This window comes from Zophobas morio, unplaced genomic scaffold (genome assembly GCF_036711695.1).
Source record: "Zophobas morio isolate AGI-343-1 ecotype UQ-CSIRO unplaced genomic scaffold, CSIRO_AGI_Zmor_V1 ptg000058l, whole genome shotgun sequence".
NCBI lineage: Eukaryota > Metazoa > Arthropoda > Insecta > Coleoptera > Tenebrionidae > Zophobas > Zophobas morio.
Window position 1 is genome coordinate 6,389,482 of NW_026972163.1, and position 205,522 is coordinate 6,595,003.

The 205,522-nt window shown below is 34.0% G+C and overlaps 2 protein-coding genes and 1 long non-coding RNA gene across 9 annotated transcripts; 1 reads left to right on the top strand and 2 right to left on the bottom strand.

The window, feature by feature from the left end:
• Window positions 1-54,427: 54,427 nt before the first annotated feature.
• Window positions 54,428-194,580, bottom strand: LOC135143095 (frizzled-2). Of its 7 annotated transcripts, none has more exons than XM_064074946.1 (4): window positions 194,437-194,580; window positions 142,123-142,205; window positions 75,295-75,443; window positions 54,428-57,808 (listed from the first exon to the last, which is right to left on the bottom strand). In XM_064074946.1, exon 4 carries the CDS (start codon window positions 57,641-57,643, stop codon window positions 55,823-55,825), a length of 1,821 nt encoding a protein of 606 aa, XP_063931016.1. In that variant the 5' UTR covers window positions 57,644-57,808; window positions 75,295-75,443; window positions 142,123-142,205; window positions 194,437-194,580; the 3' UTR covers window positions 54,428-55,822. The 7 variants fall into 7 exon arrangements, with proteins under 7 accessions (XP_063931016.1, XP_063931015.1, XP_063931019.1 ...); XM_064074945.1 differs by lacking the exon at window positions 194,437-194,580 and adding an exon at window positions 157,539-157,899; XM_064074949.1 differs by lacking the exons at window positions 75,295-75,443; window positions 194,437-194,580 and adding an exon at window positions 157,539-157,899.
• LOC135143388 (uncharacterized) lies at window positions 116,760-117,643 on the bottom strand. Its single transcript, XM_064075240.1, has 2 exons — window positions 117,352-117,643; window positions 116,760-117,300 (listed from the first exon to the last, which is right to left on the bottom strand). The coding sequence occupies exons 1-2, from the start codon at window positions 117,573-117,575 to the stop codon at window positions 116,787-116,789; spliced, it is 738 nt and encodes a 245-aa protein (XP_063931310.1). The 5' UTR covers window positions 117,576-117,643; the 3' UTR covers window positions 116,760-116,786.
• On the top strand, window positions 145,058-149,109 carry LOC135143097 (uncharacterized). The gene is made up of 2 exons (XR_010282675.1): window positions 145,058-145,187; window positions 148,949-149,109. It is a non-coding gene; the product is annotated as an uncharacterized LOC135143097 (long non-coding RNA).
• Window positions 194,581-205,522: the final 10,942 nt, after the last annotated feature.

The following is a 205,522-nucleotide window of genomic DNA, read 5'->3' on the forward strand; positions in this document are numbered from 1 at the left end:
AGATTAAAATTGGACATCAGATAATTTACATGATAGAACATTCATCAATAAAATATTTACATGATCAAAACTAGCAAAGATTTATAAAAACAAAGATCTGTGAAATAAACTTGTTTCAAATATTAAAAGGCTACCTGAAAATAGATTTGTCCACCTTATTTGACATTAACTGAGAAGATCGCCTGCGTGGTCACCGTTTGAAATTGAAACACGAGAAGTACAAATCCAGATCCCGAGAACATTTTTTAAATAACTGAGTGTTTAATGCTTGGAATGCGTTACCGGCTAATATTATTGATTCTGAAAGTGTCAATATCTTTAAATCAAAGCTTCTTCTGGTTTAAGCATACGCCAGCCTTATCAGTTTTTTTTTTTTAATACTCAAGCATCTGAAGAACCTTTCGTGAGCCCAATAGGCGCTAGCCTCCGCTCAAAGAATAATAATAATAATAATAATAACAAAATAAATATTACGTGAGGTTAAACTGCAGAGCATGGAAATTTACGTTCAATTCAAATTATACAACAAAGAAAAATTACTGAGGCTAAAATTGTGGGATAAAGAAAAATTGAATGAAGTGAAAATTGCAAAGCTAACAAATTTACAAGAGATTAATAATAATTCGTGTCCATTCAAGTTATTGATTAAAATTTAAAAGGTGAAATTATACATTTCCCCAAACAAACACATAAACAAAAAACATGGCAGAAAATCTGCGGGTACAAAATGGCGTCGGACGAATGCGTCGTTCCAAAAAATAGGCGTCGAAATATGCGATGCAAAAATGCGATGAATCCTGTGGAGTTGTGCAAACAATGGTCTAAATCAAAGCAATAAAATGCACGTGCCCCCATGACCCACAATGTTGTTAATTAGATTCTACAGTTAAAACATGTGCTCAGTTAAAAAAAATGGACGCTTTCAAAATGGCTGCTGCCTGAACAAAAAACGGTGAAACTGACGCCTCGTTTGCCGCCATCCAAAATACACACTCACAAATATAGCTAATTAAAGCATGACCCGAACTAAGAAACTGTGATAACCCAAACTTCCCGCCTTTAAATTGACCTTGAAAAAGTTTGAAAGGCCCGCGAAAAAAATTCAAAATTTGGCCTTGGCTGTGATCGACTAACAAATGGAAACCTACGTTGTGTTTTTTTTTTTTTTTGAAAAATGGCGGGAAGACGTTCTTTCATACAAGTGAGCATAGACTGTATGTGAATTGAGAGCGCAAGAAATGATAGACAAAATTGTTTTGGAGGGGGAGCACGGCACCCCCTCGGAAGAGGAAAGAAGCTGCGAAGATTTACTCCTCAGCGCAAAAACCCCCTTGTTATTATTCACGGACATATTACATTTCCAACACCTTAAGATATATGAAAAAAGGACACTCGCGAATTGACAGACATACACATATGAAGAACGAACAAACGCAACATCCTATACATCTGTTTGGAATCAATGCAAATATTTGAATATCACAAAGAAAGCAAAAACCGACTTAAGCAACTGGATGCAAATACACAAGTTATTACGGGCGTGTGGCGGCAGATTTTAAAGTTACGGCAGTTAACAGGAACACAACAAAAGTACCCCTAGGGCGTGCTAGCACAAGTGGAGTTTGGGGCTACTGGTCTATAGCTGTTCTTCCCCCACGACGGTGATTCTATCTATCACAAAGCCTACCCGCACACATATCTCCATTACGAACGTGCCCTGCGAAACTAGGCCGCTACGATCGAAGATCCGTAGTTGGGTCTCGACAGAAGCCGACAGCGTTACAACACCGGCGATCACCCCCTGACTCTATACAAACCCGCGGACTTGTGCAGGTGATGCGATCAATCTCGCCAGCTCGACTAGGAACCGAACTTCGCTTCTGCCACGTTTTCTGTGATATTTAACCTCAATTCCATTTTTAAATATTCAATCTCTTATAATTCTGATATTAACAACAGCTAAACAAGTGTTAAAGTTTCAACGAGCAATAAACAACATTTAAATTCGCCATATAATCTTGTGAAATTTTGAACAACAAATAATTCTTATGTGAGATTAAAATTGGGACATCAAACAATTTATATGATGGAAACATTCATCAACAAAGTATTTAGAAAACAAAACTTAGCAAGGATTTATGAAATAAAAGATCTGGTGTGAAATAAACTTGTGCAAATAAAAATATTATGTGAGGTTAAAACTGGAGAGCATGAAATTTACGTTCAATTAAAATTATACGAGTACAATAAAATTGTGAGATTAAAGAAACTTTTGTATGAGGTGAAAATTTGCAGAGTTAACCAAATTTACATGAGATTAATAATTGCCACACTTTATCAACGATTCAAACAAAGAGTTTACATTATGTCAAATTATATCATGATCTAAGTGATTGGTTACTTCAAAAAAACAGTTTACTTTGAGAGTTTAAAATACCGCGAACTGGTTACCCCAACAAAACATATAATAAACAAACACAAAAATATCCAATTATCGCTCCGAGGGAAAAACCGTCTCGGTGATGTGAATTTTAAAATCGTTGCGAGGAAAAAGCGTCTCGGTGATATAAATTTTAAAATCGTTGCGAGAAAAAAGCGTCTCGGTGATGTAAATTTTAAAATCCTTGCAAGGAATTGCCTCGATGAATTAATCATGATAACGATGATAACCACCTAAGGGAAGAAATTATCATAACCCCCGCCAGTTCGCAATATAATGAACTTGTTTAACTGCCGTAAATGAACTATTAGCAATCTTGTGTGAAGAATTTAGAAGTGTTATAATGGAACACTTACGTATATGCATCCAAAAACTTATTCGTAATGAAACAACAAGGTGTTTTTCCTGACTAAGTGAATTTCATGAAATCTTCTAGCAAGTGGTTTATTTAAATGATCCTGATTGTTAAATTGTGTTTGTGCTAGCTGACGATTAAGAAAAACTAACTTGATTGGTGAATTTACAAACAATAGAACAAATTTACAGCACGTGTTTCGTGTTGACCGGAAGTCCGCGATTTTCGATTAAAAGACCGCAAGAATCAACCGCGCAGGTTGGGGACACCTGAGTGACATTGGCTACGATTGATTGTCGTTAAACAAAGACTTCCTCCCATTTTATTAACCAAAGCCAACTAATTTAAACTAGCTCTTACCAGGTGTTTACACTAGCACAACCACATTCAGACTGACGCTACGCTATGCCGCCCTTTGTCTAACCCTCTAACTAAAAAACCCCTAGCGCTAAATCGTCCAACTACCAAGCAAGCATTTCCGTGCACCAGGTTGCCTATGTTTAACGATTTCCTTTTTTGTGATTGATTTTTTTTTTCTTTTTCAAATTCAAATTATTCAAATGTGATTTCGCGCCGCTGTTAATTAAATTCAGTGCGAAAACTTTTATTTAAATTCGGTCACCACAAAACACTAGCTGTAAAGCCCTACTACGACGGATTTTAAACGAAAAGATAAAAACAAGAATAACGGAAAAAGCGCAAACGGCCGTCCGCCATTAGCGTCGATGAGTCACGAGGTCGCACGAACGTTCCATGTGTTTCCCAAAGCGTGTGCCCCCATACGTCAGAAACGCCGTCGGTTGACTTGAAACACGCCACGAAACAGCACCCAGTCAAAAATCATGTGGTCAAAACATACCTCTCCAAAGCTTCGAAGATTTCGTCACGGCTTACCGCCAAAAGGAACACAAAACCCTCCTATCGTGAAAACGATGGGAAGATTGGAACACTTGCTGGCTCAAGGGGGCTGCTTGGCTTTCCAATGGGACAGAGTCGGCACTGGAAAATCAAAGAAACAACAACAAAGGCACTGAATGGCTCAAAGTTAAAATACAACCTGTGGTAAGTAAACAAGAAGTGGTGCGCTTTCGAGAATGGCCACTGTCACCCAAACCGCCGTATTTTGCGCCCTCTCACTAAAACATGCAGAACTAACCCAAGCACTAACGTGCATATATGGTTGCCTATGTTTAACGATATTTTTGACTGAATTTTTTCTTTCAAATTCAAATTATTCAAATGTGATTTCGCGCCGCTGTTAATTAATTTCCGCGCGAAGATTTGATTCAAATTCGATCACCACAATATGTACATTTACCTGAATGTTAAAGAAAATCTTTTCTGGCTTATATTAAGTGGCCTTATAATAAGGACTGAGCCACGATCTTCTATAGCGTCACATTCTAAATGTGAAATCGGCAAGTTCAGACAATTTGTGCCAGAATAAATCAACCTCCTATATTTTTTATCTTCAGGCAAAATTACATTTTTCGTGTAAATATAAGCGCCATTCTGAATCAATATGTTGTAAATCTATATTATTAGGAATTATAGGCAGATTTTGAAAGAGCTCAAATAAAGAATTTGGTAAAGAATTGTTTTAGAAAAGGGATTAAAAGCACTGAGCTATGCTAATATTGAGTCCTCAAAATGCAATATACTTCTTATTTTATCGCACAAAGTGACTAGAAACGTCTCATACATCTAACAAAAAATTGTTCCAATTATTATTCATTACTAAAATGTATATATGTATATTCGTGACACATATAATTTGAGGAATCAAATGCATATTCTTGACATAAATATAATTTGAGGAGTTATTTGGGGACAGTTCATTGAGCTTAGTCACTTTTGGCAAAATAAACTTTAGAAACAAATAATAAAGATGAACTAAATGATCTTTTAAAGCTTTACCAGTCATTTTTTGTTCAAAATTTTCGTCAGCTAAGACATGACGTTTTGTCTTAAAAACATCCGCGCCAACATTAAACATCCTTTCCACTGCGGCGCTAGATGGAATTGTTGTGGGGCAACAGTGGAACATGTTACACATTTTACCAAAAATTGAAGAGCCTATTCTTTTGCGCCTAATTAGCCAAATACACTGACGTCATCCGAGGTCATCAACATGGCAGCGTTTGACAACTAGCCGGTTTTCTCATAAGAGTCAATGCTAATATTTTCGGAATTCATTTAAATTTGAGAGTGTGTCAACTGTGTTTTTATAGTTTGGTAAGTTTGTTACAGTTTTTAGACTGTGTAGATATCTGTAAAACGCACCATAACGTTTGAATATCCTTAAAAAATAATGTTTTCCAATGTGATGTACAGGTTAGCTTCGCTGCATTTTATATTATTTGTTTTGCAAATTAATTCTGTGTTAATGTACATCAATGTTTTTTAAATACACTAGCATCTTAATATTATACTATTTTGTATTTTAGGAGAAAATGCCTACATTTTGTACTGTTGTGGGTTGCGCGAATCGAAGCACCAGAAATGCGGACAAATTTTATTTTCCTTTCCCAGCAATTAGCAACAATAAAGGTAAATATATACAGGATGGGGAAAAAAGGCGGAAGCTTTGGTTAAAAGCCTTGAAACGAGTGGATTTAACGAAGCCAAAGTAAAGTATTCCTATATTTGTTCGGATCATTTTATTTTAGGTACAGTAACTACTTATTAGATTTACAGTTTCTAATAAATTACTACATTGGTGCTCTTTTAGGTAAACCTGCAGATTTGTTGGTTGTGGACCATCCTGATTATATTCCATCACAAAATTTAGGATATCAAAATAAATTCACTCATAATACTTGTAATGTTGAAAGACACAGTCGTTTAAAAAAGAGAAAACTGAATAAATGGCTCTAGACTTTTGAATGCACGAATTTCATTGTGGGTTATTTTAATTATTCCAAAAATAAAAAAGTTTAGAATGGTATTCATTGTTATGGTAGGGACATCGTCTAAACACAAATTAAAATCACTTGCACTCATTATATAAGGATCTACACCGTTTAAATTGTTTAACTTTTGTACATATCTGCTTTTCTCTTTGACGGAAAGACATCGTGCATAATCACTTAAATTATCCATACTTTAAAAACAAATCACACACCTTCACTTAAACCCGTCGCATTAACCTCAAACGAAAATATTAATTTCCGATTTACCGCTTAAAACACACGGATGTATTTTGGGCGACGAGGAATTCAGACCAAAACAGCGTTCTGTATTTTTATTTTTATTATGTATTTTTAAACTCAAATCGCCAAAAAAAAGCACCCTGATACACAGAAAAGATATGAAAGAAGCTATTCACGTGTTTATTTTCTAGATAAATACCCACACTTTTAAATAAAATGCGAAAATGTTAACATTGTCGCTTATGGAGTTTCACGCCGCTTGTCAAACGCTGAGTTCCCGCCACAGCGTGACGTCACGTGTTATTGGCTAATTTTATTCCACTCTAGCTACAAATAAAAGTTCGGCATCGAACTTTTATTTGTAGCTAGAGTGGAATAAAATTAGCTGCAACAACTTTTCAACAAAAATTTGCATTGGTGGGAGATTTCAAAATATGTAATTGGCTACGTGTACCTAAATGTATCGTAAATATTAATCCACCAATAATTACCTGCGGACGCAAATCTTTTAATTTTTAATAAAAAGGATGTTCCTAAATACTTAGAAGGGGACTACAAGATAATGTAAACTTAAAAGTCTGTCTTTAATTGCCTCTTACTTGGCGTTGTGACTTACAGATTAAATTTAGAAAACCTTAGAGAGTGTACAATCTCATAAAATTTTATTGTCGCAAGAAATTTGACTTTCCGTGGGTGCATGCCATAAAATTGTGAAAAAAAGATCCACCTTTTCCCGTACAAACTTGCTTATCACGAACTTTTGCCGACTAATTTTAATAGACGGAATTTGCTTACTCCAGATAGTTTCATCTTAATGATGCAAAGTGTTTTCACACCGAAGACTAAACAAATCGTTGGAAAGCTGTAGACGACTCCAGTTTAGAACTTGTTTGATCTCATCAGTACAGCACATTTCATCCAGTTGTCTAGCATTAATTGTGTTTTGCTTATGTGCTTAAGCGTAGCAACCAATTGATAGTGAGATAGATGTAAGTGTGGCGACCTATGTGTTTACCCCCACTGTGCCGAAAAATTGTACTTTCGTGCTATTTTAGGGAACCAACCAGTGGACGGAAACAGCTACTTCTCGAATGCTAGACAACTCGATGGAATGTGCTGTACTGACAAGATCAAACAAGATCGAAACTGCAGTCTGCACCTTTCCAACGGGTTGTCTAGCCTTCGGTGTGATAAACACTTTGCAATTTAGAGGAACGAGGCCGCTATCCGTGAAAGTGGCGACGCCACTGCAGACAGGTGTAATTGATCAATGATGATAACTTGCTGGATTTAACATTCTTTTCTGATGAAGTTTGTGTCAGTTTGAATCACCATTATAAGATTTTGTTTTGTACGTTATTTTAACTGTCAAACCATGAGATGTTGGAGTGCTGAAAATCCACTGTCTTTCGTGAAACACCACTCCATCCCGTTAAAACTGATGCATGGTGCACACTGTCTCGCAGACGTATCATTGGACCCAAATTTTTTGAGGAAACTGTAACAGCACAAAGATATCGAAACAATATCCTAATTGCCATAACCATAGAAGAACCGAAATACTGAATTACCGAAGAGTGTGCTCGCGTTACTCCTGCTACACTACAAAATGTGTTTGATAACATGAAAAGACGTGTCAGCTTATGGATACAGGAGAACGGATACCATTTCTTACAGTTTTAACTTTATTTTCGCCTTTTAAGTAAACTTATTCACAAATCTGCATAAGTTTTTTTTTTTTTTCATTAGTTATTCTAGTTTTCACCAAGAGCTATTCTTCGTTTTTAAATTGATTTATAAGTATGCAACCAACATTACACATGTGTTTGTTTAATTACATAAGACATGCATTCAAAATCGCAAAGCATTCTTCGATCTAAATAATTAATGAACACCCGGTATTACACTGCACCAGTCTAAATTGATATACGTGTCCTTTCAAAAATGTTGATGACGTCATCACAAAATTTTGTAAAAACTCATTTGCAACAAACTCGTAGCACGCTTCTTTACATTTAGTTTAACATGGCATACATATGTTTATTTTATCGCACAGGGGTTCTCATAAAAAATAAAATTCGCAACATCAAAGTTTATTGTTTTTCGAAAATGGTAGATATGTTTCATTGTATTTCAGGCGCGAGAGAAGTTCTGTCGAAACAATTTTCGACCAGTTTTTTTATTAGGTTATTGCGTTTATATTAAATTTTTTACAATGACTAAATCAGTGTTTGTTTACATTTATAACGATTAGAGAAGATTGTTACAAAACTACTACATAATCGTCTCTTAACGTGCGAACAATCGATACAGTGAAAACACATGGAATCCGGAATAGTCTTAAAAGATAACGTATTTTTATAAATATACATGTCAACATCAAGAAACATATGTAAGTAAATATCTGTGATTGCTTGATAAAGTAAATATACCGTTTTGAATGTTTACTTCTATATCCTAAATAAATATTAAGGTGAGATAAGAACTCGGTGATATTTAAAAATAATATGAATGAAAGTTTTGTATTAGTTATCTGATTAGCAGCACACTGCACAAGCGTTAAGTTTATGAACAGCTCCACTTTCTTATTATTACGAGGTAAGCGCCAAATATTCTCGGCCTAACAAAGAAAGAGACCTGATGGAAAAAAATTAAATATTTATATTTCAACATAATCTCTGTTAACTTCAATACATTCAAAACTACGTTCAACTAACAGCTCTATGCGTTTAAAAAAATTATTTGAATCTTTATCACTAAAATGATGTAGTACTGCCGTTTGCACCTCTTTATCCGTCCAAAACGTTTTCCCTGCAAGTCGTTTTTTATCTTAGAGAACAGTTAATAATCGTTTGAAGCTAAGTCAGTACTGTAGGGTGGATGATCAAGTTACTCGAAGTCACAGGCCCCTATAGCAGCTTGAGAAAGACATGCGGTATGAACGAGCGCATTTTCATGAAGCAATCGAACGCCCCTTGTTAATTTTCTCGGCCTTTTTTCCCAAATACGGTCTCCTAATTTATGCAGTAAGTAAGCATAATATGTAGCGTTGACAGTGGTATTTCATCCTTTAAAATTAATCAACAACATGCCTTTACAGTCCCAAAAAATTGTGGCCATGATTTTTTTGGAAGATTGGTTCGTCTTCAAGGGTTTCTTACCCCATGCGAAATAACTGTGATCATTTTTTTTAGTAAAATGTGAAGGACAAGCTTCAGCAAACACAAAAACCATCCTGTCCTTAATACCCTTTAGAGCAATTCCATCTTTTGATAAGAATTTTATTGCCGTTCGATTTTCAATTTTAAACAGGCATGATGAGTCCATAATTTTTCAAATATTACTCCTCAAATGTATCAAAACTAATGGGCAGTGGGGCTTGAAATTTTACACACATACTGCGGGGACCCTCTAGTCTTTTATGAGTTGTACAAATTTCCCGACGAGCAATCGCAAATATATCAGGCCGAGAATATTTGGCGCTTACCTCGTATTTCTTTTTGTTAATTCTGAGATATGGCAGAGACTTTATTTTTCAGAACCTTTTGAATAGAAATTATTCTTAAAATTGTGGTAGGTAGATTATGTAATATAGGGACGTGTCTTATTGATTTGATTATAAACTTTAGGCTAGTTTTAACCCTTCTACCGGTATATATGAGAGCTCGAAAGTTTCCTTTTACAACTTTTTTTTTACGAAATCTTGTGATTGCTATTTTTTATTTAAAATTTCCTCAATTATTTTATTTGGAAGAAAATTTTATTCCGAAGATAATAAAAACACTTACTTAAATTTAAGGTATTTTATTTATTCAGTGATTTGTTAACGGTTGGAGATTTACTTCAAACTGACAAATTTGTCAATACAGTATATACACCAACAAACATTTTCAGACAGCTGATGTACGATATTTTATTAGAAATATTTAATAAAATGTGGAATACTTAACAATTTCTCACGAGTTTAACCCTTTAAGGCGCAAAACTTTTTTGTATTTTTTATTAAAATTATATTTTACCTCAAGTTACCAATCAAATGAAGAAAAAATAGAAAGCTAGTTCGATAGAACTTCCCTCGCCCCCGACGTACGTACAGTACAATAAATTTGGTTTTGCGAATTTAATTTTTTCTTATGAAAACCTTTATAAGTTAAAATAAAGATATCTATCATGTTAAAGTAAATGTAAAGAATCGTGTTTCAAATGATTTTTCCTTTACAAAATTTTGTGATGACGTCACTGACCTTTTTGTAAGGATGTGTTTATCAATTTGGATAAGTGCAGTATAATACTAATAACAACAGTATCGTATTCCAGCTTACTCCACTTTCTCAGAAAATGGGGTAAGCTGTCCCTGGTTTAATCAATAAAATAAATTTATTACGAGCAGTTCTAAAAAAATATGAATGCAATGACGTCATCAATTTTTTGGGAAGGATAAACAAATATATTTTGGGAATAGCTTCGGAGGCTTCCACGGTCGGAATCAATATATGAAATATACTGCTGATAAATATATAAATATACTAGCTGACCCGGCCACGCGTTGCTGTGGCTAAAGTTTTTGTTATATTACATTATAGTAAACAATCTAAGAGGAACAATAAGAGAACATCAGTCACGGAGTCCACTATGCTTTTTCACACAGATGGTATTTGTAAAAAAATATGGTGATCTCCTTATTTGACTTTCTACTACTATAACCCTTTAGTACAATGAAATTATTTACGAACAAAGACGAAAATGTTGATGTTGGTATACAAATTCACTGGATTGAGATTTGAAGGGGAAGTACGTTGAACACAATATTTCGTTCACTACAAAATAAATTTAATTAATTTTATAGCGTCAACAACACGTGGTAATTATGCTGTTAAAATGTAGCTTATATGACACGTTCGTAGATTTACCATAGCAGCGCCATCTATTGATTACTTACTCAACCCAGTCGAAAGGTATCGACATCTGTTAGAATCATTTGGAGTTAACAGATAATTGTGACTGTCAAATAATAACAGACACGTTCACTACAAAATAAATTTAATTAATTTTATAGCGTCAACAACACGTGGTAATTATGCTGTTAAAATGTAGCTTATATGACATGTTCGTAGATTTACCATAGCAGCGCCATCTATTGATTACTTACTCAACCCAGTCGAAAGGTATCGACATCTGTTAGAATCATTTGGAGTTAACAGATAATTGTGACTGTCAAATAATAACAGACAAATAATTAGCAATAAATTAAAATTGCGACTATAATTTGAGATTTAAACTATCCTATCTCTCAAGTTGGATCGAACTGCACATGGTGTGCGAATTTTATTATAATCGGTTAAGTGGTTTAGGAGTCCATTGAGAACAAACATTGTGACACGAGATTTATATATATTAAGATTTTGGTTAAAAATGTGCGATAACTTTAAAACGTCTGCAATATTTTAAAGCATTCGGTTTTGCAGATTCAAAATTAAGTTGCAAATTGTTGTACAATTTTGAATTTAAAAAAAAATCTGGACATCTTAAATAAAAATTCAACACGAATTCATAAACTATACGTGTGGGGGTATTTTATTTTATATAATTTAAAACCTATTTACTGTGTACAATTTTGAGGTGACGTATCACACTATTGATGAGGATGATTCGACAAATGTTGGTTAGTGTTTTACCATCTACATGATATTCATAATACACAGACAGATGGACGAACAGGCAGACAGACAAATGGAAACGGGAGACATATATTTTCGTAGTCTAGGGGTCATGAACCATCAAGAAAATATTAAGGTACCCAATCGCCCGATGGACTCGATTTCATTGATTTAGTTCAGCAAATTCGCAATTTAGTTTTTCACAACAGTCAGTGATATTTAGGGGTACCTATTCATCATTGTAGTGACTAGGGTATGAAAATTACAACTCCACCATGCTCCCGCACACTTCTACAATTATGTGATCCTAAAACATAGTTTCTAACTAAATTACCTCAATTTCACGTGATAAAAGCAATGTTCTTTTACGTAAAAAATTTCAGCTGGATTTTCCTCATGCCAAAAGGTCACAATTTCATGGATTTTGTGACCAGTGGACTGAATATTGAGATGAAACAGATTAATTGTTACGGGTAAATTAGGAGTATTACTTTTTAACTTAAACTCGTATGACTTGAAATGACTCTGACTCGTCTGAGCAGAAAAATTAAAATGGTATGCCTTCAGCAAATATTTCACTCTTTCTTAATTTTTGGAATAAACCTAAATCACAGCTAATTCTAAAGGACGCACTTTTGACTTCTTTACGTTGGGGAAGCTTGACACTAAGATCACGGCCTGTAAAAAAGGACTGCAAGTAGTTCTCGATGGCTTCAGTTGGGGTATCTTTTTTTTAATTTTTTTTTTAAGTATACGCAAATAATTATCGTCTTAAGCCAACCAATTTTCTTCATTACATCCCGCAAAAGAGTGCGTCAGATCTCGACGTTATACGGTTCATATGAGGATGGGCTAGTCCACCCTGATCCACCCTCTTGATTGTAAGCAAAGACATACGTTCGGTTTTCTGTGTACGTGACTGAGAATAAAGAACTCGAAACGCACGTTGCTGCATATCCACGTTTTAAGGCTGCCGTCTGGAGGCAAAATATCTGCCTGGTCAAAGTGACGATAAAACCACCCGTGAGATGCTGCCCCCTGTTAGTGAGTTGCTAAAATAGGAATAAATGCAGCACCGATCCATAGAATTCTACTTTTTACTGTACGGAAATAAAGCGAGATTTATAAACTCATCCGCAACAGCAACAGTTGCTGCAGCAGTTGTGGTAACTGTATCCGCAACAGTAGGAGAGTGCCTTTTAATTTATAAACATTCTTTTGCCAACATTCAAATGTCAAACATTGCTTATCACTTCAATCATGTTCGTACACTTTTGTTGTTGTTTGTGTGGCGTCCATTTAGTTTTTTATTCAACTCATACATCATAATACAGCATTAACAAACCTTTAAATTCATTTTCTATAAAGTCAACGCAAATATAGAATAGAAAATTGATATTTTTATTAACACCAATAATATTTTGATATTTCAAAGTCGAAATATTTATCGCCGCTGCCACTGCTTTCACGATCTTTGTAAAGCCAAACCAAAACAATGTTCCAGCTGTACCCTTTCGTGATGAAACCTGCTCTACCGACCGAATAGCGTGAATATGATTGGTTCACCGTTGCGGAATCCGCAACAGCACCCGCTCAAGTTGAAAGTTGGCCATCTTCGGCGGTGCAGTTGCGGATGACGTACGGCAAATGTTGCTGTTACCGAAGTTTGTAGATGTCAGCACAGATTTTCTATGTTTCATCTTCTAGCGACTGCGGCAACCGCAACCGCTGCTGTTACGGAATAGTTTATAAATCCAGCTTAAGTTTTGCTACACAAGCCCGAAGTGCCTGTCTGGCCATAATAAATGCAAACAAAAGCCGGTTGAGTACGAAAATTTTGTTTTTGTACTACGAAGCGAAGACTATGAAAATGGTTTATTCTGTTGAACAAGACACTTTCATCATTATGTCTTGGTATCGCAATGGGACTTCGTCAACGAAGAGTCCGTATCTGTAACCGCTTGTAAGCAAGAACATCTGGCCAAATACCGTGATTTAATAATTCAAGAAACATCGTTAAATGCCCACACTAGAGATGTAATCAACAGATTTGTTCGAAATGGCAGTATCAACAAAGAGAAATCTCGTGGAAGACGTCATCTGAGGCAACTGTTGATGATTTGACACGACTTGAGCAGAATTGAACAATTGAACAACGGGTCCAAAGTATTGAAAAGGATGTTACAGAACATTTTTGAAATTAAAAAGAGAGTGAACATGTGCTTTGAACAGAATGATGAACATTTTCAACATTTACTGTGATGTTTAACCGCGTTTCTTTTTATATATCATAATGAATTAGTTTTATTCTTTAAAAACATGTAAATCGTTTAGGCAACCAGTTATACACATGTGTGTGGTTCATGTGTAATCTTTGTCATGCGTCCTTGGGCATTTAGTACGGATCTCCGTACAATTAAATCGGAGAGGCGGCACGTTTACATGACCTACTGCGACCCTATAGTCATTTATAGAAACCCTGTATATTAATTATATGTAAATATTAAAGTAGCTGCTACTGCCGGGGGATCATCTGTAGATATGTGATTTATTCCTATCAGGAGTGGGTGTGTTGTTTGTCTGAATTACAGGAACATCATGTTTAAAAGCAAAAATTGGTCGCGGTAAGGTACTATTTACGAAGGGGAGGGATTTTCCACATTTGTAGGCGAAACTTGAAATAAGAGGATTAACAATATTTCCGGTATAAGTAAATATTTTTATTTTCCTACTACCCGCACTGGTCGGACATGCCCATTCATTACAAATACCTACAATATTTTTGGTGGAAAATTTTTCTTAAAATTTTGCAAATAAATAATATTTACGAGTTTGGTTTTGTTATTTAATTTATCGTTTGTAACAAAAGCAATAGTAATAAAAAGAAAAATATATTTACCAAGTAAGTAACAATATATTATTAAAATTATTAGCTGCAATCGTTTGAACATGTTTTGTTTTTTTTTAATATCGCGGCAGTGATGAATGTTAGTAAAATAATAACGTGTCCGTGAAGCTATTAGTCACATAGCAAAATTTTTGACTTTTTTCAGCCTCATTTGCAAGTTATATACAAGTAATTCTAAGCATTCAACGGTGGTTTTTTATGTAACTACTAAAATATTCATGTTAATTATTTTGGCGACTAACTGCATGATAGAAGCCAGTTTATTTAAAAATTTGACTTTGCTTAAACTGTTTGTTAACAGACAATTAGCGACACCACGTTCCGTAGAACGTACAGCACGCAAAACGTAGAAAAAAGTGTTATATTTATGGAAACATAGAAAACACAGTGTTCCTACTGGCGATTGTGTACGTTAACGGATAATTAGTTTACGTTGTACGGAACGTAATTTCGCTAATTGTCTAGTATATCGTTTTGTAAGGATTTAAATAATTAATTATAAATTTTTAATAGAAGCAGCTGCTATATTAACTGTGACTTGCACTCAGGGGCGGCTTGTCCTATGAGGCAGGTGAGGCAGTGCCTCACCAATGAATTTTACGCCTTATTAGGATTTTTATTATTTTTTACCGACACATTTCGGCCAATAATTTGTGTCTTTTCTCTAAAATTTTAAAAACAAATATGGAAAATTATACTCTTATTTTTATCTCGGTAGGTACTCGTTGCTCCCTTAATTAAACAGCGCGCTTCAACACTCGACACAACATGTATTTTGTGACGCGAATGAGGCAGACTCGAAGCTTGCCTCTACAGCAGATCCAGAAATGATGTCGTTAATAGGCAAGCAACCTGCAATACACTCATAAGCGGTATGAGTCTATGAGTTGAAAAAAGACAAAATTGAGGCTAGCCTCATTTCCGTGCTTGCAAAAGAGATGGACAACAATATTTGCGCGCGGAGAACGTGCGATTACAATGCAGTCTGCATTGGCAGAAGTATTCAAAATTAGGCCGTTGATTGTTTTGCCACAAATCTCTCTGTGTATAAATTGATTCAAAAGTTCGGTAACAGAATTTTGTCTTAAAAGTGCCTACGTTTGCGTGTGTCGCGTTGGTGTTTTGTGCTTGCATAATTTGATTTCGGCAATCGTTATTTAGGATTACGAGTAAATCGGAATTTTTGTCTACTAACGTTAAATGACAATGGCAGTTCTGTTTTTTCTACTCTCACGTATGATGATAAATTGTATGTAGTTAAGGAATTAAAACGGCCAGTGCCAGATTTGAGTAAATCGTTAATTGATCTATAAAAAAAAATTAAAATAAATCCAGAGTATTTATATTTTATATTTTTTTCGTTTTGTTTTTTGTTATAAATCAAATTAGATTTATTTTATGTTGTATTTGATTTTTTCTATATGTTTTCTTTAATGTTTATTTTAATTTTGTTTTTTGTTAGAAGTGATATTAGTTTTTTCTGACCACGTTTCCCTTTCCTTTTGTCCTATCATTCCCATCTTTTCCTTGCAAGAGTTCCTTACACCTTCACGTTGGTTCTTGGTGGACAGTTAAATGAGTTTACAAATTTGTTTATTTGACTAAGTAGAAAATATTTAAGTAATCTTGCATTATTTATATTTTTGAGCGTTTTGTGTTTGCCTCATCAACTTTTCAAGTCATGAGCCGTCCCTGCTTGCACTTTTAATTACGTATATCATACTTGCTTGCGCATCGTAAACCTCATTTTTTTTTTATATATGGTATGCATATTTTTTGTTCGCTACATATTTGTCATACTGTTTCGGGAACATTTAATTGTAAATTTTAGGCTTGAACAATGTCTTGAACGTAATTTTAAATTCTGAAAAAAATTGTGACTCAAATGGAGTCGAAAGCATGTACATGTAATTTCAGTCCGCAGTCCCAGTCCTACTTCCGTTGACAAACAAAAGTTGTTAAATTTATTGGAGGTGGTTGTTCACATCTGGCTGGTATAAATTGGTCGAAATTTATTATTTTAGAACTTCCCTCGCTTCTTTGAAAAATTATAAAATCAAGGGATTGTGCAAATTGCACAGGTACGGACAGTGTAAAATATATTTAAAACACATAACCAACGGCCTCCCAGAAGTAATAAATAACCTTTCTTCCGATGTATAAACAAGCACTTGAAATTGCTTGTTTATACAACAGAAGAATGTCACGTAGAAATTTATTTTTTTTTTAATGAGTTTGTCGCCTCAAAACACGGGACTAAAAACCAGTCTTCAAACGGCATCAATCAAACCGAAATGGTATTGTAAAATCGGAAAAGCTGATATCAATATTTTATTCCGATAAACCGCTGGGTAAAAACAGCGCCCTCTGGTGGACAAGGTCCACATTAAATTAAGTCTGCAACCAACCCAGAATTTAAGTAAACCTGTATTCTGCTACCGCATTATACCTCGTTTAATGGCGATTCCTCGTTTCAACAGATTCTGTATTTTTGAGAGCTATTTACCTCAGTCATGGATTTCTTAGGACTATAATAAATGGTATCACAAGAAAGCTGACTCTTTTCTCCAGGGGACCTCCCATCTCAGAGTGCAAATCATTTCAGCAGTTCACCGAAAAATGCATCAATGTGCCGGTTAAAGTCTGCTGTAAAAGTTGGTCAACTTTATAATTTTTTTTTTGTAAAAACTGCGCACTTGATATGAATATAAATATGGAGGTCCCCTGGATTGAAGTTTGTAAATTCGAAATATAATTTTTTTAAAGCGATATATTTTGCATTTTTAAAATGCAACTCCGGAAACCACGACGATGTTCTCAATGTATTTAGTATAGGGCGAAACCGAACCAGACGCTGGCCTTGCGGGGCACAATGCCCTGCCGTCAGTCGATATCTCAAACGCTGCAGAATCAGATTTCTGATATTCGATTCAAGGATTCAATAAATTAATTTCGATTTTTCTACTCATTTTGTATTGTAAAAGTATAGAGGTAGTTATTTTTATTACTTTATTAGAATATGGGTACAGTGGTAAGGAAAATAATGATTAGGTACGCGAAAATTCTTGAATACTATTGTTGTAGAAAACAGCAACACCATGATAATTAACAAAAACTTTTTCATATCAAATGAAAATTCGTAATAACCATATTCTTGTATTATGACACAGTGTTAACTCTAAAATGAATTATAAATTTAAAAATCCAAATAACGAATGATGAGAATAACCAATGCATTTATTATTGAAGTACGTATGTGACATATGTGTATTTTTCTATTAATACATATGCATTTTTATTTCGTAAAGTGAATGCTTCGTTAATTGTAGCAGAGTCAAGAACAGTTAAATATACTCTTAGTTTATTAATTAATTCAGACAGTCCACACAGTTTTGTTATGTGCTTCACTCTATCATTGTTGCTCACTGATGGGCGAATCCACCCTGAGAATCAAACGCACTCGGCATATCAGAAACTGCATTGTGCATTTAATTATAAAATGTAGCTTATTCAAATTACGAAACGGTTAGGCGGGTACCAAAATAGGTAATTTTTAGCTATTTTTTTAATGGCAAATTTGACTGTAAGATGTGCAAATACCTATTATCAGAGAGGTGATAAAGAAGGTAGACATTGAGATTTGTTTCTTTTTTCAGTAGCATGGAACTTGATGTTTATGAACTATTTGTTTATAAATGAAGACCATGTCGCGAATCGCAAATTTCTCTTAAGCAAATAGTTTCAAAGAATTAGCAAATTTGTTAACAAAATTTGATGATAAATTTAAAATGTTTTTGGAGGAGTCTTTAATTAATATTTAGTGGTCTTCTTAAAACGAATCAGAACGATTATTTTGAGAATTTATTTTTTATTATATATTGTATTATATATGTATATATATATATTTTTTCATACATGTTATATATAACCTATCTATATCTATAATGCTTTGCCCACTCATAAAAAATCACCACGAGCCGCCACTGCTTATGACCGGCCTTCAATTTCTATTCGAAAATCATTTGTATTTGTAACTGTAAAATTTTTAGAAATCTTTCCACCGTAGCGTAGCCGTAGGCACATCAAATACTGTCACTAAAACAAAAAGAATCATTTCTTGCTAAATAAAATTTATTTTGCTGCCCATTAACTTGTCTTTTCAATTTTAAAAACTAGAAAACATCTAATATACAGTTGTAGGACTTAGTCTACTGCTGCAATCTGACTTCTAATATTACCAGATAATATTGCGATTAGAAGTAGCATAATAATTAAACGTTATTCAAAAACATAATATTAAAATCACTGCAACATTTGATTTGCCTATCTCAAATATATTTATGGTTGTCCTTTAATAAATCTATACAACTAATCTAGAACAAATATTTAAAAATTGTTACTATACTAGTTTCATGTCTATTTTTTAACGAAATTTATTGCATTAAAACATGTTTTCTCTACAAATTTTGTAACTTATATGGTGAACATACACAAATGGCACGTTTTAATTTTGAAGAATCGAAGATGACAAAATCAATAACAGAAAGACAATGACGTGTTCTCGGTTTGGACCGTGTCGAATTTGAAAAGTGTTGACGTTTCGCCCATTTTCCTAAGATTTTGTTCTCTTCTCTCCATTTGCTCAACTTGTCCTTCATCTTTTCAAATTTGACGTGGTCCTCACCCGGAGAAAGCCTTTCTGTTGTTTTTATTTTGAAGATCTAAAACATGTTATAATAGGTTTTATCCTATTTTTGTTAATGTATTAATAACAAGTAATATAAAGCAAAGAATATCTTCTCACACACTGTTTACGGTTTACAAATAATTGATATCATAACGAAAAGTTCTTGAGTGCAAATATTGCCATTACTGATCTAAATTTAGCACAACGATAACCTTTATAATCGTGTGTAGTATCATTACAATGTTTTCAACTTAGGAAGCCTTTATATTTATTTCTGCATGTTGTAAATAAATTACGCACTAAATTAAAATCCAACGATAAGAAAACAGAAAACATTCTTTTTATAAAAAATATGCCAACTTATTAAGTTCTTATGTTATAGAAATAATAAATACCAACTCAGTTTTTTTTTTAAATAAAAATGGACAATGGCGTCTACAAAATGTAGAATAAATTCTAATAAAAAACAAGAACAAGATTAAGAAAAACAAATCAATTTTATCATTTCATTCGAATTAATTATGTACCATAAATCTAGCCTAAATATTAACTTCAATACATTAATTTGTTAAACATCGGTGCCGTAGATGAAACAATTGTTTACAACGCAATGCGTTGATTAAAAGCGACTACCGTCATTAATTGCAAAAGATTGCACCCGAGCTCTGGTTAAACCGCTTAAAGTGATCAACTTGATTTTTAAATACTTTATATTTCCACTGACATGAACAGGATTTTGGGTGGTGGCGGTTTTCAAAAATGGTGGTAGGGATCTGTTTCGAACGTGATAACAAAATGTATGTACCTACGTTGAATTATGAAAACCTTACACACTTCAACTACAGATCTATTCACCCACATATATATAACGAACATTAATAAATGATGGATGGATACATGTTATAATATAGAAATACACCACGGTAAGTTTTTACCACTACATCTTTTCCAGATGTATTTCAGATTCAGAATATATCAACTGTAATTCAGATTAGTGAATTGTACATTATAAGGCGTCAATTATGATTCAGAACACTCAGTTTTACTTGAGAAAGCATCAATTGTATTTCAGATGTCGTCAACTGTAATTCCAGAAAAGGCAATTTTATTTAATCTGAGAAAATATCAATTGCTGCAGCTCATGAAAAGAAAATACATACTTAGCATTTGTTTAATACAACGTCCCAACAATTAAAAATTACAAACATAATATAAACACGATAATTACATAAACTCATTAACGGCCAACGTGCATATCCTCCAATGCTAATGCTGCAGCATGGCGAACGGCGGTGTGTTGTACAGCTCGAGCACAATTACCACCAACTACCGTTTCTTTTGCAGCGTCAATTATTTCTTCTAAATACAGAAGTCTTTGTTCCACTACGCGTGGGGGAGCCACCACAGGAACGTTAAGATGGGTTTTAGCATACATTTTGATTTTATACCAAATGTTTTCAACTGGGTCTAACATTGGTGACTAAGGTCCCAATCTCAAAAGAGATGTTCTTGTATAGTTTATTACTTCTTCAGATGGTATGTAGCATTGTTACAGATCAGAACTACTAGGTCCGTGATTTCGTTGCCTCTAATTTGCCATTCTTCTAGCAGTCTTGCAACCCATTCATTAGAATTCCCGCAGCTGAAATTGCTCCTATCAGGTGGACCTTGGGACCTCTAGCTTCCGGAAGGTGTTGAACCGCTCTGTTTCCTACACGAGTCCGATCACGTGTTCCACGACAGACTATTGAAATTTGTTTCGTCCATCCAGACAATTTGTGTACCCGTTTAAATTCTGGATGTATTCGGCTCGCTTTCTCTTATTTTCCTGGGTGTTCATATACACCGATTGACGATGAACTCCCTTAACAGTGAAAATTCTACCTTCTAGGTAATTCCCTATAGTTGACATAATAGACACCACTTTTCTACAATGCTGCAAAACTTTGTCTTTCAACTGTTTCAATGTAATGCTGGAATCTTCTTCAACCCACTCTATTATATCATCAATTTGTTGCTCAGTGAGCACTCTTGGCTTTATACCTCCTAATAACATTACATATTACTATAACATTACAGGACGACCTGAATGAACTCAATGAAATGCTGTATTATAATTGATTCCTAATGTCGAAGTCAAAGCGATCCAGTTATTACCTCTTTTCGCACATGTGACAATTCACTCACGGTCTTGAGACACATTATTATAGTGTTCTCATTTTAGAAACTGTTGTCCTGCGAGACAAAATGTCTGCATGGTTTTCTGAAGTTCTATATGCCACAAAATGTTTTAAGTTGCTTGGTTCAGTTTGTAGCCATGCCAAAATTATTTTAGAATCAGTCTAATAAAAAACGTTGTTGGTGGAAATGTTTAGGTTTTGTCTTCCCTTATGCAGCATTGGTTGGACAAGGAGTACCGCTCCACATAATTCTAAGCGGGGAACTGTTATTATTTTATACATAGGCGAAACTCTATTTTTTAGAGTTAGTATAGTAGAGATTCACAAACTCCGTCGCTAGCTGTGAACACAGATACAAGCACCATGCGCAATTACACTTTAATAAACAAACCCTTGTAAAATGATTTTTGCTGTGATGGTAACTGGGCTTACTGATCCAAGCAGGTCGAACAATGTAGAAAGTAAACTCAAAGTGATAAGTTTTTCTCTTATTGCAAATGATGTCGAATATTCAATAACATTTCATTTACTGTCGCAATAAACACCTAAAGTTTTAATCGATAATTGCATGTCTAATAAGTTAACTTGGTTAATTTGAGTATCATTTTGCACCACACATCATTTAAACGACTTACAATTCGATGTGAATTTTCCTAAGTCAAAACCGCCTTGCTAATATTCCTATTAATAAAGTGCGAATTCTTAGTCCCTCCTTAGGAAAATTTGCACCAACCTTTTAAAACATCACCAACATAAAAATTATGCATTATAATATTGTAAATATCTGGCTAATTACGTTTGGCCGCCCTCAAAGCAAGTTCTTGCAAACATCTGACCGCCAGATAAGGGGACGGTCGAAGTCCATAAGTTATTGTATTGATTGATTCCTGTGAACTTTCATACAATAAAAATAACTGATAATTTCTATTGTCACGATAAATTAGAATTTGCCTGTACATTTTGGCTATATCTCCTAAAAATACATAGCGACATCAACGAAAACGCATAAAAATGCAAAAGAATTCCTTTTGTAACGTGGGAACAATTAAGAGATTATCATTAAGAATCTTGTTGTAGATACTTTTTGTACACCTATCCTCCAATAATTGTTGAACTAATGGGTTTTTCCACAGCATGATGTGGAAAATAAAAATATAAAGAGGATGGAATTTTTACTACCTCGGACGGAGACAACACCAGTCTTAAATACTCCCTTATAATCTGATTATACTTATTCAAAGTTCAATTGTTCATTTAGAGAAAATTTCCATTCTAGAAGCAATAAACCTTTTACAACTAAATCCCGGGATGGTTCTCATAGTGGAGGAGCTATTAGAAATGGAAGTTTAACCATAAAATGTCCTTGTAAATCTAATCTTACTTAAAAATGTTGTTCATAAATGTTGTTTTGCGTTGGATATGCCGCGATTTTAGATGAATTATTGACGTACTCATTATTGATGTACTCTAATTGTTTCCGTGATTCTGCTGACTCTGTCTTCCTTTTTGTTTCCTTCGTCTATTTGAGTTATTGAGTCTGTTGTATTTCCTTCCTTCTATTTCAATTTCTGTTGTTTCCGGTGAATTCGTTACCGTCAGAACTTCTGTTTTTCTCCTATTTACTTTCAGATCGTACTGTTTGGCTTTCAAATCCCATTTTTCTATTCTTTGTTTTTCTTCTTTACTACTTCCAAAAAGGAATTATATTGCGTAATAGGCTCTGTGTGATTTTTATAAGCTTATCGTTTACTCCTCTCGCGTGTATGATTATCTATAGCTCTTCTCTGTTGACACTATCGAATGCTTTTTCTATGTCTATTGTGCATTCATTTAATTTTTTGTTTACAGCCAGGATTTTTTCATCAATTTGTTTCGCTAAAAATATCCAATCCTGTGTCGATCTTCCCTCTCTAAATCCTACTTACGTATCATCCATTTTACTTTTTATTTTATATCTCAGTTTCTTCTCTATGACTCTCTCATACGAGTACTTATACCATGTATGCTACACTCACTAATAACGCACCTCTATAGTTGTTGTAATTCGAAGCTTCTCCTTTTTAAATATCGGGACAATAATTGCCATTTTCCAATCTTTGTGTATCTTATGTTTGTTCCAAGCTATTTTTATTGTCTCATACAGCAGTTCAACCCCCTCATCTTCCATGTACTTTATCATTTTTGGTCGTACTTTGTCGATTTCCGGTACCTTCCCTATGTTAATCTTAGTTATAGCTTCTATTACGTCGTTTAATGAAATCTTTTCTTCGTGTTCGGTCTCCTGTTGTGTTGTTAAACTTTCTCTGCCGTTTATCTTGAGTTTCGTCAGTGGCTCCAAGTAGTTCTATTTAGTGTTCGCTCCATCTTTGCATTATATCTGCCTCTTCTACTACTATTTTTCGGTCCTTGTTTTTATATTTTCAGTGCACTTCTTTTCTTTTTTTTTGGTCTTTTTAAGGTCCGGTATAGTTGTTTGGAATGCTCTGTGACGTTCTCCCACATTTTGTCTCGTAATTCCTCACATTCATTGGCTTTTGCCTCTTTTACTAACCTTTTAACCGTTTCTCGTTTCTTCTTTTTATACATTAGCGTCTTTTTTACAGTCCAAATATTTTTTCCATAAGATCTTCTTTTTCTTGACTTCCACCTTTATATGATTGTTCGATCATTTCGTTTGTTTTTTTCCTGCTTGAGTTTGTGGCGGCACAATAACACGTCGGTAAGCAGAGAAAGATAAGTGGCCTCGTGGTCTAGCGGTTAGGATGCTTGCCCGGAGAGCGAGAGGCGTGGGGTTCGAATCCCACCAAGGCACAACATTTTTCTCTGTTTACCTACAAGTTCTTATTCGCCCCACATGTTTCCACTGCTGTGACCAGTAGCGTAACAATCAAACAGCGGGCCTGTGTTCTACAACACTGTGTATTATTATTAGGCCCCTAATGAATAGCGAAATAATAGTTATGTATGATACAAGTAACAAAAATAAGCCAGTATAAGTGAATGAGTATGTATGACACGAGCACGATAGTGTGAGTGTTATACTGACTCACGAGCCTATATTGGCATTTTTTTCACGTGTATATTAAATTTTCTCTTATACCTGCTTATATTCTTTAACTAGCTGACCCGGTGAACTTCGTTTCACCTACAATTTAATTTTGAATCTGCAAAACCGAATGCTTTGAAAACTTGCAGATGTTTTAAACATATGATAAGCATAATACATTTTTATTCAAAACTAGCTGACCCGGTGAACTTCGTTTCACCTACAATTTAATTTTGAATCTGCAAAACCGAATGCTTTGAAAACTTGCAGATGTTTTAAACATGTGATAAGCATAATACATTTTTATTCAAAATATATTTACTTATCCTCTCCAAAAAATTGATGACGTCAGCCCAAAATTTGCCAAATGAATCCTATCTAAAATGCCCAAAATAGGATGAGTCTATACTTGTGATTTATTATTCCATTCATATTTTTTAGATTTGCTTATATAGGGTGACTCAAAAAAAATAATGAAAGGGTGAATTAATTTTATTGATTTAATCAGGAACTGCAAAACCGAATGCTCTGAAATCTTGGAGATGCTTTAATGTTATCATAAGCATAGTATTTTTTTTATTAAAATGTATTTGTTCATTCCCCCTAAAAAATTGATGACGTCACCTGAAAATTTTGCTGAATAAATCCTATCTGAAATGTGCAAAATATGATGAGTTTTTACTTGTGTTTTATCACTGCATTAATATTTTTTTAGTTTTGCTTAAACGGGGTGTCCCAAAACAATTAATCACTGGGTCAATTTATTTTATTGACTGAAAACCCTAAATAAACTTTATTATTATCAAGAATTGTAAAACTGAATATTTTGAAATATTGCAGACGTTTTGAAGTTACTGTAAGCATGTTAGTTTTTTAATCAAAATATATCTGTTTATCAAGCCCAAAAACTTGATGACATCATCTCAAAATTTTGCCGAATAAATCCTATCTAAAATGTGCAAAATATCATCAGTATATACTCGTAATTTATCATTGCATTCATATTTTTAGTTCCCGAGCGTAAGCAAAGGAAGTATTGTAATCGAGTCCGTCGGCCGACTCTCTGCTTTTACCTTTTCTCGATCTTTCATGATCCCTAGAAGACGAAGAAATAGGTGTCCCATTTCCGTCTGTCTGTCCGTCTGTCCGTCTGTCTGCCATCCCGGATTTTTATAAGACAGATAATCTCCGAAAGTACTGGACCGATTGTTGTGAAATTTTGTACTTATATTAGGAATATCATGTAGATGGTAAAACGCTAACCAAAATTTGTCTAATCATCCCCACCACTAATGCGATGACGTCACTTCAAAATTGTACATAGTAAATCGGTTTTAAATTGTATAAAATAACATAGTCCTACACATGTGGTTTACTACTCCGAATTGAGTTTTTACCCGAAACGTCCAGATTTTTTGAAAAAAATCAAAATTATAAAACAACATTTTGAAATTTAATTTTGAATCTGCTAACCTGAATGTTTTGAAATGTTGCAGATGTTTTAAGGCTATAAAGCGCATCATAAATTTTTAGTCAAAATATATTTGGTTATCCCCTCCAAAAACTTGATGACGTCAGTTCAAAAGTTTACCGAATAAATCCTATCTAAAATGTGCAAAATATGATGAGTATGTACTTGTGATATATCACTCCATTAATATTTTTTGGATTTGCTTATACAGGCTGACGCCAAAAAATTAATGAATGCGTAAATTTATTTTATTGATTTACTCAGGAACTACAAAACCGAATGCTTTGAAATCTTGATGATTTTTTAAAGTTGTCATAAGCATGGTAAGTTTTAGATCAAAATGTATTTGCTCGTCCCCCCTAAAAAATGTATGATGTCACCACAAAATTTCGCTGAATAAATCCTATCTAAAATGTACAAAATATGATGAGTCTCTTCTTGTGATTTATCATTCCATTCATATTTTTTGGATTTGCATATACAGGGTGACCCAAAAAAATTAATGAATCCGTAAATATATTTTATTGATTTAATCAGGAACTACAGAACCGAATGTTTTGAAATCTTGCAAATGTTTTAAGGCTATAAAGAGCATAATAAATTTTTAGTCAAAATATATTTGCTTATCCCCTCCAAAAAATTGATGACGTCAGCTCAAAAGTTTGTCGAATAAATCCTATCTAAACTGTACAAAATATGATGAGTCTGTACTTGTAATTTATCATTCCATTCACATTTTTTGAATTTGCATATACCGAGTGACTCAAAAAAATAATGAACGCGTAAATTTATTTTATTGGTTTACTCAGGAACTACAAAACCGAATGCTTTGAAATCCACTGCAAAAAAAAACATAATAGACATGCAGTCGTCAAGTTTCCGACAGCGAGGGAAGTACTGTCTAAACTCTTTAGAGCAATTTTTTAGATTTGCTTTTACAGTGACTTAAAAAAATGTATGGATCAGACAATTTATTTTATTGAATAACTCAAGAGTTGCAGAAATGAATACTTTGAGATCTTGCAGACGTTTTAACGTTATTGTAAGCATGGTAAATTGTTTTTCATTAAAAATTGATGGGACGGCTCACTCGATTTTCGCAGATAATTTTGGAGATACAATACAGTTGTTATTTTTAGTATTAGTTACACTGCACCAATCCAAGGTGATATACGTGTTGATTGTAAATGTTGATTTGGTCATCACAAAATTGTGTGAAGAAAAGACTCAACTCGAAAATGCTGAATATGTTTCATTATACTTTTGGTGGGAAGGAAGTTCTGTCGAAACAACGTTCGATCAATTTTTTGACAATGGTTGATATAAATAAAACTCAGTGGATGCTCATACTCGAAATACGAAGTATCTACTCGAATATCAAATCAAAATATTTCTAGTTTTTCTAGATGATGCTAATACTTCAGTAGATAACAGTTGATGCTCAAGTAGCATCTCGATACAACAACAACGGAAAACAGTGCTAGTCTTCAACCATCAAAACAAAAATCGAGTCACCAAAATATAAGTTAGTATTGGGTAGACACCTTGAGATGGGAATCTCTATGGCCAGTGTTGGAAAGAACGCACTGCACAATAAATAAAAGTTAATTACCTGAAAAGTTTTCGATATTCCCGCTCCTAATGTGTTTTTCAAACTGAATGCACCTTTTGACGACGCTCCACGTTCATGAAAGTCGCCATGCTTAGTCAAAATTCACTCTTACAACGATCCTACTCGTTTTCTAAGCTGCTTTACAGACAGCTCAGTCATTTGCCACGCCGATGCTCATTTTTAGATTAAATGCTCACAAAACGCGTAGATGTTCAATTTGTGTCCGGGGAGATACATACAGTGTTTGCAAGTAGGTACTTCGTACTTCAAATGTGAGTATCTACTCAGTTTTATTCATACCACCCAATGTCTCGCTTCAATGTTTGACTATTATCTTGATTATGAGCACGACGCTGATCAACTTCCGTATCCGAATTACCCATGAAATAAATCATTGCGATTTGTACCTGAGGTAGTTCGTCGTACATTTCATTGACTTCGTGGACCTATGTCAGCTTGTCGTCTTCTCGGCGTTGTAATGAACTTCATAAAACGACACAGAATTATTTTCGCAGTCAATCAAATCTGTAAATTTTGTCTTGAGAATTTTAAAATACTGAAAACTTCAAATCAAATCCTCGAATACCGGTAAAGTTTGAGGTTTTGTCGAAACCAACAAAGTGAACATAGGTAAATAGAATGGCAGATCAAAATTAATAAGAAACTTTCGCAATGCGTAACTGAATTCACTTTAACGAACACTTTTCTTGAAGTAAACGACGTTTTTTGTTACGAAAAAACAAACAACGACTTGAAATGCAATAATACTTTTCACAATCGCACGGAAGAAATAGTTTTGTGTGACACGTCAGTCAGGCGACAGGTCCCTCCGTCATGGCCAACTATTCAATTTGATTCGAAATGGCGATTCCCGTGCAAAATTTTTAAAATTTTTTTTAGCTTTTAGCTGCTTTTCTCTTGAAATTTGTCCAGAATTTTCTTTGCTATAAACCTCACGGAGCCCGAGACCTTTCCAACGAATGCAAAACCGTGGAAATCGGTTCGTGCGTTCTGGAGTTATAGCGTCAGGAAGGAAAACCCGACTTATTTTTATATACAGGGTGCCGCATCCAAGTCTGGATATAGGGAATTAACATGTGAATTGGTTTTTATTTTATAATATCTCCCCAGATCACTTTAAAGCTATTATTGAGTGATGCCTTTGTGGAGGTCGAAGAGGGCTATCGGCCAGTATTTTTTTCAAATCGTTGCATCGCGCTCATTCACTGTAAAATGGTTTTAAAAATCGTATTTTGAAATTCGCGCCCGATCCGATTTGTCACGAAATGTTCCGTCGCACCGTCGAAGTTCGGCGATCGCGTCTTTGGAATATCCATGCAAAATTCAAATGTCAAAGTGAAATTAGAAATTATTCTCAGAAATCAACGAACAACTCAAACTGAATTATTTTATCCAGTGTGATGATTATTGTAGGTCAGTTTAAACGGAATAAATGCACAAACTGTACAAAATATTTTGTTAGGTTATGCTATGTTCTACTGCGATTAGATGAAAAAGCGAGGGCCTGCTTGTTCTTCAACGGTTAATTTAATTAGTAGGTAATTTGGGAAAATTTCACACTTTTTTTTCGAATCACTAAAGATTGGAAGTCAATTGGGTTTACATTCGTTAAGCAGGGCTGGAATTTTTGCCACCTGGAAGCATGTTCGTTACAAGAAATTTTTGAGAGAGAAATGTAGAACATTGACTCATCAACATTTTAAAGTATTTTTCTCTATTACGAATGTGTTTTGGGATTCAGAAACTTTTGTGTTACTGTTTTATTTGTTTATTGTGTTAACAACAACAAAAATAAAAATAATATTTCACAAAACAAAGTTACATTTATTTTCAAAGGTGATAAAAAGTAAATAAAATCAGGTGGGCATAACGTTTTCTAGGGATCTTAAAGAGATGGGATAGAAGAGTTTCAAAAAGCATCATGACAAAAAATTGAAGCCTGAGGACTACTTCTCACGTAGGGAGTTTTACGAAGGAATGCTTAAGAGAATCCAGGCTGATGGAGAGTTTTTGAGGAACATTTGTTTTACTGACGAATGTTCATTTGGTCTTAACGGAAGTTATAATCGTTAGAACGATCAAATTTGAGCATAACACAACCCTCACGTGGTCCATGACTATCGTTATTAATGGCGTGCAACTGTCAGTGTCTGACTGGGGCTTCTAGGACATCATGTCATTGCACCTCTTTTAATCGAATCTAGATTAAATGCTCAGAAGTAGGACAATATGCTAGCTCAGCAAATACTTCCTGGGACTCGAAGGGTGAGGCATCTGCAGCAGGTCTTTTACATCCAGGACCAAATCTCCAGCCATATAGCTCGCATAAATGTTGTTTATTTGAACCTGTATTTTCCCGCAATGTTGGAATGGAAAGTTTGCACCGCCCCATTGGTCTGTGCATTCGCGGGATCTAAATCCCTGGGAATTTTTTCTTTTGAGATTTCTTCACGACCATCTGTATTCAAACAATACCAGCTATACGAACAGAGACGCGCTGAAACAAGCAGTCCAACAAATATTGTCTTCAGATTGTAACGCAAATGCTGATCAACACGCGTAGAAGTTTTGAAGATCGGCTTACTTACTGTACAGCTGCTGAGAGCAGTCTTTTTGAACAATTCTTGAAAATAGTGCAATACTTCTCCAGATTCGTACAATATTTCATTACTTCATTCATCAACAATTGTTAAGTTTTGTTATTTGTAGTTATCTAAATGGTTCATTAAAAGGTTCTCTTCAAAAGCGCCAGCTGTTTTGATGGTAAATCTCATCTTCCCACAATAAGAAAAGCGGGCCCTCGCTTTTTCATCTAATCGCAGTAGAACATGGCATTTTAATGAGATTTTAGTAATAAAGACTCGACCAGCACCAGCAACATAACCTAATAAAATATTCTAAGCAGCTTGTGCATTTATTCCGTTTAAATTGACCTACAATAATCGACATATTGGATAAAATAATTCAATTTGAGTCGTTCAGTGATTACTGAGTGAGGCAGCGCGAGTACATTCCTAGCTTGAGGGCTCCCAGGACATGTTACAATCCTGCCGATGGGGTTTTGAGGAAGACCAGCTGCTCGAAGTCTTCATCTCGCGCTTTTTGGATACGGTCTGAGTGTAGTTCGTGATGGCTCGTTTGACGGGGTCGCGCACTATCTAATACTATTAAACGAGCAAAGTTTGTATATATATATATATATGTAATGGGTTTCTCGAAAACGGCTCTAACGATTTAGATGAAACTTACAGGTTAGGGGTTTTTTGGGTCAAAAAATCGATTGATCATAGTTTTAACTTCTGAAAATTACAGCTTCATGCATTTTCAGCAATTTTCAGGCAGTGAATTATATTTGTTGCTAGGCAACATCAGATGACACTACACGAACACGAGATTGTTTTATAAGAGAAGTTTGGGTGACAGTCTGACAGTACGTTTGACGTACCTTTTTATCTTCAATTGTACGTACCGAAACATACTCCACTGTATAGAGGACGTTAAAATTCACCTTCTGAGGTGAGAAAATTTACCGAAAACTAAAGAGTGAGCGGATAAAAGGCACACGAAAGTGCGTTGAATTGAGATTATTTTGTCAAGCATTCATTTCAGAGGTTTCACGGTCGGAGTCAATGTGTGATCGTTTTCCGGGATGGGACCGTGTTATTTGAGTTTTTGGGCTCAACGTTTCGCACACTTTCGTAAGTGGCATCTTCGGGAGCAGGGTTGAGATTGAGAAATTAGGAATAACGCAAAAGAGCACGGTAACTCAGTATGATAACCACACCAGAGGCGAAACTCTTCTGGCAGTAAGAATGTAGTTGTGACCTTTTTCTAGAGTCGAGAGAGAGAACTAGGAAAAAAAAAGAACGACAGAGAGAAAACTTGGGTAACAAATGAGATTGTAATAAATGTCAAACAATAATTCCAGTTTTCTGTTCTTTAATCTCTACATGTCACTTATCACTGTTTAAAACAAAGACTGCTTATGGAATTTCTTTTTTAATGTGTATTTTTAATTAGCGCGTCTACTTCAAAATGCATACTATACGCATATTTATCTGTCCTAATCTGATCTAATACTACCAAACGAGCCGAGTGAAGCTCGGTCAACCAGATATTGACGAATGAATGGATCAATTTGTACATTTATTCCGCTTAATTTGTCCTACAATAATTATTGATTATAATCATCACACTGGATAAAATAATTCAGTTTGAGTTATTGTTCATTGATTTCTGAGAATAATTTCTAATTTCACTTTGACATTTGAATTTTGCATGGATATTCCAAAGACGCGATCGCCGAACTTCGACGGTGCGACCGAACATTTCGTGACAAATCGGATCGGGCGCGAATTTCAAAATACGATTTTTAAAACCATTTTACAGTGAATGAGCGCGATGCAACGATTTGAAAAAAATACTGGCCGATAGCCCTCTTCGACCTCTACAAAGGCATCACTCAATAATAGCTTTAAAGTGATCTGGGGAGATATTATAAAATAAAAACCAATTCACATGTTAATTCCCTATATCCAGACTTGGATGCGGCACCCTGTATTAGATTTCCTTCATAAAATGTAAATATAATCGGAATCAAAATATGTAGTTGGCGGCAGTTACTATGACAGCACTGTAAATAAACAATTGTGGAATTAAAAAAAACTGTCATCAAGTTTTATCAAAGAAAAAATAATGGAAATTCCGGAAGAAATCCGTAAAAAGGCATTAAGTGTGGTGCAGAATTTGCTTCCTGATATTTCCAAAGAGCTATACGATCGTGAATATCAACCGTTTAAGCAATGGATGAGGGACAGGTCAACAGACGTTGTTTGTGAGGAAGTGTTATTGGCGTATTTTGCAGACCAGGTTAAGGTTTTTAATTTTCCTTTATACTTTTGTTAATAGCAAAATTGTTCTGACAGGCAGAAAGTCATCTACCCTATGGTCCCAATACTCTAGGTTAAAAGGAAGCTTGAAAGCTTATGATAATGTAAACATAAGCAGTTATTGTCGGCTGACAGCGTTCTTAAAAAAGAAGCATGTTGGTTATAAAGCCAAGAAGCCAAAAGTGCTTAGGAGAGAGGAGATGTTGAAATTCTTAAAAGAAGCTCCTGACGAAAAATTTCTCATGATGAAGGTACATACAGGCTTTTATGTTTTAAAACTTGGAATACTAATTGATTTGATGTAGGTTGTTGTTGCATTTGGAGTGGCGGGAGCCTGCAGGAGTGAGGAGATGCACCAAATGCAAATAACGAATATCTGTGAAGAAGGAAATGTCCTAGTTGTTACACTTCTGCATACAAAAACTCACCAGAAGCGTGTATTTACGATTTTGTCCGAAGGCTGTGGAAATGGTGTAGAGTTACATAGAAAATATGCGGCTCTCCGACCATCGAAAGTCACACATCCCTATGTATATTTAGGAATGCGTAATGGAAAATGTACAGTACAGCGAGTAGGCATCAATAGTTTCTATCGCATACCTAGAGTGATTGCCAAATATCTGAAACTTGAAAACCCCGAACAATACACGGGTCATTCTCTAAGATGATCTTCAGCAACTATTTTGGCGGACCAGGGAGCTGACATGACTACGGTCAAAAGGTTTGGTGGATGGTCCTCTGATAAAGTTGCAACAGGCTACGTGGAAGATTCTTTAGAGCAGAAGATAAAAACTGCCCGAAAAATACTAATAGATTCTTCTGTCAGTGTGTCTTCATGTGATGTTGTGGAAAATGGTGTGGAAACGGCGACGAATGAGAACCACTCCGTTGAACTTCAAGGACCATCGACTGGTTCTGCATCAGTTTTTAAATTTCATAAATGCGTTGCACATTTTCATAATAAATAGTGGTTTATTAGTAAATTTGTAAAGCAATGAAATACTAACGCATAGCGTCGAGGTCAACAACAGGCGTGAGACGGGAATGAAACACGTCCACCGAGTGTATGTATACTATTTTATTCACAATCATTATAAATAAAAATAAATGGAAATAAAAATTCACTTCACTCATTTTATAATTATAATAGCATGTCAAACTTGACATTATAATTTGTTTTTTATTAGATTATTTGGGGCAAATACGCTAAATCAAATGTCTTCAGACTTGTCATGAGCACCTGTAGCTTTATTTAGGTTGTTTTCCAACCATACGCTGGAGTAGAAGTGGGTGTTTATCTAAGGAACAATTTATTTGAAAATCAAACGATACTACCAGAATATTTCCATCCCTCAAATCGTTAACTGAATCACAAAAAGTTATGCTTATATTGTTTTTTTGGTATTTTGTGTTATTTCAACAGTGTTGAAATTTAAATATAGTGAAAAGTAAAGTGATCTGATGAATTAAATCCAAAACAAAATTCCAACACCAGAGGTGCAAAAAATCTTTGTAAATTTGAGCTTGTTTATTCCAGCCGGTATGAAGTGCCAGAATGGGCATTTCTTATTCTGTGGGTACCTACACAAAATTTTATCCATTGATTATCGTAAGTATTGAAATATATAAAGTAAATCAGTCGCTAGCTCTTAGACTAAAAGTGGTGAACTATGTATGTTTCGTTTCTGACGCATCGTTTCTGAAGCACAGAAGAGAGTAGCCGCTGCGTGTGGAGAATTATAAACAGCTGATTTATGTTTTAGTGGCGAGTATGGCGCGAAAATTGACGAAAATGAGCCTTTTGCTGCCGAATGTGGGTGTGCGCAGCATCCTCAAATTTCTTATTAATGTAGTTCTTTGTTGCAATAGTCCAGTCGCAAAAATCTTCTCACTTTGCGAAATCTTGTCACTTCAACATCTTAACCAAGCATCAAGATGAACTTACTTTGTTGCTTGGTAGGTGGTGTCTCGGAAGTTAGTAAGTTTTATGCCTACTTCGAAAAAGAAATGCTGTCCACTGAAGGCAAAACACGTTAAAAAGAGCGACTTTTGTACCATTTCACGTTTTGAAGTCTCACAATGTTTGTTTGTCACAATTATTAAATGTAATTATTAACAGATGACAGCAGTCATGTACCTCTTGGACAGGCCATAATCTTTACACTAGTCGGCGATGGAAAAATGTAATGAAAGGCGAAAACTAATCTTAATCTGTAAATATGTTGTGTCGCAAAAATTAAACATTTTGTAGACCTGAAAATAATTTCAATCTATGTTGCTTAACAATAACAAGTTTGACCATGACTCTTTTTGTATCTCTCTAATAGTTAATTAGTGATATGTCGAATAGCGCGCGCTTATTGACTCGCCCTGCATAGAAAAAATTATTGTAAATTTGGTGGTGATCTACCAATGGCAGTATTACGTTTATTAAAGAATGAATTTTTAATACACAACCGTTAGTGCTTGTGTAAACGCCCATACTTCCAGCTGTTGGGGATTACTAGGTTATTGATAGAGGGTGAACCACTGAAAGGGTAAATGGAAATGTAATGAGGTGTGATGAGAGGAAAAGATCACTCTAGTGGAAATATAATCGGTGAGCGTGCACACATTTGAATTTTGTCACTATAAATGATCTTTACTCCGTGAATGCTTCCGATTTTGTGAAATCTAAAAAGTTAGTCAGGGTGCATTTGTTACAAAAATTTAATGAACAATTTCTTGGAATTAGATAAATCTTTCTTAAGGGAACAAATACACTGATCTGGATTTTCTAGCTGTAAGTATACTCAGAGAAATGAGGCCTACTGAAAGAAAGTAGCACAAAATTATGTATAATGTATAAAAACATAAAGTTTAAAAAAAATACAATACAAACGATACATACATGAAACACGTAATAAATAAATAAAAAAATTAGTCGAAGGTTACTTCGACAGAACTTCTCCCACGTTTAAGGTACAGTCCGGCAAATATGGCTGCTTCTTTAAAAAATAATAAAATGTCATTCTGCTATTTTCGTTTTGTGATAAGCTCTACAATGTAAAAACCAGTTGCGTAAATAACACTCCCGCAACTCTTGCGCTGTAAATTCCAAGAGAGCGCGGTCCGTACAAGTGTGGATAAAATGATATATAGAGGAGAGGCGGTGATTGTGGAATACCCTTTTTGTTCTTGCTTGCAGAAAAAAAATGTTTCAACAAAAAATCATGTAACTATGTCAAATGATAGGCTAATTATTATTCTATAAACCTCTCAGAAGATTTTTTTCAATTATGGATTTTTGTTCGATATATAACAAATTTTGTACTTTTATGTAATTTTCGGGGGTCGAGAAAATGGGTGGCTATTGTGGAATACCGCCAAAAATCTCACATTATCATACAAAGGTACATGGAAATGATGAAATATTTGGATTGTTTTATTAAAAAATAATAGATTAATTAAAATTAATAAATAATTCTCAATTTTATTTACTTTGGCCAACTGGTAAGCAATTGAACGCACATCTTTCCTCGTTAGGCCAAAAAATTTCGACTCCATAGTCAACAGATATTGAACAAGTTCTTCTTCTAGTTCAGGAGGTAGGACAGCTTTCCTGCCTAATTTTTCTTTCTTAATTTCCTTGTTTTTTTTAACATATCTATATAAAGTCGTTCTAGGCACATTGAAATGTTTGGCTGCCCGCAAATAGCCCATTTTTTTACTTTTTACAGCTACGGCAGCTTTTTCCATATCGCTTTCGGACCATAGTTGTTCTTTTTTGACTGACATAGTCCTTAAAATACAGGTAATATTAGAATTAACTTAAAACCGGTTAATGTGGAATAGTCCACATTACCGTACTAGTTAGTATTCCACATTAACGCAACGAGTCTACGAACGATTTTTATTAAAAAATAATAGTAATACCACATAAATAAATGTTAAATGAGATGACATTTAACTGTTGCTTAGAGACGTATTCTGTATGACAATATCTATGACTTTTATAACACTTATATGAAAAATATAAAGTAAAATTGAAACTTACCAAAACTTTTCTACTGCGCAGAATATACAAATAAATTAATTCTTAGGTTATGTTCACAGTTAAAGCAGGTAACCGCAGCTGTGCATTATTATGCACCAAAGGGTATTTGAGTTATGCCAGCAGAACACAGATAGCGCTGTCAATTTTTTCAAAATAGTGATATTCCACATTATCGCCCTATTCCACAATCACTGCCTTTCCTCTACCTATTTAAAGGCGATAACCAACGAGAAAACTGCGCATATCCTGAGATTCTCAGTACATCTTTAACATCTTGACAATTGTTTCTGTTTATACTTTGAAAGAATTCGACTATTATCACGTTCAGTTTACAAGCATGAGTGGTTAAAAGAAAATGAAATTTGATTCATTGTGTCTCCTCTTCGTAGAGGAGAGGACTGATTAATGAATTAACCACACTCAGTTGTTTCCCATACATTTGGACATTTATTCGGCAAAATTTTAAGTTGACGTACAAATTTTTATTAACAATTTACCATGCTTCTAATAATCTTAAAATATTTGCAAGATTTCACAATGTTCGGTTTATGCAATTTCAAAATAAAATTATTGTAAAACGTAGTTATACAATTTAGATTTTTTTCAATCAATGTCCAAGCTTTAAAATAATTATTTGGTCTCAAAAATCAATTGTAACGATGTAATACAGCGTGACCAACAACCATATTTGTTTCGTTTAAGATGTACCTCATAAAATTTTATGATAATATCGACCTCCTGACGATGGGGTGGAGACGGCGTAAATTCTACTGTTGGCTGATGCAATTAGTGTCTCTTGAATCTACCTGGTTTTAATCCAGGATCAGCCTGTTGTGGCATGGGGTCTATATAATTTTATGAGGTATAACCTAAACGAAACCAGAGTACTGTTTCAGTTAGTATTGTTACGAAATACACTTACGCCGCCCCGGTACGACGTATCTCGACGTACGCCCGGCGTTAATAGGTGAATCATCATTGCTGACGGTGTCGACGCGGCATTCCACAACGGCAAGTCTGGAGCGGCTTACCGAAAGTCTCGATTGCGGACCCAGAAAACTCTCGATGCGGCGTTCTGGATCCATCGAGAGTCACACATAGGTTTAAATAGAAGCCACCGTTAGAAACAGCAGGCATTCAGTCGAACCACGAGTCCAGCGAGTGTTAAGAAGAGTCAGCCAAATTGCGCTGGAAATAGGTTTGTACATAATCGCTATAATAGTTAGTCGTGTATATTCGAGCTAATAAGTATAAATGAATTTTGTTTGAAATTGGTAGACCTGTCATTCCTTATTTCCTGTTGTCAAAACGGACATGTTTGACAGTGACATTTAATTTATGTCAATTTTTTTATTAAAATGTCATAACCAAACTTTCTTGAGCGCTTAAAAGTGGCATAGCGCCCAGCATTTGAATCAGGTGTGGCAATAGCAACGCAAGAAAATTCTTTCAGAATTGGTTAAATCCACTGCCAACTTAAAAAGTACTAGCTGATCACGTTGTAATCATCATTTTGATTGAAAATTATTTTTACACGCAGACCCTGGATGTATTTGAATAGGGTGATAAATTGGAACCACTGCGCATCCAGCTAATGCTTCTCTTTACGCTAAACAAATTGTATCTATAGGCTAAAATTTTGAATTGCGACGACGTTGTAATTTGGCAGGATCATTTTTATTACACATGCATCATTATGCTTGATTAAACACACAGATGTGTGCGTAATCGGGCCTTTAAAGCACTAATGTTTTAAAGTCGTCTAGGCAACTATAAATATTATCAATAAGAGAGTAGGTGCTAATCTTTATTTAAATTAATAAAAAAATTACTGTTATTATTGTTTGAAACTTGAAACTTTAAGCTGATTACTATTTGTTAATTGAGAACTAGTAGTGACATTTGCGTTTTCACTGTTTGATTGAAAGTAGGTGTTGATGAAGTTGATTCAGCAACAGATGTGTTAAGAACACCAGTAATGCGTTTGGAAACAACTATTTTGTTTGAAGTGGATTCTTCAATATAGCCATTAGCCACGCTCGAAGATTTCCAGCCTACTTGACGTTTAAGCGCATCCACGCTCATTCCACTAAGTATTTGCCATGATCGTAGCCGAACTTCGTCTAAAAGCATGACCGGTGTATTTCTTAGCGTCTGGGAGATTCAGAAAACGGGCTACATGAAAAGGACATTTTCCAAAAGTATTAATTCCAAACCCTCTATCTGTAGTTAGATTTTCTGGGCGGAGTGACAGATATTTGTTGAATGACTTGACATATAATTTGTCAGAATCATTAATAACCGCAAATCTTCGGCCTTTTTCCGTTTTAGATGGACGAATAGTGATTAATAAAACAGAATCCTCTCTCTTAATGCCAGATATGCGCGAATCACAGAGTATATATCTTCTACATGATCCAAATATACCACAAATAGCTACAACCTGAAAAGCAATAGCATTGATTAACAAATTTAAATGTGTTTTAAGTTGGTACTTACTTTCAAAAACAAAAACGTATCATCTGGGCCTTCGGTAAAAAATGTACGTAACTTTTCTTCTGGAAATATTAACGATTTTTTAGGCTCATAGCCTTTGTTAATTCCTTTCATAAAAGCATGGAGTTTATGAAAATCAGCTAAATAAATTCGTTTTTTAATTCTCAACATTGTCTGTAATTTTGAGTGAATACACCAAAGTGATGACGATTTATATTGACTTGACTGTAAAGAATTAGAAAATTAGTGGTTAAAATTTAATTAACTATCGTTTTACCATTTCATCCATTAAGTAAGCATCACTGTTTCGAAAACAATATCGGAATTTTCTCTTGCCATCCATTTCACTAATCTGTCGTATTCTTTATAGTACGCAACTTTGGATTTCTCAGGAATTAATCTTAATTCTGGTTGCTCTGCCAATTTTTTAATATCTTCGTTCATTTTGTACCAATTCAGGAAGATTTTTGCTCGATTTTTTTGCTCAAACATAACAACGTAAACAAACAATTGCTATAACCCATGCTATAACTAACTCTAGTGAAACGATTGGATTTCAGAATGACATACAACCTTTGATCATTACAAATTTTATTATTTTCATTCTAATTTTCACATTATAGTGCAGGTATAATAAAAAATAGCGTATAATACTTGTGTATAAGCGCCTTTAAAATACTAACGACGTTAAAAGCACTCCGCTAACGCGTCGTGCTCTTAAACCCGTCGTACGTGTTTTAAAGGCTTGCTTATACACTCGTATTGTAATATACTATTAATAATAACGGTGAATTTCACAATACTATTCATAAAACCATCACAGCTAAAAGTCTAAAGGTGTACCTATACAAAAAAAATAGCCTGGATATAAGAAAGACGAGGTCTAATCAATCTGCCAGGAAAAATAATTACGTTTTGATAATGATTTCACAATTTCCATAAATATTTACATCTAAGAGAAAAAAATGTGCCGAAGACTATTTCTACAGAACTTCCTTAAAGTACAGTCGAACCAATGCAGCTGCGAAAAATTATAAAACTTATCTTTAAGAATTTTATTTTTTATGATGATCATTGATGGACCCTATGAGTAAAATTAATATATTATGTGCGTATTGTAAAGTACAGATAAAGAAACATCATATAATGTATATATGCTTCTAATGAGTCTTTCGGTTGAAATTTTTGTTTTGATGACGACATAAACATTTTAGCAAGGACCCGCCTATCAATTCGAATAGGTGCAGTGTAATACTATTAATAACAATACTTTATCCTCAAATTTTCGGGAAAATGGAATAGGCAATGAAATTGTTGGCTTATTCTTTAATTTTTTTGAGTCACCTTCCACAAGTAATTCTAAAAATATCCATGCATTGATAAACCACAGGTACGGACTCTTACTATTGTGCATATTTTAGATTTATTCGATAAAATTTTGAGATGACGTCATAATTTTTTTGAAGGGAAGGGATAAACGGCTAAATTTTTATTTACTACGTTTACGATGACCGTAAAGATTTCTGAGCATTCGGTTTTGCTGCTTCAAAGTTAAATAATTATAGACACACAGGTTTATAAATCATACATGCAGGAGTATGTTATTTTATAAAATTTAAATAACGTTTATTCGCCAGAACTGTTAAATTGACATCATCAATTTGGTGAGGCCTAAACAGATTAATTTTGAATAACGATTTACAATGATTCCGATCAACTTAAAACGTTTACAAAATTTTAGAGCACTCAGGTTTGTCACTTCAAAGCTTAATTATAAAACATTGTTATACAAATAAGATTATATTCTTGTTAATATTATTGTTATTATTATTATTGGCCATCCCTACAGATAAACCAATTATTAGAGTGGTATATTAGGGCTAAATTCGATCACTATCACACTACTAACATCTGTGATATTGTTGGTGGGGATGATCAGGCAAATTTTGGTTAGCGTTTTACCAAACCACATGATATTGATAATAAACATACAACATATGACAAGATTCGGTCCAATAGTTTCAGAGATTATCTGTCTAATAAAATTCGACACACACAACAGACAAATGGAAACGGGGGACTACATTTTTCGTACTCTAGAGGTCATGAAACGTAGAGAAAACATGAAAGTAGCAACTCGTCCGATGGACTCGATTACGATACTTCCTTAGTTTACGCGCGGGAATAAAAATTGGTCGAAGGTTATTTCGACAGAAATTCCCTCGCCTCTGAAGTGCAATAAAACCATTCCAGTTGTTTCGAAAAATTATAAAATCTGATTATATGAATTTAATTTTTTTATGAAGATTCTTTAAGTTAAAATCAAGATATATATGCAATGTTAAAGTAAATGTAAAAAAGAGTTTAGATAGTACTTCCCTCGCTGTCGGAAACGTGACGACTGCATGCCTATTATGTTTTTTTTTCGCAGTAGATTTTAAGGCATTCGGTTTTGTAGTTCCTAAGTAAATCAATAGAATAAATTTACGCATTCATTTTTTTTTTTGAGTCACCCGGTATATGCAAATTCAAAGAATATGAATGCGAGAGACTCTTCATATTTTGTACATTCTAGATAGGATTTATTCGGCAAACTTTTGAGCTGACGTTATCAGTTTTTAGGAGAAGATAACCAAATATATTTTGACTAAACATTTATTATGCTATTTATAACCTTAAAACATCCGCAAGATTTCAAAACATTCGGTTCTGTAGTTCCTGATTACATCAATAAAATACATTTACGCATTCATTATTTTTTTTGGGACCCTGTATTTGCAAATCGAAAAAATTTGAACGGAATGATAAATCACAAGAAGAGACTCATCATATTTTGTACATTTTAGATACCATCTACATGATATTCTTAATATAAGTACAAAATTTCACAACAATCGGTCCAGTACTTTCGGAGATTATCTGTCTTATAAAAATCCGGGATGGCAGACAGACGGACAGACGGACAGACAGACGGAAATGGGAGACCTATTTCTTCGTCTTCTAGGGGTCATGAAAGATCGAGAAAACGTAAAAGTAGAGAGTCGGCCGACGGACTCGATTACAATACTTCCTTTGCTTACGCTCGGGAAGTAAAAAAGTGTTCCTGACAAAAGGAAAGACTTTCATAGGGCATATGATAAATTTCTGTGGATGTACGGTTGAGAAAAATATAATAAATTGTTTTGTTTTGTGTGTTTCCTCAGTAAAGAGTTAAAACCATCGCCCAGGATTAGTACTGGTGTGATCTACGACGCCTAAAGGAGAGAGCAACAAAACATGAAAGTAATGCGAATCTTTGCTTCATTTAGTGGATTAGAATGTTCTTGGTAATACGGATATTCGGAAACAACTAACCTATTTAACAATATTCGGGCACATAACGCAAAAGTCGACAAAAACCGGAGGACCCGGGTGGGTTAGGTAGCATCGCGCTTGCCTGCCACACCTTGGGTCGTGGGTTCGATTCCCGCCCTGCTCTGGGTGTTGTGTATGTCCCCCGTTACCCTGTAATTGGGCCTCCGGCCTGTTGGGTAACGTTAATTAATAAATAAAATAAAATAAATAAAAAATAAAAAATAAAAATCGCGATGTAAGTATTATTAATATATGGCGATTTTTGTAATAATAAAGTCTAAACTTTATTTTACATTCTAGTGATAGAGTGGAAGACTGTGTAAACTAAAAACTTTAGGATTGTTGGACGTAAAGGCTTTGAAAACACCTTTTTTTCGCGGCGATTTTACAATTCCAAAAAAAATATTAAAACTTGGATCGAAGCTGACAAACGCATCAAAAGGTCACCTACCTTGTTTTGTTCAGCCTCCTGGGTTGAGGGTTTGTAGACCGCATGCACAAAGGAACCACGTGTCTAAGTTTCGCGACAACAATTCGCGATGACGTCACACAAGATGGCAACTGCGTTCACTTAACGCCCACCTTAGCGATGTTACCTCTCTGAGGGTTTCTCGATAACTCTGTTCGATAACAGCGCCAACCCCAAGTACCGGCCCTTTTGTTCTAGAGTCCCTCTCTACAGGGACTCTATTTTGCTCGGTACTATGGCGCCTCTAGTGGAAAGTGACCAAAATACACTTGTCAGCAATCCGCGGGATAACAAACAAAATCAAAACAAAATATTAAACAAACTTCGAACCGGAACAAGGATTATTGTGTATGCATTGTGACTTGTATCTTTATAAATTCTTAAATTCTGTGAAAAGACCAGACGTTTCAACATCATATAAATGTAAAATTTTTGCAGAAGGCAAAGAGGTATGTGGACAAATATTTGTTTACTATTACTGAATGTATTTTTGTAGTTATTTCCGTCACACAATTTAATCTATTAATTGGTAACAACAGTCTGCTTTATATCTTCACATTTAACTCATCAATCAAACTGTGTCCCCCCATTTCAGAAGGTCACGAGCTGCCACTGCTTTAAAAATCAAGCTTTTGTAACACTTTGCAATTTAAATTTGAAACCGTAAAACCGAATGACCTGATAATCTTGCAAGAGTTGTAATTTCATTGTAAGCATTGTAAATCGTTAATCAAAATTTATCCGTTTATTCCCTCCCAGAAAACTGATGACATCTCGCCAAAATTTTGCCGAATAAATTCTTTTTAAAATATGAAAAATATGAATTTATATCTGTGGTTTATCTATACATTCATATTTTTACTTTTTAGGATATCTTGTATGTATAAGTAACCTGGATAGGTTAATTAAAAAAATTAATCAAGAAGGTAGTTTATTTTATTGTTCAAATCAAGAACGGTTCGCTCCATTTTGCCCAAAATATAATTATACAGTAATGTTATTATTAGTATTACACTACATCTAATATGTGTCCTTGCTAAAATGTTGATGACGTCATCAGAAAATTTGGTATGGAAAAAATTACTTGAAACATGCGTATAGCATGCTTCTTTAGCCGTACTTTAACACTTTACACATATTGTCATTTTAACTTATGGGAATTATCAAAAACAATTTTTTTTCAATTTGACTTTGGAACTGCAAAAAAACTGCAAATGTTTTAAGATTATCGTAAGCTTGGTAAGTAAATCTTAAACAAAATTTTTTCGTTTATCTTCCATCCAAAATAATGGTTTCATTGCACAATTTGGCCAAATAAAAGTTCTTTAAATGTTATAGAATAACATACTTCTGTGTTTATTCCTATTATTATTATTAGGAGAAAACTAAACTTGTTACTCTTTAAACCACTCGTTTGTTGTTGAACATCAATTATTAAACTGTTGTGTCTTTGCCTGTCGAAAGAATTAATACTTCTATTAATTCTTTCGACAGGCAAAGACACAACAGTAGGAGTACATGATTTGACATTGTACCAACATTTATTACTTCCCGAGCGTAAGCAAAGGAAGTATTGTAATCGAGTCCGTCGGCCGACTCTCTACTTTTACGTTTTCTCGATCTTTCATGACCCCTAGAAGACGAAGAAATAGGTCTCCCATTTCCGTCTGTCTGTCCGTCTGTCCGTCTGTCCGTCTGTCCGTCTGTCCGTCTGTCCGTCTGTCTGTCAGTCTGCCGTCCCGGATTTTTATTAGACAGATAATCTCCGAAAGTACTCGACCGATTGTTGTGAAATTTTGTACTTATATTAAGAATATCATGTAGATGGTAAAACGCTAACCAAAATTTTTCTAATCATCCCCACCACTAATGCGATGACGTCACTTCAAAATTGTACATAGTAAATGGGTTTTCAATTGTATAAAATAACATAGTCCTACACATGTAGTTTACAACTCTGAATCGACTTTTCACCCAAAACGTCCAGATTTTTGGAAAAAAAATCAAAATTATAAAACAACATTTTGAAATTTAATTTTTAATCTGCTAACCAGAATGCTTTGAAATATTGCAGATGTTTTAAGGCTATAAAGAGCATCATAAATCTTTAGTCAAAAAATATTTGCTTATCCCCTCCAAAAACTTGATGACGTCAGCTCAAAAGTTTGTGGAATAAATCATATCTAAAATGTACAAAATATGATGAGTCTGTACTTGTGATCTATCACTCCATTCATATTTTTTGGATTTGCATATACAGAGTGACTCAAAAAAATTAATGAATGTGTAAATATATTTTACTGATTTACTCAGAAACTACAAAACCGAATGCTTTGAAATCTTGCAGATGTTTTAAGGTTATAAAGAGCATAATAAATGTTTAGTCAAAATATATTTGCTTATCCCCTCCAAAAACTTGATGACGTCAGCTCGAAAGTTTGCCGAATAAATCATATCTAAAATGTACAAAATATGATGAGTCTGTACTTGTCATTTATCACTCCATTCATATTTTTTGGATTTGCATATACAGAGTGACTCAAAAAAATTAATGAATGCGTAAATATATTTTATTGATTTAATCAAGAACTACAAAACGGAATGCTCTGACATCTTGCAGATGTTTTAAGGTTATAAAGAGCATAATAAATGTTTAGTCAAAATATATTTGCTTATCCCCTCCAAAAACTTGATGACGTCAGCTCGAAAATTTGCCGAATAAATCATATCTAAAATGTACAAAATATGATCAGTCTGTACTTGTGATCTATCACTCCATTCATATTTTTTGGATTTGCATATATAGGGTGATTCAAGAAAATAAATGAAAGCGTAAATTAATTTTACTGATTTACTCAGGAACTACAAAACCGAATGCTTCGAAATCTTGAAGATATTTTAAAATTATCATAAGCATGGTAAATTTTTGATCAAAATGTATTTGGTCGTCCCCCCTAAAAAATTTATGACGTCACCACAAAATTTTGCTGAATAAATCCTATCTAAAATGTACAAAATATGGTGAGTCTCTTCTTGTGATTTATCATTCCATTCAAATTTTTTCGATTTGCATATACAGGGTGACTCAAAAAAATTAATGAATGCGTAAATTTATTTTATTGATTTAATCAGGAACTACAAAACCGAATGCTTTGAAATCTTGCAGATGTATTAAGGTTATAAAGAGCATAATAAATTTTTAGTCAAAATATATTTTGTTATCTTCTACAAAAAACTGATGACGTCAGCTCAAAAGTTTGCCGAATAAATCGTATCTAAAATGTACAAAATATGATGAGTCTGTACTTGTGATTTATCATTCCATTCATATTTTTGGATTTGCATATGCAGGGTGACTCAAAAAAATTAATGAAGGCGTGAATTTATTTTATCGATTTAATCAGGAATTACAAAACCGAATGCTTTGAAATCTTGGGAATATTTTAAAGTTATTATAAGCATGGTAAACTTTTGTTCAAAATGTATTTGTTCATCCCTCCTAAAAAAATTGATGACGTCACCCTTAAATTTTGCTGAATAAATCCTATCTAAAATGCAAAAAATATGATGAGTTTGTACTTGTGATTTATCATTCCATTCATATTTTTTAGATTTTCTTAAGAGGTGGTTCAAAAAAATTAATGAAGTCAATTTATTTTATTGATTAAATTAAAGGCGACACTTATTATTAGTATTACACCCCAACCAACCCAATTTGGTAGACACAAAATTTGTTAAAGGAAAAACTCGGTTGAAACATAAGGGTAGCACGCTTATTTACATCGACCTTAACATTACAGACCTGCATTTGTTTTATGCGCTCACTTGGTTCCGCGAATGTGAAATAGACATGTTTATAATCAACCAATTGTGAATTTCACCGTCAAGAGTTAAAATAAAACCCAATGTTTTATATAATAAGCGGAAGTCGAAGCAATAAAACCGATGGTCGTTTTGTTTACAGTTTCTCTATTTGACTCTCACGTCTGCTGTTACGCTTGTCATCTTAAATTAAGAATGTTTATACATAAACGATTTTCAGTTGCCTTTCATACTAGTCTAGACAGCGGATTTTTATCGGGCTACGTCACGATTATAGGTGGGGACGCGCTGGATCGCCGGGACTCAGTAGCGGCTGAATTTAATCGGTACTAATTCCATAAATATAATTAACGATTTATTAATCAAACGGCTAAGTAAATGAGAACGGGAATTAACAGCAGAGTGCAACGAAACAGCGTTATTCTAATCTCAAATAAACGAAGTGCAGTCCGCAACCGCAATGAATTCGCATCCCTTAACGAGCCGTATCGAGTTTGGCCTTGCCTAGCCCGACAGAAATCCGCTCTCTAGATATTACACACCGCCGCCGTATACGTGAGTAAATTGTTTCGTTATTTTATTGATTATAAGAAATCAATATTCAAAACGACCCAATTCATTTTCCCGAAAATTTGGGAATACAATAATTTTATTCTTAGTATTACACTACATCTATCCCAACTGATATACGTGTCCTCGCAAAAATGTTGATGACGTCATCACAATTTTTTTTTAAATTCCCACTACAAAAATGTAATGAGAAAAAAAAAACACAATAGGCATGCAGTCGTCAAGTTTCCGACAGCGAGGGAAGTACTGTCTAAACTCTTTAGACCAATTTTTTTTGTAGGTAATACAACCACCACAAAACATTACAATACAGCAAGTGTTCAAATTTTCTAATTATCGTAAACTTACATTCCACGCAATACGATAAGTTTCACAAGAAAAATAATTATGTATGGTGTTCATAAAATTATAGTTTAAAGACGGATTCAGGTTAGCTGGAAGTTCAGTGCAGAGTTTTTAATGCGTTAGTCACGTAAAATACAGTATGAACACATTACGGAGTGAGCATATTGCAATTACAATTGGAATGGAAGGAAAGTAATCGGAAACTCATTTCCATCAACAACCATATCTGTATACGTGGTCGTAAAACTTTATGACAAGCTTTAAATACTGCTAATCAAAGGAGATTTATGGAAGATGTTAATTTAAACTTTTAATATTTCTCGGGGACCCTGATTGGATTGCCTATTTAAGACTGACACCATTAAGTTGATATTCTGGTGAGTAACAATGGAATTCTATTTATCTATGTATTTACTTATTATGAAACTATTTTTTCCACCTGGTATGAAAAGAAATGATGATGTCGTTGCTCGTATACCGTTGCACAATTGAATAGCGTTTCCGAAAAGAGTTGCGTTCAACTGGATACATGGAAATATGAGTCATAAAGGAAATTAAAGGGCCAATATTCTGTTAAATCAGAACTCTGCGAGGCGCCTTGCAAGTGCGAAACGAGTTCTACAAGTTCCTAAAACCACTGGAAAGAAAACACTCAGTGTGCATGAGATTATGCCATCTTCAAAAATAGCGGAAGGTAACGTGCATTCATATAAAAGTAGCGAAGAGCTACTTAATACATATACTGCGTTAATACTCTGTAGAAAAGATCTCGGAATTGTAGTGGGGCTGTTCACTGTACACGGTAGGGGGGCGTGCAGTATATCTGCACCAGCGGTCTAGCTTCCATTCACTATGAGCATAGAGTACGACGAGGCACCCAAGCACATTTTGTGTTCCTGCCGGGTACTTGCAAGCATGAGGAAAGTATACATGATAAATCACAAGTACAGACCCATCATATTTTGTATATTTTAGATCGGATTTATTCGGCAAACTTTTGAGCTGACGTCATCAAATTTTTGGAGGGGATAAGCAAATATACAAGGTGATTGCGAAATACATGCAAACAAAAAAATGGGGAATAGCTCACAATATGATTATGTCACTGGGTAAAATTCACGGTCCTAAGTAGTAGCAGTGTCTAGAAAAAATTATTTGAAATTAAATGTAAATTGTTGTACGCGCCGCTGGACTGTTTTGTGACCTACATAATTACTACAATGAATGGAACAGAGCGAGTCGGATTAAGAACCAAAAAAGTGACTTTATCAGGCACTTTTTTAATCGCAACGTGAAAAACACGAAAAGGGCCAGTTGGCATCGAGCGGTCGGTGAAATCGGTTTATGGTGGAGTTTTCCCATGCAGATTGTGTCGATATGGTAATTGGTGCATCAGTGGTACAGCATCTCCGAGATCATGGTACCTTCAACCTCAAACTCACGATCGTGGCCGTGATAGGACAGAAAGAAGAAGTTGGATTTTCACAGCTTGTAGTGCATCCTACATTAAAAGAATACGGCCACATCCATACCATGTTGACAAAGTACAGGGTTTGGAGCCCGCTGATTGTCCACGTTGTGTAACTCACTTTTTGTCCGATCAAACTCCACATGCTCGTCAACAAGTACGATTGCAAGAGACGGTTTTCGATAAATGTGTATCGGTTGGATGAAACAGTTAGTTTGTGAAAATCAACAGTGTCCAGAAATTATCGAAGAGCTTCAACAACAAGTGACAGTGGTCTTTTTTTTACCTATCAACAAACCTCTTGCGACGCTCTGACGCCTGTATGGCTAGTCAAGGACAACATTTTCAACATTTCTTATAAAAAGGTAGTAACATTTTAAGTTGTTCTTATTTTTGTTCCAATACACAATGCAAAATCGTTGTGGCAAGGACCAAACATCCGTCAGAATCAAAAGTTGATCATCATGAAGCATTACCAAAAAATTTTCGCACTGACCTTTAACGATGAATGAATAAATGAATGAACGAATGATAAGCAGCAAAAAGTCGGTTTTACTTTTAATTGAAACTGAAAGTGTTTTTATTCGAACGTTTTTCCAACTCTGTTTACAAGGTGGCTCAGTGCCTTCGTATCGAGGGTGGTTCATGGGGGTTTTGCCCCATTCGATTTTTAATTTGTTTTTTCTATATTTCGACTCTACTAGGGTGGGGAATGCCGTGGTTAAAATATTTGCACTTATTTCGCAGTCACCCTGTATGTTGATTAAGAATGTATCATGCTTATCATAACTTTAAAACAGCTGAAAGATTTCAAAGCATTCGGTTTTCCAGATTCACAATTAAATTGCAAAATGTTTTTTCAGAATTTTGATTTTTTTCCCAAAAATCTGGTGGTTTTGGGTAAAAACTCAACACAGCTTCATAAACTACATGTGGAGGACTATGTTATTTTATACAATTTAAATCCCATTTACTACGTACAATTTTGAAGTGACGTCATCACATTATTAGTGGGGATAATTAAACAAATTTTGGTTAGCGTTTTACCATCTACATTCCTAATATAAATACAAAATTTGACAACAATCGGTCTAGTACTTTCGGAGATTATCTGTCTAATAAAAATCCAGGACGGCAGACAGACAGACAGACGGACACGACAGACCTATTTTTTCGTCCTCTAGGGGTCATGAAAGGTCGAGAAAACGTAAAAGTGGAGAGTTGGCCGACGGGCTCGATTATAATGTTTCCTTTGCTTACGTTCGGGAAGTAAAAAGTTTAATTTTAAAATCATTTCTACATGTTTTCCTATTTAACTCAACGGCATCGAAGCTTGTTCTTGCCTACCGGTACGTGTTGGCCATGTGCCCTTGTGTAACCGCAGACACTACAAAACGCTAACCAAAATTTGTTTGATCAGCCCTACCAACTATGGTATGACGTCATCTCCAATTTTTACAATAGTAAATGTACTTTCTACTTGTATGTACGTCCACTTGTACTTTATGAATTCGTGTTGAGTTTTTAGCCTAAGCATCCATTAAAAAAAAAATCGGCTTCGCTTCGTGCGCTAAACTGTTTTCGTTGAATAAAATTCGTTTTTATTCACTTATACCATAAATAGCTATTTAGTTACTACAGTTATTACTTTTTAGTGTTACTGGTGTCGGTGGCAGAAAAAACGTAATACAATACTCGCTGCATAACTCCTTTCTTGGCGTTGCCTCGGCCCGTCAAATCCACCTCGACAAAAAAGTTTACTTACGCAGCTTGTAATGTAAATAACTACTATTAACAAATAACAAGTGTACGTTCTAGGATATAAAATGACCGTTCGGTCCACAAAATGGATACAGAGTGAGTGATGTTGTGTGCTTGAAGTATGAAGTGAATAATGATTGAATGGCGAATGAATGAAGAAACAGATTACCCACCCGAGGCACTAACAAACAAATTGATTTAATTTAATATTAATTGATTAATTTGATGATTTTAGTTTTAGAAGGCATATTTTTGTTAATACTACAAGCAAGATATTGATTCCCAAACAAAATTATTTTTATCAGTTTCCCGGCTTCCGCCAACAATCCGCCACTGATGTCGACAGTAAAACTTCGCATGGATTCGTAAACCACAAGTATGTTATTTTATAAAATTTAAGTAACATTTACCATTGTAAATTTTGGAGTTGACGTCACCACTTGTTGTTTTAGATGATCAGACAAATTCTAGTGAGCACTTTACTATCTACACGTTATTCCTAACATCCACTTAAAATTTGACAAGAATCGATCTAGAGTTTCGAAGATTACGTCTGTTTAATAAAAAACACTGGCGACAGATAGACACAGGGAAACGTGTGAGCTATTTTTTCGTACTCTAGGGATCATTAAAAAGCGATAATACATGAGAAATTCGATTCTCCACACAACTGATCAGTTGGTAAGACATCTGACTATGAAGTAGTTGATGCTAAACTATGGTTGAAGTCTGTTGTAATCAAACAGTTTCTTCATCTTTTATTAAATCCCTTAAAATATTGCTTAACTTGTATGTCAAAAATACGATAGGTACTTTCCCAGAATTGTGCAAGTCCTCGAATGTTGTGTGTAAAGGAATTCCAATGAAATAGAGAACTATCGACCGGTGTCGATAATTAATAACTTCTCTAAAATATTTAAATATCTTAAATCGAACCTTGTCTCATTTAATGTGAAACATAATATTTCGAACATAGTTTTTTGAGGGTAGGAATAAACCTGTGTACGTTCACAAAATTTATCTCAAAACAACTAGATTTAGGTTTACAAACTGATATCATTGTTAATAATTTCTCCGGGACTTTCGATAGGCTTAAATATTATGTTCTTTATTCCAAACTCGGACAGTAAGGTTGTTCTTCAAAATTTTTGAGATTGATTGGCTCCTACTTAAAGCTTTGTGTCTGTTTTCATGGATCTGATGAGTTTGTTGCGTTTTTTGGTGTTTCGTAGGGTCTGTGTTGGGACCACTTCCTTTCAACGTTTTCATTAATGATACGTTTACAGATTTAATATATCCCGTGTTTAATATATGCGGACAATCAAACCTACTCTTGACTATACGAGAACTGTTTAAACTTAAGAAAATTTTTAACAAAGTAGTATGGGGAAGTCTGTGAATTGTGCGCCTCTAAGCCAATTTGCTTGTAATTTGTGAATTATTAAAGATTAAGTTATCAAATTAAGTATGAGCATAGCCACATATGTTCTTTATAAAAAACCTAATATACAATAAATTATTATTAAACAATCCATAGATATTATTTAAAATGTAAAAGATTTCATTGCGCATGATTACACCGGTCAACATGAATTTTGAGTCTGGGTTCTGTATAGCAGATTCTTATTCTTTCAATACTGCTAAATAAGGAAAAAATTGTTTCATTAGAAAAAGTTTGCTTTTGTAGCTTTCAGAATGAAATTAAGATTTCTAGAAAATTTTCCTATTTTTACACATTTATTGCATGTAAAATCGGTAGTTATGCCCGTTTCGTCAACGTTAAATATTTTCGCAGATCAAAATTTGTGTTTTTGATAAATGGTTGTTAAATTTTCAAAAAATGTTTTCAATACGTTTTCATTAAAGCTACATATACAGTCTATACTAGCTGGCTCTGGTTTACGAAAAGATAATTCAGAATTTCGTCTTAAAAAACTGTAGTACCAATCTTTACCAGCCATTTTTCGGTCTTCATTAAAACTATGTTTAATGTCGTTGCCTTCAGCAAATGAGAATGCTAATTTATGTAATTGAACACGGCTTAATCTATAAAATAATCTACTCAATTTTAAAACATGTTTCTTCAACTCCTCTACTTTATTTTGAGGAAAAACAGGGCACCTTCCTAAACGAGGGTCTTTTATATCAAGCCCTTTATTTAAAGCTTTTAATGCTTTGCTTATAGATGATTCTGGTATTCCACATTTTCGACCAACCCCTCTAATACTGTTTCCATTTCGTACAAATCGTATAGTATTTTTCATTAAATTAGCACACCACCCTACCTTGTTTGATTTACAAATATATTTGGACATCTAAAATTGTTAAACACTAAAATTAAATTCTGAAAAAGGGTGTCGGCTGCGCACAATGTGTCAATAAATTTCTTTTCATATTAAAAATTTATAACAATTAACCAATAATTAATTCAATACTATGAATAATAAAAATGGGTAGTATAAAAGACTAGCTTTCGAATGAGATAAAAATTGTTAAAATAAGTCGTAAAATACAGTACTTGCAGCTGATTTTCAACTCTTCCACAATTACTTCAAAAACCCGGGAATCGCTAATGGTACTATATTGAATGTGGATATTTCAGAAAGTGATTAAAAACTGTTTTGGCAGTTACAAGTAATTCTAATAGACAGAACTATGTACTTATTTGATTTGCGATTAGTGAGGTGCGCACTATTAGCAGACGCGCACGATTCACAGACTTCCCCTAATTTGGGGTGAAAAAAATTAATTACCGTTAAATAAAAGAAAAATGTAAGGTTAAGACTTTCAGTAATAAAAAGCTAAATATTGAAGGTACGACTACAAAATAAACAATATTCTTCTGTTAAGACCCGAACTGTCGAGGACCCGGGAGTGATCTTCGACAGTGTATTGAGTTTCATTCCCCATGCATTTAAGGTTACAAAAAAACAAGTGTTAACATTGGGTTGTATTACCCGGAATTCCAGAGATTTAGTTAAAAAACATCCACTTTATTACAGTTTAAAACGTGTGTACACACCATTATTGAATACGCTAGTGAAGTGTGATTTCCACGAAGCTGTAGTTTATTCTTCGATGGAGTTGGTGATTTAGGTACATAGTTATTTTTCAATTACCTTTGAAGTAGATTCAAAGTTGATTCCTAAATTCAAATTGTATTTGAACTGGCAGAGTTGATATTTAACACATGGATGCCAACATATTACTTAAGTTTTTCCGTAAATATTTATTTTAAATTATTCAATTTTATAATAAGCCAACACGGAAAATGTTTTATTACTGCAATGAAAACGAGCATACCGACATTCGGTGCCGAATCAAAACGTTCGTTACGCTATGCTCACTTTTCAACACAAGTTGCATAAAGTACTAATATGAATAATTAATTTTGACACGTTTGACACATATATTTTATAATTGCAGTTTGTACTTTGCGGCTGTAGATCTTGCAAGAAAAATTACGCCTCGCCACTAAAATTGAGCAAAATATTGTATCAATATACTGGACCGTTCGTGAAACATACTCCAATCGGGAAGGTAGGGTGGGATTCCGTATTTGGTAGATTACTGGTGCCTTTAGAAACTAAAATAAAGACCAACATAAATTTAAACAATAAAATATAATTAAAATCGTATACAATTTGAAGCATACAGACAGTTTACATAACTAAGAGTAGGTACTATACACAATTACAAAATAATTGCTGTACATAGTTGTGAAAATATATACACATTTTGTATGTCAAATTTGTGAATCTTTGTAAATTAAGACACAAATTTTGTGACAATTTAGTTGTATAAATAAAAAAAAAGAACAAATTTTGTGCATATTTATATATATATATATAAATATAAAACTTGATATGTTCTACCCTACTATGTATAATTTATTATAAAGCTATATGTTATGCATTTGGATACTAATCATCACTGGATGCATCCATCGTTCATCCATTTTTTGTTGCAAGTGGCTCAATTTTTACATTTAGCAGCAAATTTCACTTACTGTATTTAATGAACTGCACAGATATATATGTATTTACATGATTAAATAGACAAAGATAAGTACAAAAGATTAATGGGGTCAATGAATATTTCAATATAAAAACTACGGCTATTCGAAAACTACAAGAATATAATAATATTTTACAAACTGTCAACAAAAAATGTTTCTACATTTTCGCTCTTCGGTACTCGGATGAAAATTGGTTGATGGTCCCTACACATTATTATTACATGGCACAAATCATGGTGATACTGAACAGTATAAATACGCAGTAGTATAGAATACATATGCCGAAAGCTGACGGTACATATTCGTAGTTATGTACAATATCGCCGTTATCGTTACGATGAGTGTTTCAACTGAGTACCAACTGAAGACATTTATTCAACTAATGTACTCACAGAACATACCTGATCACATTCACTACCAACGTAAATTCCCGATTAATTTAATTACGTATATAAAATCTCACTTTCTAGTTTTTGACATTCACATGCTAGTACCATAATCATCTTTACGACTTTATAAGATGAATTAACTTGAAGGCAGTGTCGAACATGTTACAAATCACCAGTATAAAAATTGATCAATATCGACGTATTTTTGAAATTCTTTAAATTTTTTACTTAAATTTCGAATAAATTAAGATCAGATCAAATTAGCCTAATTTGCCACCACAGTCTTTACATTTTACTGGTCTAATAAATAAGAAAGTCTATATACCAGTTATGTGTTTATTTATATATAAAAGTGAAAGTTACTTAGATTTAGTCCACATAAACCCAAAGACAAGCCTGCTTTCCGATGAGGACAAAGTAATCATGTATCTCCGAAGTTCAATATTATACAACTTTTAAAAATAAATAGTTAAAAAAACAACGTAAAAAAATTCGTCTGTACAATCGAATAGTGTCCACCTCGTACAAACTGATGGCACGCAATAGACTAGAGAGCTGTGACCGAGTGGCGAGGGACCAAGGCGGTCACTCAAATGGGCCCATAGTTGCTCAATGACGGTCCTGAACCTTGTGCGGTGTGTGAAACAACTACAGGCGTGGCCCCTTCGCCCGCTTGTCATACATGACTTAAGGGCGGCTGTTTCAAAACATGGTGATGAAGATGGTGCTGACTTGCCGATGCAACACTACCAGCAGGACCTAATAAAGAAGCACTACCGGTACCAGCAACTACATATTGCGGAGGAGTTTTTCCTGGTCGATTTTTTATCAAAACTGCATTTGCTCCACTAGGATCCGGACGCCCAAACAGTCGCCTCCAAAGTCGACGCCAGGAATCTAAGGTTTTTCCCGACCATATCCAAACACCCGAAGTGATGCCAACAGCTAGTGCCATAAAATACTTGAGCATTAAGACAGAGTAAATGGGGCGGACTTTTGCACTAACTAACCGGGATTCAGAACATGTGCAAGCTGCAGACTTCATCCAGTCATCATGGAATGCATTTTCATACAAATGACAACCTATTACTATGGACGCTGGAACTGTGTACAAAACACTGAATATTCCGATTCGTATCATTAATTTCTCTAACTTGTCCGCTTTGGAACCTGCACCGGCACCACCTTGTTTCTTTATAACATTTCTGATTCTAAAAAGCGACACGAAACCAGCGATAAGAAAAGTGGTGCCAACCACTAAATAAATACAATGTGGTGCGAGAACAAATGTGCGCAAATTTTCCATGTTCATATTTCCAACATAGCAAATACCTGACACAGGATCTCCATCGACGGCACCTGAAATCAAAACTGCGACAGTTTGAAGAGTTGGAATTAACCAAGCAGCTAGATGAAAATATTGTGCGTAACTTGCGATTGCTTCGTTACCCCATTTTAAACCTGCAGCTAAGAACCACGTAAACGATAAAATGACCCACCATATTGAAGAAGCCATTCCAAAAAAATATACTAAAAGAAACACTAATGAACAAATGCTTGCTCCTGTAGAAGAATATCGAATAATAGATCCTTCACAGGCGACTTCTTCATGACCGATACCAACTCGAATAAGATAACCTACTGATACCAAAAAGTAACAAGCAGATAAGAACACGATAGGTCTTTCAGGGTATTTGAATCGTTCTGTTTCGATAAAGAAGGTAGTTAGTGTCATTAACGTTGACGCTGCGCATAGGCTCGACCAAAGTGTTATCCAAACCGTGGCGAATTCCTTTTCGTCTTGGTTGAAATAAGTTTCCTTGCAGGGATAGGCACAATTTGCGAGACCTCCTACGCTTCGGTTGTACTGTGGTGAGTCCCTCCCCAGAGAGACTAGAGGGCGTTGACACTGGCACTTGCAGTCTTTCACGCCTCCCTTTCTTCCGTCTCCTGGGGGGTTTGTGCAGTTTTTTGAACCTCTACATTTGGGAAGTTTTACGCGAGTAGGAGGTTTTGCAGTTGAGCTACTACTTGTATTGTTCTCATCCATGCAAAGTTTATCTGGTGAGGCACCAAAAATTGGAAATTGATCACAATCCATACGTTCAGGCCATTTGAAACCATATTTTGTCATTATAGGTTCGCAACCTGCACGAGCTCTCTTACATAAACCTTGGCACGGGGGTAAGGGCATTTTATATCCTTCTAGGCAAATTGGTGCGTACATTGAGCAAAGAAAGAACCTAAGATCAACTGAACATTTAATTTCGACAAGAGGCCAAAACTGATGAACTTCTAAACCAGCTTCCTCTTGTGTTTCATGATTCAGCTCGTTAGGCATTCGTGTCAAATTATATCCGATACTCATGCACATTGGGATCGTTATTTCTTCGCAACGTTCTTCTTGGTTACCATTATCATAACTTGACAACAATGACGAACTAGCCGTCACTAATTTAAGGAGTGCCACGAGTATCGCAAATCTCGTGGTCTCCATTTTAAATCTGGTGGTTTATTATTGATTTTACACCATAAATTATGTGGGTATTTTTCGTTAAAATTTCTTTTTAATTAAATTTCTTTTTAGTATGAAGTCTCAGTTGGTTGGATGTTGTTTCTGTTGACTGACGATGAATATAGTACGCGATGAGGCCATGATACCCTGTAACAATAAATATGCGTCATTAACACAATTACAAAAGGAACTAATGCGGTGTTTATGTAATTGAAACAGTCAATCTTCATTAGTAATTTGTATGTCGTGTTACAAAAACTAAAGGGGTTAAAAATATATATTTATATGCAATATATGTACATCTGAATTATGTATATAAGTTTTAGGTTATATTTCAGGATTGCAGTCTATTATAAAAGTAATTAAACCCTTCTTTTTTGTTCAAGCTTTCGAGACTTCCTTCGTCTCATCCTCAGGAACGAAAATTTTGGTTAACATAAACTATGCATTGACACGTTTACACTTATGAGTTTATGACACATTAAAACCGAAAATACTTATTAACATTTGGATGATTTTTCTTAGCAAGATATAATGAATTCTTCTTTGTAATTCTCCACATAAATCATTTTTTTACCCCTTCCCCCTTAAAAAAAAGTAATAGGGTTACTCGTTCTTAATTCACCAATAAAAAATTTGTGACGACGTCATCAACGTGGATAATACTAGTAACAGCTCAAAAGAAAAGTAGTCACAGCGTATTACCAGTGCAAGAAAAAACAAGGCCACGTATGTCAACTTGGATTGGTGCAGTGTAATTCTAAAAATAACAGTATTGTATTCCCAAAATTTTCTGAGAAAATGGTGAGCCGTTCCTGATTTAATCAATAAAATAAATTGACTCATTCATTGATTTTTTGCCCCATCTGTTTTTGCAAAACTAAAAAACATGAATACAATTATAAATCACAAGTAAAAACTCATCATATTTTGCACATTTTTGGATACAATTTATTCGGCAAAATTTTGCGATGCCGTCATAAATTTTTTCGGAGGAATAAACAGATATGTTTTGATTAACAATTTACCAGGCTTACAATAAATTTAACGCGTCTGCAAGAGTTCAAACGGTGTGGACTGTTAATGTACAGGCAAAGACGCATGCTCTGCGTAAATTTCTAGTGAGCTTTTCCATAACAAAATTTGTCGACTTGTCATGCAAGATTGTAGAGAATTCGGTTCTGCAGTCTCAAAATTAAACTGTTGAATGTTGTTATACAATTTTGATTTTTTTTTTTTAAATCTTAGAGGTCTAGAATAAATAATGAACGGCTTCATAACCCACACGTGTCGGATGATGTTACTGTATAAAATTTCAATAAAGTTCTGTATGCAAGATTTTGAAGTGACGGTATCATAATGCTGGTTGGGATGATCAGACAAATTTTGAATAGTTTTACCGTCTACACGATATTCCTAAGATACATATAAAACTTCAAAACAATGTGTGCAGTTACTTACTTATTAATTGACTTTTACTTACGTACGGTAAGTAAAAAAACCTCTGCATTCAATAATTTAAACCCATTTTATGCCTGTATTTGAAATATTCAGGTTGGAAGCAATTTTATGATTAAAGTCAATACATTCCTGAGGTGGCTAAAGTGACAGATTTAATTGTATTCGAATGATGTCTTACACACGTACACGTTGAATAAATATTTATTTAAATTAGGAACTGTACGAAAGAACAACTTTAGACCTTGACTTGAAGAGCGCTCGTTTGTTGAACGAGGATAAAGATATGCGTTCTAATGTCACAAAACGAGAAAGCAATCAGGTGAAATTTAAAAGCTGAAAGTTTTGTTATTCTATAGGCAGGACCGTATTTACCTATAAGCAGAATAGGCGGTCGGTCCCCAACACAGCAAAATTCAGACATGCATGTTATAATAGAACTTAGCATACTTGATATATGCGAGTTAGCTCCCACGGGCGGTTTTTGACCCTCCGCCGAAAATGAGTACCTACCTATAGGTAGGTAAATTGGCCGTGATGGTGCGGGGCACCGTCTCTTTATCAAACAACAAACTCCATGTTAAGTTTCATTCCGTCTTTATTCCAGTTAAAACTCCGCGGCCTTATGGCTTAAGAATGGATAGACACTGAAATTCTGTATAAGCCAATATTTTTGCGCTCCAAATATAACGCATACAGTACATCTTTTTTAACAGTAGCCATAGGGATTCCCATGTTAAATTTTATACCCGATGTTAACTTATGTTTGAGTAAAAATTTAGAGTTGAAATTTTTACTGGATGTAATGTGGGTTATCTTTCGTCGAATTTATAAAGGACATGTTTTAAATTAAAGGATATTTCTTTAAAAAAATTAAAATATTTGGCTATTTTGTCGGTAATATTGCAGGCAGCCATGTAAAAACAGACATTTACCTGACGTTTCTAACTTTCGATTACTGGTTTTTAGTGACCGAAATTCGTCAACATGCCCCAGCACACAGCACAACACAATTAAAGAAAAAGTACAAATGGTCACTGATTGATACATTAAAGCCTTATCGACAACTGAGAAACTGCACAAAATTTTGCTGCACCATTACCACATCGCTCCATACCCGGCAAGAGCACATTTTGAAAATTTTACGGCAGTTATAAACACAGGTTTTTTCTATCGTGGACATTAAAAACGTAATTTTAGTGAAGTTATCTTTTATTTTCTTCATTTATGTTTGAATTCCATCATTCTGTTTCTTTTCTAAAAACTGCAATAAAGGTAATAACGATTAAATTAAAATTATGCTGTCAAAAATGCCAAGTTACAATGATAACTCAAAACCTATGATGTACAAAAATTTTGTAATCAAAATAATTTTTATTTTTTAAAGCACAAAATAACAAATTACTGCAAGAAGGTGTAATGGAAATTTAAGTAGAACCTTAAGGCTATTTTCTCCCCAAAAATCATCTCCGGGTTTTCACCCTAATAAAAGTTAAAATGGGGTTTAAAATTTAACATGAGAATCCCTATGGCCACTTTTAAAAAAGATGCACTGTATATAAGACGTCGGCGTCTTGACGGAAACCTATATTTTACTAAATAATTATTGTAACGTAATTTTTATAATGGAGCTTGATAGACCGTTAAGTTTTGATTACAACTGCGTTAAACGCATACATATTTGTTTCATTTTATGGTGAAAAAAATTGGTTGAAAGTTGTTTCGACAGAATTTCCTTCAGCCCGAAAGTATTACAATGAAACATATTCAGCATTTTCGAGTTCAGTTTTTCTTTTGCACAATTTTGTGACAACGTCATCAACATTTTTCCAAGGACACGTATATCAACTTTGCTTGGTGCAGTGTAATACTAAATTGACAGTATTGTATTCCCAAAATTTTTTGGAAAAATGGAGTGAGCCGTTCCTGATTTAATCAATAAAATAAATTGACTCATTCGTTAGTTTTTTAAGCCACCTGTTTAAGCAAATCTGAAAAATATGAATGGAATGATAAATCACAAGTAAAAACTCGATCATACTTTGCACATTTTGGGTAGACTTTATTTGGTAAAATTTTGAGATGACGTCATCTTTTTTTTTAGGGAATAAACAGATATATTTTGCCAATTTACCATGCTTAAAGTAACTTTAAAACGTCTGCAAGATTTCAAAGTATTCAGTTTTGCAATTCTTATTATTTATTCAATAAAATAAATTGACGGATTCATCAAGTTTTTGGGTCATTTGTCTTTGTCATAATTTTTTTTGAGACCTGTATAAGCAAATCTACAAAATGTTAATGCAGTGATAAATCACAAGTATAACTGATGACATTTTGCACATTTAAGATTTTTTCAGCAATATTTTGAGGTGACGTCATCAATTTTTTAGGGGGGGATTAGCAAATACATTTTGATAAAAAATTGATCATGGTTATCATAACTTAAAAATATCTCCAAGATTTCAAAGCATTCGGTTTTGCAGTTCCTGATTAAATTAATAAAATAAATTCACGCATTCATTAATTTTTTTGAGTCAACCTGTCTAAGCAAATCCAAAAAGTATTAAAACCACAAGTATAGACTAATTATATTTTAGATATTTTGGATAGGATTTATTCGGCAAAATTTTGAGCTGACGTCATCAACTTTTGGAGGGGATAAGCAAATATATTTTGAATGCAAATATCTGCAACATTTCAAAGCATTCGGTTTTTGCAGATTCAGAATTAAATTGCAAAATGTTTTATAATATGATCTAGAAGTTTCGGGTAAAAACTGGACACGGTATCATAAACTACATGTGTAGGACTATGTTATTTTGTACGATATAAAACCCATTTACTATGTACAATTTTGAAGTGACGTGGTGATTAGACAAATTTTGGTTAGTATTTCTCCATCTACATGATATTCCTAATATAAATAAAAAAATTGACTAATAATCGGCCCAGTACTTATTTAATCTGTCTAATAAAAATCCGGGACGACAGACAGACGGATGACTTCAGCTCAAAACTTTGCCGAATGAATCGTATCTAAAATGTCCAAGATTTGATGAGTCTATACTTATGATTTATCATTCCATTCATAGTTTTTGGATTTACTTATACAGGGTGACTCAAAAAATTAATGAATGCGTGAATTTATTTTATTGGGTTAAATAGGAACTGTAGAACCGAATGCTTCGAAATCTTGGAAATGTTGTAGTTATCATAAGTATTCAATCAAAATGTATTTGCTTATCCCCCCCCCCCCAAAGATTAATGACGTCACCTCAAAATTTTATCCAACAAATTCTATCTTAATTGTGCAAAATATATATCTATACTAGTGATTGATTTATCACTGCATTAATGTTTTTTAGATTTGCATTTATATGGGGTGCCTCAAGGAAATTAATGACTGAGTCAATTTATTTTATTGATTAAATCAGGAACGGCTCCTCCATTTTTGCAGAAAATTTTGGAAATTCTAGTATTACACTGCACCAATCCCAGCTAATATACGTGTCTTTGCAAAAATGTTGATTACGTCATCACAAAAAGTGTAAAGTAAAAACTCGGCTCGAAAGTGCTGGATATGTTTCATTTTACTTTAGGTGCGAGGGAAATTCTGTTGAAACAACTTTCGAACAGTTTTTTACATTTTTTTTAGACATATACAGGCTAATTTTTTTAACCTGAAAAAAATGTCCCTATTCAAAATTTAATCATTCCATGGGGGAAATACTTTAGTGCAAAGAACTAGTACCCCTACCCTCTCCTTGTACTATGAGGGACATGGAATTCTGGGCAGTCTGTTCTTGGCATTTAAAAAAATGTCAATGTAAATGCACCTTTAGCATCAATATGATTGATACTTTGTCAGTGTCAAAATGACAAATACGTCAAACATTAAAAGCGTGGTTATCAGTAGCTAAGGCTTGGTTTAGAAATTTTGACAATTGTATGACACCTCTGCCCAGTTTTCCGTGTCCCGATGGTAGGTGGGGCGGGGGACAACTTTGAAATCTCAAACAGGAACCTTTTTATTAGATTCGGAGTCTACGCCTAAAAGTACATGGAGTTTGTCTAAAACATTTTTTTATATTCATGACAAATGACGCTGTATTAAACGAAATGCATTTTTTTTTTCGATTTCTCCTACTGAGAACCTCTAGATACAATTCTGCAGTAAAAAAAAAACACGTTTTGTAGATAATCAAAAATGAGTTGCCACATTATTATTGAAGGCAACTTGAATGGTGAAATGTACACAGATATTTTGAAAAATGAACTGCCAACATTACTTGAAAACTTGAGGTTAGAAGTGCGACAGAACATGTGGTTTCAACATGATAGTTGTCTATTCGATGGTAGCACGTGAAGTACTTGAGGACGATTTCAATGGTCACTGGATTCGTAGAGCTGGTCCGGTAAATTGGCCTGTTAGAATACCAGATCTTGGTTTGCCAGATTTCTTTTTGTGTGGCTATCTCAAAGACAAAGTTTACAAACAAGAACCAACAATACGTGAGAATATGATTGAGCGAATGAGAAATGTTTTTTTTTGGTATATTTATTAATGAAAAATAACAACTTGTTTTATTAATAATAATGCACCACGACTAGTGACTACTGGTTGCCATGGGTATTGTCCTAAAAAATAAATGGTGGATTTCAGTCACCATCGTTACTAAAAAATCAGAAAGTAAGCCGAAGGTATTCACGCATTAGGTACGTACAGTATTGACAATTTTACTTTTATAAAATTACATTTTCTTCGTAATGTACATCATAAAGAACTTTTTTATAATTTTTTGGGACTCCTGAAACCCCCGAACATAACGTACTGAACAGTTAATCCGCCATTTTTCAGACACCCGGAATATCGGGTGTCAAGGATCCAGAAGATGTAAAATTTAAAGCATTCGTTGAACATAAAAGAAAGAAAGAAAGCAATTGTCTTCGAGTCTTATCTTTATACAGGTTTCCGTGTCTATCTTTGTCTTTGAGTGATTTGGTAAGGTTCAGGAGCTTTAATATATGTTAATAAAAGTGTAAAAATAATTTTGTAGACAACTCTCAAGAAGTTAACGACAGTTATCCACAATTTTTTTCCACAAATATATTAGCCATCTTTTCCTTCCTTCACCAATATTACTATAACAACAAAAATATAGTGGATATTTAAACGTGAAAAAAATTTTGAAACGTCAAATAAACTTGTGGAAGATATGGCTTCAATTGGCAGTTGACCTGTCCACAATATAACTATGAATTTTTGACATGTAAACGTGGATTTAAATAATCTATTTTAGTAACTGTTCTGTCCATATTATGTCACTTATTTTCACATATCAAATCAAGCTGACGTTGGCATTTTTAAGAATGCGAAAAAAAAGATATATACATATTACGTACAAGTTCACTCATTGCTAAATCCTAGCTCTTTTTTTTTCATTGTGCGTTGACTTTAGACCTAGGTATATAATGCAGTTTTTAAATCCGGGAGGAAGATAAAATGACCATCACTACCGAGAATGCTAAAAATATATCAATTTGTTTTACGGAAAATCTGAAGTTGAAATAAGAAGTTCAGGAAATAATGTGACTCGATGCTCGGTACAGTTTTGTGAAATGTTGAAAACTGCAACTCTCTGTTTTTTCAGCTAATTCTTCCGTAACACGAAGATAAACGAATAGTTGAATTTATAACATAACGGTAACACTCTATAGTACTGTCCATGAAAGAATTAACTTAATTATGAAATTCAAATTACCCCAATAAACTGATTTATTAATACGGCCCTGCCTACAGACTGATATTCGATTCAGGGAATTGTAGCTGGTTCAGACATTTTTCCCCACGTAGACTATTTATACAACACCTTAGTTCTATTAAGATATGAATTAGATAGTAGGATCTAACCAGTATGATAATAATTTTCGAGTCAGTAAACTTTTGTTGTTTTTTATTGTTACTTAGGACTAACCCATAGACACGAAGTCATGATTGCTTGTAAGATACTTCACAACCAAATGTTAGGTTGCAAAAACGTTCTCATCAATTATTTTTTCATTGGTTATTTACATTTAATTGACATCTTGCCTTATTGATAACTATTTGTGTATGACCATTGCATTGAAATTATTTACTTTGCATGTTTTCACGGTAGTGTTATTTACTGGTTGCTAGCTAGGCCTACTGCGACGGTAAGTGAATTACTTCCCGTTTACGCGAACGGTAAGTAAGTAATCATGAATTAAATGTTCTACTTTGTTGGTGGTACACAAAGTAGTGTAAGCATCACGAATGTTAAATGGTTTATTACTAGTCTCTCTTCGCTGTGTCTCCAAACATTTGTGTTCGACCAGTAAACTACCCTTACCGTTCTCAATACTTAATTATACTTAAAGCTTGGATTACATGCATCAAAAAATGATCAAAATATGCTACATTTAGAGACTAATAACTAGAGCTGGGCGGTCGAAATTTATTTTATCCCCACTAACGGCCCGCAGTGCCGATCGCTACAGCCTTGCCTTGCTCGCTTCGCGCTTTCCAGTTGTGGATTATTTTTGATAATTCACACAAACAGTTTTATTGTCAACGAGACGGACACCTGAACATTATTAGAATCATTATTACTCTTATTTCGTGAATATGGATTTTAAAATCATCAACTGACATACCGTTAACATTATTTTTCGCGCAATTTTCTTCGCGATACGTAACGTCGCCTGCAAGCCACTGGCCTGCCGGAGTAGGGGTCAATTCGCAGCGTTTAAATTTCGACCGTCTGGCTCTACTAATAACTTTCATCAAATCCCTATCAAATAAAAAATCAACAAAACTTAAGAATAATTAACATTGTTCTTTACATTTTTATACATCTACATCAGAAATGAACATTATCAAGAGATAATAATAAATAATGTTGTTTTAAGAAAAACGTTATTAAATGTATCTATTATATCAGTTGAGAATGAAATGTTTTTCTAGGTTATGTATTTGTAAAGATTTTCGTTTGTCACTTAAAAAATTTTTGAACATTGAAAATGATCTTTCAACGTCGACGAATGTTACGACGCAAATTTAAGGTTGTATACCTACATATTACATTTTCATCAGTGACATTTTTCAATTTTTTTTTTTAATAATTTTACCTACATTTACGTTAGATATTTTTTGAGTATAAGTAATAACTGAATTTAGTGAATCTATTAGTTACCGTCAAATACCGTAAATCAGCTGACTACTGGAATTTAAGGCGGTAAGATTTTTAGAACAAACTTTACAAAATACGACTGTCTGAGAATTTTCATTAAAAGTAAGTTCGGGATAATTTTTTATTCAATTGAACAGACTATTAGATACTGTAACCATATTTCTGCTCAGGTAGATACTTCACTCACAATTTACGAATTATAAATGAGATATCTCATACTTTTAGAATTGACTTATATTTGGGTGCAGGTATTCTTTCCGGTTTTATCCACTAATAAATGATGAGTAAACTACTTTCAAGATACCTACTCGTCTAGAGAGAGCTCTGGTTTTACTAAATATTTTTCAAAATCGTGTCCTATTCCATAAACACATGAGTTGAACCATCGGAAAAACAGGTACAGAAATAGCAAGTATCTGTTCCAAAGATACCGCATATTTTAAAAAAAATCAAGCAAATATCCAGAAAAATGCAACATTGAAGAAATATGCATTGAAATGGCAAAATATTCAATTTTAATTATGGTTTTTACGCATCAATCATGTAATCTACACCAATAATACTTTATCTGGTAAGTATACCTCATTTTATAAAATATGCATTTTGAATAAAATCCGAGCCTTATCTACTCAGGTAGGGCAAAATAGTGCACAATAATATTTAAATAATTACACAACAACAACAAAAATGGTCCAATGTTCTTTCGACAGAGCTTCATTCGCCCCTGAAATATAATAGAAGATATATATTTTTTTTATTATAAAATTTGATTTTGTGAATTTCATTTTACTGATGAGAACCCCTAGAAGTTAAAATAAAGATATATTATGGAACGTTAAAGTAAATATAAAGAAGCGTGCTACGGATATGATTCAAATGAGTTTATATTTTACAAAATTTTGTGATGACGTGATCGACATTTTTGCAAGGACATGGATATCAATTTGGATACGTGCAGAGTAATGCTAATAGTAGTATTTCCAAAGTTTGGGAAAATAAATTCACTCATTCACAAATTTTTTGAGTCACCAGTAATAAGTAACTTTAAATAAACAAAATTGGTCGAAAGTTATTTCGACAGAACTTCCATCGCACTTAAAGTACAATGAAACATATCCAGCATTTTCGAGTTGAGTTTTTTCTTTACACAATTTTGTGATGACGTCATCAACATTTTTAAAAAAATAATAAATAACAACTATTGTATTCCCAAAATTTTCTGGGAAAATGGAGTGAGCCGTTCCTGATTTAATCAATAAAATAAATTGACTCATTCATTCATTTTTTTGAGCCACCTGTTTCAGCAAATCTAAAAAATATGAATGCAACTATAAATCACACAAGTAAAAACTCATCATATTTTGGACATTTTGGGTAGGATTTATTCAGAAAAATGTTTTCCATTTTTCGGGGAGAATAAACAGATATATTTTGATTAACAATTTGCCATGCTTACAATAACTTTAAAGCGTCTATAAGATCTCCAAATATTCAGTTTTGCAGTTCTTGATTTATTCAATAAAATAAATTGACTCATTATTAATTTTTTTGAGCCACCTGTGTAACCAAGTCTAAAAAATATGACTGAAATGATAAATTACAAGTATAGACTGATCATATTTTGCAGATTTTAGATAGGATATCCAGCAAAATTGGGAGATGACGTTGATAAACCTCGTGCTTAAAACAAGTTCAAAACGTCTGCAAAATTTCAAAATATGTATTCAGGTTTGCAATTCTTGATTTAATCAATAAAATAAATTAACTCAGTCATTAATTTTTTTTGAGATACCCAGTATAAGCAAATTTAAAAAATATTAATTTAACTGATTCAATTAATAAAATAAATCACGCATTCATTAATTTTTTGTCACCTTAAGCAAATTAAAAAAATATGAATGGAATGATAAATCACAAGTAACGACTCGTCATATTTTGGGACATTTTAGATGGGATTTAAGGCTGACGTGATCAATTTTTTGCAGGGGATAAGCAAATATATTTTGATTAAAATTTATTATATTTATCATAACTTTAAAACACCTACAAGATTTTCAAAGCATTCGGTTTTGCAGATTCAAAATTAAATTGCAAAATGTTGGTTTATAATTTTGATTTTTTTTTCCAAAGATCTGGACGTTTCGGGTAAAAACTCAACACGGATTCGTATAGTACACGTGTAGGAGTATGTTACTTCATATAATTTAAAACCTATTTTCCCATTTACTATGTACAATTTTGTGGTGACGCCATCATATGTTGCTGATGATTAGACAAGTTTGGTTGATGTTTTAATATTTTACAGTATGACCACGGTAAGCTAAAGATCTTTCATAAAAATTCTGACTCTCATCATTACAATACCCGAAATTGCAGTAAATTTATCATTCTCTACGGTTGATTGGATAAGACCCAAAGAAATTACGTAAATTTTAATTGTATTAAACTGTTAAATGCTTTCTCTGAACAAATCGTATCACTTAAGGCTCCTCCTTACAGTCATTAAAATCTGCCGAAATACGGCAAAACGCCACTTCCAATATCATCCTTACTATAGCACTTGAAGACTTGTGCGACATATCTACTTGTTCGTGATACAAAAATCTTCATGGAAATAGTTTTTATATTGCATTAAAGGCTTTCGTTTTTTTAATAAAAAATAAAAACAGAAAAACTTATTTTTCTCTTTGAGCCAAAACTATAACGTATTTTGGCTTAAAAAAATCTGACAGTGTAGATAATATTATTGCTCACGTGGGACTAATAATTATTTTTTCGTTAAACTATCCATTTTTTAGTTATTGTTGATTAAAGCAAGACCTAAAAAGGGCATTTTTTGTAAATGTAGGCAACCAAACATTTTCTTTCGTCAAGAACGAGCCAAGAGTGTGTATTATTTACGATAGGGCTTCGTAAATTTCATGGCTCTAGAGTACGAAAAAAAGGGGTCTCCCGCTTCCATCTGTCCATCGTCTGTATCGAATTTATTAGGCAGAGAATTTCTGAAACTACCGAACCGTTTGTTGTTAAATTATGTTTGTATATTATGAATAGCATCCTAGCATAAGCTAAGAAAGTATTACAATAGGGTTCAGCGAATGGCTACTTTCGTGTTTTCTCTATGTTTCATAATCCCGAGACTAAGAAAAAGTGGGCATAAGTCAGTTCTGTGCCCGGTAAGGAAATTTAACAGATGGTCCTAATACCACCGGACAGAAGATTTGCATATAATTTGAAGATTTAATACCATAAACAGTTGTTGCCTGCCGTAATCAGAACTGCCAACTGGCGGCTCATTGTCCGAATTGCAGATGATTTTGTAAGAAGCGGATCCTTTTAAATGCCGGATAATTTCGAACACGTTAATAAAGCATGTAACACAAAAATCTTTTCTCAATTTTAATTCGTTTCACCGAAATTCACCGTAAATTAACTTATGTGATATTGGCAACTGGTTATTAGCATATTGGCAAATAGTTTTATTGTTCTTAATTTTCTACCAACAGGTTCATCTTGTAAAAAAAAGTTTGTTGAAAAATTATTTTATTTTTTTACAAATTTGTGAGAAACACTTTTCACAAAAGTAGATCTGCTGATCTTTTTTCCCTGAACTACTACGTTATTACGAAATTCATTAAAATGTAATGTAGGAGACTTCTTATCGGCTAGGGTCAACTAACCGTGGTCCGCAAGTTGACACCCTGAAAAAATAGTTCTGCCGTTTCCCCTGTATGGCGTCTGTCTGTCCGTCTCTCTGTGTCGAATTTTACTCTATTCTAATTGTGACTAACTCTCATTTAATTCTAAAATTTATATTATTCTTTACTCTTTTAATCTAAATCTTTTTTTTTTTTTAATTATACAATAATACGAATATACGATATTCCTAACACGCGTACAAAATTTGACAACAATTGGTTTATTAGTTTCGGAGGGTATATAGTTCTAGTAAAAATTAACACAGACGATGGACCCTATTACAGCACTTCCTTTGCGTACGCTCGGGAAATAAAAAGACTTATATTTATCCGTCCGTAAGTTAAGTAACGGTAAAATTATAATTATTACTATTATTAATTAATTATTAATTATGGTGACGCTTGTAAACGTAACTTACAATGCTCTTACATCACAGTAACGGGTGCTCGACTGAAAAATCACTCAGAGTAGGCCTTGGAATACCATTTGATACAAACGGCATGTCTGTTCTTATAGCAGGTTATGTTTTTGCCACATGGATGTTATAAGAAAAGACATGCCGTTTGTGTGAATTGAAATTCCAACGCCTACTCTTGAGTGATTTTTCAACTGAACACCAGTTATGTATACACATAACACAGGTGGTCCTCATAAATTTTAAAATAATTGTAACTAATACCGAATAATGTTGATAATACTTACAATTCAAACAAATTACATTTTCTGCAACAAAAAAGTATATGCTACGTTTCATTTGCCTCACGAAAGCAAGAAAACGAGACTGACTATACGTATGTGGAAATATTTACTGCAAAAGGAAACGAGCCAACGCTTTACGACTATGTTTGTATAATGTGTTTGTGGGTGTTTTAGAAACAGATGTTTAAAAGTTTTAGTTGTAAATTCTCCTTGTGTGTTTTGGAACTCGTAACGGGAGTAATGGGACATTTGGTTTTTGTGGTTTGATTATTTATTCTGGAAGCAGTCGACAGGGTTGTTATGGCAATACTCTAAACAGAGAACAAAATCTCCTAGTCTATACATTTTTTCGGTAAGCTGTAAATATTATGTTCGTACCTACGGCATTAGCAAAAAGTTGCACCAAGGCGCATTTAACTCAAACTGTTAATGTGTTGTATTTAGGAAGTAATTCTAATGAGTAATGACAAATTAATTATTTTTTACCAAGAATGTCCACTAGATGTATGCATTGCAAAAATGGTTAACAATCTTAACTACAGATTTTATAATTACGTTTTAAAAGCTAAAATTAACAGTAAAACCAAGTCAAATAGTAACATTTTATGTTCTTTGTAACAAAATGATTGCTGGATTAGCTTCTTTTAAGCTTTAAGTTAATTCCTCCAAAATAATAATTATTACTATTATTAATTCTAAATTCTAGTTGTTGCGAAGGTATTTAGTAATAACTAGTTTGAAGTAGAGAGAACGCGTTTTAACTGAAAACGGGTTTTAACTGTAACATATATATAGTTAAAAGTTAATCTGAAAAACAAAGATGTTTTGAAAAATATTCACCTGCAATGCCAAATTATTACTGATCAAAATGGTGGATCCCTATGATCAAACGTTGGGGGTCTCATCCATTGTTTTATATCCATTTTTGTTGCCGATTCACTCTACTTTAATTAATAATAAGAATAATAAATAAATAAAAAAACTACATAATTATAAAATTATTAGTAAGTATGTGTTTAACAGAAAAATGTGTGTAGTGTACCGATGACATAGTTCTTTATGCTGGTCACAATGGACGAAACTGTCGATTACTATACTTCTTTAGTTTACACCCAGGAAGTAAAAATCATATTAATTCATGCTGCTATATACATGTGTAAACTTTCATCCAACTTAAACATATTTTTTCCTCGCGTAATCCATATTACATGTTTAACTCATGGTATATTTAAATGGAGTGACTGAGGAAATTAGAAATTTATTTCCAATAGTAAATGATTTAGTCAATAATGTAAAAAACATTTTTGTTAAATTTTGTTGAATTACCTTTGAGAGTACAATTTTGTGCACAATTTACCAATACCACCACAACCTGTTGTAACTAGGTGGACAACATGGTTAAATGCAGTTGTATTTTATACCAAAAACTACAATGCAATTAAGAAATTTGTTAATGAGCTGTCAGATGATGCTACTTCTATTAAAGAATCTAAAATAATTTTTGCTAAAACTGAACTACCATCTGAATTGGCATTTATTTCAGCTATTTTCTCTCTAGTTGCTGATATAATTTTAAAACTTCAATGTAACAATTTAGCACTGGTAGATACTTTTCAGTTAGTAACAAATTGTTTTCAAAACCTATCCAATGTTCAAAGTAAAATAGGTGAAATTTAATTCTATTTTAGAAAAAAATGTAGGTTTTACCACCTTGTCGCATGTGAGTAAAATTTTGGAAGGCGAATTTGTAAATGTGGACTGGACATAGATGTTGAAAAATCGTTTTCAATGTTAAGACAAGTGTGAAGAGCGCGAATCATTTCTATTGGAAAATTTTAAAAAACATTTCATAATCAATAGGTTTAATAAAAATTATAACTAAAATACAAGTACATACTGTGTAAACAGCATTTTCTTACATACTTTATTTAGTTATACTTAATTTGAATTCTTATATTGCAAATAAACGTTACAAGACCTGAACTTTAACAACATAGGTAATTAAAAATGTCATTTTGTTTTATTAGACATATTCCAATTAACTATTTGCATATGCATATTTTGCATATTTAGCTAGATATTTTTATTTACGTGCACATTTTGACCAAAAATGTGTTCATGTTATGCGCATATTTCTTCGATATTTTGATGCATACAATCGGCGGGTTACCCATAAAATTGTAGACTAAATAAATTATCAAACTCCTTTTTTATGTATTCTGACAGAGTTCGAAAAAAGCTACAATTGGTCCCTAAAATGTCTTATGTTGAGAAACTTTTGGAAAGCAATACAGACGAATATACCTACCTACATAAGTTTTAACATAATGTTGTTTATAAACAAATGAAATTAGATATTACATTCGCTTTATTATAATGTGCTGTGGTTTTTTTTTAACAACAAATATAAAAACCTTACAAAAATAAAACTCGTCGACACCAACAACGTAAAAACCAACATCATAAAAAAAACCAACAAGCAAATTATAATGATGATTTATCACATACTTATTACAGGCTTCACAAACCCATAATTACTAGTAAGTTCTTTCAAACTATTAATTTTTAAAAAGGATACCGTCATTATTGAGACATAAGATATGTACATACATGAAATCTGCTGATACATTGAAAGAGAGTACCTATGTTTGAAAAAATATTTGTGGTCACTCGAAGTGTAACTGTCACATTTTCCACACCCACATCGACAAATCTAAATGCAACTCGTTTCTATTTTCAGAGAAGAACGGTCACCCACACGATCACAAACAGTCATTTGTGCGAGTTCTTTCTTTGTTCGTAACACAACACTAAAAAACTTGTTTTCCTAAAATGCTCTATCAACAAACGTAGTCAAATAATAAGGTACTAGAATATGACAGTAAGTGTATGTTAAAGTTTTAAATATTTATTTCTTTCAGCATAAAAATTTAACGAATGTAATGAGAAATATATATACTTATGAAACACAAAAGCACCCATTCGTTATATGCCACAACAGATCTTGCAGAATTACCCACTTAATCTTTGACAGACACTTTGTTGGGCGTGTTGGACAAATAAAGAACTGAATTTAATTTAAGCAAGACGAAGATGTAGCCTGTGGTTAAACAGAACCGGATTCGTTAAATTCTGAATGCAGTTGGTTTGTTATACGATTTCGATAAAAGAAAAATAGAAGGCAAATCCAGCCCCAATATTAGCTTTTGGCGCAAATAAGATGTAGAAATTATTTATTTGTCAAGAAGTGTTTTTCACCGATAATAACATACATACACGAAATGTCTTTAAAGATGTATTGTTGAAGTTATTTGTTATTTTTTCCTTACAGCGCACTAATTTTAACGTCTCTTTCAAAAAATAAAAATTCTTAAATGGACTATTTTTTATAATACCATTTATAGAAAAAAATTCGTGAACTTGGCTGTTAACTGCAAAATACTTACATTAAACGCAGTAAGTAAGTACATGTAGTAATATGCGTTATAATAATAAGTTAATTACAATTTCGTTTGTTTTGTTGTTACGCAAATTGGACACGTTTTTGTTAAAAGTATTGGACGCATATATCCAGATTAATGTAGGAGAAATTGTACTTATACGCCGTTTCGAAAACTACGCAACGGGAAACGTGTCCGTATTTTTTTACATAAAAATGTAAAAAATGTAAAATTAGATAAAACGTAGGTACTTTTTTACCAACCAAATCATCATTCTGAAGTTATTTTTAATCTACTTCATAAGGTGGCGTAGCTACATGTTAAAAGTTTTTAGGAATCTAGTAGAGGTCTTGCAACACTCGTTTTGCACATACTTTAATTTCTTGTCCATTGAAACGAAATTAAACTTCAATTCTCAATTGTGGTACGAAATGTAAGTTTCTTTAGAATTTAAAACGCAGTTTTATTACGATCCTTCCACCATTTATTGCTGTTTATTTTAATTATTACCTTACAGTCGTGGATTTACTTGGCAGAAAAACACTGCAATCTCCCTCATTATTTTTATAAAACTGAAAACAATATGGTTACTAAAAAATTTCTGAAAATATGCATGTATTATAGGCATGGACACAAATTACCGAAATTGTTTGGGAGATTGATGTGATTGTTACTTTCGAATGGGATTTCAATTAGTAATTTTCATATATTTACATCCAAAGTTTTCGATATAATTAATTTACTCTTTAGAATATCTGGCCACAAAACTATTGTTTTTCCTGAATTACACTCATCCACTATCCACAAATATATATTAAAAAGCCGAAGAAACTGCATGAGTCTGGTACGCAGTTTGTAATTGAAAATAAAATAGTAAAAATAAAAACAATAATAGTATTAACAAATATAGAAAAATAAAAAAACTCAATGTTAAATTGAAATCGTTACATTATTGACAGATTTTAGTTGTTTCAATACTGATAGTTCACTTTGCATAAACCCAGGAAATAATTAGCAGTTTAAGCTTGAATTGAAATAATAGTAATGACTATTTAACGGAGATAATAATTATTTATCATTAAAAGCACTGTTCTGCAAAGCATTAAATATTCAGAGTACGAACCTGGAAGTTGAAACTGTATGGGGCTCTACTCTACGTCGCATGTGGTTGAGAAGTGAGGATATCCAAGCTGGTTTTACCGGCCCTTGTCTCAGGGACACTTTACTTTCTTGATGGTAGGCAGATAGTGGCAAGAGTGGGTTGTAGCACGACTGCAAAGAAGGTACTATCGTTCTTATTTGACAATTTTAAACTCTATGAATTAGCACTTATTTTATAAAAACACTTTTGTGCAATACATAACAGATGACTGGTCATTTACATCATAAGTTCATAACGTAATTAATCAAAGCAGAAAATTATAAAACAGAAAATTACGAAATAATAGATGGATACATGGGGCGGAGGCGGGGAATAACATATTTTTACATAGATATGACAGATACCCAAATTCACCTCAACATGTCAGCATTAATATACGCTGACCGGCAAAAAAAAGGCCAACCGAAAATATTTACACTGTTTCTCTTACTTTCTTATATTAAATTTAATTCTGTATTAATTTGTATCTTATTTTTTTAGCTAATTTGTTCATCCTGTGTCAACAGGGAGTGCTTTATTAATAAAATAACAATCGTTAGTTAAAGTAATAATTTATTTTTAAAGGTTTACAGATATATTTCAGGGTCGCCGTGTGATTTTATTGAACGAAATATAAAATTGGTGGGTGTTATTTTAACTGAGTTCTTATGTAGGTGTATATGTATATACTATACAGGTCGCTAGAATGTATGGAAACGCTTAGATATCTTGAGACCCAACTGGACAAATCACCTGAAATTAGGTACAGAGGTACAAGAAGTGTGTTTGTGAAAAAATATATCTATATATTTTGCTTCATTTATTTTCGAGATGCAAGACCAACTTGATTTATTTTAAATGGCACTACCATATAATTCATGCATTTTTGAATAAGAGCTTTTTCTCTGAATTCATTGATGTACCACAATGATACTTTGTTTTTGATAAAAACGGCAAAATAAATTAATTTAAATAAGAATAAATAAAAAAGAAAGATGACATAGTTATGTTTGAAAATAATTTTAATCTGACATGTAGGTAAGGTGTTTTTGCAGAAATGGTGCATCTAAGTGAAACTGAGCGCATTGAATTATTTATTAATGATAATGATTATATTTATCGGTTATGGTGCCAAAAGACCAAGTTTTACTCAAATAGTAACATTTTTCAATGAAATTAAAAAAAAAATTAAAAACAAATATTGTTTAATTATTTTACCATTCCAATCAGAAAGAAAGTATGAGGTATCAATGGATTCAGAAAAAAAAAGCTCTATTCAAAAATGCATTAATTATACAAGGTGACTGCGAAATACATGCAAAAAAAAAAATGGGGAATAGCTCACAATATGATTATGTCACTGGGTAAAATTCACGGTCCTAAGTAGTAGCAGTGTCTAGAAAAAATTATTTGAAATTCAATGTAAATTGTTGTACGCGCCGCTGGACTGTTTTGTGACCTACATAATTACTACAATGAATGGAACAGAGCGAGTCGGTTAAAGAACCAAAAAAGTTACTTTATCAGGCACTTTTTTAATCGCAACGTGAAAAACACGAAAAGGGCCAGTTAGCATCGAGCGGTCGGTGAAATCGGTTTATGGTGCAGTTTTCCCATGCAGATTGTGTCGATATGGTAATGGGTGCATCAGTGGTACAGCATCTCCGAGATCATGGTACCTTCAACCTCAAACTCACGATCGTGGCCGTGATAGGACAGAAAGAAGAAGTTGGATTTTCACAGCTTGTAGTGCATCCTACATTAAAAGAATACGGCCACATCCATACCATGTTGACAAAGTACAGGGTTTGGAGCCCGCTGATTGTCCACCTTGTGTAACTCACTTTTTGTCCGATGGAACTCCACGTAGTCGTCAACAAGTACGATTTCAAGAGACGGTTTTCGATAAATGTGTATCAGTTGGATGAAACAGTTCGTTTGTGGAAATCAACAGTGTCCAGAAATTATCGAAGAGCTTCAACAAGTGAAAGTGACACCCGCTACTCCGGTGTTTTTTTACCTATCAACAAACCTCTTGCGACGCTCTGACGCCTGTATTGCTAGTCAAGGACAACATTTTCAACATTTCTTGTAAAAAGGTAGTAGCATTCTAAGTTGCTCTTATTTCTGTTCCAATAAACAATGTAAAATCGTTGTGACAAGGACCAAACATCCGTCAGAATCAAAATTACCAAAAAACTTTCACACTGACCTTTAACGATGAATGAGTAAATGAATGAACGAATGATAAGCAGCAAAAAGTCGGTTGTACTTTTAATTGAAACTGAAAGTGTTTAGGTCGTTTTTATTCAAACGTTTTTCCAACTCTGTTTACAAGGTGGCTCAGTGCCTTCGTATCGAGGGTGGTTCATGGGGGTTTTGCCCCATTCGATTTTTAATTTCTTTTTTCTATATTTCGGCTCTACTAGGGTGGGGGATGCCGTGGTTAAAATATTTGCACTTATTTCGCAGTCACCCTGTATAGTAGTGCCAAAAAAAAACATGTTGGCCTTGTATCTGGAAAACAAATAAAGCAAAAATATTTTTTTTGGTGAATAATTAGAGTACAACCTCTTGTACCCCCGTGCCTAATTTCAGTTGATTGGTACAATTGGTTCTCTAAACATTTAACAGTTTCCGTATATGTATACCTATCCAACCGCCGTTACTAAACCCGACGTTTTAAAGAGGTGTTACGAAGCCCGGCAGTTTTTTAGCGTATAATACATTCAGTTTAATCGCTTTTTCAATACTAAACTTAAAAAAAAAGTTGAGGGAAATTATACTACGGGAAAAAATAACACCATATTCATCAAGCGATACCAAACCTCCAACAGCTTTCTTATTAGTCCCATTTCAAATAAATAACAGAGTAAACCGACGTTATCAATTCCAACATTGTTGCCACATTAAATTTATTGAGAATTGCTTCATATTGTATTGACCATTGAAATTTCTTTTGAAGAATAAGAGTATGTAAATAAACGCTAACCAACATTTGAGTACCTATCCCAACCAAAAATTTGGCGACCTCTGAAAAGTTTGTAAAGTGCTGCTTGAAATTTAAGTGTAAAATAATATCTTTTGTACTTGCAACACATTACCCCAATCTTCTTTTTGACTTTAGCCTTGCAGATTTGTAAAAAAAATATTTTGCTGCAAAAAGTTTCTAGTTTATTTAAGACAGTTGGTATGCGATATCCATAAAATTTTTCATATGTTTAAATGTTTTCTTAAACATAAGATGAATAGGAAACCAAAATTTGTTACTATTAGTATCCTATATAAAATTTGTAGAATGGAAAAAAAACCTATTTTTATCACAAAATAACTAATTTAACACTCATTTTTCTAAAATTGCACATTCTGTAAGAGTAAAATTAATATATCAAATACGTAATTAAAATTTAAAAATTACGAAACAAGTAGTAACCACCCCTTTTTAAAAGTATCATTCTGTGATATAAAAGAAGAAATTTAAACAAAGCTGATAGCGTAAAGGTGGAAACCACACTAGCAAGTATACCGGCTAGTATGGTTCTGCCTTATGAGGCACAGCAAAATGCTATCTGCTACATTTTAAGCTTGTTTACGTTCTTAAATAGACAATAATGGTTTAATTAATCGTTGGTAATCTTGGTGTGAGTACTCAAGACAATACAAAACGTTTATAAATTTACAGACGTATCTCGAAAGAACTGGATCCCTTGTAACATGCATAACAAACGTTGCAAATAAATCAACCCATGTGATATAGAATATTCGCACTTTGACAGTTTTCTTTCCAACATTTTTTTTGTTCTATTATAGAATATGGGTGCATAATTTGGTCGCCTATCTATTAAGTACCAAAGAATGAATCGAAGCTGTGCAGGATAAATTTGTTACATTCCTAGGTTTCCCCACGTTGTAGGTAGCGATAAAATTTTTTGTAGAATTTACATTGAATTAAATCTATTGGAGGCTAGACATGTATTCCTCAAAATTGGTGTGCGATGAGGGTAAACTCTTAGATTCTCTTTATTTAAATGTCCCGTATCAAATCTAATAAAATTAGTCACATTTTTACTCCACTAATGTCCATTTAATGTGCTTTACAAAGAACTAAGGGTTTTCTATTCAGAACATTGACTGATTACTCCTTGTATCATTGTGAGTCAATGTTTCTTAAAATGCTTTATGTGTTTAATCGAAATTTTTATCGATGAATATATCCACCGAAACCCGATTTGAATATAAGTAACCAAGTTCCGAACTTCCAATAAGAATGAAATAAAATATGAATACGGGTACTCACAGTGAATTAGAAACAAAAAGGGGTATTAGAAAATACATGCAAATGTACACTATTCTCCACAATGCAATATAGATTTAATTCAAACACTTCTGAAGTGACATCATCAGGGGGATTAAATATAAATTTTGATTAGGGAGTTACCACGTTAATGAGAACTTTAAGCCGTATGCAAAATTTCCTCGGAATCGTATTTGAATTATCTACACACATAGAAGCACTTATTTTTCATGTTTTAACACCACGACAGCATTTATTTAAACAAATTTTAAGATGGTGTCATAAAATTTTTGGAGGGGATGAATAAATAAATTCTAATCAGCGATTTGTCGTGTTCAGAATAGCCTTAGAGTGTGTACAAAATTTCTGGTCACTCGATTTTTGTTTGCTAAGGTATACTGTAAATTTATCTTGCATACCAAATTTTAATTATTTTTTAAAAAACTTTATGGACTTAAACGTAAAATCAGGATTTGATCTACAAATCACATCTATGGAATAGGTATTTTGCATATCTTGAATAGAATTTATTTACAACAGTTTCTCTGTTGATGTTATTAGGGTGTTTGTGGATTTCTATATCGTCTCGAATTTTTCTAAATTCTATTATAGTAATATGGAATTTTAGCTGGGATTTTTTGGTTGCCGAACAGAATTCGCTGTTCTATTATAGCTGACGGTGAGAAAGAGCCAGATTGAATGCAACGTTGGTGTTCAGATACTCTAGTTTTAATAGAACGAACAGTTTCAGCTGTGTAGACTATATCACTTGAACAAGGGAAGGTAGGCAATAAACTACTTTACAGGGTGTTTAAAAATGATCCTGACATTGTTTTTTGAGAATTTTCGCCACACGATAAGTCACTTTGTGAATGTATGGCAGACAGCCGTGGATGTAGGGGGAACACTCTGTCTTTGGCTTGTCGGAAGTGTAGACTTGTGTGACGGTGAATGGTGGACCGAATATCGTTTAGTTTGTAGCCATTGTTAACCAAACTTTGTTGAACATGTTTCTGTTCGGATTGGAGGTTTTCATGGTCTGAAATCGAGAATGCTCTGTGAATCAGATAATTCACCACAGAAAATTTTTGGGACGAATGATGATAAGATTCTGCATGAAGTAGTCTCTGTGTGTGACTTTTTGATAGACGGAATTACCTATAGACGACCATTGGGTAAGCGTTTGACTAACACATCAACAAAGGGAAGGGACCCATAGTTTCTCCAACTTTCATGATGATTGAGATGATTCAAGAAGACTGAAAGCGTGTGTTTGCCATGGGACCAAATAATAAAAGTATCATCCATACATCGAAGCCATAATTTGGGTTACAAATTTGACGACTGTAAAGCGATTTGTTCAAGAGATTCTATGAAAATATTTGCAACGACTGGAGACAGAGGTGATCTCATTGATAGAATTGACTATGGAAAACAAAGTATGTGGACATTGAGCATTTTTCGAGTAAAATTAGCTAGAATATCCGGTTTATCACCCTGATATAGAGTTTGACGAATAATTGATACCGAATCTGGAACAGCGACTATGATACAGTTCTATTCAATGAAAAAGCGTACAGCATATTTAGAGTGCTGTAAACGTTATTGTCGACAATTTACTGACATGATTTGTCAAAAAATCATCGGTCTAATATTAATTAGTCGATATCACGGTTGTAGAATAGATAAGTTTGTACACTAACGGCTCGGGATGACGACGCTTCATGCCAATGCCTATATGTATCTACGGAAAGGACACGTACAGTTAGCGCCTCTACCTTGTCGAGCGGAAATAATTCTAGTTACTTTGGGATTTTCGTTTCCGGTGCTTTGTGATTGGCAATTCACAACAAAATTTTCAGATGACATGCCATTTGATCGGAATCGATGGTACGATTTTTTTTATTAATTAATATCCGCTTATTATCAACAGATGTCCATAGCAACTGTAGTCCCTTGGTCCTCTAGGAGCAGGCGATGCGATCGACAATTAGCGCCCCTAACCAGGGATATACTGATATATGCTAGTGTACCAACCTATCTATCTATTCTACAACCGTGGTCGATATCATCATAATCAATTACAGGTTGCAAGTATGCCTCACCATTTGACTCTCCTCAAAAATGTTAGATGACTGGAAGATGGTTGGTCAATTTTAGTTGTTGCGGTAACCACAATTGAAACAAAAGTGTAATTTTAAGAATTAATAAACGCCGGGAACAGGACCAGTCATTATTACAAAAAGTTGGTTCAGGCAGAGCTAAAAAAAGATGCTACTTGTTTAAATCATTTAAGAGCAAATACTTTTGATTCTGAAACACATCTAGACCACAAAGTGTCGATAATTATCTGAGCGAATTCAAACTTGTTGGGAAGAAATCAATGAAAATGATATTCGAAAATTAATCCACTCAACGCCAAATAGACTAACACAAGTCATTGCCCAAAACGGAGCTCTGAGCAAATACTAGTTTTAAATAACTGTCAGCAGAGATTGAAGCTTACCAGAATGCGCAATGACCAATTCGAGAGAAGTTGAACAAAATGTTTGGAACTGAGGACATTGAAGAGCTTTTGACCGTATAATCCTTTAGTATTTTTGCTAGATATTTAGAAGCGGCATACGTGGGGCAATCGATGATGCTGCCGATAGATGTTAGGGGAACACCCTTTTTGTGAATTTTTTGAAGACCATATAGACGGGGTGGTTTGAAATTTTTTGGAATGAGTTGTTTAGAGACATTTTACACTGCACCCATCCAAAGTGATATAGGTCTTTGCAAAATTTTGTAAAGAAAAAACGCGCAAGAAAAAAGACCGCTAAGATAATCAGTTATCCCATACACAGAAGTAACAATATGGAGAATTTTGTTTTTCAAATTACAAATATTTAAAAGCAGAAACAACAGGTAAAATTTAAGTTGCAGTGCAACATACCATTTATGGAAATACTGTTAAAATATAATGATAAATAAGTTCGGGTGAAGAAATTAATTTGTGGTGTTATGGGTGCGATTTGTTGAAAACTGTGTTTGAGTCTAGAACTTAATTTTTTCATTCTAATCAACATGCATAAGTGTTTTAACAGCTTCTACATAAACAACAACGTTGTACAATTGTAGTGTGACCTATAAGGCTGTTTCTACTTTTACTTGGGTCTTTCATTTGGAAAAAAATAGTCGACAGAACCAATTTTCACTCCCAAAGTACAATCCAAAAAATTCCCCTTCGAAAAATTATATCTACGAGTTGATTTTGTCACATTTTATTCTTGATAACGTCTATTCATACAAATAAAATGTATAACAGCAGAACACTGTAAAGAAAAAAAAATTGATCGAAGGTTATTTTGACAGAACTTCCCTCGTCCTGGAAGTACACTACAATAAATCCAGGTTTTTCGAAAAATTATAAGATAAATAACGATCTATTGCATTTTAATACAAATTGCAAGCATAATCATAATACATATGTACTTTATTACCTAACCTTCATAAGCTCCCGTTCCAGTGCATCCAGTAAGGTTTGATTGCCGTTAACAATATGTAATTGTTTTTTCTAAATTCTCCATTCTAAGTACAACTATTGTAATACCATAATCGTTGCATTTTATAACTAACTAGCATGCGTTGTAATGCCGCTAAAAGAATTGCCGCTAACTAGTTACAAACTCGCGCATCACATATTGTAAAATGGTTGTATAATTTTGGAAATTTCATTCTACCCTATAAAATTTTATTAACGATAACGAGACGGACAGTAGTACAGTGGTAAGAAATATCGATGGCTCACACCAGTTCACTCGAATTTGTCTGAGAACATTTAGCAAGTAGTTGTACTCATAAAATAATGGTCATTTCCATTCATGAGTAACGATGGTCCCTGTTCGGACCTGGACTATTCTGTTAATCAATGTGCTTTCTAACATCTGGGGATTACCGGCACGCGGCAACTTAAGTTGTAAATATCTCTTGCTATTGTACATACTACTGTCCGTCTCGTTATTGCCAATAAAATTTTATAGAGTACAATGAAATTTCCAAAACTATGCTACTCCATTACTTCATTAGCCTTCCAGGGCATGCGCACGACAACTCATGAAACTTTCATTTGATTGAAAACAAATGAATTATTTGTTGTTGCCGCTCCATAATACGATTCGAAGTAATTCGAATTATTAATTAAATGTCATGATCTGTCATTGTATTTAAGGTTATCTTCAAAAATAAATAAAACATTCTTCAAGTATTTAGACTTAACTACACTGCTTTTCACTTAACATTTAGAAAGGTTACATTACATAAATTGTGTGTTCGTGCAGTTTACAAAAAAATTGGTCGAAAGTTGTTTCGACAAAACTTCCCTCGCCTCTTGAAGTACAACGAAACATATCAGCATTTTCGAGCTGAGTATTTTTTTACACAATGTTGTGATAACATCAAATTTTTTGCAAGGACACGTATATCAACTTGGATTGGTGCAGTGTAACAGTAAAAATAACAGTATTGTATTCCCAAAATTCTCTGGGAAAATGGAGTGAGCCGTTCCTGATTTAGTCAACAAAATAAATTGACTCATTCATTAATGTTTTTGAGCCACCTGTTTAAGCAAATCTAAAAAATATGCATGCAACGAAAAATCACAAGTAAAAACTCATCATATTTTGCACATTTTGGGTAGAATTTATGGGCGGACGCCAACTGGGCACCAACTAATCACAGGTAAATTTTGCGGGTAGTTACGATAGGCCAACTCGGCACCGAGCCCCAAATAAAGATCGGTGAACTTGGCACTACAGCAGCAGGTATGGTAACAAGGGTTAATCCGCCCACTCCCCGAGATATCTTCCCTCTAGTCAAATCGTTATGTGCAAATAAATAACACAAGTCTGCAAATTTAACTTTTGAAAATTTGTTTTTGTTCTGATGGCTGTCTTGGGTAGTTTTTTTTAGCGTTGATTACGTCTATGATATCTGTTTGTCGCTTTCACGTAAGGTTTATTTGTAAAACAAGATTAAAACTGAAATTTTTAAGTAGTATGAGAATATTATAGAAATACTGTAATAGATTTTTTTCATAATCTGCATACAAAAATTTATTGGATGAGGTGATTTTTCTGTTAACAGAACCGATTTTATTTTTTACTTTGTTTACTTAATTTTTTGGTTGTTTAAAATTTGTAGGTGATAGAATGTTTTAAATAGCTTTTTCTCGTGATTAGCGTTTAAAAATCTAAGCGATGACTCGAGGATTCTTGTTAATAAACATTGTTTTGTTGAAATCCTATAATGTGACACCATTGTTTACTTTCGTTTCTATAAAGTTTTTTGAAAAAAAAAAAAACACTGCTATATGTATATGTAGGTAAAATCATTTACCTATATATGATTTTAAGTAATAAAAGATATTTTGTAACAAGTGTTTTAATTTAATGAATTGTACAAATATTTCCTGTTAAAAAACATATTTTTATGTTATTTAAACAATATGTCTTTTTTTGAGACTTAGAATTTTATTCAACTTATTCTTTTTTTGTGGAGGGGGGGGGGGGGATCTATACGTGCTGGAATTTTTTGCAATTTTTTTCCGTTATCAATATCCATAAATCTAGTAGACCAACAGCCTGTCAAAGTTAAGACACGTTTTTTGTTGCAGGCCTGTGTAATAATTGAAAACTAGATGAAATACTTTTTATTAAATGTAAATACTTAGATACAATGATTTATTTTATATACAATTAATTTTATTATTAATAATTACAAATTTTGTATCTATGCGATACGAATTTAACGAATTCGTAGTCTGTTAAGATGCCGTTTTTAAGTTGATGCAATTTTTTTTCTAAAAACAATACGGCTTGTCGAACCCTACGTGTTTTTATCACTGCTGGGATGTATATAGACTGAATTTTAATATATATATACATAAGCTGCTACTACCGGTATATTCATGAACTACCTGAAGCGGGTGGTTGGTGTCGAGCTGGCCTATCGTCAAAGGGTAGTTTTTAAAATTACCTGAAATTGCTGGTGCCGAATTGGCGTGTTTATTTTATGGCGGATTAGGCTAGGTGCCGAGTTCACCTGTACCCGAATTTATTCGGAAAAATTTTTAGATAACGTCATCAACTTTCTGTGGAAAATAAACAGATATATATATTTATATTATTGATATTCAATAAAATAAATTGACTGATTCATTAATTTGATAGCAAAACGGTGCAGTAGTTTCGGAGATTATCTGTTTAACAAAAATATTGACGGACAGCGGACCGACATACTGACAGACGGAAACGGGAGACCCATTTTTTCGTACTTTTGGGGTTATGACCCATCGAGAAAATATGAAAGCATCCAGTCGTCTGACGGACTCGATTACTATTTAAATACTATGTTTTTTTTTATGTAGGAACTGTAGGATCTCTCGAACATTTAAACACTTACTGTCCTGCTGTTCTATTCCTTAGTATTATTTGGTCTATAATGTACATATTTTCAATCTACAAGCAGTTCAACGCAAATTTTTAAAGATCATCAGCTATTTGATGGTGTATATCTTGAAAGAGGCATAGAGAAGTCAAACTTTCTAGCTTTAATTTCACCTCATTGTCATTGTCATCTCGTGGAAACCTACATTAGTGTACAGAAAGAACACTACAATAGTACAGTGGACGTAAACATTTTGTGTGTTTATGGCTTCACACTTTTCTGGTAAAATCACAGGATAGTACTGTCTCGGCCGTCACTGACACGTGCCATGGTTTGCATTTGCTACGTTTTATGAAAGGTCCGCTGTAAAGTACTTTAAACGTCAAAGCCATAAACGCACAATATGTTTACGTCCAGTATACCTAGTAAAATTTTACAACTGCTACTTTGAGGGATTGTCGGACAATGCAAGGGGATAATGACGCCAACAAAAGGAGCGTGCCGCCACTGTATAGTGGTTTAGAAACATCCAGGGTTGCATTGAAATTGTGATCTATGGTTTTGTGGGTCCAACCTTGATGGTACACATTAAAATACCAATAAAATTTTACTAGGTACTGTTGTAGTGTTCTTTCTATACGTTTCTTGTTAAATCTAATCAATAATAAAACTAATCGCTATTGGCTTTTGTCAAAATAATTTTTTTTTGGTTTCTAGATATAACTCAAAGTAAGAACATTTGTTTTATCTTAATGTATATACCACTAATACACTAGCGAAAGCACCAATTTCTGTTATGTATGAAGTTATCATTACAATAAATTTGCACACATGTTTGATATTAGTATGCTAATACAGAATATGACACTTATAAAATATGTTGCTAGTGTATTTGATCTATAAAGTAATTACAGTTGTTTTTGTATAGTAGTATAGTCTCCTTTGACCTTTCTAGGTATTAGACCTGACACGTGGGGTAAGGTAACCGCGGCGCGCAACACTCGTAACACCGAATGCTCTGAAATATTGCAAACGCTATAAGGTCATCGTAATCATTGTAGATCGTAAATCAAAATTTATCCGTTTATCCCCTCCCAAAAAAATTACGGTTCTCAGGATTTTACGGAATAAATCCTGTCTAAAATATGTAAAATATTATTAACTCATACTTGTAGCTTGAATGAGGTAATTTTAGTCTACAGTACTGTTGTTATTGGCATTACACTGCAACTATTCATATTGATTTGTGTCCTTGATAAAGTGTTGATATCACAAAATTTTCTTATGGGAAAATTCACCTGAAACATACGCATGCTTCTTTACCTATAGGTACTTTTATAGTTCACACATATCTTTATTTTAACTTATGGGGGTTATCACTAAAAAAATTAAATTATTTACAAATATGTATTTACAATTTAACCTTGAAACTGCAAAACCGAATGCTAAACGTTTTAAGATTATTACCGTAACCATGGTAAATCTTTTCGTTTATGCCACCTCCCCTCCTTCAAAAAGAGGGCAATTTTACAATTTTTGATTTATGCATTCGTGTTTAGTTTTTATCCCTGACATCCAGATTTTTGAGGAAAATATCAAATTTTATAACATTTTACAATTTAACTTTGAAATTGCAAAATCGAATGCTTTGAAACCTTGCAAACATTTTTGGTGTTTTAGAAGCATGGTAAATTGTTAACCAAAATTTATCCGTTTATCTCCTCCCAAGAAATGATAACGTCATCTCAAAATATGCAAAATATGATAAGTCTATACCTGTGGTTTATCAATGCAATCAATTTTTTTTACGATTACTTACACAGGTGACTCACAAAATTAATAACTGTGGCAATTTATTTTACTGATAAATAAATTTCCGGAATTTGACTGATTCAAATTGATATGTATCTTTGACAAAATGTTGTACAAAAACTCACGTGCAACATATGCATAACATGCTTGTTTACCTATAACCACACATACCTTTATTTTAACTTATAGAGGTTATCATAAAAAAATTAAATTTGCATTATTAAATTTTGTAATTGTCGACCAATTTTTTGTAACTATGATCGTAACAATTGTGGACACCATTTTGATGATTCTGAAGTATATATCACATCTTTTTAGAAGCGATATAAATAAAGTTAAGTCTATTAACAAGCACGAAGATTTTTTTCGATGCGTACAAGTCTAAAAAACTTCAAAAAAGTTCTAACAATATAATCTTGTAATTTGCTAATTGACTACTATTATTCGTCATGCTTACGTGGTTACTAAAACAAATGGAATATGTAATAACCATTTACTAATTCTAATTAAAAACGGTTACTTAGTAAAGATCGAGGGTTAACGTGTGATGAAATAATTACACAATTATTTAACAATCATTTTTAACAATTTAATTTTCAGGGTAAGCCAAACAACTATAACAAAAGTAATTACCATATTAACCGGAAAATTTGATTTTGATAATTACTTATACTTGAAGTCACTGTTTATTTGTAACGTATCGTTTATTTAAGCCGCATGTTTTACTTCAGATTTTAATTATAATTCTTGTAATTCAATACTTTATAAAATACGACTCCGATAACTAAATAAACTTTTCTATTCAATTTGATGGACAGGCCAATGATAGGATATTTTTATTTATACTGGCAACCCATTTATGATGGCGTTAAGCAAATAAATAATCTGTTCGCCAGTTTTACGATGGTTTACTAAATATAGAACGTATCAAATTAGATACCACACATTTTTCGGTGTAGTAGAACATGTTTCTCAACATTAGCGTCGAGTAGCACATTTAGTAAACTACGAATGTTGTCTGTAAACAAAAATATTTTGGAACAGAAAAATGCAACCATGTATGCATCTAAAATATAGGATATTACATCACAAGGATTGAAAGTGGAACTTCGCAGGCGAGGCGGCTTATCGAAAAATACGAGGACTCGAAGCGTCCCCCAGTACTTCTTCAAAGCCTCTTTTTAATAACTTCCTGAATTTTTTGGGGATATTGTACCATAATATCGGTTGTCTGAATAAAAACTTGGTCAAGAGCTGTCATCAGCTTTTGGTTTTTTTCCGTATGTCGTTTCCGACATTCTGAAAAAATAAAACAAGAGCCCTTTTGACCAGATTTTTAATTAAACACCCGTTAAAAATTAAGTCCACTCATATTTCAAGAGGAAGGTTCTTCATAAAATTTAGAGGGAGACACAAAAAACGGATGATGGACAGATATAGGTAGTCAGACAGATGACAGACGATGAAGATACAATGAGATTTATGACGAAGAAACACAATGATCGACGGAAACGGGAGACTACTTTTTTCGTACTCTTGGGGTCGTGAAACGTCGAGAAAACATAAAAGTCGTCCATTACTATACTTCCTTAGCTTACGCTCAAATAGTTGTCCAGTTTCTGTCTGTCTATCGTCTGTGTCGTTTTTTATTAGATATATAATCTCCGGAAGTACCTGACCGATTGTTGTCAAGTTTTATATGTATGTTAGGAATATCCCCTGCAATGATTTGATGACGTCATCTCAAAATTTTGCTTGGTAAATATCACTTCAATTTTATAAAATAACATACATATGTATTTACTCCTAAACCATATTTTACATTTAAATTTAAAACTGCAAAGCTGAATGATCTGAAATTTTGCAAATTTTTTAAGGTTATCGTAAGCATGTACATTGTTCATCAAAATTCATCCGTTTACCCGCTTCCACGTCATCCGAAATGTGCAAGTTATTCCTTTTGGTTTATCAATTCATAGTGTTTACAATTTCTTACACAGGGTGCCTAAACTAAAAATAAATTACTGAAATCATAAAAAATAAAATTCCCAAATTTAATACATGTTATACAAAATGGTGGCTATAAATCAAGTCAACACCACAAAAGCTTTTATTATAAAAATTGGTCGGCAGAACTTCCTCGCACTTGAAGTAAATAGAATATCCCAGATTTTTCGAAAAATTATAAAATTTGATTTTGCGAATTTTATTTTTTTCTGTTAAAATTAAAAATAAGTTGAAATAAAGATATGTATGTAATGTTAAAATAAATGTAAAGTAAGGCATGTTTCAAATGAGTTTTGCTTTTACAAAATTTTGCAATGACTTCATCTAGGTACATTTTTGCAAGGATACGTACATCAATTTGGATAAGTGCAGTGTTACACTAATAATAATAGTTTTGCATTTCCAAATTTTCGGGAAAATGGACAGAACCGTTTCTGATTTAATCAATATAATAAACTAACTATTCATTTTTTTTGTCGCCCTGTATAAGTAATTCTAAAAAATATCAATACAACGGGAACTCAACAAGGATGGACTCATCAAATATGGTTTGATTAAAAGTTCAAATTTGCAAATTTTAGATAGGATTTATTATTCGACAAAATTTCGAAATGAGTCGTCGTTTTTGAAAAAAAAAATAAAAAAAATAAGCATACTCACGATAACCTTAAAAACGGCTACTGCAACATCAGCACTTTTGTATTTATTACGTTGAAGAAAAAACATGGAAAACCACTGGTTGGTCGCCTCGCCGCGGTCGGTGAAAAAACCGGCGAAGTTATTTTGCGGAATTTTGCACGCTTTTGCCGGCACCAGCAGATTTACCGGCATCGTAGATTTGCCGGCCGGTTTATATTTTGGCCGGCAGACACACGGCAGCCGGCCGGTTAAAAAACCTTCAATGCTGTTTTATTAAATTATTACAAACGTGGTTATGGCTGCTTGTCCACTGACGTCGAATTTACCGGCGCCGGTACACCAAAAATCATTTTTCTTTTAGATGGTTTTGCATATACCTAATCTTTTGATATAATCAATATACAACTGCTAATGTTGCAGCAGCAATCATTTTTTTTACAAAGGATGTATTTTTTTTGAGCTGAAACATGCTACAATTGTTCAAATATATTTATATTAGTACACTTAAACAATGGTACTGTATTATCTCACAGTTGCTAACACGAAAAGAGAGTAGTTTTGGTAACAAATTTCGGCTGCCGGTAATGTGTACAAGGCTTTGCCGGATTTTTGACCGGCCAGTTGAATTGCCGATAGTGTGCAACACGCCTTATATAAAACGTCTGCAAGATTTCAAAGCATTCGGTTTTGCACATTTAAAATTAAATTACAAAATGTTATATTGTAATAAAATATTGATTTTTTTTCCAAAAATCTGCATCTCTCGGTTAAAAACTCAGAACGGATTCGTAAACCACAGGTCAATGAGTATGTTATTTTATATAAGTAATTTAGAACCCATTTACTATGCACAATTTTGATACGGCGTCATTACATTGATGGTGTGAATGGTCAGACAAAATTTTATTAGTGTTTTTGTTGAAGTCCTCAACCGCCAAATTTAAATAGTCGATGACAAGTAATAATCTCGTTTCACTATAATTGTAATTCGTGTGACCTAAAACAATAAGCAGCTTGTAATATTTTGGTAAATCTATTGTCAATTTGTCGAAAGTAAAATGTGTCGTTAAAAATATAACATTTCTTCTAGTTAATTTTATTCCTAGTTAGAAACCAAACACTGCTGCGAACATAAATCGAGGAGTCCTCAACCGTCGTCTGATTTAAACAATGACGCTTCTCAGTGTCTCCACACGAAATGAGCCTGAGTGAATAAAAAATGAAATAAGTTGCACAAATATGAGAATGTTGAAAATCAAAAGTTTAAAGTCTTAATCGTCCGACATATTTGTTTCTTAAAAAAAAATTCTGTTAATGTAAAATATTTAATCTTTTTTAAACCATGCTCATACTAACACTTCTATTAGCTCTTTGTGTTTGGTTTGATTCAATCGTATTTTCTCTAGAACAAAGCACATGAAAATCATAAATAATTTTATAAATACATTGAAGGATAAATTTTAATATGCCTTATATCAAACACCCAAAATCTACTTAATATTATTATTTTTAAGCGTTGGATATAAATCAGATTTTATGTTACGCCTGTGATTGTATTTTAATAAAAATTTATAGGAATGGTTTAAACAATTCATCCGCAAGTTAAATACTGGTATACAAAATAAAAAACAGATTATTATTGCGTTCATCAAATTTCTCGAATGAAAAAGCAGAAACTCTAAAAAAAATGCAACGGGTGTGACAAGTCCGAACGTACAAAAGTTAAAATTAAATCAAATTAACATTGATTCCAAATTGCTCTTGATGGTGAGTGCAATGTATATGAAATTAAAAAAAATATAAGTGCACGTATAAAAAAATTACGAGTGTTCTGTGAACTTTAAGGATTGAAACAAACCTTGGTTTTCTCCTCAAAATTATACAAAGGAAAATGGACCTCTATCTTTGCCTCTTGTACACCGTTAGCAAATAAATATATAGTATAAACCGTTCAGGATGTTTTTACACAAAGGTAGGGCATGTAAATCTAGTAATTTGGTTGCAATCAATTTCGTATATGTAGGGATCTTTACATATACGGAATTTCTATTCTTAGCAGTTACCACAAAAGAACAAAAAGGAATAAATAAAATAACTGAATAATATCTACATCGCTTCTCTACGGTTCTTGTGCTTTAGGAGTGTTCATCTTGATTCTAGTTGTTGGTACTCAAAATTTGAAATACACGGATCAAGAAACAAAAGGTAAACTGTTTGATTTTACAATTGTGTGAATAATACCCAGGTCAAAAATGTTAAAATATTAAAACGTTAACAAAATTGTTCCTCTTGTGATATACCTACTTAATTTTATTTTATTATGCCAGGTTTACTATAATTTTTAATATTCCAAGGTATGTAAGTCACACCCGTTGCAAATTTACGTCACACCCGTGACACTATTTAAAATGATACAGTGTAAAATTGCATGAGTTACTCCAAGCAATTTATGACCAAAAACTGTTACCAAGTCTTCATTAGATTGTGTATTGAAGGAAAAACAAAAATGGTTTTGAAATTCGCAGAAATAGTAAAATTTGTCGTTAAAATATTACACTCAATTTTCTACGAATCACATCCGTGACGCCATATACCTATTGTTTTCTCTGTCTCTTACCCATCATTGTATCTTGTCAATTTTTTTATAAATAATTCTCGACACTGTAATCTACATGTTACCAATGGTATTTGTTCCAAAATATCTCTGATTTACAATGAAAAGTAAAAAATGTCCTCATTCTGTCACACCCGTGACATGGATTTACTGTTCTCTATGTTCTCTGGTTTTACCATCTACACGTCGTTCATAATACACGTGTAAACTTTGACAAATTGGTCCGGTAGTGTCACAGACAGCGGACGGACGGGCGGACACAGTCAGGAACGGGAGACCTAATTTTTCGTACCATAGGGGTCATGACACATCGAGAAAATTTGAAAGTAGCCAGTCCGCCGATGGACTCGATTACAATACTCCTCTAGAGTGCGCTTAATTATTTCATACTTCATAGCATTAATAAAAATGGTGCTGATGCTTGTTATCGGAATGTGCTAATAGTAGAATTCTTTGTGGAATTATAAACATGAACAGTCAAGAGTTAAAACAAATTGAGAATACATTTTTTCTCGTTAGTTATCTATGTATTTCACATTGTCCACACTTGTGCGTACCGCATTTTTACTTGATCTATCTCAAAAGAAATACCGCAAAATCAAATGTTATAATTTTTCAAAAACGGGGATTTGTCGGATTGTACTTCAACGGCGAAGGAAGTTCTGTCGAAATAACCTTCGACCATTTTTTTTATCTGACAAAGGTTCATAACAATAAAAATTTCGCAAAACAAACCGTTATAATTTTTCGAAGAAGCGGGATTTGTTGGACTGGTACTTCAGAAGCGAGGGAAATTATGTCTAAATAAACTTTAACAATGTTTTTTAATATTCAAAAAAGACACAGGGATACTGACGTTCTTCTCAAGGATATTTCATATGGTATAAATACCACCCATGTACTTCTGTAAATATGCATTAAATAAAAAAAAATTGGTCTAAAGAGTTTAGACAGTACGTCCCTCGCTCTCGGAAACATGACGACTGCATGCCTATTATGTTTTTTTTCTTATTAAATTTTATTTTATTACATGCGATATAATACAAACTAATAACAACAGTGTTGTATCTCCAAATTTTCGGGAAAATGGAGTGAACTATTCATGATTTAATCAATTAAATAAATTGACTCATTCATTAATTTTCTTGAGCGACCTGTAAAGCAAATCTAAAAAATTGCTCTAAAGAGTTTAGACAGTACTTCCCTCGCTGTCGGAAACGTGACGACTGCATGCCTATTATGTTTTCTTTTCGCAGTAGATTTCAAAGCATTCGGTTTTGTAGTTCCTAAGTAAATCAATAAAATAAATTTACGCATTGATTTTTTTTGAGTCACCCGGTATATACAAATTCAAAAAATATGAATGGAATGATAAATTACAAGTACAGACCCATCATATTTTGTACATTTTAGATAGAATTTATTCAGCAAAATTTTGTGGTGACGTCATAAATTTTTTAAGGGGGACGAGCAAATACATTTTGATCAAAAACTTACCATGCTTATGATAACTTTAAAACATCTTCAAGATTTCAAAGCATTCGGTTTTGTAGTTCCTGAGTAAATCAATAAAATAAATTTACGCATTCATTAATTTTTTTTGAGTCACCCTGTATATGCAAATCCAAAAAATATGAATGGAGTGATAAATCACAAGTACAGAATCATCATATTTTGTACAGTTTAGATAGGATATATTCGGCAAATTTTGGAGCTGACGCCATCAATTTTTTGGAGGGGATAAGCAAATATGTTTTGACTAAAAATTTATTATGCTCTTTATAACCTTAAAACATCTGCAAGATTTCAAAACATTCGGTTCTGTAGTTCCTGATTAAATCAATAAAATACATTTAGGCATTCATTTTTTTTGGTCACCCTGTATATGCAAATCGAAAAAATATGAACGGAATGATAAATCACAAGAAGAGACTCATCATATTTTGTACGTTTTAGATGGAATTTATTTAGCAAAATTTTGTGGTGACGTCATAAATTTTTTAAGGGGGATGAGCAAATACATTTTGATCAAAAACTTACCATGCTTATGATAACTTTAAAACATCTTCAAGATTTCAAAGCATTCGGTTTTGTACTTCCTGAGTAAATCAATAAAATAAATTTACGCATTCATTAATTTTTTTGAGTCACCCTGTATATGCAAATCCAAAAAATATGAGTGGAGTGATAAATCACAAGTACAGAATCATCATATTTTGTACAGTTTAGATAGGATATATTCGGCAAATTTTCGAGCTGACGTCATCAATTTTTTGGAGAGGATAAGCCAATATATTTTGACTAAACATGGATTATGCTTTTTATAACCTTAAAACATCTGCAAGATTTCAAAGCATTCGGTTTTGTAGACGGACAGACAGACGGAAATGGAAGACCTATTTCTTCGTCTTCTAGGGGTCATGAAAGATCGAGAAAACGTAAAAGTAGAGAGTAGGCCGACGGACTCGATTACAATACTTCCTTTGCTTACGCTCGGGAAGTAAAAATATGAATAGAATGATAAATCACAAGTAAAGACTCATCATATTTTGTACATTTTAGATAGGATGTATTCGGCAAAGTTTTTAGGTGACGCCATCAATTTTTTGGAAGGGAGAAGTAAATATATCTTGAATAAAAATTTATCATGCTTATCATAACTGTAAATCACCTGCAAGATTTCAAAGCATTCGGTTTTGCGGATTCCAAATTAAATTGCAAAATGTTGTTTCATAATTTTATTTTTTTTTTTCAAAAAATCTGGACGTTTGAGGTAAAAACTCAATTCGGAGTCGTAAACTACATGTTTAGGACTATATTATTTTATGCAATTTAAAACCCATTTACTATGTACAATTCTGAAGTGACGTCATCACATTATTGGTGGGGATGATTAGACAAATTTTGGTTAGCGTTTTACCATCTACATAATATTCCTAATATAAATACAAAATTTCATAACAATCGATTATTATCAGACAGATAATTAGATTATCTGTCTAATAAAAATCCGGGACGGCAGACAGACTGACAAACAGACGGAAACTGGAGACCTATTTCTTCGTCTTCTAGGGGTCATGAAACATCGAGAAAATGTAAAAGTAGAGAGTCGGCCGACGGACTCGATGACAATACTTCCTTTGCTTACGCTCGGGAAGTAAAAATTAAAAGGTAACTTTTTTAACTTTTATTTTTTCATCTTTTGTTAATTCGAATACTGTAATTTAGGCACTGTGTCCTATTTTTAAAATGGAACTTGAAAAATTTTATTTGAATAATAAGTTAAGTGTTAAGAGTAAACAAAACTTTTTCACTGGTGATTTAAAATTGTTCCTGAAAAACTATAGAATCCTTTTTGTCGATAATTTTAAATTATATAATTTTGCATGGTATTGTCATCTTTTACAAAGATTGAGCAAAAAAACCTGTAGTATGTTTGTGCAATCTTCAGATGCCACAATTTTTTAAGACTTTCTGAAACGAATGTGAACAAAGGTGGTTGAAAAAATCTATTCCGCTGAATTTCCTAAAACTCTGCATGCAAGACTGTGATGTTAATTTATAAGAACTTGGAGAATTTTTATACAAAGTCAAGACGAAAGCTACGAGATACACCGCTGTTGAACACCTCAAAATCGTCATTTTACATTGTGAGGCACAAATATATTTATTCCCTTCATCAAGAATATTTCATACTGTGTGCACTAAATGGATTTGACTGACGCCTATCGACAATTTTATTACACACACGGAGGATGATCAGATGATTAAAATAAAGCAAGCTTGCACCGAATTACTAATTGCGCAAATATACTGATAGCTTATGCTTGTTAAACAGTTCAAATTGTCTATCTTTAAATTGTAGTTTGGTGTTACGTTACGTATTCTGCATTTCATCGCACTTCTAAAAATTATAACGAAGCTATTTTTACATGTTGACCGCTAGATTTACAAAAGAAAGCAAGTGGAAAATAACAATTAGGAATATTATACGCAAGTTGTTAACACATTGTGTTCCTTGAAATTTAGTAAACATTTTACCTTGTTAACAATATCATTTTTTTCGTGTGGGTTGTATATCCTGGGTAACATTCTAAATTTGCACTACACTTGGTAACATTTCAAAATTCAATTCACACAACATAAATCTAGGTGATGTTTAAATTTAAATATTTACACTGTACAATTTCCTGGGTGCTGAAGGATATATTCACGAATATTTATTTTAGTGGTGGTGCGAAAGTTCGTTTAACACTAAATCCACAAAAAATAATTGAACGCACCTACTTCCACAACACTGCTCTACCAACTGAAGAAAATTACTTGTAACACGCATGTGGATGTGGCCACTATTCTTTCCCGTCATGAAGTTCACAACGATGGTGACCGAAATGTGGCGACCCCGAACGATTGACCACAATCAGCGCCGTTTCTATTTTGCGCGTTAAGTTATTGCTAGTGTAATGCGTACTGCTCGCTTTGTTATTCGGAGTGGAACCAGGGGAAAGATTCACCCCCATTTTGCAAACCGAGCGGTCAGAATTAAGAAACAATAACACCGATTGTATGCTTACGTGGAGTTCCTAGTTTTCTTGAAGGAAATGAGCTATAAAAGCAGTTGCTTCGCCACATTCTTTTTTTTTTTATAGTTATTGACAGGTTTTTTTTCTTAAAATCGTGGGGTAACTGCAATGGTTGACACAAGCAATTTGACTCCTGTAGATGAAAATTCTAGGAACGGTTTTTTGGGGACTTTTAAGCACACACACACCTACTCTTTGCATTAGGATATAACTTATTTTGAACTGATCTAGTTTTTCATCAAATTGGACGGGGCTTTCATTATTACCACAGCAATAATAGTTTTCCTACTCAATTTTATTATCTAATACACTCGTTGATTTTTTTTTTAATTAAAGTATTATGTCGCTTGAAAGAAAAAATGTTTATACAGGGTGTTATTGAAAGGTACGTACAAAAAAATTGACAATTCTTCGCGAAGTCTAAGAAGCCTGAAAAACTTATTTTGTGTTTTTAAAATTATAAGGGGAAAATTAACCCCTATCCAACCTTTTTAGACGCTACTGAATGATAAATAGGTAAAATTAATTTATTTTAGTAAATACTAGCAACTGTTACAATAATGAAAAAATAAGAGACCCCTTTGTTGGTATAGAAACGAAAGATGACCTTTTTATCAGAGGGGTACAACGAATTTGGACATAATTTTTAATAATTTTTATCTCTAAAAGGAGAACACTTTTACCTGATTTTTTTTTTAATTTAGTACCCATACTTCGACAGCAATTGCCGATTTTATTTTGTACGTACCTTTCAATAACACCCTGTATAAAGTTGTATTTTTACAATCAAAATTTAAATAAGTCATAAAAATTGTTGAAAGTAGCCTCCATCTCTTAAATGCAGTTTTGTAGATGTATTGCGATATATGAATCATCTATAGACACTTGTGTACACTGAGAGGGTGACAAAAATCACAATCAAAGACAGGTATGGATTTTTTTGCCTCTAATAGAATTTTGTCTTATTGGTTTACTATCAATTTTAAATTTTGAGTTGAATATGCAACGATAAAAGACAAACATTCGAAAATCTATTACCGTCTTTGATTGTATTACACGAGTACCTATTGATAACCTTTTTACTTCCCGAGCGTAAGCTAAGGTAGTACTGTAGTCGAGTCCATGGGCGACTGGCTACTTTTATGTTTTCTCGACACTTGATGACCCCTAGGGTACGAAAAAATAGATCTCCGTTTTCGTGTAGATGGTAAAACACTAACCAAAATTTGGCGAATCATCCACACCAACAACGGAATGACGTCATCTCCAAAATTTACGATAGTAAATCTGGTTTAAATTTTAGGTAATAATATAGCTTAGCCGTAGAAATCGTTGAAGCAACTACAACTGCTTCCTTTAAAAACAAACTGGGTATATATTTGTACCAGTCATCTTAACACCCATCTGACACCGGAACTCTTCCTATGTGAGAAGCAGTAATAAATTGTAGTTGCTGTAAAATTGTTTTCGGCGGATGGGCATAATAGGCTCTGCCTCTGCCCAACGTTTTCAATAATAATAATAATAATAATAACAAAATTTTGTGACGTCATCAACATTCTTCCAAAGACCCGTGTATCACTTTGGATAGGTGCAGTTTAATACTAATGATAACAGTATTGTATTCCCAAATTTTCAGGAAAATAAAGTGGGCCGTTACCGATTTAATCAATAAAATAAATTAACTCATTCATTAATTTTTATAAGTCAGCCTGTATAAGAAATTTAAAAACTTTCAATGCAATGATATAATCATATTTTGTACATTGTGGACAGAATTTATTCGGCAACTTTTTGAGAAAGATAAAGAGATATTTTTATATATCAAATTAACCATGCTTACGATAAGTTTAAAACACCTACATGATTTCACAGCAATCGGTTGTGGTGTTCGTAATTTAATCAATAAAATAAATTTACTCTCATTTTTTTAATCACCCTGTATAAGTAATTCTAAAAATTATGAGTGCATTGATAAACCACAAGTAAAAAGTCATAATATATATTTTGTATATTTCAGAGAGCATTATTCGAAAAAATGTTGAGACGACATCGTCAATTTTTTGGGACGGGGTAAACGAATAAATGACAAGAACTACACCGTTGCATCTGCATTCGGATAGAATGGTAGAACAACCGTTGAATCGTACTATGGTAGAACATTTTTCGAAGGTGGTGGCCGAACATCAGAGAAATTGGGATCGACACCTTCCACTTTTCCTATACTGGCTTATCGTTCAGGCTGTCCATGACACGGCGGGTCAGACACAAGCGCCCATAGTTTTCGGAAGAGAACTTCGTCTATTTTGTGACACCCTATTCAGCTTTCCAATTGAAGAACCAAGTCAGTGACCTGAAAAAAAAGCTGCTGAGCCTTCACGAAATGGTATGCCACAAGATTCGGGCGGGAAGTGATAGAAAGAAAACACCCTCACTCAGTAGAATTCTAGGTAGGGGGTTTGGTATGGCTTTATAACGTCCGAAGAAGAAAACGTCGTTGTCACCAGCACGTTGGGAAGGTCCATATACTGTCGTGTTGAGGATCACCGATGTCGTTCACAGGATTCGACGATGGTCGAAGGTAAAAATGAAGATTGTTCATTTAGACCGCCTCATTAAAAATAACAGTGACGCTGAAGACGTTCCTGATCACGACGATCAGAATCAAGAAGAGGCAGTGACACGAAATAAACTCGTAGTCCGCCCCAGTACCCTGTGGGTACCTTGCCGAGATGACCGCTGATTCATCGTCGCCGACAGGGGTGTTCGAATAAAGAAAAGCCCAGACGTGGTTCTCTGGAAGCATAGAAATAATATTATATGGAAGTAACTTAGAGAGAGACGCGCGTTGCCAACACAGTGGGACAGAGATAGGGCTCTCTGGGTGGCAAAACATTGACGCGAAACTGCAGAGCACTGTGTTTCTGGCGGTTTCTTTCGTGTTGTCGCATGGTGTTTAAAGGTGTATTTTTGCAAATTTACGTTTTTTAGGCTCAAGTTACCTTATTTAAATGACTACAGTCTTCTTAAGTTGTATTTTATCGGACTATTTGTTAAACATCGTGAAATCGTGTTGTGCGTATAATTGCAAAGAACGTGCAAAGAAAGCAATCCTGTTTCATTTCATAGGTAATAATCACATATAGAGACGAAGGATTTCGTAATTATAATTTAAAAAATTTGTTAGATTCCCTAAACATTCCGAGTTACGAAAAAAATGGATTGTTGCTACAAAAAGAGGGATTTTGATATCTATTGATTATTGTTTTAGTTATTTGTACGTGGATTTAGAAAATAGATTTTACTAGAAAATTCCACCCACTTAAATATGTTTAATTTAATTAGGCACCCTGTCACTTTTATCGAAAGTTTAATTAATTTTATCCTAAAAATTTCAGATTTACCAGTGAACATACACTACAAGATTAGTTAACTTGTAGAAGATTATTGTATTAACTGAATTCGTAATATATTGTAGATTCTGTATACATTTCATTTTATTAAAAGACTATCTCCATCACTTAACATGATTTTTGTTGTTTCATATTACACATAATTTTAATGTAAACTGTAAAAATATAGTTTTCATTAACAAATGTTTGTGATAATTGATTGTTTGAACAAATTCGTAAGAAAACGTATTAATTCCCGTTCAAATGAAGCGTTTTTTGCCACCCAGCACGTGCTACGTGGTCAGCCGTCCTTTTCCCACTGATGCATAACAACTCTTGCTATTTCTTTCTTGTGTTGATTACACTCGCTCGCGTATGGAAACGTATACAAGGCTCCATCCACTCCTTTATTAGATCAATGTCTGGAAGTCTCGGTGCTCAAGAACGGCCTCGAAGCAGCGATCGCAAACTCTTCAGAAGCGGCGCGTGGCCGTTTAAATAGGGATCACCCTCGGGATCAAACAGTCTAGTCAAGTCCAATCCAGTCGATTAATGTGTAGAAAGTTAAGTTGAGTCGGAATTATTCCCTGATCATTAACTCTTTACAGTTAGTTGTTTGTTTTAAATAAGATTTGTACAATGACAAACAAATATTCGTGTATATCCCATTAAATTTTTTGTGTCATTCATAAAAGTTCAGAAGTTTATAAGATTCTTATTAATTCCAGTAAATGTTGACGTATATTACCTTCATCTTAGATTCTGAGTCAATTGATCCATTTGTTAAAAATTTTTGAAACTTAAACAATAAGTTAAGGTATAGTTTTGGAAATTTCATTCTACCCTATAAAATTTGATTGACAATAACGTGACGGACAGTAGTACAATAGTAAGAAATATTTCTGGCTCACACCAGTTCATCCGAATTTGTCGAGCAACATTTAGCATGTAGTTCTACTCATAAAATAATGGTCGTTTTCGTTCCTGAGTAACGATGGTCTCTGTTCGGACCTGGATTATTCTGTTTTCTAACATCTGGGGATTACCGGCACGCGACAACTTAAATACTACTGTCCGTCTCGTTATTGCCAATAAAATTTTATAGGGTAGAATAAAATTTCCAAAATTATACCTCAACACTAACAATTAAAACGCCAGTAAAAGAAATTTGTCTAAAGTTATTTGGAGAGTACTTCTCTCGTCCCTTGTGTACAATTCTACAAATTCTGCTTCAGCGAAAAATAATAAAATTTTATTTTGCGATTTTTCTTTTTTATGGCAAAATAAAGATATGTGTGGACTGTTAAAGTACAAACAAAGTAAAATGCCATGCCTATGTTTCGAGCGAGTTTTTCCACAACAAAATTTTGTGAAAAACTTTTTAGGGAGGATGCGTACATATATCAATTTAAATAGATTCAGTTTATTACTAATAATAACAGTACTTTCGAAATTTTCGGGAAAATGGGATGAACCCTTCTTGATTTTAACAATAAAATAAATTGTTTCATTCTTTAATTTTTTGTTTAATCACCTTGTATTATCAATTCTAAAAAATATTAATTTCATTGATAAACCGCAAGTAGTATAGAATCACAAGTTTATGTGCGGTGGAAACAAATAAATTTTGATTAGAAACTTACCATGCTTAATAAACTTAAACTTTACAATTTCTATGTTAAAAGTGTAAAATGTTGATGTCTAGGGTAAAAAATCAAGGCTGATGCATAAAGCACAAGTATGAGAGTATGTTATTTTATTAAATTAAATAGCATTTACAATGCAAAATTTTCAAGTGCCATCACCAAATTGTTTGGTAGGGATGACTAGATAAATTTTTGGTTAGCCGTTAGTTTTTTCTCATCTACACAATATTTCTAAAGTACATATATAACTACACAACAATTAGTCCAGTAGCTTCGAAGAGTATCTAATAAAATCGATACAGACGACAGGCAGACAGATACATAGACAGACTGGGGTCACGAAACGTCGAGAAAACATAGAAGTAGCCATTCGCCTGATGGATCCTATTTCAATATGTACTTTCTTCACTTACTCCCGGGAAGTAAAAACACTATTATATTTATCGAGTTTTTGCGGACACTACGTTTTTGGAAAAATAAATCTCGCACTGTAAATATTAACACATAATTACAAACGTTACAAAACAAATATCACAAAACACATTTTATTCATGATTTCTTATAAAACTTCATAAATTGAAATTATAATTAGTGGACCATCATTTTCCAGCAATGAATTTGTATTACGTTGGCTTCAAATTAAGAAAGTTTCTCTTTAGGATGTTACAAAAGTATGTATAAAAAAATATATCCTTAAAGGACTACAAATCGCTTTAATAATATCATTGAAATTATAATATGAAACCAATACTATGTACGAGAGATTTTAGTTTATTTTAGGTCAATTTGTCTCCTAGTGAGATATATTTAAAAAATCTTTTACTTGTGCATAAGAGACAAACACACTAGCATTACTAAACACACAGCACACAGTGTAACGTGGAAGTGTTTTAATTATATGTGAAATAGATAATAAAATAATTAATAATAATTGAATACGGCGAAGAAAAAAAAAAAAAGAATAGATAAAACATGTCACTCTTTAAGATCAGATAAAAGGGAAGTGTTGGGTTATGAATTATGATGGCCGACAACGAAATACGTGGGACTATTTTAACTGTCACTGTAGAAGATTGACGTATTTAACCATTGTTATCGCATCATCTTCTTTATCCAAGACAGTTCTACCTGCCTTGTCCCATCGGGTTCAACGTAAAATCAACATAAACACGTCGAGACTGCAGTTTGTTATTACAGCTCTGTTATTCATACTTAACACTGTATTTGATAAATAAAAATAGCAACTAATGTTTCCAAAAAATAAGCAAGATTATTTTTGAATTGGGAAGTTTAATATACATAATACTGTTTTCTTCACGAAACGAGAAAACGTCTAAATTTTGATAAACGATTTACAATGCTTACGATAATCTTAAAACTTTGGCAAGATTTTAGAGCACTCGGTTTAGCAGTTTCAAAGTTAAATTGCAAAATGTTGTTCCACATTTTTTATTTTTTCTAGATGTGTAAAGTAAAAACTCGACACGGATTCATAAACAAGAAGTGCAGGAGAATGTTATTTTATAAAATTTAAAAAACATTACTGATTGAAAATTTTAAAGATGATGACTACATATAATTGTTGATGGCGATGATTAAACAAATTTTGGTTAGCATTTCACCATCTATACCATATTCCTAACATACCAGTGAAGGCTCGTTCATGGGATCAATTGGTCAATGACCACCCACAAAATATAAACTTGAAAACTGAATAAAATATATTATAATGTATGTTCGATTCCATACTGGCGTAGAATGTTAAGTTATGGTGAACAGCAATCAGTCAATTTTGAAATATTATTAATTTATTTTAGTGGTACTGGGTTCGGGGTCGTTACACCCCAGGGGTGACTGAGGAAGGGGTGCGACTGACAATTTAGCTTTGAAACTACAAAACCGAATGCTGTGAAATCTTGCAAATGTTTTAAAATTTTTGTAAGCATGTTAAATCATTAGTCAAAATGTATCTGTACTTTTAACCTCAGACGCTAGGGGTTATTGAAAAAAATTAAATTCACAAAATTAAGTTTAAATTTTAAAAACATATTCATGTTTTAGGAGGGTGAACCAACAAATTTTATCATCTTCGCCACTATAATATTCGTAAAAATGTTTGCTGCTTATTTATAAGTTATAAGTTATAATTTACTAGGATAATTAAATCTTGGACATCACAAAATATTGTATGTCTTTTGTGTTCAGTGAAATGAGTTTTATGCAAAAGTTAATATTTTTATTTTTCACGACTTACTCAATTCATACAAATAGTGGAACACATTTGAGTACCACTTACTTAGTCTTAATAAATTACGGCCCATCATACGTTTGACATAGTACCTACTACATAAGTTTATCTTTTTGTTAAAGTATATTCGTGAAACGAAAGAAAGTTAGCAAAGTTAGCTAGTGTCATGAAAACAGGTAGGTATTTAAACTATCTCGAAAGAAAAAACGGAATGTGAGAACAGACAATAAATCTAAAAAAATAATGCCCTTCTAGTAAACGTTAACAACAGTGTACGAAAGCCTGACAACTTCCTTTTAATTAAATGAACGAATCTTTTACGTTCAAATTGCAGTGATGTTAAGAAAATAGAGTAGAACAAAATTTTTACCGCAAAACGAGACCTGTTACGTACAAATTATAAGAGCAAGTTATTGCTTGTGGTAAAAAATTTGTGTGATTTACGAAATTAGTGGGGCAATAGGTAGTCGATCCTTCATTTATATATGTTGTTCTCACATATTAATCAGTATTACTGGAGCATACTAAACCATTAACATTTTTGGTTGATAAGGAGCACTTTGGAGCCAAAGTGAATACAAAGGCTAAAAGCAGGACAATAGTTGTTTTCTTAAAGCATTTTTCTGACGTATTTATGGAGATGTCACGCTGGCAACTGAGCAACCGTATATCATTGGTGGGCCCATAAATTACCGCAGTCCGAATACAACGTTCCAAAAGACTTCACAACATTTGCTCTTACTAAAAGCGCCAAAAACCTGAGTGTCAACTTGGTGTCACAAAATGGGTAATGCATATATTTGTTTTAATTCCACAGTACGCTATTGCCATTCATTGTCTTACAACTGAATGTATTTTACTACTAAATGCGTTTGTTATTAATTATTTATTTATAAAAGAAATGTTGTCTTCAACAAATAGAGAGTATAAAATTATTTTAAATATTCTTTAAAAACATTTCAATACGCATGGTCGACGTACAGTGGTTAAACAAGTTACGTTACTTACAGGTTAAGTCAAAGTCTTTATTACTTCCCAAGGGTAAGCAAAAGAAAGTATTGTAATCGAATCCATCGGGCAATAACTCGGCTCTTGCCAGAAAAAAAAAACAAAAATAAAATATATGACAGAAATCGAATATCATGTGTAAGTTTCCGTATTAAATATTAACTGAGTAGTAATTACACAGGCCTGCGAAATATAACTTTTAATTTCCCTTTTAACTAATATTGTTTTTTTTTTAGGTATTTATGTATGCTGAATTAAAATATAACTCTAGTTTTTTTGTAGCACATCGAGATTTATTTTTATGTAGGCCTAAATATTCATAGTTTCTCAAACAATTTTTCTGAAAAAATAAAATATAAAGAATATAAAATTGAATGTTTATTTATTAAATGAACTAAATTAGTTATAAACAAGACTTAAAAAAAAAAACAAATAAATCAAGAAGCTTCTTTTTTTCTGTCTTCAAAGCTCTGATTCAAGCGTTTTCTCTTGTATTCACGATAGGATATGTTATTGCTGTTACATTTTTCGCATTATATCATTTTATATTTGAACAGCAAAAGTAACAATCGTCTGTATGATTTTGTGGCTCCATCCAAATCATTGGTGTCAGCAAACTTATCTGAAGAATTAACCCATTTCCGAGAAGACATTAGTAATTTTTGTTTAAATTCAGGGTAGTAAGCGCATAGTCGACACAAATAACTCTTACTAAGCTGAACACGAAATGAAATATCAACACCATTATCCATACATATTATTACCACAAAATCTAGAAGTTAATTTTTATAGTACTAAGAACAAAACTGAAAAAAATATTTTTTGCAGAAACTGTACGTGATAGAAATTTTTGCAATTTTTTTTTATACATGAGTATCTAAGACCTACCGAAATTACTACTTTATTTTGTTGGGGGAAAACCATCGCAGGCCTGTGTTATTAATCAATCAGTTTGCAAATGCAACTGACAAAAAATGTTCCTAAAATTAATAAAATATAGGAAGTAAGAAAGGATGCCGGCATAAATTTAATTTCACGCATGTGATATGCATTTTATAATAATTAAATACCCCTGTTTAATAATAATGTGCATTAATATATAAATTAATTCAAAACTTCAGTGTACAATTTTTTTCTTCCTGAGCGTAAACTACCGCTTTCCGTCTGTCCGTCTGTCCGTCTGTCTGTCTGTCTGTCTGTTTGTCTGTTTGTCTGTTTGTCTGTTTGTCTGTTTGTCTGTTTCCACGTAATCTCCGAAACTGCTGCACTGATTGTTGTCAAATTTCGTATTTCATTTTTTAATTTTTTAGATTAGGACTATCATACAGGTGATTAAACGCTAACTAAAATTTGGCTAATCTACCCCACCATCCATGGAATGACGTCATCTCCAAAATTTATGATAGTAAGTTTTTTTAAAATTTTATAAAATAAGATACTACTGCAGTAGTGTTTCAATCTGCGTTGAATTCTAGAATCTAGAATTTTTGGAAAAAAATTCAAAACTGTATAACAAATATTTTTCAATTTAGTTGAAAAACTGCGAAACCGAATGCTCTGAAATCTTGTAAATATTTTAAAGTTATCGTAATCGTGGCAAATCGTTAAGCAAAATTTATTCGTTTATCCCCTCCAAAAAAATTGATGACGTCATTTCAAAATGTTGCTAATACTTTCTTTCTGAAATATAGAAAATATTATGAGTCTAAACTTGTGATTTATCAACGCACTCATAATTTTTAGTTATTAATTTTTTTGTCTGATTAAAAAAATTGATGAAAAAGTCAATTTATATTACTGATTAAATCAGGAACTGCACAATCGAATGCTTTGAAAATTTGCAGACGGTTTGAACTTATCGTGAGCATGGTAAATTTGAATTCATAACATATCTGTTTATGTCCCCCAAAAAGTTGATGACATCATTTCAATAAATTGGTCGAAAGTTGTTTCGACAGAACTTCCCTCGCACCTAAAGTACAATGAAACATATCCAGCATTTTCGAAAAACTGTAAAATTTGATTTTTTATGAGAACCCTTAAAGTAAATGTAAAAAAAGAACTTTACACAATTTTGTGATGACGTCATCAACATTTTTGTCAGGACACTATATCAGCTTGGATTGGTGCAGTGTAATACTAAAAATAACAGTACTGTATTTCCAAAATTTTCTGAGAAATGGAGTGAGCCGTTTCTGGTTTAATCAATAAAATAAATTGACTCATTCATTAATTTTTTTGAACCACCTGTATAAGCAAATCGAAAAAATATTACTGCAGTGATAAATCACAAGTATAGACTCATCATATTTTGCACATTTTAGATAGGGTTTATTCGGTAAAATTTTGAAATTCTTTGGAAATTTATCATGCTTATCATAACTTTAAAACATTTGCAAGATTTGAAAGCACTCGGTTTTGTAGACTCAAAATTAAATAGCAAAATAATGTTTTATAATTTTTATTTATTTTTTTTTCAAAAATCTAGACGTTTTGGATAAAAACTCAACACGGAGTCATAAACTACAAGTTTAGGGCTATGTTATTTTATACAATTTAAAATCCATTTACTATGTACAATTTTGAAGGGATGTCATCACATTATTGGTGGGGATGATTAGACAAAGTTTGGTTATCGTTTTACCATCTACATGATATTCTTATTATACCTACAAAATTTGACAACAATCGGTCCGGCGGTTGTGAGATCATCTGTCTAATAAAAATCCGAAGACGGCAGACAGACAGACAAACAGACAGACAGACAAACAGACAGACACGCAGACAGAGAGACGGGAAAAGAATACCTATTTCTTCGTACCCTAGGTGTGATGGAAAGTCGATAAACTTAGGGAGTCGGCCGATGGACCCAATTATAAGACTTGGCTTACATTGGGATAGTTAAAAATGAATAGTGTAATTTATTTTATTGATTAAATCAAGAACCGCTCCCTCTATTTTCCCGATAATTTGAGTATGTAGTACTGTTATATTAGTATTACATTACATTTATTTAAATTGATACAAAATCTTTCAATGGAAAAACTCACTTCAAACATAGGCATAGCATGTTTCTTAATCTATAATTCAACAGTCCACACATATATTTTTTTAACTTACAGGGGTTATCATAAAAAATAAACAAATGTAAAGTTTATCAGTTTTCGAAGAAACCGTATTGGTTTGCTTGTACTTCGAAGGCGAGGGAAATTCTGTCTAAATAAATTTCGACCAATTTTTAGGCGTGGAACTTCTCGTAAATAATCTTGTATAATTTGATGCTGGCATTTTGCGCACTCCATTTTTTGGAAGTGTTTGGTTACCAACTAAATACATATAAAAAAATTGGTCTAAAGAGTTTAGACAGTACTTCCCTCGCTGTCGGAAACTTGACGACTGCATGGCTATTGTGTTTTTTTCTCATTACATTTTTGTAGTGGGAATTTAAAAAAAATTGCGATGACGTCATCAACATTTTTGCAAGGACACGTATATCAGTTGGGATAGATGTAGTGTAATACTAAGAATAAAATTATTGTATTCCCAAATTTTCGGGAAAATGAATTGGGTCGTTTTGAATATTGATTTTTTATAATCAATAAAATAACGAAACAATTTACTCACGTATACGGCAACTGAAAATCGTTTATGTATAAACATTCTTAATTTAAGATGACAAGCGTAACAGCATACGTGAAAGTCAAACAGAGAAACTGTAAACAAAACGACCATCGGTTTTATTGCTTCGACTTCCGCTTATTATATAAAACATTGGGTTTTATTTTAATTCTTGACGGTGAAATTCACAATTGGTTGATTATAAACATGTCTATTTCACATTCGCGGAACCAAGTGATCGCATAAAACAAATGCAGGTCTGTAATGTTAAAGTCGATGTAAATAAGCGATGCTACCCTTATGTTTCAACCGAGTTTTTCCTTTAACAAATTTTGTGTCTACCAAATTGGGTTGGTTGGGGTGTAATACTAATAATAAGTGTTGCCTTTAATTTAATCAATAAAATAAATTGACTTCATTAATTTTTTTGAACCACCTCTTAAGAAAATCTAAAAAATATGAATGGAATGATAAATCACAAGTACAAACTCATCATATTTTTTGCATTTTAGATAGGATTTATTCAGCAAAATTTAAGGGTGACGTCATCAATTTTTTTAGGAGGGATGAACAAATACATTTTGAACAAAAGTTTACCATGCTTATAATATATTACTTATAAAATATTCCCAAGATTTCAAAGCATTCGGTTTTGTAATTCCTGATTAAATCGATAAAATAAATTCACGCCTTCATTAATTTTTTTGAGTCACCCTGCATATGCAAATCCAAAAATATGAATGGAATGATAAATCACAAGTACAAACTCATCATATTTTGTACATTTTAGATACGATTTATTCGGCAAACTTTTGAGCTGACGTCATCAGTTTTTTGTAGAAGGTAACCAAATATATTTTGACTAAAAATTTATTATGCTCTTTATAACCTTAAAACATCTGCAAGATTTCAAAGCATTCGGTTTTGTAGTTCCTGATTAAATCAATAAAATTAATTTACGCATTCATTAATTTTTTTGAGTCACCCTGTATATGCAAATCGAAAAAATTTGAATGGAATGATAAATCACAAGAAGAGACTCACCATATTTTGTACATTTTAGATAGGATTTATTCAGCAAAATTTTGTGGTGACGTCATAAATTTTTTAGGGGGAACGACCAAATACATTTTGATCAAAAATTTACCATGCTTATGATAATTTTAAAATATCTTCAAGATTTCGAAGCATTCGGTTTTGTAGTTCCTGAGTAAATCAGTAAAATAAATTTACGCTTTCATTTATTTTCTTGAATCAACCTGTATATGCTAATTTTGGTTAGCGTTTTACCATCTACATGATATTCTTAATATAAGTACAAAATTTCACAACAATCGGTCGAGTACTTTCGGAGATTATCTGTCTAATAAAAATCCGGGGGCAGACGGACAGACGGACAGACGGACGGACAGACGGACGGACGGACGGACGGACGGACAGACGGACGGACAGACGGACGGACAGACGGACAGACGGACAGACAGACAGATAGACGGAAATGGGAGACCTATTTCTTCGTCTTCTAGGGGTCATGAAAGATCGAGAAAACGTAAAAGTAGAGAGCCGGCCGACGGACTTAAAGTCACTAGATCTACTATTACTTTTAGAAAGTACGGCAAACTGCCTGTGGTCGGAATTCGACAGAGAGGAACCTAACCTATGTGTTAAACAAAGATAGCGCGAGGCTAGTAATTTTCGCTATCTGTCAACGAAAGTTTGATGTGTTTACGATTTGAGGTTACGACAGACTGTACTAGAATTATTGAGTTAACGGACCGGAAAGAACACTATTCCAGTCCCAAAGTAACTCCAGCCCTATTCAACGAGAAAGTGTCACCGGTAACCAGCAAACAGTCGTGGAAGACGTGTTACCACCAAGGCAATTGACGGCCAAATGACAGTAACAGGATCGCCATACTGGAAGCAAAAAATACCTGCTGTCGAAAAGACGGAGCATAACAAGGACACAGATATATTTCTATTTCATAAAAGTTACTAATTGCCACACATTTCAAGATCGAGTCACATTAGACGGACTCGATTACAATACTTCCTTTGCTTACGCTCGGGAAGTAAAAATACATTCAGGTAATAGCTAATAATAATAATAACTGGACTCGACTGGAGTAAAAAATGAGAATGATTAAATCTAAAATAAACGTTTCCGTTTTATATTCACTTCTATAAAATGAAATTTATCTCACATTTTGTAGAGTGAAATTGAGTATTTGAGAAAATTAAACTAATTGCTTTAGTCTAAATACAAGACGTTGTTTAAATTTAAATTCGTAGGCGTTTGTGTACAAAGATTATTTTTGCACGGATTTTTATTGGGACACGCAAACTTGTTTGGGAAAGTTGTCTGCCAGTGCAGTAAACATGGTTATAAATGGGGCTATCATAACTTCTCTCACAATATTTGACTTTCAAATTGCTTCTATTATTTGAAAAAGTTTTCGAATATTTTACAGAGATAATGTGATGTAACATACAGCCAACCGTTCACTGGCAACACAAGTTTACTTTAAAATAATATACTTACTCAAACGGTAACAAAAATATATAAAAAAAATTAACAGCATATCAAATACCTATAGTCTGTAAACGTTTGTGATTTTTTTGTCAGGTTGGTAACCTATTTAAAATTTTATGATGCTTGACCTGACTGTCAAAGTGACATTTATCTCAGCTGTCATCGTCTCAAGCTCAACCAATCAGCACGTTTGTTAGGCGTGCTCATTTCATAATTGTCAAATGTGAGCTGACGTATTAGCACGATTGCCAATGATTCATAATTGCCAACACAAAAATTTGCTTCAATCACTGATAGTCACGCGGTATTTAATACCTACATTTTAGAAGTGTAAAGTGTACAGGGTGAATATTATAATAACGGGATCCTGACCAACTTTCAGTGCAACCCAAAATACATTAATTTATCACTTATTGCTAAATTCCAAAATAAACAGATACGTTTTTAGTCTAGTATCTTTATTTTTTGAGCTATGTAATTATGGGCATCATTTTTCCAATTTAAAATCGGTTTAGAATATCAAGTTGAATGATTAATAATTCTCCATAAAATGTTAGTAATATCAGTCTAAATAAATTAATCTAATTCGTCTACAAACTCAAATCCTGAGTCATCCGAATTTGTTTCTGCCAATTTTATAACCACGGGTAGAATCTTGTCCCCAAGTAAAGTTCTCGTTAACTTCCTCGAGTCCTCATGGAATTAGCTTTTCACAGTGCAAATCATTTTTTCTCCAACAGCTTGAAGTGCACGGCGGTATGACTTTCAGCCATAAATTGCGAACTATCTTGTGCTGCGCTGCACCCATGCCAACCCCGTAGGATAGTACTGGCAATGCTACGGTGGAAGGTAAATCAGCTCATATCCCCTAAACCCTAATAATGTGACAAATATTTTTGGCATTTTAAAAATTTCGCGCCACCTCTTAAAAGGCCGCCAACCGTTAAGTTTTAGTGATTACAAGAATGCATCCGAATAACAAAAAAGTTACTGTTAGTCATTCCTAGAGATCTGGACTCCCTAATAGATACAGTTCTATGCAATGTCTAGTCGATATCATCATAATCAATAATTATAGTTTGCAAATATGCCTCAGCATTTAATTCTCCTCACAAATGTTCACATTGGAAGACGATTGGTTAATTTGAGTTGTTCCGATAATTACAATTTAAACAAAAGTGTAGTTTTAAGACTAATAAACACTGGGAACAGGACCAATCGGTATTACGAAAAGTTGGTTCAAGCAGAGCTAAAAGAAGATGATGCTCGTTTAAATCATTTAAGAGCAAATCCTTTTGATTCTGCGAGATAACTGTAACATATTTAGACCACAAACTGTTGATAATTATCTAAGTGAATTCAAATTTGTTGCGAAGAAATCAATGAAATTTGATCGAGTCACTACTAAATGGACTAGCTCAAGTCATTGCCCAAAACGGAGCTATGACCAAATATTAGTTTTAAATTATTGTCAGCACTACTTATGTTATTTGAAATCACAATTTTTTCCAAGCGTACCTGTAATAAATTTTTATGTGTCAACTTTACTCTTATTTTGTCTTAGTTCTTGAAATAATAAAGCTACGTGTAATTACAAGTTTCTTTAATATCTTTAAACAAATTCTGCTTATGGTTATTAGTTCAAAATTATATAGACAACCAACACCACTATTTTAGGCCAATTCACAATAGCAAAAATGATTAGAAAATGAATATAAGAGTTGTACGCTTTTTCATTGAATACGACTGTAGACCCGTTTACTTTTTTCTAAAAGACGTCAATCGGAATTTCAGACAAGTGAAATATTAAAAAACTACCAACATATTACTTGAAACAAATACAATGTTATATTATATATACATATACAAAGTAAAATTAAATAGCTTAGGTACTGTTCAAAATGCCTTCCTTCGTGCGCAACAGAAATTTCGATGCGATTTATAAACAAGACAACAGGACATGGGCCAGTGTCTCAGGAGTTATTGCAGCACATGCATTTCCAATTCTGATTTTTAAATCTTCGCAATTATAGATAGATAAATGTAGATATAGATAAACTTGTTTTTTTACTACACCCCAGAGGAAGAAAGCTAAAGATGTCAAGTCGGGACTACGAAGGGGCCATGCGTTCACATTGCCTCTGCCAATCCATTTATTTGCAAGCACCTCATCAAGATAATCATTACCGACTCTGCAACAGTGAAGTTGTTTCCCGTCCTGCTGAAACCACAATTCTTGTCTGAAGGTGAAAGGAACATTTTCTAATAACCAATATTTTCCAAAAATTGCCGATACCTGTGTCGTGTTAAGTTGTCTTAAAAAAAGTATAAACCAATAACGTAATCTCCAATAATACCAGCCCACACATTTACCGAATAAACATTTTGAAAATCTCATGAATGTCGCCTAGCGGGATATCTTCTTACGTAAAGATTTGCTACTGCAACAGTATTTTTTCTTCATTCTCCAAAAATTAAGATTGTATCAAATTTTCATCGTTAGTGTATCTAACCCGTATCTTTTTGCAAAGATTAGAAATTTCTGTAAGCTCAAAATTGACAATATAGTTATTGTAAAAGTCAAAATTAACTACCAGGTAACTATATTAACTGAAAGAGTAAAATATGAAATATGTATTTTGTCTTGCACTGACAGTTGGTCAGGGTTCCGTTATTATAATACTCACCCTGTATACATTTCTGTCTCTTTTTACTTTCTGAACGTAAGCTAAAAGGATATGCCTCCCGTTTCCCTCTGTCTGTTGCCTGTCCATTTGCAGACTATAAAGTTTGTGTTGATTTTTATTTCCTGAGCGTAAGCTAAGGAAATGTAGTACTCGAGTCCATCGGGCGACTTATCAGTTTCATATTTTCTCGTTGTTTCATGACCCTTAGGTTACGAAAAAGCTCAACGGTACGTTGTTAGGAAGGCTCTGAAGAACTCGAAAAAAATGATTTAAAAAATCCCTGCCCAAAACTTTTAAAAATTTCAAATTTTAAAAATTAACATCGTAATTTTGATCCGCATGTCTAATAAATAGGTAAATAATTATTTACCTATTTATTAGACATTATACATTATTAATAACTAATTATAATTAGTTATTAATAATTTAATAATAATTTGCTAGAATACTGTACACAACGTCATTTTTTACTGTTGGCAGATACCATTTTTGACAATTTTTGTCGGAATGCTACTGTTAATTTTCGTTCACATTAAAACAAAATATCAAAATTGCCAAGTTAATTTTACAACTCTGAGGTTTAATATTGTTAAAAATTTGGTTCAGGAATTTTTTTAACCATTTTTTTGGAGTTTTTCAGAGCCTTCTTAGCAACCTACGACCATCGAGCTTTTCCGTCATTTTTGGAACACACTGTACAACCTTTTTTATATTGCAGATTGTGCAATGGCAGGAAACTTATTCTTGGCTAGAGCAAGATCAGAAAGTGTGAAACAGTTATCATTTACCAACAACGTACTCGTAACGGTTATTCTTGATAGTGGTAGGTATAGATGTCCAATATATATTCTGAACTTCTCTTTAATTTAAAACTGTTTTGAAAAATTTAATTTGTTGGTTGTAAATGTAGGTAGGTATAAGTAAGTATGTATCTCTTTTGTTACCTTTTTACTGAAGTACCTACTGAAGTGTAACTTAGTTGAACCTAGTGTACACGTATTTACAGCTGTAAAGTTAGGTGATGCATGTGTGTTCTCCTGCTGTGTGGAGCATTAGTCATATCGCGATAATGTTAAATAACGATTCTCAGTGACAGTTTCTTCACCGTCGAGACTTGAACAGAAACAACCTCGAAAGTTGTCTCATGTTCGCCACATTTTCATCCCACGCTCTCGTGGTGCCATAGCTTTTTTTATTGTATTCTGACACCAACGAAATCATATAATATCCTTTTAATGTACTGGTTTTGATTGTATGGTAATAAAAATGATCCGATCACACCATCAACAGTGTTTGTTTAAAAATAGTGTACGTGGATGAATTGTCATCTTATAAATACCTGCTTTATCATTTTTAATTGAGTCAGTATTTTACATGTAGAGTGTTAAGTCAGATCCAGCAGTTGAATATTTATGGCAATGTATTAAAATGCTAAAATATACATTTTGTCTGATGTGAATCCAGTAGTCCACCTTTGTTGTTGCTTATATTTAAGTCCACGTAAATATCAAATTAATATTAAATATTAAAAAACATCATATATGTAGGTTTGTAGGTACGCCAGGAACGCAGGGGTTATATCAGGTCCCTAATTAAAAATCTGGTCAATATGCCTCCCAATTTATTATTTTTATCCCCGAGTGTAAGCTAAGGATGCATAGTAATCGAATCCATCGACCCCTAGAGTACCGTTTCCGTTTGTATATTGTCTGTCTGTCTGACTGTGTCAATTTTTATTACATAGATTATTGCACTCACATGTCACATGATGTCAACTGACCAATCAAACGCGTCAATATTTGTAAATTCAACCAATCAGCATACAATTACGTGATAATTGCACACTGTGCAATTACCACTACCGATAATTATCACTAGCCAGATGTGCCAACTATAAGATAAGCAAGTACCAGTTAATTGCAAAAAAAAACAAGAGGTTACTAACCAAATATTTAATTATGAAACTAAGAATTGTAATTAATTATGGTACAGTTGTAGTAATTTACAGGGGTTTGTGTGCTTGGTGAAGTAGTAACTATATTTTTAGACATTTGTACCAAAGCAGACGGTGCGCAATTTGTGGATTTGTTATTAGACTCTTCCATAGCCGTTGAGTTGGCGCGTAATTTGTCAATCATTTGATAATGATGATCTCCATCGAGCTGAAGGTATGGTTTGATGGAGAAAGTATTGGCATGACCGGTAATCTTTATAAGCTGTTCTTCACCGACTCCCGCTTTTGCAAGTTGCGACACTGCAGTTGACCGTAATGAATGATTACTAATCTTCTTTTTCTTTATGTCGATGCCTATTTCTTCTGCGGCGGTTCTTGTCCATTTCCCCATTTCATTCCTTCCAACGGGTGAATTTTTGAACCATCCTACAGAACTAGGTTCTCTCCATGCAGGATTTGGCGTTAAAAATAAACGATCGGTGGTTATATGTTTACCTCTCTTGCTCAGCATTTTTTTGTAGAGCCTTAAATAATAAAATAATTATTATTTTGTATTTGAAACAGTATTTAATTACCTAACAGGGCAAATTCTAGGATCTGTGGTGTTTGTTGCAAGCCATTTGCTGTCTGTTAATTTATGGCTACCTCCTTGAGCTGTTTTGGAAAAAATACAATTGTATTCTATTCGCCCCGTAGGCAAACCACAATTATCACTTTCTTCCTTAAAATGTTTGATAGTAACGTTAACACCTTCACATCCCCTCCAAGCTAATTCTAATCCAGCCACATAAAAAAACATTTTCTGTAAACCATCTGGCGTGTCTTCGTTATAAATCTTTAGAATCTTGTTGTATTCTTCTAGAGTCAAAATTGAGGAACTAGTTTTGCGTTTTTCCGGTTGTATTTGTAGGTTCCGGCGTTTTGCGTCGCGTGCATTTCTACTACCCTTGAATTCCAGGTCAACAAAAGGATCAAACTTTATACCAAATTTATTGAAATACAGTTCTTGCAACTGCTTTGCCGTTACATTCCACATCGTTTTTATTACTGCTTCTTTGTAGTCATTACCATCGACTTTTTTCATATTGTACCCCCAATCTTTGAGGATGAATGCTAGTTTTTCCGTGGAAGTGTTTCCATCAAAAACATATTTGCGTTCACCGCAAAACTTCTCAAATTGCCTCCAGATTGAATTTCGTGAGTTCTTCGTATTTAGCGGCGTAATGTTTGTAATAGAATCATCAATTTCTTTTGGCGTGTTACGACCAAAACGAAAATTGGACATGGTTTTTTAAACCCACACAAATTTTGCAAAATGGCTGTTCTTATTTACTTGCGTCGCCATAGTATCGCACACCAAACTACTTCGTAAATCATTATAAAATTATTTTTAAAATGTTTGTTCTTGCAATAATCTGTTGAATATATTGCGTGCATCACAATGAAATCGATAATTTTGAACAACAATAATCTCTCATGCTTGTTGCCTAAGAAAAATGCACTCGTGCTAAAGCACTCGTGCGTTTTCAATGCAACAAGCATTCGAGTTATTGTTGCTCAAAATTATCGATAACATTGCGATGCACTTAATATATTATAACTGATAATTTCTGAGATTACCGGACCGATTGTTGTCAAATTTTGTATGTATATTAGAAATATCATGTAGATGGTAAAACGCTAACCAAAATTTGGCTAATTCGTCCCCACCACCAATGGGATGACTCATATCCAAAATTTACAATAGTAAATTTGTTTTTAATTTTGTAAAATAAGATACTCCTGTATTTGTAGTGTATGAATCCGTGTAGTTTTGACCCAAGACATCCAGATTTTTGGAAAAAAAAATCAAAATTGCATAACAACATTTTGCAATTTAATTTTGAAACTTCAAAATCGAATACTTTGAAATCTTGCAAACGTTTTAAGGTTAGCGTAATCATGGTAAATCGTTAATCAAAATTTATTCCTGTATCTCCTCCCAAAAAACTAAGGACGTCATCTCAAAATTTTGTCGAATAAATTATTTTTGAAATATCCAAAATATTGTGACTATGACACTCTAAGGGGGGCAGAAATGTTACATTTTTCACTAACGATGTATATTTATCACAGAATTACTACAATTACTTATGTTCACTCCTGCTAAACTTTTAATTGTAATACTTGCACATACAAAAACTTGAGAGATAGATTCATTATTTGAGCTGTTGTCGGAAGGAAAAACATTTTCTACATTACTGCTGGACGTGGAAATATCAAATTCTGATGAAGTCGAATGAGACTGGTCATCATCAAGTGTATCAGAGGCTATTTTTTCTTGTTAATTATTGAATTTTTTATGTAGTCTTCGGCTACTGAATTAGACCTCCAGCCCCCGTGTATTTTTAATTTTAGAATGTCAGCTCCAGAATTAGCTAATAAAGTGGCTGAATTTCTTCTGAAGCAGTGTCTTGTAAATGAGGTGGCATTTGGTAATCCAATGTGTTGAGCAATAATTTTAGGTAAATTGCCAATTGTATTGATTCCAACTGGTTGAATTCCATATTTTCCACTATTATATTTGAGAAAAAAACGTTGGTGTTTAACACGTGATGGACGTAATTTTATATATTTTCGAATAATTTTCACAAAGCTCTAACCAGCAATATCTCCTTGTGTAACTCCAAATTCACGTGTAACTTTGTGTTTGTGTGGGAGATTTTCACTCGGAAATGTGAGACCTCACCTAGAACGTCTTCAAAACATAAAAAAGTTAATTCCGATTTTCTACAGGCACCAGCTATCCCAGTAATCAAGGCAACCTTTAGAAAGTGTTTGTTAAAATATTGACTAAAAATAAACTGTTTGCTTCTTACCTTTGCCATCAAAAAATGCTCGTCGTGAGCCTCTTTTAAAAATTTAGAAATATTTTCTTTGTACAGGACATTAGACTTTTTAGCTTTGTAACTATCCGACCCCCTTTTTAAAAAGGCAATTCAATTGTGGTCATTCTTGATATTAACATTTCGTTTTAACGACAGTTCAGTGCGAAACATGGAATAAAAAGTCCAAAGTGTTGAAACTTTGAAATGTTTTTCCCTTCAAAGTATGCAAGAAGAACTTTTTCATTGATATTTTTTACGCGTTTTTCTTCATATTGTTCAACAAACTTTTGGTATGTTATATCATACCGATCTTTCGATTTGTCGGGTAATAATCCCGACACTGCTGTATCAGCTAATTCTTCAATATCGGAGGGATTTTCGGATTCGGACATTTTTGTTGCGAAAATTATAGGTCCACTGATAACAACCGAAAGGTGTCCAGTTAGTTTTTGTGATTGGATTTTATGATTTCATAAAATTGTAAATAATCTGCTAATAACCAAAATTACGAAAAACCTTGTACGTAAACTCGTTATTAAGCTTTTCATAACTGATTACGTAAATAGCTAATTCTCGAATCAGCACGTCAAGATATGCACCCTAAAATTTTTTGTAGATTTTTATACATACAACTTTTTCAAAAGTTTAAATTTCCAATATTTCCCCTCATCAAAATTGAGACTTTTTCTCAACCACCTTCGAAAATTACCAAAGTGATTTTTTTTCATATTCTGACTTACAGAAGTTAGTTTCGGCTTCATTTCTTTAAAAATTCCTAATTTTTTTTCAAAATCCCTCAATGAAATAATGCACTGTTTAGGATTGTGTGTATAGGGTGAATCACTAAACTCGTGGTCCTCGATATCTCTTTAATTAAAGTCAAAGACCAAAGTTTTTTAGATTTTTTGACGACTGTCCTTTAAAATTACTTTAATTATTAAACAGAGTGTTCTGTTTTTAAGGCGTAACACACAACTTAGTTTTCTTCTGATGAAACACGCTATATATTTTTACATCTTTTGGTCGACCTCTTCTTAGGTTTTACAACCACAGTTACTTTTGAAATTCTGGTGCGACATTGCCAGGTAATTACAATTTTCTTGATATTTTTAAGGACAAAAAAAATCAATAGAGTTATATATATAAAGTGCCATCAAAAATAAAACACCTCTAATTACTACTCGATGCGCAAATGTTTTTTTGAACATATGGCGTAGCTAACATCTTACATTGTATAAGTTGTCTCCTCACAACAGAAGGCTAAAATTATTAATTAAACCACAATGGAACAAAATGTTTTGAATATGATTATTATTATACTTATTTGATCATAATTAAAAAAAAAAAAACGTGGGTATTCTCACATTTTCTAGCAATGAGGTACTTAATTCGATCAATAAAAAAATCGTCGAAGGCTATAAGTAAAATTCGACAAATCCAGTTCTTTAAAAAATTATAAAATTTGATTTTACGTTTTTGGTTTTGTGATAACCGCTATAAAGTACAAGCCAGGGGCACAAATAACACCCCTTGTCCCTCACCACTAGGTAATAGCAATCTGAAGGTCAAGTGTTTATGTTTATACGTCGAAAAAATGTCACGCAGAATTTAGTTTGATTTGCATAAGTGTATCTTCTCAAAACAGGACTAAAATTATTAATTAAACCAAAATCGAACAAACTGTTCTGAATATTATAATTCTCATTTTATCATTATTATACAAAGACGTGCGTATTCTTCACGTTTTCGAGAAAATGGGGTGACTCGTTCTTAATTTGACCAATAAAAAATTTGTGATGACGTCATCAACATGGATAATTCTAGTCACAGCACAAAAGAAAAGTAGTCACAGCGTTATACCAATGCAAGAAAAAAAGAAAAGAAAAGAACCAAGTTCGGCATCGAACCCACAATCGCAGTACCGTATGTCGCCGTACTCTCTGATACACCCACTAAGCCACGGCGACGTCTCAACCGTGTTGGAAATAAAAGGTTATTATACGTTGCAAATGTTTTTGCGAAAATGTAAACGTTTAGCAAAACTAAAAGCGGATTCGTACACTACAAGTACATATATGAGTATATTTTTGTGTAACATTGAAATCATTTTATAATAACATTCATTGAAATGACGTCATCAAATTGTTGGTGGGGTTGATTAGCCAAATTTTGGTTAGCATTTAACCATCGACATGATATTTCTAATATACACACAAAATTTGACAACAATCGGTCTACCAGTTCCGGAGATTACGTCTCTAATAAAAATATATGTACACACCACACTAGACAGACAGACAGACAGACGGAAAAGGGAGACTTTTTTTTCGTACTGTTGGGGTCATGAAGTGTCGAGAAAACATAAAATTTCCAAAAAGAAGCTTTTCAAATAACAAAGTTATTCAATCGTTCCAGGATTTTATACTAACCTTTTTTAATTTAATATAAAACACAACGTCCCGAGTGACTGACCTACCAACGCCCATTATTCTCAAATTTCAGAATTTTGTTCAGCTCTAGATATCCCTCAAATACCCCAGGCGACATATCGTAAAGCCGAGGTTAGAGTTCTAAAGAGCATCCAAGCACTTTTTGAAGAACAAACCAAAACGCAGGTAAAGAAGAGTACCGATTAGCTGTAAAGGCGTTATTGTCGATGGAGCTTGGAGCAAATGCTCTTACAAATCCAATTACAATGAACAATGCACTGTCTGGGGTAGGACGTATAATTGGTGCCAGAACTAAAAAATACTTTATGTTGGAGTCAAAAACAAACTTTGTAGTTTCTGTAAAATCTATATGAAACAGAAAAAAGAAATTCCAACACATAACTGTTTTAAAAACTGGGAGCAAACATCTATGTCCATGGAAGCTTCAGTTATCTTAGAGGGATTTACTTTAGATACTTTATAGGAGAATTATAGGCGTCGAGGATAGTAGCGTATTAAAAAAAGTTCGGGCTGCAAAACCAAATGGCGCAAATTATTTTATAGAAAAAATTGAATGTAGAAATCACATACTTCGTAATTATTGTTCCAAAATTAGAGAAATAGTTAAAACAACGAAAGCAGATATCACTAGTAAAAATGTTTTTAAAAATGGTATTTTAAAATTTAGAACAGCTATTATAAGTGCTATTAAATTTAGCAAAAATGAGCCTCTTCTTTTTTTTCCAGCATATATTTGGCAATCATGAACAATGTGCAAGCTATTTTACTTAGTTATAAAAGTGGACAGTCAAATCATATTTTATTTTCTACTTCCGCAAATGGTGTTTTATACGAACCTTACAAACAAGTTTTAAATATTGTTGCAACTTTGTCGTCTAGTTTACTTTTTGATATTGAGAACAATGCTGTGGAATGCTACAATTCTGTCGTTAATAAATTTGTGGAAGTTTTTCTGCACGAGGATCGTATCAAGGGCGATGTTTTGCTGCGCCAATAAGTTATAAATTATAATAATAAAGGTACGTTCCTAATTCCGTTATTCAAAAAACATTTTTGTGGAGGCCAATGTTAGTATACGAAGGCGTTTGCGGAAAAAAATTGAAAAAAATAAAAACGATTAATAAAACTAAAACCTCTATTAAAAAATTGCGTATCCGAAGTGCGGATTCCGGCAAAAATAATATCGTCGACGATATCTGAAGTGTATGCAAGAAAAAAATCGGATATATTAATAAATCTGTCACAGAGTAACGTAAACGCTATTGAAAAAGGTACTTGTGGTCAGCGAATGTGTAGGGAATGGAGTAAAGAAAGGACAAAATGAGAGACGGAATTAACACCGCAAATACCGTGAAAAGTATTGTGCATTCCGATAAAATTTTATGAAAAAATTGCCCAAGTCTATACAATTTGGTATCGACAATGAAGAAAAGGCCAAAGAAAAATTTGAAGCTCTAACAAATTTGAAAAAAAAATTTAGGAGCTTCTCTAGATGAGTTAATAAATTCTAATTCAATTGCAGAGATTAAATGTTCATAAAAATCATTAAAGAGCTATTAAAAATAAAATCAGGAATTATTGTTCAATAAATGCAGATAATACAATTAGTTTGAACCGGAACCACAACTATATGTATCAGGTATAACAGGGTCCACTGCATATAACTAAAAGAAAATTGTGTTATTTTATCATCTACACTAACGTAGATTTAGAATATTTTTTGATTGAAAGAGATGATGACTTCTGGAATAAACATATGGTAAATGCATTAGAAAATTTTTATTGAAATGCCATGCTACCAGAAATTGTTGACTCGTGGTGGAGTCGAAATCAGCAACTCCGAAATATATTTTACTCGCCTTTATCCTTCATTGCAATTGTCAGGTACTTCAAAGGATGGTCAAATAAGCTTAAGGTATTATTTTATAAGGTGCTCTATTGTTGGGTCCTAAATTACAGCTTACCGCCTCAGCTAATATTTTGGGTTGCCTAACTTACCAAAATTTGCCCCAAATGCTTTGCAGTTTTTTTACAATAACTCAAAGAAGTAAAATTTTAACAGAAAACGAAAAATGGCGCCTAAAGTAGAAAAAAATTCTCTATCACCTCGATATTTTTTAAAAGCACACCGAGTTATAGTTTTCGCTAAAAATCCGCTGGGGTTTTACGCACTTTATTTTTTATTTTAAAAACTTTTTTAAAAAATACAAGACTCTTCCTTAAAGATTTTTATGTCATGAGCACGCACATATATCGTCCTGCTCTTCAACTGTTAAAATGAAGGCGCAAAATGGGTTGGCGTTTTGCCTTATTTTAGCATCTTTTAATGACTGTGTGGCGGAGCCTTAATATGGCCAAACCAACGGCCAAATGTAACCATGAAGATAACAGAAACAAAGTGTGCGCAGTATGTGGAAGATCCCGATATCCTCCCCCTTACAAGTTACACCTTTTATTTTTGCTTTTCTAGCAATGAATAACCTTGTTGAAGTTTCTTTTTGGAATACAAAAATAGAATGGCCCAAATTAGAAAAGTGCTTAACGCACATTAAGAAGACTGTAAAGGTTACTGGCACATCACAGACTTTAAAAATTCATGGTGCCATTTCTCATTTTAAACATGGTTTACATTTTTTGGGCAATAGGGGCCTTGGACTGTGGTCAGAGCAAGCTGGAGAATCTATACACACAGAATTTCTTCATTACTGGAAACGCTATAAAATTAACCTAGATGAGGATAATTATGGGCACAGTTTGGAAAAGGCAGTTATAGATTTTTCTGCTGATCATATCTAATCACTCTATTAATATATTGTTATATAAAATTAAATTTGTTTCATTGACTGAATCCTGTGTTTAGTTATAATAAAAATAAAAATTACAATTTTTAAATTTTTAAAGAAAAAGGTAAGATTTAAAATTTGATAAGTTTTATTAACACCTTTATTTACAATGTTAACTGAAGATGGTAGCTGTTTCTGGCGTCATCTTTTTTAAACATTATTTTAATTGAGACACACTGTGAGGAGTTTATCATCGAATACGTGCGTCATAACTAACTGGTCAAGTCCTTAAAACGCATGTGCTAACAAGAAAATAATTGTTAACCTAACTCGCTGAGCTTGGTTAACTATTTAATCAACAAATTTAACCGTTAAATATTCTTAACCGAAACTTTTTTTTGGTTAACTATAATTTCTTGGCTTAACCAACAACTGAAATAGTGGTGGCTCTTAGGTAGTGAAAACGCGTGGCGAAATTTGTGAGGGAAAAATATTTCTATTGTAAATTTTTATGTGCTCTTCGATACAAATAATGAAACACGTATTACAGATTTCTTCCGGAGTTCACCCCTAAGAAGACGAAAAGAGGTGACAAGGTTTCTATGAAGAAGATATTTGTATGGCGACTATTGCTTGAAACTTTGTATTAATGCTCTTTAACACATTTTTTACTTAAAACTTGGTAATAGTGTTCTTCAACACAACGAATCGTCAACTTCACCTTTTCCATTTTTTACATGTTTGCTTTCGCTTCAAGCATTAGCCTATCTGGGGTGACTGGAAGGTGCATTTTACCCCACTAATTTTAGGGAGTAATTTCTGTAAGTTGCAAGGTGTATCACCCTGTTACCTTTCTTATTGCCTGCTTTCTTCCATCTTTCAGTATATCGTTGTACGGTGTATTCTAGGACGGTCTTGCTTTACTTTTTGTTCTTTGTGCACGCTCCAAACATTACAATTCTTTTTCTGTCTTTCTACTCTTATCATACAATCTCTTTCTCTTAACTTCTTCTGTTCTTACTTTTTGTTTAATATCTTATCTCGACAAGAAGATGCAGTTCCGAAAGATATAATTCACCATAATTGTTTGAGACAACAGAGTATATTATATTACATATGAGATATATATTATAAGCTAAAATTATTACGACACTAGTAAATTTGTAGCCGGCACATTTCACAAAATTATTCCTAGAAATTTAATTATTTTTATATTGGACAATTTTACATTCTATGAACAGCTGTGGACGCATGTTTGAGATTAAGTCCAATGTTTAATAAAATACCTTGTGATTAAAACAACAATGAAGCTCACGTTTTTTATGGTTTATGGGATTGAGAAATTGCAGAATTAGTTTTTGGTGTTTGGAACTAATAAAAACAGGTTAGTTATCTATTTATTTGTGAGATTTTTAATTAGCCCTGCGCCTACCCTTTGCTTGGGTCCGTCACTGGTTATTCGAATTGCATTTTATGTGCCTTGTCATTTCCTTTGCAGTTTATAGCGCCTGAAATGGCACGTAAGGCGTGTAATCGACCCGTTACCAACTGCTCAGATAACAAACGTCCGCCTGGGTCACATTTCACGGTGAGATTGAAACTGAAATCATATTACGACGTAGTTCTTATATTATTATTGGTGGTGATTTTACTGAAAGAACTTACGACTGGAAAACATCCCGGCAGTAAGTGAAATTTTGCTGTGCCTTGTGAAGCTGCACATTACATTTTTGCCAAACTTGAAAAAATAAGAAGTTTATTTTTGTAGGCGTTAACTTAAAAGGTAACTTTTATAAATTTACATTTTTTAAAGTTGCGCGTTTGTACGAATTCTATGAAAACTTAAAAAATATATTTTTCTTTTTAATGACCACATATATTGAAAAACGTTTGTTAGATTCTGCTTTAGACCAACCTGTTTCTCCACTATAAAATATATTAAAAGGTCCGATGTTCAGGTAATAAATTGTCTGAAGATGAAACTGATACGTCTTTATCTATTATGAGTTCTGTGTTTCCTGTGTCACCCACCACCTTAGCAATGGATACGATAAAATGAAGTAGTTAATGGACAAGGTTTGTCTACCAAGCATGGAGGTACGCGACATATTATGATTTATTTAAATAGTTGTGTGATTAATGTAAAAAAAATGACTCGCAGGGCGCAGGGCTAGAATAATCAATCTTTACATTTTTAAAGTACCTAGCTATGTATCTCTTGGATTTGTTATACCTGTTATGGATATTTAGCACCAACATAGGTAAAGAACAATTTGAAAATCCACATTCATTAAGAATTCTGCTTATGGCATCATAATAAATTATGACCTCCGCATACATACATGTTTTGCATATGACTATTATTTCCCAGTTTATATGTTAATAAACTTTACAGCACTGAGTACATAAGTTATTCTATTACATCTAATATCAAATCGATTGATACAGACTTAAAAAATTGGTCGAAAGTTATTTCGACAGAACTTCCCTCGCTTCTGAAGTACAGTCCAACAAATACTGTTTCTCTGATAAATGATAAAATTTGATTTTGAGGAATTTGATTTTTTTCTGATAACCTCTATGGAATAAAAACAATATAGAAGGTATTAGTCACAGTAATAGAAAAAAAGAAGGTTTCACCTTCTTAAAAAAAGATAATTGGGACCACGAGAAGATATAATTTTTTTTTTAAAAAGACACTTGGAGCCCCTGAGAAGGTTTCGTCTTTTTTAAAAAAGGACAGTTGGGAACCCCGAGAAGGTTTCACATTCTTAAAAAATCCCAGACAGCAGACAGACCAACAGACGGACAGACAGACAGATTTTTTTGCATCACCCTGTATAAGCAAATCGAAAAAATATGAATACAAATGCAATAATTTCTAAAGTGTGCGGTAACGTATACTTTATTGAACGATGAAAAAAAACACAAAGTAAGAATGAGAAATTATACTGCAAACAAAACTCAGGCGGCAGCTCGTTACGCAGCCGGCAGGTCATAAATTAGTGGAACGCCCGGAAGTGGCCAATTTTGCATTTTGCACAATCTCCAGATCATATGTGTCAACAAACGGTCAGTCGAAGACGAAATCGTATTTTTGTAATAACCAAATTAAAAGCAAATAAATTTTATTTTTCCTTACATTTAGGCCAGAAGGGGTCCAGCATTACAAGCATATAAACCGTCTCTGCACAAGTACGGACATTGTAAAATATATTTACAGCACATTATCAACGGGAATGGTGTTACTTGAGTAATATGAGTAGTGTGTAAAATGTTGATGTTTATACAGCGGAAGAATGTCACGTAGACATTTATTTGATTTCAATGAGTTATCCGCCTCAAAACAAAGTAAAATTATTCATAAACCTCAATTAAACAAAATATTCTGAATGTTTTTATTATAATCTTTACCTTATTTTATTGTTATAAAGACGAGCGTATTCTAATATTTTCGAGAAAATAGGGTGACTCATTCTTAATTTGATCAATAAAAAATTTGTTATGACGTCATAAACATTGATAATGCACAGCGCTAGAGAAAAAGAGAAAAAAAAGGAAAGGCATGGAACGCGGAACCGCCGGTCCAAGTTTCAGGCTGTTTCTCACTGAGTCATAATCGAGATATCGTACGATAATGGTAAATTTTTATTATACTGTGCAAATGTTTTTGCGAAAATTTGGACGGTTAGGAACAAAACTCAAAACAGAAATTCTTTGAAATGAAATTGTTGGTTAGCGTTTAACCATCTACTGTCTTTGCCATTTCTATTGAAACACCACCTGTTGATTTTGCTTAAAATTTAGCAATTGGTAACAGCTTCCGGTTGATTGACAACGGCTTTTAGTTAGAAAATCGTCTGAATATGAACGTTGCCAAATTTACGATTAACAAGTGGTGTTTCAATTGAAATGGCAAAGACTATACATGATATTTCTAACCTACATACAAAATTTGACGGCAATCAATCCAGCAGTTTCGGAGATTACGTGTCTAATAAATATGGATACAGACGCCAGAGCTTACGCTCAGGAAGTAAAAATTGGTAGACGATTATTTCAACAGAAATTCCCTCGCTCATAGAGTACAGTCAATGCCAGCGAATAAATTTCGGACATCAATTTCATGTCATTGTCATTATTTGTAAAACACTCTTTACGTATTAATAACCTTATTTTTCACAGTTTTCACGTTGATACAATGCATTGAGTAGGTACCTACCCATCAGATTGTTTGAAACAAATCTTGTTTATTCAAGGGATAAATTGTGTAAACTGGTGGGATTCCTTACGGGACATTACCAGTTTAACAAACATCTACATACGATAGGAGTAGTAAGAGACCCTGTTATGGGTCTTTCCAAATTAAGTGTAAGGTTAAACATTCTAAATATTTCTGTCACCTTTCCCTTTCTAATTACTTGTTAATTGTCTGAAAATGTATAAAACAACAAATTTTGGAAATAATAAAACACAGTTAGTCCGACTTGCAACGAAGAGTTTGATTTTCCCAAAATAACATAACAAAAACTGGTGTCAGAAGTGGGATATCACAAACGTTATAATCCAAAAAGCTGTTGAAGATTGATTTATCTGGGAAGGTTTCAAGAAACTTCCATTATCAGAAGAGGGTCAAAATTTATACCAGATTGGATTCGTGAACTGGTCCATTGGGAAAGTTCGTCCACAGAACTAAAGAAAAATCATCCCGTGTTCAAGATCATCAAGGACTGTCAAACTGTAAGCAGAACGATTTCTTTTTTCCGACTTTACTTTGTACTTGGTTATTACTTATTAGAACTGTCCTGGTATTCATTCCAATCCTTATTTTCTAATTATTGTTTGCTGTATATATAATCACAATCAAAATGACAGAAAATGAAAATACTAATGCCTCAAATACTCCCATTCAACTAAATTTCATATGCTCACTAATTCCGAAACCATTTAGTGGTAACCGCCTTGAGCTAAATGAATTCTTAAATAACTGTGAGTTAGCTTTCAAATTCGGTAATGAATCCCAACAGTCACTTATATTGGGATTTATAATAACCAGATTGACGGGTAGTGTTAGATCTCAGTTGCACGGTAAAGACATTTCTTCATGGGCAGATTTAAGGAACTTATTTGTTCAATATTATTCCGATAAAATATTAGTTCAATATTATTCCGATAAAAAACATTACACTCAGTTAATGCAAGAATTAAATACCATTAAACAAAATAACAATGAACCCGTGATGTCATTTTATGAACGATTAGATCGTATCAGTTCTAGAATTTTAAATATTTTGTCAATTAATAATGATTCAAATAATCAAGAACTTGCTGGAAAGTTAAGTACAATTAAAGAACTAGTTTTACAGCGCTTTGTTTTTTACACGATTAATGATATATCCAAATATCTAAGAAGTCGAAAACCTGAAAATATTGAAGACGCGCTTTCGGAAGCTCTAGAAGAGGAACGTGCTCTTTCTCTTTCAAAATTTACGATTTCACATGCTAACAAAACTTATAGTTTTTGTAATTTTTGTAAGAAATCAGGTCATGATATAAAAAACTGTCGGAATAAAATCAACAAATCTAATCAAAGAGTACATTTCAATGCGACATATCAAACAAAATTTTGTAATTATTGCAAAAAAAAAGGTCATTTAATACATGAATGTTGGAAACGGATCAATAATTTAAAGAAAAATTCAAACGATGTCAATAAATTACCCGAAGGTTCACCCGAAATTCAGCCGTGTTCAACAAATTCCGTACATTTAAACTTGAAACCGTCTCAGAAAAACGCCGTTTCTGTAGACGTCCTGTAAATTCTCAAATCGGCGATTTAAAACCTTTTAGTTCATGTCAGTCTTCCATAAATTGTAAGAATATTCAAGTTTTAAATACTCAAACATTTGGTGCCAGCTCTGTGTTGTTTACCAATAATAATAATGCTTACATTAAGTTAAAATATAAAGACAGAGAATGTAAATTCTTATTAGATACTGGTGCGAATGTCTCCTTAATAAAACATTCAAAAATTATAGGCACTAATACCTTTTGCGATCCATCAGAAAAAATAATTTTGTCGGGTCTTGGTACTTCCCCTGTTCATACTGCCGCCAGTATGACATTTGATGGTGAGATCTATGGCCATAAAGTTCCGATTAAAATTCACATCGTTAAACAAGATTGTAACATTCCTTTCGATGGACTAATCGGAAATGATTTCCTGCAACCTCAAAATGCCCAAATCGATTACAAAAATTGTACTCTCAAAATTGATTCTCTTCCATTTAATATCCCAATTTATTTAAATTGCAATCCTAATAAGAACGAATCTTATATTTTAAAAGCAAGAACTGAAGCAGTAATTGAAGTAAACATAATAAGCGACAATCTTAACGAGGGCATTATTAAGGAAACTCCCATTGTAGATGGTGTGTATTTGGCTAAGTCTATTGTTAAAGTAAATAATCAGAAAGCAATTACTACAATAATTAACACTTTAGAGAGAGACGTTAGAATCAATCATATTAATGTAGAGCTGGAAGAATTCGATGAAAACAAATCTAATATATTTCTAGTAAATGAAAATTCTATAAATTCATCTGAAAGGGTTAATAATTTGAAGAAAAATTTAAGATTAGATCATTTAAATAAAGAAGAAAAGGAATCAGTACTAAAAATTTGTAACGAATTCAGTGATATATTTTATCTAGATGGAGACACATTAACTTACACCGATGTAGTCGAACATGAGATCCATACCAGCAATGACACACCAATTCGTTCTAAAATGTATAGATATCCAGTCTCATTTAATGAAGCAGTTAACAAACAAATAAAAACGTGGCTCAAGCAAGGCATCATTCGTCATTCTGTTTCACCTTACAATAGCCCACTTTGGATTGTTCCAAAGAAAATAGATGCCTCTGGCGAAAGAAAATTTAGAGTAGTAACCGACTACAGAATGCTAAACGCTGTTACGGTGGGTGATGCTTATCCCTTGCCTAGTATTAATGAAATTTTAGATGGTTTAGGTCACTCTAAATACTTTTCTGTTCTTGACCTAGCCTCTGGTTTTAATCAAATTAAAATGTCAGAAAAAGATATTCCAAAGACAGCATTTTCAACTCCAAATGGTCATTATGAGTACACACGTATGCCCTTTGGTTTAAAAACAGCTCCTACTACTTTTCAACGTATGATTAATACGGTATTAATGGGTTTAACGGGTTTTCAGTGTTTTGCTTATATGGATGATATTGTTGTTTATGCAAATTCTATCAATGATCATAACGAAAAATTAAGATCGATATTCAGTCGTCTAAGATTAAATAATCTACTTTTACAACCTGATAAGTGTGAATTTATGAGGAAAGAAGTTACTTATTTAGGTCATGTTATTAGTGATAAAGGCGTTTCTCCAAATCCAGAGAAAATCAAAGCCGTAATTGAGTATCCTGTTCCAAAAAACGCTAAACAAATCAAACAGTTTTTGGGATTAATTGGTTATTATAAAAATTTCATCAAAGATTTGTCTAAAATAGCTAAACCTCTAACTTCTTTGTTAAAGAAAGAAGTCCCATTCATATGGGGACATGATCAACAAATAGCCTTCAGTAAGTTTAAAGAAATTTTAACAAGTCAACCAATCCTACAATATCCAGATTTTAAACAAAATTTCATTTTAACATGCGACGCTTCTCAGTACGCTGTAGGTTGCGTACTTTCTCAAGGTCCAATAGGTAAAGATCTCCCTATTGCTTATGCATCTAGAACACTTAATAAGTCTGAAATCAATTACTCTACTACAGAGAAAGAGTTGTTAGCGATAGTTTGGGCTGTACGATACTTCAGACATTACCTTTATGGAAACAAATTTACAATTGTAACTGATCATCGTCCATTAACATGGTTATTCAATTGCAAAGACCCTAGTTCTCGTTTAGTGAGATGGAGACTAAAATTAGAAGAATACGATTATAAAATACAATATAAACCGGGAAAAATTAATTCTAACGCAGATGCATTATCAAGAAACCCCGTTCTTTTAAACAATAAATCTGAAAAGACATACAACAACTTTATTGAATTCCATTATAAAAACAATGACTTAATTGAATTCGACATTATCAAAGAAAACATATTTAAAAAATCTCCAAATGTTTTGCTTTTTTCCAAAGATTTAGATGAAAACAACTTATTCTTCCAAAACATAAACTCATTATATGATATTGACGCGATTTCAGGATCAGATCTAGATTTAAATAATTGCATCCACCTAAGAATTTCTCAGAAACAACAAACATTCCTTCTTATCACTCACTTAAACTATTCTGATAAAGTTACATATAAAAATCTGTTTTATGCATTGCTGAAATTAAAGGAAAATTTAACTGAATTAGAAATCAAACAAATGTTTCTTATCAATCCTTTAAACTATAATCCAAATTTCAAACTAAGTATGATCAACGAAATGTTGCACTTCCTGTTTTCGGACTCAAATATCAAAATCACTTTAATTGAAAAGGAAAGATTATGTCCTAAAACAAAGGATGAAATTTGTAGAATTCTGGAAGAAAACGATAATTCATCTATCTCAGGTCATTCAGGCTACTCTAGAACATACAAGCGTATAAAAGAAAACTATAAATGGCAGGGAATGAAAAGAGATATCAAACAATATATAAAGTCATGTCCATCATGTCAAATCAATAAAACATCTCGTCACCCTTCAAAGGCCCCTATGGTGATTACTACAACATCTTCGAAACCATTTGAAAAAATAGCTATTGATGTAGTTGGTTCGTTACCAATTACCGAAAATGGCGATCGTTTTATTATTACAATGCAAGATGATCTAACAAAATATTCATTTGCCGTTTGTACACCAAACCACGAAGCTAAAACTATAGCTGAATCTTTATTAAAGTTTATAACCATTTTTGGTTTACCTGAAAGTCTTCTTTCAGATAATTCTCCCGATTTTGTGTCAAATATAGTAAAGGAAATAAATAAATTATTCAAGATAAAACACATTTTAACTAGTTATTATAATCCAAAATCAAATGGTAGTCTAGAAAGATCTCATTCAACATTAAAGGAATATTTGAAGCATTACATAAATCAAAATCAAACTAACTGGAATGAATATATTCCCTTGGGTATTTTTACATATAACACCCATATTCACGCTAGTACTTCATTTGCACCATACGAATTAGTTTTTGGACACAAAGCAGCTATACCAAATTTATTAACTAGTAAACCTGAATTCAGATATTCTTATGAAGATTACTCTAAAAATCTCAAGTTGAAATTAAATAGATCCTTTGAAATTTAAAGAAAAATCGAAAATCTATTACGATAGAAATGTACATCTAAAGGAATTTCAAGTCAATGATTTGGTTTATGTCTTAAATAAAGAGAAAAAAAGGAATCTGAATCGGAAGCTTCAACCAAACTATAAAGGTCCATTTAAAATAGTAGAAGTAAATAAAAATCACACTGTTAAAATCGAGATTAAACCAAATAAATTCGCAAAATATCATTTTGATTTACTTAAACATAATTTTTTTTAGGAGGTTCCGAAATGGGTAGAATTATCCTCCCCTTGTCCTTTTCTTTTTTTATATTTGCCTCTCTCATCTCATGCAATCCTTATAAATTAGAACACATCTATGAACATAGTGGCATATTCTACAATAACTTGGGCACAGCAAAGGTATCTAATGATAAGTACACCCTTTTGTCATTTACGGTAATAAAGTTTTATATATCAAAATACAATTTTTTAAAGAATATTTACGTCAAATCGGAAAATATGTGTAAATTTAACCATTTTAATAGTTCATTTTATTTAAATTCCTTCCTTCATTGTTCAAGTTCTCTATCGCTTATCAAAACCCAAATAGATAAATTAGACGGAAAATATACATCTATTACTCATTTGATCAGCCATGATCATCGCCAGAAACGTGGTATTTTAAATGGCGCATCTTATGCTTTAAAGTGGTTGTTCGGAGTCCCTGATTCGGATGACGCCGATTACTACTCAAATGCTATAAAAATGTTACTCGAAAATAATCATGATACCCAAATGCTAATGAAACAACAGATTCACGTTATTTCAGATGCCATTACTAACTACAATAAGTCAGCTCAATCTTTGAAAGTAAACGAACAACGATTAAATGATAATATAAATAAATTTAATGAATTTTCAGAAAACGCCACAAAGGACATTAATGCATTAACTTATTCGCAATCAATTATGGATCATTTCAATCAATTAATACAATTAACAAATGAATTAAATGAAGAATATGACGTTATAATTTCCTCAATATTATTTTCTCGGAATAATATTCTACATCCATCAGTTATTTCACCTACTAATTTACGCGATGAGCTTATGAAAGCCAGTTCTCTTTTGCATCTGAATTTCCCAATACCCCCTGATAATCTGGAGCATATTCATAAGTATTTCTCAATATGCAGACTCTCAGTTGTTTTTGATAGAAATATTCTAATCTACATTATTCAAATACCCTTAGTTTCCGAAGAAACCTTTCATTTGTATCGCCTAATTCCATTGCCTTCTCTTGATAACAACTCCTCATCCACGTTCACATACATCGACACAGACTATCCCTACCTTTTAATAAGTACAACCAAGATGCAATACAGTCGCCTAAAGGATCTTTCCGCCTGCAAGACGATTTATGAAGATGATTTTATTTGCCAAGATGCGATAACTTATATGGTTAATCAGCACCCCGTCTGTGAAATACTGTTGAAGGTACAACAATTGGACCACATTCCATCAGACTGCCAGACGAAGACGGTAAAATCTAATGTTCAGATTTGGCACAAGTTACGTAAGAACCAATGGCTATATGTCCTATCCCGTCCAGTATTTGGCACAATCAGTTGTGAAGGCAGCCACAGAATCTTTGACGTCAATTTTGAGAGGGGTGTCGGAATATTCACAATGGATTCCAAATGTAAATGCTTTACGCCTATGACAGCGCTAACATCTAGCTCGAACTATTCGTCCAATTATACGAATTTCATACCAAAGATAAATATAAACGAAGACAACTGTTGTGTAGAGAAGATGAAGTACCTGCAGAATCAAAAAATGATTCCGCTGTCCATCAACTCGCTAAATTTGGATGAACTGCGTCACGCCAAGCACAAGCTACAAAAATTCGAAGAGGCTCTACAAAGGAATATGGAAAATCCGTTCATTGTGACACATTCGGAATGGTATAATGTTGTTATTGGAGTTCTCCTTCTCCTTGCATTGATTCCCATATTATATTACATCATTCGGAAATGTTGCTGCAAGTTGTCGTATAGAAGAATTTTGTTTTGCAAATTTAGTCGCAGTGTGTATAAGCGTCGTTCTAATACGCCGATCCAACTGGGTAGCTTCAAAGAAATAGCCAAAGAAGATGTAGAAGATGATGAAGAAGATGAAGAAACGTTTATTAAACCAAATTCACCGGACGTGCCAGGTCCGTCAGCCCCGTTATATCCAATCCTCACAAGATCAAGATCTAAATCTATATTATCCAACGATTTTGCAAAAAAGTTGAAAATTTAAATTTTGACAAATATATCAAAATTCTTTAGGTGGGAGGTGTTATGGGTCTTTCCAAATTAAGTGTAAGGTTAAACATTCTAAATATTTCTGTCACCTTTCCCTTTCTAATTACTTGTTAATTGTCTGAAAATGTATAAAACAACAAATTTTGGAAATAATAAAACACAGTTAGTCCGACTTGCAACGAAGAGTTTGATTTTCCCAAAATAACATAACAACCCAATCTGTCGTGAATGCAGTGCGGAAGAGGAAACAGCTGAGCACATTCTTCGTGAATATTCAGCGCTAACCTACCATAGTAAATCCATACTAAGAGACATCATTCTGGTCTAATATGACAAAAAGCAGGGAGTTCCCACCTTCTGCTTTATTCAAGTACATCCAAGAAGTTGAGTGGCTTGACGAGTAGAGGAGCGGAAAGACACCTTGACTTGAACTAGGAAAGCACAATGGGCCCAAAGGCGAGTGCCGGCTACGGTCAGCTCCTATTTATATAATCCAGAAATCTTGTTTCATAACTAACTTAACATCAGGATGCACTAAACGTTCTGCTCAATATCTATACTCCGTATACAGGTGTTCCAATAAGACTAAGAAGGAAAATAATAAATCTCGAATGAAGAACTGAAAAACTAAATATGCTTTATTCAACAAAATTAGCAACTAAAATTAAAGGAAGATGGGGCACTACTTATTTTGATAGAAATGAAGTAAACATGTATTCAATATTTTCGACATCTAAACTAAAAAAAAAAAAATCGAATTAAAATCAATATTTCGTCAAAGCCCCATTACCTGCAAATACTTTTGCCAACCTTCTAGGCACTGAGACACATAGATTTCGGCAATAATCCTGAGGTATTGTCTGCCATTCATCCGTAATTGCAGTCAACAGCTCCTCTCTATTGTGAAAAATTACCCTTCTGCTTTGTAATTTCTTGTGCAATAGTCCCCACATATTCTCGACAGTGTTCATATCCAGGCTTCGACTAGACCAATCTAGGACATTTATATTTTGGTCCTGGAGCCACTTTATGTGCTGCGCTGTATGCGCAGAACAATTATAATTGTTCTGCGCATACAATATATTGTCGTGTTGTAAAAAAAAATTGTCATTCCTCTGACCGACGGAATCATGGTGTTGCACAGAATCATAAACGTTACTGTTTAAACGTTTTTCTACGTGTGCCATTACACCAGGACTAACCACAGAAATCCAGGCCCCCGCTTCGTTCTATAGTGTCCATGTATGTATGGTATCGGGTATTTCTGGATCTATACACCCCGACGTGGCAATAAAAATACTCATTTGAGTTTGTCTCCATTTCTGGATAATACAGTGAGTATTTTTGGTATGCCTAACATTTCTTGAATCTGCCTGCATGATCTACCAGTCAGCATGAGTTATTATTACTCTAGATTTGTTAAATTCATATACTGATTGCATGTTCAGATTCAGTTAATCTGACGTTGCTTTGAAGTATTGAAAAAATAATTTAGATAGGTATGCCAAAAATTATGACAATAAAGCCTACACCACATTTCATTTTTTAAAATGACACTAAATTTGATGTACGAAATTTATTTGCTGGCATAGCACATTCAGCTATGTTATAAGTTAAAATAAATACAGGGTCATTATAAAATATTGTAGTCGAAGAAGGCCATGATTTTGGTGACATTTTGTGCCGCCTTTTTCAGTTTTGTGGAAAGGATTACACTAATATTGGAATTTTTATTTTTAGCGCCACATTAGTTGACATTAGCGGCTGCACTGTTTCAACGCTTCATCAAATTCTGTCAGATGTCAATAATTTTTTCGTTTGTACTGGTAGAGCAGCTTTCAACACAAAAAGGTACAGGGGCGGGGCTTAAGATGCGCGACTTGTAGTCGGGCTAGCAGTGGCGCAACATCGATGTATTGAGAAGGGAGTTTCGGCTGAGTTACATTTCTTTCAAAAACAATTAAAAATAGAGCAATTTCCACAAAAGAATACAGACAACCATTTAATAAAAATAAATTTATTTGTTTGGTAAAAAAATAGACTTACGTAACAATAAATTATGATAATCTATCACACAAAATTTGGTATTTTTAATTATTAAACGAGTTTATAATGTGAGGGATTATAGCATGAGTAAAAAATTTCACGAATCCCTCATTATAAACCAGTATCATATACTATTTTATAGTCGACTAGTCTTAAAGCAACAGTTAAATCTTTAGATAAAAGCGGGCTTAAAACTATGAGAATAAGCAACCTATGACTATAATTATATGGTTTTTAATTTTCTGGCACAATTTATCGATACCGTAAAGTCGGATTATAATAAGGCGTAACGTTTTCTGTCTTTAACATTGAAGTATCGACTGTACCGTAATTTAACAGTAATTATTGCTCACTAAAAATTACCTTTTTACTTCTTTTACTTACTTTTTTATTCAACTCATACATCAAATACAGCACTAATAATTGTTTAAATTCTTTTTCTATAATGTCAACGCTAATAAAATAGAAAAGTGATATTTTTATTAACCGCAATAATATTTTAATATTTCAAAATCGAAATATTCATCGCCGCTGCCACTGCTTGCACGATATTTGTAAGGCCAAACCAAAACAATGTTCTGCGCACTCCCACCACCTGTACCCTTTTGTGTTGAAAGCTGCTCTACGTTTTCCCTCACGTGCGTTAATTGACTTGTCTTGTTTTCATTTTTGCTGTCTTCCCCTTTGTTAGACCTTTAATAAGTGTCTCAAAAAACAGTTTTTATCAAAACTACAGATCATTGTGGAATAATCTCAGGTAATGAACAGAGAGGAATAACTATGGTCAGTGTTACAAATGATTTTTTTAGTTCTTTGGCGCAATCATCATGCCTATTACCGTAATGGGGTGTTAAATGAGGATGGGGATGGAGTGTACTCTGTGGAGGCGTCTAAAAACGAGTATCTAGTGAAATGTTCTGTTGTCATTGATGAAGAATCTTTGAAGACGCTATATGGCGAATTATGGCCAGATTTAACGACACTGGTAGCATTTCTAAGTGAAAACCGACGGGGAGACCTCAAGTTAGTGAAAACGTTGTTGAAGATTGGATAAGGATGAGAATGGAACAAAGTCCGAATAAAGCTTTGTCAAAAATCTTTACTGTCCGGAGTACCATACAGCCCATGTCAGAAAATCGTAAAAGAGAAGTTACATATGCATCCATACAAGATTTTGTTGGTTCAGGAGCTGCAACCAGCTGATTTTCCTTGCCGCGTTGGGTAGTGTAGTTGGTTTCAAGCTGATATGGACGATAACGGGATTCTCGATTTGTCGTTCTTTTCTGATGAAGCCTGGTTTCATCTGTTAGGCTATTATGTCAACTGACAGAACTTCAGAATTTGGTGTATAGAAAATACTCACGCTTTTGAAGAAACACCATCACACGCAATGAAGGTTGGTGTGTGGTTAGCAGACGACGATTCATAGGCCTGATACTTTTTCAAGTAAATGAATGTGATCAATAAACAAAATTAGATGTAGAAAGTGTATGTAGGTACTGCAATAAAGTTTTTTATTTTCAGTAACTTTCATTTTTCTTTCGGTGTTAGTTGCATTCTCTTAATTTAAAACTTACTTCAACTTACTGTTTAGTAATAATTGTAATTTTACTATTAGGAAAGTTAAAAATCTTTATTAAACATTCTGTTGTTTCAAGAGATCTCATAATCAGCTACAGAACTCTTAACACTATGCTCCTGAAATTTTATTGGTTTTTTCATCTTTTTTCTTATAGAAATTTTGAAAAATCTTGATATTAGGATGGCCATGTGGGCGTGTTTTGGGTAGAACCTCTTTGACATTCCTGTTATGCAGATCTGGCATGTTTCAGATATGTAGAAACTGCAAAGCTGAAGGTAATGTTTGGACATAGCAGTTTTCACCTATTGTAGGGATGAAGATCAAGGATTTCAGTTGTGTTTTTTCAAGAGAAAAGCACCGGTCACAAACCATGTCTGCACCAATATTCTGACGATTCCTTACAATTTACAAACAGAACTTTCGCGGGATCACAACTTTGGCAAAATTATTTACTGCAAAAACTCATTAGGTACTCATAGTGTTCGTTAACTGTGATAAGACTTGCTCTGCCATTGTCCATTACGTGATTTTTCACAATTTTTACCTTCAGGGTACCTATAAAAATGTAATTTTTTAAATAATTACCGTGTTCATTGGTTTCGACAAACTTAACCTCACTTTTTGGATTTCATTATTTGAAAAATTATTGCTTCTTTGCAAAACAGACCAGATGATTTATTCTGTTCAACTCCAATCGACTTTCCAAGGTGTAATTCATGACAAAGCCCTTAAACGTTTTTCTGACAATTTACAATTTTTGAAACTGAAATGTATTGCAGTGGCGTTCACAAATGCCCGATAACACTGCAACCCTTAATGCTCTGGCCTGGCGTCTTTTCGTGTCTATTTATTAAAATGAAATTAAACCGCGAACCGGGCATTTCAATTTTTGACACATCTGACAGATTTGTTTGGACGTTCGTGACATTTCAAAACAGTTCAAATCATTTTGGTGATTAGCGGCACGAGAAAAATTTCATTTGTTTTTCATAGGTGAGTTGACTACAATATTTTATAATGACCCTGTATATGGATGTTACGTTCAAGTAAAGATAATAAAGAAACGTGCTACCTATTTGTTTCAAGGGAGTTTTTTCATTACAAAATTTGGTGATGACGTCATCAACATTTTTGCAAGAACACGTATATCTATGTCGATATAATGCAGTGTAATTTATGGCGTGAATCGTTACGTTCTTGAATCTTGATTTAAGCAATAAGATAATGCAACAATTTAATCACGTCCGGCATATGTAGTAGCTAGCAGAGGTGCAACTGGACTGAAAAGCATTTATAATCACTTGTACTTAAGACAAATAGTGATAACGCTTGTCGAGATTGTACAGGTGAGAGTGAACCAAAGAAACTGAACCAAACGAATTGTAATAGCCCGATCACTATGCGATGGTCCAGTCTGTTTTATTGCTTCGACTTCTGCTTATTTATCCATCTCATCTAAAATAATAATGACATAATTTCATTGATTAAATGAATATTTGTTAACAAATATGCTTCACGATACAATATATTTTATTTTTAGTAGCACATTTTAATTTTTAGTTTATATATTTTAACTATAAAATGATTTGGCGGAGAAGATTTTTTCATTTGGAATTTATCAATAAACATTTAAAAAATCTATTTTGATTTCTCTGTGGTTCGAAAACTCTCTCAATTGGAAAGTTAAGCAGATCAAAGCTATTTGATGGTTTATTTTAAATTGTTTATGTCACTTATTATAGGAAAATTAATTGCCACACTGTTAATGTAAGATGTGAGTTATTTATTACTTGCTTATTTTGATTTTAACATCAAATATTCTAAATTTATAGTCCGAATAAGATATTTAAACTCATAAAGAAAACAAAATTTTAAAATATTCAAATCCGTTGTTTGCAGTTGAAAGATTTTTTTACGTATTATTTCTGTCTATCAATAAACGAATCAAAACAAACTTATTTGCCTGTGAAAAGCAGAGTGCATGTACTTATACACAAAAACTTACCTAACAACGTGGAAGTCAGTGTGAGTTTAGTTTGACGTAGTTTTCCACAAAACTCAACTAGTGAATCTTCTCAAAACGTGTATCTGTAAAATAATGTAACCATTTCAATCGTTGGAGTTGATATCAAATCTATTTCTAGAGTATTATTGCTGTAGTAGGTGCAATTTTTCTACCCAAATTATAAGTAATTCTGTACAAACATTCTGTATTGTCAATTTTTTTATTGATTTCTGGTATTTTTCGTATTAAACAGACTGTTTGATCATTATTGTGGGCACTGAGTATTGTATTAACCGTATTATAAGAAAATAATGTATAAGTGTAAAATTTAACAGGTTAACAATAATAACGTAATGAAATTACCGTATACGAACCTTTCCCTTTCATACTGGTTAAATTTAAATATTTAAAGCAGCACTTTTCATTCGATAAAATTTACATGACCGTGTAAAGAATAAAAATATACACGTACAATTTATTTAGTGTTTCCGGATGATTCACATGGTTAAGATACAAGCCTCCCATTAGAATTTCTACAGAGGAGCCAACGTGTGATTTGTTTTCCGAAGAGAGACAAAGTGCAGGCGTGTATGGTTCGTTGACGGATTTATGTGTTTATGAAAACAGACATTGGGCGTAAAATGTAAACAAATTTTCTCGTTCTTAACAGTCTAGCAACTTTGACTCAAAGATATTGAGTATCGTATGTAACTACACAGTTTATACAGTTTTATGACTGGCTATGTTAGAGGTCTACTATGTGATTTTACACACAAAAATATTTTTAGCTTTAAATACAAATATTTCTTAAGCTTCCGATCTCCTATTAAAACTAGAATAATTTTACTATTTATTCACACAAAGCGGGACTGAGGCTGACTGAAGCAACATATTTTTAAAAAGAATAAATCTTCTGTCACTAATAAGCAAACAATTAACACACTTTTTATGCTAATCATTTATACTCGAAATATAATTATTTATATGAACGTGCAAGACAGTTGATTTCATCTAAATGGCGGCATAATATAATAAAATTGTTATTTATATTAAAAAGCCAGAAGCTAGGCTTTTGGAATACCAGTGAATTTGTCGAGTCGTGCCGATGGGCGAGGCTGCAAAATAATGTGTAGGTATTTGCAAAAGCTTGTTCCGGACATGTGATACACAAGACTTTTTGAGGCGGTTTCTATATACAAACATAAAATTTGTTAGTAATTCTATTTTTTTTTGCGGTACATATTTAAGGGAATGAAAGAGTGCGGACAAACCTTCCCTAGCCGCATAGTAATAGCAATAGCACTCGTCAAACGACCGAAAACGAAGAGTTTGAATTTCGCTTGGTCTTGAACATTTGTTCCCGATTTTATGGGATTTTCTTGCATTACACACAATATTTGCTTTATTTATATCGGGCTTTTTTTTTAAGTGAACATAAGCCTATGTTCAGTTTTAAAACGACGCTGTCAACGCGGGAACATTGTTGGTTGCCAAACCAAGATAAATCCTTTGAGTAAACCATGCTTACAACAACTTTAAAACATCTGCAAGGTTCCAAAGTATTCAGTTTTGAAACACTTGATTTATTCAATAAAATAAATTGACTGATTCATTTTTTTTTTTGAGTCACCCTGTATTAGCATATGTAAAAAATCTGAATGGAATGATAAATTACAAATATGGACTGATCACATTTTGCACATTTTAGACAAGATTTTTACAGCAAAATTTTGAGATGGCGTCATGAATTTTTTGGGGTACATAATAGATACATTTTGATTAAAATTTACAATGCTCACAGCAACTTCAAAACGTCTGCAAGTTTTCAAAGTATTCAATGTTGCAATTCTTGATTAAATCAATAAAATAAACGAACTCAGTCATCGGCACCCTGTGTAAGCAAATTTAAAAAATATCTAATAATGCAGTATGTTGATATACCTACGTGTCCTTGGAAAAATGTTGATGACATCATCATAAAATTGTGTAAAGAAAAACTCAGCTCGAGAATATTGCATATGTTTCATTATATTTTAGGTGAGAGGAAACAACTTTCGACCATTTTTTTTACATGTTTATACGAGATGACTCAAAAAGATTAATGAATGAGGCGACATGTTTTGTTGCCCATCCCATTTTCCTGAAAATTTGAGGATACAGTATTGTTATTGACACTATTACACTGCACCAAATTGATATACGCGTTCTTGCTAAAATGTTGATGACGTCATCAAAAAATTTTTATAGGGAAAAACTCATTAGAAATGTATTATGCTATGATGGTTCTTTACCTGTACTTTAACAAACCAAAAAAATTCTCAACGTTAAATCTGATAAATATTCGAAGCTGTATTTGTCCGACTGTACATTCAAGACGAAGGAAGTTCTTTTGAAATACTTTCGACCAATTTTTTAGCTCAGAATTAAAAATAAGAGTTACATTTATGACAGTGGTATCATTTATTTGAATTTTTTTATTAAATATACCAAAATCTTTATAACTGATAAAAATCGTAATAAAATCACGCCAAGCAAATTATGCCAGCAATAAAGTGTTGTAAATTATATTTTGATATGTCGACCACTAAAGAATTTATTTTTGTGTGCTTATGAAACTGATAAGATAAACCGTTTGCGTATCTATACTTTTCTGTTTTATCTATTGTATGTAGTTATCAGATGAGTAACAATTTTTTGATTATGTGATCTTTAACAACACCATGATTTTTACATCTAGTGTCAAACTAAAATTGTTTCAGTGAAGTTCGAAAAAGTTAAAAAATATTTTGTGAAATTTTCATCTGAAAGAATAATGATAGAAAATAATGGTGTAAAAAACAGCCGTTATTAACACTCTGAGCAGATGTAAACTGCAGTGGAACTAATCCGTTAAATCTTCCTCAGCCCATGTTATAAAATTTTATATATAAACTGCATAATCCTGGCTGGTTATGGTTTAAATATATTTTATATTGTCCGCACATGTACGGATCGCGCCTTCTTGGAAGTTACGCCCCCGCGCCACACAGGGTGGTATTTACGCCACTGTTTTTTATTTCATAGAGGTAATCACGAAACAGAAATTGCAAAATCAAATTTTATAATGTTTCAAGGAAACGGGATTTGTTGGACTGTATTTTAAGAACGACGGGAGTTATGTTGAAATAACCTTAGACCAATTTTTGTTTGCTAAAATCCATAATTACTTCCCGAGCGTAAGCAAAGGAAGTATTGTAATCGAGTCCGTCGGTCGACTCTCTACTTTTACGTTTTCTCGATCTTTCATGACCCCTAGAAGACGAAGAAATAGGTCTCCCATTTCCGTCCGTCTGTCCGTCTGTCCGTCTGTCCGTCTGCCGTCCCGGATTTTTATTAGACAGATAATCTCCGAAAGTACTGGACCGATTGTTGTGAAATTTTGTACTTATATTAGGAATATCATGTAGATGGTAAAACGCTAACCAAAATTTGTCTAATCATCCCCACCACTAATGCGATGACGTCACTTCAAAATTGTACATAGTAAATGGGTCTTAAATTGTATAAAATAACATAGTCCTACACATGTAGTTTAGGACTCCGAATTCAGTTTTTACCCGAAATGTCCAGATTTTTGGAAAAAAACTCAAAATCATAAAACAACATTTTGCAATTTAATTTTGAATCTGCTAACCCGAATGTTTTAAAATGTTGCAGATGTTTTAAGGCTCTAAAGAGCATCATAAATCTTTAGTCAAAATATATTTGGTTATCCCCTCCAAAAACTTGATGACGTCAGCTCAAAAGTTTGCCGAATAAATCCTATCTAAAATGCACAAAATATGATGCGTCTGTACTTGTGATATATCACTCCATTCATATTTTTTGGATTTGCATATACAGGGTGACTCAAAAAAATTAATGAATGCGCAAAATTTATTTTACTGATTTACTCAGGAACTACAAAACCGAATGCTTTGAAATCTTGAAGATGTTTTAAAATTATCATGAGCATGGTAAATTTTTGATCAAAATGTATTTGGTCGTCCCCTCCTAAAAAATTTATGACGTCACCACAAAATTTTGCTGAATAAATCCTATCTAAAATGTACAAAATATGGTGAGTCTCTTCTTGTCATTTATCATTCCATTCAAATTTTTTCGATTTGCATATACAGGGTGAGTCAAAAAAATTAATGAATGCGTCAATTTATTTTATTGATTTAATCAGGAATTACAGAACCGAATGCTGTGAAATCTTGGAGATACTTTAAAGTTATCATAAGCATGGTAAATTTTTTATCAAAATTTATTTGCTCATCCCTCCCTAAAAAAATTGATGACCTCACGCTAAAATTTGGTAAATAAATCCTATCTAAAATGTGAAAAATATGATGAGTCTGTAATTGTGATTTATCATTCCATTCATATTTTTTCGATTTGTATATACAGGGTGACTGAAAAAAATTAATGAATGCGTCAATTTATTTTATTGATTTAATCAGGAATTACAGAACCGAATGCTTTAAAATCTTGGAGATGTTTTAAAGTTATCATAAGCACGGTAAATTTTTTATCAAAATGTATTTGCTCTTCCCCCCTAAAAAATTGATGACGTCACTCCAAAATTTTGCTGAATAAATCCTATGTAAAATGTACAAAATATGATGAGTCTGTATTTGTGATTTATCATTCCAATCGTATTTTTTGGATTTGCATATACAGGGTGTCTCAAAAAAATTAATGAATGCATGAATTTATTTTATTGGTTTAATCAGGATTTACAGAACCGAATGCTTTGAAATCTTGGAGATGTTTTAAAGTTATTATAAGCATGGTAAATTTTTTATCAAAATGTATTTGCTCATCCTCCCTAAAAAATTGATGACGTCACCCCAAAATTTTGCTGAATAAATCCTATCTAAAATGTACAAAATATGATGAGTCTGTACTTGTGATTTATCATTCCATTCATATTTTTGGATTTGCATATACAGGGTGACTCAAAAAAAAAATGAATGCGTGAATTTATTTTATCGATTTAATCAGGAATTACAAAACCGAATGCTTTGAAATCTTGGAGATATTTTAAAGTTCTTATAAGCATGGTAAACTTTTGTTCAAAATGTATTTGTTCATCCCTCCTAAAAAAATTGATGACGTCACCCTTAAATTTTGCTGAATAAATCCTATCTAAAATGCAAAAAATATGATGAGTTTGTACTTGTGATTTATCATTCCATTCATATTTTTTAGAGGTGGCTCAAAAAAATTAATGAAGTCAATTTATTTTATTGATTATATGAAAGGCAACACTTATTATTAGTATTACATTGGACCAACCCAATTTGGTAGACACAAAATTTTTTAAAGTAAAAACTCGGTTGAAACATAAGGGTAGCACGCTTATTTACATCCACTTTAACATTACAGACGTGCATTTGTTTTATGCGCTGACTATAGGTTCCGCGAATGTGGAATAGACATGTTTATAATCAACCAATTGTGAATTTCACCGTCAAAAATAAAAATAAAACCCAATGTTTTATATAATAAGCGGAAGTCGAAGCAATAAAACCGATGGTCGTTTTGTTTACAGTTTCTCTGTTTGACTCTCACGTATGCTGTTACGCTTGTCATCCTAAATTAAGAATGTTTATACATAAGCGATTTTCAGTTGCCGTATACGTGAGTAAATTGTTTCGTTATTTTATTGATTATAAAAAATCAATATTCAAAACGACCCAATTCATTTTCCCGAAAATTTGGGAATACAATAATTTTATTCTTAGTATTACACTACATCTATCCCAACTGATATACGTGTCCTTGCAAAAATGTTGATGACGTCATCGCAATTTTTTTTAAATTCCCACTACAAAAATGTAATGAGAAAAAAACACAATAGCCATGCAGTCGTCAAGTTTCCGACAGCGAGGGAAGTACTGTCTAAACTCTTTAGACCAATTTTTTTTATTTCCCGAGCGCAAACGAAGGAAGTGATGTAACTGAGCGGATATTTTCATGTTTTCTCGATATTTCATGACCCCTCTAGTACGACAACATAGGTCTCCAACTTCGGTCTGTCTGTCTGTCTATCGTCTGTTCGGATTTTTATTAAATAGGTAGTCTCCAAAAGTACTGGATTGATTTTTGTCAAATTTTTTGGATGCAAGATTTTAAAAAGCATTCGGTTCTGTAGTTCCTGATTTAATCAGTAAAATAAATTCATTCGCCTGTAGAAACAATTCTAAAAAATTGGTTGAAGGTTATTTCGACAAAACTTTTCTCGCCGTTGAAGTAACTAAAAGAAAACATATCCAGCTTTTTCTAAAACTTTTAAAATTTTATTTTGCCAATCTTATTTTTTTATGGGGACCCTTACAAGTTAATATCTTTATATTAACTTGTAAGGGCCCTCATAATTTTGCAAATAAATCCTATCGAATACATATTCGATAGGATTTATTTGCAAAATTTTGAGACGACGTCATTAATTTTTTGGGGTAACCACCAAATATTTATATTTTAATTAAAAAACTCACCATGCTAATGATAACTTTAAAACGTGTAATATTTCAAAGCATTCGGTTTGGTAGTTCCTGATTTAATCATTAAAATTGGTTGATTTTTCATTAATTTTTGAGTTACCGTTTATAAGCAATTTAAAAAAATATGAAAGCAATGATAAATCACAAGTATGGACACATTTTAAATAATATATTCAGCAAAATTATCAATTTTTTGGGGGATATAGAAATGTATTTTGATTAAAAAGTTACCATACTTCCTATAAACAAAAATAAATTGCAAAATATTTTTATATAGTTTTGTTTTTTTTTTTCAGAAAACTGGAAGTCTTCAATAGAAGTAAACACGGATTCATAAACTACACATGCAGGAGTGTTAGTTTAAACAATCTTTAAATTTTAAATTTCCAATGTACAACCAAAGTTTGGTGAGCGTTTTATCATCTCCATGACATTGATAATACACCATATAAAATTATTAATCTTCTTTATTTATAAAAGGCAATGTCCCGACTGACCTATCAACAACCAGCCCAAACCGCTAATGCTAGAAAGGTGAAATTTGGAGACAATGTTCATTTTATACTGGAGGGATCGTTTAAGAAGGGGGTGAAAAGGGGTGATAATATTTGTATAGGACCAATATGTCTACTGTAAAATTTACATCGTTACGTGCAACCTGGTACATTTTAATTCTCTTCAACACAAATAAGGAAATACATATTTAAGCATTTTCGGAGATTCGACCCCTAAGGTGGTGCAAAGTGGTGTCTAAGTTTGGGCGGCTAAGTTTGTATAGGAACCATATTTCTACTACAAATTGAAATGTTTACGTGAAACTTGGTGTTAATGTTCTTCAATACAAATAATGAAACCCGTCTTTAAGCATTTTCTAAAATTCAACCCGTAAGGGGGTGAAATGTGGAGGCTAAGTTTGTATGGGAAAATATTTCTATTGTATATTTAAATTTTTACGTGAAACTTGGTATTAATGCCCTTCGACACAAATAATGAAACCCGTATTTAAACATTTTCCGAGATTCAACCCCTAAGGGGGTGTAAAGTGGTGGCGAAGTTTGTATGGGAAAATATTTCTACTGTAAATGAAAATTTTTACGGGGAAGTTGGTATTAATACTCTTCAACACAAATAATGAAACACGTATTTCAGATTGTTTCGAGATTCCACCCCTAACAAGATGAAAGGGGGTGACAAAGTTTCTATGAGCAAACATTTTTGAAGTCGATTTTTACTGGAAATTGTATTAATGTCCTTCAACACATTTTTTACTTGAAGGTTGATAATAATGCTCTTCAATACAATGAATCGTCTACGCGAGCGAAGCCGCGGGTGAAAAGCTAGTTAATTATAAAAAGCAACTTAGAAATTCATGCCCTAGAGCTTGGTCATCTAGCCAATCATCAACGGAAAGTGGCAAGAGTTTCTGCAGAAATACAGTAGAATTTGGACAGGCCTCTGGGTGCACAAACATACTGCCACATCGGATGAACATTGCAGACGCGAAACCAATCATGTACAGTAACTTGGACAAAACAAGAAGAAGATGAGAAACCGATACGGAAAATGTTCGATAAAGGCGTTATAGAGTAATCAAACAGTTCATAGTCGTCGCCTGTAGTGCTAGTCACCAAAAAAGATGGGTCGACGAGATTCGGGGTAGACTACAGGAAAGTAAACGATGTAACCAAGAATGACAGTTACTCGCTTTCCCGAATTGATGACACGCTCAAAACATTAGCAGGATCCGTCTGATTCTCCACGTTGAACATCAAAAGCGGCTACTGGCAAGATGGTATTCGTCCAGAAGATAAGGAAAAGACCGCCTTTTCTTTCGGAGGCGGCTTGCATTCATTTACCGTAATGTTTTTTGGACTGTGTGTAGTGCTCCGGCTTCTTTTGAGATGCTAATGGAGATGGTAGTGCGAGGGCTCACATGAAAGATATGTTTGGTTTATTTAAATGATATAATGGTAATGTCGAAGATATTTGAGGACCAACCTAGAAGAACTATTCAGTCGAATGAAGGAGGCAAACTTGAAGTTGAATCCAAAGAAATCAATTCCAAAAAAGAAGAAGAATTTCTGAGACATACTATTCCGGAAAATGGGATCAAGACTACGGGAACAAAGGTCAATACGATTCGCGATTGGACAATACCAAGAGATAAACACCAAGTCAGGAGTTTCTTGCGATTATGCACATACTATAGAAGGTTTGCTGATATTGCTGCTTCTCTGCACAGGCTAACGGATTTGAACTTTCAGTTTAATTGGACTGCTGAATGTGAGGAAGGCTACAAAAGATTGAAGAATGCACTATGCTCTAGTCCTCTTCGTCCACCTCAATCATCGAAAATGTTCATCTTGACGCGAATAACATCGGAATAGGTGCCGTATTGTTACAGGCTCAGGACAATGAAGAAAACGTCATCAGCGTACCTTCGAAACTCGAAATGAACTACTGCACCACGAGGAAAGAATTGTTGGTGATTGTTACGGTCGTTGTTCCGTAACTGTCTCTGTGGACGCAAATTCCTGATTAGAATCGATCACGCAGCCCTCACATGGCTCCTTCAGATGAAGAATCTTGGACAAGTGGCTAGATGGCTGAACGTTTCCAACAGTCCCTCTCGAAGATTCGACACAGAGCTGCTGCTAAGCTTCACACTCTTCATCGAAAAGACCGTGTAAGAGCTGCAAATACTGCGACAAGCTCGAGCAGTACGAAACCTCGTTCAACTCTAGAAGGACAACAGTCGTAGAGGATGAAGAATGGAGTACGGCCGAGCTTAGAAAAGGCCAAGAGGAGGACGTGGATATCGAGCCATGGCTCAAATGGAAAGAAGGGGTTGAATGGCCGGGCTGACCGAAAATATCAGACGAGTCACCCTCTTTCAAGGCATTATAGGCTCAGTGGGACTGTCTACGTGTCGAGAACGGATTGCTTAAGCGAGCAAACAAGAAAACAACCATCATGTAGTAGGTGTTTCCGGCCATCAGAAACAAGGAAGTACTTCGAGAGATACACGGGGGTTCAGGTGCTCATTTTGGAATCAACAAGACGTTTTCTAAAGTTAGGAAGAGATTTTTCTGGGTCCGTTGTCGAGTTGGTGCAAGGGCGAGAGGGCCGATGCAACAATACAGCATCTAGTCTCCTTTCGAAAAAATTCGTATGTACGACAGTGTACGACAATAAGTGGTGACTCATCATCGGTGACGACGGCGTTCCACTAAAGAAAAGCCTGGAAGTGGTGCATCGAAAGTCTCGGGAAGTCTCGATGGTTGGTGGATTCCAGAACAACCTCGAAAGAGATTTTTAATTTTGTTTGGATTTAAATAAACACCACCGTCGGGAGCAGCCTAGTCTAATCTAATCCAACCGAGTCGAGTGATGAGTCTAAATTGAGTTGGAATTATTAGTTGTTATATTTTCGCTGTATAGCTAGTCGTGTAAATTTTTATTTCTGAGGAAAAAACCTTTGAATTTTATCCACGCCGATTTAATACCCGTAAATCGTAACAATACATTCAACTATATAATGGTTTTAACAGTATATAAAATGAAAACGCAAAGGACATGTTTGAATTCATAGTTTCTCTCATTAGATCTCCAAAAGAATGCTGAAAGAACTTATCAATTCGAAGTAATAATTTTCCCTAGTTGTCTTAAGATATCAGAATGCGCAAAAAATGAATTGGTCTAAAGTTATTTAACAGAACTCGTCTGGCCCCTGAAATATGTAAGTAAGCAAATAAATACGGCTATAATAAAAATGGGGAAGGGAAGTGACATACATACCTACTGAAATAAGTAGCTCAATAGATATTTGAATGCGTGAAAATCCAGTTGGATAGGAAAATGAATAAACAGGCAGTTACCCGTAAGCAATTACTAAATTAGAATCAGTCCGTTAGAAATATTGAGTTAAGTTATCACCCAGATAATTTTTATTTAATTTAAATTAAGCAGTTTGTAAAATTAAGGCTAACAATATTGGTGTGGGAGAGAAGCTCTCGAGAGCGGAACTTGAGTAATTATTACTTCTGAAAATTTTAAATTTTATTACATTTTTAATTAATCCAATTTTAATTTTACGTGTTTTATAACTGTCTGAAATGTCTAGTAGCAGGGTTATTCACGAGAAGCTCAACGCCTTAACATTTCAAAACGCAACTAGTAGTACAATTTCATAGACGTCTTTGATATTTACCATCATCTCTGTTTTAAGTTAAACATAGTTTGGTTTTATCAATTATTTGATTAAAGTTAAAAACACACAAATTCAAAACAAGAGCTCATCAGGGAACCTCCCGTAGGGATAATGTTCGGTATACAATCGTGAAGGTTACCATAGATCAAAATCACATCAATCTTTTCGTCATTTGAACACACTCTGGATCAACTTTGACGAAATACCAGTTTTAACATGATAGTATCTGACACTGCGTTAATGTAAAGGTTTGAAATTTGTATATCTGGTTGCGTCTTTAATTTTTTAGACATGGAGTTTGACATGAATAACCCTGTACGGTCGATTCTGAGTGAAATAAAGAAAACATTTTGCTACGAACATAATTTGTTTTATTTCTGAATAGAAATAGAGTTTCGAGTAACTCAACAAAATAATTGCAAAGATTATATATTTCTATGGACAAATATTAAAAAGTATGTTAAAACTTATTTAGTATAGTAAGAGATAAAATAACGTTTAAGAGAAATCTGGACCGTGCCGTTGAGTTTTAGAGGGGTTGGTACGACGAAAAAACGTATTGTTGGAGGCGGGGTTGACGGCCACCCCACTACTGAATTATTGGTACCGTCTGTGAAAAAGTTCTTACTAGAATCTAAATGATACCGATTCGTACCTAATGTAACACGAAACCCGCCGCTATTGAGTGTCAACTGGGTGCCGCAGATGAATGGCGTAGTATAATTAAACAAATTACGCTCTAATAAGGAAACTTCAATATTTAGCATTAACAAAAAGCAACAGAATTTGTTGATTGTTACTGAATGTGCCGTTAATTATTGCGGTACTTTTTTCCCCTAAAGGTGACTTAATTTTAAATAGCAATAAATCAGTTTAAGCCTGTCATATGAATATTTGGGTTCGCTGATGTTAATATTTTATTGATACATCGCTATGTAAAATTGCGCAAATTAGTGACAAATAACCATAAAACCAGTAGTTTCAGAGATTATCTGTCTAATAACAACCAACAGATGGAAACGAGAGAAGAAGTAAAAAGAAAGGAACATCAAAATTGTGAGACATTTTTTATATAGAGAACTGTACAAAAATATTTTCACTGAATAAAAATTCAGATTTACTGTGTATTATATGTAATATTTAATTTAATCGAAAGAAAAACTCTAAAACAGCGAAAACACTTTTATCACACAACCAGGGAGAGCTAGACATAATATGAAATAATATGAATATACATGTATATTTTTAAAAATTAATCAATGAAAAAAGTTAGATACCTACTAATTAAAAAACAGTTAATGTTTTCAAAGTTTTATATCTTTAGAAGTACAAAAAAAAATCTAGGTTTTTCCTTGAACAGCTTCTGTAATATATGGGTCCCTAATGCGCATATTTCGAGTGTGACGAGGATCAACTTTATAATAATTAACCAACTTCGCTTCCATCTTTACTTTCCAAAAGTCATCGTCTCGATTTATATTTTCCAATTTTAGTGGTTCACTCTCCGAGGTTCAGACAGCAAGTACATATTTTTTCCTATTTTTTATCCTCAGTTGTCCCTGAGTTTGATAATACCAGGAATGATTTTTATTGACTGACATATCACTTCTCCAAAATGTGATTTTTCTTTCGCAACATCTATGAGTATTAAATGCTGAAAATGGGCATTCTATCTCTACAATGACGTCATTTCCAATTAACCCATCAGGTGGCGCACCCAGGAATGGATACTCATTATCTATGAACAGTCCATATTTTTTTATTGGAGAATGGAGCTGGAGTTCCAATTGCTGACGTGCTTGCTCTTCATACATTCTTCCATGTTTGACAGCATCTACATGATTGAATATTTCTTTTGAATCCTATAAAAGACTGTGAACTATATTTATGCAACTAGTTGTAGAACGTTGTGGAACTTCTTGCTCTGTGGATCATTTAGTTATTGGAATTTGTGCGAATGAAACTGTGTATTTGGTTGCCTACACTTAGCATAAATAACAGGGTGTAAACCACAGTACGAACAATAAATATTTTTTATATTATATACCGACCTACTAGCACCAAGATGGCTTGCGCCAAAGTATCCCTGCGCCAAGTTGGCTTTGCGCCAAATAGTCCCATTCCCACAATTCTAAAATGATTATTATTAATTAAACCACAATTATTATATAAATAAGTGCGTATTCTTCACATTTCCGAGCACAGGGGGTGACTCGTTCTTAATTTAACCAATAAAAAAAATTGTAATGACGTCATCAACATTTTTGCAAGGACACGTTATATCAACTTGGACTGGTGCAGTGTAATACTACAAATTACAGTCCTATTATATTCCCAAAATCTCCTGGGAAAATAGAGTGGGTCGTTTCTAATTTAATAAATAAAATAAATTGACTGATACATTAATTTTCTTGAGGCACCCTTTATAAGCAAATCTAAAAAAATATTAATGCAATGATAAATTACAAGTATAGGCTGATCATAGTTATTTTGCACATTTTAGATAGGATTTATTAAGCAAAATTTTGAGATGATGTCATAAATTTTTTAGGGTTGAAAAACTATACATTTTGACTAAAAAGTTACCATGCCTACAATAACTTCAAAACGTCTGCAAGATTTCAAAGCATTTGGTCTTGCAGATTCAAAATTAAATTGCAAAATGTTGCTTTATGATTCTAACTTTTTCCCAAAAATTTCTACGTTTCGTGTAAAAACTCAACACGGTCACATAAACTACATGTGTAGAAAGGACAATGTTATTTTATATAATTTAAAACCCATTTCCTATGTACAATTTTGAAGTGATGTCATTATTGGTGGGGATGATTAGACAAATTTTGGTTAGTGTTTTACCATCTGCATGATATTCCTAATATAAGTAAAAAATTTGACAACAATCCGTGCAGTACTTTCGGAGATTATCTGTTTAATAAAAATCCGGTACAGAGGGGCAGACAGCCGGACAGATGGACCGACGGACACACAGACAGACAGACGGAAAAGGGAGACCTATTTCTTCGTACTGTAGGAGTCATGAAAGGTCGAGAAAACGTAAAAGTAGAGAGTCGGTCGACGACTCGATTACAATACTTCCTTGGCTTACGCTCGGGAAGTAAAAATCATCCGCAAAAACACAAGTACAGGAGCAAGTTGATTTATAAAATTTAAATGGCGTTTACCATGCAAAATTTTGGTGTTTTACCATCAACATACATATAAAACTTGACAGCAATCACTCACAGTGGTTTCGATAGAACTTCCCTCGCTCCCGAGGTATAGACCGACAAATCCCCCTCATTTGAAAAATTATACGATTTGATTTTGAAACATTTAATTTGTAATAAGTAATAACCTTGATACATACTACAAAAAATTGATAGTAGGTAGCAGTAACAGTGTATAAAGAAACGGTGGCGTAAATAATACCCCCGCATCCCCTGCGCGCGAATGCCAAAATTCCAAAGGGGCACGCACAGTCCACACAAGTGCGGACAATATGAGATATATTTAAAACAGATATCCAACGGGAAAACATTTTTTCTGAATGTTTGAGTACATGCTTAACTCCTACCTTTATATGTATTTCCAAAGAAGCACGTTCAAATAATTAACGGCAACTCAACAAAAACTACAGAACTACAGTTAAATTGAATATAGGCGGACATTACTTCCCAAGTGAACGCTAAGGAAGTATTGTAATGGAGTTTACTCGGCGAATGGCTACTTTCTTGTTTTCTTGACGTTTCATGAAGCCCAGAGTACGAATAAATAGGTCTCTCGTTTCCATCTTTTCATCGTCTGCCGTCTGTGTCGACTTTTTCTTCCCGAGCGTAAGCCAATACTTAACCGAGTCGACTGGTTACTTTCATATTTGCTCACGTTACATGAATCCTGGAGTAGGTTGCCGGTTTCCGTCTGTCTGTCTGTCGTTTTTGTCAATTTTTATCACACAGATAATAATCTGTTCTTTAAATTTCCTGCATGTGTGACTTATAAATCCGTGTTCTTTACCCTAGATATTCAGATTTTTCGGAAAAAAATCAACATTCTATAACGACTAGGTATACTTTACAAGTTAGTTTTGAAGTTGCAAAGCCGAATGTTGTTTAAAATTTTAAGGTTATCGGACGCACGGTAAACTGTTAATCGAAATTTGTCCGTTTATACTCCCCAAGAAATGGTGACGTTATGTTACAATTTTGCTGCATAAATATTCTTCAAAATTAATCATTTTTTTTTAAGTAAGTGGTGCTGGTGCCTGGTTATCTGAACATGCTAATTGTTAAGTTCTTTCGAAGTAGTATAAACATAAATACTCGAAGTTAAGCATGTACTAAAAAATTGAGACTACACTTTTCCGTTGGTTATCTGCTTTAAATATGTATATTCCACATGGTTCGCAATTGTGCCTATCGCGCTCCCTTGAGAATTTGCTCCCTCGTGTAGCTGGGGGGTGTTATTTACACCACTGGTTTTTACTTTATACAGCTTATCATAAAAAAAATCGCAAAATCAAATTTTACAATTTTTCAAAAAAGCGGATTTGTTGAACTGTACAACGGCTAGGGAAGTTCTGTCGAAATAACCTTCGACCAATTCTTTACTAATTCACTTCCTGCGATTCGAAACTTAGTAAATATGATTGAATAATTAAATTATTAAATAAGTCATACCTGCTTTTATAAAACCGTAGTTCAGTAGCTCTGATAAGATAAAGTTAAATGGCTAATCCTCTGTTGATAGGAAAAATACACGAAATGTATTGACTCCTAGGTTGTTTTTTATACAAAACTCACTTTAACGGTAATCTACCAAGAAACCTAAACAGCTGACACACACAAAACACCAGTCCCACTTTCCTCGAAATACGTGCAAAATATAGTAACACACACATACACACGCGACAGATTAAATTTCATAAAAATATTTCTATAACAATTGAGTACATATTTGTGTGGCTACCGTATACAGTTTATCGATGAACAAGTCGTCTACTACATGATAAGAAACGTTGATAACCAAAACTCTCGCGACCGAACTAGACTGAACGTTTTCCCAAAGGGTTCGATGTGTTTTTATCAGCGATAAGACCCCTCTAGTTGCTACCGTGCGCGACGCATTTTAACTGGCGTCGTTTTGCGACGCTCTACAAACATCTCTTTTCCGTATGAGCGAATATACAACATAGCATTTCCTTTTTCGTCATTTTTAGGAGGAATCCGTAGTTTTTCGTCCTAATTAATATTAATAATGTCTGGCAGCACACGGTTTGCTATTTTCTGTAGTGGTACGTACCTTCGGAGTTATGAGCAAAAATGTGTGCTAACAACTTAAATCGAGATATTTTTGCAATCATGACAAGTCTGTAGCTGATCATACTAGATACAATAAATACTTAAAAAAACTGAAAATTATATATTTATTGTACCTATTTCTGTACTTAATTTGGAAGGTAAATTTTCTCGATTCTAAAATACTGTTAGAAACGCTCGTACATTAGAACTTGGCGTATTTTTCTTTAATAAGCTTTCGCTTCTTTTTAGTGGAGATGAACATATTGTTAATATACACAATGTAACACTAATCCTGACGTTGCTGTGTTTTACAATGCTAGAGAAATTTTGTTTAGATTCTCTTTGAAGCAATTTTAAGGATAAAAATATGTTATTATATCAAGCACAAAGTGTGCCACTCCATAAGGCGTGCATTTCAATAGAGATGTGTCTATTAGACTATGAGTAAATATATCTATATATTTGCTAATATTGTTATAATTCCTACACATAGTGAGTATGAGCGAGTACATAATGCTGATTATTAGTCTTAGGTGTGCTATAATCAAAGGTTAACATTAATCTAGATTTTGGATGAGGTACATGAAACTGCAACAGTCCAGTTAGAGATTCAGAATAGAATATGCAGTTTTAACTAATTTAAACAGGAATACGACAGACATGCAATTAGGTCTTACTGCTAATGGTACTTGATTAAACTCATTTAATAGTTCTGCGTGCGCACAATGTTGTGCATATCTACCGTATTTAATAAAATACATATAAGTATTTGAAAAACTTGCGCTGTACTTTTTCTCTTGTATTGATGTGTACTTCATAGCACGGACACCAAACAACCGAACAATACTCAGAAGGAGCATTAGGCGATTTCAGAAATTCAGCTGTTTTCACAGGCATCGGTCCAAATGTATTTTTCCCTACAAAGTTTCTGAAACATCTTCCATTTCTAAAAGAAATAAAAAACTGCTTGTGATTTATCTTCGGTGGTCGTAGTGCAACGCATTTGCCGTATACTCCGAGAAACTCTTTACTGTTATTTACAAGTGAGACGTTTCTTGCAATTTTTGTCTTAGTTTCTTACAGTTTTAAAATTAATGTCGATCCCAAATCCTCAATATCGTCCACTGTTAGCGTGGTCAATTTCAGTTGTTGGCATGCTCCGGGGAGACCAAGAATTAACGTGACCTATAATAACACACACTATTAATAAAACAACCAACAATATTAACATACTATTACCTTGGTCATTAGAAAGGTACGCTACGGTGCTTCTGTGATAAATTTTCTGATATAATCTTTCATTATAGTTTTTTTTCGATTTTTTCGGTTTGTATTTATCAAATTGCTTTCTTAAAGAAGTGATCAATTTCCCAAATTTACTTAGATAAATATTGTTTTTATTGAAAATGTTGCCTTCACCATTGAAAAATAACTCCACAGAGAAAATGCTTTATATCGCTTCAGTTTCCCCGGAAAATATACCCCAGAAGAACACTTTCCGATATTTTTTTGTTTGCACCAGTTAGTAAAAGCTGTGTTTTCTTTCTCATACATTTTTTATTTTATCGGAAAAAGGATGATGTTGCTACTGCAGCTGCTTCAGATATTTCTGGTGGGGTGCACAAAAATAAATTTTCTTCATCATCTACCTCCATTTTTATGCAAAAATACACTTTCACATCACTGGCACTCCTACACTGACAACAACTATTTTTTGAAGCTTTCAGAATACCAGTTATTATTAATAATCATGCTTCTCACTGTTGCAGTAATTTGAAGAAATTGTAAATCTAAGCTAATAAAAGTTCATTTAGAAATTAAGTGTAGGGTCTGTACCCTGTAGTTAGTGAACTTCACAGCCTAAAGGCGGTAAGTACAACTTACTGCGTTGATCGTATCCATAGTAGCAAAAAAAGACCGATCGTGCAAAAATTTCTTTTTTCCATGTTTTTTTTTAATTTAATTTAATTTAATGATTTTTACATCTTTTCTATAACAATACACTATAGTTACCACCTCTTAATATGTTCACAGTCGGAAAAACTTCCGAAACTTACAAAGGGTGAGTTAACTTTAAACAATTACGAAGATACAAATTATATATTTTTTAAAAAAGTACTTACTATAACATTTTCTGAAGCAAGGAAAAAAATTGGTCGAAATTTATTAAAACAGAACTTCCCTCTCTCGCAGCCCCTGCACCGTGGAGGCGTAAATTGCAAAGAATTGTGAAAATTTCACAAGTACGGACAATGTAAAATGTATTTAAAGCAGAGAAAACAACGGCCTTCCAGAAGTGATAACAGGTTTTCTTCCGATTTATAAACAAGTGTTGGTAAATTGCTTGTTTATACATCGGAAGAATGTCACGTAGAAATTTGTTTTGATTTGAATGAGTTTTATTGTTATTGATATTGAATAATTGGGAAATTATTGATAGATTCAGCCATCGTCGAACATAATGTTCTGATTATTATTATTATAATGTTTATTAAATAAAGACGGGCGTATTTGCACCTTTTCGAGAAAGTGGGGTGACTCGTTCTTAATTCGATCAATAAAAAATTTGTTATGACGTCATAAACATGGTTAATACATAATTCGAGAAAAAAAGTGAAAAAGAAAGAAAAAAACGAAAGGTCAAGTTTGGCATCGCACGCAGGACCTCCGGTTCGCATTCGCAACTGAGTTTTTATATTTAGTTATTAAAATAGTCACTTAACTACGCTAATCCCCTAAAAAGGGTGGCTCAAATAATAGGGCTCTCCTGCTTCGTTTCTGCCACTTTCAGTCGCTCTACCGTTTCTAATAGTAATAAGTTAAACAGTGATTGTGTACTCATTTGACATCAAGGTATATTAATTTGCCAAAAACCCACTAGTTTTTCGTATTCAATTATTACAGATAGCCCTTGTATTTGGATCTGTCCTTGATTCTAGTCTGATTAAATTCGAGGTAATACAGAAATTATTTTCAGTAAAGTTCAAATAAGTGAAGTCCCTATTATCAACTTGTTCTGTGGCAGATAAAGGTAAACGTGAAAATGTATCGGCAGTAATGTTTTTTTTTCCATTAATATGTAAAATATCATAAATAAAGCTTGATAAATATAAAGCTCATGTCTACAGTCTGCTAGCAGCCATTGGTGGCATCCCTTTTTTGTCACCAGTTAACAGTTAAAATTCAAATAAAGTTAATAATAGTGATGGGCAGTATCTAGATACATTTTTGGGTATCTAGTATCTGTATCTAGATAAAATCGAATTTAAGCACAAAATATCTGTATCTAGATACAAATTAATGGCGCAGATACAGATACATTTTTTTATTTCACTTTTTTTTCAGTAGTTATTAGTTGAGTTATAAGGTACGAGACAAAAAATTATCACGGTGCAGAAGTTCTGCCTAAACGTATTAAAATAAAGTAAAGATACCTGGTTGATAGAGCAATCCCACTTTTAATTAATTTAATAAAACATTTTCATAGAAAATACAAAACTGAACGAAATTTATTGAAAATATGTAATTTTGTTAATAGATTTATTGTGACAAATTATTATCACGTTTTAAAAGAGAACTAACTAACTAAAAGAAAACTCATTTAATACCCAATGTATTTTCCACCTGCTTCTATGAGACTGTAGACGCGTTTCTTAATAGAATTGATCAAATGGATAAAGAAGTTGACGTCCAAATTCTTCCAAGTCGTTAAGATACCACCTTTCAATTCATTAACTGTTGCGTACTGCTTCCCAATCTTTATAACCATCTCGTAAAACAGAACCCCACCATTCTCAATAGGGTTGAGATCTGAGGGGGTCGATTCTCGAACTCGTTCGCAAAGATGCGAGTACGCATAGATGCGCATGCCAAGATGCTATTCGAAACGAAAATCCGTCTTCTTGAAGGAGATTCAATGCGAATAGCAACTCGATGCGCATACGAAGGCCTCTGTTCCAGTGAGGATATGGCAACAGCGGCAAAATACAGAGGATATTTAAATGCGATGGTTGGCAGAACTCACGCGGGGTGAGTTTGAATCCAAAGACTATTTTAATTTGTTACCTTCAAATTTATTAAGCAGCAAAACACGTATTAGCAGGATTGGCTCGATTTAAATTATTGCTTTAAAGTATTATTGTTTTTTTTTTTTAAGTTTTCTTTACAGTTTGGAATATACAATGCATATTACGGCCCTTTTAATGCAAATTTATATCAAAATAAGTTGAACTTTAACTAGAATACAATATTTCCAACAAAATGGAACGATAATTCTTTTAAATTGTATTTTAAAGATTATAGGAGTAAATATTATAAATAACACTATCAATTCCTTTTTTGCAATGTAAATTACAATAAATTCTCTTTATTGTTCAAAACTAAGAAGTACGACTCAAGGATGACATTAAGTCGGATACTTACTATTTTAATCAGGATTTTAATCCCAAATAATTAATTGACAGACTAAAAAACATAAAAAAATCGTGATTAAAAAAAATGTTGATTTTATGATTTTATGCAACCCTACGTATTTAATACAAATTCTTGTGATTTTTTTACAACGTTCGGAAGTTGGCCACTTGCGTATGCGGAACTTATTCGAACGAGTTCGAGAATCGACCCCCTGGGCTTTTCGCAGGCAGTGGTAGCAAAGCTATATTTTCTCGTTGAAACGACGTTTTCGATGAATTAGACACATGAATCGAAGCATTATCTTGCTGAAAAATCACTTTGCTGTCTTGAAATAGGTTCAAAGGTGGTTTGAGGTGCATTTCCAACACATCTTGGTAATCCAGAGAGTGGATTCGATTTGAAATAAATGCTAAGTTAGTATTTCTTAAGCTATTAAAGGCACAGCAGACCATAACATGGTCACCTCCTTGAACTCGTTTTGACAAATACTTTGGTTCTTTCCGGAAAACGTGCCAATAATATCTAAAACCGTTAGGACCATAAAGATTAAATTTCTTTTCATCTGAAAAAACTGTCTGGAACCATTCTTCATTTTTCGCCTGTATTTCTCTGGTCCAATCACGACGTTTTTGAATATGCTCTTTTGTTAACATTGGTTATTTGTTATATTTGGCATATTTAACATTTTTGTCGTTAGTCAGTACATACTAGCAAAACTGTTCTTTTGTGAACAGGAAGTCCTAGGGTTCTCTTTAACTTTTGGGACGACATGTTATCCTTTGTAGCCAGAGTCACAATGGATGTTTTTCCACGTGTAGTGAGTTTTTCTTTTCTTCCACAATTTTGTCGTCCATTTTCACATTTCTTCCTTACAAACATGGAGATTGTGGTCCGATCTCTTTCAATCCATCTTCCCATTTCCGCAAAACTCAAACCTTGGTCATAGTATGCCTCAATCTGCCCTTTTTCACGTTCTATTAGACGAAAGACAACTATTATAGCATTTATAGCTCAGCCAAATATATTTCGACACATTGACAGTTCTAAAAAACAATTGCATATCGTACAAATAAACAACAATTACGCATACTACGTTTTTTTGATTAATTTTTATATAAAAGTGATGCGTGATAATTTTCGTCCCAAAATTTCTTGACGCAATTGAGTTTTTACAGATCAGATTTTATTTCATGCTAAAATATCACTGAAAAAAGCATTTTTGTAAACTAAATTAACTTCTCCAGGATGTATTATTTAGTCAAAGGAGTACATAATAAAAATTGGTCTAAAGAGTTTAGACAGTACTTCCCTCGCTGTCGGAAACTTGACGACTGCATGCCTATTGTGTTTTTTCTTCTCATTACATTTTTGTAGTGGGAATTTAAAAAAAATTGTGATGACGTCATCAACATTTTTGCAAGGACACGCATATCAGTTGGGATAGATGTAGTGTAATACTAAGAATAAAATTATTGTATTCCCAAATTTTCGGGAAAATGAATTGGGTCGTTTTGAATATTGATTTCTTATAATCAATAAAATAACGAAACAATTTACTCACGTATACGGCGCCGGTGTGTAATATCTAGAGAGCGGATTTCTGTCTGGCTAGGCAAGGCCAAACTCGGTACGGCTCGTACGGGATGCGAATTCATTGCGGTTGCGGACTGCACTTCGTTTATTTGAGATTAGAATAACGCTGTTTCGTTGCACTATGCTGTTAATTCCCGTTCTCATTTACTTAGCCGTTTGATTAATAAATCGTTAATTATATTTATGGAATTAGTACCGATTAAATTCAGTGATTATCTATCACCCGGCGATCCAGCACGTCCCCTCCTATAATCGTGACGTAGCCCGACAGAAATCCGCTGTCTAGTAATATGAGGGGCAACTGAAAATCGTTTATATATAAACATTCTTAATTTAAGATGACAAGCGTAACAGCATACGTGAGAGTCAAACAGAGAAACTGTAAACAAAACGACCATCGGCTTTATTGCTTCGACTTCCGCTTATTATATAAAACATTGGGTTTTATTTTAATTCTTGACGGTGAAATTCACAATTGGTTGATTATAAACATGTCTATTCCACATTAGCGGAACCAAGTGAGCGCATAAAACAAATGCAGGTCTGTAATGTTAAAGTCGATGTAAATAAGCGTGCTACCCTTATGTTTCAACCGAGTTTTTCCTTTAACAAATTTTGTGTCTACCAAATTGGGTTGGTTGGGGTGTAATACTAATAATAAGTGTTGCCTTTCATTTAATCAATAAAATAAATTGACTTCATTAATTTTTTTGAACCACCTCTTAAGAAAATCTAAAAAATATGAATGGAATGATAAATCACAAGTACAAACTCATCATATTTTTTGCATTTTAGATAGGATTTATTCAGCAAAATTTAAGGGTGACGTCATCAATTTTTTTAGGAGGGATGAACAAATACATTTTTAACAAAAGTTTACCATGCTTATAATAACTTTAAAATATTCCCAAGATTTCAAAGCATTCGATTTTGTAATTCCTGATTAAATCGATAAAATAAATTCACGCATTCATTAATTTTTGAGAGACTCACCATATTTTGTACATTTTAGATAGGATTTATTCAGCAAAATTTTGTGGTGACGTCATAAATTTTTTAGGGGGGACGACCAAATACATTTTGATCAAAAATTTACCATGCTTATGATAATTTTAAAATATCTTCAAGATTTCGAAGCATTCGGTTTTGTAGTTCCTGAGTAAATCAGTAAAATAAATTTACGCTTTCATTTATTTTTTTGAATCACCCTGTATATGCAAATCCAAAAAATATGAATGGAGTGATAGATCACAAGTACAGACTGATCATATTTTGTACATTTTAGATATGATTTATTCGGCAAATTTTCGAGCTGACGTCATCAAGTTTTTGGAGGGGATAAGCAAATATATTTTGACTAAACATTTATTATACTCTTTATAACCTTAAACCATCTGCAAGATGTCAGAGCATTCCGTTTTGTAGTTCCTGATTAAATCAATAAAATAAATTTACGCAATCATTAATTTTTTTGAGTCACCCTGTATATGCAAATCCAAAAAATATGAATGGAATGATAAATTACAAGTACAAACTCATCATATTTTGTACATTTTAGATAGGATTTATTCGACAAACTTTTGAGCTGACGTCATCAATTTTTTGGAGGGGATAAGCAAATATATTTTGACTGAAAATTTATTATGTACTTTATAACCTTAAAACATCTGCAAGATTTCAAAGCATTCGGTTTAGCAGATTCAAAATTAAATTGGAAAATGTTGTTTAATAATTTTGTTTTTTTCCAAAAATCTGGACGTTTCAGGAAAAAGTCCATTTGGAGTCATAAACTACATGTTTACAACCATGTTATTTTATACAATCGCATCAGTGGTGGCGATGATTAGATAAATTTTGATTAGCATTTTACCATCTACATGATATTCCTAATATAAATACAAAATTTCACAACAATCGGTCCAGTACTTTCGGAGATTATCTGTCTAATAAAAATCCGGGACGGCAGACAGACGGACAGACGGACAGACAAACGGAAACGGGGACCTATTTCTTCGTCTTCTAGGGGTCATGAAAGATCGAGAAAATATAAAAGTAGAGAGTCCGCCGACGGACTCGACAACAATACTTCCTTTGTTTACGCTCGGGAAGTAAAAATTCGCAGTATCACCAGAATCATAACGTAAATTACTGAAAACTTGCTTCTCCATTAAAAAATTTTGTTTGTTCTTCATTTGCCTGCATGCTCTTGCAATGTGTTCGATTTTGTGGCACGAATTATATTTAAAATAATTTTTGAAATTTTGCAAAATTATGGTTTGCTTCACTGCAAACATAGCATATTACAATCTGCTGTTCCCGCTCACAATTCTTTGCATCAATAAGTATTACTCTTTCGTTTTTAATTGACCCTTTTCCTGTAAGATCGTAAAACTTTCATAGTGACTTTCCGTGCGCACGCATCTTCAACACCACGTTGGAAATAGTATCCGGCACTTCGGCAGCAGAGCAAAGGCCTGTGACAACAAACCGCTTTGACAGAATGCAACCGGCTACACATGCGTAATCGGTCGCTTATTGGTTAATTTTAACTTGGCGCTCTAAAAATCTGACTTCGCCTGCGCGATGTTGTCTCACTCTGTATCATTGGAATTTATATAATGTCTACTCACTTTGCTTACAGGAAAAGGGTCAATAAACTCCTGTTTTCTTTACAGTATGTTACATTCACTTAACTTGCTGCATTTACATTGTTGTGTACCTACAAACGCTTCTTTTTGCAGGGTTCTAAATTCTAATTCTTCTTTCTTCATAGAACACACGAAGTTGTCTTTAAAATATCAGTCAAATTTGTAGAAAACTTTGTAATAAATTGCCATATTCGTCACGTGTACAAACCATTCATTAACGGATTCATGAAGATTTGTTTAGTTGCATAAAATGCAGCTATCTTAGGAAAATTTGATACCTTCGGTGAAAAGTGTTGGCTTAAAATATCACAAACTTTCAAGTGACTTATCCTTTAGTAAAATTGGATGCGAAGCATCATGTAAAAATTTGTAGCTTCAGAACCAATCACTGGCAATAAAGCAGGAACTCCTTTTTCATCTTCAATAAAATTAGCTTCAAAATGTTGTTTCAATCTCCCCATATAAATTAAAAAAATCTTTTCTAATAATGTATTCTTCAATAGTACCGATAGTACCGTAAACTTTTGTTGACTTTTCGACAAAATTTTCCTCAATTTGTGTTCTCGTCGTCAATATCTGCCTTCTTAACATATCTCAACATTCTCAACAATTATTCTCGTTTAGTATACAGCAAATTTTAATCCCCGTCGCCAATTTGTAAAATACCTAAATAAGAGCCAATAAATTAAAATGGAATTTTATTTTTAGTAAGATCTTAAAATATAATATTTCTCTTGAAAATTGTATTCTTTTTCATAACGCTAGAAACACTCTAATTCAAATGTTCAATATAATTTCATACTAAATATTTCACATAGTTTCAAAGTTAAATTACAAAATGTTCTTGTACAATTTTGATGTTTTCTCAAAAATCTGGACGTCTAGGATATAAACTTAATACGTTTTCAAGTACAGGAGTATCTTATTCTATAAAATTTAACATTTACAAAGTATAGTAAATTTTGGAGATGACGTTATCCCATTGTTGATGGGGATGATCAGACAAATTTTGGTTAGCGTTTTAGTGTCCACAGAATCTACACGATATTCTTGACATTCATATAAATTTTAAGAACAATCGGTACAGTCGTTTTGGAGATTATCTGTCTAAGAAAAATCAACACAGACAGATAAACAAACGGCAGACGACAGAGAGACCGATTACACTACTTCCTTAACTCGGGAAGTAAAAATTGGCGAGTTTGTAAATTTTGTCAAAATGACACAACTCCAGAGTTATTTTCATTAAAATGTCCTGTATATTAAAATACCGGGCGAGTAAATGATTGAAGCAAATTTTTGTGTTGGTAATTCTGAATTATTGGCAGCAATGTTAACAAGTGAGTTTACAGTTGTCAATTTTGACAGAAGCGCACCTAATGCGTCTTAGAAACGTGACAGAAGATGACTTGGTACCCTAGAGGAGGGAAGACAGTTTGGAAAAGTGACTGGTACCGCGCTTTCGACTACTGTCATAAATGGCTCTTCCAGATCCTCATGAAACTGTTTCAGTGACATGGTGGAAAGCATTTCTCGGGTAAAACGCAAAAATATTTTAAGAAGAATATAATTAAAAGTAGTGGCTGTTAAATTGACTTGAGTTTTTATGTTGCTGAAAATACTTTTGATTTATACTATAACTAAGCAAATAGGAAGATATGTTTACAAACTATGAAGCCATTTTAAACCAAACAACACCGCCTCTGCTTATTGGCCCACCATTCCCGGTGTTTCTTTAACATTAGTTCAATGAGGCATGCTTTGTTCTATCATTTTACCTCCATGGTTGAAGGTTATTTCGACAAAACTTCCCTCGCCTTGAACTATATTACAACATATCCAGCTTTTTCGAAAATTTAAAACTTTATATTTTTCGATTTTTTTTTATGATAAGGCCTACAAGCTAAAATAAGGATATATCTAACGTTAAAATAAAGAGAAAGAAGCGTTCTATGCAGATGTTTCAAGTGCGTTTTTCCCTTACAAAAATTTGTGATGACGTCATCGACATTTTTACAAGGACACGTATCGCAATTTGGATAGATGCAATATAATACTAATAATAACAACATTACTGTTTTGGCAAACTTTAGGGAACATTGAGTGAGTCGTTCTTGATTTAATCAGTAAAATGGATTGTCTCATTTCATTGATTATTTGAGTCATCCTGTATAACTTATTTAAAAAAAAAGAATGCACTCATAAATAAAAGTCGAAAGATTCAAATATTTTAGGTACATATGTTAAATAGGATTTATTCGATTCAAAGTTTTCAGATAACGTCATCAATTTTTTGGGAGGAGATGCACGGATACATTTTGATTAACTTATGATCACTTTTGAACGTTTGTAAGTTTTCATAGGATTCGGTTTATAGATTCAAAGTTAAATTGCAAAATGTTGTTATATTAATTTGATTTTTACCAAAAATTTGGATGTCTAGGCTAAAACTCAACAATTACCAGTAATAAACCACAACTGCAAGAGTATTTTATATTATGAAATTTAAATAACAATTGTTATTATAAATTTTTGAGATGACGTTATTCCATTGTTAGTGGGCATGATTTTTTGTTGACGTTTTACCATCTACATTTTATTTCTAATATACATTCAAATTTGACAATAATCGGTCCAGTAATTTCGGAGATTATCTGTCTAATAAAAATTTGGACGAAGGCAGACAGAAACACAGACGGCAGACAGACGGAAACAACGGAGATCACTTTTTTCGTACTGTAGAGGTCACGAAACGTCTAGAAAATATGATAAGTCGCCTGATGGATTCGATTATTATACTTTCTTAGCTTACGCTCGAGAAGTGAAAACCACCATCATTAATAGTCAGCCGATGTTTAGCCAATAATTTTTAAAATACGTAAGATTTTGCTTCCTGAGCTGCTAAGGAAGTGTTTTAATCGGATCAGACTGACTTTTATGTTTTCTCTTCATGTCGTGCCCCTAATACGAACGAAAAAATAGGTCTTCCGTTTCCGTCAGTCTGTCGTCTCTCATTTGTCTGTGTCGATTTTTATTAGACAGACAATCTACGAAACTACCAGACCGATCCTTATTAAATTTTACAGGCATGTTATAAATAACCAAAATTTGGCTAATCATCCCCACCAACAACGGAATGACGTCATCTCCAAAATTTACAAGAGTAAAAAATCTGTATTTATTTGTCTGTACTTTAGGAACGAGGGAAGTTCTCTCTAAATAACTTTAGACCGTTTTTATAAATAATTTCTGATATACGTACTGATTTAGTTCTTTTTGAATGTCCATGTACATCATAATCTGTATCAAGACTAGATTATCATTAATCATGGTATTGACTGACGTAGTAATGTAGCACACGTGCAAGTTCCGGTTTGAGGTCAAAGTTCCGGGTGATTGATGGAGTTCGGGACTGATAAGAGCCGCATTGTGGACTACTAGATGACCGCGTAAATTCCTAACAGCAGTACAAACTTACCTTTATTTTGGATTTTACTAAACTATTTAGTGTGTGCAACTCATGATAGGGAGATCTGAGGCAATTTGGAGAATTGAAACCTCGCTTCTATTTATAATCATGGATATTTGCTAATACAGCGTGACCAACAATTACTATTTCAGTTGATATCAACAAATTTTGCTTGGAATTGGTAGAACTGCTACCCCAACTTACGTCCCTTGTTTACTTCCCGAGCGTAAGCAAAATAAGTATTGTAATCGAGTCCGTCGGCCGAGTCTATACTTTTACGTTTTCTCGACTTTTCATTGCCCCTACAAGACGAAGAAATAGGTTTCCCGTTTCCGTCTGTCTGTCCGTCTGTCCGTCTGTCCGTCTGTCGGCCGTCCCGGATTTTTATTAGACAGATAGTCTCCGAAAGTACTGGACCGATTGTTGCGAAATTTTGTACTTATATTAGGAATATCATGTAGATGGTAAAACGCTAACCAAAATTTGTCTAATCATCCCCACCACTAATGCGATGACGTGAGTTCAAAATTGTACATAGTAAATGGGTTTTAAATTGTATGAAATAACATAGTCCTACACATGTAGTTTATGACTCCGAATTGAGTTTTGCAAAACCGAATGCTTTGAAATCTTGCAGATGGTTTACACTTATGACAAGCATGATAAATTTGTAATCAAAATATATTTACTTATCCCCTCCAAAAAATTTGTAACGTCACCCCAAAATTTTGCTGAATAAATCCTGTCTAAAATGTACAAAATATGATGAGATTTATCATTCCATTCCAATTTTTTGGATTTGCATATACAGGGTGACTCAAAAAAATTAATAAATGCGGGAATTTATTTTATTGATTTAATCAAAGACTACAGAACCGAATGCTTTTAAATCTTGGAGATGTTTTAAAGTTATCATAGGCATGGTAAATGATTAGTCAAAATGTATTTGTTCATCTTTCCTAAAAAATTTATGACGTCACCTCAAAATTTCGCTGAATATATCCCATCTTAAATGTGCAAAGTATGATGAGGCAATAATTGTGATTTATCACTCCATTAAATTTTTTGGATTTGCTTATACGGGGTGCCTCAAAAAATAATGACTGAGTCAATTTATTTTATTGATTAAATCAAAAATTGCAAAACTGAATACTTTGAAATCTTGCAGAAGTTTTGAAGTTATTGTAAGAATCTTAACTTTTTAATCAAAATGTATCTGTTTATCAACCCCAAAAAGTTGGTTACGTCATCTAAAAATTTTGCCGAAAAAATCCTTTCGGGAATGTGCAAAATATGTTCATATTTTTCGATTTGCTTCTACGGGGTGTCTCAATGAATTCAATGAATTCCCTCAAAATTGTGTCTAATAAATAGAACCTGAATTGCATAAAATATTATATTATACTATTATATTATCAGGCTTGTGCTTTATGAATCCTCCTACTTTTGAATTTTATTATTATTATTACAATTGTTATATATTAAAGATCGTTCGGTTTTGCCATATAATTAACACGTGTCTTCGCAAGCGCGGCCGGTGGCTCAGCGAAGGTGTGGTGTGCATCGCAGTTGAAAGTCCCGATTACGGATCCCGGCACTTTCAACATTTTTTTGACCGTCAAATTAAGAACAGGGCTTGCAATTTTCGTGACACAAATGTGACAATAACATACTATTATTGTGTATTGGTATTACCGAGCAGTTATCCGTGCGCTTAATAATGCATTCATAATTTTCTATTGTTATTTTTACATAATATGATACATCAACCCCAACGCATTGGATATCATACACCGAACTAAAGTATGATACATGAATATAGAAAAAAGCTTCTACAGGAATCTCAAAAAAAAACTCCATCGTGTTCATTTGCTTATCGGCGAAGTAACCGTCCCGCAAAGAATTCGGCCATTAAGCACGTACAGATGTTGCTTGGCCCGAATAAGCGGCGGTGGCAGACAAAAAGTACATCTATTTAAAAAGAAACGGAACTGTGACTGATTTTTTAAATTTACTTATACGGGGTACCACAAAATTTTAAGTTATTTATTAAATCAAGATTCGCAAAACTGAATATTTTTAAATCTTGTACACGTTTTGAAGTTATTGTAAGCATAGAAACATTTGAATCAATATGTATCTGTTTATCAACACCAAAAAATTGATTACGTCATCTCAAAATTTTGCCGAATAAATCCTTTCAAAAATGTGGAAAATATGATCAGACTCTACTTATAATGTATCATTGCATTCATATTTTTACTTCCCGAGCGTAAGCAAAGGAAGTATTGTAATCGAGTCCGTCGGCCGACTCTCTACTTTTACGTTTTCTCGATCTTTCATGACCCCTAGAAGACGAAGAAATAGGTCTCCCATTTCCGTCTGTCTGTCCGTCTGTCCGTCTGTCCGTCTGTCCGTCTGTCCGTCTGTCCGTCTGTCCGTCTGTCCGTCCGTCTGTCCGTCCGTCTGTCCGTCGGTCCGTCTGCCGTCTCGGATTTTTATTAGACAGATAATCTCCGAAAGTACTCGACCGATTGTTGTGAAATTTTGTACTTATATTAAGAATATCATGTAGATGGTAAAACGCTAACCAAAATTTGTCTAATCATCCCCACCACTAATGCGATGACGTCACTTCAAAATTGTACATAGTAAATGGGTTTTCAATTGTATAAAATAACATAGTCCTACACATGTAGTTTACAACTCTGAATCGACTTTTCACCCGAAACGTCCAGATTTTTGGAAAAAAAATCAAAATTATAAAACAATATTTTGAAATTTAATTTTTAATCTGCTAACCAGAATGCTTTGAAATGTTGCAGATGTTTTAAGGCTATAAAGAGCATCATAAATCTTTAGTCAAAAAATATTTGCTTATCCCCTCCAAAAACTTGATGACGTCAGCTCAAAAGTTTGTGGAATAAATCATATCTAAAATGTACAAAATATGATGAGTCTGTACTTGTGATCTATCACTCCATTCATATTTTTTGGATTTGCATATACAGGGTGACTCAAAAAAATTAATGAATGCGTAAATATATTTTATTGATTTAATCAGGAACTACAAAACCGAATGCTCTGAAATCTTGCAGATGTTTTAAGGTCATAAAGAGCATAATAAATGTTTAGTCAAAATATATTTGCTTATCCCCTCCAAAAACTTGATGACGTCAGCTCGAAAGTTTGCCGAATAAATCATATCTCAAATGTACAAAATATGATGAGCCTGTACTTGTCATTTATCACTCCATTCATATTTTTTGGATTTGCATATACAGAGTGACTCAAAAAAATTAATGAATGCGTAAATATATTTTATTGATTTAATCAGGAACTACAAAACGGAATGCTCTGACATCTTGCAGATGCTTTAAGGTTATAAAGAGCATAATAAATGTTTAGTCAAAATATATTTGCTTATCCCCTCCAAAAACTTGATGACGTCAGCTCGAAAATTTGCCGAATAAATCATATCTAAAATGTACAAAATATGATCAGTCTGTACTTGGGATCTATCACTCCATTCATATTTTTTGGATTTGCATATACAGGGTGATTCAAGAAAATAAATGAAAGCGTAAATTTGTTTTACTGATTTACTCAGGAACTACAAAACCGAATGCTTCGAAATCTTGAAGATATTTTAAAATTATCATAAGCATGGTAAATTTTTGATCAAAACGTATTTGGTCGTCCCCCCTAAAAAATTTATGACGTCACCACAAAATTTTGCTGAATAAATCCTATCTAAAATGTACAAAATATGGTGAGTCTCTTCTTGTGATTTATCATTCCATTCAAATTTTTTCGATTTGCATATACAGGGTGACTCAAAAAAATTAATGAATGCGTAAATTTATTTATTGATTTAATCAGGAACTACAAAACCGAATGCTTTGAAATCTTGCAGATGTTGTAAGGTTATAAAGAGCATAATAAATTTTTAGTAAAAATATATTTGGTTATCTTCTACAAAAAACTGATGACGTCAGCTCAAAAGTTTGCCGAATAAATCGTATCTAAAATGTACAAAATATGATGAGTCTGTACTTGTGATTTATCATTCCATTCATATTTTTGGATTTGCATATGCAGGGTGACTCAAAAAAATTAATGAAGGCGTGAATTTATTTTATCGATTTAATCAGGAATTACAAAACCGAATGCTTTGAAATCTTGGGAATATTTTAAAGTTATTATAAGCATGGTAAACTTTTGTTCAAAATGTATTTGTTCATCCCTCCTAAAAAAATTGATGACGTCACCCTTAAATTTTGCTGAATAAATCCTATCTAAAATGCAAAAAATTGGTCTAAAGAGTTTAGACAGTACTTCCCTCGCTGTCGGAAACTTGACGACTGCATGCCTATTGTGTTTTTTTTCTCATTACATTTTTGTAGTGGGAATTTAAAAAAAAATTGCGATGACGTCATCAACATTTTTGCAAGGACACGTATATCAGTTGGGATAGATGTAGTGTAATACTAAGAATAAAATTATTATATTCTCAAATTTTCGGGAAAATGAATTGGGTCGTTTGAATATTGATTTGTAATAATCAATAAAATAACGAAACAATTTACTCACGTATACCTACGTATCAGAGGCAACTGAAAATCGTGTATGTATAAACATTCTTAATTTAAGATGACAGGCGTAACAGCATACGTGAGAGTCAAAGGGAGAAACTGTAAACAAAACGACCATCGGTTTTATTGCTTCGACTTCCGCTTATTATATAAAACATTGGGTTTTATTTTAATTCTTGACGGTGAAATTCACAATTGGTTGATTATAAACATGTCTATTTCACATTCGCGGAATCAAGTGAACGCATAAAACAAATGCAGGTCTGTAATGTTAAAGTCGATGTAAATAAGCGTGCTACCCTTATGTTTCAACCGAGTTTTTCCTTTAACAAATTTTGTGTCTACCAAATTGGGTTGGTTGGGGTGTAATACTAATAATAAGTGTTGCCTTTAATTTAATCAATAAAATAAATTGACTTCATTAATTTTTTTGAACCACCTCTTAAGAAAATCTAAAAAATATGAATGGAATGATAAATCACAAGTACAAACTCATCATATCTTTTGCATTTTAGATAGGATTTATTCAGCAAAATTTAAGGGTGACGTCATCAATTTTTTTAGGAGGGATGAACAAATACATTTTGAACAAAAGTTTACCATGCTTATAATAACTTTAAAATATTCCCAAGATTTCAAAGCATTCGGTTTTGTAATTCCTGATTAAATCGATAAAATATATTCACGCCTTCATTAATTTTTTTGAGTCACCCTGTATATGCAAATCGAAAAAATTTGAATGGAATGATAAATCACAAGAAGAGACTCACCATATTTTGTACATTTTAGATAGGATTTATTCAGCAAAATTTAAGGGTGACGTCATCAATTTTTTTAGGAGGGATGAACAAATACATTTTGAACAAAAGTTTACCATGCTTATAATAACTTTAAAATATTCCCAAGATTTCAAAGCATTCGGTTTTGTAATTCCTGATTAAATCGATAAAATAAATTCACGCCTTCATTAATTTTTTTGAGTCACCCTGCATATGCAAATCCAAAAATATGAATGGAATGATAAATCACAAGTACAGACTCATCATATTTTGTACATTTTAGATACGATTTATTCGGCAAACTTTTGAGCTGACGTCATCAGTTTTTTGTAGAAGACAACCAAATATATTTTGACTAAAAATTTATTATGCTCTTTATAACCTTAAAACATCTGCAAGATTTCAAAGCATTCGGTTTTGTAGTTCCTGATTAAATCAATAAAATAAATTTACGCATTCATTAATTTTTTTGAGTCACCCTGTATATGCAAATCCAAAAAATTTGAATGGAATGATAAATCACAAGAAGAGACTCACCATATTTTGTACATTTTAGATAGGATTTTTTCAGCAAAGTTTTGTGGTGACATCATAAATTTTTTAGGGGGGACGACCAAATACGTTTTGATCAAAAATTTACCATGCTTATGATAATTTTAAAATATCTTCAAGATTTCGAAGCATTCGGTTTTGTAGTTCCTGAGTAAATCAGTAAAATAAATTTACGCTTTCATTTATTTTCTTGAATCACCCTGTATATGCAAATCCAAAAAATATGAATGGAGTGATAGATCACAAGTACAGACTGATCATATTTTGTACATTTTAGATATGATTTATTCGGCAAATTTTCGAGCTGACGTCATCAAGTTTTTGGAGGGGATAAGCAAATATATTTTGACTAAACATTTATTATGCTCTTTATAACCTTAAAACATCTGCAAGATGTCAGAGCACTCCGTTTTGTAGTTCCTGATTAAATCAATAAAATATATTTACGCATTCATTAATTTTTTTGAGTCACTCTGTATATGCAAATCCAAAAAATATGAATGGAGTGATAAATGACAAGTACAGGCTCATCATATTTTGTACATTTTAGATATGATTTATTCGGCAAACTTTCGAGCTGACGTCATCAAGTTTTTGGAGGGGATAAGCAAATATATTTTGACTAAACATTTATTATGCTCTTTATGACCTTAAAACATCTGCAAGATTTCAGAGCATTCGGTTTTGTAGTTCCTGATTAAATCAATAAAATATATTTACGCATTCATTAATTTTTTTGAGTCACCCTGTATATGCAAATCCAAAAAATATGAATGGAGTGATAGATCACAAGTACAGACTCATCATATTTTGTACATTTTAGATATGATTTATTCCACAAACTTTTGAGCTGACGTCATCAAGTTTTTGGAGGGGATAAGCAAATATTTTTTGACTAAAGATTTATGATGCTCTTTATAGCCTTAAAACATCTGCAACATTTCAAAGCATTCTGGTTAGCAGATTAAAAATTAAATTTCAAAATGTTGTTTTATAATTTTGATTTTTTTTCCAAAAATCTGGACGTTTCGGGTGAAAAGTCGATTCAGAGTTGTAAACTACATGTGTAGGACTATGTTATTTTATACAATTGAAAACCCATTTACTATGTACAATTTTGAAGTGACGTCATCGCATTAGTGGTGGGGATGATTAGACAAATTTTGGTTAGCGTTTTACCATCTACATGATATTCTTAATATAAGTACAAAATTTCACAACAATCGGTCGAGTACTTTCGGAGATTATCTGTCTAATAAAAATCCGGGACGGCAGACGGACAGACGGACAGACGGACGGACAGACGGACAGACGGACGGACAGACGGACGGACAGACGGACGGACAGACGGACAGACGGACAGACGGACAGACGGACAGACAGACGGAAATGGGAGACCTATTTCATCGTCTTCTAGGGGTCATGAAAGATCGAGAAAACGTAAAAGTAGAGAGTCGGCCGACGGACTCGATTACAATACTTCCTTTGCTTACGCTCGGGAAGTAAAAATATGATGAGTTTGTACTTGTGATTTATCATTCCATTCATAGTTTTTAGATTTTCTTAAGAGGTGGTTCAAAAAAATTAATGAAGTCAATTTATTTTATTGATTAAATTAAAGGCAACACTTATTATTAGTATTACACCCCAACCAACCCAATTTGGTAGACACAAAATTTGTTAAAGGAAAAACTCGGTTGAAACATAAGGGTAGCACGCTTATTTACATCGACTTTAACATTACAGACCTGCATTTGTTTTATGCGCTCACTTGGTTCCGCGAATGTGAAATAGACATGTTTATAATCAACCAATTGTGAATTTCACCGTCAAGAATTAAAATAAAACCCAATGTTTTATATAATAAGCGGAAGTCGAAGCAATAAAACCGATGGTCGTTTTGTTTATAGTTTCTCTGTTTGACTCTCACGTATGCTGTTACGCTTGTCATCTTAAATTAAGAATGTTTATACATAAACGATTTTCAGTTGCCCCTCATATTACTAGACAGCGGATTTCTGTCGGGCTACGTCACGATTATAGGGGGGGACGTGCTGGATTCCATAAATATAATTAACGATTTATTAATCAAACGGCTAAGTAAATGAGAACGGGAATTAACAGCAGAGTGCAACGAAACAACGTTATTCTAATCTCAAATAATCGAAGTGCAGTCCGCAACGGCAATGAATTCGCATCCCGTGCGAGCCGTACCGAGTTTGGCCTTGCCTAGCCCGACAGAAATCCGCTCTCTAAAGAAATCAATATTCAAAACGACCCAATTCATTTTCCCGAAAATTTGGGAACACAATAATTTTATTCTTAGTATTACACTACATCTATCCCAACTGATATACGTGTCCTTGCAAAAATGTTGATGACGTCATCACAATTTTTTTTTAAATTCCCACTACAAAAATGTAATGAGAAAAAAAAACATAATAGCCATGCAGTCGTCAAGTTTCCGACAGCGAGGGAAGTACTGTCTAAACTCTTTAGACCAATTTTTTAGATCTGCTTACACAGGGTGACTTAAAAAAATTAATGAATCAGTCAAATTATTATTGATCAAATTACAAACGAGCCGTGACTTCCAGAGTGAAAGCGAATTTATTGAAATATCCCGTCACAGAACTCCAATGAGAAGAATCTATGATAGAGATAAAGACACGGTTCGGAAAGCGAGGGAAGTACTGTCTAAACTCTTTAGACCAATTTTTTTTTAATATTACACTACATCTATCCAAACTGATATACGTGTCCTTGCAAAAATGTTGATGACGTCATCGTAAAAATTTTTTAAAATGCTCCGCTACAAAAATGTAATGAGAAAAAAAACATAATAGGCATGCCGTCGTCACGTTTCCGACAACGAGGGAAATACTGTTTATACTCTTTAGAACATTTTTTTATTGACCAAATTATGAATGAGTCACCTCATTTTCCCGAATATGTGAACATTCAAATCAGATTAATTTCTACGTCACATTCTTCCCATGTATAAACATGTATAAACATGCTCAGCTTCCACCAGATCTAAACAAGTTATAATTAACTAAATGTGAATTACAACATCGAAAATGAAAATACCTTAAAATGTACTGTTTTATTCAATAAGCGAAAGGAAGTCAAAGCAATAAAAAAGTCTGGACCGTCGGCATTGTGATCCGGTTATTGCAATTCATAGAAAAATTCTTTTAGTTTAATTTTTGTTTCACTCTCACGTCTACAAGTTGATGAGTGTTATCGCTATTTGTCTTAAATTACGAGTACCATAAATGATTTTCAGTTCAGTCTTCATTCGCACCTCTGTTATTACATACGGCAAACGTGATTAAATTGTTTCGTTATTTTATTGAGTATAAATTACTATTCAAGAATAACAATAATAAAATACTTTTATTATCAGTATTACAATGCATCCTATCCAAACTGATATATGCGTCCTTGCAAAAATGTGGATGACATTAACACAAAATTTTGTAATAGAAAAACTCACTTATAACAAACGGTTAGCACGTTTCTTTACCTTTGCTCAAACATCAGATACATATTTTTATTTTATCTTACAATGGTTGCCAAAAAATAATAAAATTCCCAAAATCAAATCTTTTATTCTTCGAAAGAGCTGGATTTGATAAGCTGTATTTTATGGGCGAGGGAAATTCTGTTGAAGTAATCTTCGACCAATTTTTTTATGCTGCACTTACTAAACCTAATTAAGTTACGCTTAAAAATCTGCTTCAAAAAAATATATACCGGGTGCCCCATGTAACATTTTCAGGCGCAATAACTCAGGTATTTTTGAAGGGATTTTTATGAAATTTAAAACAGGTGTAATATAATAGGTAAAGATTAGGCTGATAACAAAGAAACTATTTTATCGTACACAAAACGAATTTTAACACAGCTTCCTGTTGTTAAAAATTATTCAAAATTGTGTTATAACTTTAAGCAACTAAAATAACGCTTGTGCGCGAAAAATTAATTAAAAATCACTGTTTTTGTTTAAAAGCATTACGTTAATAAAAACGCAAAAATTAATTGATTTGTTTTTTTAAATTTAATAGTGCTGTCGGTGCAAAACAATTGCCAGCGTCGCCGAGTTCAATTTTCTACACCCCTGACATTTTAGTCAAAATCTGACAAGTTCTTGAAAATGGTTCCCTTTCCTTTAATTATTAATACAGAAATCATTTTAACCTACGAAGAATGCCGTACTGACCTAGATGAAACAATCAGAACTCTTATCGAACGGTATCCCGATGACGAATCTACCAAATTTAAAGTTCAGAGAATAATAAACTTATTTGAAGATACCGGAAGTCCACAAGACCTAAAACGAGTGAAAAAAACAGGATGCTAAATACACCTACCAAAATTATTTCCATTCAAGTTAGAATTAATTCCTGAACCTAAAGCAATTTTGCACCTTCGAAAAGGTTGTAACCGAGCAACTGAAAATTAGTATTTTCTTAAAATTCATAAAATAACGCTTGGCAAACAGGTATCGAATTCCCGCAAGCGTGTCCAAAATGCGAGGAATGCAGTCTTTTGTTTCATAGCTACCTATCCTTTAATAATTTTTGGAATTATTTGCGCAATAATTTATCGTTTTTTGTCTAATCAGACGTATTTTGGAGATGAATTGTTGCATACAGTATTTATTTTTCATGTTTAATCAAGTGATGCGAAACTTAATTAATTCAAAATTAAATTAAGGCATGGAAAATTTACTTTTTCAAGATAATGATTATTCTCACCAGTTCATATTAATCCTCACCTATCAAAATACTTACATTTCAAATTTCATAACAATCCGTTCAAAAATACCTGAGTTATTGCGCCCAAAAGTGTTACGTGGGACACCCGGTAGAGCATAGTTCAAATAATACGGAGATCATCGACTGATTGGTAGTAATAAATTAATTCTAGGTTAGGTTTCAGGATTGCAGGCAATTATCAAAGTAATTAAACCATTCTTTTTTATTCTAGCTTTCAAGACTAAACATTAGAGTTTTAATATATCATAAGATTCATAAGTGTAAAAGTCTCAATGTTTAGTTTAAGTTAACCAAAATTTTCGTTCCTGAGGATGAGACGAAGGAAGTCTCGAAAGCTAGAACAAAAAAGAAGGGTTTAACTACTTTGATAATTGTCTGCAATCCTGAAACATAACCTACAGTTAGCTTATTACATAGTTTATCTACATATAATAATAACAAACATTTGTTACCTCTTTTATTTGTAATATAAACATCGTGGTAGCATAACTCTCTTTATGTTTTAACGATATTTATTCAATATTATTTAATATAATCTCAACACAGACTATTCAGTTATGATTTATATCTTTATGGACTCATCGTTTGATAAAAAACTTGCGTCAAACAGGCCGCCTTATCTCTATAATTCAGTGTATCATTTCTAAGAGACTACACAAAATCACTACACATTTTGCTGAAAACTATTAGTACCGCTCCGTTTTAAATACAGTAAAATTACTGCTTGTGCATACAGTTATATTTTATCGTGTTCTACTGCATATTTATTTATAATCCAGGTGTTGTATTAAATGTATTTATACAAGCTTTTATTTATATGGCACTTGCGCTGCTTGTTATCTATAAAAAAGAGGGCTGATTTTGTAAGTAAAAGTGTTCGGTAAAATGAAACTAGTTTTATTATTACTTACATATTTGAAAAATAACGTGAAGCGCTTTGAATGTGTATCTGTGAATTAATTTTTAACTATTATAATCCCCATCATTATCACCTTTGACAATAATGCGTCATAATGATAATAATTTATGTGAGCATTTAGTATGAGCATAAAAAATAACTCTTACTTCTATAGTTCAACATAGAACAATGACAAGGTAAAAAGGTGAAATTAATCCATTTTATATGCTTTCCCTGCCGCATGTCTTCCTGAATCAGACAAATTTCTGTGAGTATCTTTAAATATATTCTAGTACAACAAGCAAATGGGCAATATGCAAGAACTCTAAGGCAAATCATAGTCTTCGGTCACCAATGTAAAGTTTGCTATCGCTCGGAGTTCGAACTGACGTTTGCAGCTGGTATGACATCCTAAGTATGTAAATAGCTATTAAGGCTGTCGGCTCAGAGTGCTAAAACTATTTTTTGCCCTCCCCGGACTAAAATATCAATTTTACTCCCTGTAAATCTGGACTAAAGTCGCTCTTTTTGAGCCTAGGGATAAAAAGTGTTTCCATAACAACCAAACACTTTTTAACTTGTCGGACAATGCAGTGGGATAATAAGGCCAATAAAAGGAGCGTGCCGCCAGTGTATAGTGGGCTGGAAACATCCAGAGTTGCATTGAATTTGTGGTTTATGGTTTTGTGGGTCCAACCTTCATGGTTAACTTTGAAATACCAATACAATTTTATTAGGTACTGATGTAGTGTAGGAACTGTAAAGTGGTAATATAAACACATCGAAAAATTCAAAATGGTGCGTCTTATTTACACCTATAGCCTTGGTTAGCCGACAAGGCTTAGCTACCATCGCGATTGATGATAGGTTATTTCTAATATTTTCTTCCAATTTAAAATTTAGTATCTATAGTCCCGAGAGGGCAAAAATAGTATAGGTACACACCAACGTACCACAAGACGAAAGTGTGATATAATCCCTCAAGTGGTTATGGAACTCCACTTTCGGGGTTACATCGTGCACTTTAGTCTCTTGATATACTATAATAATAATATACTAGTCTAAATTATTTAAATATCTACTAACTGAAAAATCCGCTGAAAAATGTGTATGCTGGTTTAATTTATAGTTGAAAATAATCTGTAATCGTAATTTTCTACAAATTATTGTTAGTTTTTTAATAAAAATAAAAAAATTGGTCGAAAATTCCTTGCTCCTGAAGTACAATGAAACATATCCAGCATTTTCGACTTGAGTTTTCCTGAGCGTAAGCACAGGAAGTATTGTAATCGAGTCCGTCGGCCGACTCTCTATTTTTACGTTTTCTCGACAGACGGACAGACCAAAATTTTGTTTAGATAAACAATATTCGTAACGTACGTATAAAATTTGACAACAATCGGTCAGGTAGTTTCGAAGATTAAGATGTGTAATAAAAATTGGTACTGACCACCAGACAGACAGAAATGCGAGACCTACTTTTTCGTCATCTAGAGGTCATGAACCGTAGAGAGAACATGAAAGCAGCCATCCGTCAGATGGACCCTAATTCCAATACTTTTTTAACTTATGCTCGAGAAATAAAAAGGAGTAAAAAACTTGCTTGTTGATATAGTAGATTTGGTAATTGGAATAATGAAGACATTGGTCGACAGTTATTTCGACAGGACTTCCCTCGCCCCGGATGTGCAGTGCAATTCCTGCTTCCTTGAAAAAATAAAAAAAATGGTTGAAAGTTGTTTCGACCGAACTTCCCTCGCTCCTGAATTACAATGAAACATATCCAGCATTTTCGAGTTGAGTTTTTAACTTTACACAATTTTGTGATGACATCATCAACATTTTTGCAAGGACACGTATATCAACTTGGATTGAGCCGTTCCTGATTTGATCAATAAAATAAATTGACACATTCATTAATTTTTTTGAGCCACATATTTAAGCAAATCTAAAAAATATGAATGCAGTGATAATTCACAAGTGAAAACTCGTCACATTTTGCGCATTTAAGATAGGATTTATTCAGCAAAATTTTGATCAAAAATTTACCATGCTTGTGATAACTTTAAAATATCTCCAAGATTTCAAAGCATTCGATTTTGTAATTCCTGAGTAAATCACTAAAATAAATTCACGCATTCATTAATTTTTTTTAATCACCCTGTATAAGCGAATCCAAAAATATGAATGGAATGATAAATCACAAGTATAGACTCAACATATTTTACACATTTTAGACAGGATTTTTTCGGCAAATTTTTGAGCTGACGTCATCAATTTTTTGGAGGGGATAAGAAAATATATTTTGATTAAAAATTTATCATGCTTATCATAACTTCAAAACGTCTGCAAAATTTCAAAGCCTTCGGTTTTGCAGATCCACAATTAAATTGCAAAATGTTCTTTTATAATTTTGATTTTTTTCCAAAAATGTGGACGTTTCTTGTAAAAACTCAACACGGAGTCACAAACTACATGTGTAGGACTATGTTGTTTCATACAATTTAAAAACCATTTACTATGTACAATTTTGAAGTGACGTCATCACATTTATGGTGGGGATGATTAGACAAATTTTGGTTATCGTTTAACCAACTACATGCATTCAAGCAGTTGGGTGGCTTGACGAGTAGAGGAGCGGGAAAACACCCTGATATGGACTTGGGGAAGGTACAATGGGCCCAAAGGCGAGGCCTAAGTGCCGGCTGGCTACGGTCAGCCCCCATAATTTAAGAATCCAGAATCCAGAACCAACTACATGGTATTCCTAATATAAATAGTACAAAATTTGACAACAATCGGCGCAGTACTTTCGGAGATTAAATGTCTAATAAAAATCCGTCACGGCAGACAGCCAGACGGACAGACAGACAGACGGAAAAGGCAGACCTATTTTTTCGTACTCTAGAGGTTATGAAAGGTTGAAAAAACCTAAAAGTAGAGAGTCGGCGACGGACTCGATTTCAAGACTTCCTTCGTTTACGTTCGGGAAGTAAAAATTGATTTTGCGAATTTGTATTTGTGATAATGTCTACACGTTAAAATAAATTTAGATAAGTAGTACTATTCCCGACGAAGACAAATCCAAAAACACAAAAATAAAAAAAATTGGTCCAGCCGTTCTTGAGTTATAAACGGTGTAACTAACACGACTTTATTTTATATATATCTATATATAGATTCAACTGAATTCATTATTTTTAATAATTGAAATCGAACAATTTCACTTCCGTAGAATGAAAATGATATTCCTCAACTGTGTTACTGCTAGTGGTCACTGTTCGATCAGGACCCAATTCCAGACAAATACAACGACCATACTCACGATTTCCATGACAACCGTGTAAACAAATGAGTCACGATTTGGTCTCCGCTTTTCGAGTCATGATTTGGTCTCCGCTTTTATCAGCGCTGCAGAAACGTCATATATTCAAGACACAACATCTTTAGAAATAAGTTTAGATACATTTTATAGCGAGGAAGCGAGATAAAAAAATTAGTTTTGATAATTATGACACAAATTTCCGGACAATGTTGAAAATTACTAATTCTGCGTTTATTCACAGGCCAATCGCTTTGTAATTTCATTTCAACTCTTTGAAAATTTTATCTGTTGGATTTCTACGTTCGGGATATCTCTGGGCGTATAAATTTGCCACCACCAGAGCATTTTTTATACTTTCTATAAATTAAGATCATGTCGGTTGTGTCGGTATTGGTAAACGAAATCTTAGTATTCTTGCAAATAATTTTCAACTGCTCAAAATTCACAGTGGCATAAGAATATAAACTTGGTTTCATGATATTTTTTAAATTCTACTATGAAACAAGGAGTAGAAGAAAAATTATTTTGAATCAGTCTGTATATACAGGGTGATGAAAAAAAGGCGCCGAAGCTAATCGTCATGTTAGAAGTAATTTTTAACTGTAGAAGAAATCGAAAACAAAAATTAATTTCATTGCCTTTTAACGAAGATGTAAGCTTTCCTTTTTTGGTAACAGAAACCTATAGGATAACGAATTTTATGATAATTTATTTGTTAGCGTCTACATTCTGATGCAATTGATAATAACTGCCACAAAAACAAACAAATAACCTCTTGAAACCAATTTTATTAATGATATAAAAGTACCAATTCTCGACTCCAAAGAAAATGTAGCAATCATGCAACATTGCGAACTTTCTAGGATATTCATTGTTGTGAACCATAGTAACAAGACAATACATTTATTTTCATTGTTATTTTGTTTTGTCACATTTGAACGTGTGTCAATCAAAAATATTCAAAAAAATTGTAATGGAATACACATACAGTTTCAGTGAGTATCTTGACATGGTGCTCTGTTTAGGCGCAGCAGCTAATAACGCAGCCGAAGCTGCAAGAGAATATGCTAGACTTTATCCACAACGACGTCATCCAGATGATAAAGTTATTAGACGAGTGGAGCAAAGATTACGAGAAAATGGTCAAATGATGCCGATTTATGTAAATCGTGGAAGACCGCGTGAAGTTCGTACGCCAGCTTTAGAGGAAGCTGTTTTGGAAGCTATTGAAAATGCATCAGGGCGAAGCATTAGAGGACTAGAGTTTGAAGTAGACTATAAAACGATACAAGCTATACTTGCTGAAGAACATTATCATCCTTATCATTACATCAAGGTACAGGCTCTTCGTCCAGGTGACTACCCTGCCAGAGTGCAATTTTGTGAATGGCTTCTTCAACGTCATGCAAACGGCCTTAGATTTATTGACAATATTTTATGGACAGATGAGTCAATTTTCTCTCAGGATGGTGTATTCAACCAGCGCAATAATCACTTTTGGGCAACTGAAAACCCATTCGTTGTCCGTCCTCGTGCCCATCAACGACGTTTTAGTCTCAATCTCTGGGCTGGCATTATTAACATGAATCTTCTAGGGCTATTTGAATTGCCTGCAAGACTAAAGCAGAAAATTTTTTAGAATTCTTACAAAATGAGTTTCAAGTTTTGCTTGAGGATTTGCCCCTCGCTAATTTAAGGAATATGTGGTTGCAGATGGACGGCGCACCTCCTCATTTTGGAAGAATAGTCCGGAATTGGTGCGACGAGGCTTATCCACATGGGTGGATTGGTAGAGGTGGTGCGATTGCATGGCCTCCTCGGTCACCAGACCTAAATCCGTGCGACTTCTTCCTTTGGGGTCATCTCAAAGATCTCCTATATGCTACCCCAGTAAATAGCTTGTCAGAATTAAGAGACAGAATAAATTAATGCAGCTATTGGAACGATAAATGCCCCTATGCTCCAGAGTGTGAAAGAAAATTTAATTAGAAGGGCAAATTTGTGCATTGAATTGGAAGGCAGGCATTTCGAGCAATTGCTCTAATAGTTTTTGTAGTTTTTAATTAAAATAAATTAAGATTTATAAAAATAATAAAATTTATGCAATTTGACAGTCGTTTTTGTTTTGTGTAGATGTCAGTTTCAGTTTTTTGGAGACCAACGCACCTGTGAATTATTAATTTTACAAAAAAGAAAGTAAAATTTATGCAGTATTGCCATTTTGTGCTGCTAGAAAAATGGTTTAAAGTAAAATAAAAGATATTTATAGCACTTTTGCTGCAATTTTCATGATGCTTTAACAGAAAAGGACATTTTAGTTAAAATCGTCGGCGCCTTTTTTTCATCACCCTGTATATATATCTATTATATCGATTTTAAGATATTTTTAAAAGTCCGTTCAAAATTTTTAAAAGGTCACAAATCACAGATAAGGGAATGGGAGACTTACATGTTCATATTCCATGATTTATGAAATGTTTTCAAAATTACATTTTATACTGATAAATAAATATTATAACCTTGAAATTATTTTGCTGTAGCAAAAAAAATTAAAGCATGTTTTTAGAAGAGTCAAAACAGTAAACATTTTTAAACTTGGATGAGTTTGTCGCCTCAAAAAAAGGGACGAAAATGATTGATTTAGCCACAGTAGAACAGATATTCGGAATTCTAATATTATTAAAATTTTTATTAAATAAAAACGGGTGTATTCTCACCTTTTCGAGAAAGTGGGGTGACTTGTTCTTAATTTGATCAATAACAAATTTGTTATGACGTCATAAAGTAGATAGTACACAGCATGAGAAAAAAAGAGAAAAAATGAAAGGCCAAGTTTGGCATCGAACGCGGGGCCGCCGATCCGCGTTCCGAGCTCTTACCCGCTGAGCCACGATCGGGATATCCTATGCTAATGGTAAAATTTTATTATACTGTGCAAATGTTTTTGCGAAAATTTGGACGGTGAGGGAAAAAACTCAAAACGGATTCGTACACCAAACACCACTCTATAGGAGTATAATGACAAATCCTAATAATTTAAATGCCTTAGTAGTAATTATGTTAATGTGATCAACAAAATTCAATTTTGTATCAAACGTAACCCCCAAGTCACGAATTAAAGATTTACGTTTTATGAAGTTATTGTCAAAACAGTAATCGTAATGAGCGTTGTTGGTAATTTTGGAGAAGGACATTACGTAACACTTACCACCATTGATGCAAAAGAAATTCTCCTGGCACCAATCAGAAATAATGTCAAGATTATTCCGAAGCCTCTCACAATCATCGAACAATTTAACCTCTACAAAAATTTTCAAATCGTCAGCATACATTAAACAGTCGACTGTTAAGTACTTCGTTATATCATTGATATACATATTAAAAAGCAGAGGACCCAAAACAGAGCTCTGACGAACACCTGAAGTTTGAGGATAAGAATAAGAATCGAAACCAATTAATGAAACATACTGAGATCTACCAAATAAGTATGATTTAACTAAAGCGACAAGAGAGTCTTGATAATCCAAAGCTTGAGAGTTTACGGAGTAATGGTAATGGTCAATACGGTCAAAGGCCGTATAAAAATCTATATAAATACAGTCAACTTACCCTCGTCGATCTAAAACTTCAGATATAAATTGAGAAAATATTGTGCGATTAGTGACTGTCAATCGACCTTTCATGAAACCATGCTGCTTAGTTGTTATCATATTGGAGACGTGAAAATAAATAATATGATGGAGAATATATTCAAACACTTTGGTGAAATTGTTAATTATGCTTATAGGACGATAATTGAATATATCAGAATGATTTCCAGCCTTAAAAATAAGTGAGACACGTGAAACCTTCCACAAATCAGGAAATTGTGATGTTTGAAGAATTAAGTTAAAGATCAAAGTCAAGGGTCCGGCAAGTAGTATGGCACAGTCTTTTAAAAGAAAAGAGGGTATGGAATCAGGACCAGCCGTCATTGACGGCTTCAGTCTCTTTAAAGCTTTCTGAACAACGGATTCACTAAACTGAGGTACATGCAGCATATTGATATTTAACGCTGACAAGTCTTGATCACCGATATCTTTAGCAGGAGATGTATTGTGAATGAATGTTTTGGTAAAGAAATTTACAAATGAATTAACAATTTACATTGCTTTCAACGTTATAGTTATTGCAGGTCATTACTGCCGGTTTTGACAGATGGTTATTTTTGGCTTTAAAAAAATCTCAGAATTTTTTTGGATCAGATTTTATATTTCTACTGACATTTCTAAGATAAATAAGTGTAACGCAATTTTAACCATTTTCTTTATTCTGGCCCTAATTAACTTAAAGTCGTTGTAATCCGATTCACATTTAGTACGCCTGCAGTTTCACCAAAGTCGATTTTTTCTTTTCAATAAATTAATAATTGTAACGTAATACCATACTAGATATTTATTGGCTCGTCTTTGTTTCAATGACACATGTTTATTAAAAACTGAAGTAAGATGATCATTCAATTGACTGACTGCAACATTGGGATCTCTAATACCATTTAAAATACAAGAAGTAAGATGATCATTCAATTGACTACATTGGGATCTCTAATACCATTTAAAATACCAAACTCTGACTGGCGAATCTCGTCATACAAGAGAAATAAGTTTCCTTTTCTGAAATTATAGATCAAATTTGATTTGACTCCCAAAGGAACGGATTTCAACTTCAAAGTCGACAGAGTAATTTCTAAAGGTGGATGATAAGAATCAATTTTTGTGACAGGAACTTCAGGTTTATTAATTTTTAGATATAGATTAGAGATTATAAGATCTAATAATACGTTATTGCAGTTGACTACATCATTGTCCTGGCTAAGTTCATAAAAATTCATAAAGTTTAGAAGAGCTGAGACTTTACTATTATCGGTAGCATTGATTTGACTAATTTCATAAAATTCGGGAATATTAAAATCACCAAGTATTGTTATTTTAGCATTATAGAGACAATTTAACGCTATTAAACAGTTAAAAAATAAGAGATATTCATCCAGAGGACATTTAGGTGGTATATAAACTAAAATCAGGTAAAAGAGTAACCCGACCGTGTCTCCTCACTTCATAATTACTATGTCAAAATTTTTTAGCTTACAAAAGTCATCATTAATTGTACAAATATCAATCTGGGCAGCATTAAAGTTTTTACGAGTTGCTATCAGTACACCTCCGCCACATGTTCTAGAAGTTTCGCTAAAGTTACGATCAGACCTAAAAACATTAAAGTAGTTTGTATCAAAAATTTCACGGTCGTTGCCATTCGAACATAACCATGTTTCGGTAAATGCGAAAATATCATGTTCCATACTAATACTAGAAGTTAAAACCTCAGTAAATTTGGTATTCAAACCTCACACATTTTGATAATACATATATATATATCAATATTTTTAAGACGGTGGTATATTTTTGTACGATGTGCAGGAACGGTCGACTTTGACATTAAATGCTATTCTAAATTTAAGATGTTGTGTTTAAATCAGAAACAGCTCTTTGATACATACAATTCTTTATATCCGAAGCGGCATGATCTGCTGGTAATTTTTCGGACTGGGTGGAATTCCATATAGTACAGTTTATGCAACACAGTTTCACTTTTACATTGATTCAAAGAATGTTCCTGTGAACACCTGGGACAAGTTGGTTTTCGGAATGAACATTGTTTTGATAAGTGATTGAAACCGCAACAATTAAAGCATCTTCGGACCTCCACGGCATCATAAGCCAAACAATAATCAAGACCAGCAATAAGGTGACCACAGTGTAAAATACTCTTATATGCCGCATTATCAACTTGGATTAACGCTTGAAACTTCGTCTTATATTTTTTGTTACTATTGCTGTCTCTAATCACTTCCCTGTTTTCGTTGTTGTGATTGCATCTTTTACTTTTAATTTGTGTGAAATTAATTATTTCACAGTCTTGACTACCAGGAAACAAATGATTATTTTGCGCCACTATATACTTAGACAAAGTATCATTTTTGTACAAATCTTCAGAGGTAAAACCGACTATTCTGAGACGAGGTTTGAGCATGGGTAATTCTTTAACAACTAATTTTCACTCAGTTTATCGGTAGCTATGTTAGATATTTTGGTTGCATCTTCCTGATTGATGCATTTGATGATTAGGTTCCCATTTTTACTTGGCTTTGTATCGGAAAAAGTAACTCCGGCAGTAACCGGATCAACAGCTAGTAAAACATCAGTTTTTGTCACCGCAATATTTTGGTTTTGGTTTTTGGGTAGTAACATTACTGAAGCCACTTTACTCTTATTTGCAACAGCCGCATACGAAGTTTTGGTATTGCCAAATTATCCGAACAAGAATCCTTGAGTTCCTGAAATTTTGTATTTAAACGGACTAATAATTCCTTTTTAAACGCTTGTAATTGAGAATTAGCCACCGATTGATTATTATTATCCATAAAACTATCAACCTTAACATGCAACGATTCAATATCGGTATTTAAAGACGCAGTGGTTTCACTAATATTTTGTAAACATATTTTATCATACATGTTACACAGAAGTTTGTACGAATCACATAAATACAACAAATTTCTACTCTTTTCAAGCAACTTAAATTCTGCATCTGATAAATTAACACAAGAGTAGTGGAACCACAGACGCCTTCGCATCCCATAAGGCCATCCCTTTTAGAGGATTTGCACTTACTACAACCGGACATTATTCAACCATATACCATATCATACATTTGCAACAAACAATAAAAACAGTGGGTTGGACGAAATATACATAAATACAGAAAATTATCGCTGGAAGGTTAAGGTAATTTGATAGGATATAAGAAGAATTCCGCTGGCTAAAGATGCTAAATGTAAGGTAAACACACAAGGACTTTGAAGAAAGGTTAACAGATATGACACTTCACTCCAAAAAACTAATTCTGACAGTTCAGTCCGAAAAACTAACATTTATTGGTCGCCAAAAAAAAAAAATAAAAATAAAAAAAAGTTTACAAAATTATTCTTCGAAAAGCTACTGCCTCGATGACGTAACTTATGTGTATCTTAACCGATTAGAGTTTTTCTATGTATCTGACCCAAGTACAGTTTACAACCGTACCGGAGAATTTGTAAAGAAATATCTGAGCTAATTGGCTATAAGAGAAATTGTTGAAATTTCAGACTCCTTCATACCAGATCGTATATTTGGATGATAGCTTTAATTGTAGAATTATTCCCTTCCTCCAAAAAAGCAAAAATAAGATTCTGTTTTGAGCAGCCTTAGAACAGTGAATTATGGAACAATTGTCCCACTGTTTCTGTAGAAGGAAAATATCAGTTTCGCTGAAAAGAATCAAGAAGACACTATTTTCCAATTAACAAATAGTAATCAGCGAGCTTAAAGGTTCCAAATTTCAAACAGTAGTAATTGTAATTTTTATATTTATTTAAATAAAAGTTAATGCTACTTGTCTCTTACTAACGTTGAAATATTTCTTGTTACCTAGGCTTTTTAAACAAACACTAGTGATTTAGGGATTACGCACGCATCTGTGTGTTTTAATCCAGGATTGTTATACAGGCATAATAAAAAAAAATGCATTTGTCCAACACATGCATGTGAAAGAGTTATAACTACGGTGATTTTTAATAAGTAACAGTATATTATACGCATATACGCCAACGTAGTGAAGACAACCATTATAGACCGAGTTCAGGTTATAGCCTGAGACGCGAAGCGTCGAGGATTATACCTGCTATAAGCTTGAGACCTACGATTGTTTTCACTACAGTGCTAAACTGTAAAATATGATGATAGGAAAATTTTTAATATTTTACAAAGCTTAATATAGTATCACAATTAACAGGTAAAGAAGCCTGATTGTTGTGTTAATATATATGTTTGAAATATGAAATGAAGTTTAAGTATTCTACAAACTGTCACGGATACATAAAATTAGATATTCGGGAAACAAAAATTCCTTTAGCCAACTCTCGGTAAATAAACATTGAATAAAGATAAAGCTTTATTTTTGTACAAAAGTACCTCTATTTTAGCGCCTGTCTTTATTTGGTCGTAGTCAGTAAGTAATTGCAGCAAAAATGGCTAGGTTTTACAAGAGCTAAAAGGAAAACTGATGATATTAGAGTTCTTGCTATGAAAATCATAATGCATATTTTTGGCTAATACTTATGTCATGTATTAACAGTAATTAGGACATTTGAACTTTTGTTGCCATGATCACCGAGGAGATGATTAGAAATTTTCATTACTGTGACATATTCCGAAAGATGCCGAACAAATAAGTGCCCGCTTGTATGTTAGAATCATTTATGAAAAGCCTGTATTTTGAAACTTAAAGATATAACATCAATTCATATTTACCCGATGAACTTTTAATCCTGTATAATGATACTGACATTCGTTGTTTTAAAGAAAACTAACATTGCGGGTAATATCCACTTTCTATAAGGATGATTTTGAAAGATGTCGATCACTACGATTACTACCGAAATATATAGTTTTTAAAACAGTTTTCCAACACAAAATTAAGGTTTTAATTTAATAATAAAAATATTTACTTTCGAATTTCTGTCTGAAAATTTAATATGCACAAATGTACCAAACCTTTTCATTCACTTTGTCTCCAAAAAAGTTAGATGAAATAGTCTTTATACTTGAAGATATATGTAGGTGAGTTTTATCAGCATACTTTGGCTTTTTAAAATCGCTCACAATGTTTAAACACTTATATATTTTTTTTTCACTTCTTATTTTTATCAATTGTCTCTGAAATGTCTTAATTAATTTCGCTAAAACTTTATAAACACAAAAACGTTGTGAATACGTACTCTTACTAAAGATTCATTAAACTCATCTCAAAAAGTTGTTAATTGTATTTTACTTCCTAACATATACGCTGCTAGATGTGTAGAGAAGCCAGGAAAATGATGCAAACGGCTATTTTTTTAATTTTGATAATATGCAGAATATTCATATATAGTGTGATTAGTTAAATTAATGTGAACATTAGACAAAATAATTGGATTATGTCAGTGCCTAACTAATAATATATTTTATAACCCCAGCATCACTATTTTTCAACAAGTACAGTGTCAGGATTCAGGAGCAATATTTCTCCTCAAAGATGTCTTTACGTCTTATGTCATTCGACCGGCAGAATATAACCTCATCTTATTATTATAGAAACTTACTTACCTATCTAACGATAATCCAGAATTCATAAACGCGCCGAAACTTTACACATAATGTGCAATATCAAAACACCTCATAGCATTAAAAACTGTATGGTCCATTTCTCATGGATGTATTGGAGAACGACACAAGATACCGTAAACAAAGCAAATGGCGGAATCCGGTTTCCACGCCGCGACGCCGACGGATCGATACATGGACGTAGCTTCAGCAGACCAAGTAAGTGTCAAATGTTAGAGTGCTAAATCTGAAAGAACTCTGGGAAATATTTTGCTGTCTAGATGGAAGGGACACATGCGTAGAGAATTCGTGCAGGTTAATGTTGAATTTGCAAAGAATTTCACGCTTTTCGTTTTCTGTCGCATTTTCGTTTATTGCTGCAAATTCTTTTAACTTGAGACTATTCTTACGGCAATGAATAGATCGAAAAAAATCTTAATTGGTAGTTAACATGAAAACTTGATCTTATTTCTGTTTTTCTTCACTGAAAGGCAGTCTGTAATGTTTATCTAATAAATAAATCTATCAAAAGGCAAATGTTAAGTGTTATGACTCTATTAACTAATTAGGCTATAAAATGCATAGAACCTAACTCAGTGATGAATGCGTATGTAATAAAAACATCTTTATTATACAACCCCGTAAATCAATACTCACGGTAATCACATTTTTACGATCGCTAAATTAACGCTCACTTAACAACATGATAACATGTTTTATGTAACAAACTTTCATATCAAATATGTGATACTAAATTATTTTAATAGAATTACGTTTAACACTGGTTAAAATAAAAAAAGCTGATTTATTTCTTTAGATAACTTATATAGGTATTACAAAAAAATTGTGTAGGAGTTATTTTTAACACGAGTTTGGACTGTTGCAGTGATAATAGATTTTCAAATTTAAACAGTAATTGTTCCGTCTTCGCATTTATTTTTATTTTTTTTTCTTTAACTTTAAATTTATTAGTATAATTTCTAATTGTTTAATTTATTAGAATGGAGGTAGCATTGTAAAGTTATAATTTTTCCTTTATTATTTTATCCTGCCAAGGTTTCAATCCTTAATATTCTTTAAGTTTTACATTTATTAAATTCGCGGGCTTATAAACAAGCGAAGGTCTCTTTTTGCCTCAACGTTTTTGGACTCTGACAAAAACCGTCCAAAAGAAGAAGCGAGTCAGAACTCGCGCTGAACGCTACACGCGACGCGTTACAGTGTACATCGCATCCACAATTTTCGCATACGCAACCACTGCAAGTTCGTGCTTCCCGCAAAATCATCCCACGTGGGCTACTGCATCAAACGCATCCAGACTGTGATCAAAGGAACCGGGGTAAGTGACCTTCCTTGTGCGAAATATAGTCCTTCATTCTCTAACCAAATTTAGAGCCGCATTTTATACATTGGTCCTTCGAGCCGGATTGAAGCCTTGTAAAGGTCGATATTATTCCTGTAACATTTGATACTTATCTGGAATCATTATTACAAACTGTTACCTCAAATCATTAACCACGTGGCGATTAATCTAATTAATACGCTTTTGTTCGTGAATCAGCTACTGGTATCTTGACGGTCAGTTAGACCTTATTCACCCTCATCATTAAGAACCATTTTCGCATTTTCACTCACAATTGATAAACTCACGCAAAAACACTGCTCTTTCTTTACAATATTGTCAGTATTCAAAGAAAGCGAGCAAGTTAACTTTATCCACACTGCTATTTTCAAATCTTCTCAACGGACGCTAGCACATCGTTGCATTTTAATTTGCACTCGATAATTAGCAGTTTTTATCGCATATTTGCACTATCACATTGAGGTATAAAAAGACTAATTCTTTTGTTTCCACTTCTTGATTAATTACCGTGTTTACGATTTCGTTTAAAATCTTGGGATAATGGCTCATGCTGAAAAAGTGAAAAGGAACAAGTTACATCGCCAAACCGCGATTAATCGTCTCAATGAACTCAACACTCTTGCATTAGCATCAATAGATCATGTACCATGGCGCCTTGAGTTTCAAATGCGCATGGAAAGCATTAATGATATTCAAAATGAATTTTTTAAATTACATAATGCCATTATTGGCTTAATTGAGGACGTCGATGATGCATTCAAAGTGGAAGACGAAGTAAGAAAAAATTTTGAAACAACTTTTTATCATGTCAAGTCCGTTTATCACAAGATTTTTGCCTCAACTGAGGCTAGTACAAGTGCTAAAATCAAACTTCCAAAAATCGAATTACCTACCTTTTCAGGAGACATCATCACTTTTACACCCTATATCGAAATGTATCAATCACTTATTCATAGATCCGCAGAGCTAACTAACATTGAAAAATTTAATTATTTACTAGCATCTCTCAAAGGTGAAGCTTTAGCATTTATTCAACATATTCCTGTTACATCGGACAATTATACAGTAGCATATAATGCCTTAATACTGCGACGAAATTCCGGATGATGGGACGGACGGACGGTCCGGTGACGGTCCGGAATCTCGCCGATAACGTATGGGGTGGCGGCGTACCTGGGTGCCAAGCTTTGGGTCGACTAGTATCGCTGATATCAGTAACACGTCTGGTCGACCAAGCTTATGCGGCTACCTTCACGCCGCCGGGGGTGGCGCCTTCGGTCAGGAGCGACGGTCGCTCGGGCGCCAGCTCCCTCTCCGGGGGAGGGAGCGCCGGGGTGCTCTAAAGCCGGAGACACGGAATTCAGGTGATGAGCCGCCGCGAAAACTCGAGAATAAATAAAATAAAACGGCAAGAGATATTTTACAATAAAATAGGGTTTATTCCCTGCCACCAGCTACACGGTCTAAGATAATAAATCTTACGGCTAATCTTAATTTAACTACAAGACAAATAAATAAAAATAATTAAATGCCCGGCACGGTCGTTCCTCCTGGGCGGCGACTTCCTTCAGGCCGGGCTCTGGTGGCGGCGACCTTGAATCTGGAAATCGCGCGAAGACGGTACGGCGACCCGGGAGGGGAGCGCGGTGACGGTAACGACGCGTGCACGACGGTGTCGACTTTCGACGGTGACAAAAAAAACGCGGTGACGGTGACACGGTTTCTCGCTCGGGGGCGGCGATTCCAAAACCGGTATAAAACAGGCAGACGACCCAAAAAGGTACTTACGGTGGGTCGGAGGGTCGAACTGCTCACTTTATCACACTTCTCCAAAAACAAGAAAAATTCCCACAATCGCCACAGCACTTCCGCACTCTCTGGAGTTTTAGGCAAGAGACCTCTACTTCCGCCGCGGCGGCGCGGCGATCGCCAATTTACCCCCGGCTTTCGCGGTACGCGCCACGGTTTCCGGCCCGCGAAAATTCGCTTCGTTACATTCCCCCCTTTCGTCGGCAAAAAAAAGGAGTGTAACTTCTTTTTTTTTTTTCTCTTCGAAGACGGCTTTCCTTCCTGTGCAGCTCTGGTGGAATGGAGTTCCGGGTTCAGACGGCAGTGTCCTGGACTTCTTGGTGACGGTGCTGTGGACGGGCTGGAACTTCAACTTCGGTCGACGGTGTTCAGCCGGTGGAGACGAGGTCCACGCCGATTGGACTGACGTCTTCTCGGTCTTCGCCGGGATCCGCTGCTGGGCAGGACAGGCTGCTCGACTCCTCTGCATTGACGCGGAGTTGACAGGGTGCCGAGGGGCGGCAAAACGGTGGCGCTCTGGACAGCGAGCGGAACTGCAGGGTCGGTGGTGGCTGAACTGCACGTTGGACGGTGGCACCGCATCACTCTTCGGGGAATGTCGATGGCTATGGCGTTGGCGTGCAGGAAGTCCATACCTAAAACCATAGCTGTAGTGAGGGTTGGAAAAACGGCGGCGCGGACTGTCACGGGGACGTCACCGATCTTCATCTCAAGGTTGTAGGTTCCTGCAGACGGGACGATGTCGCCATGGGCCATTTGGATCCGAACCTGGGGGGCTGACACGGGGGCAACGTTTCTTTGGCGCAGCACGGTGGCAACTTCCTGGCCAATGAAGGTGCTGACGGCTCCGGTGTCCAGCAGGGCGTCGTAAACAGTACCAAAAAGTGTGACGGCGATATGGGGACGGTTGTCGGGAAACTTGAGGGGGGCTTCCATCGACGGAGTCGGCTTGGGTGGCTGCTGCGACGGCTTGGATGGGTGCTGCGACGGCTTCGACATGGCGCAGACTTCTTGCTCGTTTCTTCGGTCGCAGGGGCACTCTCGGGACATTATACCGCTTCGGCCGCACCTGGAGCAGAACAGTCGGGGTGGCTTCCTGCAGGCCGAGCGGTAATGTCCGGATTCTCCACACCTCCAACATTTGACGGTGGTTCCGGTGTTGGCGGTGGCGCCTGTGGACTGCTGGATGGGCCTGGACGACGGTGGTGGGGGACGGATGGTCTCCAGCCTTCGCGGTGGTGCCGTGGGTGGCTGCACGGGCCTGGACGACGGTGGCAGGGGACGGTTTTCAGACCTAGGGGCGTAAGCGTACCTGGTAGCCGGGATCTGGGTGGTCGTCGAGACGCGCTTCGGTGGTGGGACTGGTGCATGGCTCCTCACTTCGGTCTGGAGCTGCTCATACTCATCTATGAGCCTCACCAACTCCCCGATGCTCTCGAAGTCTCTGCGGCGGATGTACTGGCGGTACTCCGGTAGCAGGTGGCTGTACAGGCGACGAAGGACGGCCTGTGGGGAATACCCTCCCAGACGGCGGATGAGGGTCTGCATCGCCTGTATAAAATCTCGGCCGGCTTCTCCAGGTCGTTGGCGACGGTTGACGATCTGGTCTTCCAGGACTTCTTCATAATTCGGCATGTAGAAGTCCCGGAACTCCTCGACGAAGTCGTCCCAGGAGTACCAGAGGGCCCGGCTATTACGGTACCACTCCAACGCCTTATCGGTGAGCATTTCCGGCAGCACGGTGAGCATCGTGTCCGGTTCAATGGCAAAATGTTCCTGGAGTTCTTCGGCGCGCTCCAGAAACGCCATGGGGTCGGTCTCTCCGTCGAAGTGAACACGGCTCTTGCGCACTAGGTCCAGGGCTTCCCAACGGGTGTCCCGCGGGTGTGCGTAGCACGACTGGACCGAGTGGCAACTTCGACGGGGCTGTGTCGGTGCCGGTGGTGGCACGAGAGACGGACGCTTCGGTGGTGGCGGTTGAAATTCTCGCCTTAGAGACGGCGAAGTTGGTCTTGTGGCTGTCGGTGAGGGCGATGGGGAAAGACGGTGCGGTTCCCTGTACGTCCACGTACTTGGCTCGTCGAGTCGGCTCCTGGGGGGCTCTCCAGAGGCGGGACGAGCAAGTTCCAGCGGGACGGCAGGTCGTGACAGGGCACCTGGGGACTGGACTCGGGGAACGGCACCTGTAGCGCTGGTGGGGGCTGCCCATGAAAACGCCGCTGGCATCACCGGTCGCGAAATCACGGGCGTGGGCACGGCAGGCCTGGTTAGCGCAATGCTCCAGGTCAGCGATGTCGCTGATGCCGAATTTGCCACCACGTACCCGATGGTCGACGTCGGTATGGAGGCGTTGGGGTTCGACACGACGACGGTGTCCACGACCTCGTCGGTGACGGTCGGGAGAGACGTGGCCAACTCCTCCAGGCTCATCTCCGTGTCGATTTCGGCCTGACGACGGAGATGAAATTCCTTCAAACGCCGGCGGAGCGTGTCGACGGAACCAGTGGCGTCGATCCCAATCTCGCGCAGGGCTTCTTCCAGCTCGTGACGCTGCAACTGATGCACCCACGTCGCGAGCGGAGCTGGGTGCGGCCGGCCTTGGTCCTCCTTACCCATTCTGTGACGTCACCAATTCTGACGGTGACGGTTGATGGCGTCACGGGACTTCGGGGACAGTGGCGGCGACCACAATACAGCACAAAAACAAAAAAAAACAGTAAGATAACGGCGCTTATCTTTTTCGGCAATTTTGTCAAGAGACCAAAAAAAACAGACCGCTCAAAAACGACGGTCTCCCGCTGATAGCGGACAAAAACGTAGCTGGTGGCGGCGGACGACCGGGGGCGGCTCACTTTAGGTCCCTGCTCGGGCGCCAAAATTATGCGACGAAATTCCGGATGATGGGACGGACGGACGGTCCGGTGACGGTCCGGAATCTCGCCGATAACGTATGGGGTGGCGGCGTACCTGGGTGCCAAGCTTTGGGTCGACTAGTACCGCTGATATCAGTAACACGTCTGGTCGACCAAGCTTATGCGGCTACCTTCACGCCGCCGGGGGTGGCGCCTTCGGTCAGGAGCGACGGTCGCTCGGGCGCCAGCTCCCTCTCCGGGGGAGGGAGCGCCGGGGTGCTCTAAAGCCGGAGACACGGAATTCAGGTGATGAGCCGCCGCGAAAACTCGAGAATAAATAAAATAAAACGGCAAGAGATATTTTACAATAAAATAGGGTTTATTCCCTGCCACCAGCTACACGGTCTAAGATAATAAATCTTACGGCTAATCTTAATTTAACTACAAGACAAATAAATAAAAATAATTAAATGCCCGGCACGGTCGTTCCTCCTGGGCGGCGACTTCCTTCAGGCCGGGCTCTGGGGGCGGCGACCTTGAATCTGGAAATCGCGCGAAGACGGTACGGCGACCCGGGAGGGGAGCGCGGTGACGGTAACGACGCGTGCACGACGGTGTCGACTTTCGACGGTGACAAAAAAAACGCGGTGACGGTGACACGGTTTCTCGCTCGGGGGCGGCGATTCCAAAACCGGTATAAAACAGGCAGACGACCCAAAAAGGTACTTACGGTGGGTCGGAGGGTCGAACTGCTCACTTTATCACACTTCTCCAAAAACAAGAAAAATTCCCACAATCGCCACAGCACTTCCGCACTCTCTGGAGTTTTAGGCAAGAGACCTCTACTTCCGCCGCGGCGGCGCGGCGATCGCCAATTTACCCCCGGCTTTCGCGGTAACTTTGCCAAAAATGTTCAAGCTATTAAAAATTTTACATTACCTGTAGATTTATCCGATTTTCTTTTATTTTCTTTGATGATTAAAAAAATAGACTCAACATTAGTGACACGTTTTGAACTTCATCATAATTCTTCGGATATTCCTACCTACGCACAACTTGTAAAGTTTTTAGAACAACAATGGAGTGCCTTAGAAAATGCCAATACAATTCCCAAACCTCGCTCAAAAAAAGTTGAGTCTTATAATAAAAATAAATTCAAGTCAACTAATCCCACCACTTCCTTCCTTCTAAACTCAACTCCCATTCAATGTAGCATTTGTAATAATGGACATTTAATTTACAAATGCTCTGAATTCATTTCTAAGTCTCCCAATGAACGTTATAATATAGCAAAATCAAAACGTCTTTGCTTAAATTGCTTAAGCAAATTTCATTCCACTATCAATTGTAACTCAAGTCAAAACTGCCACAAGTGCAGTCAAAAACATCATACACTTCTGCATTTTGACAGCTCTAAGAATTCACCCTCTTCTTCAGAAACGCAACCCACCACCACCACGTTGATTTCCCAAAATCCTAACAATATTTCTCGCTTACATAAATCGTCATGTGTATCCAACACTGTCCTGCTTTCTACTGCAAGGATCGCAGTACTCTCTTCAAGAGGATTTCCTCAAATCTTTCGAGTTCTATTAGACTCCGCATCGCAAAGCTCTTTCATTACTAGCAAAGCTTTTCACAAGTTAGGACTCCCTAAGAAACGAACTAGCATACTGGTTCATGGATTAGGATCAACATCTACTCGAACCCCGCACGGTGCAACTACCGTTTCCATACGACCCACTGATAAAACATTTCCCGAAATACAAGTCGACGCTTACATTTTACCAAAAATTTGTGTTCCTCTGCCATCAACTCATATTTCTTCTCAACATTGGTCTCACATAAAATCAAATTTACCTCTCGCAGATCCAGAATTTGCCAGTCCTGGTCATATCGACATGTTACTCGGAGCTGATGTTTTTTCCAGTCTTTTCCTGGGAAATAAAATTTCTGGTCATCTTGGTGAACCAGACGCAATTCAAACTATCTTTGGTTATGTACTTATGGGCCCAGTTACTACCCTTCGTGAGTCTCCTATTCGCACCTTTGTCATGACTTCGGACGGGACCCCTTCTTTAGAAGAAACTGTGTGTAAATTTTGGGAACTCGAAACAGTTCCTCCTGCCACAATCGTTTCACCTGATGACGCACTCTGTGAAAAATTATACTCTGAGTCCCATTATCGTAACGAAGACGGTCGTTATGTTGTAGCTTTACCCTTCAAAAGCAATAGGCGGATCTTTCCGACATCTAGAGAACTCGCCGTTCAACGCTTTTTATGGTTAGAAAAACGTCTTCAACGCAATCCCGAATTATATCAACAGTATTCTGCCTTTATGCAAGAATATCTCGCTTTAAATCACATGGAGCTTGCTGATGTGCCATCCGGGGAATCTTCCGCATTTTTTTATATTCCGCATCATAGTGTACTTAAGCCTGACAGTCTCACCACCAAGTTACGTGTCGTCTTTAATGGCTCAGCATCACTTCCTCATCAATCATCGCTGAATGATCATCTTTATGTCGGTCCTAAATTACAACGCGATTTAATTTCTATTCTTTTAACTTTTCGCTTATACAAAGTTGTTTTTGTTGCTGACATCAAAATGATGTATCGCCAGATTCTAATCACCCTCGAACATCGCGATTACCAACGTATTATATGGCGATTTTCACCCAACGAACCACTGGCCGATTTTCGCTTACGAACTGTTACATACGGACTCGCTTCCGCTCCATATTTGGCCATTCGTACTTTACTTCAGTTAGCCAACGACGCAGGTGCTTTATTTCCCTCAGCTGCAACTATTCTTCAAGAAAACACATATGTTGACGATATAGTTACTGGTGCACCATCTTTAGAAGCTGCTCGTGAATTAAAATCACAATTGATATGCCTATTAAAACAAGGTTGTTTCGAACTGCGTAAATGGGCTAGTAATGAGCCAGCTTTACTGGATGATTTGCCTGAATCACACCTTGCCAATCAATCGCGAACATTTGAAACCGATCAGGAAACCTCTCTGAAAATTTTGGGATTACAATGGACACCTTCGTCCGATTGCTTTCACTTTCATACACAGCCATTTACTCGTCTTTGTACTAAAAGGCAAATATTATCACATCTCGCCCGCATCTTTGACCCTTTAGGGATGTTAAGTCCAGTTACCTTTATCCTCAAGCATTTAATACAACAATTCTGGATTCTCAAACTGGATTGGGATGACAGTCCTCCAAATGAAATCATTCGACTATGGGAATCCTTTATAAATGATCTCCCCTGTTTTCAAGACTTGCGAATACCTCGTCGTATCATGCCTGATACCTTTTTGTCGTGTCAATTACATGGTTTTGGAGATAGTTCGGAAAAGCGATATTGCGCGGTCGTTTACTTTGCATTTATTCTTCCTTCTGGAGAGATCACTACCTCCTTTGTTTGCGCTAAGTGCAAAGTAGCCCCTTTAAAACGATTGTCCATACCACGCTTGGAGCTCTCTGCTGCGGTTTTGTTAACTCGTCTGATCAATTATATTTGTCGTATCTATCAAGATCTTTTAACATTTAGTCGCATATGTGCATGGTCAGATTCGCAGGTGGTCTTGTCGTGGATTAACTCTCCTCCACATCGTTGGAAAACCTTTGTGAGTAATCGAGTGTCTTTTATTCAAGAAACGCTTCCATCCTGTCACTGGTTATATTTACCTTCCTTAGATAATCCAGCTGATATTGGTACTCGTGGATTACTACCCTCTAAACTATTGCAAAGTTCGCTGTGGTGGGCGGGACCAGCTTTCCTCCGATCTACTATAAGCTTCCCTGATTCGGTTATAGAACCTTCTCCCCTAGCTTTGGAAGAAGAACGCAAGGTCGTTTTAATGACCACCACCGACCCTCATTTTATCGATACCCTTATTGATAAATTTTCGTCCTTCAATAAAGTAATACGATGTGTAGCTTTCGTACGCCGTTTTTTCTATAATCTAAAACGTCAAGAAAGAGAAACCGGACTGACTTTGAAATCTTCTGAACTTCATTCTGCCGTTCTGGATATTGTTCGTCACGTTCAATCCACTCAGTTCTCAGATGAATTGTCAGCTATGAGAAGTAATAAACGTCTTCCAAAACCATTTCAAAAATTGTCGCCCTTTATCGATAACAATAATATCCTACGCGTTGGTGGTCGTCTCAAAAATTCCCCACTCTCTTTTGAGGAAAATCACCCAGCTATCTTACCTTCACATCACCGGTTTACTGATCTTCTAATCTCACATATTCATAATAAATATTATCATGCCGGAAATCAAACCGTTCACTTTTTATTATTACATCAGTTTTGGATTTTAGCCCCTAAACGTGCCATTCGGCGAGTATTGTCTAAATGTATTCGATGTTTTCGAGCTAATCCAGTTCCAGTTCAGCCTCCTATGGGTAATTTACCTCCCTCCAGGTTAATTCAGGCGAAGCCTTTCTTACACACCGGTGTAGATTTTGCAGGCCCTTTTACCATAACCATGTCAAAAGGTCGTGGAGCCAAAAAATTGAAAGCATATCTATGTATTTTCGTATGTCATGTCACAAAGGCGTTATATCTCGAGCTCGCGTCTGACTTATCTACTGAGATTTTTTTAGCAGCTCTTCGTCGATTTCTTGCTAGACGCGGTCGATGTCAACATTTATATTCCGACTGTGGAACCAACTTTGTTGGTGGTCGTAACCAACTTCAACATTTAATGCATACCGCTGCAAATGAAGAAACCATTTCTTGGCATTTCAATCCTCCTTCCAGTCCTCACTTTGGAGGTTTGTTCGAAGCGGGAGTGAAGTCTGTCAAAACGCATCTCATGCGCGTAGTCGGCGACCATTTGTTAACATATGAAGAATTAATGACGGTATTGGTGCAGATTGAATCCATGCTTAATTCCCGTCCTCTAACTCCTGTCAGTCATGACCCTAATGATCTGTCAGCTCTATCACCTAGTCATTTCTTAACCTTTGAGCCATTGGTTGCTCTACCGGAACCAAATTTAAGAGATCTTCCTCTTAATCGTCTTAAACGATTTCA

Excerpts from the sequence above, each read along its gene's own strand:
- LOC135143095 (XM_064074946.1), bottom strand. The coding sequence starts at position 57,643 with ATGGAGACCACGAGATTTGCGATACTCGTGGCACTCCTTAAATTAGTG.
- LOC135143388 (XM_064075240.1), bottom strand. The coding sequence starts at position 117,575 with ATGTTTTTTTATGTGGCTGGATTAGAATTAGCTTGGAGGGGATGTGAA. Across the intron at positions 117,301-117,351 it reads CCTAGAATTTGCCCTGTTAG|GCTCTACAAAAAAATGCTGA; the intron begins GTAATTAAATAC and ends TTATTATTTAAG.